This window comes from Syngnathoides biaculeatus, chromosome 18 (genome assembly GCF_019802595.1).
Source record: "Syngnathoides biaculeatus isolate LvHL_M chromosome 18, ASM1980259v1, whole genome shotgun sequence".
Lineage (NCBI taxonomy): Eukaryota > Metazoa > Chordata > Actinopteri > Syngnathiformes > Syngnathidae > Syngnathoides > Syngnathoides biaculeatus.
Window position 1 is genome coordinate 12,048,515 of NC_084657.1, and position 270,603 is coordinate 12,319,117.

Here is a 270,603-nt window from a genome sequence, read left to right on the forward strand (position 1 = left end):
ACACTGACACTCGAACACACAGGCTCTCACGCTCTCACCACATACACTCACTCTCTTGGTCAAAAACATCACAAATGTTCAAATAAACACTTTCACACTCTCTCACCCTGTCGCACTCACACTCTCTCCCTCACACACATACAAGTTACCTCAAGCTCCTCTCACACATCACTTGCATACACATTATCAAACTCATGCAATTTGGGCACCAGGATGATGGCGAAATAGTTTAAAAACACGCACAGTCACTCTCACAATCTCACTCACACACTCTTTTACTTTCACACAATCTCACCTTAACAGTCTCTCACACAATATTGCGTGTACACAATCTCGCTGTCACACACTCTCACTCTCATAGGATCCCACTCTCGAACACTCTCAAGCACACTTCCTCTCACATGCTGTCACTCTCACACACAGACATTCTCTCACTTTTTCTGACAAAAACTGTCACACACAGGCTCATACTACACACAACACACACACTCACTCACTTGTTCAAACAATAGCTCTCATGCTCTCACCACACACACTCACTCTCTTGGTCAAAAACATCAAAAACAAAACAAAACAAAACAATTTCACACTTTCTCACCCTGTAGCTCTCACACTCTCTCTTGCTCTCCTACACACACACAAGTTACCTCAAGCTCCTCTCACACGTCACTTGCATACACTATCAAACTCACAATTGCTTTGGGAAACAGGACAATGGCGAAATAGTGCATTTTCCACTTAAAAACACACACTCACAGTCACTCCCACAACCTCGCTCTCACACTCTTACTTTCACACAATCTCACCCTTACACAATCTCGCTCTCATACACTCTTACTCTCATAGAATCTCACTCTCGTGCACTCTCAAGCACACTTCCTCTCACATGGTATCGCTCTCACACGGAGACATTCTCTCACTTTCTCACACACAGGCTAACACTACACGCAACCCACACTCTCACCCTCTAGTTCAAACAATAACTCTCATAACCTCGAACACGCAGGCTCTCACGCTCTCACCACACACAAACACTCTCTTGGTCAAAAACATCACAAACTTTCAACAAAACACTTTCACACTCTCTCACATTGTGGCTCTCACACCCTCTCCCTCCCTCCCTCCCTCCCCCCTCCCTCCCTCCCTCCCACACAGACGAGTTACCTCAAGCTCCTCTCACACGTCACTTGCACACACATTATCAAGCTCAGAGTATCTCACATATGCCTTCGCTCACAAGTGCTTTGTGCACCAGGACGTTGGCAAAATAGTGCATTTAACATTAAAAAACACTCTTGCAGTCACTCTCACAATCTCGCTCTCATGCACACGCACACACACACACACACACACACACATGCACACGCATGCACATACCCCGACACAGACAGTAGCACTGTAGTCGTATTAAGTGTCCTAAATGGTTCTCCCCATCTGTTGCACAGCTCGTAAATAAGACATCAAGCTTGTACGACTTAAATTAAGGTCAAGTAAAAACATAAAAAATGCATTTCCTCTTCAGGAGAATTATTTATGATGATTGTTGCACCTCTCCGCACCGCCGCCAATCAATAACGCCATCGCCCCCCCCCGACAAAGTTGCCTGACCTCCGCCAAGAAAAGTGTTGCACAGATCGTCGGGACATCAAGTATTTATCAGAGACAACAAGGGATCTATGTTACACATTAAGAAGTCTATGTTACGCACTACGCTCGCTCCGACTGTGAATTTTGAGGTTGGTTCCCGTACAGTCAGATTGACTAGAACGTCTTATTACATGTTGAAAATGAGACTCATCGGAATATTTGGCAAACAGATGAATGTTTAATAATTCACTGGTGCAAATGACAGCCAATAAATGTTTTACACCAGGAGTGGAGAAATTTTTTTCTCCCCCTCTGTTTGACTTGTTAAACGCTGCTGAAATATGTAATCAAAACACGGTGCGGAAGAAAAAAAATTGTTCCACGGAAAAAAAAAGCTAATTTCCGAAAACTTTTATGTTTCTGCCAAATTTACAAATTTTAATAAACTTGTTGTATGGGTCTCCTCCAGATTTTTACTCTGTCAGATGTTTAAAAAAAATTTAAATGCAATTTGCTATGTAGCCCTTTTAAAATAATTTGCAAATGACATTTTTTTTTACATATTTTCCTGCATGTCGGCCCCAATTTGATGCGTGTCTGACACGTGTACCAAAACGTGTCTCTGGGAAGTTGACTGTAATTTTATTACAATGTTATATGCCTCTGACAAATTTGGAACTATTTCAGATGCGTCTCTATCTAATTGAGCATATTTGAAAACACAATTGCACATGCCCCTTCCAAATGTACCCAAATTTCTCCACAATTTATGAATTTTAATGCGGTGAACATCGGGTCAGAAACTCCGTTGACTCGAGTTAAAGCCATAGTGCAGGGGTGTCAAACTCATTTTTCTCGCAGGCCACACTGTAGTTCGGGTTTCCCTCAAAGGGCCGTTATAACTGTGGAACAAAAATATTTAATCATCATATTTACATTATCAATTTATGAACTAGTTGTGGAATCAGAAATCAAGGGTAATGTGTTTTTCAACTATTCACGTTTGGTAACAAAAAAAAAAATGCTTGTATAATGTCAACTTTATCATTTGTGATATATGACAATTTGAAATTTTGGTACAGATTTTTACAAGAATCATGGAAATTGATACTAGATCTGGCTTGGCGGGCCACATAAAATCATGTGGCGGGCCAGATCTGACCCCCGGCCCTTGAGTTTCACACCACTACCATAGTGGATCAGGTTTATAGTTTCTTCTATGGATATTGATTATCATCAAAACCAGATATTTTTTTTTTGGTACATTTTTGTTGAATTTTCCTGTACAATATTTTGTTCCATTCTGAGAGGGTTTAGTCGTCATGACCTTAAAGCCTTGGCTGAGCGTCAGTTCAGCGCTTTTCGCTTCGTCGTCATCACCTTCAACTTCCCGGTGCGCGGTTGCCGGGCAGTTACCGCGGAAACATGCTGCATTATTGATGCCCCCTGCACCCAAAAGCGCCTCCCCCCTCCCCGGGCAGGGGCCCGGGCGGCCCGCTAATGCGTCGCTAATATAACGATGGCCTGTCTGATTGTCAGCGCGCTTGGAAATGTTTTCAAGATGTTGAAAAGTCATTTTTGAAGTACAGTGAACTGTTTGCGCCCCTGCAATGTTGCAGTTTCAAGTTTTTTCCCCTTCAATTTTTGCAGTATAAATTTAAGTCTGAATGTACTACGTGCCTTCAGTGTACTACCATATTTTGCCACAACATGCTGGGCAGTAGTGAGTTGTGGCGGAAGATGGAGCAGAATTAACAGCATGAAGAAGAGGCACAGCAGGTCCCCAACCAACTAAACTCAAGTAAAACTTTTTGTTCCCACAGAGAAAGATTATACACCTGTTATTGTATTCTCTGAAGTAGCAGTTTGCCTGCCATACGCCTGTCGATGCTGTATCATATTGCAGCATATGTTAGCATTAAGCTAAGGGACTTTTTTTTTTTGGTTGAACATTTTGTTGTTCAAACATACAGTACTTAATTCTCTTGACATTTTTTTTTTCAATATGTCATTTTTAGCGTAAACTCTATTTCGGAGTGCCCCTAATTTGGAGAACTGATGAGAACTTCTTCAACTTTCCACAAAATTATATGATGGTCTCCAATGACTTGAGAATGGGTGGAAGTACTTCAAAGCGCGTTTTAATGTGTTTAAGAATATCTCGAGTTTAAATACGTGGAAAACTATGTGGAAAATGATGTTTATGTTATCGTCTTTGTATATTGGAGATCTTCATCTATCTCAGAACATTTCGGAGGTCCACTTTCTGTGCTTCCAGGGCTTTGGAAGGTGAAACAGATCCACGGAAGAAGATAAATATCGACAGCCGTTTTGGCTCAACTCCCACCAGCCAATCAGCTTGGAGGTCTGTTGTCTTTGTACCTAAATGCAAGAGAGGTCAGTGTTCAAATCATAACATAATTACCTCCACGTAGAGTCCACTTTCATGTATGGACTGCTGTTGTTTGCCACGCCTGCAATAACACGTGTAGCCAGTCATGCTATTAAATAGAATTGTTATTGAAGATTCATTATGGATTAAGGGTTATATATGACACGCTGGGGCGACCCCTAACGGGACAAGCCGAAAGGAAAAGAAGATGTATTGAATGTGGCGGCACGGTGGCGCAGCTGTAAAGTGTTGGCCTGACAGTTCTGAGGACCCGGATTCAATCCAATTCAATGTGGAGTTTGCATGTCCTCCCCGTGCCTGCGTGGGTTTCCTCCGGGTGGGCACTCCGGTTTCCTCCCACGTCCCAAAAACATGCAACATTCATTGGACACTCTAAATGGCCCGTAGGTGTGATTGCGAGCGCGCGGCTGTTTGTCTCGATGTGCCCTGCGATTGGTTGGCGACCAGTTCAGGGTGTACCCAGTTGACAACTGGGATAGGCTCCAGCACTCCCCACGACCCTTGTGAGGATAAGCGGGTAAGAAAATGGATGGATGCATTGAATGTGTCTCTGCCATGTCTTCCAATTTTAACACAATGTATATCTGCTTAATATTAACACAATTTTTACGTCCCTGCCAAATTTCCAAATATTACCTCGATTTTTGCATTTGATGTGTGTCGCCGCCAAATGTAACAGAATTTCCATATCTGCGCCAAATTGACCAATTTTGACAATATTCGATGTGCCTTACTTTTGGATTTACCAAGTGTGACCAAAATGTATTCAACGTTCTTCTGAATCCCAGACAATATTTCTGCATCACTCCAAAAAAATTTTAGCGGCTTGGAAAACTTGCCCCATTTTCAAGACAATTTTTCTTTGCGTGGCCAAGTCAACCCACTCAATAAACCCACACAGGCTGACAATATTTATATTTGCTTGCCTCCATTAAAGGATCAATCGGCAATAATTAGTCAGCGTGACTCGAGGATCGCTCACCTGTCGTGCCCCCGGGGCGGCGGCTGCCCGTCACGCAGCTGTCACGTCAGCCAGCCCTGCGTGGCACCCTCAATGGGCCCCATTGTGCAGGTGCCCCCACCCCGACGACACGGCACCCTACCCTTTGACACGGGTGCGCCATTCCAGGCCAATCTTCTTTGAGGCGTCCCGCTAATCCCGTCCGCGCTGGAAACAGCGTATGAAAAAGTAACGCGCAGGCCGGGGATGGCCCGAGGGCGTCAGACGAGAGAAAAGAAGGCCCGAGCAGAAGAAGAAAGCGATAGCGAGTGAGCGGCGTCGGGGCCGGTGCGGCAAACTTTATACGCGTCCTCGCTCCCTCTCTGCCCGGGGGACGGGATGAATAAATAATACAATGGATATTCCCGTCATCATTATTTCATCATCGGGGTAATGAGAGAGCGCCAACCGTTTGCTCCCCGACGCGCTACGCTTCGTAGATGTAGCGGGACAGGTGAGGCGGCGTCCCCCGCGGCAAAAACAAACCGGGACGGTCGGCCGGGTTAATACATCACAGGATATCAGAGGCATTCCCACGTGCCCTCGGCGCGACTACTACATTAACAACTACAACAAAGACAACTGCTACTAGTTTATCAAGTCCGCTTTTTTTAAATGGCCCTTTATTACGAGAGTCTCAGAGGACTTAAAACCACATTAACAGCTACATCTAATTATTGGAAATAAAACAATGACAGCGACTACAAGTAGGTTAACAACTACAAAACAATGGGAATAACTATTACTATATCAACGACTATAGTAGCTACTGTAACAACTATCACTTCTACTACATAAACAGCTATGACACAACAACTATGAAAGTTCTCCAATTAAATGAATACTTTTTTTCTTGTTGTACTTTTGTCAACAACATTGTCATATGATTACATCAACAACTATGGCAAGTACTACCTAAAGAAGTACAACTATGACAGCTATTACTCCTACGACATCAACACCTACAAGTATATTAACTACAGTCCAATAAGTACAACTATGATGACAAGTATTAGTATTACACCAATAATAACGAATATTATTCTTATGATATGAACAGCTCCGAGTATTCCTCCTACTACAGCAGCAAATAAAACTACAGGTACAAGCACAATGAGTACTCTTATGACAACAACTGTTACTCCAACTTCTACATCAACAACTACAACCTCAAAGGGTACACCTACGACAACACTTCACGTCATGTCATTAACCATCCGGCTTATCCTCACAAGGGTTGCGGGAAAGCTGCAGCCTATCCCAGCAAAGCTTCGGGCGAAAGGGGGACTACGCCCCGAACCGGTCGCCAGTCGGTCGGAGGGCAGATATCGACACCGTCGATGAGAGGGAATCGAACCCACGCTGCTCGCGCCAAAGGCGGGCGTGTGTACCACTACATTATCAGTGACTCCTACTACTTCGTCAATGGTGAAAATTACAGGTACGACTACACTAAGTAGAACTTTGATAACAACAATTATAACTATAACAGCTACGTCAATAGCAACTATGGCAGCTACTACACTTATGACAACAATTATTTTTGCCACTACATCAACACCGATAACTATTATCTCAACTACTCCAACAATGACAACAACTTCAACAAGGAGTGCAAATAGAAGTACAAAACAAACACAAGTGTACCATCACTAGATCAGATCAGTGTGATTAAAGGTTTTGTGCGCTTTGAGGTGAAATCATTCGCCGCCGTACTTAATTAGTACCACGCAAGTAGTAGTAGTAGTAGTAGTAGTAGTAGTAGTAGTCGAGTATCAAGCTGCGTATTCCACATGCTTGGACGCATGGTCAGATGGGTGGATTCAGTGTCCCACTTGTGTCTCGTCTCCCTTGGGGACTGGGATCTCCTCATCGAAGACCCCCACCCCAATATTCACATACGTGGCCAGGTCCTTCCGTCCTCTAATCCTGTTACTGCGGGACTGCTGGGGAGTCAAGGCCGAGGGGTGGGGGGTGGAGGGGGGCACAACACAAAGACCTCACGTGGCCCACACCAGCTGGGTGTATGTAGCGACGTGAATTTTGTCAGCTCTTTAAAAAAAAATTATAATAGTAATTTGTTTTTTCCCCTCGCAAATCAAAGTAACATGACTTGGACTCACATGGCCGTTGTTGTGGCAAATTAAAAAAAGGTGGCGAAGGATGCTAACTTTACGCTACATTATTTAAAAAAAAAATAAAAATAGGAACACAAGCTATGACAACAGCTCCATTAATCAAGATATACATTCGTGTTCTATTTTTTATTTTAAAAAAAAAAGTAGGCTAACATGCTAGCCATTATCGGACTGCAACCTTAACAATGAGAACTGTTATTCCAGCTAAAAAAAATGGCTACATTAATAAAAAAAAATACAAATGAAAAATGTAAAAATCAGTTTAAAATAATATACCAAAAAAGACAATCTATATCAGATGGGGAAAAATGTTGTAATTATGTTTAAAGTAAGTAAGCTAACACAAAGTGCTAATGCTATTGTATACGTTTGGATTTTGTTTTTACATTTTTTTTTATTACTGTATTAATTTATTAATTATTAAGTTTTCTTTTTAAATCACCAACTATGCTAACTACTACATCAATAAATATTTTTGTTGTTGCTTTTATTTGCTCTAAAAAAAGCATGCAAAAAAAAAGTGAACACATATCCTAAACGTTGTCATAATTATGTTTAGTCAGCACTCATGACCTGAACGTTTGTAGGGTAGTATAAAGTGCTGCCTTTATGGGACACGTTCATATTTGAAATTATTAATTGTTTTATGTGACAACAATTTCTCCAACTATCAAAACAGGTTGAAAAAAAAAAATAACAATTGTAAAACCTAAAATTTGAAGACTGCTCCATCCATTTTTCTTTCCGATGGTTCTCCGTCGCAATCGAAGTACGTCACGCGACACGTCTGGATCCGTCTCTGTCGTCGTCATTCGAAAATAGCTCCAACTCGTCTTCCGAGCGTCTCTGCGGCGGCAGACATTAGAGACGCGCGTTCTAAAAAAAAAAATGTAATTTGTGATGTGCGACACGTCTTTGCTTGTTTACGCCTTTTGTTTGACAGCGCCGTTGTTGTACTACAGCACAGAAGATTTGGTTCCTATGCTAATGAGCGGTGTGGGGTGGGTTGGGTGTTGCCGTTTGATACCCAGTCCTCGGTGGATCGTACCACTGCGGTGTACTCTCGCCTTCTCCCATCCTGATAGACGGGGACTGGAAAACGGGGCAAGACAGCAGACGTTCTTGACGTAATTACTACGACTGGTAACGTCCACTTTTATGACAACTGCTTAGTAAGAGCAACAAAGACTGCTCCTCCATTCAGAACCACGACAACTCCTGATACAATAACAACTACAAAAACTCATGCTACGTTATAAACTACAATTACTATGACATGTACGACTACAAAAACTCGGAGAAACTCAATTTATAACAACTCTTGCTACATTAAAACTTCCATTCATACTACATTAACAACTACAAGTCCAACTGACAGCAGCAAAAACGTTATGCTACGTTAATAACTATAAGACATGCTGCTTTAACAACTACAGGTCTTAACTAGATCAGCACCTACAAGTATGACAACTACGACATCAACAACTCAAAATCTCTCTACTCCACAACAATAACTACAATATGAACTACAATTCCTGCTACATCATCAACTTCAACTATGACAACTACTATAACATTCATGTATTTGACGTGTCCTACAACTAATCCCCCCCCACCAAAAAAATAGTAGCTTCTGTCAACATTATCTACAGCTTCAACATTATCATTATCAGGTGTCAAACTCAAGGCCTGAGGGCCGGATCCGGTCCACCACGTGATTTTATGTGGCCCCCAGAGACAAATCATGTGTGTCAACTTCTATGATTCTTGTTGAAATCTGTACCAAAATTTCAAATATTGACATCATAACCCTGAGATAATACAAGAATTTTTGTGTTACCGAATATGAACAATAATTGAAAAACTCGTGAACCTTGATTTCTTATTCCAAAACGAGTTTTATGTGGAATAATGATGAGACAATTAAAAACTTTTATGATGTTAAAGGCCCACTGAGGGGAAACCGCAACTACAATATGGCCCGCGACAAAAATGACATCATAGATCTAGACTATATAGCGTTTATGACCTTCTGAAACGGGTGACTAAGCGAGCGGGTGGGTTAGCTGGATCCTAACGGCGAGTAAGTAGGCCGGGCCTCGCGGAAGCTTTTACACGTCAATCTCGGCCAACTTTTACATGGGAGTGCTGCGGGGCTACGTTGCATAATACATGAGCACTCAGTTAATCTATTGATTCGAGATATGTCTTCTGTCTTTTCTCGTCCGTCGGCCTCGATCGCCTTTTGTCATCGCTCCTCTTAAAATGCTCGCAGCGTCCCCCGTAATCGCTACACTAATGACAGCTACAACTTAAAAAAAACATCACAACTATTAAAACTGAAGAACTGAAGTTAAAACAATGACAGATAAATTCTCATACTGTGACAACTACATCAACAACTTCAGCTATGACAACTAATGCTGCAGTACGTTAACAACTGCATCTACAGTATGACAACTGTTTCTGTATTTACAACACTACTATATCACAATTTCCTCTACAGTAACAACTATATCTACTTCTTTAACAATGTCAACTATGACTGCTCCAGTTACAGCTCCAAACTTTTACATTAACAACTACATTTTTAACATTTAACATTTTTAACAATTACTGCTACATTGAGCAACTACAACAACTCCTACTACACCAACAGCGAAAACTAAGACAATTCCTATCACGGTAGCAACCAATTTAACAGCTTCTACTTTAACAACTGAAACAATGACAACTCCAAGGACACGAACAATTTCCACAAGAACATCACCTGCTACATGAACAACTGCAAATTTGACAAGTTCTTCAAAATTTAACCTGCAACTATGATAACTTCTACTTCAGTCTCTACAACAACAACAACAACCACATCCATGACAGGTTTTGGTTACATTAACAACTTCAACTATGAGAATTGCTACTAAACTAAAAATTCCCACTGAGACAATTACAACAACTACACTTGTCATCATCTTCCCTTACATTAACATTTATATCAACTCCTGCATTAAAAACAATGATCACTCATAATACATTGCAAACTACACCTCTGACTAAACAACTATGACAACTTCCGCTACATTAACAACTACAACCGTTAAAACCGGCAATGGAGGTCAGGCCGGTCGTCTTGTCGAGCGTGACGCGCTACAACGGTGACAACAACCGACGAGCGCGGGGTTGTCATCGCTTCAAGCGGAAGGAAGGGCAGGTCTCCGTTTCCCGTCCGGGTTGTACAAATTTGCAGGTAAAGTGCAAAGGGAGAGGATCTCTCCTCCTGAGAGAAGCACTCGCGTCTTTAATTTGTACTGGCAGACAATGAAATATTCACAAGGACCCCTACAGGCAATTACATTAAAAGTGTGCGGTTAGACACCGCCTACCCTTTGGCGAGGCCCCGCGCCCCCCGCCGCGTGGCCCCGCGCCCCCCACCTCAAAGGCCATTTTGGTGAACTGTCGCGAAGTTTACAACGTCAGATTTTACCCGGTATGAATAATTCAAGGTGGAAGCGGGGGAAAGACGGCGCTGGATGACGGCGTGCGCAGCGGCGCAGCTTCCATTTGCTCAATGTGGCAGAAAGGCGCGGTCCGGCGTTTTACCCGTCTAAAAAGCTCGACCGGACACCCGAGAAGTCGGTCCATCTTATAAAAATACACATTTCCTCTTACCTGGCATCTTACAACGCGCTAACGATTTAGCATACAGTGAAGCTGTCCTAAGTCGCGCTTCGGTATTTGCAGGCGTTTTTGGTGTTTTTGCAAAAACAACTGCAAATTACCGCAATTTCTCGAGTATAATGCGTCCTGAAGTATAATGCGCACCAACAAAGTTAACCTAAAAAAAAAAAAAAAAAAAAAAAACAGGAAAACCCTTCTACCGATGAATAACGCGCACCACCAATTTTCTGCAATGCATATGCTCAAAATATTGGGAAATATCTGTATTTCTATTTTGCTAGGTTTGTACTTTTATTGTTTGTACTTGCATTGTTTTTCAAAAAAAAAAATCATCTGTACAACAATCATTAATAATAATCTTTGTGCTGATGCAGTGGTATTATGTATCTCGGGACAGGACATGCTTGTCAGCTAAAATAAATGCTCAACGATGGCATAACATTTTATTAATACTGTTGACAACACAAATTACAGTCTTAAATAATTGAACCATTGTAAACTGTTTAACGTAAACATTTTTTTCCATTACATATTTGTGCATTAAACGTTTGTGCGTAGCGCTAACAGCGCAGCCTCTTGCCTTCCTTGGGCTACATTCTTCGTAGCGTCAGGTCACGATCAAAACGAGATCTCAAACTACGTAGAAATGAGCGTAATGAGCACTTTTAAAAACGCGAGCATTTCAATTGTGTGCGCTATTTTTTTATTTTTTTTTTTAAAAACGATCGTACAATCGTACTATGTAGTTTCAGCTCACATTGTTTTGCTTCTGGTTTGGTTGCGTCATCGCCCCCCTGGCCCTTGTAGTCCACATTTTTTTTTTTTTTTTTACTTTGTTTAAGTTCAAACAAACTCACGAGCAGGCGTTTCATGATGTTTGGTGCAGTAGTAGCAAATATGCTAAGGTAACGATCGTTAAATGCAAAGCCCCCTCACCCCCACCCCCTCCCACAGGAAGGTCAGCATTCACAGTTCAGGTTGGTGGTGCACATTACCGTAATATATATATAAATCTGTGACATAAGAAATCGAATGTCATATCGAAATTTATATGTATACCTTTTTTCATCACTATGTGCCTGTATTCCATTAATTGGACACTCTAAATTGCCCCAAGGTGTGATTGTGAGTGTGGTTGTTTGTCTCGATGTGCCCTGCGATTGGCTGGCCACCAATTCAGGGTGTACCCCGCCTCCTGCCCGTTGACAGCTGGGATAGGCTCCGGCACTCCCTGTGACCCTTGTGAGAATAGGCGTCGAAGAAAATTGATGGGAGGATGGATGTACCTGTATACAACTATATAATGCAATTTGTATTTTGTTCATTTTCATCCGTACCTAAATATAACGCGCTCTATTGACTTTTTAAAAATATTTTTGGAAAAAAAATTGTGCATTGTTTTCGAGAAATTACGGTACTGTTGATAATTCCACGAGATGGTCCCAAAGCAATTTGAAGAGACTCCATTTGGGTAGATTGATTTATTGAAAAAAAAAAATTAGCAAGGCATCAACAGGATTTATCTTATAAAGTAATTTTACGTAAACAAATGCCCTTCATGTTAAGATCATGAATAGTTTTGGCGAGCGTAATCGCCTAAAAACGACAAAGAATATTAAATATTGACAAAGAGAAAAAATAAACAAAATTTTATACATATATATAAATAAAAAAATAAGTTAAAGCAGCCATTTGTTTGAAAATTTAGACTTTCCATAACATCCATGCTCATTTTCAGTAGCCTCTGTCCAGTTTTTCACGTTCTATGTTAGCGTTAACCTCGCTGACATTTGTTAAAGAAAATCGTATAGTTTGCTTGAACATGTTAGTGTTTAAATATAAAAATGTTTCATGGTGTTTTTCTTGAACGTGTCAGATTTACGCTTTGAGGGTCCCGTTGTAGGCCTCACAAAAGCATCACCGGACCTTAATCAAGATCGCAACAAATAAAATGGAAATATAGTTGAAAGGGGGCCACCGGACTTATCGTCCCTCGCACCTACTGTACTTACCTCGGTTCGTCTCGGCCCCCCCACCGCAGCTGGACTCCACGCCGGTGTCGCCTTCCCACCGGACTGTCCTGCCCGCCCGCCCGCCTGCTCGCGTCCCAGAGGACGGCGACCAATGCATATTTGATTAGCAGCACTCGGGGTCCCTCGGGGAGGGGGGCAGCGGGTACCTAGCTCAGGTCACGCCTTACGCTGCTCTTTTTTTGCAGGCCACTGCTTACAAACCTGTTGCCCGCGAAAGACCCAATATATTATAATAATAATAATTATTATTATTATTGTTGTTAATGCAGTGCTGGCAATAGAAACTGGTTAGGAGTGTTGAAAATCCAACATTAAAAAACATTGATGCATCATATTTTCACTCAATTACCCCTTTTTATATTTCACAGTCATTTAAATGGGATTTTCACCCTTACAGTAGAGAGCAAAAGTGACTGGTTGAATTATTAATGCCATTATTCACATGTTCTATCACGCATCTCCCATCTTTATTCTCTAGAGTCTCGAGCCTCATTTAATCTACTAATTGTGCACTAATTAACATATTAATTAATGCGTTTAAACTATAACATACAGTGGATATATAAAAAAGGTCACTCAAGTTTAAACGCCAGATTCTGCGAAATAATTAGTTGAAATCGACGGGGATATTTTCAAAAGCAATCCAGTTGCACAAGTGTGCACACCCTGTTGTAACTATGTTCCAAATGAGCCAATCCCAGCGAGTCAAACACACGCGTGACCATTTAAAGGGCCTTTGATGAACCCCGGAAAAAAAAATAGTTCAGATGTTCTACTTGGCTTTTCCTGACATTTCTTTTTTTCATTTTAATTTTTCTTTTTTTGCACGACTTCCTTAGTTATCGTTGCTTGGCTACAAACGGGAGGATCCGACTATGGTCAGAACGGACCAATCACATTTGAACTCATGTCAAATGGGAGAGAATAACTTTAAATAATAATGCACATTTATGCAACCGCACTATCTCAGTTTTGCTTTCTAAAAGAAATTCAAAAATTTCAACCAAGTTAGTTTTTTTTATTATTATCGCAAGATCTGACGCTTGAACTGGGATGTCTGTACTCTGTATAAAGATGGCAATAAATAAATATAGTAAAATAAATACAGTTGACAAAATGCAATAAATACATGTATGCGAAGTTAGTTCCACCCAACAGTCACTGTTAAATGAAAATGATTATTTCGCTAATTATATTTAGCGCGAGGAGAGAGCCACTCATCTGTAATCCGAAGATTTTCGTGCACGTGTGTTGGATTTTGGAATTTCTTTCCTCTTCCCCTCCCTTACACGACGACACCCGCAAAGTAAACGAAGCATGATTAATTGATGCATTAATTGCCATGAAAGTAAATGTGGTTCACACAGGCAAGCAGGAGGAAATTCCTGCGCCCCTCACATCAATTAATAATCCCGAGCTGAATAAATAATTGTGTATGTCTGCTTGTGTGTGTCTGTGTGTGTGTGTGTGTGCTTGCGGGCCCGGTCGCATTGTTTATTAATTGCGGGATTTGGTGATTAATCGAGTGTTAACAATAGATTAAAATCAATTTGATGTACCTGTTTAATATAGAAATGAAATTACCGAATTGTCAAATAAATTCGCATGATTTTTTTTCTTCAAATGGGCAAATGAGTACCCAGTTAAAGTCTCCGATGCATTGATGTGAGCAGCTAAATTATTCAAATCCATCGAGAGACCATAATCAATTGTTTTTTTTCCCTCACTGCAATGTAATGAAAAATGCAATGTTTACATTTGTCTGTGTACAATATATATTTAATATGAAGTATTTATAAGCAAAACCCCGGCGTCGTTATTTTTAAATCTGACTTGTACTCATTTTTTTAAAAATCAGTCTTTTAATCTAGGTGGACTTTCTCTTTGTTAATGCGTTCGAATAATTTTTGTATTTTTTTTTTTTTTTTTTTTTTTACGGCGGGCCACCCATCCTGCTTGGCTCTCTCCGAAAGCTGAGAGGCACGCGAATGGGCGTGGCTCCACTCCGAGGAGTTTTTTCTGATTGGCTGAGACGTTTTCGAGGGGCGCGGTCCCCCCCCCCCTGCCTGCCCCCCTCTCCCGGCTGTCCTTATAAAAACCGTCTAGAGGGGGGGCCGGTTTCGTCTTCATCGTTCAAGTGTGCGCCGCACGCGAGGATTGGAGGACTTCTTACCCCATTTCCCCCTCCCCCTCCGTCTTGTAATGTTTTTGATAACTTTTGGAAGGTTTTTCTAACGCCGCATTTGCTACAAAAAAAAGCAACATAAAAAAAAGAGGACGACGGACAGCTGCCTGTCTCCCCAGCACCTCCGCCATCATGATGTCGATGAACAGCAAGCAGCCGTTCAGCATGCACCCCATCCTGCACGAGCCCAAGTACACGCCGCTGCACTCCAGCTCGGAGGCCATCCGCCGGGCCTGCCTCCCCACGCCGTCGGTGAGTCCAAAAAGTGGGGGAAATGCAGTCAGATTTCTGTCTCAGACCACAAAAAAATAAAAATAAAGTCGCAAAAAAAAACAAAAAAAAAAACGAGTGGAAAATTACACCCCTCCCTAAAAAAGTGCATTACAATAATCTTATTCAATATTATGATTTAAATCCTTCGTAATTTATTATAGTGTTTTTTTGTTTTTGTTTTTTTGCATTTTGAAGCTCATTTCATTGTATATTCAAAATGAAGTATGTGTGTGTGTGGGGTTGGGAGGCAGCGTTAATAATATTAATGAATGCTGCCGTACACTAGGAAAGGAGTTGATTGCTTCCTCGAATTGCAAAAATATGTGTGTGGAAATTACTTTTAGAAGGAACAGGGCTTCGCAAATTTGTTCTTAAATGGCAATGCGAGAATATTTTTCTGTTGTTAATATGATTTCTAAAGATACACTTTTGTCTGGTACACCTTTATAATTTTGGACTTTAATTTTACATAGAACGAATCTACGTTGGAAATGTTGCAATATCCACTGTGACAGTTTTTTTTAAAAATATAAATCGCTAGATTATTAAAATATTGTTATGGCAGAATTAAAATGGAACAACGTTTGCATTATTTTAATGATTTCAAGTCGCGGTGTAAGGCATGAGTATTGAGCTCTGAAAAATAGTTCAAATATATGTCTGGAAAAAAGTTGTTTTTTTTTTTACAAAAAGTGTGTGTGTTTGTCAGTGTGTGTGCGCGCGCGCGTGCATGTGCGTTCGACGAATCTTTCAATTTCTGTCAGATCCCTAGACGCTTCCAAATTCAATTGAACAGCAAAATGACGTCCATGAATTGGAGTCTTTAATTAGGCCGATCAGTTTCCAGAGAGATGAGTGAAATTTGCAAAATGATCGTAAAATGGATTTTTATGCTTTTAAACGCCATGTCGATCATTTGCATATTGATTTATTGACACTTCCGGTTGAATTAAGTGGAAAAGTGGACTTATTTGCCAACTCATTAAGCGTGACGCTTTAATATGCCTATTACTTTCCAGACTTTGGATTACTGCATAAATATGATTAACAGTGAAAGATGACTATCGAGTGAATGTAATTAACCAGCTCCTGCACACTTTTTGACACTGTGTAACTACGGATAACAGAAAAATGACCATATTTTCAGACACTTCCGGTCACTGTGTGAATACAATTGAGCATTTATGGGCATCTCAGTCGGGTAAAAATATTATTTGCAAGCATTTCGACCATATTTATTGCATCCAAATTTTCTCTTTAGCGTAAAATGACAAACGTGGCCATATCTTGTGATTACGCTGAATCCGTTAACAAATGGGGATGTCACACAAGTTAAATCCACATTTTTTTTTTTAATCCACAAATGTTTCGATGTTTAAATCCATATCCAGGTTAAGACTTGCAAATGGCCGTTGCAATCTATTTTTCAGTTAGGAGTTACTTCCGGTCAGTGTGTCAGTCCGACTCACCGCATTTATTATGTGAACACTTCCGGTCAAGGTGTGAGAAAAATGACAGTTTTGGAAGGAACGAGTTGGTCATTAAAAGTGTTTTGTTGTTGTTTGTCGCTGTTGTGGGGCGCACGGCGCAGCTCCAGGGCAACATCTTCGCCGGCTTCGACGAGACCCTCCTGCAGCGGGCCGAGGCGCTGGCGGCGGTGGACATCGTGACCCAGAAGAGCCACCCGTTCAAGCCGGACGCCACGTACCACACCATGACCACCATGACCAGCATGACGTGCACGCCCACGTCGTCGTCGGCGCACCTGCACCACCCGTCCGTGCTGACTTCGCACCACCACCCGGCGCACCACCACCAGCCGGCGCAGGGCCTGGAGGGCGACCTGCTGGAGCACCTGACGCCCGGCATCTCGCTGGGCGGCATGGCGGGTTCGGACGTGTGCTCCACGGCGTCGCACATGAGCGCCATCAACCACATGCAGCACCACCACCACCACCATCACCACCACGCGCAGTCGGTCAACATGCACGCGCACGGCCTGGGCTCGCACGGCTCCCTCGGGGGCGGCGCGTCGGGGGTGGTGGTCGGCGGCGGCGGCGGCGGAGGAGGCGGGGGCCCGGCGGGCGGCGACGCCGAGCCCGACCCCCGGGAGCTGGAGTCGTTCGCGGAGCGCTTCAAGCAGCGGCGCATCAAGCTCGGCGTGACGCAGGCGGACGTGGGCGCGGCGTTGGCCAACCTCAAGATCCCCGGCGTGGGCTGCCTGAGCCAGAGCACCATCTGCAGGTTCGAGTCCCTGACGCTGTCGCACAACAACATGGTGGCGCTCAAGCCCATCCTGGAGGCCTGGCTGGAGGAGGCGGAGCGGGCGCAGCGGGAGAAGATGGCTAAGCCGGAGATCTTCAACGGCGGCGACAAGAAGCGCAAGCGCACGTCCATCGCGGCTCCGGAGAAGCGCTCGCTGGAGGCCTACTTCGCCGTGCAGCCGCGGCCTTCGTCCGAGAAGATCGCGGCCATCGCCGAGAAGCTGGACCTCAAAAAGAACGTGGTGCGGGTGTGGTTCTGCAACCAGAGGCAGAAACAGAAGCGCATGAAGTTCTCGGCCACGCACTAATAATACCTACTTGTACAGTACAGTATATATTTAAAGAAAAAAAAACAAAAACAAAAACAAAACGCCCCCCCCTCCTCCTCACCCCCCCCCCTATTTTTTTCACTTTTGAGTGACAAATCATGGACCGGCTGCTATGTTCGTGCCTCTGGAGCTGCGAGCTGAACGAACGTTCTGGAAAGTCACCAAATGCAAATACTGTACTTCCTCACTGTACTTGAGTAGGTTCTTCTGGATTCGGTTTACTTCTTTGTTCGACGGCTTTTGCCCCCAGCTGTCTGTCTGCTTTCCGCAAGCGACTTGATCAAAATCGGCTCATTCTTACCTTTTTCTTTTTTTTAAAACGTCCGTTGAAAAATGAAAATTAATTTTCCTGTTATTCTTCAGAGACAAATCACGGCCTGGTTGCCATATTTGTGCCTCCAAGCGAGACATTTCATTACCTCTTATTATGGGAAGTGACGAAATTCACAATTCGTTATTTTACTTGTTGATTTACAGGCTCGGTTTATTCATTTTGTTTTGGCCAATTTATATTCCGATTGAGACTAAATAGATATGTGTACTTTTTGCTTTCGCAGTACAGGCGCGTTATTATCATTTTTCAACCTCACGAAAGATGACGTCACGCCGTAAAAAAATGGCTGGATGCGGAAAGTCAACATCTGGTGACATCTTGATTGGTTGACATTTTGGAAAAGAAAGAAAAACACGGACAGCCCTGAAATGGAGTCAGATGAAATATCAATGACATATTTGGAGAAGCCAGATATTCCCCATCCATGGCCTTATTTTCCTTTTTTTTTTGTCGTCTTACACAAAAATAATTTGTGGCCAATGCAAATTTTCTCTGTGTTATAATAATTATTCCTTTCTTTTCAACTCAATAACATTTCAGACTGTGTCCGTCTTCATTTTCTCCCTCAAACACAATTTTTTGTCTTTTTTTTTTTTACATAGCTGTACTTCTGCTAGAAGGTGAGTAATTTTCTACCATTATTAATGTTTTATTTTTTAAGGTGATGAAATGTCTTGTCAAGATGTTCTTAAACGGGCAAAACCTGGACGAGGGACTTGGCGGATTTGGATAAAAAAAAAAAATAACATGTACCCTGAACGCATCAAGCGCAGACCTTTCACCCCCACGCCCCCCAAAAAATACAACAAAACAAATGACTTTTTTATATTTATCAGTGTACATATTGTGTGAATAGGCTGCACCAATGCATTGAATTGTTTTTGTTGATTATTTTTGATGATAATGTAAAAAAAAAACAAAAACAAAAAAAGACAGCGAGAAAGGAAAAACAACCCACATGCATGTTTTGTTTGTTTTGAGGGTGTCTTCTGTGCGAGTTGAGGAAATTCCCACTGCTGCGAACGCATCGCAATAAGAAGAAGAAACTCGGTTGTGTCATGGTTGTGTGTCTACCTCATTACAAAAAACACACACACACGAAAAAGTGTTCACGGTGATTTAAGCAAACACATTCACGGAAAAGATTCCCCCCCCCCCCCCGCCTGATTTGTTTTTATGGGTGTGGATTTTACACTAGGAGAGTCACTGTAAAAAGCTGCCACCACAACGATGCTTTGACAATCAAGTATGATGATTCATTTCTTTGTATTATTGCTAACAATGACAACCACTGGATTTTATTATTTATTCGTCCCCCCTCATTGGAGCGCACTTTGTATAGATACAGATACCAACCACGAAGAAAATACATAGTTGGTCATATTTATTGCGTTATTTCCACCCCGTTTTAGTTTTCATTTAATATTAATTTATTTTAAAGGTGCTTTTTTAAATTATTTAAACGAATGGATTTGGTTTTGTGGATGTGTGTTCTTCAATAATGTGTCTGTGTACATGACAGAAGCTGAAATAAACTGTGCACGTTTTACTTTATTCTCTCACAGATCCCTTTATTAAAAAAACTAGAGTCATTGGTTTCTCTACTGTAAAGAAATGATTCGGTCAATGGTCACTCCTTCAATAATTTTTTTTTAAACAAACTGGATAATTTGGTTAGTGATAAAGTTGTGATTTATTATTTCTGATATTGCTGAAAATATTCAGCAGTTTTGGGTCACTTTAAAAGGTCATAACTGCTGAAAACTGTGCAGTCATTGGTCATTTTGAAATAATGATTCAGTCATTGGTTACGCTGAATAGTTTGTTTTTATTGCATCTGATCACTGCTGGAAAAAAAAAACAGTCATTGGTCACTCTAAAAATGTTTGCATGCATCTTAATAATTACTGACAATATTCTACAGTTATTGGCCTTTCTGATATAGTGATTCAGTCATTGGTCGGAATAAAAAAAAAAGATGTGAATAATCTGACAACATGATTGTAACTGGACACCCCCCCCTAAACCCAAACCCCAAAAATATGTAAAAATATTAGGTTTATAATATTAGAGCTGATATCAAGGCATTTTTATGGTTTTCTTGACAGTAAACTAAAGTCACTGCAATTGATTTTGAGCATATCAAGTATGAGGTCATGAACTCTGTTTTGTTGTGTTCATTTTGTATTTTTCAGGCAAAATATGTGACGGGTTGCCAGGTTTTCAAATCAAAAAGAAATGGAAGACATAAAAATGGCTTCATCATTTCTTTCCATGGCTGGATTTTATTGCCCATCGTTGAAGTAAGCAATATTGTTTTCCCTTTGTTGTGAATTCAATGTAATGTAATAACTGGTATGTTTTAATTCAACTGCATTTGGAAAATACTACTTTATGATATGAATGTGCAGCTAGGGTTTCCGGATTATTCTTTCTCATCAAAAGTCAAGATAAAAACTTCATTTATTAATCCCACAGAAAAATGCTTTACTTCACAATAAGTTTATATTTTTCTATAGTAAGAGGGTTACACTTAAATTGTGTATTCATTTTTATAAATTCTGTTTTGAGGTATGATTCAGCTCTCCTTCTGTATGATGTAAAAATCATAAGGGGGGGGGGAGAAAAAGAAGGCCTGATTTTGGTGAGTTAAAAGTATCAGGTAGTTTTGTTTATGAAAAGACAAAAATAATAATTCCTCCATTCCACTCATAAAAAACATTTGTTTAGGGAACAATTTGAATGAAAAAAAAGATGCACTGTTTTTATTTTTAAAAATGAACAAAATATTGATCAAAGAGGAAAAAAAATCCAAAAACTGCATTCAAGAAGAAAGGGGGGAAATGTTAATAAAAACAATCATAGGGAAAAATGTCTCCATCAAAAAATGAACAAAAAAACCCCAGCATGTTTAGTCTAATCAAATAAATACGAATATTAATATGGTGTTTAAATCAATTGAAATTGCAGTTTTATTTTATGTTAAATTGACATTTTTTGTCTTACAGTCATTTTTTTCTTAAATAAAAATATACTAACATGAATAAAAACACACTTTGTACACGTTAATATTTGTCCTAACTCATATTTTAGTTTGGTAATACAAATAGAAGCACACCTTCCCTGTTCATAAAAGATTTCTGCATCCTGACATTGCGCAAGTACAAATGATACAAAATTTGCATTTTAATATTTTAAAAGTTGCATCTAAAAAAAGATATATCATTATTATTTCATCTCAGATGTATGTGAGAAAGTATGCAGACATTCACGTGTGAGAACATTTCTTCAGTCTCCAGACTCCGTACGTCAGCTTTATGATGTCTTTTGCTCGCGTTATTATTATCATAATGGCGGCACGGTGGATCAGCTGCTAAAGCGTTGGCCTCACAGTTCTGGGGACCCGGGTTTGATCCCAAACCCGCCTGTGGGGAGTTTGCATGTTCTCCCCGTGCCTGCGTGGGTTTTCTCTGGGTGGGCACTCCAGTTTCCTCCAACATCCCAAAAAACATGCAACATTAATTGGACACTCTAAATTGCCCGTAGGTGTGATTGTGAGTGCGGCTATTTGTCTCTTTGTGCCCTGTGATTGGCTGGCAACCGGTTCAGTGTGTACCTCGCCTCCTGCCCGTTGACAGCTGGGATAGGCTCCAGCACTCCCCATGACCCTCGTGAGGATAAGCAGCAGAGAAAATGGATGGATTGATTATTATCATTACTGTGATTTTTATGTGTATTTGCGAGGTGATAGATCTTCCTCTCGCCACAGTCATTGGTCACTCAAGTAAAGCAAAGCCATTCTGTTATTGGCCAATCTCTCTCACTTTCTATATAAAATATATCCATCCATGCATTCATTTTCTTTGCCGGTTATACTCACGAGGGTCGCGGGGAGCGCTGGAGCTTATTCCAGCTGTCAACAGGCAGGAGGCGGGGTACACCCTGAACCGAGACAGACAGACAGACAGACAATAATTGCACTGACAATCACACCTAGGGGCAATTTAGAGTGTCCAATTAATGTCGCATGTTTTTGGAATGTGGGAGGAAACCCGAGTGGCCCGGAGAAAATCCACACAGGCATGGGGGGAACATGCAAACTCCACACAGGTGGGGCCGGGATCGAACCCGGGTCCTCAGAACTGTGAGGCCAACGCTGATCCACCATTCCTCTCTCTCTCTCTCTCTCTCTCTCTCTCTCTTTCACTGCATATGTCCAATCTTGAAAATATTCTACAGTTATTGGCCCCTCTAAAATGTAGAAATGGTGTTTGACCAATTTATGAAAAGGTTACATGGTCGTTTGGAAGTCTAGATTTTTTTTTTTAACGGTCTGAAATGTAATGTAGTCATTGGTCACTCTCAAATGTACATTAATTGCATCTTCTGACAACAGAGAAAGATGATGTAAAATGACTGGTCAGTCCTCAAAATTATTGATTCATAATTCAACCAAGGTCTGGAAACTCCATAGTCATTGACCACTCCATAAATAACTAACTAATAAATTATATGTGACCAACTCTGAAAAAAAAAACGTTTAAACGTACTGCATCTTACTAATGCCATTCACATACTCCAGTCATTGGCCTCTCTTAAAAGTGTTTTGAAATATCTGTCCAATGCCGAAAATATTCTGAAGTCATACACTGCTCCGAAAAGAGGTCACTAAATGCGTCTGGCCGACTACAAAAATGTCCTACAGTCATTGGTCACTCTAAAAGTAGTGATTAATATTAGGATCGACTTTTTGGCGGCCATGTTGATTGGTCCATACAACAAAGAGTCTTCAACTGGGCTTCATTAATGTTTCATGGTCACGCCGCTCTCCAGTTGAAGTCTATAAATTCTACATAATTGACCGTGTAATCAATGTGAGCGCCGTACACAGTTTCCCGGGGAAAAAGTGCCGGAACGCCGTCCTTCTAACCACGTTAAAGACTTTTGAAAATCATTTTAATGAAATGATGGTGCAAATTCATCTTTGTGATTTGCCAGTTTTAGTCAGACTGAATGCTAAAACCATTCTTGGGTCATTGGTTACTCTAATATGGGATTAAATAATTCAGAATGTGTTTTAAAAATAAAATAAAAATAAAAAAAGATATTCACTCTAAAGATCAGTGGGGGATTTTATCAAACAAATTGCTTTAAACATGCTTCAGTCATTGGCCACTGAAGAAAAATGTGATCAATTGTATATAAGCAGTGTGAAAAACATTCTACAGTTGTTCTAATATTTGCTTTATTAAACATTTGAGTCATTGGACACTTTAGTAGTGTTAAATTGCATCAGACATTTGCCCAAAAATATTTTGTCATTGGCAACTAATTATTTTAAACTAGCTATAAAAAGCCGATGTGTATCTGGCCAGTTGTTTATAACTTATAACAGTCATTGGCCACTCTAAAAACATTTAAATGTATCAATTACAAACCGATTGTTTAAAATATTCTACAGTCACTGGTCACTCGAATACTGCAGTGATTAATTGTATGTGACTTTTATTTGCACTGTGAGTGGCCTCTCACATTGTAGTGATGAAGATCTGACCAATGCAGAAAACAGTGTCCAGTTACTGGTCACTCCAAAATAGAAGTGATGAATTGCATCTGACAATTGTGGAAAAACATTTAAGTCATTGGTCACTCTAAAAATAGCAAAAATCTATCTGACCAAAGATGAAAAATCAGATTTTTGTTGTTGCAATTTTCGGATTGTCTTACCACTTGGTGAAAACATAGTCATTGACCTCTCTAAAATAGGAATTTAGTCACTGGTTGCTCTAAGAAAAGTGGTGATTAAATTCAATATGACATTTGTGGACAAAAATATTGTCTGTGATGACACCACAAATACATTTCAATGTACCTGATGAATGACTGAAAATGTTAGGTCGTGGGTCATTATCCAGTTATTGGTCGCTTGAAAAAGTAAATAATCAAATGTGGGTGGATGTTTGTTTATAATATATGCAAAATAATTTTCAAAAATGATGTTTGATCATGAAAGGCTACAAATGTGATTTTTTTTTTTTTGTTCAATCCAGATTATTTTCAATCCCCTATATTAGAATAGCTGCTGGATTTGTGCAAAAAAAAAAAATCCCTTTAAATCGCTCAATCTTTCTTTCCGAGTATAAACGTTTCCCTGCCGCGCTTCTCAGCAACGCCCCACAAACATCGCCCCCCCCCTCCGACAAATGTGAGCCATTGATGCTCTTAATTCCGCTCCCCTTTCACATTCGTCCAACCGCCTTGTGTGTTTTGTACGTTTCTTATTTTTCATTATTATCCCCCCCCCCCTATGAAGCGAGGAAGCACATTTTCATAAATAGACCTTGGCCGACTGCTGAGGCCATGAAACTTTAATGATGCTTCGAATCTTGAGTGCAGTGTTGGGTTTGGGGTGGGGGGCGTGGGGGGCCTTAGAGGATAGCAGGCCTCTGTTATGCTACAATGTCTCTCGCTCAGGCTCTCTCACTCGCACTTACACACATATGCAAACAACCCTCCCCCCCCCCCCCCCACACACAAATTCGTGTGTAGTGAGGATTACGAAGGAGGCACTGGAAGTCTAATCTGTTATTCTTTTATTATTGTTATTATACCCAATGTCTTGAGGGGCGACTGACCTCTGCTAATGCGCCATTAATGGAGAAAATTCATTGAGGCAGCCGTGACCACACACACATACGCTTAAACACACACTCAACGATGGAAGTGTTCAATGGTCGTGATGCAATATTTATTATTGACATACATAGATAAAGTACAGTACAAAAGGCCTCTGCTGAATCACTTTGCATTTCTGTCAAATATTTATCTACGTACAAAAATACAAACGGAAACCATGATCTGTTTTTGATTTACGGGGGACCATAATTCTAGGGGGCAACCACCCACCTTAAAAAAAAAGTTCGATTGTCAGAATGATTTTTTTGGGGTCCCCATTGATGCACGTCTTCTTCTTTTTCTTTCGGCTTGTCCCGTTAGGAGTCGCTACAGCGTGCCTTCTTTTTCCATTTAGAATGTGTGTATGGCCAGCCATCCATTTTCTTAGCAGCTTATCCTCACAAAGGTCCCGGGGTGTGCTGGAGGCTATCCCAGCTGTCAACGGGCAGGAGGCGGGCGGGGTACACCCTGAACTGGTTGCCAACCAATCGCAGGGGACATAGAGACTAACAGTCGCACTCACAATCCCACCGAGGGGCAATTTAGAGTGTCCAATTAATGTTGCATGTTTTGGGGATGTGGGAGGAAACCTGAGTGCCTGGAGGAAACCCATCCAGACATGGGGAGAACATGCAAAGTCCACACAGGTGGAGCCGTGATCGAACCCGGGACCTCAGAACTGTGAGGCCAACGCTGAGCTTAGCTACCCTGCCGCCCAGAATGTGTGTATGTAAAAATAAAAAATGTTTGGCTTCATTTTGCATTGAGAAACATCTCCAATTGACCATACATGATTGCCACAATACTTTCACTTATAAACGAATAAATATGAATAGTTTTAATTATGTTGGGTCATTGATGAGGGAGCAGTCTCGGATACAAAAAGACATTTTTACATCAACGTCAATCCCGTAAAATTGTGTCACGGGCCACAGATGAGAGCGACCTTTTTTTCATAAATAGAAATAGTTCTGTTCACTTCAGCCTCCGAAAATATCAGAACAATTTCCCGCAAAATTTGAAATTTTAAGGATCTAAAAAATGGCGCTCTGGTGCCATCTTGAGGCCAAAGACCTTTGTTGAAGTGAGTTGAGGAGCTTCACTTTATAAAGTAGACGACCACGTCCAAAATCTATCCAACAACAAGACAACTTGAACCATGTGAGCTTTTGAGGCCATTGGGGGGAAGGAGGGGGGAGGCATCATCATTGGTACGGGGCGCTAATTAAAACATGGCGTCGGTAATCAGGAACATTGTATAACTAATCAGGCCTAATGACGATGAGGCGTGGGGGCGGCGGGGGCCGTGGGGGGCAGACCATGATCAAACAGGCAACTTATGAGGCCTAATGGGCGGCCTTGCAGGATGACAATTTCACGGGCGACCCGGACTAATAATATGAAACGATGACGAGGCGTTCAGGTGATCACTGCAAAGGGAAAATACATTTGGATTGCGGAGTGGGGGCAGGGCGGGGCATAAATTGCGGACGGAATGCAACGCGATGAATTATGGAACGACATCGTGGCAGCCATATCAATATTTACACGACAGGAATCCCAGATCTTGGGGAAGCCTCTTTTTTTTTATGTCTGGGAAAGAAAGGAAACTCATCGAAGAAGAAGTGAAACGCAAACGTGAAATAAAAATTAAGAAACTTGTATAAGAGGGGGGAAAAAAACCATCCTTGTGATACTTAAACAAGTCTTGATCATTTCTAATCAATTATGTAGCAACCAGCAATTTTTGAAATATTTATACACACTCAATAACTCAACTCGTGTCATTGTGTGACTTAAGGAGATGGTTGTGTTTATTATTTAGTAGGTCGCTGCAAACACCTGACTCAACAAATTAATAAATTCATGTCATAGATATTTTTACGCAGGAGACTTTTCATTAGACAATGGGGGGACAAATAATAATCAAGCCAAAACATGTGAGTTATAATAAAAGAACGAAGAGGTTACGTTGTGAGAATAAACTCGTAATATGATCCAAAAATTGTAATCCACAAGAAAGAGATAAATCCGCAAATTAGGAAAAATGAGCTGTTAAATCTCCAAAATACATTTAGGATATTACGAGAACCAGTACCTATGTTACGAGGGGTGGGGAAAAGTCAGTAATTTACAAAAATAAAGCGGTAATATTCCGAAAATAATGTTTCATGAACAAAGTTGTAATGTGAAAAAAGGCTGTTAATTTCTGAGAATGACGTCATATCACAAAAATTAAGTTGTTATTGCGACTATAAAAATAATTTTAAAAAGATGTTGGTACAGTAAAAAAGATACATCGATACAATTCTAATATGATAGGTAAAGTTGTGATATCATGAGAAAAAAAAGATGGTTAATTTTCGGGCTGTGAAAAAAAAATGATAATTCGGCCTAGTCGACCACGAAAATTAGTCGACCCAAAAATTTCTCTCTTGTGGCAATAAAAAGTGTTATTTAAACAATATTTGCTCCACCGGAAAGGAATTTGCGCCCCCCGGAACTACGTATCCTTTGTCCATGTTCACCACACGGGCATCTGTTGCATACGGGCGCTCTGTGGGACAAGTGGAAAAGCATTGCCGGAAACGACAGATTAGCGGCTTTGTAAGTGATTATTAAGACACTACGATATGTTTAATGTACATATAACATGATATATGAGTGAGCTGAATCGTAGTTAGCGTTTTTTAAACCTATAAATGTCAGTCGGTAGCGCCCTAATGCTAATCGCTAATCCCAATGCTAATAATGCTAACTGTTTAGCAAAAGATGATTTTATTGTCTAAATTATATACAGAATTGGACCAGGACCAACTTATGTTTGAGGATAGAAGTCCACCCCTCGTTAATGATGAGAAAACGAATGTGTGTGGGCATAAAATAAAACAATAACAATTACCAAACATTTTTAATTAAACTTTTGTACGGGGTGGTGGCGAGTACTCAACCAAATATAGGATAGGATAATCCAATGGATCGTAAAAACATTGATTAGTGACAGCCCATTTTACTTTGCTAAAGTTGTGATCTTAGACGAAAAACAAAACATTAAAATACAAGAATCAAGTTGTAATCTTTCCATTATGAGATTATATTTCTAGTATGACAAATTACGGTGTAGTTTGCTTTCTTAAATTGGAATCATACAAGGAAAAGAAGATGTTAAGTGATGAGAATGAAATTGTAATCTTGACAAAAACGTGGTAATTATTTTAAAGAAAATAGTTATGAGGCCAAAGTTGTTGTGTTGCACGTTATCACACTGAAGTTTTGATATGATGAGGAAAAAATTTGCTAAAATTGCAATGATAAAATTGTAGTCTGAAAAAAGTTGTTCAATCGCATGGATAAAATTGATATGATGAAAACAACATTGAGTTACGCAGATGATACCATAATATAAGAAGAACATTTTTATGTAATTACAAGAGTAAATATGTGACTTTATAAATTTGCTTTTTACATTTTTGTATATTATTGTTTCCTTAATGGCACACAGATGCTTTCCTACCAAAAAAGCCTTTAAATGTTGGTGAGTAGAATCAAAGCAGGACTCATAAATACTAAGCATAAATGTACATTATTGTACACTTGGTTGCGTTTAGTGTGAATTAAAGCAAGCCGGAGAATGTTATATATTTTTGCTCTATTTTTCTCATTCCCCCCTCCCTCCCCCATAAAGGCATGTTTGGAGAAGCCAGAGACGTAAATACAAAGTTGCACTTAATTCAGAGAAATGTGTTCAAAGTGGGCTGCAGTGCATCGGGCTTCTCTAATCACGTCTCATCCATAATGCATGTGCAAAAACTGACAAGATGCCCAGCAAAAAAATAAATGAATTTGAGGGGGGGGTTTCAACCTTCCCTTCAACGGATAGCGGCTAAACTTCACCATTTAGCGCTGGTACAATTTTAATGAAATTAAAACGTATTGACGTGACTGATGAGCGGAAGATGATTGCGGCTGTGCGAAAATGAACTGTTAAAAAAAGTGCACCAGATGAAGGACTGAAGGACTCGAAACTCATGATCGACGTGGCCGTATTGCTCATAAAACGTCTTTGTTTTGAAAAGTGCTGCGCTGTGGGCGATTGACCTACAAGTGGTTCTCGTTTCAAAGTGATTTATTCCCCGTTGGAAAGAATGTCAACTGAATAGCTCCCGCTGTAAAGACTTTATTTTCCACTCGACATGGGCTGACTTAATGAAACCCCTCCGCTCACTTCAACATAGTTCCCTGTAAATTATGAACTGTCATTAAAGTGGAACGAGAACTAACTGCATAATAAAAACAATTGTAAATATTCCGGTAATAACATGATTAACTATTAAATGACAAAAATAGCCAGAATATCACAACAAAAAATGTATAATATTTCAACAAAAAGCACCAAAAAGGTTTCAAAATAAATTTTTAAAAAAAAATTCTTACTATCATCTAGAGTGGAACATTAACGACTATGATAAAACTAAAATAAAGAAAAATCAATGATATATTTTACAATTGGAGGAGTGTGGGTAATAGAATGCAAAACGGAGAAAATAAACAACAAAATAAATAAACAAGTTACTAGAGAAGCAGCAAAAGCCCCAGCAGTACCTTTCATAACTGACAGAGAACCAATAATTGGTGTGTGTGTTTGTGTGTATTGAAGCCTTGGTACGGGGTCGTGTTTGGGGAATGGCTCCTTGTGGACTCGCTTGCTTTTCCCGCTTTCTTGCTCTGGCCCATATACTGTACTGTATATTTGTGTGTGCGTGAGCCGCTACTTTCTTGTCTTCGTGATAAATAATGCAGCGCTGCCAGGCCGCCGGGTTTCCAGTTAAATAGCAATTTGCTTAACCAGTGCTCCCAGTCAATGCCAGCTACACTCGCACTACAACCCTATGTGTATATTTTTATGTATCAATATCAACACCCTCTCCGCTAATTACACTTAAAGATCGATGTGTTTCCATCCCCAGGTTTCTGGAATAAGCTTGTAATGTGACCCGGAAATGTTGAAAAACGCATTTAATTTCAAGAATAGAGTTGTAATAGATGGAATGGTGGCTCAGCCGGTTAAGCGTTAGCCTCACAGTTCTGAGGTCCCGGGTTCAATCCCGGACACACCTATGCGGAGTTTGCAAGTTCTCCCCGTGTCTGCGAGGGTTTTCTCCGGGTACTCCGGTTTCCTCCCACGTCCCAAAAACATGCAACATTAATTGGACACTCTAAATTGTGATTGTGACTGTGGCTGTTTGTCTCTATGTGTCCTGCGATTGGTTGGCAACCAGTTCAGGGTGTACCCCGCCTCCTGCCCACTAAATGGCGTTTTCATTCAAAACCCATAGGTTAAAGTCTGGTAAGATATATTTTTAAAATTTCTAGTTCTACCCTTCCCACAGGCTATGAAAACATTTCAACTAATTATAACACTTCAATTGAATAAAACCCTTTTAAAAGTATTCCTTGGGACCTATTCTCACGGTCTTGCTGCCAAGAAATGGGAAACGATCAGAAAAACAGAACTTTTGCTCCCACAGTTCTCCAAACGAGAGACACAAAGTGTGCTCGCTTTTCAAATTTGGTCGCGCCCACTTGAAGTCAACTGTAAAACTGAGGCATAAAACAAGCACACGCACAAAAATAGTAACACCAAAATGTTCAACAAAAACATATCAATTCATTTAATAAGTCTGCCATCTTAATGTTGACATACAAAGCAAAATCCAACAGACGGGCTACCATAATTTGGCAACGCAACTGATTTCTGAAAAACTTGACATATATAAAGGAAATCCTTTACTTAAATCCTTGATTTTACTTCCCCCGCCTTACTCATGTCAACGAGCATATTTTTCAGGGTTGATTCGTACATCCTGCGGATATTTTGGTTCGCGGACTCGGTTCCGCTGCCAAAGTCGCGATCTGCTTCTGCCGCTACCAGGAGAAGGAGCGGAATTTGAATTCATTGAGGGAGATTTTTTTTTTTACGGGCGGCAAGGCTTGTCAGGTAATTCTGTTAACAAAAGGTATCCTTAGATGGAATTAAATATTTATCCGGTCTATGAATAACAATTGGAGGGGAACGAGGTGGAGAGGCGCTGTTTACTTTTTTTTTTTTCGCGGGGTTTGCCCGGCAGGACCCTGTTGCGCATTCCATCTCACAGAGATGATTGTCGGATCGGTAGGTGGTGGTTTTGGATGGCGAGGGGGGCTGGAGGGGGGGGCATTACGACTGTTACTGAAAGACGTGTTCACGCTTTAATCCTCCACAGGAAGGAGCGAGCCCAGGACTCCGGGACTCAGCAGGAGCTCGGCTGGATGTCCCGACCTTAAGATGGGGCCCCCGCTGACCCTGTAACGGCATCTGTGCAACCGCCGCCGGACTCACATGAGGTGAGCCAGGTTTCAAAAAGCGGTGTTTATTGTTGTTAACATTATCATGAATTCAAAGCACATACTGTACGCGGAAAAAGTGAGACATTGCACGACGGTGAAATTTCTGAACAAATTTAAAATGCACTCCAGTCCTTGTAGGTAAACTTCAGTTGACTTTCTGTAAACTTTTTCATGTTTCAGTACATTTTGCACAACTTGCTGAAAAATTCACGTGTTTGATCTAACGGTGTCAGAACGATCCATCCATCCATTTTCTGAGCCGCTTATCCTCACAAGGGTTCGGGATAGTGCTGGAGCCTATCCCGGCTATCATCGAGCAGGAGGCGGGGTATACCCTGAACTGGTTGTCAGCCAATTACAGGGCACATGGAGACAGACAACAGTCGCACTCAGAATCTAATTTAATTTAGAGTGTCCAATGAGTGTATGTTTTGGGGATGTGGGAAGAATCCGGAGTGCCCAGAGAAAACCCACGCAGGCATGGGGAGAACTTGCAAACTCCACATGGGCGGTGCCGGGATTCGAACCCCAGTCCTGAGAACTGTGAGCCCAACACTCTAACCAGTTGTTCCGCCGTGTGTCAGAACTAATTGATAAGTAATCGTTTATAAAATTAATCGACTACTATTTTGATAATCGATGAATGGTTTAGACCTATTGTTTTGCCAATTTTCCACGAACAAATTAATTTGCGAATGCAAATCTGGAAATATGCAGCTGTCAACTTGACAATCAATTTTCGATATTTTTATATATATATATATATATATATATATATATATATATGACATTTGATAAATTAAAAAAAAAGCAGAGGGGAAAGGTATAGCTATCAAAATGTCTTTTTTTTTTTTTTTAAATGCTCGCTATGTCACAAATTTTCAACTACCATGTGTGGCTATGTAATGTATCACTTGCAATAAACAAGGGCTCATTGTTTGTCTGTTTTAAATTTTATAAGATTAGACAACAGGCTCTAAGGAAGTCTGGTCCAGAAGTGCGTCCATCCCTGAAGTTGTACAAACTAAGGCCCGGGTGTTTGCACAAAAAAGTTGAACATCAGTATTTGTATTAGCAGATCTATCGCATCCGCACAAAAAGGGATTTGCGTAGTGTTTTTCAAACGGGGAGGGTTTGTTATGAGAGGCGTAAAGCAGACCGATGCACAGCAGGCCTTCATTGATCCCCAGCGCGAAGATCCCAAACTCCTTTTTTCGCTCCTTTGTATTCCTTCCCGGTCATAAATAATGGATGCAGCGGCTCTGATGACATTAACGCCCGGGATGGGCTTAATGAGCGAAGCAGCTCTGACTGAGCCAGTGTAGTCGGTGGGCATTTTGAATCAAACTAAGGTGGTAGAAGAAATATCGATTCCAAATAAAGTCAGACGCTTTGATTCGAGAGTCGGTATCAGACGCACCCGAGAGTGCAACCTGTTGTGGCCACTTGCAACTTAACGTTAAACTTTAATCAGCCTCACTCACAGGGTACACGCCCTCCTTTTTTAAAAATGATTAATTCTTTATTTTAATTTCCCCAAGCGTTGGCCAAACGGCGAGCGAGAAGGTTTCCACCCGCGCGGCAAAAAGGTTTCAATCGGAAGGCCTTTGATCATGCCTAATAATATCCCAGCGGTTGACGGATGAAATGGAATGATGGCTCTTTGATTCCGTATTGAAAAAAAATGATGCCTTCCTCTGGCAGATTAGAAAAATAATACATTTGTATGTACATCCTCATCGGATTGGGGAACTTTTCAATTAGCATCATTATAAAGATTTCCAGATGGAAAGATCCGATAAACGAATGTCTGCATTATTCTAAATTGTACACCTTCAATACTTTGTTCATTGCAGGATCCAGATCCACCCCTGACACAACCATTTACAATTTTTGGGGTAGTTTTACCACTCCCACACATTTTAAACACATTTAAATTACTAGAAACTCCAGAAAATATGCTGGTAACTAAAAAAAAGTCTGCTAGCCTAATGCTAATGTACGAATGTAAAATACCTTAATTGAAATTAGGATCGTCATTGCATTAATTATGAACCTTCAAACAACTGCAGGTCATAATGATATGGGTAACGGGTCACTTGGGGCGTCAATCTCAGAGGGCGGGGGCACGCATGACAAATGTATTTCGAACGTTGTTTTTTGATCGTAAAGTGAATATTCTTGATCGGCAAGATTTTCCGTCAAAAAAGGACAAGCGCCGCTGTATTGTCCTGAAAAAACATCAAAGACGTCTCCGATGAATTTACTTTTGAGTCAATTTTTATCCCATTACTGTGAAGTTGACTACATAAGACCTTTTTATCTTAATATTAAATTACAGTCACTGTGATTTGACACAGTCTCTGCTAGTTTACCTGGCACCGCCCCCCTCTGCTCTTTCAGGGGTACACTCATAATTACAAACAAAACACACACACGCAACTTTATATCTGCGGGCATGCCTGGTGGACCACACCCGTAACTTTATATCTGCAGGCATGACCGACCACAACCATAAATTTTTCAAATGTAAGTGACTGAAGTTAACTTCTTCAATGTTGGACCATATTTATGGCACCGATGCTTCAATTGAGTTGTTTTAAACTATTTTTCAGTTCACAAAATTTGCCGTGAAAGACTATTTGCTTGCATTACTCCATTTTTTTTTGAGGAGCTCAGAGTCCTCCTAGGGTTTAACCCAATAAAATATTTGCTACTCAACACAAAATGGTCAAATTTATGCAGCATTTTTTTACGAGTGGTGAAAATTGATTCCTTCAAACTTGCACTCAGACAGTACTTTGGGACCAGCTGCAAGGATATTCCCGTAATCTTTTTTTAAATTTATTTATTTATTTTTAATGAGCAGAGATTTGCCAAGTGTGCGTTTTTCGGGCTGTATTTTAATTCATGCGCTGACCGTTGCACTTGGAAACCCGCACAGTCAATTTGGGTCGAGTTTACAACCGTTTCTTTGAGGTTTTAGAATTGCATGGGGATAGAATTTCAAAGGGGTCGAAAATATTTTGTAATTTTACCGAAGGTTTGAAGTAAATTTCCATGGCTATTTTATACGGGAAGTTATGGGAATATTCCAAGTTTGAAACTTTAAATTAGTATAACTTTTTGGGAGCTGACTGAGAATTGAAGGTTACTAAACGGTGTGACATTCAAGCATAAATGTAAAGTTTTTGTTTTATTGTAAGCAGAAATAAAATAGATGAGAAAATAATACAATTTTTGGAAGCCAACATGGAGAGTCCCATTAAGTTCTCTGTAGGGGCAACATTTGGCCCACTTGCCCAGTCTTAGAAGGTCTCGTGTGTTCTTGTTCCGAGCAAAACGCGGGACGTCCTATCTGATTAGCGGTGCTGTCTGTGAGTTCACTAATGCACCTCGCCATTAGCATGTTTCCCCTGGTTGCCACGGGCATCTTAACGACACCGCTCACACCCCCAGGCCCGCTTACTCATCGCCGCCGCCACCCTGTTTGATCGTGTCAGGACTCATAAACGTCAGATGGCGCCGGGGCCTATGCCGTGGGCTTCGCTGTCGCCATGTAAGAAGAAGAGCGTGGTACCAGGGTCTCCTCAGTCGATGGAACTTGGATGAAAGTTACACCCAACCATTTTCTATATCGCTTCTTCCGTTGACAGCGTAGAAAGTCTAGGGTGACTTGGAGCATATCCAAGTTGAATTTGAGTGAAAAGAAATTCTGGGCCTGTCGAGTCTATTCAATCATTAATAGAGAGGAGGGTGAGAAGGCTGTGTGCCTAAAGAGTTTTGTTACCATATTAACACGTCTGGCATGAGAGAAGTGCGTGTGGCGAGGAACGAGGCATGAAAGGATGGTGGTCGGTGGAGTGCTCCAAAAAGCCTTTGCGCCTCCACCCTTCCTCCGTGTTCTCCCACCTCCTATCACACCCCTCCCGTATTACTTTCTTCTGAAAAATTGCCCTGAGGCGAAGCCCTCTCCTGGGTGGCGCCCCCGCGAGCGGAGCCCTTGTTCCTTCCATCATTGGAGGCCAAGCCCGAGCTTTTAGCGGGATCGACCTCCGAGGCAAGCCCGACATCACACACGGCGTTGGGCCAGGCGCGTGGCGTGCCTTGTTCCTCCATTCCCACAGCTCAACATTCAGACACACTTTGGAGGCGTTTAAAACGCACAATCTGGGATCTAATGGAAAACCTTGTTCTTCATTGTTGCTGTTTGGTAGTACATTTTGTTCAATGCCTTTCAATGTGGGGTAATCTTCAGCTTTTTGTACAAAATTATTCGACCATTAGAGAGTCCACCGTTTCTCTGAAACTTGAAGAACGTTCCGCGAAGGTTTTACATTATGATTTCGGAAACCTTTGCCTGTAGTTTGAAGTTAACGAGCTGCCAAATACATTTTTTTCTGCAGGCCCCAAATGGTCTTACATAACGGCCCTCACTGAAGTAAAGACACGGTGATGAAGTCTCATCCTGGTACCTCGCGATGACATAACAGGCGCTGCGAGGGGGCGAGATCACGCAACCGCGGTGCACACGGGACCACGAGTCTCAGTGACTGCGCATGTCCTGTATATATGTGACATCTTTTATGTCACTATTGATCTACAGAGGGCTGTTGGGGGCCCACACATCCCAAGCTGTATTTCCACACAGGTACAGTGTGCCAAGCTCCTCCTTGTCCTGCAATCTACCTCTGGCAGATCTTTTATTTAGCCCGCTGCAGCAAACGGCTCCTCCTCATGAATTATGCAGCCATGGGCCCTCGGAACAAGCTCCAGGCCGACTCTACACCTTGTGTGTGGCTTAAAATATAGATAAAAGCCCAACAGCCGGCTACATTCTTTTTTTTTTCCCCCTTCTTCTTCTTCTTCTTCTTCTCAAAACCCAAGCATGCTGGCAAGAAGATAGTCCACGCGGCAATTAGGCGCTGGAGTTGGTGGAGAATCCTTAGACATGCATGCCGGCTGATTGCAGGAGCTGGATAAGGGTCAGAAAACTACAACGTGGCAGCGCAAGAACAACACGCTTGTGTGTTATCTGTTGTGAGATAAAGGGCTTCGACGGTCTGCATGTTTTGTTTTTCTTTAACCACGCATTGTGTGAAAATACTTGGTGTCAGCGGGATGAGCTTAAATTCAAGTCCTGCATGTGCCAATTTCATAACAAAGCTTAGGCAACTTCTCCCAACAGCAACGGCTTACTGTCAGCCAAATGATGGTTTCGATAAAAGTGATGGGATGTAAAAAAACGTGATGGTGTGGTCACAGTAGTACTCAAGTTGTTTGTAATCATCATTTCCACTGAGGTTGAAGGACCATGTGATTTTCTTTTTCACTCTAATTCAGCTTTTTTAAAAAACTGATGTTTCATCGGTCCCTTTCCAGCAAAATGAGTGACCGACCGACAGACAGACAAACAAACAAATATCTCAACCAAATCAAGAAGGCCTCGCCCTCTAAGACAAAAAAAACTAACCTTAAACGCAACCAGGACATGTGGGTGAAAACAGGTTTGTGAAGTTATCAGAAGGGATAGCACCAAACTAATCGTCTAAGGAACTGTTTATGTCCCTTATGGCCTCTTTGTTTGACTCAGAGTATAGGAATCTCCCAGTGTAGGAATAATAACTTATGAACTATTCTCATCTCTTACAGTGAAAGAAATAAGTATTTGAACACCCTGCTATACTGTGAGAGAGATCTAAAAAGAAAAATCCAGAAATCACAATGTATGATTTTTTTGTAAGGATTAATTTGTGTGATACAGCTGTAAATAAGTATTTGAACACCTGTCTATCAGCTGGAAGAATAATATCAAGGTTCTGACGTGACTTAGCCAGTCTCCAGACCTAAACCCAATAGAAAATCTTTGGTGGGAGCTGAAACTCCGTGTTTCTCAACGACAGCGCAGAAACCCGTCTGATCTAGAGAAAGATCTGTGTGGAGGAGTGGGCCAAAATCCCTCCTGCAGTGTGTGCAAACCTGAAGAACAGCTACAGGAAATGTTTGACCTCTGTAATTGCAAACAAAGGCTACTTTACCAAATATTAACATTGGTTTTCTCGGACGTTCAAACACTTATTTGCAACTGTATCCCACAAATAAATCGTTAAAATATCATACACTGTGAGTTCTGGATTTTTCTTTTTAGATGATCTCTCTCACAGTGGACATGCACCTACGATGAAAATTTCAGACCCCTCCATGAGTTCTAAGTAGGAGAACTTCCAATACAGCAGGGTGATCAAATACTTACTTACTTACCAAATACCAATATATATTATTCCCTCCCTGTGAGTTGAAATCACAAGACGATATGGGACTCCATACCTCTCTCAGTTTTAGCAAAGACAGTACAATAGTATTTTCTCGGTGAATGTCAACTTTTTGCGTTTGCGAATGGCGTCTTCATTATTCAAAAGTGAACACAGAAATTTAAACAGCAGACGACTGTGATACCTCCGTGTGCTTATGAATTGTTTAAGAATAAATCTGTGCTACACGGCGTTAGCGTGGCCGCGCGGATTATTCGAAAAAGAGTCGCCGGCCGTGAATTCAATAGTGAATATGATATCATACAACAGTCGGTTATCTATTCATGGGGCCATTAATGAATCATAGCTTCCCCCTCTTTGACTTTATACTCCAGACATGCCCTCTTTAAATATGTCATAAGCTCTTATTCTTTTTTTAATGGCCTGGCTTAAGCTTCAGACAAACACAAATTCACAAACATGACGCGGTGCTGAAGGGGAAGCTCTTGACATCAGATTTGATCATGAGGTAATGGTGCAGGTATGACTGTCACACGGTGAGTTTGGTGAAGTGACGTAACGTGGAAATGCGGCCAGCGTGTCTCGCTTTCTACTCTTTCTGGTTACATTATTTATACATTATACCCGCCAGGCTCTTTAAGGCTCTTTTTGCATCACTTTGCAAGGTTGGAATATCACAGTGAGCAGAAACACCAGAGTTGCCGTCGTTAAACCTTTCCTAAACTGTACAAGCCATTTTTACTGTCCTATAAAAAGAGAAGTAACCTCTGGATCATGCAACACATGAACAGGTAAAACGACTCACGCTTGAGCGACATAACATGAATAATTTACAATTAACATTAGCTACATAACACATGCTGTTTTAGCCAGGTAAGATTAGCGTGCTAAATTAATTGTGTTATAGGAATTTTTCTTTTTTTTTTTTTTCGATAGTTAGCAACTGTTTATCTCATAAGAGGGTCATTTGAAAAAAATATTTCTGTAAGCAAACTGGCTCAGTGTGACTCTTGAACACTTTTGCTGATTGCAGGAGTGGCATTAAAAAAAAAAACTGTCATAAGTCCGTCTTTAGCTCAGTAATCACGGCCCGGAGTCCACTAGGATAAATTATGCACGGTAATGACGAGGCATTGGATCTGACGGCTCTGTCGCTGATTTATTGATTACCCCCCTCCAGATGACGAAGGTTAAGTGTCAATCAGAGGATCTGAGCGGCGTAGAGAGAATACAATTTTCCCCTCTGATGGCTGGATGTATTATTAAGTGTTGTGCTAACATGTCACTTTAGTCGGGTAAACGGGAAGTGACTCAAAGGAGGGAAAGCATAAAATGAATAAAGCAGCCAAAAATGTTTTTAATCTTGCAACAAAGTGGCAGCAGCGCAGTGACGACAGTCTGGCAGCATGTTTCTTACAGCTCTATTGTCAACTTCCTTTAAGTCAAGCTTCATCTAGCAAGCTACCTCGAGAGTTAGTTAGTCCCTAAATTAGTACTTGTCTACTACTATGTATCCAGGTAAGTTATACTAACTAGCTCGCTACCTAGAACTTAGAAAACCAACTATGTAGGATGTATATATCGGTCCGTCTATTTTACACCTAATCAGGATTTAACTATCACTTTATTTACAGTATTTAGCTATTACCTAATTTAACAGCTGCAATAATTATGTATCTTATGCGTCTCTAGGTAAGCGCCAGAGATTCCACAGTATCGGCAACAAGATGTGTAGGTCAGAAAAGAGATGAATATGTATACATTTTTTGTCATTCAAATTTAAATCCTTCCAACTAAAGATCTCTCGTCAACTGCAGTCGCTCACATTTGAAAAATGCATGGCTGTGGTCGGTCTTGCCCGCAGATATAAAGTTATGGGTGTGGTCCACCAGTCATGGCCGCAGATATAAAGTTGCAGATGTGTGTTGTTTGTAATTATGAGTGTACCCCTTTAAGAGCGGAGGGGGGGCGGTGTCAGGTAAACTAGGAAATAGAAGCAGGCTAAGCAGCAGAGACTGTGTGCTTCCATGTTTAAAAAAAAAAAAAGACGCGAGGCTGCGGTTCACGGTCCTGAATCGGTTTTCATGTGCGCTGAGAGTGTGCGACAAGTCCGCAATTCTGCAGTGGCACAGTTTAGAGGCAACACTGGTCAAGACTACACAAAATAAGCGACGTCTTTCAATAACTATGGATTTCTACTCGTAACAAATTTCACGCACGTGATTTTTCGTGCTCGACTGTGCAGATTTGCGAGTGCGATGGCGCATACGCGCCTGTCAATTCACAGTGACTGCAACTGTTTACATAAGATGTGAATTATTCCGATCTGATGTTTACGTGGGACACTTTTTTTTTTCCCAATGTGATGCAAGCTAACAATTTGTCAGGCTTGTTGTATTGTGCTTTATTGTATGGATAGCTGAATGTACAGATTTTAAATATAGGAAGTTATGGTTTGCATTGAGCGTGTTAATCACTGGTGTAGCATAGCACCAGCTAGTTCCAAGCTTGTAGCTCAGGAGGCCAGAGTTGAGATACTTGTGCCTCTAAGCTCTTACAAAATAAATCAATAGCCTGCTTTTATTTATGTTGTTGTTCAGGAAAAATCCAACAAAAGAAGCGCAAGCTGTGGAGCTTCATGGAGAAAAGAGCTTTGGGGGAGGCCCTGTCACTCCTACATCTGCTGCAGTGACAGGAGGCCTGCTGATGCAGCTGCTCTACAGGGCCCTCAAGACCCAAAAAAGCGGTCCAAAAAAAAACAAAAAAACCGCCACATACAGGCCTGCCGGGACACCGGACTGAGACCACCATCAGGTACACACACACGCACACACTAAGACACATTTCCACTCAGCGTTTTCTCTGTGCCCCTCTCACCCACACAGATGTGCCAGAGGTTTACATGCCAACAGCTTCACAATTTACATGCTCATCTACTACACGCACTTATGCGCACACACATACACACACAGTATCTCATTATCTATTTTCATTGTAATTATTAAAATGTAATTACTAATATTTACTTATAGTGCGGAAAATATGGTAATTTGATAATCAATTAGTTTTCAATCAATTTATGCACCTCTACTGTACATTTAATAAAAAATAAATTTCACAAATGTGGTATGGCCCCCAGCAGAATTTATAAACACTGAAATGGGGAAAAAGGTTGAAGCTGGTAATCAAGCTGGGTTCGAGCTTCCCCCTCAACACTTTTCAATTTCCACTTCCGATTCCTGACCAGGAGTAATTGGCCCGAGAGTGACCTCCCGTCACCTGCAGCGTGGCGGTGCTGGCAGGTGAATTATTAATAGCTAATATCATTATGTAGGCTCTGGTTGTCATAACAATCCTGACTGGCGGAATGGGGAGGGGGGGACACTCAATCTGACGCCTTGCCCCTTGCACAGACAATGCCGTTCAATTATTGATACCGACTAATTGGCGACAGGAATCGGTAGGCAGGGTTACTTTTGTCCCCCCCCCCCCCACCCCCCCACGCTCCTTCACATTTTGTGCCACTCCTTCAATAAAATCTTACGAGGAGGCTGCCCTCACCTTGCCGAGCCCCCGTGTCGGCAAATTAGCAGGGATCGTGACCCTTGTCGCTTTTTTTCCTCGTTTCACTGAGAATTGAAGATTCTCCCACACCCCCTCTTCACCTCAGCCACTTAATTAAATAAGAAGTCAATGTACATTTTTTTTATTTTATTTATTCCTGGCACGTGGGGGGGACAGGTTTGATTGAACAAAGAGTGCTGGAAGTGTCTGTGGGTTAATAGAGTTTAATTAGGGTCAGGGTGACGGTACACGGGAGTCCTGCTGTGCACCTCATTAACACGATGTTCAATATCAGCTAGTGCAAGGACATGAACATTTTTAACATATTAGAAACTTGTCAAACTAGCGGGGCCACTTGGTCAGGGACATACCACCGCCACACCATATATTGATATGACGAAAAACTCCATCTTATTGTTGGTGGCCTTGAAATCACTGGCCACTAAAATCTGAGAAGAATGACAGTCTGTCACTAGGCACGACATTTCTCTCCAGAATATCTTCATAGATTTGTGATTTCATTCGACACTCCAGAGATTCAAGGATATGGCCAAGCAGCCCCTGACCATATGTGCATAAAATTGTCAGTCAACCCTAAAATCCCACAACAGTCAACAAAATAACCCGCCCCACGATCTTTTCTTTCAACATTCCGCACTTTTGACTCCGGAATGCCTTGATAGTCTTGTGATTTCTTTGTACCCTGCACGGCTTGAAGAAACCCTGTGCTTGCCTCGTATATTTAAAATACAGAATTACCTTTTTGGGCACTGTACGTCCGTGCTTTCATCCTCCATCAGGCTCTGCCTAGGTGGAATTTTAACATAACACACCAATTGTAAGAGCGGAGGGGGCGGAGTCAGGTAAACCAGGAAGTAGAGTGTGTGGGGCCCGGTGTCCCGGTGTGGCCGGGCAGCAGGTCGTTGTGAAAGGCAGTGTGCTGCCGTGATTAAAAAAAAAAAAAAAAAACAAGACAAAAAAAACCCCGTCAGACTGTAGTTCACTGCGCTGGATCTCTTTTCATCTGCACTGAGTGTGCGACAAGTGCGCAAACGTGCAGTTGCGCAGCTTAGAAGGAACATTGGTCCTGGGGCTGCTTTATACATATGGTATCAAACCTCAGTGGCCATGTTTTGGCACTGTTTCCTCGCATCCGGTACCGTCTGTACAAAGTCCAGTAAAATCTCAAAACGATGGAGGCATCCCGGATTGAAAAGTGTGAGAAAACGTGAGTATTTTCTGTCTGTTTTTGCTGCATTTGGCACTGGATCACCTATTCACATGAATTCAAGTCACTATGCCCTGCTGTATATTAAGTGAGCCTTAAGTGGCATCTACTTAATGTTGCAGGCAGTGGACTGTGCATATGGTGTATATAGTGCCACACTGGTTCTTGCGTACAGTATGAACCCCCAACCATTCACCCTCCTTCCTATTAAAGCCGTCTCTTACAGTCACAGACACACATGCACATATGGTCCAGCGCGCTAAGTGGGCCCGCCATCTTGCACTCTCCATCTCTGGGTCTTTTCCACATGGGCGGGGTCCGAATGGGTGATCATGCCGAATCACATGCTAATGCTAATGCATACGCTGGGCCTCAGTGGAATAGCCGCGTCCCGACCTAAGAGGCTCCCGAGCCCTAATCTGCTTTTTAGGGCCCAGCCGCAAACGCACATCTGCATAATCGGGGCGACAAGTGTGGAGAGGGTGGAAGTGCAATGGAGGGTGAGGTGGAGGAGGGATGGGGGGCGGGGCGGCGGGCGAGTCGGAGCTGTCATCACATGTAACGTCATCACGCAAGTAGTGGCCACACCTCGCTACAGTTCAGCCGGCATCGATTGAAAGCCATTTTGGATTTTATGGGACGGTGGTTGGACTCCTTTTACTAGAAGATCATTAAATATTATTGTTTGAATGGGTCGTAATAATTGAATTGAATATCATGTAAGACATGATGACAAAAACCATTCATGATTCAAATTATCATCATTGCCATTATTACTCTCAAATACTGGATTAATATTTTTTAATAGCATAGTTTATATTGGAAAAATAATCAAATACATGACTTTTTAAACAATAATAAAGTAATTATGGTTAGCAGTATTTCATTTATTATTCAGATGAATATGAACTGTAATTCATATATACTACTACAATGTTCTGTTACTGTTATTACAAATGATAGTCATAATTATTATATTATGAAAACAATACAACATATTGTATAATTTACAATATTTATGCATGTATGACTACAGTATTAATTGTATATTCATACTATTATTTTTACACTGTTATTCATAGTTTAGATAATGTGAAATTATGGATTATTATACTTAACTGATATCATTACTATCAGTACTGCTATTACTGCTATTAAAATTGTTAGAAATACCATTTACACTTAAAAAATGATTCATTTGATCTACTAATTAGATATTTTTTTTACAATATAGTATTAATAATTTAAATTTTTATTAAAATATATTTTAATATTCTGCATTATTATTATCATTTCTTTTTATATCTTATTTATTGTTCACATATGGTGTGACTTTTTTTACATTACTGTTTTTATACAACATTATTATTATTGCATTATATAATTGTGTGTGCGTGTGCTTGTGTGTGTGTTTGCAAGTCAAACATGAGCCAGCAGGCCAACCGTGTTGTATTGATTAGTTAAAGCGTCATCGTTACCGCGATATTGTGGATAACTGGGAAATTAAAGCGCAATGTCACACAATTCTGCACTTCTCCTACATCAATAATTCAACCTCCTCTTCTTACACACACACACACACACACACATACACACACACACACACACACACGCACACATGAACCAACTTGAGAGGAGATAAGACAAAGTTTGACAATAATACACACAGCTATGGAAAGAAGAACGACTCGGCGACATATTTAGAAAATCCCATTTCCCATGTGACTAAATGTGTCTCCAGTAAGTAGACCGAGTCGCAGTGATGAAGAGAGCAGGGAAGTCATATGGAGACAGCGAGAAGGGATCATGACAGAGGTGGACAAAGTACTCACACTCTACATTTAAGTGCCCGGGGTGGTGGGGGGAGATTCAACCCCTTTACTTCAGTAAAAGGACAAAAAATACTGGTGTCCAAATTATAATCTTAAATTTTCACTGTCGATATTTTACAAATATAAATATTTTTTTTTTGGGAGGGGGGGGTAGAGTGGATAAATGGCATCCCCATTCATTTCAGTTGGGAAAGATGATTTGAGATACTAGTGTTTTGATTTACGAGCGTGGTCATGGAACAAATTAAATGGTGAAGGCACCACTTTATTGATACGCTATTTCCCACAACTAGATAGCGATTTGACAGGAAGTCGTAAAGCGACTAATCTCTGTCTTTACACAACTAAATACTTTACCGCCCCGCTGCCCCCCCATCCTCAAGATTGTCCACTCGCCCAAACCTGGGAGCCCACCCCCCTCCCCCCACCAGACTTCTAGCATCACAGGCGAAGGAACCTCCAAGTGATCAATAATGGATGATTCTGTCTCCTACACTGCTGCTACATTAGCAAGTGCAGGGGGCTACATTCAACTTGATGGGCTTGTTAATGCATCCCGTTGGGGTTACGCTGTCCTACCAAACCCACGCACACACGCACCAGCACCCCGGCGGAAGGGGGAAATATTTTGTTTTTGTCAATTATTTTTAATCAAGAGACTTATTTTCTGGAAAGCTGTGTGTAAAAAGTACTGGTAATTTCAAATTAAAAAAAATAGCAAACACCAAAAAATGTATTTATATCTCGTGTTATTGTGTAAATTTTTTTTCTCAATAAACTAAGACAATGTCTTAAAAAAATACGTTATTCTCATCTCATTAACATTTTATTTTTTTTTAACGGAATTCTAACTAAAACTGACTTTTCTTATACATTTTCGTTGAAATGATAGATTTCCCAAATTCATTTTCTTTAAAATAAAACTATTTCTTGATTTAATAATTTTAAAAATGACCTTGTGAGATTTTCTTATAACATATTTGTTTTTTTTTAATGTAAAATGTAAATATGTACCAAAATTTGTGAGCTCATGACAAGATGGTCAACAGGATCATAAAGCTCATTCGTACTGTCGCTTCTCTCGAGCGCTGTAGATGTTGGTTAGACCTTCCCTGTCCACTAAGAGCGCCTGTTGGTGCCCCGGGGGCGCCTCTCACCGCCACAGGGCTCCCTTGGCTAAACATCAGAAACACAGAGAATGGAAATGTTTTTGTCTCTTTTGATTGCTTTATTCCACGTCTTCATTGGCCGTAATGTTGCACCTAAAGCTCGAAGGGTCGGCATGAATGCATAAAACAGATATTCCCTAAAAACATATGTAAAAGTGATGGAATATGCATGTGCTTGTTAGAATGCATCATGTCTGCCAATGCCGCACGCCCCAAATATTAGGCGGGGATACACACGTTGCCTATCTTTTATCCCCTTTGCGCATTTCAAGCAGGGAAACTGAAGCCAGGAAGTGCTCATTTCAATTTGTTTGCGCAGGAAAAACACGAATTAAAGATATTTATATGAAGTGATTGAAGGTGTCATGTTATGAGAATATGAATGACAGTATTTTACAGATAAAGAAATTTATTATACTCCAACAACAGACAGAACAATTTAAGTTAAAAAAAATGACAAAAAGGCATAATGTTATGAGCATGAAGTTGTACTATATCAAGAAAGTAAGAATTTCTGAGGGTCATTTTTTTATGGGATAAAAGAGAAAAATTGCATTCAATTTTAAGTTATCTTACAAAAATAAAGGTACATTTTAAAGAAATATATTTTAAAGGAAATTATATATGTATATATTCTATGAAATTAACTTCAGATTTTTCTGTATGTTCCTCCAGAAAAAAATGCAATTTTACAAAATGTCTGCTATATTTAAAAAAAATCATGGCAGCTAGAAAAAATTCTTATCATATAATAGTTGTGTATTTTAAAAAAATCCAAATTTTTTGACGAAATATTTTTTTTTTGAGAAAGAAATCAATTGTAATCTTGTGAAATAAAGTTGTCATTTTAGACAAGGAAAAAAAATCTCCTGAATTTAAAGAATAACAAGATTTAAAGGTCTAATCCACAACAATTTTTTTGTTTAAAAAAAAAAAAAACCCCAAGCCACTACAAAAATAGATGATAAAATGTTGATTTCAATATTTTTTTAATATAATTAGTGACAATCCTATTCATTCCTGCGCTAGATGTCTTGATAGCACCACAAATTAACGTAATGAAAATAACATGTTTTAACTACCAGCAGTCAGGCTCATATATCGACAGCGCACAGGTCAACCTGGCCATAGAGAGGAGAACTCGTGTGGGGTGGAAGGAGGAGGATTTAACCTATGTTCCATTGAAGTGACAAAGGTTTTGGTGTAATGTTGAATCACAGCATTCGGGGGCGGTTTAAAGAGCAGATTCATCCATCCATTTTCTTAGCAGCTTATCCTCAAGACGGTTGTGGGAGTACTGGAGCCTATCCCAGCATTCAACGGGAAGGAGGCAGGGTAGACCCTGGATCGGTTGCCAACCCACGCAGGCGCGGGGAGGACATCCAAACTCCACACGGGCGGGGCCGGGATCGAACCCTGAACTTCAGAACTGTGAGGCCAACACTTTACACCTGATCCACCGTGCCATCAGAAAAAGAAAATTATCCCTTAAAAAACAATGAAAGAAAAACTATTTCAACTTCGACATCGGGTGATGCGGTATCTGTTGACGGCTGGAGTCTGACTGCTCTCCCTGTTTTTTTTTTGTCCAAAATAATTGCCACCAAAAAGCCAAAGAAAAAGCACAAGAGTTCATTCGTCGCTCTCGTGAGGTTCGACCTCAGTCGCATTGGACTTTTCTGCAAGGGTCATTATTCCACAGCTTTGGTCTCAATCATGCAGATATATTCCCGCCGCGCTCATTTCCCGTGTTCCCCGTCTTCTCTTTTGCATATGAAGGGCGAGGTGAGTCCAAGAGACGCTCGGGATCAAGACCCCCCTCCCACAACCCCCCCCCCCCCCCCCCAACCACCAAGTCGAGCGGCATGCAGAGTGGGGGAACGAACAGGGTGCCTAATTGACGGCCCTTTAAAATTCCCGCAGAGGAGTGATGGTGCTTTTCATGTGGGGGCCGTTCCAATAGAGAAGAGTGACGAGTGACAAGAGGTGAGGAGCACACGAGAGACCTGCTGCACATACTGGATGATTCGGGATGGGGACAGCAACCATGAGTTGATATTTTGCACATTGGTGCGACGTACAGTATCTTACTATGCTGATAAATTTTCCTTTCTCGTAGCTGTCCAAAAAAATTCAACATTTTGAATGACTTTACTATTAGCACTGTTTTTCTTTATGAGATTACATCTTTAAAAAAAACAACAATAAAATTTCCTTCACCGCCAATTAAAATATCAAGAAAAAAAAAGACTATTTCTGAGCTGTTTCATCCTTTTCCTCCATCCAAAATTAAAAAAATACATTTTTCTTGAAAAAAAATACTATATTCTCGTGTAATCCTTGTGTAATCTTTTTTTTTGCTCGAAGAGGCATTTTTAACATTTTATTTTTATGAGAAGTAATGACGATTTTTATTTTTGCACTCGATACGATTCTAACTTTTTTTTCTTCAAAAAAAAAAAAGAATTTTTTCTTTGGATCGTGCCATATTTTTTTTTCAACGCACAAGACTTTTCCCTTTTAAAAAAAACCTCTTCCCTCAGAAATACATATTTTTTTTTAATCGCAATTTTGAAGCATGTTCTGGTAGTGTGTGTCAACAAAGGTTCGTGGTATTGATCGCACCCCCCTGAAGTTGTATGACGTGCATTATGCTTGAGAGAACAATTAATTGTGCATGTGATCGATGTTCATCCCGGAATCAATGGACACACTGTCTCTATCCTCTGTCGATTTTCTTGGTGTGCGTGTTTGTTGTGTGTTTGTTTCTCTGCGTGTGCAGTTTTACACTACTGTAAACTGTGTATTTTTTTGTACAGCATAATTACTGGGACAACAAAACGAGTAATCATGTTGGTTCGTTCAAGTTTTTTTTTTGTAAGAGCCACATAACTGTTTCATGAATATGAATAATTGTTTCAAAGAAATTACTTTTTTTTTCATAAAATATGGCATTCAACGGGGAAAAAGTAAATATCTTATTTTGAAATATCTTAGTGTTAATAAAAAATTGATTAATTAACCGTTTTGATGAGAAAAATACCTTTTTTGAGAAGGGTTTTATATAATATAAATTGTATTTTTATTTTTAATATTCATTTTACATTATATTTTCTAGGTTTTATAAAATACATGATTTTTAATACAAAAAACAATCTTTTGCCAAATTGCACTTGCACTGTTAACATATTTTTCCAAACATATTCCCTTTCTTTGGTAGAAAGAAATGCCCCTAAAAATCTGTAAAATATTTTTCAAAGCCCTCTTCTAGAAAAAAAACAAGCATGATAAAAATCATGAATTTTTCTCCCCCCAAAAAAGGAAAAAACTCAAGTATAAACACAACTTACCAAAAGAAAAGAAAAAAAGTAAAATAGGACATATTCCAAAAAAAGTATATATATAGAAAAACATCCCTCATAAAAATCTGGAAGAAACGAAAACACCGCTGTAATCAATCTTTTCCCAAGAAAAAATATTGCAAAAATTTAGGACAAAACGGCATTTTCTAGATAAATAAATCCTTTATTTTGGAAATAACTGGGAATTAATCTCGGATTGTCTGGGAAAAAAAAAATTCAACAAGCAAAACCCTTCACAAAATAGCTTAAAAAAAGACAGCGTTTTCGAGAAATATAAGACTTATTTTGGTAGGAAACAATTGTAATAAGACTTTGGAAGAAACCCGTCTCCCACCCCCCCAAAAAAACAATTTTTTTCATTGGACATTTTGGGGAAAAATAGTTTTTTATTGGGAGTGTTGAATGTTACAGAATTTTCTAGAAAAAAGACCTTTGTCTTGGGAAGAATTAATCCTTGCTAAAAACTTGAAAAATGAATCTCTTTTGGAGTTTGGGGTTGGGGATTCCAACAATACAGTCGTAAAAACAACTCTGGGTGGGGCAAGATGTCTTCATTGTACTTATGCGGCATCGCTCTCGCTTTCATACGCGTAAAAAGGCAACGGTTTCGCAGGCCCCCCTCAGCTGCCAGCTCGGGGACGATTCCGCTCGGTGCACATGGAAAGGCAGGAGCCGCCCTCCTGAGTGCCACAGCGTGTCCATTTCCCCCGCCTGCAAATGGCCCCCTCGCCGGCTCGCACGCACTTACGCGCCGCCAGCCCGTTTCCGAAACGTCGTGTGGTCGTATGTACGAAAATGGAGGGTGTGACAACATACCTGCTGACGGTATGTGGAGCGCAAGGAAAGAAAATAAATGACCTCACCATGAAAATGTCATCAATATTTCAGCTGGTGACCAAGAAATTGTTCGGCTGTTCGGTTGAAGTTTGCGCAAAGCCCCTCTTATCAAGGGAAGAAAACACCCACATTGATGTTCTCTTTATAGTTTGTACTTTGCAGGGCGGTCTTAACCCTAGAACTGAATTCGTTATTCGACATCCAAGAATGATTTGGCTCGTGTGGTGGACTTGAAAGTCAACCGGGTGGTCATGGAGTGGTCGTCTTTCACAGAGTGGCCTATGAGCCAGATGGTAGAGTGATTGTCCTTTGCAGCAGGCTATGATCGAGCTGATACAACCAAGGTGGTAGAGGGCTTGTCTTTCATAGTGGTCTTCACCCTGGGTTTTTAGTAGAGCGGTTGTCTTTGATAGAGTTCTGTAGGATTGCCCCTGACCATGTGGTTGAAGTGGGTGCCTTTCGTAGAGCAATCTTTGACGTGGGCGGTAGAGTGTCGTCTCTCGTCGAGTGGTCTATGACTACGATGGTACGTATGAAGTTTTTCACAGCCAGGTTATTAAAGTAGTTCTCTTTCATATAGTCGTTTACAACCCAGGTCTGGTCACGTAAGAGTGGTCTCTGACCTCGTAATACACTGGGCAACTTTACCAGTTTTTTGTGTTTTGCCTGTAGTCTCTCTATAGCTTTGGGTCTTGAAGGCCAATCTTTGCCAACAGGGGTTTTTTTTCTTCCTTTTTTCACTTTTGGGTCTTCTTTTGAGTCTTTCTTTATTCAAGTCTCAATGCCCGATCGACCCAAAGAACATTCTTGATTTTCCACAATTTTTTTTTCGTTTGTTTGTTCCTTTTGGGTCTTTTCTGTCTCTTTGGCTCTTTAAACCCAAGTTCAAGATTGAATGTTTCTGGTTTTCTTCACATTTTAAATTGTCTTTCGGATCTCATTTTGGGTCATGACGCCAAATCTTGGCAATCAACATTTTTCATTTTTTTCTGTCTTTGTTTGGTCTTTTATTTTTTTCTTTGGGCCTTTAAATCTAATCTTTGAAATCTATAGTCTTTGTTTTTCTCTGGTCTCTTTTGGGTTTCGATTTTTCTTTTTTGCTCTTGAAACAGGTTTCTTTTCTTTCTGCAGTCAGTGTTTTTTATTTTCACGTTTTTAGGTCGTCTTGTGTCTTGGTCTCAATACCAAATGTTTGAAATCAAAATTTTTTTGTTGTGTTCTTTGGGGTCTTTTGTGTCTTGTGTTCAATCTGTATAATTGAAGTTGTTTTTTGTTGTTGTTTTCATTTTGTGCTTCGGTTTTTGAAACAGGACTTTTTCAGTCAACACTGTTTTTTTGTTGTCTGTTTTCAGTGTCATTTTTTTTTTCATGTTAGGGTCTTAAAAGCCAATCGACTCAATCAATATTTTTGATCTTCTTGTGAGCATTTCAAGTTGAGGAACTAGAATAAACAACTATATCAGAAATATGAGTGGTGGTTGCAAGAAACAAGAGGCAACCAACACACATAAAAATAAAACAAGTAGAGAGACAAAGAGGGTAACCGAGGGAGAAAGACGGAAGAGAGGGAAGGAGGACATGGCCCACCACACTCAGCTACAGGAAAGCATTTAATAATTTACATCATCTGTCACTGTGCGCTCCACTGGACCACTCAACAAACAGCACCCGTAATTTAAGGCAAAACACACACATACACACACACATACAGGAAATAAAAGCATGCGTGCCAGGATCCTGCATGCACTTGCCTGCCACACGACTCACCGGCGCAGCCTTGAGGCTGGGCCGCGATGAAGCCGAGTTGGACCCTTAGCGGGCCCGCCACACTTGTGGTCTGGCCTAGTCGAAGCTACCTCTGTCCTGGCTTTTGTCTTGGCGGTGTACATGTTAAATTCATGCCCGTGTGTGTGTTGCTGCTAGCTCGCGCTCAATGGTAAATATTTGATACAGTTCTCATCCATCTGAGGAACTCCCCTACGCATACGATTAGATCTACCTGTCTGTTAGCATAAGGGTCCTTCCGGGGGTGTGGTGGGAGACTTGGTCGCCGCCATGATAACTGTTTGTTTGTCTGTTTTTTGTTTTGGGAGGTAAGAACCCGCAAATGGATGTTCAGAGAGTCACAAATTGCTTTCGCCTTAAACCGTCTGTCATCCAGGAAAAAAAACAGCTTGGGGTGTAGTTTTAGTGAAAGATTTGCAAGATAAACTGCAAAAACTTTGAGGCAAAATTCCCTGGTGGGTTCGCGGTACATGCAGCTGCTTTTCAGACAGAAATAATGGGTTCAACTGCTTGGTAGTGCCCCAGTACCTGACCATGGCTGCTACCAAGCTTGGATGAATTAGAATGATTGCGGAGAAATAGCAAAAGCCCAAGGAGACGTGGTAATATGCCTGCAGTTATTTTTAGAAAATGTCCCGTGTGCGCAATCAATGTGACATTATTGTCAGGGGTTATTTCAAAACCAGTCAAAGTAGATCAAAAGGTAACATGCTGCTAACTGCAGCAATAAAACAAATCCCAATTATGTCATGTCAGGAGTTATTTTATACTTTAATGGATGGATAAAATGCTAACATGGGCATATTTGCTGTGCCAACTGTCAAAATACTCATGGTATTTCTGTATTTTCCCCCAAACCACAATGAAATTGGTAAAAAAACAAACAAAAAAAAAAACTTCGAACCTGTAAACTTGTCTCTGGCAATCCCGAGTTGGTGTGGAAATAGTGCCCCCCTTGTAGTATGACTCCTCTGAAGGATTTAGAGCAAATGACATTTCAGAAGCATAGTGAGGATACAATACAAACACTCAGCATGTTCAAATCTTTTTGAGAAAAGCTAATAAATGGCAAACACAGGTACCAAAGGAAAATACTAATAATTGCTACAACTATCAATTTTCAGAACAAAAATAAACAATAAGGTGGACGTGTATGCTTTATTTTGGTGTGTAGAAACTATCAAAGCCTGGCTGACATGCTAACAGTTGCTATAACTACTTGTAGCAACTCGTATACAGGTACCATTTTTAACGGCTGACGCATGTAACGAAAATGCTAACAGTAAGTACAATTACTGATTTACTTGATTAAAACAAAAACTTAGGTACACACGTACCGGTAGTAATCTCATATAACCTCAACAAGAGGCGTAATGCAAAAACTACACAAAGCTGTTATGCCCACTGCTAGCTTTCTAGCAACCTGCTTTCATATATGGTTTAAGAACATCAAAAGAAGATTTGATGATTTTTCAGGGCTATTTGATTATCGGCGGGATGGTGGCGCAACCGTAGAGCGTTGGCCTCACATTTCTGAGAACCAGGGTTCAAATCGCAGACCTGACTGTGTGGCGTTTGCATGTTCTCCCTGTGCCTGCGTGGGTTTTCTCCGGGCACTCCGCTTTCCTCCCACATCCCAAAAAACATGCAACATTAATTAGGTGGGATTGTGAGTTTAGTTGTTGTCTGTCTCCGAGTGCCCTGCGATTGACTGGCAACCAGTTCAAGGTGTACCCCGCCTCCTGCCCGATGACAGCTGGGATTGACTCCAGCAGGCCCTTGACCCTCGTGAGGATAAGCGGCTTAGAAAATGGATGCATGGATGATTATTCCAGAATTTAAATCCATATTTAATTCCCCCAGCAAGGCAGCACAAGCTACAAGGTCAGCACCAGATGGGAAAATGTTTCAATTTCACACTTGGTTTGTCATAAAATCACAGCATGTCCTCCATCTTGAAAACCGAGAATGAAGTGACAAGCGTACCCATCAGGGAGCATCGCTCGACACACCTGAGCCGAAAGTTTCAAACTAACAAAAAACACAGGTGGATGTAGGCACAACCAGTAAGCGAAGTTATGGCCGATGCATCAAGCTACGGCGGGTTGGTGGAGTTCTGGCCGGTGGGGCGAGTCAAGTGAAGCTACAGCCGCGAGGCAGCGCTACGGTCAGTGGGGATCCTACGGCTAGTTGGATTGATCATACAACTAGAATGTTGAGTGAAGATAGTCAAAGGTGTGGAAAAAATCGACTCACCATTCGCCTTGCACGTTCACATCAACCAAGTTAAAATAATAAGTCCGTGTCGGTGTTTGTGTGAGACGAGTTTGCAGGTGACGTGTGTATCTCGGTGTGCGTGAGTCTATGAAAGAGAGAGAGATATTCCTCACTTCAATTATGGAGGTATCAGGACACACCAAGAGCCCTGGGGGAGTTCAAAGTTCAAGAGAACAGGACTCCGGAGGGCTTTCAGGGAGCCATGGTGTCCATCACTTTAAGTAGACTCACATTCACACTCTCCCCAGCGGAGATTGACTTTGCAGGGTGTTATGGTAATCTCCCCACCCTGAATGCACACAATGCAATGCAGTGCTTCACTTCATTTGTTGCGACATTTTCTCGTCATTTCCAGTGGAGTCTCTTATCGTGACATATTGACAAAATAGTAGCAAATCTCCTCAGGGATTTTAATAAGAGGTACAACTCGATACTCGTCTGAATGTTGCATGTGGATTTTTTTTTTTTTTACCGTGTTCTCAAACATACGCGCTTTTAAATTGTGGCAAATATCTTGAGGTACTGTCATTGTACTTGTATACTCCAAGTCTATCTATTTATTTATCTATCTATTTATTTGTTTTACCTTGATTGCTAGCAGGCAAACTTTATCCCGAAATTTTTACTCTAGTACATGGTGTTTATATTTGGTCATTGTGTCACCAAAGAAGAGATAGTGACCAAATAACAGATTAAGAAAGCAGCCTTCAAGAACATTAATGTCAGATACTACTCAATGTGATTTGTTTCTCATTAATTAAAAAAAAAGTACTTTTTAAAAACATTTTATGTTAATATTTGATAACCAAACGAGAACATATTGACCCCAAAAAATTGCAAAGGAGGAAAACTCCAATCGAGCCCTTTATTATGAAGCACATTGATTTTCAGCCTAGTTAAGAACCAACTTTACCGAGCCATTTTTAAATAATCGCGGGAGAAATGTCTTCATATGGGATATGACTATGTGGTTTGATGGTGATTTATGAGTGTGACCAAAAGTCGAAGCAACACATTTTGCCTCAAAGCCTTGGTAGAGGTCATAAGGCAAATAAAAATTACAGTAGCCCAAGTCAAGACAACATCTTTTGTCAGTTGGTGAACTTTTCAAATGCTACTGGGTTGAAAACCAGTTAAGAATTATGTATAAATATTTCATATTTGCTTGTATGTCCATGCTTTGTTCTCGTTTTGAGCGTGAGCATTTCTAAAGTTTAATTCAAATGGGTTTGGTTTTCAATGCCCCATTAAAAGTCAATCCAAACTTGAGAATTTTTTTTTATTTTATTTTTTTTTTTTTTTTACTGGCCCCCTTCTTGACAAAGGTTTAGAGGATTGGTCACCCCACCATCCACTGAGGCCTTCCAGGCTTATGAACCATAAGTTTGTAGTACTAAGTCTGGAGTACTGAGTTTTACTTTTTATTTTACTTCCGCAGCATCGACTACATTTATGTGCTCGCGTCAAGCACACTTCAGATATGAAGAGCAGCTAAACTTGCTCAGAGCAGCCTCTCAGCTCCCCGGACGCCTGACCGACTCAGATCTCTTGTTCCGCAGTAGTGCGCTGAACCGCCGAGGGTTTCCGAAGACTCAGAACCCGCCAACCACCATCCACTCCCCTCCTCGCTCGGCTTTGCAACCTCACATGAAACGCAATGAGTTCTCCGCGCAACTTTTAGTCCAGCTCCTCTTCAATTTTTACCAGGCCCGAGTCGACCTCCCTCACCCATAGTTCACCGCCAACCCCGCAGCCGCATCCCGACACCACTCGACTTCCCTTCTTCCTCCACCACCGCTGGCTGCATTAAAGGCAAAAGGGTGGCTGATGCGTGTACCGTTAAAGGGGTGGATTGGGGTGCAAGGGGCGGGCGGCCCAGCAGCGCCTGCCCGTGTCTAGGTCCGCCTCATGAAATATTGACAGCCAAGTGTCCCTTCCAGGAGCGAGGAGGAGAAGGGTGGTTGGTGGTGGGGATGGGCGGCGTAAGCGGGTTCAACATTAATATTTCAGACTGCAATCTCCTGCTTGACAAACTCCCACACGTGATTGGCTAAAAAGCTCGCAGTGCCTAGCAAGCAGCCGCCGTGCTCCTCCAACCCCCCCCCGCCCCCTCTCCAACCACCCATTCTGTTTTTCTGCTTACACCTCTCAATCTCAACACGCTGAAATTTGCGGAGGCGGCATGGGGAGGGTGAAGACGCCGAGCGATGGGGGTACCGGCAGGGGCGGCAGCCGTCGGGCGGGTAATTAATTACGGCCAGTGATTTTTGGCAGCAGAGATCCCCGCGCTCGGCCGGCCCTAAGCCTCAGGGGGGCGCAGCCGGTGAGGTCCCATCGAATAAAGTGGCATCCATTTTTTATGAAGAGCAGGTTATCCTATTTAGTCAGATTAAAACAGGCATGGGGGTGGCAGTGGGGAAGAAGAAATAGGAAGGCGGACCAAAAAAAAAAAAAAAAAATCTTCTTCCATTCCCATTTGGCTCTCTCCTTCTTCCACCTTTTACTTTATACTAAAGCTTCACTCAAAAACAAGCCTCCCCTCCCTTCTTTTTCCCATCAGACCCATCTAGGTGCCCGTCTGCATCCCCATTAACCTGGTTATGCGTGCAAAGTGCTTCACTGACCCCTTGCCAGGTACGCCCTCACCCCCCCACCCCCATGCCACCACCTTCCACTTCATTCATCTATTTCCTCTGACTCATCTATGACTATTTCATACTTTTTTCTGCTTCACTCTTCAGTAAATCAGACTTTACTTTTACTAAGCAAGATTTTAAACGTTAGCAGATGCAAGACCTGGAATTTAGCATAAACTGGTTGCTTCAAACCAAAATGGTAAACATCATGATCGATTTCAGGTATTTATTTATTTTCTTAGACTGACTAAACTGAATTCTATTTTGACACATATCAGGGTTGGTTTAATCCAACTCTGGGGATGGCCGTTTGGTCAAGTGTGGCCACTATCATACGAACCCTCCAGCAAAACCACTCAAAGATGTGGTCTCAGCCCAATGGCAAGTGATCCCTGGTGCATTTGGAGTTACTTCCACTCAAGTGTCATTTTTACATAGAGAAAGACACAGAGTAGTAAACCAAATTAGAAATTTGCATTGACACTGTTTAAGTGTTGATTCAAAGACATTCTGTGGATGAAAATGGTCTCATTCAGCTCGCAAGTGAATTCTGGAGCAGTTTGGTACACTTTTATTCTTGTGTTCGCGCTGCATTGACCACAGACAGAGCAGCCACCAACAAGTTAAGTCAACATTACAAGTTAACATTGGGGTGTACTTCCGTCCACGGATTCAGTGTAGAACATCTGAACCGGCCTCCCCTGGTGACTTGTCTGTCTGGACTATATAAAAAGTGTGAACACACCCTTAGACTACATCCGACAAGGATAAATGCTTAAAGACCAGCATTTGGGATTACTTACCCTCCTCTGGGCAGTGTCTGTGGAGGTGTGATGGACGCTTGAAATATACACCCCTCCCCCCTCCCTGAAACCTAAAAGCCGGAGAAATTAATAACAGTTCAGTGCCAATCCACCAATCGGGAGACTGACGAAATCCTCCCGTGTAACTCGGAGCTGTTTTTACGAAAGTGACATCAACTTTAGATGAGTCATGAGAGGATGATGAGATTATAAACAGGGCAGTGGATAAAAGTGGATTCAGACGCAAGGTTGCTTTCCCAAATAAAAGTCACTCTGTAGCATCCTGGAAACTTGGAAAATAATCAACCTTAGACCTCAGCTTCACCTGTTTATATAAAGGCTGTGATTTACTGAAGGTTTGCTCATGCAAATTTGATAGAGCACACAAACTGATATGAAACCTGACCAGGACTGCATCTGCTAAATGCACTAAATTGCCGCTAGGTTCATTTTGCGTGTTGCGAGAGTTCAATTTAGCATGTGATGTGATTGTGTGTTTGTGAACTTTTAAACAATTTTCCGCGGGATGGGCACGTAGCTCTACAGACGATTGCCCTGGACATGAAACCAGGTAAATCAAACAAAACGTGACTTTTATGCTGATTGATAGATTTCTCTTGTATGTGTAACTCGGTAATTTGTTTGCCTTCCATGAACACTTCCAATCTTCTTTTCCTTTCGGCTTGTCCCGTTAGGAGTCGCCACAGCATGTCATCTTTTTCCATCTCAGCCTATCTCATGCATCTTCCTCTCTAACACCCACCGTCCTCACGTCCCCCCTCACAACATCCATCAACCTTTTCTTTGGTCTTCCTCTCACTCTTTTGCCTGGCAACTCCATCCTCAGCACCCTTCTACCAGTATAGTCACTCTCTCGCCTTATTTCCAAAACATCCAAGTTTGGCTGTCCCTCGAATGAGCTCGTTTCTAATCCTATCCGTCCTGTTCACTCCAAGCGAGAACCTCAGCATCTCCGTTTCTGCTATCTCCAGTTCTGCTTCCTGTTGTTTCTTTGGTGCCAACGTCTCTAATCCGCACATCATGGCCTTTATAAACTTTGCTTTCCATCCTAGCTGAGACTCTTCTGTCAAATAGAACACCAGACACCTTCCGCCAACTTTTCCACCCCACTTGGACCCGTTTCTTCACTTCCTTACCACACTTACCGTTGTGCTGTATTTTTGACCACAAGTATTTGACATCATCCACCCTCGCTACCTCTCCTCCCTGGGGCTTCACTCTTCCCCCGCTGCCCCTCAAATTCATTCACAAATATTCTGTTTTACTTCGGCTAATCTTCATTCCTCTCCTTTCCAGTGCTTGCCTTCATATTTCTAATTGCTCCTCCGCCTGCTCTCTGCTTTCAATGCAGATCACAATATCATCTGCGAACATCATAGTCCAAGGGGATTGCAGTCTAACGAACACTTCCAATCCATAACTTCAAATCTTGTTTTTGCGCTTGCAGTGCTTTCGCAAATGTTCCACGGTGAAACCGTCGACACTACCAAAAGAACAAAACCTTCTTTTGAATACGAAGGTCTCCACTGCAATCTGTTGGAGTCAGTGAACACACAAATTAGCATGCGGTATTTGGGATCTGATTAAATTGGGGCCAAAATCACGTTCACGTCTATCATACCAGAACGTCAGAAAACGTCTCGCCACCCAAACACTTGGGCAGAATGTAGGGCTCGTACTGGGGAATTTGGTAAAATCGGAAGCAGGTAACGTTTCCGCTAAGCAATCTAACATGAACAGAGAACAGCGTCGAAGCTTGAACGCGAATGACTTTTCAATTTGTTGTCATCCACGTCTTTGTCTTCTTCTTTTTCTTCTACCTGTCTGCTGTCATCACCTTGGGAGGCTTCTGTTAAATGATGCAGGAGGCGGCAGACAGAACTGTAACATGGCAAAGCCAATGGCACGTAAGAAGGGGAGGGGGGGGGAAGCACACAAAAAAGCAGCGTGGTGCAGCGTGAAACATCCTCCTGGGCTTAGAGGCGAAGGAGAGTAGAGGTAGCAGGAGAAGAAGAAGACAAATGGAGATACGTGAGGGAGCGTTTCAGCGCTGGAGGCAAAAGGTCGTGTCGGCGACGCCAGGCCGCAGAAATAACGTTCGCAGTGCCGCCGCCGCTCGACTGAGCTTTAACGACGTGTTACGCTACATTATTTAACACTTATTGAACAGAACGTTTGTTGTCTTCATGGCTGTATTTACAGGGCTATAATGGATTTGCAGCAGACTATTTTTACGGCACAGCTGATATTTCATCCCTTTAGGTTAAACTAAACACTTTATGCAAGTGCAAAAGACTCAGAAAAGTGCGGAACAGCACCTAAGACAGCAAAAACTTTCCAGACCTGCATTTATGAACAGTTACTTTGAGGTTTTGTTCGGGCACCAGCATATAATTGCTATTTTGGGGGTTTTCCCAGGCAGAAAAATTCAGTCTAAAAAAAAAAAATTCAACCCCTGAGACATAAAATTTGTCTCAAAAGTCACATCTAAAAAGACAAAAGTCGTCAGCCATTTTATGTGAAGTCGCCATTTTTAGCTCATTTTGACATTTCGTCCAATTTGTAACAAATTTGAACCACGGAAAATAATAAATACCCAAGTTTAGCGGCAGGCCGGTCTTGTTTCTCCACAATGGTCATGTGACGCTTGTGGTCCTCGTGAGGATTGGATCAGAAAGAGAGCGGGGGACAAATAGCCGGGCAAGAATACGAGAACACAAACAAAGCACTTCGCCGTGACCCCAAAACTGCAAGCAAAGCTGGTCTCATACACAAACACACACACACACACGGTCTCCCAAGGTAACAGAAATCATGGCTGTATTCGTGCTTTGAGTTCATCCATGCAGATGATGTAAGGAAGTAGCTGAGGCACACACACACACACACACACACACACACGGTAAGTCATGTTTTTAAAGGACAAGGCCGGTGGGACAGTCAGTGAGCGAGAATCAATGAGGAGGCCGCCACTCCCTGAGCGTCTGCGAGCAAGCGCTACATGCACTTCTCTGCGTGTCTTATATAAATACCAGATATACTGTACTGTTCTTGAGCGTGCGGGAAATCACACTTAGCTGCGTTTTTTTGACTCTGTTTGTATGTTCAAATGCTTAATAGTAATTTTTCTTAGCCAACTAGCATACTCAAACTCACCTCGGTTTGCTACAAGATGCAACTAAAAACAATCAGCTCCACTCATTGGACTTTATCCTTAAATATTAAATGCATTTGAATGAAATGTGACTATTTTTGCACAATTTGCGACCAAAAGGATTTCGTAAAATATTGCAGGTTCTGGCCTGGGCCTGATTATAGAGCAGCAGAGGTCCCTGAAGACGTGTCATTTGAGTGCACACGTGTGTGGAAAAAGCAACAAAACACTCGCTGACATACTTGAGTGGTCATTGCACAAAATGGGCCCCTCCACTTTGTACATCCCATTGGGAAGACTGACTTTTTGGGTGGTAGAAGGGATATAATAGTCAAGTACGGTTATTTTAGAATGTTTCTTTAAATAATTTGTATATTTTTTTAAATTTAAATTTTGGTACTATTTTTTATTTTTATTTTTTTTATAATTATTTTAGTCCTTTATGAATATTTGTTGTCATAGTGTTCTTTTATTGTGGTTTATCTGATACAGTACTCTACTATGCCGCTGCTGCTACTACTACTACTACTACTAGTTAGAACGAGGATAAAACAATTTATATTATGTATTGTTAATTTTTAACTTGAAGAATTTTTAGTTATTTGAAATAAAAATTAAATTGTGATTGGCTAGCAACCGGTTTAGGGTGTAACTTGCCTCCTGCTCAATGACAGTTTGGTATTGGCTCCAGCAGTCTTGTGACCTTTGTGAGGATAAACTGCTAAGAATATAGATGGATGGATTGAAATTGAATTCTAATGATTTCTGTTCTAGTGCTTGTTTTATTATTATTGTCATTGTAATTATTATTATTGACACTATTATTATATTCAACAACTCATTTGTTTTAGCCCATTTACTTATTAGACAGTATAAAAAATACTCTTATGATCATTAATCATTTTGTGTACTATTATTTTAAATAACCCACCATATACTCATTTAGTATTTGTATTTTATCTACATAATAATAATACTGTATGAATCTCATCTGTCATTTGTACCATTTAATATTTTTGTATTGCAAGTTCAAGTCATAGAATTGTTCACATTTTACTTTATCATCCAAAAATAAAGACAGCAATGTTCGTATTTTGTATCATTGTGTTGAAATAAATAGTTTAATTAAAAAAACATTGAAATTATAATTTCATTACCTACAATAATTTTGTATTGATTCATTATTATTATTTTTTAACATTTTAAAAAGGAAGGAAATGATCATTATTTATACTTTAAAAATGAAAGAGTTAGGGTGTTTATGTCTTTATTTTTTATTATTTCCTTTTTTTATTGTAGAAATGCATTTCGCTGTCACTAAGTAGAGAGGAATAAAGTGTAGGTAATGTTTTTTTTCTTTTCCTAGTGTGTAGCAGATAAGTCCATTAATGCTGTGCCTCTCCCCCAGCAAGCAACACACACGCTGTACATTTTCAGCCTTCCTCTGAATTATGGATGGAGGGGGCCCTTGTTTTTCTGCTTGTGCGCTGCCCCCGCGTCCACTCAGTGCACTCTACTGTACACGCAAGCTTCTTATTCCGACACGGACCGGGCTGGAGTGGGTGGGCGGCGTTTCGGGCTCGGGGAGGCCTTCCGCGGTTCCACCAATGCTGATCAAGTTTGGCAGGAGGCTGAAAAAACTATCAGGCCCCCTAACCTGACGGGAACGTTTTGACACATAAATGCGAGGATTTATTTATTTTTTTCCATCTGTAGTAGAATTTAACCAGGGCAGAATGCGGTGCTATTGCATCAGCTTTGTGAAGCAGCATGTGGCGCAAGGTTACTTTTGAATGGCTTATATGTTTGTGACTGCAAAGTTTAATTTACTTACTCTAAACAATGCCACGTTTGTGATTTCTTTAAAGTCCTTGTCAAAATAACTAAATAATTGCATGTTTGTGGTAACCGTAAACACTTGCTTGTGTTTTTATATTAATACTGAAAAATAATACAAATTTTATTTTTCAGTCGATTTCCCCACAAATTTGATTGTTACACTCAGATGAATTATAGTAGTGAAAAAAGCCTCCAATGAAATAACCCAACATAAAATTAAATACAAATGAAAAAGAAATGTAACATTGACAGAAAAAAAAATAAGTAATTTGAGTTTATGAAAGATTCCTCAACAGCCTTCCCTATAAAACAGGGCTAATAACAAGCTATCAACCCACCCGCTGACGCCATAATTATTCTCATTGGGAAAGCTAATCAGCTAATTAGGCTAATAGAAATACTTTGAGAGCACACACCCGTGCTCGCATTAGTCATCAAGTCCCTGTAGACGAGACCACAAGCTAACACAGATAATGCCGCGAGCTTTAAAATGCGAAAGTCACCGCATATATCTATATATTCCAAAGTCATGTCGTTATCCAACCCGCTTATCCTCACAAGCGTCGTGGGAAAGCTGGAGCCTATCCCGGCTAGCTTCGGGCAAAAGGCGGACTACACCCTGAACTGGTCGCCAGTCAAGTCACAGGGCAGATATCGACACCATCGCTGAGCGGGAATCTTATGTTCCAAAGTGAATAATCAATTATTTCAAGTAGATGAATTGATATGGGGCACTTATTACCTATAGACATTACGATAGTTGAGCCAAAGTCTTTCTTTTGCGCCGTGTTTAATGTGTTCGGTCCATGGCAACAGGAGGTGTTTAACGTTGGCTGACAATGGACGAGCATACAATAGAAGTATTGTTTTGCTGATTTATTGGTTTGGTCATTAGCAGTGATGCGTAAAGCATACTGAGATGATTGACATGAACGAGGGAACAGTACGAGGGTAATGAAGGGAAGGAACGCAACGTCATGACAAAGGATGGAAGGATGTGAAGGAAAGAAACAAAGCAAGAGAACAAAGAACCACAACGCTGCAATAAACTTTCATTTTCATGGTTGAAAATATTTGCACGATTTCCATGAGCAACGGAATGCAAAACCAGAGCATGAAAGAGCAGAAGTTAGAGAAGGAACAGCTGAACTGAATAAACTAATGGAAGAAATGGACAAAGGAAAATAAAGATGAAATATAAAGTATGAATCGAATATTGGACTGAAACCAAGGGACTAAAAAAAAAAAAAAAGGAGGCAGGGCAACAAATGGACGTAGCATGAACAGAAAAAAAAGATGGAAAAAATAGAATGGAAGAATGGAACGGATGAAAGGACCTGACGAGACCACGTAACAGAAATGTAACAAATGAACTTTAGCATAAGTATGAAGTGATGAAATACAACAAATGGACAATGAATGGAAATAACCAAACAAATGAATGTAACGGGAATGTGACGACGAACTACAGCGGATGGACACAATGAAGGGAAAAGGAACTTAATGAAGGATAAAAACTGCGGAATGGAACAAAGAAATGGGACACAGTGACGTAGAGATGATTGTTTTCCTTTTGCTAAGAAACAAGAACATGCAAATACTACTTTCACCAATAATCAAGGAATGTAAGGAACGAACATAGAACAGTAATGAAAAAATGCAATGATGGAGTTCTGCTCATGGAGGAATGTAATGATGGAGCAAAGCAAAGAGGCTGCAATGCCTTATAATGAAACAAAAGATTGAAGTAAGAAAGGAACTCATAAACAGAAGGAACGTAGCGTTGAAACACGAGAACATGTCAGAATATAACTGAGGAACGGAACAAAGACGGGAACTGGCAAAGGGACCAACCAACAAAGGTTAGCAGAATTTGACTTGCCCTTTTGATTGGTGAGTTGTTAATTACTAGCTCAGAATGAAAAATTGTTGTGTCTACCATGAACTACGACCAATCACTCCACGTTTTTGTCTCGTCCACGTATGTCAGCTTTGGCAAAGGTCTGCGGCCCGAATAACTTTTTTTTTTTTTTTTTTTTTATCACTGACAAATTCTGATGGTTCCTTCCGAGCCAGATTGAAATATTTTCACTTCTTGACACGCTTTGCAGCGATTCTCAGCACTGCCGGGGGCTTCATTAGAGACATCTGCTGGCCGACCCCAGCAGCCTGGGGACCCTCGGGTGGAGGGAGGTGGTAGATGTATACGGAAGGGGGGGTCCGCACCGAACCCGCCACCGCCGCCCATCTTTCGGCTGGAGATGGGCCAGGCTCCCCTGGGGCGACCGACCTCCTGCTTCTCGAACGGGCCAGCAGAAAAAAAAAAACAAAAAAAAACCCTCAACAGCGTTTCTCCTTTGAACATCCTCCTCTGTCTTTTCTCTTCTTCCTCTCTGGACCCTAATGAATCATTCATTTAACCCCTCCACCACCTCCACCAGCACCGCCACGACTACCACCCAACCCAGGAGCCTCGGTGGCAACAAAAGGGAAGCAACAAACGCCCCCGATTTGCACCACCCGTCCAATTAAAGGCAGTGTTTGACAAATGATTTTACACAGGCGCCGCTTGTTGATGCGCCTAATGAGGCTAAGATGGCGGAAAAACGAGGAGGGAAAAAAGGCTCCCGGATAAAAAAAAAAATCAATTATGGGCCTTTATTATCTGGGAACGGGCATTAATTGAACGAGATAATCGGGGGTGACACCAGAGAGCTAATTGCCTTGATGCAACCAAATGTCTCACGTAAGAAAATGAAGGCAAATCTCGGGACGCCTTTTTTTTTTTTTTTTTTTTCAAAGTCTTGGACCCCTTGTGAAGAAAGTGTTTTTTGATTGGCCGCGCTTTAACTCGTGGAAAATAGAACACTGCTGACAGGACGAAGAAGAGGACGAGGAAGGGGATAAAACAAACAAAAACACCAGCTCCCTGTCTCCCCACTCAGCATGAAATCAGCTTTATGAATATTTCACGCAATTATGAAACACACACAAAAAAAAACCAGTGTAAAAGTAAAGAGCAGAAGGGGGGTGAAGAAGTGATTATGTGGGTAAAAACCTATAGCTGTGTGTTAGCCTTGAACATGCAGTATGTGCTCTAAAAGTGTGCTGAAAAGCGGAAAAATCGTGGCGTCGAGGGAGAAGGACCGAAGGTCGGAGGTCACGCTGAACGTCATCGTTTTTGCCCGACGTTGGATGCTTTTCTGCCTCCACTTCAGACAGATTTTGTACAGTTCCAAGAGGATTCAGACCATATATTCCAATACCATCGAAGAAGTCAGGTGTAGCTGTTGTTCTCGGTAAAACTTCCATGTCCAAAGTGGGCGTTCACGCGGCTGTTGTGGCTTCCAGCATTCAGTGCAACGCCGACAATCACGTTTGACCCAAAGAGCGCCACGTTTTGCCTCATACGCCTCTCATACAATCGCAAATTTCTGGGTCAACTTCAACACTGTCCATAGCGCCACATCAGTACAGCAAGCCAAGAAAAAGCGAGGAAAAACTTTATGGATCACAACTCGTAAGCATTTAAATGGTGGCTGCAGATTCCTACATTGGCTTTCCACACAAAGAGATGCAGCGAGTTCTTGGGTGTTTTGCCAGTGTTACGCCACTGATACTAACTTCCGAAATCCCCAAATTCACACCTCGCGGATCAAGTGTTTGACTTCTTCCCCCTGTGCCCCATCGGTACCTTACACACAGGCCAGTGATGCAGGAAAAAAAAAAACAAACAAACAGGAAAATGCAATTTTATACCACCAGGGTAAGAGCTTGTAAAATGGTTATTGATGGTACGACATTGGCATTTCCAAAGGTGCGTTACTGCAATTTTGGTGGATTTTTACATTGGGATAATTACATTTATGATGACAATGATAATTGATTTCAACACAAAGGGATATGAGTGAGTCAAGCAAAGTTTTGGCTGTTATCCTCAGACACAAATTTGTGGTTCACATTTCGGCGACCTGTTGAGATAAACACCCCCCCCCCCCCAAAAAAAAAAAAATCAATTATGGGCCTTTATTATCTGGGAACGGGCATTAATTGAACGAGATAATCGGGGGTGACACCAGAGAGCTAATTGCCTTGATGCAACCAAATGTCTCACGTAAGAAAATGAAGGCAAATCTCGGGACGCCTTTTTTTTTTTTTTTTTTTCAAAGTCTTGGACCCCTTGTGAAGAAAGTGTTTTTTGATTGGCCGCGCTTTAACTCGTGGAAAATAGAACACTGCTGACAGGACGAAGAAGAGGACGAGGAAGGGGATAAAACAAACAAAAACACCAGCTCCCTGTCTCCCCACTCAGCATGAAATCAGCTTTATGAATATTTCACGCAATTATGAAACACACACAAAAAAAAACCAGTGCAAAAGTAAAGAGCAGAAGGGGGGTGAAGAAGTGATTATGTGGGTAAAAACCTATAGCTGTGTGTTAGCCTTGAACATGCAGTATGTGCTCTAAAAGTGTGCTGAAAAGCGGAAAAATCGTGGCGTTGAGGGAGAAGGACCGAAGGTCGGAGGTCACGCTGAACGTCATCGTTTTTGCCCGACGTTGGATGCTTTTCTGCCTCCACTTCAGACAGATTTTGTACAGTTCCAAGAGGATTCAGACCATATATTCCAATACCATCGAAGAAGTCAGGTGTAGCTGTTGTTCTCGGTAAAACTTCCATGTCCAAAGTGGGCGTTCACGCGGCTGTTGTGGCTTCCAGCATTCAGTGCAACGCCGACAATCACGTTTGACCCAAAGAGCGCCACGTTTTGCCTCATACGCCTCTCATACAATCGCAAATTTCTGGGTCAACTTCAACACTGTCCATAGCGCCACATCAGTACAGCAAGCCAAGAAAAAGCGAGGAAAAACTTTATGGATCACAACTCTTAAGCATTTAAATGGTGGCTCCAGATTCCTACATTGGCTTTCCACACAAAGAGATGCAGCGAGTTCTTGGGTGTTTTGCCAGTGTTACGCCACTGATACTAACTTCCGAAATCCCTAAATTCACACCTCGCGGATCAAGTGTTTGACTTCTTCCCCCTGTGCCCCATCGGTACCTTACACACAGGCCAGTGATGCAGGAAAAAAAAAAAACAAACAAACAGGAAAATGCAATTTTATACCACCAGGGTAAGAGCTTGTAAAATGGTTATTGATGGTACGACATTGGCATTTCCAAAGGTGCGTTACTGCAATTTTGGTGGATTTTTACATTGGGATAATTACATTTATGATGACAATGATAATTGATTTCAACACAAAGGGATATGAGTGAGTCAAGCAAAGTTTTGGCTGTTATCCTCAGACACAAATTTGTGGTTCACATTTCGGCGACCTGTTGAGATAAACACCCCCCCCCCCCCAAAAAAAAAAACATCAGGATACATTTGATGGCAATTGATGCGGTATGATTGACTGGCCACCAGTCCGGTGTGAAGTCAGCTGGGATACTTTGCAGATCCCCGCCACCCTGAAAAAGGATATGCGGTAGAGAAAGTGGATGCATCTACAATGGAGATTGATGGCGGTTGGGAGTGGGAACCAGGATTGCGGACGACCTCTCGACCCATTTCTCTTCATTACATGTCCAGCATGACTTACCCATCCAAAGCTCATCAACGGATTACCTTCTTCAAGCATTTCCGGCAGAATTTTATAGGACTCAGCTCAGGAATCCTACATCTTGACAAACTAGAAAACTTGAGAATGCTGTGCACGAGACAATTTTGTTTGAATCCTACTCTGCGGACTACCCCAACTCGTTTCTCCTCCTGCCAGGTCAGGTAACTTCTCTCTTGGGACTTTTACCCACAGCGAAAGTAGAGTGTCTTGTTTTTCTTGAAACTCTGGTCAACTGGCTAAGGAATCCTTCAAACCTGATGAGCAACATGGTGCCCCAGATGATTACTTTTCCCCCGACCCTTGACTGCATCCAGCATGATTGGCATAATTCTACACTTACATTTCCTCTCTCGCCAGGCCTGGCAACACCTTGGCTCTGGTGGTTCTGACTTCACAAACCCAAAGTTTTTTAGGGCTTTGGTCAACAAGATCAGCAAGTCCTACAGTCTGACGAATTTCTTCCAGCTTGATGAGGAAAAACTCAAAGGAACGGGAAAAAAAGAGTTCCCTCTCCAATCAGAAAATACGAGTGACGCTTTCATTCTCTCTACAAAGATGCTTCTTCTTGTTCCATCTGTGCAGACATTTGGCAGGAACATCTGAGCTGACTCTAGAGACACAAAATGTCTGCCCGAAGACGCCTCTGCCAAGCCAAGTGGCAGCGCTTCAAGTCAAGTCCTTCACAACTGCTATCCTACTTAATCCCAATTCCAGGACAGGACTGCGGTATCTTGAAGTTTGAAAGTCCACCAGCAGATGCCCAGATCACTTGGGAACACCAGGAACTATTAAAAATGAACGTAAAAGTAATAGAAGTCCCTAATTTGTTTGGATTTGCTCGACGTCCTCCCTGATTGATGTGTGTTTTTCTGCCTTTTTGATCTGCGATTATCCAGGATAAATAATTGACGGTGCTAAAAAGTTAATCGCGACTCCTGCCGGTAAAGGATTTGACGGGCGTGAAAGGACGGGCCTCCCCGCTTTTGGGTGGTGTAGGGGGGGGATGAAATAACATTCAGAGGTGAGGGCCCTCCCTAATTGGTACTTAAACGCCCGCGTCGAGCCAAACTGTTGCTATCATAAGAAATTGATGAATTAACCGAGTGAGAGTCTGTCGGACGGCAAAGAGAGAGCTGGAGAGGGTTCTGAATCTTTTAAGAGGATAACTTACTTGGGCAAAACAGCTGTTTATGCATTATTTGTGCGGCGGGCCATTTACCGCCGTTTAGGATGAAAACCTTGGATTTCTGCAGCATGCAGGAGTTGCCCGCGGGGGACACACGCTGAGGAGGAATTTTCGGGACGGACCGTCCGTCACTGATGAATCAGGATGAAAAATTTATCGGCCGGTCGTTTTGGTTTTTAAGACTGGGAAATGTCGGCCTGTCAGTCCGAGAGCGTTCGTTTAAGTGACAAAAAGGCCAGAAGGGGATTCGGGAAAGCGGAGGCTGGGGCCAGGAGGGGGGTCCGAGGAATTTATCGGCAGTCCATTAATCGTTTCGCGGTAGGTGTAAGGGTTCTTCGTTGAAGGCCTTAAAAGTACAGAATCCCTTCAACCATGTATACAAGGTGCAGTGTAATGTTACTGAAAGGGGATTTTCCAAAGTTTACAAAAAATGTGTTGCACTACATATTGACGGAATAGTTTGTAAATAAAGTTTATCTTTTTCGATTGAGAGATTTAATATTAAGCATGCGGTTGATCACATTGACCTGTATAAATGGAGTTATTTAATGATACTATTTACATTTAACACTGTTGGAAATAAGCTGCATTGAAGGAACACATTTTTACTAACGTTGGTTGACTATGCTAAAGGTCATTTTGACACCCTGAATGAAAAATTTCGAAAAAGTTGAAAAAAAAAACATGACGGGAGGAAAACAAAGTGTCAGGTATTCGCAGAGATCTTCACTTCGCTTGAAAGGCAGTTTTTGATGCCCTGTTCATGATTCACAAACTCACAGTATGAATCGAATTAGCAGGAGCAAAGTCCGTCCCTTCAGACGACATAATCAAACAGGATGTACGTGTCGCTCTCTGTCTAGGTGTGTGTGTGTGTGTGTGTGTTTTTTGTCCCTGCTGTCACCTGTCCTCTCCTGTGCTGTCAAGGCAAAGACTTTTTCCTGCGGCAACCGCCTCAGGCGACAGACACGTCGCCAAATGTCAGGCTGGCGACTGATGCTGATGGCTCCCGATGGCCACTTTTTGTCACCTGTTTGTTCACCTTAAGCGACCAAGGTGGTGTGTTATACGGATACACTTGGGAAACAGGCACACATCCACACACTCGACATACTGTATGTTGCTATGTACGTTTCTGAAGCTTTTTATGCCTGACTACCCGAATGATTGGCCCGATTTTGCTATTGCGCACAGTTTTCCAGATCAAGCCAAATTTATTTTGTCACCAACGACGAAATTCCTTGCAGTGTGACATAATTTACGATTAAAGATTTGGTGTGGGAAAAGCCCTACGATTACTAAATGAAAAGGGGATATATGGGGGGCTGGGGGAAGATATATTCAGTGTAGTGTGACATATCAAAGAAAATTAGTTTGTTTCGGCTTGTCCCGTTAGGGGTCGCCACAGCGTGACATCTCAGATGAACTCTCATATTTGTTTGGCACAGTTTTTATGCCGGAAGCCCGTCCTGACGCAACCCCTCTTGGGGAGTAGAAGCCCCAGTGAGATACGAACTCACGACCCCTTGTTTACCAAACCAATACTCTAACGAAAGAAAACCGTAAGATAAAGCATCTTGACGTCGACCAATACGATTGTTTTGCAATGGAGCCAGCCCTCCCTTGTTTGTCGTTGTCAATATTTGTCCTCATTATGGCAAAGCGAAAGAAATATGAGTGGAACAATGACACTGAAGTTTGTGGACTTATGCCAGCTAGAACTCGCTCGCTACTGTATCGAGTTAGCTACATCAAGTTATGTTTCCTGCTTGCTAGCTGTTAACATTACCTCAAATACTTTTTTTTTTTTTTTGCTGCAGTGCCGCAAGCAAAACTAACATCTCTCTCAACAAAATTTTTGTTGCTCCTACAGTAAGGGTTATATCTGGTAGCATTGACACTTTTTCCTGTTCTGCCTTCTCTGACAGCAGCATTATTAAATAGAACAATAGAATAGCATAATCATCTGCTGATTTAGGTCCATTTGTTTAAGCAGACACGAGTCCACAGAAGCCATGGTTGTTGCCTTCTTGTTACAGAAAAAAAAAGTCAAAACGGCTCCCGGAAATGACCAAAATGTGGTGAGGAAACTCCACAATTTGGCGTCCGAGCCAGTACCAGCCATAGAGACACCTCTGACTTGGAGAACTGTAGTACATTTTCAAAACTTGGCGCATGAGTTACACTCGAGTATAAAGGCAAACTGTGCGACGGAGAGCCACAACAACTTCAGCGTGGTTGCCACATTTACGAAATTAAAGAAGCCTTAATGTTGTTGTCAAGTTAGCTGTTTTCTGTAACTAGGAACGTTAGCTAGGTACGTAGCTACCTAGCAACTACCTTGCAGATCTCATTATGCACCAAAGGGCTTTTGCTGTAAGCTAGCAAGATAGACATATCGACAGATATGATGGTATGATGATTATAGCAGATTTATTCTGATATGTTTAAGGGGAGGAAGATGAGGTGCAGGTGTGTGGATGTATGTGTGTGTGTGTGTGTGTGTGTCGGGGGGGGGGTGAGATGGTAATGTGCTTTAAATGTCAGAGGAAAGGTACGCTTCTCATCACCCGTCCGCTTTGAATATTCTTATTGGCGTCATGTATTAATAATGAGAGTTGAAAAGTAAGTCAAATTTAACCTTCACCGTACCCGCGGAAACTATGAATATTAACGAGGCCCATTATGTGTACCTGATCTGAAAGATTCTTCACCACCCGCCCACCTATCTCCCGCCATTTGCCAGGATACCACACTTCCTATTCAGTGCTGTAGAAGACACTGTTGGCCAAACCTTACTAAAAAAAGAGTGGATGGAGTTTTGGTTTGAAGTTAAGCAATGCCATTTGCATTGTAATTTCTATGAATGCAAGCGTTAATTCTTTGTCCATCTCACGAAAAAAAAAAATGAGATGGGTCAGGCGCCATGCATTCGGCACCTTCAGGACAAGCAGTGTAGAAAATAATGGTCGACGCTCCAGGTTCGGATCCTACTCCTCTCACCAAAAGTCAGCTGGGTGGCAATCCATGGTCTACTCCACTTCTCTTCCCAAACGTCAGCTATGTTCCTCAGTTTTCTTGGGTAACTCTCAAATGAAGTTTTGTCCAGCAGACTTACTTTTGTTTCAACTACAGTGTACTTCGAAAATGAAGAAAGAATGGGAGTGTGAAAGTGGTTTACTAATTCATAGAAGTGTAGCTTATGATGGCAAACTTTTCCCTCCAAAAAGAACTCTTTTGTAAAATCGCTAGCAAGCGGAGGCTTAAAATGATTTGGACAACGTGAGTAAAACGCACCCCAATCAACTCCCCCTCTTGGTTCTCGAACCTCAGTTGGCTCGTGTCTGTCACCCAAGCTGTGTCTCCTCATCTCTGACATCACAGCTGCTTAGCATGCACAGACGCCGTTAGCATAGATCACGCCAAAGTGGGACGAGATGGATTCGTGGAGTGGTGGTGGTGGTGGTGGTGGGGGGGGCGCTTCCTCTCTGGATTAAGGCTTGATCAAGGCGTCATCAACACACTCTCTCGTTCCCAACTTTCCCAAGAGAGTTCCAGGAAGGGGGGGTGGGTTGTTTTTTAAGGGGTGCGGAGTGGTGGGCGGGGGCGGGGGGGCAGTCATCTACTCACGATGGTGGACAACAAAGACAAGAGATGTTTGCTTCCCACTTACTGCCACTTCAGATGTTGCATCCGGGGAAAACTGTCAGGCTCTGACGTGCCTCCTGACTGTTGCTGCGTGAAACATGTTTATTCACCGTGTTTTTAACAGTTTTTATAATCCTGTGAGCTGCAGTTCACGCAGAGATCCTGCCAAGTGGACCAGAGCTGTAAGGGTAAACTGGCAGAAGGTTGGTTGAAGAACGTTTCAGGTGTTTGGGGATTTGGAAAACCTTGGACAAGCCATACAGTCTATTTCGGTACCGTTTATACAGTTTCTGTTCCGTCCACGATGTAGTACTTTTTGTGCCCCCACCCAAAGAGTAAAGGCAAAGGCAAGACAAGGTAGAGAACCGTAACAGAAGATCTAAAGAACATACTTTGATGCAGCAAAGTAGGATCACTGCCAGGCTCTGGTATTTCTCCCGATTGTTCAGAACATCAAGTGGGTTTATTTGCTGTATTTAATACCATGTTTCCACCAGGGGTTACTTTTCACTCGGAAATCCCGCCAAATGGTTCAAAGTGATAATGCGAATGGCAAAAATGGCCTCAGGAATGACTTTGTAGAAAACCCTTGGGCAATGGCGGAATTCCAAAAGGTGCCTGGTTGACTTTTGTCTGTCAGTCTGTTTAGATAGCTAAAGAGCAGCGTGCTAAGCTAACTTACAAGCAGGGGGTGTTGATTGCAGGTGACACTTTTCAGGATTCTCGCAAGCACTGAAGAAGCTTTTCCAATTAAAGATCGAGGTCCAGGCACCCGGTGGAAAAGTGACTGCCAAATGTTATTCACTGTCTGAGATCAGTGACTATTTAGTAGCTTGTCTTATTGATTTGTTATGATTTGGAGCTAAGCTGGTCTCGTTACCACTGGATAATGTCCTAATACCCCCCCACCTGCAGGGTCAGGCTCACTCTTCTTCACCACCTCTGGATTGACTACCCCCAAACAATGTGAGGTCGATACCAGGGTATCAGTTAAAGTAGCCTTTAAGAGGCGTGGTCTTGTATCAAGCGTTGTTTCTTCCCTCTGCTCCTTGTGAGTGTTTTCATTTTGTAGTTGTGTGTTTAATTGTCCCGTTCAATAAACGGCTGAAAGTGTGTCTGTGATTGTTGCATATCTGAACGCTCGAAACAAATATTTTGGTTTGCTTCACAAAGAAACAAAAAAAATGGAACCAAAATTTGTTAGTGCGAACGATGAACCGCCAATATAGCGGTGGGCAACACTAGATAAAGAAGTTGTTGTTCACGGGTACCTCTTCTGGCGACAACTGTCAATCATTCTCCCGGAGTCCTCCCCGGGCCTTCTGTCCGACTCCTCTCTCGGCGCTGCGCGAGCCGAGAGCGGTCGATAACCGGCTGAAGGCGGAGGTTGCCTCGCAATGATGGCGGAGGCTGATCGATAGACGCCTCTTTCAAAGCGTTTCTCTCTCGCCGGCAAGCTGGGAAGCAAGGAAGAGAACGTGAGGGGAAGACGGAGATGAGCTGGAGGTTTTTCTTGAGAAAGGGATGTGACGATAGCAGCGGAGAGCCACAAGACCTTTCAATTGGACTGATGAATGGTGGAGGGTTAGCATGTCTGCCTTGCTGCAAACAGTTCTGGGTGCGAATCTCAGCCAAGCCTGCCATTGCTTATGAGGACAAGCACAATGTCAAATGGATGGGTAGATAGATAGATAGATAGATAGATAGATAGATAGATAGATAGATAGATAGATTAGTTTTATGGTAATATAAAAGCAATCTTAAATATTAAAATGTAATATAGAAAAAAAATCATAATGTTTAAATAAAAGCAATAATTGAGAAATAGGTATTACTATAGATTATTTTATGCTTCTCATTTATACTAGTTTTGTCTATACGGTAGCTTGTTACACAGCCATCTCAATTATATAAAAAATACATGAACTATTATCCATAATAAATCAGATTATGAACATAATTTATCAATATCATCATGCTGTTAATATCAAATTGAATTAAGTTCTCCCCAAAAAGTGGTTGTGTAATTTATAAAATGAAACCATTAATTAAATTCATGTTATTGATTTGAGATAAGTAATTAATAAAAACATTCAAACAATTAATAATTGGCTTTTCATTTTATGACACCCCAAAAAAATATACAGCCAATTAGTACTCAGTTGTATGAAATCGGTTTCAATAAATTACAACTAATGATGTGTTTCTTGCAGTTTGTCCCTTTTGGGGTCACCACAGAATATCATCTCAGATGAAAGCATATATATGTTTGGCACAATTTTTATACCGGATGCCCTTCCTGACGCAACCCTTCTCAGGGAGTGGAGGCCCCAGTGGGATACAAACCCACAACCCCTGGTTTACCAAACCAGTGCTCTAACCACTGAGCTACGGGGCCTCTAAAAAAATCATCAAATTACAACTAATGATAAAAAGTGTATTTTATAAAAACAGCATAACTGTGTTCAATCCATCAAAGGGATGTAAATAATGTTAATTGTATTATTTACTTTAACAATTCCATCATATAAAATTAAAATATACATACCAAAATATAAATGTACATTTGAAAAAAATACAAACTCAAATGAATAATTACTTTTGATTATACATTTTAGCACAGTGAGTCATAATTTTTTATTACCAATTAATTCACCTAATTTGTCGGCTAATTTATTTACATTTTTCACAATTCCATTTTAATTGATTTATTTCACTCCCCCCCCCCCCCCCCATCACGGGTTTAACAAAGTACAGTACAAATATATAGTGTAACCTTGGCGTAATGAGGAAATAACGACTGGTGTATTTGCGAGGCTAAACAATCCCCATTAACAACTCCGAAGTCCCTCCTGGGATTTTCATCCTCGGCATCAAACACGACCGAAGCGTATTTTGATTAATTAAAGGAAAAGCAGCAGGAAACGCTGTCACCTTTTTACTTCACGTTACAGCTTTTCATTCGGCATTTCCAAGGGTGATGGGGGGGGGGGGTTGGATATCTTCTGCTTGATTTCCTCTAATTTGAGTCGCAGGCTGGAGGATGCTCGCTGGCTGGGCTTTAATACAAATCATGTTTCAATCGTTATTTGACGACCTTAAAGGTCTCGTGAGGACCTCGGCGTAATGAGGTCTTCTGGGATTTGAATCATTTTTTTCCTACATCTGTTGAAAAATGGAGGAAAACAGAATAGAGGAGCATCCGCTAAGACAAACATCCCCCACCCCACCTTCCCCAACCCCCGTTATTCGGATCGAGACAAATTTGACTTGTACAATCGTTTTCTTTCCAAAACTTGGCTTAAAAATTGTTGATTGGATTTAAAAATAAATAAATAAATAAATAGTAAAGCTTTTTCTTGTCCCCTAGTTGTTAGTAAAACTTGATGTTTAGTTGTGTTTATCGTAGCAATCTAACGGTCTACAGCTTTTTACAAATGTACATGATAGTTGCACAAAAATGGGGCAGTTGGGGGGGGCTTTCAATCTTAATCTTTGCTGCATTTTGCCCTCAGTCTCACATAAAATGAGTTTTATGTATTGATAAAAAGACAAAAGCAAGTACTTTGTAAAGTGCCTTAGCGCTAGTCGCTATGTCATTATACTTCACGGTCTCAAATTTGAAGCACTTTCCCCACACTCTCCTTTACAAGTATTTCTAATTGGAAAACTCATAAGGTCTTATAAATGTATATTATAATAAGTATAAAAGACTTTTGCATGTTATGTTCTTTGCTAGCCAGCTAGGTTTTAGCAAACAGACTTTTCTGACTCAAGGTGTCGTCCGTGTTTCAGCACCGCGTCGACATTTGATCCGGTCGATGCTTTTATTTGAACGGCCGGCAACACACACACAAAAACAAACGAAAAAAATCAAACGCAAATCTGAATATCAAGCTGGCGCGTTTGCCCAGGCCGCCTTTGAAGGCTCCTGGCGGCGCTACGCCAGGGAGCCCCAGAATCCAGTGGAAGAGGATTGATGTTCGAATCGCCCTCCGAGCCCAAACATCACAAGTGGAGTCGGACTTCCTTCTTGGATTTCGTTTCTCAGTCAACCATCATACAGATGCGCAAATATACGGCGTCTATTTAAATGGAGCAAACTGCACTGTATCAATATTATCGGTGGTTGGAAACGAAGTGCTAACACGCTACTGTTAGCTTGCGCCCCTACTGTTATGCCTTAGCTCTGAATCCTCCACAGTCTCCACTTTGCTGTACTTTGTCCTTGGTCACCTCTCGGATAGTATTTGTTTGTTTACCAGCGGTCACGTGCTGCAAACTTAACCGCACAATGATATAAACATACAAACGCAAGTACCGGTAAAATACATTAGATCTGGGAGCTGCAGGATTATCCTCCCCACTTTTTTGTCAGCAAAGGTATCACACAGCCTTCAGGGATTCCCCACACTGACACTGACACGATGTGTGACAGCTAACCTCCCTCAGCGCTCTTTATTGATCGTGTGTGTGTGTGTGTGTGTGTGTGTGTGTGTGTGTGTGTGTGCATGTGTTCCACTTGGGGTTCAGAGGTAATTAATAGTTTCCAGTGACCCTGGCATGAACTCCTGTGCTCATTGGGTCTGAGTGCAGCCGTGTGAATTATATATCATTGCATTTACTCAAATTATAAACCCCCCCCCCCACCCTCGATCACACACACATTCCCTACCCACACCCCACTCAAATAAACGCCATGTATGTCTGCATAGGACAACGAAATGCCTCCCTCTTACAATGTAGAATTATTACGATTTTTCTCAAATTGGCTAACTTGGAAAAAAAATTGGACATTTTCACCGAGGGGTGTTTTCACTTTTGTTGCTTTTTTTGTGTGCCAAAGAGTTACACAAAGTGTCACTTCTTCAGTGTTACCCCATAAATTGTATGATGTAATATTAACATAAACCACAGGGCTTTACTTACGAGTTACACAAAGTGTCACTTCTTCAGTGTTATCCCATCAACTATATGATGAAATATTAACATAAACCACAGGGCTTTACTTATTTTTGTGCGATTGTACATGCCGTTGACAGTGGTGGAAAGTAAGAAAGTAGAACTACTTCGTTACTGCACTTAAGCAGAATTTTCCTGTACCTGTAGCTGTCTTGAATATTTATTTTTCTGGGGAATTTTACTTTTGCAACCTGTCTGTATTTGCTGAGCACGTGCAGTTTGTTTTGAAATGGTCTCATCGCTGCTAGTCACAAATAGTACGCAGATACTGACACTATGCGGCCAACTGTAGTATTGCATGCCAACTTCTTAAAATGCGTATGAGTCTTTCATTCTGTTCTATCAGTAACTCAATACATTAAATACCTTAAAAGGATAAAGTAAAATGAAAATGTGATGTATACAAAAAAATAAATAAATCAGAATGGAAAAAAATGCAAGCAAATGAAAATAAATTGCACAACTATTTTAAGTGTTATTTTTATTGGTAATAGAAGTAATTGCAGTGCTACTAGAAATAGTAGCATTAATATTTATATCAAGCTTTGAAAAAAAATATTCAATAAGGAAGTGTATCTTTAAATAAACATTCTAATTTTTTAAAATAAGGATGAAAATACCTGAAATTTAATTTTAAAATGTGCATAAAAACTTGTACACATTTAACTGAAATTCCAATTTGTTTTATTACTGTTTGTTATTTTTTTTTAGAAGTAGTAGCAGAAGTAGTAGACTACTAACAGTAACGGTAGAAGCAGTAGTGTATTTGATTATTATTTAATCACCTTATCAGTGAATCCTCAATACTGTGCAATGGACCAACTAGACCAACAGAGGGAGCCATAAACCTTTCAAGAACTCTAGTAGCAGCCCAACTGTTACCACTTTTAATGTTAAAAAAAAAAAAAAAATAGTCCCAGCCAGAGAATGGCGCTGATAATTAATTTGATTTGATATTGCCTGTTGTGGACTAAACTAAGACTGTGCAAGTCTTCTGCACTGTGGCTCCTTGTCCTCTTGGCCCCCGGAGGCCAGTTGTTGAGGGCCTCCAACTCATCCGGTGGCTCGTTTCCATTTTGGACCAGTGTGGGAAAAAGCTGACTTCCAATGCGCAAGGCGCTCACTAACCTTTAACAACCGGCTTCCTGTTTCCTGGCGGCAACCGCTAAAATGAGACTTCCCTGCTCGTTGCTCCATGGCCATGGATCACATGGGGGTCACATGTACCATCAACCCCCCCCACCCCCCACCCCACCTTTTTTAAATACTTTTTTCTATTTAACATGTACTCAATGTCATGTTCTGTCTTGTTGACACTTGCTTAGTAAAACAAAAGACACATAACTACATCAAATCCAAACTTTTTTCATAGGTTTAAAAAATATACTAAATTACAATAAAAATACATATAAAAAAGGAACTGCAAAATTGTAAATGTATTAGAATATTTAAAAATTCCCATCCAAATAAAAAATAAACCCTGCTGATCATTTATTTTGACACTGTCAGAGATTTTTACTTTATGCATATCACAGTAATATTAATACTTTCATTTGAAAATGTGAAAAAAATAGTTGTGACATATGCAATAACATTTTCAAACATTTCCATCAAAATAAAAAAAATCCTGCTGATAATTTATTTGGACACTGTCATATATTTTGTCATACTTTTTTGTAGATTACAGTAATAATAATTTCACATGAAAATTTGAAAAGAATAGTGTAGATATATGCATTAAAATTTTCAAAAAGTCCCATCAAAATAAAAAATAAATCCTGATGATCATTTATGTTGACACTGTCAGAGATTTTGTTTATACATATTCCAGTAATATTACTAATTTATTTTGAAAATGTGAAAAAATCGTCTAGATATTTAATTTCATTTCTTATTTGAATTACTATTAATAATTTCAAATGCATGCTCTTATTTTGCCTGTAAAATGTATTAGTCATGAATATATTAAATCTGATTAATATATTTTTTAAACAAATATAGACTTATTTTCATAATATAAAATAACATTAATTGTGCAATGATAAAGCAATTACAAAGATTCCTAAACTAATTTTAATTTGAGCTTTTTATTTAATCTATGTTTTCACATTTGTAAATTATTTTAAAGTATTTTAAACTATAATAATTAATACCAATGTAAAATAAATATCAAAGAACAGAATCCAAACAAAAATATGAAAAGCTAAAATGTTATTTTTCTAATGTCTACATTTTACAAGTACAACTATTTATACTTTCCCTCAAAGTTTTTGGGACTCTGGTAGACTTTTTATCATGTGGACGCATATGATTTATCAGTACAAATTGACTTTATAATTTTGATTGTGAGCATGCGTGAGAAGTCACCCTAATGTGAGGACCTGTGAATAATAATATGGCAACGATAATGCGTACGCCACGAATTTTGAACACTTCAGGCTGCAGAAATGGTTCCGACAGAATGCTGACTGTAATTAATTGTACAGTGCACGGCTGGTAATGTAGGTCACGCCTGCGAGATCGGGAGCGAGTCAGTGATTTCCATTGTGCATCCTGCGCGAGAGGATGCAACGAGAGGAAGCGATTGAATAATTCAGCATATTTCCTGTGCCGTAATGGCTCAATGCCGCTGATGGCACTGCCGCGAGGTTAAGTGCTGTGCCTCCCGTGCATCCGGCCGTCCGGCTGTCTTTAGGGGTTCAGCCACGAACGAGTGGAGAGTGGCCTCAATTGGCAACTTTATTTCACGCGTAGTTTCCGAAGATGAAGAAATAAAATTGAAGACAATTAAAAAAAAAAAAAACGGCTATTTACTCGCCCCAAACAGAAACGGGTGTGCCAATCTAAGTTTTTTGTTGTTGTAATGCGGGTGCAATGTTGTGTCAGATATCGGTGATCGCTTCGAGAGTTTGCAATTAAAAAAAAAGGGTCACTCTTTTCCAAATCTCTTCTTCTCGTCGATTATTTCCCTTGCATGAGACAAAGCAGAAGAGTCTCAGCTGAGCTCTTCAAGAGGGTGGGAACGTGCTGCGAGCAGACGCTTTATCAGCGTCCTTGAAGGCAGCAGCTGCATGCTTGAACACAAGCCAACGACTGTGAGTGACATTCCACGTTTGACTTTTCGTCTTCAAAAAAAAATCTGTCCGGAAAAAAAAAAATAATAAAATAAAGGAGGGGATGTGTTTGAATTCCAGAGGGGAGTTGTTGTTGTTGTCATACCAGTGGCAGAAACAGGAAGCGAGTTGAAACTTCTCGCCTGACCGCATAACCCCTGCAGATAACATTCCCATCCTACCCCCCCCCCACCCTCTATCCCTCCATCCTCCTCCCTGTGAAACTTCTGTTCTTTCTCCTTCTGACTTGTTTTCGTGTTTCATTGCAAGTCATGAAACATAAATGCCGTGCTATGTCGTCATCCGCTGACCCAAACTATACATTTGCACCACAATTTAGCGGCACCCGTGTGTTGATTATACAAGGTTAAAATATGATAACATCTCTCGGATGAGGTTGCCAGTGGAAACTAGCTTCAGGGCCTGATTTTCCCCAAATTTCAGGGGTACGCTGGAACTGGCCAAAATGGCTGCTTCAAACTCAGATTGCAGACTTCCTGTAGATTTTCGGGCATGGCATCGTGAGTCTTCTTTTTTCTTTTCTTGGGCTACACCTGATCATCCATCCATTTTCTTTGCCGCTTATTCTCATGAGGGTTCCAGCTGGTCCACCGTGCCGCCCACTCATGATAATCATTTCTACCAAATGCCATGTTCATAAGTGAGAGCACCATCAGGAGCTGAATTTTCAAATGCTTCTGTGACGCCAAATGGCCAAAACCACATAGAAACGGCCGCTTCAAACAAAAACAGTCACATTCCGATACGTTTTCGCTCAATGTGTGTTGAGACTATTTGCATTTATTTATTTATTTTGTCGGCCTGCTCGTGATAGACATGCCGTCCAAATGGCACATTTTTAAGTGCAACAGGGCGGGGGCGCAATCTTAGGGCAGAAATTACGGGATGCTGCGACTGGGAAATAGCCAAAAAAATGACCTTATAACAGTTGCTTCAAAACAAAATGGCCGACTTCCTATTTGCGTGTGTTTTTTTAACTCATGGTTACTTGAGATTTTCTTACAATATACTGTACAGTACTAAACTCAGTTTTCATTGGGAAGCTCGTATTTGTATGACAAATGCGAGTTTGAAATGTGAGTGTGTGAAGGTTTTTCCAGGTGGGAGGGTCCTACTGTGGTCTTGGAGACAGTCCTGTAACCCTTTGTCTGCAAAAAAAAAAAAAAAAAGGTATACAATGACACAATTGTTAGCTAGTACTCAGAATCTACAGTATTTCATGATCAACATCCATAAATGAAAAATTGAAATAAGTGAGACTAGATGAGTGCAAATCTGATAGGTTGCCCAGCTCCTATTCCGTCCACACTTTTCCTTCCGAAAACTCGCCGGGTACTTTGGCTTTGCAACATGTTTTGCAGACTAGACCTTTTGTGCTTGAAAAAGAAACAAAAACAAAAAAATCACCCAATTTCATTTTTTGTTCCTTCTGTTTGCACAAACTCAGCGAGCCATCTTAAAAGAACTGCATTTCTTTTTAATTTTGGCTTCGGGAGGGGTTGTGTCCATCCCTGTTCGTTTTCCCATTATTGTAAAGGGTTAAATAATATCAGCGTATCTCTTCTTCTTCTTCTTCTCTTTACATTACAGGGAGTCCTCGGTCTACGACTGAGATCCGTTCCTACAGTCGCGACTTAACTCGAATTTCGACTGAAGTCGGATTCCACCATTTAAAGTCAGTATTGACACCAAAATACTTTGTATAAAAACATACATTGAATACATTACATTGAAATAAATAAGATGATGTACTTAGCATGACTGCTGAGAGGTGGATGGAGAAGAAGAAGGGGGACCTGGTCCTCAATCCTCTCCATCTCGACAAGTGTCAAAGAACCTTGTTTTGCGATCATCGCGTCCGACAACGGAACGGAGCCCTTCACATCCACTAAAATACGAGTTTTGTCTTTAATAATTGTCACCACGGTCGACCGACTGAAGCCTTGGTGCTGTTGCTGTCGCTCCTTTCTCCAATCTTTTTATCATCTTGAGCTTCGTTTCCATGGTGATGGATTTTCTTTTGGCTGCAGAAGCATTGCTAAAAGACACAACTTTCTTCTTTGGGGCCATAAGGTCTGAAAAAGGAGGGCGAAAAATGCGAAGATCCTCCCAGCGCACCAACACGGACAAGCATTAGCCAGACAAAATGGCGGACGGGGAGCAGGCGTTGTAAAGTCGAAAGGTCTTAGGTCCAGACCAGTCCAGACGAGGACTCCCCGTAGTCACCGTTTCGCTGGGAAAAAACACGTGGCGGGGGGCGCGTGAGGATGTCGGCGTTGTCAATCACGTCGATTGGATGCATCAGTACGCATGCGAATCGAATCGTTGGCTGGAGCAACCGGTCGCCCGTCACTCATCGAATCACATTCCAAAATAGCAGAGACTGAACAGTTCTATTTTATTTTCATCACAGGTGGGATGTCTCGTTTTTGTGCGCAGCGCAAGAAGTCTGTGCGTAACACCAGCTTGGAGGGAACATAGATTGCGGGTGACTCCGTGATTGATTGACGGTTCTATTGGTGTTTGATGGGCAGGTGGCATTGTTTCGGGGAGGGGGGACCTCAGGAGGGACAAGAGGATGGAGTTGGGGGGGGTCGCTTGCTCTGACAGGGAGGGTCAAAGGCTGGTTGTCTGTTCACGTGAAGGGTTAGGAAGCGTCTCTTTGAGGCCCCCAGCGCACATTCTTGAGTCAGGACTTGGTAAACAAGACGAATGCGCTCGCACCCTCGTGTTGCCCGATTGGAAGGTTGTTGCTAACCATAACAGCAGCGCCTACTCGGGCGTATAGTAAATTCCCTGATCTTATGTTATGTTGTCTGCTTTTTTTTCCCAAAATGTTGCTACTTCATTCTCATGCATATTTTGACTTTTCGTTGAGTTTGAGTTTGCTGTTGCTGTTTTTTTTTTCATGTAACCCTTTGTGATTTCTTCTTAACTACATCACCCATTTTTTTCCATATAATGTTGCGACTATTATCAAAACATCAAAACATTTTTTTCTCGTAACATTGCCACTTTTTTCATACAGTAAGATTGCAACTTTTGATCGTAAATCGTAACAGTATAGCTTTTTGCTTGAACCATTAAAACTTGTATCCTCAACTTTAGATTGGAACACTGTATTGTGACTTTATTTGAGTAATGTCACAAATTTACATAAAGTTCCTTTTTTTAAAAATCTTAGTGTGGTATTAGTATTATCTTAGTAGTCTCGTAAAAAGCCTCATCCCCCCATGTAACGTTATTACTTTTTTGTCCTCATACTGTAAGATTACACCTTTTTACTTTTGTCTTGTAAAATTAGCCGACAACATCGTAGGTTTTGACTAATATACTGGCTTGCCGTAATTTCCAGTCAAGTCGCGACTTTTTTCCACATCCTTTCAACCCTGCGGTTTATGCGGTGATGCGGCTAATTTGTGCATTTTTTCCAACACCCGCAAGGGGGCGCTGAAGTGGAAAAGGAGACTGGTGGAATATATGTACCAAGAAAGTGACTTTTACCGGCCCTGTTAGCACTGCGCTAGCGTTAACGCTGTACTCGCGTGTTGCTGCTGTGTTACTGGCGTGTCTCAGTGATATTTACGAGTAAGTTTTATTTTAACTGGCCCTGTTAGCGTTACCATGGTGCCAGCTAACCGCTAGCGTTAAACTCGTTCTGTATACCGTCTTTCTTCGTGAATATCTCGTGTTTCAATGTGGGTTTCAATGTGGGCACTTGTGGCTTTTACATGCCTGCAGCGTATGTATATGTACCAAATGGTATTTCCTTGACAAATGTACTCGGTGAGGCTTGTGACCAGGTGCGCTCTGTAGGTCGGGAATTACAGTACGTTAGCAAATTATTTTATTTTCCAGTTTCTTTTCAACACTCAACTGTTTTTGCACAATTACAACTGTATCCTCCTCACTTTACATCCTAATAATTTTCCAACATTTTAATATTATTATTTTAGCCCACCTATTCCTTAAAAACAGACACGTATTTGTTGATGTTTGCAAAGCTCCTTTTTATTGGATCGTCATCAGCAGCCACACCACATAGCCAGAAAAAAACAACAACCAAAATACAAACAACAAGCACGCTCGTGATCTCACACTGTTTGCACTCCATGGTGTTGATTAACCTGTAAATAAATAACCAAAGACACCACATTGGCAAAGAAACGTGTACTGTTCATATGCTGTATCATATAATAATAATCAACCTTTGGAAAAGCTATATATATCACACACACATAATCTCTCTCTCCTTAAATTTGTCAACAGCAAACAAGTACCAAAAGCTTGTGTAGTGGTTATACTATGTGAAATGAGAGGTGGGCAACCTAAGGCAGCTACAAGGGCATCCGATCCAGCCCACCATGCAAAAAAAAAAAAAAAAAAAAAAAAACACCAGAGAAACTGTTCTTTAAGAAAAAGAAAATCTAAAAATACGAATAATAATAATATGACACGCTTCATTCAATTTCTACCCATGTACGTAGCCCTCGGGGGGGCTGAATTGGCCCATGATTAGAAAAAGGTTGCCCAGCCCGACAACAGAGGCAGCAAGCTAACGTTAGCCGCCGATGCAAAACCAAAAATAAACAACCAAAATTCCCCTTCGTGTAATCCGTGTGATTCATACAATGTGAAACAAATAAATATAAAACATAACACGTACCTCTACGCGCGCATCCAAGAATAAATTCAAGTTTCATTTTCATTCCAATAAAAGGATCTTCTCGAACATGAGCACTGACTTCATAGTTCAAAATGGTCCCCATGACGACTTTGCATATTTATTTCTTTTTTTTGGTCTAGTCTTGCAGGAATTTGGTAGGATTTCTTGAGGGAAAAAAATTAACCCCAAATCTATAATCTAAATCCAGATCAATCCAGAATTTTAAAAAAATTAAACATTACCTTCAAAAGTTGTGATATTACGAGAATAAAGTTTTGTCAATGCCAGAAAAATAATAAAAAAATACATGAAAAATATGAGCATTACAAGAATACAAGCATTATTCTTGTGTCATTACATTTGTCATGTAAATTTACTACATCATTCATGGAATTATAATCATTTAATCTCATAGAATAATGTTTTAAATCATTTTCAACATCATATTACAGTTTTATTCTCAAAACATCACAACTTTTTAATTGTGATATTACGACTTTTTAGAAGTTGTAAGATCACTACTTTATTTTGAGAGCACATTTTTTTAATTGGAAAGTTACAACTTTATTCTTGTAACACTACATTTTTTTATTGTAATATTTACTTTAAAAAGGATTTCTTAACTGTTGTATTTATTATAATTTTATTGATTTTTTTTTTTTTTTTTTACCACAAAATATAATGTTTTTGGCCACCTACGCTGTACACTAGCCTACTAAATCCTTGTGCATCATTTTTTTGATTGTTTTGCCGATATTCCTGGCCACAAAAGTTCCTGGCAACCGTTGTCATGGAAGCACAGTAAAAAAAAAAAAATCATTTGAACACCGTTAGCTCATATCTTCATATAAAAATATAATCGCAAAGGAAGGTTTTAGCGCGTCATTGTTGTTTCCATGCATCCCAAAAAACACACACGTATGTTCGCTTGCAAACATGCGCACACATGCACACGTCTGGAAATCTGAGCCTCGTCCTTTTTTTCCCCCTCTCTGTTCCGCCTTCTTCTCCGTCCTCCAAAACACCGCAACTCCTTCCTGCGTTCTCGTCTGGCCCATTAAGAGCAATCACAGAGATAATTGCCCGTCTGATCAACTCTCGACGGGAGGCTTTTAGTCCACCGGCCAGCGAAAGAGGAGAAGTGCGCGTTGCCAGAGGGATGGGAGGATAAACCGGTGAATCGAGGAGGCAGGAGATGCGAGGGGAACTGGGGTTTGGGCGGCGGCCCTACCAGGGAGCTTGGCAACAGACTGAGAAACACGACCGGACCGGTGCAATGATTAAGCAGCGAGGCTGAAAATAAGACAGTGACAAAGACAACTTTTTCTTTTACTTCATACGTCCACACACCACACACACACACACACACACACACACACCACACACACACACACACAGACTCAATGGACAAATGCCCACCCGGGCCACCCTGTTGTTGAATGAGCCACCGTTTAAAACATCGTACGGTACTGCGCAAACATCTGAGCTCACGACCCGTGCCTGTAATTTTCTACAGGAATAGATTCCGAGCATTTCTATGAGAATTTCTGGAGGCCTTGTGCCTAAAACCCATCGGTGTATGGTGGAGGATCTCGTTAAAATTGTGAATATGGTCCCAGAATCCACCATCCCTAGGAACCATGAATTCACCTTCAAGCCAACCCAATTACAATTTACCTCGGTGGTGCGCAACTTTCGCGCAAAAAGTCTGAGGCTACCGCCAAATTAATAAAGCATTTCTATTGGATTTTCTAAAGGAGTGTTGAAAAGAACCTGTGGTTTTTGGAGGAAGATCTTGTTAAATGTTTTTGTGCATTCCCAAAACTCATCATCGGGTTCTTCAGGAACTAGGAGATTGCCAGTGACTTTTGCGCAGTACCATACATCCATCTAAAGCGAATGAGCTTAATGGCATTCCGAAGGTGTGTGGTCCCCCTTTGGGGGATCAGTCAATTTTTGGGTTCCTGCAAATGTATGATGCAAAGGTCTGAGGCCACCGCCAATGACTGTGACATTATTAAAAAAAAAGACAGATTTCAAGCATTTCAACACAGGGAAAGGTCCCAGAACCGAGAACCGGGAAGCCACCTGTCAGTTAACCCAATTACAATTCACCTCGGTGGCCCACAACTTCTGCACAGTACTGTACTTTTTTTTTTTTTTGGGGGGGGGGGGTGCCAAAGAATTCCAGAGGTGCTGGAAATGTATTAGGCAAAAGTGAGGCTACCACCAATGACTTAGTTAGAAGGACAGATTTTGTCAGAAGGCATTTCTATGAGATTTCCAAGAGAGGTGGCGCGTACAAATCATTAGATTTTAGTGGAAGATCTGTTTCAATGTCCCTGAATCCACCATCTGATTTTTCAGGAACAAGCAAGTTTCCTGCACGTTAACTCAAATATGATATGTCTTGGTGGCCCATGACTTCTGGACAGTATTGTGCCTCCACCTCCTACTAATCACTTAATGGAATTGAATATTTATTCAGACAGTGCGGTGGTCCCTTTTTAACAAGGATGTCAAAGTTCTCCAGATGAGCTGGAAATCTTCTGCGAAAGTTTGAAGCTCCCACTGATGACTTCTCTCAAGGACGTATTCAGTAGAAGCTATTTCTATGGAATTTTCTGGGGGTGGCACGTAGAACCAATGGATTTTGGCAGACGATCTTAATTAAAGTCCCAGAATATACCATACGGTCCTCCAGGAACCATAAAGTTGCCTACGAACTAACCCAAATACAATCGGTCTCTGTGGCCCACGACTTTTGAGTGTCCACCTCATACAAATGAGCTTAATGGCATTGAGATTCCATTCAGACAGTGTGTGGTCCCTTATTTGTGAGTGTCAAATTCTTCCAGATGTGCTGCAAATGTTGCCATATTTAAGTCATTGGTTTCTTGGTCTTTCGACCTTTAGTGGAAGCGTCTATTTCCCATCGTTGGTTGTGGTAGAACCGTGAGTTCCTGATCCAGTCGCTGGTCCGGGTGTTGACTGCAACACGTCAGTAGCCGGCCCGTTAATAAATAAATTTGTTTTATACATCCTGATTAGGCAGAAGAAGGAAGGGGAGTTCCGTTCAGTTCTTCTTCAGGTTGAGCTTGTAGTTTCCAAGGCGAACAGGCACATTAAAGCTTTTGGTCCCTCCCGGGCTGTAGAACAGGGAGCTGCATACAAGGTAGTCGAGCACGAGTAAGGTTGGCGTCTTGTTGCCACCAATCCAGGCCTGTCATAGCGACTTCTCCACAGCCTTGCTCATAGTGGGATGACCCGGGCTGGGGTTAGAAGCGGAGATCTTGCGGCACACGGTGTTAGTGTTGCTGCACCTGCAGCCGGGTCGCGTAGCCCGGTCATAGGCGCAGCGGCACAGGGAGAGGCACAGCCGGGCAGGGGGGTAGCAGCAGAGACAGGGCAGGCAGACAGCCAGGAGGCCCATGATGCCCCAGCGGGCCAAGGCGTGGGTCGGGGCACAGGAGCACGGCTGATCGGCGCAGTTGTCCTCGTCGTCCTGCGCCGAGCAGTGGTAGAAGAGGCCTTTGATGCAGCACAGGCAAGTGCCGTATTCCACCATGCTCTCAGCAGAGCACAGGCACCGCTGCCCACAGGCCCAGCAGGAAGGTAGTCGGCGCGAGGTGCAGCAATCCTGGCACTTGCAGCGGGCGCAGCGCTCACAGATGAACTGGTGCCGGCCCAGCTCTTCCTCAGCTAGGATTTTGCTCAGGGACGCGTCGTGCTTGAGCTCCCCTTTCGGTTGGGCGCGCACCACCGAAGCCAAGCCGGAATGCGAGGGTGTCAAGCCCGCTAGAAGCCTCTGGTCGGAACCACCACTGGTCCGGGAAATGAAGGAGCTCACTGTACTAGAGCTGCTGAGGCGGGAGATGTGGGTGTGCTGCTGACTTTGGCTGCGGGGCAGGGGAGTGTGGCGGGGCGACTGAGGATGCTGCGAGTATATTCCATGCGGGTGGCGCTCGTCGTGGGCATAGAAAAATCCAGACTGGGATGCTAGTTCCAGCGCCACCGGCCGGTCCACGTAGTCATTGTGGGCCCGGATGGCACGTATCTGGTCGAGTGACAACACCGGGCCCTGCTGGAGGTCCAGCCCGTCCACCTCCATCCTAAAGGAGTGAGAGGGGTCCATGTCACAGACCCACAGTGGGTGGTACCAGCGTGGTTGGCACCAGGATGGGCAGGACCAGGCTGACTCTCATGGGACATCAGATAATCCTGCCAACACACAAGTCGCACAACAAAAATGCTGGTTAGTTGATGAGCTGGTATCACGCCAATACCAGTACCATGTAACTCCAGTCACAAAATTCGCGTGAAGTTTTACCTCATGTAATTTCCGAGAAAACTGAATATAACTACACAATAAGATATTTTTGTAATTCTAATAACTTGATAGCCAACAAGCTACCACACAAACATAACAGCACAGAAACTAAACTACAGTCACAGTTTTTTTATTCCGCTATCTTGCTGATTAACTAGCTAGCGAACTGACCAAACAACTCAATAAAAAAGCGGATATGTTCAATAACTTTACAGCCAGATGTGTTCATGTCATTCTACTAACTACTTAGCTGCCACCCTAACTTTCAACTAACTAGCTGACTAATTATAGCGAACATAACTTTTGAATTTCTAACTTTAACATCAAGCTGAGTAACAGTGAGATGTTTGGGCAGAATTCTGCAAATTAGCAAACAAACTAACTTAAAAACTAAATAACTAACTAAATAAAATGCTTAATAACAAGCACCACGTTGAATAACTGGATATGGTTAGATGTTTTTACATAATTCTGTGAACTATATACAGTAGCTCACAAGCTGGCCAACTAAACTAAGGCTGCAAAATCCATCCATCCATCCATCCATCCATTTTCTACACTCCTTATCCTCATTAACTGCGGGGAGGAGGCGGGACACACCCTGAACTGGTTGCCAGCCAATTGCAAGGCACATAGAAACGAAATGACCTTTCGCCCCTTAAAAAATATAAATGGGAATAAATTTCACAAAAGGAAAATTAGAATTTAGGTTGTAAATGTAGGTCAGTTCTTTTGACTGCATTTAGGCCTGCAGAGAAGGTCATGTGTCCCTGTATAAATATCCTGTAAATATGTTATATAGACGGCAGTACTGTGACGCAACTGGTTCGAGCGTTGGCCTCACAGTTCTCAGGACCGGGGTTCAAATCCCGGCCGCCGCCTGTGTGGAGTTTGCATGTTCTCCCCGTGCCTGCGTGGGTTTCCTCGAGGCACTCTGTTTTCCTCCAACATCCCAAAAAACGTGGACGAATTAGAGATGCAAAATTGCCTCTAGGTGTGATTGTGGGTGTGACTGTTGTCCGTCTCTATGTGCCCTGCGATTGGTTGGCAACCAGTTCAGCGTGTGCCCCGCCTCCTGCCCGTTGACAGCTGGGATAGGCTCCAGCACTCTCCCCGACCTTTGTGAGGATAAGCGGCTCAGAAAATTAATGAACCAATGTTACATAGACAATCGTGAAGGGAAAATAAAGACAAGTGCAGGAAATGCATGGCCAGCAAAGTAGAGTCAATTGAATAAAAGCTCCAGATGAATGGATAAGTAGATAAGGGAAATGGCAGAAGTCTCACATTAAAGAGGGTGCTCGCCTCAGAAGAACTTTTTGCCGTTAAGACAAAAAGTGCTGGAAAATCAAATCCATACATCCATCCATCCATCCGCTTATCGTCACAAGGGTCACAGGAGTGCTGGAGCCGATCCCAGCTGTCAACGGGCAGGAGGCGGGGCACACCCTGAACTGGTTGCCAGCCAATCGCAGGACACGTAGAGACGGACAACAGTGAAACTCACATCTTAAAGGCGAAACATTGCACTAGCCCTGCTTTATAGTACCAATAAAAGCAAGTCCAAATATTTTCAGTCAAGTGACAGTTGGTGCAGATGTCTAGTCCTACAGTTTTGCACTACATTTCATTCACATTTAGTTGTCCAATTACTATGCAGAAATGTCGTGCAAGGCAGCATTGGAAAAAGCGCCACGAGTAAGACACAGTCTTTCTACTAGTGCACTGAATTGTCTTAGTGGTGACGACGTAGCGCATGCGAAGTCCATGGACCTGAAGCTAGATATCAAGGATATGGAATAAATGCTCAAATTGCCTCCCTCCTCACATTACATGACACAAGGAGTCCTTGTGAGCCCTCATGAGGATAAGGGGCAAAGAAAATTGATGGATGAATAGATGCTTGCTGTTGTCAGCTCCAAGAATGAGTTGTAGCGAATACGTTGTCTCCCAGCTACTACTATTGAAAAAATACGTACCGTATTTTCCGCACTATAAGGCGCACTTTCAATGAATGGGTCATCTTTTTAAAAAAATCTCAATATATAAGGCGCACTGAAGTATAAGGCGCATAGAATAGATGCTCCAGTAAAGGCTGGGGTTACGTTATGCATCCATTAGATGGAGCTGCACTAAAGGCTCAACATTGTCCCATATATAAAGCGCACCAGATTATAAGGCTCACCGTCGGTTTTTGAGAAAATGAAAGGCTGTTAGGTGTGCCTTATAGTGCGGCTAATACGGTACTCGTATTTTCTCGTTATCACTAGCTAATTTAGCATTTTTCCTAATCAGTTCACAATGTCAGCAAATCTGTGGGAAACGGTTTTGATATGGCGTGAAGTGATTATCTTGATTCCTGGCAAATGGCTTTTGCCAGGTAGCGGTTGCCTAAATTTTGACAACAGCCTACATTAAAAAAAAAAAAAAACTCTGGACGCTCTCCCCTCTGAACCGAGGTGATAAAAGTGAAAACGTGAACACGAAAAACCTTAGCGGTGACCCTGTTGTTAGTATTACGGTAACCTGAGCAAGGGCTTTGTTTGCGGTGCGGCGGGAGTATCAGTTTGGCGGGACGGGTGGACCACCACGCTCAGACAAAAAGGATGCACCGTGAGGCATTCGTTTCCACAGAAGCCATTTTTCAGGACTCTTGGGTCACTTGATCAGGTACACGACCCCATGTTATCCAGTCCAAGATTTGGATGATAAATTTGGCCGCCAGCCTCTGGAGAAAATACATGCTCGCTCAAGGTCGGAATGCGTTTCTTCCTTTGACTTCTCCTGACGGTCGATGGGGGGGTTTTAATGGACTGAGCAAGCTCTCTCCAAGATGACCTCATGCAAGCGACCAAGCTATTTTAACAAAGATATAGCAATTGTTGGGTGGGGTGGGGTCGGGGGGGACACTTCTTCGCACATAGATTATAATCTCCAAGAACAACTAATCACCAATGGCAAAGGCCCCCGTTAAAATGAGGTTAGGGAAATATGATCTTTTTTTTTTTTTTTTTTTTTGCTGAATAAAACGTTTAGAAAAACCAAAAACCTTTTAACATTCAGAAGAAGCACAAACCTTGGCCCTCTGTACTTAAAACTGACCTCTCACAATTCAATCCACCCGATTTCTGCGCCGCTTATCTTCGCAAGGGTCACGGGAGTGCTGGAGCCAATCCCAGCTATCATCGGGCAGGAGGCGGCGTACACCCCTGAAATGGTTGCCAGCCAATCGCAGCAATTTAAAAAAAAAAAAAAAAAAACACAAATGAGAACATTCGGGTTCAGCATAAAAAATATAGTTGAGTTCTGCTTTGTCCTTGGCTACCTTTCCACACACTCTCGGTAGGATAAATGCAAGACCGGGTGGGCAAATAACCTGTCCACACGTCACCCTTACGTTCTACATCCCGTCTAGCAGCTGTACAACCTAGAGCATTCGACCATTATCATGCATGCATTAGTATTTTATCATTTATTAGATTGTCGGTCATATACACGAGGCACTAAGACCCGGAGGCTTTCCTGCCTCGATTCCCTCCCGGGAGCAGCAGCAGCAGCAGCAGGATTGGATGACAATAACTTGATGAGATACCGGATGTGCTGAATCTGACTGTGACGGAAAGACTGAAATAGACACTGAAGACCAGGAGAGGAGTGGGGGTAAGCGAGGCGGGCGGGGGGTTTCGGTCTCACAGGAAGAAAAGGGTCAGCCAATGACCGGAGGATTTTTAAATATCCCGTAGATATGATGAAAGGATGTCTGAGGGGAAGTTGGGGAGGATCTTCCCACAGCTCGGGGTTGGAGAAGCGGTTCAGTTTTGATAAAGTCCCTTGGGGGTCATGATAAATTGATCAAAAGCATGAAGCAACAGCAAGCAATTATGATGATTTATTATCAACATTTGCAGGTTTGGTCTTTTGGGGCTTTATTTTCGGACTTTCTTCCAAAATTGGCTGAGTGGCCCATTCTGGAATACCCCCCATAACAGCATCATGAAATTTTGGATACATCTCTATCATGACTAGATCTACAAAAAAAAAAGACTCAAGAACTCATGCTCTTAAGGATACAAGGATGCATTCTACCAGCATGCCATTATCAGGCCTCCAAGCACACCAAGTGAGGTAAATCTGGATACAACTTTTGCAAGCTTTTATTTTTACATTTATTCAGAATAATTTTGTAACGTATGGGTGTTTCTAGGACACAAAAAATGTGCTTCAATTGAATGTAGCCTGCAAAATTCCCAATTGATTCATCACTTAAGAGGAACACCCTAATAGTTTAGCACAACAATGTGTGGCAAATGTGACTTTGTAAAGTTTTGTCCTTTTGCAAATCGCATATATTTCTGCAGCGCTGCGGTTGCACAGTGCATTAGTCGGCGCATTAGTGCTTCTGCCGCGGCGTTAAAAGAAAAAAAAGTCCATTCATTCCTTCCCTCACTTTCCCCATCATCCATTCATCCATTTCAACGTCCGGCCATCATGCCCCCGCCCTTCCGCCCAGCGGCTCCCTCCCATCTCGTGGCTGGTTATAACCTCCAACCACTTCTCTGCTCCATCATCCATGTTTTCCACCCCCAACATCACTCACATCCCATCATCCATCGGCCCACCCCAGCGGATATGGGTATCGACATTCTGCATCCGACCTTGAGGACAATCAATGGCAACCCCTGCAAGCGCGTCCTGGTCACGTTTACGCAGACCCGCACAAACGTCCATTCGGGTGGCTGTGATTTTTGGTGACCGCTGCGACTCTAAAGCCAGACTTGACGACAGAAAAAAACTGAATACAGTGACAAACTTCAGTTTATGGAGCTGTGATTTTCGGTCCCTTATGCTTCAAGTGGTAACCACATTAATGTAATAAGACCAGATTTTTGACGTGACTCTCTTCCTAGACATTTGTCCTCATGAAATGGTTTATCTCACAACACTTCCGTTACGGGGGCCACGGTTTTTGTGTAACCGGACTTTGTGCCAAATACCCCGAAACATTCAAATCCTTCAGTTACAACGGCCGTGATTTTATCTCCCGAAGTTCAAAGCGGTGACCGTGACATCGCTGAAAATTGACCAGATCTTTGATCCCCGCTCAGACATGACTGTCTGACAAGACTTAAAAGTGACAAAAAACAGAAAACATACAAAAACTTACACTATCGGGGGCCCTGATTTTTGGCCCTCAATACTGTATTGTGATCAGATGTTGGGTCCCTATGCTACAAGCTGACATTATAACCTGAATCCAAACACACACTTCATTTATCGGGGTTATGATTTTTGGTGTCCATGCTCCAAAAGTTAATTTTTTTTTTTTTTTCCCAGAAATTCAGAGTGATTTACAGTCAGCGTGAGACACTATCCATCCATCCATTTTCTTAGCTGCTTATCCTCAAGAGGGTAGCAGGGACTGCTGGAGCCTTTCCCAACTGTAATCGGGCACGAGACGGGGTACACCCTCAACTGGTCGCCAGCCAATCGCAGGGCACATAGAGACAAACGACCGCACTCACAATCACACCTAAGGGCAATTTACAGTGTCCAGTTAATGTTGCATGTTTTTGGGATGTCAGAGGAAACCGGAGTGCCCGGAGAAAACCCACCCAGGCACGGGGAAAACATGCAAACTCCACACAGGCGGGGCCGGTATCGAACCCGGGTCCTCAGAACTGTGAGTCCAACGCTTTACCAGCTGAGTCACCGTGCCGCCAAGAAACATCATATCCAGTATTTTGTCCTCATTAATACCAGAACGCACACTGACGCAATTTTCACGTAAAAGCTTCCTGATTCATGGTCCCTATATCGCCAAGCAACTCCATGTTGTGCCTAGTATAATACATATAATATAGTATAGTACGTACACATTTTTCCATTCTGAGCTTTGATTATGGCCCTCACACCTCAAGAAGTAACCGGAGCAGAGTGTAACCGGACGTCAGACTTGAATACTTGCACTTACATACTTCCATAATGCGACTCAAAGGATCCCCACGATGCAACTTTTGTCCCTACAAAGCGTGTGAACACCCCTTATTGGGCATCTGGTTTATGGTCCTCACCGCGCATACGCCGTGCAAACTTCTCTCGTTTGGGAAAGGATGCACTTACCTCTGATCCGGTCGAGTTCCATTTTATGTACGTGCAGCTCGTCCTTAATGTACTTTTGTGCAAATTATCCTCACATAAACTAACGTGTTCACTACATGAACATTGACTTCACGTGACACTGTATGAATAAGTCCGAAATCGTAACTGTGCGTGCGGACAGAGGAAAAGAAAGGCTTCATAGATGCTCTCTATCAGCAGGATGTGCCCTCTTCCTCCTCCTCTTTCTCCTTCTCCTCCTCTTCCCGGAGCTGGGATCCCTGTGCGTCCTCCTGAGGTCACCTCCTCCCCCACCGCCACTGCCGTCTTCTCAAAATCAGGCGGCGTGCGTGCCTTCCGATGATGCTGGCGAGCGAGCGAGTTGGAGGGGAAGAAGCGCAGATTTCTTGGCCGTGAGCGGGCGAAAAAAAAAAAAAAAGTAGAAGGAAACGCGCAAAAGTCAAGAGACGCGAGCCTCAGATTGTTTACGACGAACTCTCTTCCTGCCCTGTTGTGGCGTTCACGTCTCTTCTCCAGAGATGAATGACTTTGAGGGCTGGATGCACTCTCTCTCTCTCTCTCTCTCTCTCTCTCTCCCTGTCTCTCTCTCTCTCTCTCTCTCTCACACACACACACACACACCACACACACACACACAAAATTCACACACTCCTCCCTCTCGACCCCCACCCACTCTCATCACTGAATACAAGCCACTTCATGCACATGCACTCAAGTGGCCATCTCTCCCTTTCTCTCTCTCTCTCTCTCTCTCTCTCTCTCACACACACACACACACACACACACACATGCAAGCAACAAGGATAAATAGTGAGTCCAAATCACTGTGTTCTAAATAACGAACTTTCACTGAGGATTGTCGATGCTAGTTTTTGCTTCAAGGTTCATAATGATCTGAACATCCACGCTAATGTGCGTTAGCACATCTATGGCATTTCAGAGGATGTTAGGATTAAGGTGGCCGACGTTCGCTTCAGGGAATGTTAACGGTTTGGTCGAACGTCTCGGTATTTAAATGCACATTGTTTCATGATCTTGTTTTCCTTCAGTTTTACGGGAAACTTTGAGCTTGAAAAACAAGCTGGAACGGTTAGCGGTTGGCCTCTGCGACCGCTCCGCGGGCAAGTCTTTTTTTTTTTTTTATACTTCTACTGTATATTATTCACCCCGGTTTGTTCCACTTACACAATCAGGACTCTCCATTTTTATTTTGTACATCCTCGATTGTAATCAAAATGTCTTCTTCTTTTTTTTTTTTTGGTTTGAGCAACCGTTCAGTGGCATTTTCCCACTTTGCCAGCTGCTTCTCCGGTCACACCCACGCGCCCTCTTAATTGCCGCTGATATGTGGGTAAGCAGATGAGTCAAGACACTGATCCATTAAGTGACCAAGCCCGGCTTGATTGGCTCCGGATGACCCCCCCCCCCCCACCTCCTCCTTTGAAATAGCACGATTGGCTGTTGGCCAAGTGGCCATTTCCTGTGTCTGAGAGGCGCTCCAGCCACTGGGGCTCGAATGCATTTCCTGACTGAGAATAAAAGTTTTATTAATGAGCGCCTGAGCCCCGCTTCTTCCCTCACTCATCGGTAAGGATGACGGGTGTGAAAACACAGGCACCATGACAATGTGAGGAGAACGGTCCATTTCTAGGCCTTCGTTTTGAAATCCTTTCCGTCGTTTCAGACTTTTTAGTTGTGAGGAACGCTGCATAGGCTGCGCGATTACAGTCGCCCGCAATACGTGACAGAATTTTGTTTTGAAAAGATTTTTTTTTTTTCAGGGGTTAGGGTGAATATGAACAAGGAATGTTAGGGTTAGTGATCCAAGTATTGGAGGGAAAGGTTTTGAGTTTTTAGGATGCCTTTCTGAACCTCTCCTTCTGTTCTTGATGAGCCCCCCCCCCTAATTTCATTTCAGGGGTTAGTGTCTAGAATTGCCGAGTAGGGTGCTAGTTAAGGACTTTTCCTTTCCTTAAGCCTTTTTCTAAAGGGTTAGGGTTAAAATTAGTATATTTTAGCGTTGAGAGAGTTAAAAGTTAGTGTAAGGCACGGTTAGGATGTCGCTCCTATTCCCGAACACTTTATCTCCATCCTTAGCCACAATCTTACACAGTAGTTCAAATAGGGTATTAGGTGTGGGGGTTAACGTTTGGGTTAGAGGTAAGGCTTCAATCCAAACTCATCCATGCTTTTATCTCAAGTAGACTTGACTATTGTAACGGTCTTCTGACTGGACTTCCAAAAAAAGAGTATTAAACACCTGCAGCTCTCGTTCTGACCAAAACAAAGCGCTCAGAGCATATAGATCCAAACCTAAAGTCCTTGCACTGGCTTCCGGTCAGCTTTGGAATAGATTTTAAAATTCTGCTACTGGTCTATAAATCACGAAATGATTTAGGTCCTGAATACATGAAAGAAATGCTTACGGAATGCGCAGAGTCCAAAGCAAACGTGGTGAAGCAGCATGGAAGAAGTTGCCAACAGTGGTGAGGTCACCCCCAAGTGGGAATGTTTTTAAATCCACGTTGAAAACTCTTCTTTTTTTTCTCATGCCTTTTAGTATATATCCACTTTTTGATCATATTGCTTGCACTGTATGCGGTTTTAATTGTCTTTTTTAAAATATTTAATTTGTCATTTTTGTTGTTTTTATGCCGTTTTAAATGTTTTAGCACATTGAGTTACCTCGTATCTGAAATGCGCTATACAAATCAATTTGCTTTGCTTTGCTTCAAGTGGAGGTCAGAATTTGAGGTGCGGTCCATTTCTGTTCAGTGCTTGACTCGCATTGTGTCCTTATTTGCTTTCTTGAGAAAATGAAAAATGTGTGCTTTTGCGCAGTGTATGTAAACTTCCGCCTTCAACTGTACATGCATATCTTTGCAATTATCATCACCCCAGACGTTTGAATCATTTCATGTACAAAATATTAAGTTTAATCCTCTGTGTCTCGGGCCTTTGATTTAACCAACTAGAAAATGACACCAGCTGCTTTCGAGATTTCTAATTCATATTTTCTCAACATGCTGACACTTAACGTACAATATAACTGGGAGCTCCAAGTGGGCTGATGACCCCCCCCCCCCCCCCCCATCCATCCCGGGCATGTAGGTCATGGTTTCTGGGGTAACAGGGGGTCGATAGGCCTGGCAGGCTTTGGAAAGGGGAGGGAGGGTCAAAATGGTGGCAATACACAACCATATTGAATGCTGATTTAATGGCGCTTTTAACCCGTACTTGTTCCACCGCCAACACCCTTCTTTCATTCTTTCACCCTGAAATGTCATGGGTTGTTTTCCTTGGAGTGACCCAATTGCAGAAAAATGTAAGTATTTAAAAATGTTCATTTATTTGTATAGGCTGGACACCAATCACTTCAAAAATTCTGATCATTTAAATATTAACACAGAGGTTTAAAATGGAAAAATGCAGAACTGTACTAACTGTAAAAGATGACGTTTGAATTCATTCTATTAAAGGTTAATAATGTACTGTACTTGGTAGTCCAAGTTATGTGTATTTTTTTTTATTGCACAGTGGGGATAGTGTTCACCCGTGAAACAGCCCCAAGAATTGCCTGTGGCTCATCACATTAACTAAATGAATATGCAGAAATGTGAACATCTTAGTCCTAAAATCACAATGACACTTTAATGCCAAACTGGGGTCATGCATATTTTTTAACAACTGCCTTTAACACTTATTTCCCATCCCTTTTCCCAAATGTCAATATGGTTCTCCTGATCTATGCCGATAAAGCATATTGATCTGATTCGAGGGAATGTGTGGGGTCACAAATATGTGGGCGGCATTGATTATGCCTAATAATGCTTTTGATGTGGACATTGTGGTCTCTCTTCCAGCCTCCATCGCTCTGAAATCGAACGAATTTGCACGTGGCTGAGTCGAGGAGCGAACGCGCGGAATGGTACGTAAGTTCAGGAAAGCGGACGTTAACTGTCGAAAAAAAAAAATGAGTATTTATACTACAAAAGTCACCATTAGATTTCTTGCTTAAATAATGGCATAATGACGAAAATGGGCTTGATAATCGATTCATTGATTGTCGATCGGTCGTTTCTTGAAACGTGTGGAACAAAATGGAGTTCGCTATTTGGAAGAGATGCTGAGGATTCACTCTAATAGTTTGGTGTCTGAAGAAGGGAACCCATATGGCTTCAGTTCTGGCATATATTTGCAAAAAAATCAGTTATGGTGGCTCTGGTTGGAAACAGGAGTTCAGAACACAGTTCAGAATATTCTAACATTTTTAAAATGCACATAGTTAACTTGGATCATTGACTATAAAGGGAAGTGAGTGGAATATTGAGCGTATGGATTAACAAAAACATATGATTCAATCTTTTCAATTTGCTCCATGAACATGCTCATAACTCAAAACACTGCTTTCTCCAATCATCTTTCCCCACTAAAATTAAGGGAAATGCTTGTTATCCTTTCTACCCCCCCCATGTGTGTTGCTCCACCATTTGTGTTCAAAATATGTATTGCTTCTAAACATGAACGTGAATCATTAGCATGTCAATGGCATTTTCCATTAGATGTTAGCATGTGCAATTCTTGCCTCTTCTCATGCGTAATTCTGCAGTTTTAATACACAACTTAAATATTACATTGTTGTGGCAACACAAGCTATTTTAACAATAATGGGTCCACCTTGGGACCAAATTTCAAATTTTGCGAATTGACATTTTTGTGCCATCTCATAGCTAAATTGTTTGTTTTATACTCCATTCCACTGTCACGGGTCATAATTAATTCACGAGGCCTACATAGCGTCGAGCGGCCTGAATAATCGATTGGGTCCAGAAACGTGTAAGTGAGACGAAGGCAGAGGAGGATTACAATGCAGTAGAGTTAAAATTTTCATGCCAATCCCTCACATGTCGCTTTCGATTCTACACGTTAGAAGCCTTTCAGGATGGGTTTTAACTCTCGAAAAGTGGGTGTAGTGACAAGCAGTCAACAGGGCAGCCAACAAGCCCTACGGCCCTGCCATGACCTCATTTCACGCGCCACTGCGTGACCCGGAGGGGGAATGGCGCCATCTGTTGGATAAACCCATACAGTTTATTCCTGTATTTTTGAAAATCTGCATTAAAAAAAAAAAAAAAAAAAATTACAGAAAACACACCAAAATAAAGTGAAGTTTTCTTTTTATTCCCAAACACAGCAGTGCCAACATAGCCATCCAAAACAAGTTACAAACATGAAAATGAACGCAAATCTTCAAATTCAGATTTACTGGAACTACAACCACATAATTTAGCTTAGCCTACTGTTAGCCGGTAACGCCATTTTCACTGAGGACTACGGTACTCTACGGTGAGTAGTTTTCATTTTTCTATAAGTAAGATGGCTTACTATAGCTAGAACCAGTTAATTTAGATTAGCCTACTGTTAGCATGTTAGCACAATTTCCCCCAAGCACTATGTTGCGCTACGCTAAGTAATTTTTTGTTTTTATTCTCCATCACTAAGATGGCAATGCACTCATGATTTTGTGAAATTGCTGACATTCCAGACATTGAACAAATTAGTGATTTCTAAGTAATTCACCATTTGTTGTTTACGGCATGCATTAGATGGAAAATCGTAAAGAATGTCTGGGAAATAGCTAACATTAGCATCCCTTTCGTTGTTCAAAGTTGGTAAGGATACCAAACTTGTATGCTACTGCTTTTTGGTTCTGTCCTGTTGGTGTTCTCAATCACAGTGGTACCAACATGACGGAGCCAGACACATTTATGACACAGTAGTTAAACTATCGTTTTTGGGTTTACTGTTCCAAACCATAGTGAGGCAAACTGTCTGCTGGTGAAAACGTGGCCTAGCTTAGCATTAGCGGGCTAGCATGGAGTAGTTGTGAAACGCCAGACTGAGCGATCAAATGAAGATCTTTCGTAAGGCGGATTTTAGTGCTATTTAGTTAACGTCCCCTTGCTAATCAGGCTGTGGATTAGCACCCGGTGGCCAAACAGCATTCACTACACTACGAACACACAGAAACAAAAACTGACATCATGTTGTGCTTTAAAAACATCTTAAAACGCCATAACCACAAGCGATTCCATCCACGATTACGCGCCAGCGTCGGACAAAAAAAAGCAAAGCAGAGCTCCTGCGTTTTTCTAAACCGCCTCACAAATATATATACTTAAATATTTACAGTGACATTTCCACCTGGATTTGTGGGGCAAAAGCTAGGCAGTGTTTGATCATTTATTGGTCGGTTCAAAATAATATTTTCAGACTTGTTGTATTAGTAATATGAAATTAGAACGTCAGATGCGTTCCCACATTTAAGCCACGCTACGGAAACAACGGGAGTGGGTAGGACGGGTGATCCCCACGTTGATCTTATGGTTCACTCATTCCTGTTGAGAGAGAGGCAATGACTTCATTTTGTGACTCTCCAGTAAGGACAGTTGCCTGCAGTGGCACATTTTGACCACCAATAGGCGCCAGATCATTTTCTATACATGGAACCCGTTAGCTTGCAGTTCATCTTTGAAGGTGGGTCTAAAACCTTTCCCCTGGTTTATCACAGAGGATAAGTCCCAGATTCACCCACTAACTGAAGAACTGCAACATTGAGAGGGACTATATCGTAACTTTTTAGCACTTTAAACATCTCCACAAACCACGGTCCTAAGATTGTGTCTCAAGACTGATGCTGCACGATATAGCATGTGGCTAATGTTACAGTAGCACGCTAACCCCTGTTACGTACCCGTCTAATAATCTCTCCAGATCTTTCAATGACGATGGTCTTGTCTTCGCTGATAGGTGAGCTCGAGGTCACCTGGTAGTCGTCGCTCAGCAGGCCGAGGATTGGATACTGGTTCCTGTACCTGCAGTGTTGGATGGAAGGTTTAGGTCAGGATTTTAGGACTGATTGTCGCCTAGCATACCTTTTGGTGATGATTGTCTTGGTGGTCTTGGAGCTGTCATTTCTGTCCATCATCAACCTTCGGATCTCCTGGAGGAAGGTCAATAGTGAACCAATTAGTAGCTAGTACACTGAAGACTTGATCAATGGTAAACTTTGATCAGGATTGTTTTTTTTTTCTTGCTAAGGGATTCTCCAATGGCAGTGTGTGCAGCCCTCGGAGGTGCACAAGATTGAAAATGGATCGGTGGGTTCTGATCTGGAGGTTTTCGATGTCGCTTAAAAAGTTGTCAGTGCCACGTGAGTGTGTACGTTGCGACAGACCTCTTCCTGTCGGGTGATGGTGGTCTGCCTCTGCTCCAGCATGGCGAGCAACTCCGAGATCTTCAACTGGAGGGTCTTCTCAGAGGCGGACGACGACCTCTCCGTGGTGATCTCTGTCTGGAGTCTCGTAATCTGAGTCTGGAAGAAGAGAGGAAGCGCACGGCGGGTAAGCATTTGCGTTTGAAACGAGACAAAACGCTGTCAATCCAATGTCCAGTGAAACCCCGCTAGATCGCAATTAAGCATTTGCAGTCTTGCTACGGCCTCTCTATGGTTTTTAGCCTGAGACCTGGTTTTTAAAGGCAGTTGAGGTTTAGAATCTTAGGTTGGCGATCTGAGTGGATGAAAATATCTGCACCTCATATGCATATACTGTATAACGGATAGTCGGTGATTAAGTGTATGCATATAACTTTAAAATATATCGGAATTCCACAAAAGCTTTCACGCTACTTCGCAGATTTTGATTATTGCGGGGGTGGTGGTCTGGTACATAACCCCTGCACTAAATGAGGGATTACAGTATACAGCGTAAAAGTAAGACGGGGGTTCACTGTGTCCCGGTGTTGTTCCGTAAGAGGGAAATTAACCCGCAGCCGCTGGATCTCTTGGTCCTTGTCCTTTTTCATGGTCAAGAGCTGCTCGTTGAACTGACGCGACAGCTCCTCGGTCTTGATGTGCAGCGTGGTGCTACTTGATTGGTTTATATGCTGCAGGTGGGGTTCGGAATAAAGAACACATTCAGATGCTTTCAGGCTAAAGTGAGGAGATCTGAATGAAAACGCTGGCGCCGTCGGGGTAGGCTACCTTCTGTCGGAGCATCTCGTTCTCCTTCTCCAGGGCCCTGATGCGTCCCTCCAGATCTCGGATTTGGAAGTCGCGGCTCGAGTCGGTGTTGCGGGCACTCATCAGCTGGCTCTCCAGGGAACGCTGGGAAGCAGTGCTTTCCTTTAGAGACACCTAGATGTACAAAATAAATAGTCATATCTTTACATTATGTTGGACTAAAGATTATCCAGTTCCACTTGCAGTGAACCCCGCCGAGTGGAAAAAATATGTGCGTGAGTATTTTTGTATAATCTGTTGCATTTGTTGCTGCAATGTGTGGTAAGATTGCAGTTCTTTGAAGGTTTGTAACGTCCACAACAACTATCATAATTTCTGTTAACCCATAATGGCATTCTGCATTAAATGTTAGTATTATGTTTGGAGACTTTTGTTGGACAAAATTACAGTACTGTATATAGTTTTTATGTTGAACAGGTTGACATGTAAATATAAACAGTTTGATTCTCTTTTGTTGTAAACTTCATCTTGTAATGACCAACCACTTGAAACAAGCACACCGTGCCTCTTATTTGGAGGCTGTGTGAGTGAGTGGGAATTAAGGAATACATTAAAAAGGTACCACTTTGAAATACTACTCAGGAATACTTCAGAAAAGATACATTTTTTATTATGTTTAAATGTGGCTAAAGCATGTGTTAGGGGAGTAAAACTAATTTGGTCTCTGTGACGCAGACTTTCACCTATCGCAGGTGGGCGGAATGTATCTCCCATGGTAAAGGGGGTTTGCCGTCTTTGTTTAACATCTATCAGCATCCCCCCTCTGCACTACATCACAGAAACACGATTCAGGTCTAGGTTTATCCTTCCAAACTGTGACGAACTGAACCATTCTGTTTGTTGTAAACACACCTTTAGGATGTTAGGGCTTATTTTTTTTTACCTGAAGCTGTCGGTTGTTTTCGCGGACGGCTTCCAAGAGGCTGTCGTACTGGTGAGCCTGATCCACTTTGAAGGCAAGATCTCGCTCCAGAGACTCCTTCTCACTCTCCAGACGCTAGAACACGCACATATTTCAGGGTAAATACAAAAAGTGTGGCTATTAAAACCGGTCGCTGCTAAAGTGTAGCCAGTCTCACTCGGAGGTCTTCGGACATGTGGAGGAGTTCCTCTCGGAGACTGCTGAAGGTAGACAGCAACAGACGCATGCTCTTATCTGCAGTCAGGCGCGTCTACGGACACGTACGCAGTTGTTGACAATTTGCAAGACGCTGTATGTTAATCTCAGCGCACGATTCCCAAGAACTGACCTGCAAAAGGTAGCGGATTTGCTGTTTGGTGAGTTCAGTGGCTCCTTTAGGGAGTAGAGCCTCCACATCTTCCCCCTAAACATAAACATCATTGATATTAAATCTGTTCAGTTGAACAAAAGGTTCGTGTAGTTGGAGGTAACTCACTTCCTCAATGCCAAGATCCACTTTGCTGCCGCACAAAATGGGGGAAAGAAATAAAGAGGGAAAAAAAAAATATTTTTGAATAACAAAACATCACGCATATTGCATTATATATAAATATAGTGATGCCTCGGTTCTCAACCGCAATTTGTTTCCGGGAAACGGTTTCGAGAAGGGATTTGTTCGAAAACCTAATCAATGTTACCCATTACAGTGAATGGAAAAAGGAGTAATATGTTCCGAGCCTAAAAAAAATTTTTAGCGTTTCCTGATAATAAACTACATAGTAGAAATACATGTATAGTTTAAATACTTTATATAATAAAATAATTTATGAACTACAGGGTGTCCATATAGTCTCTTTACCATTTCAAATATTTATTAAAAATGCAATTGATTTGATATTTTATTCACATTTGTTCTATTGTATTTAGTGTTTATTAAAGTTTTTTTTTAATCATACTGCATTTGTGTGTTTCAGGGATCCTGTTTGTGAAAGAGGTGATGTTGAATGAACCGCTACAAAATGGCTACCCCTCAAGAGAAGGCGCAATGTGTTTCATGGTTTATTGAAACAAAATCGGATAGGCAGACTCAGCGAAACTACGGAACTAAGTATGGAAGAGATCCACCATCATCGTCTGTGTACAGAGGCTGCGTTATACAGAATAACAAAAGTGTGCTGGTTGCGCCACACGCGTTACGTCATTTAAGGGTTTTTTTTTCGGGGGGCGTTCGAATTGACAACAAAACGCGTCGTGTGTGGGTCAGCTGCTTGCGCCGCACGCATTATGCTATTTCCGGTGGATTTTTTTTCGGTGAGGTGGGAATTCACAACAAAGCGTGTCGTCGGCCAGCTGGTCTGGCCGCGCGCAGTATGTTATTTCTGGGTTTTCTCAGGGGTGTTCGAGGACTGATTTTCATTCGAAAACCGATTTGTTCGAGAATTGAGGCTTTCCTGTATAATGCATATACAGGGAGGACGTCACAAAATTGCAGGCTCATTAATTGTAGATGCCAGTTCTTCGTGTCTGGTGTGACGTATGAAGTTGTTTGTGTTAACAGCAATTTTTTAAATCATCACGTATCTGGTAATTAATGAGTTAAGCCGCAATTGTTGTCTAAACCCGCAAATAAATACCGGCTCTCATCGTTAACGCCTCTGACTCACAGTCAATTTATGAAGGAATATATTCTGAAAGAGGCTACGACCGCACACAAATTTACCAGGTGGAAACCTGTCTCCCCAAATCCTTGTCAAGAACAGCGATACAGAAAACAGACGGAAATATTACAGGGAGTCTGGAAGGGACCTCAGAAAGACCAAGCCGAATTGTGCACTGCACTCACTGTCCTCTGATCTTGGAGACGTGCTCGGATATGCAGGAGTGGATATCGCAGTTCTTCCTGTAGACGTCGGCCAGAAGCGCAGCAAAGTAGCGCGTGTCCATCTTTGTGGCCTCGCTCAGGTCGGTCTTCACCTCCGTCCGAGAAATCTTCTCGATAGCCGGCGGCGGCTTCTGCTGTATCACGTTGACGACCTCCACCTCCTCCACCTCCACCGCCTCCTCGTCGTCCTGCTCCTGGAAGCACAGCGTGAAACTTAACTGTAGGACTGTGCTCATGGTAGTGTCACAATACAAGTATTTGCTATTTAGCGAGAAGAAACTTCTCCTATTACAACAAACCCCCGCCATATCCCAGTTGAGTCCCGGGGTTCACAGCCCTGCTAGATCACATTTTTTTACTTGGGGGGGCGCACCTACCTGCACAGCAATACGTCTGTATAAAAACTGTGGAGTATTGAAAACATTTTGCAACATGCAATGCTTCTAGCGTGTACACAATCATGAACACACGTTACATTAAGAACTGTACTCTAGTTTGGTTATTCAATAGAAACAATCTACATTCACATGAGGCTCAGCAATAGTATTAGCTAGTATACCAAGATGAATAACAAATATGCGCACGGGGCACTTTATACGCTAGGGCGCAGGTGTCAAACTCAAGGCCCGGGGGCCAGATCTGGCCCGCCACATGATTTTATGTGGCCCGCGAAGCCAAATCTACACTGTCAATTTCCATGATTCTTGTTCAATTCTGAACCAAAATTTCAAATTGTCATATGTCATGAATGATAAAGTTGAGATATTACAAGCGTTTTTGTGTTACCAAACGTGAATACTTGAAAAACACATTACCCTTGATTTCTAATTCCAAAACTAGTTCATAAATTGATGGTGTAAATACGATGAGGTAATTAAATATTTTTGTTCCACAGTCATAACGACCCTCTGAGGGAAACCGGAAAAACCATGTGGCCCGTGAGAAAAATGAGTTTGACACCCCTGCTCTAAGGTAATACTTCTCAATTGTTTTCTGTTACAAGCCAACACCCCCCCCCACACACATACCTGCAGCACTCGTGAGTACACCTCTATATCACTATATATATATATATATATATATATATATATATAATCTGTATAATCTAATCCTTTTCAATATTGAAGTACAAAAGAAATGTATATCAATCAATTGACACTTATTAAATGTATGAATGGCAACAAGGGGTCGTGACCCACTGTTTGAAAAGCACTGCTCTAAGTCAGGGATGTCAAACTCATTTTTGTGACTACTCATATTGTAGTTATGGTTCCCTCAGAGGCCTGAGATGGGGCCGCAATACCTCAACGTTATCATTCATGATGTGAAAATTTTAAATTCTGGCACAAATTTTAACAAGAGTAATGCATGATTTGCCTTCGCGGGCCACGTTAAAATCAGGTGGCGGGCCAAATCTGGCCCCTGGGCAATGTTCCCTCTCAGCTGCGCAACTGCGCATTTGCGCACTTGTCGTGGTGAAAGTGGTGAAACTGGATGAGATTTTCTCTTTTTTTGAGTGAGAAAGGTCTGATCAGAAGCCAAAGTAGAAAGTGCAGGATGAGATGGTGTGTAATGTTAAAATTCCACCTTGGCACAGCCCGATTGAGGATGAAAGCACAGACGATACATTGCCCAAAAAGCTAATTAGAGGGAACATTGCCTCTGGGCCTTGAGTTTGACACCTATATTCTAAGGGAATTAAGTCATTTAACTCAATAATGAATATTAAGCGTATACAGACATGTTCTAACGGCAAACTAAATTCCACATCCACAACAGCGTGGCGTTATCCGAGTTTTCCAAACACATCAAGCTGTACCTTTTTTACGTACTTTTGCATAAATTAGCCAGTGGAAAGAAAGTTACAAGTAAGACAGCCATTGTACTCGTCCTGCGTAGTCATTCTACCTGTGCGGTGAATTATCTCACGAGTAAGGACAAACGGTGTCCAAATTATTGTCACCCAGGAGATGCTATTGTAGATCTGATTCGTCTGCTGGATTTATTATGGCATCCATGCCTTGACGTACAGTGTAAGCATAAACAAGTCTTGACACCGAGCACCAAATAAAAAAAAAGTATCAGGTGGATTTTCTTCAAAATGAGTTCCCGTGATGTCAACCGTTGCTTCGCCCCAGCCCAGCTCTTTTCTTATCTGTAGCCGCATAACATAGTTCTACTCCAACGTTGTATAACCTGTTATCGGCGGTCATGCCATGCAAGTGAGCGCAACTTCACTCTGTAAACATCCACCTGTCACTCTCTCTGTCTTGTGAGAAGACACCTGAAGCCATCGCTGCCTCGGCGCGGCGTGAATGTGATTGATATGGGAATCGGGCCGACCTTTTGCCTTGTCGGTGTCGTCCTTCAAACTGACGGACCGGTTCGGCACGCTTACGCTTTCACTAATCTACATCCGTGCAGAAGTCGGTCTTTCCATTTTCAGTTGGTTGATCACAAAGTGAATGTCATTAATTTGTTTTGTTTTTTATACATTTTTAAATTGCCAAATAAAAAATGGAAGGAAACAGTTATAGCATTGGATTGATCTAGTTTACTCCTTAACATTCTTGTCAATGCTAATACCGTAATTTCCGTCCTATAAGCCGCAACATTTTTCACGCGCTTTCAACCCTCCGGCTAACGCGGTGATGCGAGCACTTGAGCGAAAACGGTAAAAGTGAGACCAGTACCAAGGAAGGGATTTTTACCAGTTTACCAGTTTTTTTTTAAACGGCCCTGCTAGTGCTGCGCTAGCGTTAGTGCTGTGCTAGCGTGTTGCTGCTGTGTTACTGCTGTATCGAAGTGATTTTTACCGCTGTTTTTTTTAACCGCCGCTGTTAGCGCTGTGCTAGCGTGTTGCTGCTGTGTTACTGCTGCGTCTCAGTGATTTTTACTCATATGTTTTTTTTTAACTGACCCTGCATTGGTGCCGCGCTACCGTTAGCGCAGCGCTAGAATGTTTCTGCTGTGTTACTGCCGCGTCGCTGTGATTTTTTATTTTTTTATTTTTTTAACCGGCTGTTAGTGCTGTGCTACCATGTTGCTACTGTGTAGCTGCCGTGGCTGTTTATTTTTTTTAAGTAGCCCTGTTCGTACTACCTTGTTGTTGCTATCTTAACCTAAGCTAAGGTACTAAAACTTTGAAAACTCTTTCTGTCTGCCGTCTTTCTGTGGGCACTTGTGGCTTTTAAACAGGTGTATCTTATGTATGTACAAATGTCAGAAATTACGGTAATTGCTAATTCCGGTTCTGGTGGTCCTAACTGATGAATTGAACTGACTAAGAGGCGTGCCCCGACACTTTCGCCCGTCGTGTCGCGCATGCTTCTCACTTCGAGCATCGGTGTCATCGAGTTGCTCCGCCGGATTCCACAAGGGGCTCGAGGGAAGATCAGAAATTAGCACGACGGTGACAAAAATAAAAAAAAAAACAAAAAACAATTTGTGGTGTTACGTTTAGCTTTTCGAGTAAATAATGGCCTCAACTCAACTCGTTGTTTTTTCAAGCTACCTCGATATTATGATGAGGAGTTTCCTAGTATTTCACACTCCCCGAGATAAGGAAAATGGTCAAACCTGACAGATCTGTCAATTATGGTTGAAAACGCGTGTGAGGGACTTGCATGGGTGTGTCATTCCTGCATGCCAGTCATTCCTGGGCAGAAAGCGAGCAGAGGCAGCCCAAAAACCGGTCGGGGACTGTTCTACTCTTTCCAACTTGACAGTTAGACCAGGATGCATAAAATCGTTGTTTCAAAATACAGCAGCACCTCGTCTAAGTTTTTAACTCAATTCACATGTAGATCGAGTGAAATTGAAAAATGTTTGTTTTTTCGGAAACAACTGTCGCTGTATTAGTTTTGATTAAAAAAAAAAAAAAGTGCACCAACGTAACTTGCAGTACAACACAGCGCTCGATTTTTCACTCCACATAATGTTTTAATCCGTGGAGTTTCGGTATATTTTAAGGACCCGCGAGGACACAATGGGACAGAGGTGAGAGCGTTCATTGTCACACAATAGGAGAAAGCGCGGACGAGAAATTCCGAAGGCACCGCCGAGCTCATGCCGGTGTGACGGTCTGAGCGCTCCCCCGGTGCTGCAAAGTCTCTTTGTGAGTAACGACCATGCGTGTATCTTTTGTAAACTTCCGGCCATTCTGAAACATCCCCGTCCATGCTTCAACTTTTCGCCGAGTGTTGATGTTCGCCATGCACGTCTCGGAAAGACGAACACAGCGAACGTACAGATATGTGTATACTTTTGTTTTAAAGTTAGCTTAGGGTTAGGTTCTTACGTAGGTTAGCTCCCGGTATGTAGAAGAAGGGGAACCATGAGACCGAGAGAGTTCCCAGTAAGCGTCTGCTACGTACCCGGACTTCCCCTGTTAGTAACATTACGCGCATTCATCACAAGGAGACTTTTCAGCACAGGGGGAGCGCTCAGACCGACACACTGGACGCTAGATGAGAAAAAAAAAAACTGCGGATTTCTGCAAATAGCTGCATATCAGAGAGTTTCATATGGGGAAAGTCAAAAGATTATTATTAGTTATGTGACGTGAACGTGAAGTTTGAAACCAAATAAATTGGACTATCATGGAGGAATAGAAACTAAATAGTCAGCAATTTTCTGAGGGGTGGGAAAAAGGTGGAAATTTCAGAGAACACGTTGGGGTTTTTTTTCTTTCCAAGGGGGAAACGTTTTAAACTTGCAAAAGTGGGTGTATTTTGTCACTGGGGGAAAAAAAAAATTCCTTAAATGTGCAAGAAAAGTCCACATTTATGGAGAAATGGTCTAAACTAAACTAAATAGTCATGCAATTTTTTCGAGGGGAAAGAAGCAATAAACTTACAGGAAAGAAAATTGATTTTCCAAGAAAAAAAAATAGTGAATAGTGAAAGAGTAGACCCCCACCCCACCCCTCACCCGACCCCTCCATTGCGACAGTTTACATGCTTTGGTAAGTGCTCCCGTTTATGCTCACAAGTGCGTTCAAATGGACTCAGCAGTTTTAACGTCTGCATGTGAAATTGAGGCGTCAGCTTGTATTGTATAATATTACATATACTATCTGTTTGTGTCGTGTATTCGTTGAGGAAACGCAGTCGATTGCAACCCAAAGAAATTTCTATTATACGATAAGAAGCACAAAGACTCATACAAAGAGGCAGTGAGGTGAAGCGACTCGCTCGACAACAACCTCTTGGGTTACACCACGAGAGCCGCTGTGTCACACGCTGATCGACGTCACTACGCACACACTTTTTGGCTCCTTTCACGACTGCCATTTTCATTCAATTAAAACGAAAAATCTTGCTGAAAATAATCTTCTTTCCATCAGCGATAACACCTTGCAACTCAATTGTAAATTAATACCGGTAATAATCGTGTAATACAGTTGCGTCAGCCCATGGGAAAGAGTCAGTCGTCAGAGTCCGGTACATGTCAGTATTTATCTTGAAACTTCAAAATGAAAGCAACAGTCATGGCTGTAGCTGAACAAGTTCAATGAACGAAGGCTCATGAGCGTACTGTAGCGGGTTTCTGCCTGATAAATTTTTTTTTTTTTTTTTTTTTTTTGCAAACACACTCTGGCGTTAAGAGTGCCAGGTTTCAAGCGACGCAGCACGGTAGTTGCAAAATGTACCGACCGGCTCCAGTAAACCCGTGCGGTTGTATGTTTTAAAAGCGTGTTTAAAGACCTTTAACGTTTTTAATTAACAGCACATATTTCAAATCAATACAAACGGCGGCGTTTACACTGCCGCTCACAAGATCGGTCGACGCACGTCGTTTTGAGGGAGTTGACTCGTGATTGTCGGGCTGTAGGCTCTCTCAACAACGACAACAAAAATTGGTTCACCTGATCGACATCAGTATGTGTGTGCCTTGCTTAACAGCGTTCAAAAAATAATTGCACTGTTGCCTGCTTAACAGCTTCATGGTTACAAAGTAGCAGCAACTAGTTGAAAGTAGGACCTGAATGTCCCTTTTGGCATTTCTGTTTCAGTACAGGCGGCACGGTGGCCTATCTGGTTAGATCATTGACCTCACAGTTCTGAGGACCGTGGTTCAAATCCCTCGCCCCGCCTGTGTGGCGTTAGCATGTTCTCCCGAGGTCTGCGTGGGTTTTTCCTCCGGGCACTCCCACATCCCAAAAACGTGCATTCGTTGGAGACTCTAAATTGCCCCGAGGTGTGATTGTGAGTGCAACTGTGGTCTGTCTCCATGTGGTCCGCGACTGGTTGGCGTCCAGAACTCAGAACCACTCAGAAACTCGATGGATGGATGGATGCTTGAGTACAATGCTACACCCCCCAGCGAAAGTGGTCTAAAATAAGCGACAATGCCATGCATTCCGCGGACCTCTGACAGTGAACGTCTCAACCAAGTAGCCCTAGTCTGGGATGAGCGAGAGAATCCAGCAAAACATTGCTTATTGTTTCCCCGTAAAACCTCAGATCCAGCCTTGCCGGAAAGTTTCCGTCCTCGTGGCGTCAAACGTGTATGCCAGTAGTCCCTTCAGTTTAGTGGCCAGCTCACCCCTCTCGCTGTGCACCTCAAGCTGCTAATTAGCAATAAATGAGATTAAAGCTAGCAGAAGCATGAAGCTAGCCAGCTAACTAGCAGAAGCATGCAAGGTCTAGCATAACATGCAAGCTATTTTATACATCAGACGCATTTGCATACACATTATCCAGTCTTCTGTTTTTATAGCGCTTGTCCTCAGAAAACTGGGAGAAGCAAGAAACTAGTAGGATGACACCGGGGCACTAGTTGATGTTCCACTAATGAATGACATTTCTCCACAGTTTGGCAGACTACTAGGACCACTACATGTTACTAGTGAGGCAAAACTCTGTAATACTCGTACTATTACAGATGTCGATCACTACTGGTACTAGTCCAGGCAGTTGTCAACTATTGGACAGTTTTTCTTCACGTGTATTTGTCATACTAGTGTGCCAAAGAGTATCAAGGATATCGAATAAATTCTCAAATGTCTTTCCATATGTAAGGCAGGAACTAAGCGATGACTATTTGAGGTCAACATTACCCAAACGGTTCACTCACAAACTAGAATCACACCGACGATTTCAATCTTTTCATTTAATGTGTGTCACTTCCCGCAAAAAAAAAACCCAAAACGATTTATTGGTGTGATACAGCTGCAAGTAAGTATTTGAACACCTGAGAAAACCAATGTTAATAATTGGTACAGTAGCCTTTGTTTCCAAGGACAGAGGTCAAACGTTTCCTGTAATTGTTCACCAGGTTTGCACACACTGCAGGTGGGATTTTGGCCCACTCCTCCACACAGATCTCCTCTAGATCAGACAGGTTTCTGGCCTGTCGCTGAGAAACACAGAGTTTCAGCTCTGTCCAAAAATGTTCTATTGGGTTTAGATCTGGAGACTGGCTAGGCCACGCCAGAACCTTGATATGCTTCTTACGGAGCCACTCCTTGTTTTTCCTGGCTGTGTGCTTCGGGTCATTGTCATGTTGAAAGACCCAGCCGCACCCCATCTTCAGTGCTCTGACTGAGGGAAAGAGGTTGTTCCCCAAAATCTCACAAAACATGGCTGCGGTGTTAATACAGTGCAGTCGTCCTGTCCCATGTGCAGAAAAATACCCCCAAAGCATGATGCTACCGCCCCCATGATTCACAGTAGGGATGGTGTTCTTGTGATGGAACTCGTCATTCGTCCTCCTCCAATTATGACATAATAGTTCAATTTTGGTCACATCTGACCAGAAAACTTTCTCCCGTGACTCCTCTGTATCATCCAAATGGTCATTTTCAAACTTAAGACGGGCCTCCACACGTGCCGGTTTAAGCAGGGGAACGTTCCGTGCCATGCATGATTTCAAACCATGAAGTCTTAGTGTATTACCAACAGTCACCTTGGAAACGGTGGTCCCAGCTCTTTTCAGTCCTGTCGTGTACTCCTGGGCTGATTCCTGGATTTATCAGTTCACTCACATGAACCAGCAACACATCCACGATTTCAACCTTTTCATTTAGTGTGTGTCACTTTCCGCAAAAAAAAAAAAAAAAAAAAAAAGCCTCTCAGGTGCTTCCAAGAAAAAGCACAAGTCAGTAAGTCAGCGCCGATCCGGTGAATAACTTTAGTTGCGACCACGCCCGTCTTGTACGTGACGCTGCAGGTTGACATTCCGTGGAACGTACCCACCCACGGCAAAAACGTGTGGGAAGTGGCCTCGGACGCGCCTTCGGAGCTGAACACAAACACACCCTTTGAATGCTTTGTCACACACACACACACACACACACACACACATACGCGCGCGTTGCGCTACCAACAAGCTTGTGTGCTTCACGCTCGTGTGTGTCTGCACGCACACAAACGCTCCCCCCTAGCTCATTTCCTTTGCTTTTTTCCCCCCGTCGGTACCAATTGTAAGACCCATATCAAATTTACGACTTCCCCTTCATTAAATGTCGTCCCGGATGAAAAGTCCAGTGAGTGTACCATACGGGTTTTCACTAACCAGCACAAAAAAGATTAATGTACAGTTACATACTGTATACTAATAGATACAATACAAGCAACATTCCTAAAATTCAAAATTAGGTGCCATTGTGCTCCTTGTTTAAAAATAAAAAATAAAAAAATAGTCTGGCAGCATGAATAATGATTAAATGGTAGATGTGTTTACCACAACACAGTCCCTGCAGAGTAGGGGTGGCATCTGTAAAGCTCGTATTGTCTAAATATAACCACAACACCAGGAAGTCTCAGTTGAAATGTTGTGATTATATACCTTTGATTTATTAGATGAAATATATATTTTTATTTCAGTGTTGTGCAACAACATTTTTGACCGCATGGATTTCTAGAATTAAAATATCAGTTCAATCCAACTATGTTAAGAAATTTTGAAGGAATATTTTTTCAAAGTAGTGCATAAAGTAGTCGGATTTCAGGCCAAAAAACATTTATCAGTGATTATTCGATATTATTTTATTTGTCATTAATACTTTAAAAGTGGTCATTTTTTTAACACCAACGTAAAATGGAATGTTGGAAATATGGAGCGTTCGAGCTTTTCCAGGACCATATTTACAGACAATCGGCATTCTTGTACTTTATCGTATTAAAAATTCCTATTTTTTAAATGAGGGGAAGAAAACCACGGCAATTTTAGTTCTTATTCCATCTTTTTTGACATTGCCGATTTTCCGCAATTTCAACAATTTGAAGCCCTGCCCAAATCCCTAAACAAAAAAAAAAATGTGTACAAATTGAAATATGAGGCGAGATGCTACACGCTAACTTAGCATTAGCATGAGAATGCGCATCCTCATCTAAACTGGTAAGATCATATTTCATGTTTTTTTGGCATGAAGTCACGATTTCGTAGGTTTTTACAGAGCTAATTCCACGAGAAATTCAACTCTCAACCTGTCACGACAGGTTAGGTTCTTATGCTGGGGAGAATGGAACATTTCCTTAAAGTGATCGTGATCACTTCTTTATTTCTCAGGCGCACTAAACACAAAGTACACCAAAGAAAAGCCTCGGGCTTTCCTCGTCAAAAGAAGCGTATTTGTACACCTGCCAGACAGACGGCTGCTTCCCGGAGATTTTCAACCCTTTCATGGCGGGCGGGGAAAACTAAAACCGGTGTGTTTGTGTGTGCCTTGCCTCCTCCTCATCATCCTCCTCCTCATCCTCCTCATCCTCTTCCTCCTCCACACTGGGCTCTGGGCTCTTGGTGGCACCGGAGGACAGGCTGAACCCTGAGGACGAGTTCCTCCTCACACTCTGAGACAGGAGTAAGAAACAGCCGTGTTCACAGAAAGCCGAAACCGCCAGAGCCCTTTTACCCGCCCTGCTGCACACCCAAAAAATGCGTCTTTGTACTCCTGTTTGGGGAACATGTGGAATTCGGCTGGCTCGGCCAAGCTACCGAAAGCTGTAAACGTCGGCGATTGATTTAAATTTGCCAACTGAGAAACTACGTTCACTGGCAACCCATAATAAACAGCTACAAATGTTAGGGGTAACGTTACACGGTAATAAACACATGCTAGGCCAGTAGTTGGTGACATTCCTTTGCAGAAAAAAACGGAACTTTTTAGAAGTAGCTTTCGTCGCCAAAGTCAGATAAGAGTGGTGGTGTAAGTTTTTTTCTGGAGATGCGTTCATAAACAATACTAGAGTTACAGCATGATAGTTTGACAATTATTGTATTTAATGTTGCGTCAGATTCGCCAAAGTGTTTTCACGTTCCGAAATTTTGGAAACAAGCTGTGAAAACGACAGCTTTTGATCCCTTTTTGGTAAAAAGAGTTAAACTAGTACCACATGCACGTGAAAAAGGTACCATGCTTTATTACTGCGCAAATTTCTATTTGTATTATTTCTCTGGACTGTGTGTATTTATCACACAAACACCACAAATGTTATATTAAACTTTACTACAATACTACATACTTTGTCTCCCTTCACTAGGATTTGCGATACGAGGCTGCATTTTTTTTTAAGAGCAACAAGGGTTCAAGAACCTCTCCTTGCGGGACACCATGTCCTCATGGTTGATGCATTTTTTTTTCCTTACATGTCTTAACTTTTTTTTACTATTCTTTTACCCACGTTTAGCCGAAGTTTTGGTATTTAAAAAAAATAGCTCTACAAGTCAAAATTGTATTAACAGCAGTTTCCAATCAAACAACAAACAGTACACGGCGAAAACTGCGTCTTAAATTTCATTACACTTGAGTTTATATTTTATATTTTCGAAAATATTTTTTCATAACCAGTTTTTATGCACACGTAAACCTTTGTGTGATCAGTGCCAAAGTTTGAATCATAAATACGACAACAACAACAAAACGCAACTGCGCACTAGGATGCTTTTGGCAAAAATACTGCACAAGTTCTCCTCGTGCCTTTTGTCCGAAAACAGCCCAAATGAAAACAGCCGCGCTCGCTGTTGCCGTCCACTCGCCGTTACATAACAAGCCTTTGAGCACTGAGCGGCAGCGCAACAAGAAGCTGAAGAATGTTACTCGCCTCAAACGCCTTTTAAATCTTCTTATGGGGGGGTCCACCCCCCCCCCGCCCATTTTTATCACTGTCCTAGCACCATCGCTTTACAGCCTCGAAGTAAATAAGATGGCAAAAAAGTTCCTACTCTATGCTACGTTTTATCACGCTTTATTAAGTGACTTACGTTCAGTTTGTTAGGCCCAACGCCTTCAAAAAGAAAAAAATAATAATTACAATGGGAACTTGTCTTTCCAGAAAACTACTTTAACGACACTACTGACGACCGTTTTGGACAAAAAAGCTACTGTTGATCCTCCACTTGGAGTAAGGATGTGCAGCATGCGATGTTCCTAAATTCTACAGTACATTCCAAAATGTAAAAAAAAAAAAAAAAAAAAAAAAGTCAAAACTTTTTTTAATATTTTGTGATGCAGTGAAATTAAAAGTCCAAAGAAAAGACAAAAAAAAAAAAAAACGAAATTGAGGAAACAGAGGCCGAAAACTGAAACAGCAAAAACATTGACTATAACAAATATCAAGTAAAATTGCATTTTTTTGATGTTCCGCCCTTTAGAAATTCACGCCCGGAACAATTTGACTGAATTTACATATTTTTAAAATGAACATTTGCCGTATCTTATGTAATATGCAAAAAAAATATTCTGTGTACTGTGCAATATGTATCTCTATAAATGTAAATGTTAATAAATTGCAGCTTGAATATTTGAAAGTATTTATTGTATCAACTTTGTTACGGCGGAAACAGTTGCAGCCTGAATCTAATTATAATATTGCAAAGTGGCAAAAATATTTCCATAGATTAACTTGCATTTACCGAATCCATTTTCAACTGCAGTAAAGTTATTAAATCAGATTAGTCAGATTTCAAAAGTCAAAACTAAAACTTCTATTTTGCAAAGAAACATTTATGATATTACTGATCGACTGGTTGACGGTTTTTACTTTTTTGCAGCTTATTTTGTGTTTTAGAACGAACAAATATGAAACCAAACCTAACTGAAATGATCTGCAAGCATATTCAGAGCAGGAATTATGCTTTGCATAATTCTAGCGCGACACCTCATGCGACCTTTGAGCGCGGCAATCAAATTGGAGGGAGCCGACTGGGAAGAATGCGTTTTTATCTTCTCGGGCTTGGAGGTGTGCCCCCCTTGGCAGGCAGGTGGGGGAGGGTTGTGGCGCTCTTTCGCTCGCTTTCTTGTGTTGACAATTCCGACTAGGTACTCAAACAGGAGAACAAATGTGGAGGGGGGGGGGCGTTAAAGGGTCCAAATAAAAGCCAAAGCACAGGAAGTGGAAGTATTATTTGCAAAAGAGTGATTAGTCAAGACCATAAGGGGGAATGTGCAGGACCTTCAATGTGTCGTGGGGGGGTGGGACCAAAATCCAAACCAAAACACTCCAAAGGTAGTCCCCCCCCCCCACCCCTCCTTGAAATGAGCAACATAAAACTGGAAGAACATTTTTACCGTGACAGGATGCAAGACATAGTCTCAAGGTCCCCGTGCCTCAAATTGAAAGGAAAGTCAGCCATTTCGGGGTCAATTCTAGAGCTCAAGCGTTAGAAACAAAAAATTCAGACACGAAAACACTTGCAAATACTGCGCCGAAAGGACGTCCCTCTTGATAAATCGCGATACATCTGCGCGTCACTTCCAATAAATGGAGTGCACGTGAGCACAACAGATTAGGTCACATGTAAAAATGTTGACACGAGATCTTCAAATGAAAGGATTTTGATTAAAATGGCAAAGAAAAAGTCGGCGTTTGTTAAACGCATCAATCGTCTACCAAAACGAGACACTGATATGGAACAGGAAGTCGGCCATTTTGGTCGGAAGCAGCCGTTTTTGAGTTCGCCAATCAAAACTGGGCATTCTCTGCAAATGCTTTGTTTTATTGCCGTTCGCTGGGTGGGGTTAAAAAAAAATACAATAGCGTGAGCGAGTGAGGTTATTCATTCATATCCATCATGAAGACAAACGAGATTGCTCATGCGGCGCGGCGTGTTAAGACGAGGTCATGTGACGCCACATGCGCATGCAGGGCAGCCACTGTTGCATCATGCACCCCCCCCCCCCACCCCAACCCCACCCACCCCCGTCCATGCATGCAAAGGAAGGAGCTGGAATATGATGACACAGCGACATGCCTCAATGCAAATGATACAGTACTTTTCAAAAATATGATACACGCCGCTCACAATGCACACGCCCGCACACTCAGAGCGTTGCTAAATGAGGACGCCTCATCGCTCGTGTCACAGTGGAACCTCCTAAGTGAAAACTGCAAAAAAACAATTTGAACCCGTCAGCGAATGTCACACGAATTCATCTTTCCCATCCGTCTGTCCAAAAAATGGCCAAAGTCGTCACATTCCTGACTCATATAGATGATATAAGCAGTTAATTACTACTACCCTTCAGCAGCAGCATTAAGAACAATCACTAATGCTTTAATTTCACAATATTTGCTCGCATAGTACAGTTTGAGTTGTCTGACTTTGGAGGTTCCACTGTACAGGATTATCTTTTTCAGCATATACAGCACGTACTGGACTTCATGGAAAATGATATGAACAAATGTTAAATCAGTAAATCAAGCAAAACTCAGCGTTAGCATCTTTTAAAAGCGCAGATTTGTCACCCGACGGACTGCACGAGTGTGGAATGAAAATGGAAAACATTTTGAGCATTTATTTCATATGCTTGACGTCCATCCTCGGGTCTTTGACATCGCGAGTGTGACAATTCAGTGGACTAGTAAAATAATTAAATGCCCACACGTATAGCAACTGCCTTCTAATTAATTACTCACGGGATTTTAGGTGCACACTACTGTCTTCCACGACTGTACGGCATTTCTGTACGCTAGTAGGACAGGTTTGGCATACTAGGACAACTACGTTGCTCTTGAGGCAAGAATGTGCACTAGTTGACACCCGTGCACTACTAGCATTACCAGTAAAGCACCAGATATTAACTAGTACAATTTTCCAATGTCAGTTGCACTGCTAGTCACACGCAGTTGTCATCTAGTGCAATTTTTTTTGTAGTCGTCCTACTAGTATGGCAAAGTTGTCCGACCAGTATGTATGAACACCGTACCGTACAATTATGGAAGCCACTACAGTGAATTGTTCCCCCAAAGGCTTCCCTATAGATGCCACCAAAGCACTACTTTTTGTGCGGATCCAGCTCTTCAATTCACCTCACCATAGTTCCTTGGCAACAAGATGCCACAAGATAGTGGCAAAGCACAACTTATCATGACCTGAGAACTTCTTGACTCACTTGGCGCCAAATGGCCTAAGAACAGTCACTGTCAGAAGCTCTACGCCACAGGTGTCAAACTCAAGGCCCGCGAAGGCAAATCATGTGCATCAAGTTCCACGATTTTTTTGGTTCAAATCTGTTCCAAAATTTCAAATTGTCACATCAAAAATGATAACATTGAGCTATTAGAAGCGTGTTTGTGTTACCAAACAACAATATTTGGAAAAACCCATCACCCTTGATTTCTGATTCCAAAACTAGTGCATAAATTTCATGTGTAAATGTGATGGCGGTTAAAGATTTTTATCGTTTCACAGCCATAACGGATCTTTGAGGGGAAACTGCAAGTACAATGTGGCCCGTGACAAAAATGAGTTTGACACCCCCTGGTCTACGCGTTATTACTATAGTGAAGCAAAACTGTGCAGTAGTTGTACCAGTCAAGCACTAGGTGACTAACATAATGTCACTACTGTAGTAGTAATGTAGTAGTACTAGCCGTACTAAACACTCTGCTGCGTGGATTGGATATCTGGGATATGAAATCAATACTCAAAAGACTTTGCTTGTGAGCAGGTCGACAACTTGTTTCTATCAGTAGGGATTGAGTGAGGAAGTAGTTGTGTTAAAAGACCTCACAGTGTTCTGCTGGAACAGGACCTCCGAGTCCAGGCTGCTGACACTCATGCTGGGGACGCCTTGCAGGTAGACGGGCGACATCATCTGCGGCACGACGGCCGGCTGCTGGACGAGCACGTACGACTGCTGCTGCATGGTCGGCTGCACCGGCACCAGGTAGCGCAGCGTGCTGTAGTTGCCGTTGACGGCGTACTGGAGCGGGGAGGCCGGGCGGGGCGTCGCGGTCAGGACGGTGCCGCCGCTCACCGGCTCCGGTGAAGCCACGTTGACGGTGCGGTAGGTGGAAGTGGTGGTGGTGGTCTTCTTGCTCTGGACGGACATCGTTGCGGTGATTCGGGGGTGGAAAGATATAGAAAAAGTTTTTTTTTTTTTTTTTCAGTTTTTTTAGACGAACAAAAATCGTGGAATATTTTTCAAAAAGAAATTAAACTCGAGTTCCTTGTTGTGTTTGTTTTTTCCCCCCCCAGTCTCCCGGTGTTACTTCCTCCTCTGCGGGTTGCACTCTGGAGGAAAGTCTGGTTAGTGGAGTCGCTCACCGGGGCGGGGTAGAGAAAGCCGGTGACGCTGGGGGGGGGGAGGTGCGCTTGCTCGGCATCCAAGTCGAGCCTCTGCACTCCGGAGGTGGGCGGAACCGTGAGAAACTTTCACCGTTGACAACCACCATGAAGCGTTTATCCCATGTTCTTGATATCCACTTTAAAGTACTTTTACTCTTACTAGAAGCATTGTTTACTAGGCGTAAAGTCAGAAGTTTTTGTTTACTGGTCGCCATGGAAACGACCCTCAGTCGGCAAGCTATTTTGTACTACGTCATTCTGTTCTGTAAAGCACTAGATATAGCCAAAGAACCATTGTTTCGGACGTACAGTTATTGTCACATTAAATTAGGAAGTGCACTAAAGAGTCGATAACAGAATAAAATATGATAAAGGCGAATTACGAACTCTCGCGAGATTATGATGTGTCTTCACCCGTCCATCCCGGAAGCCTCTTCATAGCCAGTCAGAATAATGGCCGCCTGGCAAATCATCAACTACGAAATCTACTCACCTGTCATCGTAGGGTCAGCCTGGACTCTATAGCTACACGCCCCGAAGTGACCGCTTTCGTCGTGGTAAGCACGAAACACCGCCGCTGCGTCGCATTTGTTTGTCATTTTTAGCATCGATCGGTTCCCTTATCTAGGCCGCAGAACCGCCTTCGGAAATGTCACGAACGAACGAGCGCTCCCATGTTTTGCTGTCACGCGTGACTCAACCCCCTTAAAAACGTCCTTATATGGCATTTTGTATGCCACGCTTCAATTCGGCAAAAGTGACATTTACCCAAATCTTCACTGACCTAAAAGAATTCGCGTGTAAGTTATCTGCCACGAAGGTAAACAATGAGTGGCTTGTCCTTGAAAATTGGTAATGTCTACCAATCGCCTTTTTCAATTGCAACTTAATTTTTTTTTTGGCGGGCATTTTGTTGTTGGTCGGGGGCAGTCATCAAGATGCTACGTTGTTGACATTTGATCTCTTGTTGTTGTTGCGGTAGTTTCTCCCGTGGCCTTGGCTGGCTTGCTGACGCACAAATTTCCAAGCATTGTCATTGCGTTCTTTGTCGTGTCCTGTTGTGACCTCAGCCTTAACCCCAATCTTTCCACCGGCCCTGTCCACAGATCATAAACACAGGAGGACGCAATGAGTCCACCCACTACTCCTTTTGCCTCTCTGCTGCTGCTCTAATCACAGGTTAGTTTACTTGCTTAGATTTTAATACGTCATACTAGTTTGGGATCCTTTATTGTGAATTTTCACTGTTCACCGTAGTATTTTTTTTTTTTTTTAAACCAGTCCTGTTGTCACAGGTGCTACTCAATCTTTGGTCCATATAGTACAGAAGCCATGTCTGGTTCAGGTGACTTGCCATGTGAGTTGAAAGCAATAATTGCAAGTAACCGACACTAAGGTTTATGAATAACTACTGCGAAATTGACTTTTTTTTCAATTTATTTTGGCATCGGCAGCTATCGAAGGTTCCGGGATGGGTGGGATGAAGCTGCCCATCGGCATGACCCGCCGGGGGCTCAGCTACGACGACAACTTGGAGGCGCCCATGTCCACGCCCCCGCACGACATTAACATCACAAACCTGTGGAGGCGCCCCGTCGTACCCGAGAGGAAGTTCAACCAATTGGCTGAGGTAGGACGCAATGCCCGAACCCGCCCCGTGGACCGAGCTGAAACACGAACAGCAAGAAGTCACAACTACTCGATACTCTTTTTAGTTAACACGGGGGGTGGGGGGTTGGGTAAAGGGAACAAGAAGGGTTTCTACAAATAAATGAACAAAATAAAATCTGCGAAATGTGACTTCATATTAATAGTATGGCTGCGTCCTTAATTGTTTGGTCCATTTCCCCACCAGGAGGATGAAGGCGTCGCTGTGTCTCAATCTAATGTGTTCGACGGCGGCCCCACCAGGCCCGCGAGTGTGGTGAAGACCAAGGCCTCCTCCCTCATCCTCAACTCTCTCATCACCAGTACGCCACCGCCAACGAGCACACTTGAAAATATTTTTGCAGTTTCATTTTTTTTTTTTTTTTTTTTTAAATTCGTAATCATCTTTTGGTTCCTCTCCCCACAGAGCAGACTCACGACAGCATGCACAAGTTTGAGCAGACGGCGGGACTCAGCGACACCAGCTACACTCCCCACAAAGGCCTCACCGCCGAGGAGACCCGACTCCACCACCGCATGCCGGAATCATTCCAGGTAGCTTCATCGCAATAAAATCACCACCGCGACTGCACAATTGTTTATGCCGCAGTCCAAACTCATAAACTATGACTAGCTGTACAGGCAATGTTTTTTTAAAAACTATTTAACATTATGAACTGTCATACAAGCATAAACAGAAGTTAACCAGTAAATATGAATGTGCGAAACTGTAAAAATTCTCTGCCCTTTTTTCTTTTTTTTTGTCATTTAGGTTTTTTTTTTCAACATTACACTTCTATAAAATGTAATCAAGTACTAATGTCATGTAAAACAGATTTCAACTTTAGTCTCATAATTACAAGAATTAATATTGTGCTGTATTCACGTTTTTTTTTCTTGTGATATTTATCAGCGGCACGGTGGATCAGCTGGTAAAGCATTGGCCTCACAGTTCTGAGGTCCCAGGTTTAATGCCGGACCCACCTGTGTGGAGTTTGCATGTTCTCCCCGTGCCTGCGTGGGTTTCCTCCGGGTGGGCACTCCGGTTTCCTCCCACATTCCAAAAACATGCAACATTACTTGGACACTCTAAATTGCCCCTAGGTGTGATTGTGAGTGCGGCTGTTCGTGTCTACGTGCCCTGCGATTGGCTAGCGACCAGTTCAGGGTGTACCCCGCCTTTTGCCCGTCGACAGCCGGGATAGGCTCCACCACTCCCCGTGTCCCTCGTGAGGATAGGCGGTGAAGAAAATGGAAATGGATATTTATCCCAGTAATGATATCTCTCTGCCCCCCCCCCCCCCCATTATTTTTCATCGTGGTGTAGAAAATGCAGATCCAGAGCTTGGAGGCTCGGGACGAGCGCCAGAACTCGTCGGCCCAGTCCACGCCATCCACCACGCCGCACACCTCGCCCAAACTGCACCGCAGGTTCGACCCGGGTTAATGTGTCACCATCCCCTCCCCCAACGCCCCGCCCCTGGTCACGTTTGCTTTTTTTGTGCTTTGTTTTGTTCAGGAGCTGGTTCAGTAGCACAAGCTCGGACGTCAGCGTGAGCTCCTCCAACAGCAGCGTGGACCTGGTAGGAGGCGACGGAGGAGGAGGAGCAGGCGTGCTGGAGCGCTGGGGCGTGTTTGGCCCGCGGCCACTCGTGCACAAGTCCACCTCCGATCTAGGCAACAACCCCTCGGGGCCAGGTAAACACAACTTTGTAAACACCAGCTTTACAGGTGCCACGTCAGTTCCAGCACGTTGTTGAGCAAACGGTGTGAGGAGGCCGAGGGGGGGGAATTGAAACCAAATGCAAACGAGGGGCGTGCGGGTTAATGACTGACTTCAGACCGGGGGCCGTTTTGGACGTCTGGTTATAAAAACAAACTGCTCCTGCGCTGTCTCGCGTAGCGAGTGCTGGACGAGGAAGACTTGTTTGTTTGGAAGACGTTTAAGTCCCGGGATGACTTTGGGTAGGTGACTTTAAAGTACGCCTTTATTTTCATGATATCTCGCGGGAATTTTCCAAAGCAGGCTGCTCCATGTGATCAAGTTGTCTGAAGACTTTGTGAAGCAACATGTGGCTCGTCGACCACTGTTTGCTCGACAGTTTTGTATACGTGCTCCTTTACCCTCCTCCTCCATTTTTTTTTTTTTCCACCCAGAAGGCTTTGCGCTGCAGGCTTACCGCGGCGCCCACAAGCCCGGCGCCACCGACGCCATCAAGTCGCAGGCGGCCGCCCGGCTGGCCGCCGGCCCCGACGCCCAGAGAGCGTCCGCCCCGCCCAAGATGGAGATCCCGACGGTGGACGGGCGTCGCCAGGGCGCTCGCCCGCACAAGCTCAAGCCGCGCGACATGAACATTCTGACGCCCTCCGGCTTCTAGACGGCGCCCGACGAAAGGTCACACGTTTTCCCCTTTTCACGTTGCCGGCGTTCAAGCCGCGAATTCCCATCTCCCAAAAGCAGCTCCAATCTACAGTGGAACCTCCAATTTGGAACATGGTTGACATCCAATTTGTTCTCATTATGGACCCAGAAGAGAGTTGTAGACGCCCTGCTTAAAAATGTTTCCAATTGCCTTAATTACCGTAATTCCCGGCCTACAGAACGCACACGGTTGCAAGCCTCATTTGTAAAAGAAATCCCATTTGGTACATACATACGCCGCAGCTGTGCACATTGAAACACGAGACTGTACACAGAAAGAGCTTAATGCTAGCGCCGCGCTAACGCTAACAGGGCCATTAAAATAAAACTTACCGGTAAATATCACTTGAGACGCGCCAGTAACACAGCAGCAACATGCTAGCACAACGCTAGCGCAGCGCTAACGGGGCCGGTAAAAGTCACTTCCTCGCCACATATATTCCATTCTTACCTTTTACGCTCGAGTGCCCCCTTTGTGGCCTTTTGGGGGGGGGGGGGGGAGATGCACAAATTAACCGCATGAGCCGCGAGGTTGAAAGCGTGTGGGGGGAAAAAAGTCACGGCTTGTAGGCCGGAAATTAGGGTAATCATTCAAACCCTAAATAGTGTTCCCCTGCTGTTGAAAGGGGGATTAAAGACCCTCCGGCTCCAACCCAATATCATTTATAATTGGCTCTAGGTGTAGCTCCTCAACTCACTGCAACACAGTTCCTTGGCACCAAAATGGTGCCCAGAGAATTTTATTATGGTCAATGCTTTGGTCTGAGCAGAAAAACACACAGTATGAGAGTTTTTCAGCCAGTATTGGTGGGTAAATTCCTCCCCAAAAAAATCAGTGAATCTCAGAGTAAATACCTCAGATATTTGAAACCCAAACTATGATTATAATTTTAAACTCATTTTGCAGCATTGCCCTTCAAAAAATGCTTTGCAGATTATTCAGAAAAAAAAATCTAAGAATGCAAGGGACACTGAGCTGTCCAAACTCCTAAAAAATAAACATTTTGTTATCCGTCCTCTTAACTACATTTTTGACTCAGCATGCATACATATTCCTTTCAATTTTTTTTTTAAGTATTTTAATGTCTTTAGTTGGAGACTCATTGAACCCAATGTACATAGAACAAATGGCAACTCCTCCCGCTAACAGTGTTATGTTCACTTTTGTATTGATTTCATTTTTTTCATACTCCATTGAGCTCACTAAACAATTGGATAAAATAATGTCAATTTATGTTTATAAATTGTATGCGGTGAATGAAATATGATTAACTATAGACTGTCCGTCTGAAAAATCCCTAATGACCCTGACACACTAAACTGCCCAGCCGGGCTGTAGCGAAGCACACGCAACCGTTTAATCTCTTTAAAGCGCCACAATTGTCTTTTGTAAACTTATGACTTATGGTTATAATAACTTGAAAAAGTTACTGAAGAATCCTGTTCTTTGATTGCACTTTATGCTCATCATCGTGAATTCCGTAGTCTCGGTCTGGTCAAATGTGTTAGTGAAGTATACTGAGGTAACAAAACAGCGGTCTCAGGAAAATGGCAGACCCCTTCACACATTTTTTTTTCATCTTTTTATTATTTAGCTCTTTTAATGACTAAATGGTCATAACTATATGATTGAAGTATGTTTGTTTTTTTAGCCATTTGAAAATAGCCTACAGAGCAGCCCGGCTTGATCCGGCTATTCTCTAAGCAGTTGTCACATGTGAAGTCATGCCCCCCCCCCCCTTTTTTTTTTTTGAGGGGGGGGCACTTTTGTTGTTGCACTTTTACTTAAAGTGGACCAAGTGGTGTTGCTGTTACCCTGCTGTGATGTTCTCTTCCCTGTAAAAGACAAAATAACAGCAGCCGTGAATAGGAAAAGTTTTTTTGTCCTTGTCTGAAAGAGTTGGAGAAAAGAAAGGGGGACCAAAAAAAAACAAAACACTCCCTGGAAATGTTTAAATCAAAAAGTTTTACAGGTTAACATTGATAGTGCGCATAAACGAAACCCATAAAGGTACATAAATAATGTTTGGAAACAGTTCAAAAAGATTTCCTGTGTATGCATTATACTTACAAAGTGTAATAAATGTTAAGTACTGGATTTAAAAAAAATCAAAAAAATAACCATGGGGGAATTTGACCGCCAATCAGAATTGAGAGAGAAGCTTGCAGCTTAATTGTGAAACGTTATTTTGCCTCCACCATTTGTGGTGAACATTTCATTTTGTGTTTAGAATTTAATTTCATGCCTAAAAGAAAATGCCCTTGCAGGCTTGTATATAAGAACCCCCCCCCCCCACACACACACCCGCGCTGTATATAGCCCACCCCCTCCCTTAAATGAACCGAAGTGTGTCTCAAAAATGTGTGTTTTGTTTGTTTTGATTTGCAATGTCTGGATATGATTTGTTATTTTTCCTGACTGAATATGAGAATAAATGTCACATTCTCATCACCTAAAACGGGCTACAGTCTGTCTTTTTGCGGTGAAGCAAATAAGTATTTGAACACCCTGCTATATTCCAAGTCCTCCCACTTGGAAATCATGGAGAGGTCTGAAATTTTCATCGGAGGTGCATGTCCACTGTGAGAGAGATCATCGAAACTGAAAAATAACAGAAATCTCAATATATGATTTTTTTTTTTAATGACTTATTTGTGTGATCCAGCTGCAAATGAGTATTTGAACACCTGTCTATCAGCTGGAAGAATAATATCAAGGTTGTGACGTGACTTAGCCAGTCTCCAGACCTAAACCCAATAGAAAATCTTTGGAGGGAGCGGAAACTCCGCGTTTCCCAGCGACAGCCGAGAAACCTGTCTGACCTGGAGAAGATCCGTGCGGAGGAGTGGGCCAAAATCCCTCCTGCAGTGTGTGCAAACCTGGTGAACAGCTACAGGAAACGTTTGACCTCTATAATTGCAAACAAAGGCTACTGTACAAAATATTAACATTGTTTTTTTGCAGGTGTTCAAATACTTACTTGCAGCTGTATCACACAAATAAATTGTTACAAAAATCCTCCATTGTGCTTTCTGAATTTTTGTTTTTGTGATTATCTATCCCTGCAATGAAAATTTCAGACCCCTCCATGATTTTTTAAGTGGGAGAACTTGCAATATAGCAGGGTGTTCAAATACTTATTTTCTTCAATGTATATGTCCAAATTTTCTGGCCGGGTAGAATTTGGCTACGCCTAATAAAGTTTCCGGTGACCTCTAAATATACTTTGCACAAAAAAAAGTTAAGAGAAATTGGGCTTTGGGTGATTAATCTGTTAAATGGAGCAATGAATTTCATATTTCAATTTGAATTGGTGTGATTTCAACTTTGATATTGCAGTATTCCCTCATGACGTGTGTTGTGTTGGTGCACTAGTAAATTTCAGGTCAACATTGTGTCAATAAAGTCAACAAATAGCGCAGATAAAGGTGCTAAAGTTCGTGTTGGCTCTTTTATTGTAAAAGCTCATTCATGCAATTGGATACAGACGTTCCAAGTGTTGCGTGTACAAAAGCAGTGGTTGGGAGAGAACCGCGGTAAAATGTCGTCAATCCACCGTCTTCTGTTTACCTAATCAATCTTTTCCATCTGTCCTCACAGGCTCTTTAAGGCGCGTTCCCTTTTCCCACGTCTGTCGTCAACGTAATCGTCATCCCCCTGTTCCCGGGTTTTGATCTTTCTGTACGTCCGGAAAAACAGCTCCATGTCGGCCTGCAGCGTGGAGTTGCGGCGGTCCGCGGCGGCCCGCGCCCGCTCCACCTCGCGGATCCGGACCTCGGCCGCGCTCTGGCTGCGCCTCTGCCGCTCCAGGCGGTCGCGCAGCGCCGCCACCTGCCGCTCCAGGGCGTCGTTGCAGCGCTCCAACCTGTGGCAGGCGTACGACGGGGGTCTCGTGAATAGAGCGTTTTCACGGCGCCGTATCGCCGGACAAAAAAATCTACTCGACAGTGTGGGGGACATTGAACCGGAGCAGAATATTCACAATGGCCGAGACTTGCTGTGCTGTTGTTTGTTACAACAGACGAGTCAAATATTCAAAGAGGTCATTCTATAGAATACCGGCTGAAAAAAATCGATGGATTTCGGTAATTAAACATGATGGATGGCTGTGTAGCGATCACTTCATTTCAGGTAGGAATTATTCTTCTCAATCTCAAATTCCAAGGAGTATTTATAAAGCCAAATTGGCTAATTTGAGAACAATGCGTTTAAAAAAACAACAACAAAAAAAACAACGGCGGCGTCTCCAATGTACACAGAAGCGTGTTGCGGCCACACGTTAATCTTCGGTAAATCTCTCCCCGACAGATGCTTTTATTGTTTTTTTGTCAAATATGCATTGTTCTCAAATGAGTCCAATGCGTATTTAAAAAAAGAAAATAAACCGTCGGTCACAGTGATGTTTACGTAGGTTAACGTGTGGCTGCAACACGCTTCCGTGTACGGGGGCTGAAGCCGATCCCAGCGATTTAGTTTCTTTTTTAAATACGCATTGGACTCATTTGAGAACAATGCATATTTTAAAAAAACGCGTCCGTCACGGAGAGGTTTACCAAAGTTTAACGTGTGGCCGCAACACGCTTCCGCGCTCACAAGCCGTCAACCGTTTGTCTTTTATTTTCCAATCATAGTTACTGATTCCGAGTTTGTGTAAAACCAGGCGTCATTTATTGAAATATTGGTATTTGTATTGAAAAAATCTGAGTGGCTCCATCACAATGTGGGATTTATTCCTGATTGAGAACAGATCCAGCAACCAAGTATTTGTATGCATCCAGACTTTTCTACGTTTTCAAACTCTTCCGTGTAAATCTCGACGACTTCCTCACTAGATCCATGTGTAGATCCAGTTGTCCGGGGCGGTGTGGGGAGTGGTGGCACTCTGGCCTCCCCCAATCCCAACCCACTCGCCTTTGACCATCGGCCAGAGGTACGCAACTATAGACGGAAACACCGAACCCTAGTTTGATTCCGGAAGCCTTAGCAGCGCCTCGGATGTCTACGTGAATGAGAGCGCTTTGGGCGCTGTAAGCTAGCTGTAGATGTAACCGCCACATCTTATGGCTGCACACCATTTAGCGCGATTGTTTACCTGTGTATCCTGTCCTGGTACTCGGTTCTCTGCTGGGCCATCTGCTGCCGAAGCTCGGCCAGCAGCGGGTGCGCATAGTCGGGGTGTGACTGTGGCTCTGTGCCCGGAAGTTCAGGAGGGCCAGACAGGAGGAACACCTCCGAGCTCCCTGTGCTGAGGGGACTGAGTATGGAACCGGACGTTGGGGTGTTTGGATGGTGTTCTCCGTTAGGGTCACTTCCTGGATAACCATCGAGGTTTTTTTCATCTTCTTCTGTTTGACTTGAGGGGGATAACTTTGGCAACATGCAGAAACTAACCGGACCCTCAGGACTCAGGCTCTTGTCCGGTGGTAAAACCTCACACGAGGACCACGACGAGGAGTCGTCGACCGTCTGCCACGCCTCCTCTGACACTTCATTCGAGTGTCCCTCACCATTCGCGTCTAAATATTCAGCATTGATCTCTTCCATGGCCTGACTAGACGGTGCTCGGTTCACGTTATCATAATCAGACGGGATGCTGTCTTCCTGGGCCTCACTAGCGGCCCCGCTGACTGCTTCAGGTCCGTCGCCTCCCACTGCTGTCTCGGTAGCACCAGGACCCCACAGATGCCCGCCTGCCAGAGGTCGGAAGTAACAAAGTAAAAATACTTGGGTTATTTTTTTAATTTTTTTTGCCCAAGGCAAAAAAATACATAAATAGAAAGATGTCAGCCGCAGTTGAGACTTTGAGTTAGTGGTTAATTCTTGTAAGAGCAACCAGGACGAACGTGAATCAGGGGAAATTTAAAACCACGATGCGAGAGATTTGGCGAAGCAACAAATTCCACAAGAGACCTTGCCCGCTACAAGAATGTTGTCTGAACTTTAAAAATGTAAACTTATTTGTTTAAGGATCCATACTAATAATTAAGTCCAGACTGAGAACTATTGCTACCTCTGTCGTTTGCCTGTCCCAGACCGGTCCAGACCTCAAGCCAGCCCGTGTCCTCACGGCTAGGCTCCGCAGCGCTGTGGACATTTGCGGCCGACAATCCACAACTGGTCGAGTGCTGGTGGCGATCAGTAGTTCTCCCCCCGTGCTGCTTCTGATGAGGCTGACTTGAGGAAGGTAGCGGGAAGAAGCAGTTTTCCGGATGTGACGAGGTGTAGCGGTGTCCCTGGTATCTCGCGTGGCCTGGAGTCACGTCCGATGTGGCCGCAGCTGAGGAGATACAGCTGCAGGAAGCAAGGAAAGCACATATCTGTACATCATACTCCTTACTTTGTCAAAATAGACTTTATGTACAGGTAAAGTCGAGCTCTGTTGAGATCCTTACCCGTATTCCTTTTCTTGAATACAAACTACAAGTCCCTGAGCCACTAAGTAGTCAACTGTGGTTGGCTCTCATTTAACATCAGAGCAAATGTAACTAACTGCCGGTGTTAGGGGCCGTGATGTAAAGAGTAAAAAATTTTGCAATTAGTGACTCAACATAGACAGGTAATCGATTAGAGTTAATAAATGTCAGGTTTTGGTTAGTTTCTGAAGTTGTGGTGTTCCTCAGGGCTCATTTGTAGATGTAGTTGTGTTTTAGTATCTGTTCTATGTGAGTAATTTTGCCAGCTCCTGATTTAAGGATCTTCGTAGGGTATTCAAATGTGGTCGTTAGCGTGCATTCGCAATCGGAACTTTAGAAAGTACCTGGTACGCTCTCCCGGCTCCTGACAACCCTCCGCAATAAGTGGCAGCGACATTTGACGAAGGCAGGGGGGCTGCTGCTCCAGATGAGGTCGTCCGAGAGCAGCGGCCGATGCATAAAACCCTTCGGCCGTGTGCGCAGGAACCGGTATCGGGACTCTGGAGAAAAGGGACTGGTGCTCCCTGATCAGCTCCAACATCAGCGTCTGAACAAGTGACGCACCTGGAACGCAATCCTTTAGAGATCTTTCTGACATTAAAAAAAAAACACGTGAGACCTTGTGAGTTGGCTTGTACCTCCCATGATGGTTTGAGGGTCCTCTGCTTTGGCTCGGAGAATGTTCGGTCCAAAGACTGTGGCCAGGTTCTGGCAGCTCATCTTGTTCCCTTTTGAGTGACTCTGGACTTCGTTGAGAAACCTGCGCTCAAATGAAGCAAGGACTGACAAGTGAACCCCGCTCACGGGTTTTTGGCCTCCCGTCGGTTCATGTTTGCCTTGTAATGAAAGTTATCTTTTGTGTACTTGATTTAGTTTTGGGTTTTTTTTTTTTTTTTTTGGGAACCGTGGGTCCCAAGAAAAGTGAATGCTGATAAGGAGAAGCAGATGGTGTCCTTGGATTAAATCATGTAATAATGGGAAAATATGATCATGTAGTCAACTTGGGCAAGAAGTACGAGCATAGTAGTTTTATAATATCTACTATATGGAAGCAGATATTGCTCAAGACCGTACTTCCAGGGTTGGATTGTAGCTAGATGCTAGTGTTGGGTGTTTTTCGGTTGGTCTTACTGGCATATGAACTTAATTAGGTTGAAATTTGCCACCGGTAGCCCCTGAAGTAGATTTCTCAACTCGCCCAATCCCTGTTGTTGGACAAAAAGGAATTGCAATGTTCAACTTTTCACATAAAAAAAAAACATTTTCATATCTTTTGAGTCACGCATCACCTGCGTGCGGTCACTTGAAAGCTTTTGGCCACTGAGCAGGAAGTCCTGGTAGTGGCTGAAAGGAACCAGAGGCTCTGGCAGCTGTCGCAGGTAGAGCTTCAGCAGTGACGCCACCGTGTGGACATCTGTGTTACTGCAAACACGGAAAGCTTGTTGTTGTTTTTTTTTTTTTAATTTTCAAAATGAACCAACTGCCTTAATTTCAAAGAAAAAATTGGGAGGCTTACTGTCCGGACCTGTCGAAGGTGGGCCTCTCCCCGGCATCGAAGGCCTCCTGCAGTTCCCTCACCAGTCTGGCCTGCCCCGGCTGGCGGAATAAGCCCACCTCCTGGAGGCCGCGCTCCCGTATAAAGGCCACGCACTGCTCCACCACCAGGGGAACCGAGCGTACGCCGTAGCGGCGCTCGTACAGCACCGTCTCCTCCAGACGCTGGCCGAAGACGCCTGAGCGGGACTCACGAGAAACAGAAGTCAACGTGGTTTGCAAAGATGTCTTGCAAAACCCTGTGGGCGTGCCCCGGTGTTTTGGTTGTACAGCACGGGTGTCAAACTCGATTTTGTCACGGGCCACATTTTACTTCGGGTTTCCCTCAGAGGCCCATTATGGATGTGAAACCACAAAAAAAATCTTTAACTGCCTCATCATATTTAGACATAAAATTTATGAACTAGTTTTGGAATCATTTGTAGTTTGGTAACACAAAAAAATGCTCGTAATTGCTCAACGTTATCATTTACGACATGACAATTTGAAATTTTGGGACAGATTTTAACAAAAAATCACAGAAATTGATACACGTGATTTGCCTGCGCGGGCCACATATAATCATGCGGCGGGCCGGATCTGGCCCCCCGGGCCTCGAGTTTGACACCCGTGTCGTACAGTGTACGCAAACCTTCTCGCAACTTATACAAAGTTTTTTCATGTCGGTAGTCAAGTGTGACATTTGACAACCAAGTACAGTTGTGTCTTTACTTAGGAGTGCAATTAAGTTCACGATCGCGCTCATAACTCAAAGCAGGTGTATCTCAAATCAACTTTGTCCACTGGAATGAACGAAAATGCCATTAAGCCACCTGAAAAATCACCCAAAAGATGTTGTAACGTTTTTAAATCATAAGAATAGCACTCTATAGTCAATCCATCCATTTTTTTTGCCGCTTATCCTCACAAGGGAGTGCTGGAGCCTATCCCAGTTATCAATGGGCAGGAGGCGGGGTACAACCTGAACTGGTCGCCAGCCGATCGCAGGGCACATAGAGACAAAACAGCCGCACTCATAATCACACCTATGGGCAATTTATAGTGTCCAATGAATGTTGCATGTTTTTGGGGATGTGGGAGGAAACCGGAGTGCCCACCCGGAGAAAACCCACCCAGGCACGGGGGAGAACATGCAAACGCTAAAAAAGTTTCCCAGCAATGCGTGAGGCACATTCAGCGGTAGGAAGAAAAGAAGCGGCTCGCTTTGTGTACCTGTGAAGGGGATCCAGACTCCCTTGTTGAGGCTTTTCAGCCACTCGTCTCCCTGGCCGGCGCTGTTGGACAGGAAGAAATACGAGCCCGGACTGGCCAGCACGTCTCTGTTCCCTGCGCACACCAAGCCAAAGATGCTTTCAAGGGCCAAGTCCCATCGCAAATGTTTTTTTTTTTTTTTTTTTTTTGCCGCTCAGGAACACGGGAAGGGATTTTGTTTTTGCCCCCCCCCAACGTGCAGTAGCCAAGATCAGTAGCGGAGCAGAAGCTACTTAATGAGCTCATGAGGAAATTTCATTATGGTAATGAAAGATAAGATCACAGGACGTTGAGGCTCTAACAATCTCAATTATTGTCAAGAGAGTGTTCATACATTTACAGCAGCTTCTTGAGATTATTATTTTTTTATTTATTCAACCTTTATCCAGAGAGCGAGATTTAGAAAAGATTCTCATTTACAATACAATATAAGTTTACATTTTTTGATCAACTTTTTATTGGGTGTGGAACCAAAATCTGGTTAATTGTTAATGGGTGTTTTTAAACAATTGAAATACAATCAGGATTTTAGTTTATGTATGCAGTACAATTTGTTCACGTATTTTTGTTTACATGTTTTATTTTTGAAACTAAATTGGGATCCTAAAGTATGTTAAAATTGAATTCAAAATATTGTGTCTTAAAAGAATTATTTTTTGACTGAGACACTTTTTGTTCAAAAATTGTCATATTATAAAGTCATGATTGTCACCAAATATTTCCACAATATTGTATTCATGAATATTTTAAAAGGTATATTCTATCAATGTTATTTACACATTTTATGTTTTAAATGTATGCATTATCTAGATTTATCAGGATTTAGAATATTGTAGGCTTTTTAAATAAATTTAGTATTTTCATGGATTGATTTTTTTATTTTAGTCTACTTAAATAATGAGAACATTTATGGAATCTGTATATTTAATTTACATACTTAATACAGCAAAAGTGGAAATGACATATCCAATGACAATGATACAACATTTTAATATTTGATGTGTTGATCTATTTTATGTGTGTATTCATAGTTTTTCCCATTTTATTCCTCACGCACACCTGTTGTGTGTGTGTGTGATTCATGACGGGACGTCACGGTCCCGTCGCGCTTCATCTCTCCGCTCTTCAAAGTCAAATTCAGAACTTTAAAACCCGCGAGTCAGCATTTTACCTTCAAGGACACACGAACACAGATCATCCAGTGAGATGAATATGTTGTGCGTGTCACCTTTGAGGCCTGCTCTCTCACGTTTCCAGGACTTGAAGCAGCTGAGTCCCATGCTGCAGCAGTCCCGCTCACGCTCGCCGGTTGCCTGGGAAACGATGATTGTACACACTGGATTGCAGATTTCGCAAGGTTGAACTTTTTGTTTTTCCAGGATGAAAAATGCCAAACTGGACCGATACCTATCGCCCGCGTCTGAATCGTGTAGGTCTTCGTGTGTCCTGCTCGTTCCGAACAAAACTGAAGAGCCGAGGATTTATTTTTTTGTCAAGGGGTTCTTGCAATGATGTAGTCGTTCACACAGCCGGTTTCTTGCCATAAATTAAGTGGGATAGACTCCAATCTATACCATGACTCAGAACAAATAAGCGCAAGAGAAACCGGGAGGTGGATGGTCTCGGAAAAGATGTAGCAGTTCAAGTCTCTGAATTTTTCCTCATCTGACATGGGATCAGTCTCCCCTTGATGTCTCTTGCGACCGACTGGCGACCAGCCAAGGATCTGGGCTACAACTGAAAAGGATAAACCACGCAGACAGCGGAGGACTAGATGGTCCTGGAAAGGAGTCCAAGGAGAGGACAGCAAATACTAAAAGCTATTAAGCCTCTCGTCTTAGTTCCTTCAACCTTGAACTCTGGTTTCCAAGTTATCCAAGAGAAGGTCCCCTTAGTCCTCGACCCTTAAAATATGTGACCGTAGTGTTCAATCATTAAAAAAGAAGATTTGCGTTGGGAAACTAGCAAAAACAGCTATTTGTATCCATGAGATGTTCCTTTATGAAAATTAACAGGTATAGTTTCACCTGATAAGCAGGCGTTCCTGCAGTCTTCTAGATGATCCCGATAGTTCTAAAACCTTAAAATGTGTCTTATCTATTAAACAAAGAAGGGAAAGGAAAGAAGATTTTCCACTTGAAGGGTTTTAGGGTCAGGATCTCTGAGTAAGAGGGGTGGTATCCAGTAGAGACAAATATTTGGAATCAGGAAATATTTGCTGTGGAAATCCTCAGATGGAGCATGGACAATAGAGAGCCCAAGGACAGGATTGGAGGGATTCAAATTACAAGGATGGATTTAATTCAAAGTTGTAGAAAATCTCAAACCTTCAGTTTTGGTTCCTTGTGAGTGTTTAATCATTTCCACATTCTTTTAGAGATGATCCTGGTAGTTTTTAGAAAATAAAAATGAATCTGTGTTGTTCTGCCCTCAAAGATTTTTGCAGTCTTACAATGGCCGACAACTTCAGTCTTCAGTCTCGGCTCCCTGCGGATCTTTCAGGTGATCCTGGTAGTTCCAGACCTTCCAATCGTGGCTCTGGAAGAAGTTCAAATAAATGTTCCAAGGATCACAGCTGAAGGGGGAGGGCCTGGGGGATCCAACAGAGGTTTCTGGAGGTGGAATTTTTCCGGTAGAGAATGAAAAGTTGAGTGCTTTCCTTGTTTCCTGGCGTCCTTAAAACCGGAATGTTTTAAAGGAACCGGACATCTTCTGTTTGTCGCATCCTCTTCGAGCAGGCTTCTTCATTCAGGATTTGCTGAGTCTTACTTGTGAAACCTTCCCTTCTTCAGTCGTCGACTGGTCCAGTTCAAGGGTAAATCCCACGGTTGACAGAACCCCCTTCGGACTGCGCAAGAGTGACTTCGCAAGGCCATTTCTTGTCTGTCTTGTCTTCTGGTGACTACAAGTGGAAGAAATCGCAAAAGCAGCATTTTTCTGTCCGGCGCTGGAAGTTGTCGCACATTTTTCTCTCTTGCGCGCTCGTAAAAAAAACCCCCCAAAAACAGATTTGTAAAGGAAGGACGGGCTTTTTCACGCTCCTTCATTCTAACTGGACGTCCCGTTCCGTCCGAGAACATCTGGCGGTCCTTTCCCCTCGCCTCCGTCCCGTCCCCCCATTTTTCCTCTCGCCTTGCCCGGCTTGTCCCTCTCTTTGTCCAGCTTGTCCTTCCGCTATCCTCAACGCTCTCTCTCCCTCTTTCTCTCTCTCACTCCATTTCCCAGCAATATGTGTGGCCCCGTGTTGTCCCCCTCATCAATAACCGTGGTGCTGTGTGTGTGTGTGCCAGTGCATTAGGAAAATTGGTTCTCTGCGACGCGGCGCTCTCTTCTCCTCCAGTAATCACGGCAGCCAGAGAAAGACGGAGACGGAGGGATGATCCGGCTCTGATTCTGCTGCAACACACGAACGCAGACACAGTGTCGTCGTGATTCACGTTAGGTCGAGACAGACTGGTTGTCCCTGTCAACTTTTGAACTCACGGTAAAAAGCTCCCTACTCTCTTTTGACTTCAGTTCAATACTTTTAATTACTCGATGTAGTAACGACTGGTACAAAAAAAAAACAGACAAGATAGAGTGTGGCTAATTGGCAACTCGATAAAAACTCCCTGGAGACCCATTTTGGGATCTAGGTATTGAAAAGACTGCCATGGATGATCCTTTCGTCCATTCCTTTTCTATATGCCAATTCCAGCTCACTTTGGATTGAAGACAGCGTTTTACACCCTTAAAGTGCCACTGTCATGAAATGCATGATTTTTTTTAGTATGTTATTAATGGAAAAAAAAGGCAGCCGGAATGGACCCATCCGTTTTTTCACCACAAAACATTATTTTGACAGATATGGCTTTTTGTAACTCCCACCATGAAAATCCTCTCGAGGGATTTGTTTTTGAGAAGAAGCAGGAAGTGACCTACAGGGAAGTAGCACACTCAAGCGGTCTCGTATTTTTATATTTACCTGCTGGAAAGTAACTCGCTGTTCCTTCGTTTTAGCCAAAATGCCGGCTCATTGTATTGCTGGATATTGCTCGAACACTCGGGAGGATGGATTCGCTCTTCATACTTTTCTAAAAGACCCGGTTCGTCATGAAAAATGGAAGAAATGGGGGGGGCGTAATCCGTAAATCAGGGGTGGATCGCCGCCGGGCTTGTCAACACGGCTTCGGCCGGGATGGCGCGTCACGGCGCCGGGCCACGGTGGCTCTTCTCCGCCGTGGAGGTGGATCGGACTGGGAGGCGGTTTGGCCGCGGCGTCGTCGTCGCTCGCGGGCGGCGTTTTTATCACCGCCGCGCGGAGGTGGTTTGGCCGCATTCGGTTTGGCCGTGGTCCTCCTGTCATCTAAATATGGCTCGAAACGATAGGGTAATATTGCCCCGTTCACTTCACCCGGTTGTGAGATGTTCTCTTCTTTGAAAAGAGCTTCTGTGTCAGAAGGGGCGTGTTCGTCTCCCACAGTTGGTGCCACGGCGTGTTTTCAATGGCGAATGTCCCAGTGTGACGTCACAGACAGGAAATGCAGCCAATATGGCGAACACTTGGATGTCCAATGCGCACGGATGACGGGCTCTCCGCTCATATTTATATTTTTCATATAGACATTGAAGTGAATAATGTTGTATATATTTTTCATTACAATATTTATTTTAGAATGTTTTTAGGGATGACACTTGACTTTTAAATGAGTAAAAATTTGTACCCTATTGGGCTAATTATGGGACCCCAATCTAATTCACTAAATCTCCATCTAGTCTAGCTAACAAACTGAAGTTTGTTACTCTTGTTCCCAACAATACAGACCAACACGGGTAACAAAAGTTGTACTCTGCGTTTGCATGAGACAGATATATATTTTATATATATATTTTTTTTAATCCTTTGTGTATTTTGACCAAAGAATGTCAGAAAACTGATGTCAAGACACCTGGGAACTCTGTTGTGGTCAGCATGAAGGGGGAGTAATTTTCAGGAATTACAAGTCTGAAATTGAGACGACTCTATAACAAAGAACTTGAGAAAACTGGATAGTGGACCCTGAGAACAGCACGAGACAGATCTCAAGGTCCAAACGTTCCTTGTCCCTAAGCTGTAAAAACTCAAAACATTATGGGTGCAAAAAGCAGATTGGGGAAAGCGAGCCAAGTCAGTCAAGTTCCGGACCAGACCAGCACGTTACAGTCAGCCGGCAGCGCCCAGTGATCGTGGCAATTGATATTAACGCCTGGCCGTTTAGCTGCCTGATCGATGGTCTACCGGATTTCTAATTCCGGCGGAGAGCTTTAACAGCTGCCTGTCGATGTGAGCGGCGTTGACCACCGCCGTGACGTCGACATAACTCTGCGTGCGCCTGAGTAACGAGCTTTTCACTGAATGAAATATTTAAGTGCTTCTTCCCGCTAATTGAATGAATGCATGGGAAAACATGCTACAGAGATATGATCAGATATTAAATATTTTCACTAGTTTGACACTCAATGATTGAAAATAGAAAAATTGGAAATGTTTTTATGATTTTCTTCTTTTTTAAAAAAATATTTTAGAAGGAATGCATTTTAGTTTTTAGGCAATTTAAAGTTGTGTCACAGCCTGAAATTAATTGTCCATATAATGATTGATCATTATTATAATTTTGACAACATTTCAGTGACGAATCAAAAACTAAACTCCGTATTCTTGCGAGACGAGTATTGGCTCCCCTCTTGAATTCCGTCTAGTTGCCCGTCACAGTTATGGACCATAAATCAGTGACACACTATATCATTGGTTTATGAAATTATTGATATTGTTGGCAAAAAAAAATTAACCGTGCTGGGATACTTTTCATGTTGTTGCTAAGATATTTTTAAAAATAAATTTTCAACTATATAAACATAAATATATATGTGTGTGTGTGTGTGTGTGTGTGTGTGTGTAAGAGAGGAATTTGTTGTTTCATTTTTCACAATTTCCCTTATGCCAAAAGCTAGATTATTTTTCATGTTTTTATGCTTAGCAAAGACACACAAGCCCTATAACATGATATCTGAAGAATTTTCCAGTATTCTCAAATTCCACGCTTCATTCATACATTGACTTAAATGAACATGTGACTCGATTCACGTTTTCAAGGCGGGATTTCATCTGTCAACTCGTTCCCTCAACGTGTTATGCAACCATCATTTCCATATCTAATACGAAATGACTCCCGCCCACCACTTGTCGGTCACTGCAAGAACGTGAAGCAGCTGCTGCAAATTGTTCTGCCGTTTGACCGGCGGTGGGATTGCGTGTAGCCAATAATGTTGTCATGTTAATTTTAGCTTGACTTTTTTTTTTATTGGGCGCTGTTGCTTTGCTTGCTTGTCGCTAAAGCTAAAAATAGGTTTGGACTTACAATTTCAATTAAGAAAAAGGAACATCGATAAGTTGTTTCTTTTTGTGAGACCTTCCAATAAGTACTGTAATTATATCAATACTTAATGAACTGCTGCTGCTGTAGTATTTTTTTTTTTTTATATGAGTGGACTTAAAAATGAGCCCTGCTGACCACCATTTTACCTTAATATGGGGTTATGTCAGGTTATGTTGGCGGTTTGAAACATCCATCCATTTTCTTATCCTCATGAGGGTCGCTGGGAGTGCTGGAGCCCATCCCAGCTGTCAACGGGCAGGAGGCGGGGTACACCTTGAACTGGTCGCCAGCCAATCGCAGGGGACATAGAGACAAACGGCCGCACTCACAATCACACCTAGGGGCAAATTAGAGTGTCCATTTAATGTTGCATGTTTTTGGGATGTGGGAGGAAACCGAAGTGCCCGGAGGAAACCCACGCAGGCACTGGGAGAACATGTGCAAACTCCACACAGGCGGGTCCAGGAGTGAACCCAGGTCCTCAGAACTGTGAGGCCAACGCTTGACCAGCTGAGCCACCGTGCCGCCCGGTTTAAAACAGAAACATGAAAATTGCCCGTAATAGCCCCAGTTTAATCGGACCATAACAATGATGCTTATTTAAAAATGGTGGCTCTAGAAAGGATCCGTGAGGAACACCGTAACCCAAAAAAAGAAACCAAATGAAACACTACATTGATTGAATCCTTGGCTAAACTTCTCCTACTGACAACATTTTTTTCAGACCTTTTTTTTTTATAACATTCATCAACTGTTTAACAATCTAAGCTACTGGGATATATATTTTCTGACAAGGTGACATTTAATTTGAGCGAATGTAATTCAGTATTATTTCTTGTTAAATGACTGGCACAGCTTGACATTTTAAGTGTCAAAGAACACCACGTGAGTCACGCCACCTCATTGAATGCGGTGTACCTTTACTTCATAAAACCATTATCTGCTAGTAAAATTAGAACGGCTGTGTGGGTTTTTTTTTGTGTTGTTGTTGAAAGAAGAGCCTGTGCTGGGTCACCAGCGGTCTTCCCACCGACCACCTTACCCCCACGTGTCTCGTTTCACTGCAGCTGGCTGTGACTTTGACCACCTCTGCGGTGTTTCGAGGGAATGTCTTAACGTCTGGCTTTTTTCGAAGGACACCCGCGTTTTATTGCGCCGGTCACGCCGATTCTCCACTCCCTTTTTTGGCAGGCCCACGTGGGCATTCAGCGCTCACGTTCCACCTTTTGGCGAGGAGAGAGGAAGAGGAGAAAAAGGACTGGAGTCAGAGAGCGACGGCGCCAAAGGAGAAGAACGCCACACGCAACGTAGCGGCCTTCGTTCAGTGTTCGTCGTATTCAGGTTAGTACAAAAACATGTATTTTTATTTTCACTCGGATGAAAAAAAACAAAACCTGACTTTCTAATTGGATTTCTATTTAAAATTGCCATCCTAATATTGTGGATAATGTCCCAAAAAAAACAAGCTCAGGGATGGAAATTAAATGGTTATTATGATTATAATAAATTATAATAATATGATTATTTAAAAACTCAGCAATAATAATAATAAATAATAAAAAAACACTTATTAAATTACTTTACATTTACATCTAGGTCTTTTTGTTTTATAATTCTGAAATATTTTTAGACGTTTAAATGCAAATAAAAAGTTGGATTTAAAATGAAATACATTTTCACTTAATACACAGAAGTTTCAGTTTAAACATTTAATTCTAAAACATTTCATATGAATATAATAATGGGTTGGTAATGGATCGCTTTTAATATAATGTAGTTTTTAAATAAAATAAAATGTTTTGGTGACAAAAGCTGACAAAAGGTGGAAGCCCCCATAATCAGCTATTTTGGTTTAAAACATGGCGTGCGTGTTGTAAACTTTTCTTCACTCCTCTTCAGAGACCAAGACTTCACTCAAAAACTTTGGTTTAGCGAAACAAGAAAATTTAAAATCTCGATTGTCATAAGACAGCGGCAGTAAATATTCTTCAATATTCCTTTCATGAAGAATTATAGGGTGCGTAAAATTGATCCCTGAGGTAGTTGGCGTAAAATATTTGCTGGAGACAAAGAACAAGAATGACAAATTAAATAAGCCGTTTGCCACGCCAGTCTAATTGAAAAGGATTATAACAAAAAAACAACAAAAAAAGAACTGTGGGAACACAAGATGCTGGGTATGACCGCACCTTGGCCAGCATGACGGTCGCGACACCCTGGCAAAAAGTTTTGAGAATTTCAAGCTCTTACTGTAAATGAGCATGTTGACAAGCGCTAAGAGTCTTCCTCACCCCTGATTTACAGTCCCGCACTGCTGCTGCTGGGACTCTTTATATAATAATATTACATTTGGAAAGCGTACAATCGTGCGTACAATTTTAAAATTAAAAAATAATGTAAGATTTGAAAATAAAACTGAAAAAAATACCAAACGCATAAAATTTTAAAATGTAAAAATTAAGCGTGATTACAATTTAAATAATGCAAATTACATTAGGTGATATTTTGAAATTATAAATAACACGTTGAATTGCTACATCGTGATTCAATGAGTTGGACACTTACATGCAACTGTAAATTTGGGTGGACGGACGCAGTCAAGATGCCGCGCTAGCGACAAAAAGGTGAGTAAGAAAAGTGAGTGAGAAATCACACTCGAAATAGGGGTGAAAGCCCCCTGCTACCAATGGCATGTCTGCTATTTGTAGAAGTGGATTTATTGGCGGACGGGGGGAGGGCTGAGACCTTGGCCTTGGCCCACGAGTAAAACCGTACGCTTACAGACATCATGTTATTAAAATGACAATCAAAACAGATAAAGGTCGTTAAGACATTTTTCATGCATGGCTAAAAGCTAAAAATGCGTAAGTGACAGAATAACCAAGCAAAATCTGGAAGGACCACCGCCGTGCACACTTTTGATTGACATTTGTTGTTATATGAGTTTTCAGTCAACATGATCGCAAGAAAAAAATATTATGTATCAGATTTGCCAAGGAAGAACTCAATTTTTGTGCAAGATTGGATTGAAATGCAAATTGCTGAAGTCCCAATTGTCCAATGATCCTAAACTAGGAAGAAATCTCTTAGCTAATGAACAGACAAACACAAATATGGCGCGCTTAAATGAATTCATTTTTATTATCAATTATTTGCTCTTTTTTTTGCGACGTTAATTCATCCATGTCCTCCAAATCTAAAATTATCTGGTGCTAAAATCTCGCGTCATCTCTTGTGAAACAGAACAAATGGATTGCGGAACAAGCACAAATTCAAAATTGTATTGTCGTTATTTATTTCGAAGTTGTTTATGATTGAACTGATAACACAATCCAAAAATCAAAAGGTTTACGGTTTTGTCATTTGATGTGGTTTTCCTTTAACTAGGAAGTAGCCTACTAAATTTACAAACATATCAACAAAAAATCAGAAATACAGTACAGTAAATCTGCCCCCACCCCCTTACATTAAAATATATGTTTTCTGTTAAATTCTTCATATAATTCTGTAATCTAGATATATTTTTGTTGTTCTTTTTTTGTTTGTTGTTGGTTTTTTGTTGTTTTTTTTTTTTTTGGGGGGGGGGGGGTGTTTCTGCTTTATTGGTCAGTTCGTGATGTGTACCAAGGTGTACCGAACCGAACTGGACTGAAATGGACTGGACGGGTGGGCATAATTCTTTGGAGTACTCAAGTTTGTCATTTCGCTCTCTCAAAAAACTTTTTTTGTTTGTTTGTTTTTCATTTCTGTCCAGGTGTCACATCTTTAAGTCTCAAACGGGGGAGCTAAAACGGGGCGACACAACCCAGAAGCGCAATGGGCAGGAAGGACCAGGACTTTGGTTCTTGGTTAGGTATTCCCTCATGATTCTTGTCCAAGTCATAACTTCCGGGTGTGTGTACAGCAAGATGATCCATAATTTGTGCTTCTCTTGTAGACAACGACAAGCGCAAAAGAGATTCGGACCACGTTGAGACAAAGAACAGCAGTTGTGACAACCAACAGAGCTCCACAGAGACTCGCAGCTCAGTATGCTCCAACTTTTGAGTTTTTCAAGTTCTAATATTTCTTGGACTTGGCATATAAGCAATTAAAAAGTCAATTTTCAAGTGCTCTGACATTAGTAATAGTTCAGCGTTCTTTTCTTCGCCTCAGATTGAGTCCGCTCGCCTTAGCGATGATGCCGAAGTTCCGAGGAGTCAGGCCGGCGGCAGTCGGGACTACAATGAAGAGGAGGGTCACCTGCTCTACCACGTCGGCCTGGTGATCAAAGAACGCTGTATGTGGCTTTTTTGTCCTTCGTGTGGCCGATGTCCGAATCCAAATCGGTCAATAAATCAACCTGGACTTGTCCTTCCCAGATGAGGTGGTGTCCACGCTGGGAGCGGGAGCCTTCGCAAAGGTGGTGGAGTGCATTGACCGACGCAAGTAAGATACAGTTTGAAACGGAAGTTGCGTTACAAGCTGCGTCACAAAAAGAAATAAATATGTACTTAGGTCAAGATATTGCAGTCGTAAAAATGACTCCTAGTTCAACATACCTGCAGCTTTTATCATTCCATATTGAAGTGTAAAGCCCCAAAGAGTTTCATTGAGCGGGAAATTAATTCCCTTGCGCTTCAGGGACGCGTTTGCTCACGTGTTTCAGAGGCGTGCGTGTGGCCGTGAAGATTGTGCGCAACATCGCGAGTTTCCGGCAGGCGGCCAAGTGCGAGATCGCCGTCCTGGAGGAGATCAACGCCTTGGACGACGACAACAGATTGTGAGTTGGGAGATTGTGAGCGGGCTCCCTTTTAGCGGTACATGAAAGAATAAGTTTGATTTGTCCTGATTAACTTTCAAGTGCAATAAAATGTCTTTTAAATGAACTTTTCTACATTGAAGTACAATGTTGATGTTAAAACTATGTATAATGTTACAGTGGCGTATATTACTATTAAATACGCTATTAAGAGTTCAACTCTCGTTTATGAGGAACACTTAATTGTACCAGAAAGATTTTTTTTCCCAACAGTGGCTCTAGAAAGTAGCCCTGTGGGCCGCCACAACTTCAGAAACAAACGTAAACGTCCCCATTTATCTAGCTAAGCTATCTTTGCTTGAGTGCTAAGTTGTGAACCCACCAGAAAGTTGACTGCTAGGACGTGGACTAATGACTTGCTTCCTTATACAGTACGGTACTTTAAAATTGATTATGATAGGTATACTTGTAGAAGTAATTATTTTTTGGAAGGTATGAGCTGTAAATCGTTTTGAGAACCACTGTCGAAAAAGATTTATTTTCTTCTTCACAGTGCTTGTGTGAGAATGTTGGACTGGTTCGAGCACCAAAGCCACGTGTGCCTGGTCTTCGAGCTGCTGGGACTCAGTACCTACGAGGTCCTGCGACAAAACCACTTCCTGCCGTTCAGCGTGGAGCAGATCCGACATATGGCCTTCCAGATCTTCCAAGCCGTCAGCTGTGAGTTGAACTTCCAAAGTCCGGCACCATCCGTTCGGTGGTCGGGAGGCTAATGTCGCTGATCTTTGCGTCCGACAAAGCACAAAGCAGATCTGCTTACCTTTTGGCTTGGACAAAATTAGTGCTTCAGACTGTTGTCCAGCCGGCCATCACTTGAAAATGTCAGATCTTAGCCTAGCCTTGCTTCCATATCATGGGTGGAGAATCTTAGTGTGGGGGCGGTGTTATGTAAATTGGGCTGACTGTGATGTCACAAACGGCAAAAATTTTGAACGGCTAGCATACAGACGCAAATTGTTTGGTCGTTTGGCTTCACTCTTAATGACTCTCTAGATGCAATTACATATGGGCACGGGTTATTAAAAAGTCAACTTTCCAGGACACGCCCCCCCCCGCCCCTTTTTAAAAGCATTTTCGTTTGTGTTTTTTTCCAGTCCTGCATCGCAACAAACTTACCCACACTGACCTGAAACCGGAAAACATCCTGTTCGTCTGCTCTGACTACGACATAGAGTACGACGACCAGACGGTAAAAGCATCCACTTAAGCACCGAAATAAAACCGAAATTGAAAAAGGTCTTTGTGGGTTAGAAACGTGACGAGAGGAGGATCAGGAGTCTGGACGTCAAGGTGGTGGACTTCGGCACTGCCGTTTTCGACCACCAGCACCACGAATCCCTGGTGTCAACGCGCCACTACAGAGCTCCGGAAATCATACTCGGTATGAACACTCAAAACAAAACACATGCATTGCATTGGTGCCTTGAGATACAAATTTAATCATAGCTCAAAGCATCTGAAATCATATTTATTCATTGAAATTAATGGAAACCCCATCAATCTATTCAGCAAGCCCCAAAAACAATAAAGTGGTTGGGAGTGTATTTTTATTAAAAACAAAATAAACACTACGTAAAAAAAAAAAAAAACAGATGGATAGACAGGCAGAAAACTTACATTTTTGGACTCATTTGTTTCAATTCAATGTACCTTGTGCTACTCCTTTTGATGTACGGGCCTTGGCCACTAGGGGGAAGTGTAATATAGACAGACACAGACAGGAGAATCACAACTGACTCAGTACGCTGTAATATTACTCATTTTTCACAAAAGATACAAAATATAATATGCCTGTAAGTAGGTATATTATATGTCTTCATCTGTTGCTACGCCGTTGGTGTCCAAATATATTTTGTCCAACGGGTTTTAACACCGTGACGCAGATGTTATTCATTCGCCGTTTCATAGAATTTAGCTAAGTTTGCTAGCACTAAGCGTAACAGACTTTTTTTAACGGAAAGCTATATGAAATCTGTCTCTGTGTTGATGTTTAGTTTGGCAGTCAAGTCCAACTCAATGTGGAAATAATCCGCTTGAAGTCGCTCTTTTGAAGAACTGTTCATTTTTGCGTGTATGTGGTCAGATCTGGGCTGGAATCAGTCATGCGACGTTTGGAGTCTGGCCTGCGTTCTCCTGGAGTACCACCTCGGACAGACGCTTTTCCCGGTAGGAACGCACACATTCCCGTGGGCCTTCCCTTCGCGAGGGTTCCCAACATTGTCGATTTCAAGGCTCCGAACGGTTCACGTTGTGCAGGTTTGCTGGACGGCGTGAGAATGTTGATCGGATGGCACGAGGCGGCTCTCTTGCGATAAACTGGGGTTCAACGTAGACTCAAACGACAGCAGCGAGCATCACTTATTGCTCCTTCTTGTCACATGACTCAGAATATCTGAATCAAAGTCATTTGCTGACAAAAACCCGACAATAGCATCTCGCAGTCTAGCATCCTCACACTCCTTTCTTGCCAAAAATAACTGACTCATGCATTTACTATTCTCAGAAAATCCCGATTAAAGTCCTCTTTGTTGCCAAAAGTCCAGCCATTCATCTTCCCGCGTGTCGTTCCAGACACACGACAGTAAAGAACATCTCGCGATGATGGAAACAATCCTGGGACCCATCCCGCCGCACCTGTTGAAACAAACCAGGTACCACGGATACACACTAACATACACGTACAAACGTGGCATTCCACTCAGTAGCGCCCCCTGGAATGGAAGAAAAGTCAGCTTCCAATTACCACTTGGACTGATTTGAAATTGCGACCTCGAAATTTCAAGCAATCAACATCTCGGCCGTCGTTCTCTAACATATATTTTACATCATGTCTAAAAATAACAAATCTATTCTGATAACGTAAGAAGTTGGAAGTCCCGCTCTATTTTCAAACCTGGGGACCAAAAATAAGTGTTCAGAAAAGTAATTACTCAAGTACATGTACTTGAAAAAATATACTTAAGTACAGTGATAAAATATACGCCCATCACTGTACATTACGTGGCATTCCCGACTGTTAAACAGTGCCACAAGGTGGTGGCAAATCACTATTTGTCTGGATGAAGCTCCATAAATCAGTTCAACATAGTTCATTTGCACTAAAATGCTACAGATGGGGTAAAGGACTACTTTTTGACTAAATGAACCCACCCGGCATAGTTCCATGCCACCAAGATACCACAAAATGGCACCAAAGCGCTACTTGTGCTTCAAGGAAGTTCCTCAACTAACTTCAACATTAATTGTGTCTTTCTAATTTCACGGTCACATGAAATGTTTAGAAAGCAGCACTACGTCCTCAATGGGAAACTGGACTGGGACGAGCACAGCTCCTCGGGCAGCTCCGTCCGGAAACACTGCAAGCCTCTCAAGGTACGCTGGGCACGGGAAGTCGCCGAGAAGGTCAAACAGGAAGTGACACGGGTCTGGTCCGCTTTGGCAGACCTTGCCGAGGCGAAACGAGGACGAGCGGCAGCTGCTGGACCTGCTGGCCTGCATGCTGGAGTACGACGTGGAGCGGCGCATCACCGTGGAGGAGGCGCTGTGGCACCCGTTTTTCAAACCCGCCAGGAGGGCGAGGCAAAGGCGAAGGAGCTAACGCCAACAGAACGCTGGACACACACAGTGAACACTCGCTATTTGGTTTAGCAACTTAGACCAACCACAAATGGCAAAAATGTACAATTCATGAATCTCCCCCCCCCCCCCCCAAAAAAAAAAGATCTAAAATATCCATTCGTTTTTGTTTAACCCTTCAAATTCCAGATGGTTTGCACAATCCAATTGAAGTAGTGACAATTAAATACTATGTAAATAATTAGTTTATTGATTGTGATTAAGGACTGCATCAGGGTTCCGCGCTGAGACCCTTCCTGTTTGCGGTAGTAATGGATAGGCTGACAGATGAGGTTAGAAATCCATGATGTACGGATTAGAGACGGTGGCACTGAAGAAACAACAGGAAGCAGAAATGAAGATGTCGAGGTTCTCGCTCGTAGTGAGCAGGTTGGATAGGATTAGAAATGAACTCTTTAGAGGGACAGCCTAAGTTGGATGTTTTGGAGACGAGGTTCGAGAGAGCAGACTTCAATGGTTTGGACATGTCCAGAGGCGAGAGACTGAGAATATTGTTAGAAGGGTGCTGAGGATGGAGCTGCCAGGCCAAAGAGCGAGAGGAAGACCAAAGAAAAGGTTGATGGATGTTGTGAGGGAGGACGTGAGGACAGTGGGTGTTAGAGAGGAAGATGCACGAGATAGGCTTAGATGGAAAAAGATGACACGCTGTGGCGACCCCGTACGGGACAAGCCGAAAGAAAAAGAAGAAGATTGTGATTAGTTTATTGAGACTCCATCTTGTGTTTGACTTGGTCACCGGGGCTGCAGTATGACGCAGTCATGAAGACACACATGAAGAAGACCGTAGCCACTGCTGTACTAGACTCAGTCAACCGACTCAGTCAACCGCAGTAATGCAAATTTGCAGAGGATAAAGAAAACGTGCCTGTAAGTAATGTTGTTGTCTACGTCTGTCGTATGTTGACGTGTTCACGTGTATGATTCAATCCAGTAAATGAGGAAAAAATGTTTCGTTTTTTTTTTAATAATGTAGTTTTCATGGTTTTCAATTTCCCAAAAGTGACCTTGATCGAGTTACAAGGTACAATTTGGTACATAGCGTACAGACGTCCGGTCACCATGAACATAGAACAAAAAATACACAATTAGTCAGTTATGTTTGCTTTTTTTTTCCCAGCAAATGGTTTTACTTATCCGTCCATCCATTTTCTTAGCCGCTTGTCCTCACAAGGGTCACGGGGAGTGCTGGAACCTATCCGAGCAGCCAGCGGGGAGGGGGCGGGGTTCACCCTGAACTGATTGCCAGCCAATCGCAGGGCACTAGTTTTACTTACTTCTCCAGAAAAAAAAATGCCCGTATGTTAGTTTGTGAAATGACAAGGGTTGATCGTATCGTATAGCAGTACATCGTACCTCAACGGTGTGGTTGAAGGTTTTCGGATTCTTGAGTGTTTTACTGAATTTTGTCACAATGGAGAGCATTCCTGTTCCCAAATGACACAAGCTTGCTTTCCTGTTTATTCTAATTTGTGATTAAATATGACCTATTTTTGCTTGACTTTATCAAGACATCCTATTTGGACATGTTTTACTGCGCCACATGACATCTCTGAAACAGCAAGTAACACCGAATTAGGCCTTATTACCTGCCTTGCTTGATTCGATTACACGGACGCTTTTGCCCGAGGTCGCACTTAAGTCAATATTTACCCAAGCCGAGGCTCCTCGGCGCAGCCCCGGTGGCACTTTTATTGCGTGGAGCGAACCAGAATGTTTCCATGGCTGAATAATCAACTTTTGATAAAGCGCAGGGAACCTTAGGTTTGTTATCTCCAGTTAAAGCAACAGGACTCATTCGGCAAATCAGTTAGAAACGAAGTAAACGTTATACAGACTGTATATCAATTGTGAAATACACAACCAGCACTTTGAAGCGTTTGGTTAGTACCTCTGCCTCCCATTCAAGAGGTTCTGGTTTCAAATCGTGTAGAGGTTTACGAGTTTTGCCACTGAGAATCGCTAAAGCTTTGGCCGACCGCGAGTATGCGTAAAGTTATGGTGAAAAGTTTGAATAAAAATGGATGCAGGGATGACAGTTCCTGTCCTGTTTGCTTGCCAAAAGCAAGCTAGGATAGAGTCCGGAGATGCGCAATTACCAGACTCAGCCACATCTTCAAGTCTGAGCGTGCGACTGATGGTCCCAAACCTCCAAGACAGGTCCGGGAGCCGACCCCCTTCCCGCCAGGCACGCGAAAATGTCGGCAATCTCCGTCCTCACCTCCCTCTGCCAACAAGCGTAAACCAATGGATTGATGAGGGAGTTGGACATGCCCAGGAGCCAAAGGTGGTTCTCCAACACCGCGATGAGGCGGCAGCTTTTACACAGCAGCTGCACGATGCTCACCACAAAAAAGGGGCACCACAGGGTCAGGAAGCAGCCCACCAGCAAGGCCACCGTCCTAAGGGCCTTGACATGGCTCCGGAACTGGCTCCTCGTTCGAGGATACAGAGTCGGCCGGCAGTGGCCGTCGGCGGTACGAGAGCCCGCCTGACTGATCCGGAAGATCTGCCGTTGGTGGCCGCAGGCAATCTTCAGGATGTCCATGTAGATGAAGACGAACACGGAGAGGATGGTGAAGAAGCACACGCTGAACAGGACGATGATGCCCGTCGGGCAGATGACGAAGGCGTCCGTTTGCAGCTGCCGGACCATTGCTGTGGACGTGAGGGGACCATTAGTCAGGAAAACACGCTAGTGGTCAGTGTGTTCCAGTCGGGGACTGGGCCTTAAGATGGGGAATCGCCCAATAAAAAATCGCTCGATAAAATATAAGGTGGATTGATGATCTGCAGACAGCTACAGACGTGTTTTTTAGCAATGTGTTACATTCAACTTTGGGTTTTCCTCGCTCTGACCAACAAATCACAGGATGCAAAAATGCTGACAATGATTGTAGGCAAGCTAGCGAGCCCTGTGAGGACAAATTTTAAATGTGATTGGCAGTGTACACTTCTTAGGAACTGCACATGTATACATAATCACACGGTCCAAAGTCTTTGGTACTTTGCACCTATACCAAGTCACTTTTACATACTGCGCATGAATACTAGATAAAAGTATTAGGAAGTGAACATGTATACCAGATGAAAGTCCTCAGAACTGAAGATGTAAACGTACTGATTGACTGATCTTGCTGGTTTTACCTGGTAAGAATCCCACGATGACCGAAAAAGCCCAGAGAGCCACCAGTGACGCGGCTGGTGTCCCCTTCCCAGAAAGCCTGGAGTACCTCAAGGGAACCTTGATGGCCGCGTAGCGGTCCAGCGAGATCACAAACATGGACAAAATGGACGCCGTGCAGGGCGACATCACAAAGGCCATCCGCATCAAACAACGGCTCTTTCCCAGAACTGTAGATGTGAAGTTTCTGGAACCTTGACGGACGTAGCGGTTGTCCGTGGAGGTGACGCCGGTGCTGAAGTCGTCGGCAGCCAGGCCGGTGATGGCCAAACCCACCAGGGTGTCGCCCAAGGCCAGGTTGAGGACGAAGCACCAGCTCTGGCTACGTCTCTTGGCCAGGAGGCGCAGGAGTGCGACGGCCACCAGGAGGTTGGTGCCCACGATTAGGCAGGAGGCCACACTCAGGACGAAACCTGTCACCCGTGGCCTCACCTCGGCCGGAGTCATGTTGTTGTGGATTCTCTTGCGATCCAGACGCTCGCTACGCTAGCACCTTGTACAACCCTGCCGCCGTCCACCATCCAGTCACTCTGATAAATGGAGCTTTTTTCGCAATATCCCTACATAGGATCCAGTCTCAGTGAGTCGTTTAAAGAAAAAAGGGCACACTTTGTTTAAGTCCAACCCCGCCAGACCTACATTTGCTCCCACCCACCCTTAGGAAAGGCATTTGCCATTACGGGACATTTTCCACTCGGCATCACACACAAACAGATACGGCTGATGACGGGTTTTTTTCACGGCCTCGCGACACACTGTCCGGGCGGTCCAGGACAAACAAAGTCAGGAGGAGGAAAATGTGCATTACAAAACCCGAACTTGGTACGTGGGAGGAGTAAGGTCACGATGAAAAGACGGGGAACAGAAAAAAATATTATTAATAGTAGCAACACTCTTAATAGTCCTAAGAATGAAAAGTCCCCTCACCTCCCATTAATTTTGTTTAACTTGTTTCTGACAAAAATTGTATTTATTTGTGAGGAGGCTCATAAGTCAAGGTAACACCATTTTTTTGTTAAGAGGTTTTCATCAACCTGCCCCTGCTCCACACCCCCACCCAACAAACAAAAGCCACCCCCCCTCCCCCAAAATAAAACAATAACACATAAATAGCTCCTCTCGCATTCGACACAAAGCATCAATGTTATCCGAGCGCCGCTGGACCTTTCAGGACCTTTTGAAAAAAAAAACAAAAAAAAAAACACCCGCCTCAGCAGTTCTTGCGGCTGCGGCGGGCCGTGAGCACGGACGGGGTTCTGGGTTTCGCTTTCGGTTCTGTTTACACCCCGAGACGAGGCCTCCTTCTTGACGACATCGACGTTTCGCCGAGGAGGAGCTTTTGCTGAAGAGGAATTGGTGAGCAAAATTGGATGCGGTGTTGCGTTCACTTTAATACATCTGAAATGAATGAAAACCACTCACCTGTTTGTGATACGAGAAGTGCTAGTGATCGTTTTTTTTAAGTTATCGCTGGAATTAGTGTTTCACTTATATGAACAAGCTGAATTTCAACAATAAAAGTACATTAAAACTACTCAACAGTTGGACAGTTTATATAATAGCGAAGAAACGGGAATTTATTTCGCTGTGTAACTTTGTGGTGTTTTATAGGTGTGACTGGAATTAATCAGTACTTGTGCATAAATTCATTCATGTAAACGAGTGGATGTATGATAATCTACGCAGACCTAATAAATTAGAAGTATGTACAAATGAAATACCAAAAAAATAAATGAACAGTATTTTTTAAAGAAATTCAAATAAATGCGCAGTTTAATAATTCAAGAGTTGTTTTTTCTTTTAAAAAAATGTCCCAACAAAGCAATTATGTGTTTTCCCCCCTGTTGCTTGTGCTCCAGGTTGAAGATGGCTCTCAGAAGCCCCCTGCTGGCCGTGCTGGTGTACTGCGTTCAGCGCGCGGCCAAGCTCTTCTGCCGCCAGCGCAGACGCAGCAGCCCACCGTCGGGCGGACCCCGGTGAGCCTTTTTCACTATATTAGGTACACCGATACTCTAATATCGCAGCATGTCAAAACTTCGCGTAACCATTTTTTTTTTCTGAGTGAGACTGGAGAGTTGGCGCAAAATGTCCATCTGTGTCTGTCCATATGAGCGTCCATAAAAACTCCTTCACTGCTAGTCACTGGCTTATGACTTTCTGTCACCATAGCAACGGGATGTCGCTGCTGCAGCAGCTTTCCAAGAGCTTCACCCAGCTGCTGCACAACGTTCTGGGAACGACAGCGTGAAATGTGGAAGCTTAATAATAATAATAATAATAATTAATAATAACGCTCCGTTCTAGGAAAAGTGCAATTTCCTGCTGCTGCGGTGTACCTTTTACCATGTTGTTTCTGACTTCATAACCTCAAACTACCTTTTTTTTTTTTTTTTTTTGATGGAACTGTTGTGATTCATTGGCATTGTTCAAAGGAAATTAAAATAAGTCATGTATTTGGATCGTCTGTTTTGTCTGTCCCTTCACACCATAACTTCATACAATGCCATCTTTAATGTTTCATTTACAAAAGTAGGAGGCAACAGCATCAGGTGGGGAAAAAAATGCTGTATACGTATCAACACGTCACTTCATCATACCGTGCAATAGCTCCAATTGTTTTTATCCCTCGAGTTATAATATAATGAATAACACAATATAACTTGCATATCCCCATGACTTTGAATGGGAGTTTACTTTGCAAGCACAAACCGGAAATTCATGGTGTGCCGCTTCCGTTCTACTTGACATTAGCTTAAATTGAGACGAGCTGAGTGCGACAGAGAAGTTTTTCGTTTTCTGCTCCGTTGAAGTTAACGCGACATGTATTTTGAATAATGGAAAAGCGAATGTAGCGGCATTTTTTTTTGTATTTGATTGACTCGCACCAGGTAGGTAAATATAATTTGTTTGTATCGGGAAGTATTTGGAAGCAATCCAACAGGCTAGAAAACCGCCGAAAGTGCTAGCCGGCATTGCGTAAACTCACTATAACGGCGTTCAACGGGGTTACGTCTAATTGTTGAAAAATCACAACCACATCAAATAAGGTTCCGTGTCAATGTGGCTCATTGTCAGATAATCTGACTTAATAAAGAACTTCTTTTTAATTCGTGTAATAGTCGACGGCCATTCGGAGATCTTCGTAGTCATCCAATAGAATCGTGAAGCGTATGACTGAAAGTTGGAGACAGCCAATTGCGGCGAAGTTCTCAACGGGAAGACGTCTTGTTCCGACCGTAGTCTTTTGAAAATATGTATGTTATAAACACGCTATTGTATATTTCGTGGCCATATGAGGTCTTTACCTCCTTAGGAAAGCAAATTCATATTTAGTTTGTGTTACAATCGACAGTGTTTTGGGAACGCTCGTCTTCCAATAGAATCCTGTGAAAGTTTGATTGACATGGCTGACAGTCAATAGCAGCAACGCAGCTGACGTGACGGAAGTTACTTGTCTTTTTCCGGCCATATGGTCATACATATTAAATTCTTTTATATACGTATATTTATTTTTTCAAAATTCCCCTTCTTTTCCTCAACTATGTGACTTGATTAGAAATATCAATTTTACATTCATGGTTACATTCGACCGTCGTTGGACAAAGTGTAACCTCCTCCAGTAAAATTTGCGTATGCATTTGATTGGCTTGGTTTACGGCCAATAGTATCAATGCGGCCGCCGTGACGACGTTGCACGTCAGTTTCCGGCCGCAGTGTGCTTTCGGGTGCTGATGCTGATTAGTGAGGCCCCGCCGATATTAGCATCATGATTTTGGGGGTGCTTGTTCGGCTGCTGTCACAGCGCTGCTGCGTGGACCTGTGCCTGGGCATCTTGCTGTTGTTCCTGGCCGGGCTGCAGCAGGCAGAGGCAGCCGCCGGAGCCGCTGCGGCGGAGATGGCCAACCTGAACTGGAAGCCGTTCATCTATGGCGGGATGGCCTCGATTGTCGCAGAATTTGGTAGGTGATGCCCCCCCCCGCAAGGATCGTGACATGGAAATTAGCTTTTATATGGAATGAAAGGCATTTGAATCTTGTCTTGCAGCCACTGTGGAATGGTAGCTTTAGAAAATGGGTTTGAATATATATATTTTTTTTAAATCACTGTTGACACAATGTGTGTTTATTGTGGATATTTTATATGTATATTATCAGTACAGTATTCTGTACACATGTTCCATGCAAAAGCTGTCAAAGTATTTGTTTCACAAAAAAAGTAATATTTTGTGTGTGTGTGTATATGTATGTTCTACTTTTGCTGAATTATTATTAATTACGTATTTTTATTCATAGGCACATTCCCCATCGATCTGACAAAGACTCGGCTCCAGGTGCAGGGTCAATCTCAGTACACGGAGGTCCGCTACAGAGGCATGTTCCATGCCCTGTTCAGGATAGGCAAGGAGGAGGGCATCCGGGCGCTCTACTCAGGGTAAATGACTGCATTTTCAAGCCAAGATTTCAAGCTACTATTGTGTTAAAAGCCAAAAGCTTAGTTGAGCGAATGTACGATTATTGCTTGCACTTGCCCCTCGATTTGTTGATCATACTGAGCTTGTAGGAGCACTTCACCTCATCATAACATAAAACATACTCGGTATTGGCCAGACAGTAGAGGATTGGAGTGTACAGTCTCATCATGTGCGCCCCTTAGAACAGACTCATTTTATAGAATAATGTGTAAAAACCAGCAGGAATTCTTCCTCCTTAGGGTGTTTTGACAAAATGTGTCACAGATATACAGTAAAGCCTCAGTTCTTGAACGTCCCCGTTTTCGAATGAAAATTTCGAAATTTTTCTTCTTCTGTTTTCGAACAAAAATCAGTACTCGAACGCCCCCGATAAAACCCCGGAAATAACATATTGCGCGCGGCCAGACCAGCTGACCCACGACTCTGTTGACAATGACAATGTTGTGAATTCCACACTGTCGAAAACCCCCGGAAATAACATAATGCATGCGGCAAGCAGCAAACCCACCCACGACGCGTTTGTTATTGTCTATTCGAACGTCCCCCGAAAAAACCCGGAAATAACATTGTGTGCGGCACAAGCTTTTGACCCACCCACGATGACTTTTGTTATTGTCAGTTCGAATGCCCCTCAAAAAAAAAAAAATGGAAATGACATAACGCGCAACCATCGCACTTTTGTTATTCTATATGACGCAGCCTCTATACACAGACATGTCCTGGTAGTGACTGTTGTTTTTCTTCTGATGGAGGACTACAGTATGAACCCCTAATCATGGCTCCAATGAAGGCAAGTTGCTTGTTTTAAGGTATTCTGCACTTTTGTCAATAAAAAAAGATTATAAGGCTGGGGCCTGAGTTGCTACAGATATGGCAATGAACTCCCAGCCTAGCGTACTCTACTACTTAAGCATACATTTTAAGCAAAAATAAATATTTCTTAAATTATTTTATTATATTAAGTATTTAAACTATACATTTATTTCTGGTATGCAGTTTATTATCAGGAAAAGCTAAAAAAAAATGCTTTAAAAAGTCAAATCTTTTAGGCTTGGAACGGATTATTTCTTTTTCCATTCATTTTAATGGGAAACATCGATTCGGTTTTCAAACAAATCACTTCTCGAACCGTTTTCTGGAACGGATTGTGGTCCAGAACCGAGGCATCCCCTGAGAGCTGTTTTAAATGGACGCCAACACGCATTGTCTTATTTAACTATCGAAACAAAATTTGTCTCCTTGTAGGATTTCACCTGCGCTCTTGAGACAAGCGTCTTATGGGACCATCAAGATTGGAACCTACAACTCCCTGAAGAGGCTTTTTGTCAGTCACCCAGAAGGTGATTAACAATGTGTTACATACATACACTTACACACACGTGTGTTTGTGTCAAATTGTTGGAAGCATATCGATGTCTTTCCTTGGCAGAGGAGACCATGGTCATCAACGTTTTCTGTGGAGTCGTCGCCGGTGTTTTTTCCTCCTCCTTGGCTAATCCCACGGACGTCCTCAAGGTGACCATTTTTGGACAAATACACCATATGGAGATGAAATTATTGTTTTTCTGGGTCAAATTGAGGCAGAGGCGATGACGTTCTGAATGTTCACACGTGTAACGTTTTCCATGGATTCAAGGCCCAAAATAAGTGGATTGTAGCAATGTAACCATATCTGTATCTCAAGATTGTGTTTTCTCATGGTATTAATCTCACTGTGCAATAATTAAGATATCATAGTAAATCTGCTTTGACAGATTTAGGATTTCAACTGTATTTGATACAGCGCCACCGCTGGACGATACAGAAACCGCTGGTCCAACACTGTGCAAATAACCATTGCATGGTGCAATGATTATTTGAATAATAATAAAAATAATAATAATAATTTGAAAATTACTCTGTTAAATAAAGGGTAACTAAATAAAATTGCAGTAATCACCCCCATACACTAGCTGGACGGCCACAACCGACGCCCAGGGACTCGATGTGGTTGGTGTAAGGTTAGCCTCGTATACATATTTTGTGTTGATTATATAATAATGCTAAACAATTTTTTATCCAGTTACTCAAATAATCAGTTCTTAAGATATCAAAATTGAAACCCATTTTTTGATTGTAGATCAGAATGCAGGCACAGGGCAGTCTCCTCCAAGGCAGCATGATGTCCAACTTCATCAATATCTACCAGACAGAGGGCACCAAAGGCCTCTGGAGAGTGAGTCGGCACCAATTGGTAAAACTATTCAAATGATTTAATTTCTTAATGCGTGTATATTTATGTCGCTCAGGGCGTCATCCCCACGGCCCAGCGAGCCGCCATCGTTGTCGGCGTTGAACTTCCCGTGTATGACATCACCAAGAAGCACCTCCTTCGATCCGGCGTGATGGGCGACACCATTTTGACCCATTTCATGTAAGCCCGTTCCCTTGTCATGACAATTTTGGGAAGTTGACATTGATTGGGAACTTAAGCGGATGTTTTAGGCAGCAGTGTTTGACTTGAGTATTATTTTTCAGAAGACATTTTACTTTTCACACCTACATTAGAAAATGGATACATGTACAGGTAAAATTCAATCTGTACTTTCTCACTTTTACGTTAGTACAGTGGTTGTTGTTCTACACAACTATCTTCACTCTTACTCGAGTACAGAGTAGGAGTACTTGTGTTACTTGTGACTATCCCCTTTGGCCGTCATATTCTGTTGATCCCACCATGATTTTTCTTTTGTTGTTGTTGCTTGTTTTTGATTTAAAAAAAAAAATAATACAAATTGTCTGTTTTTGTTTTTGTGAGCACAGTTCAAGTTTCACATGTGGCCTAGCAGGGGCGCTGGCCTCCAACCCCGTGGACGTGGTGCGCACACGCATGATGAACCAGCGGGTGCTGTCGGGGGCACCGATGTACAAAGGCACCCTGGACGGCGTGATGCAGACGTGGAGGAACGAGGGCTTCTTCGCGCTCTATAAAGGATTCTGGCCCAACTGGCTGCGGCTGGGACCTTGGAACATTATTGTATCCTTTGCATTTTATAGTGACATTGTTTGTCACAATTTCGATGAAAGGTGTCTTGATTCTATGTGGGTGTTTTTTTTTAATCCCACAATCTATCTTTATTTTCAACTGCACATTTTAATGAGACCTTATACAAAGAATGTACCTTCCTAAAGATAATGGACAAGATTTGTTGGGGTTCTTAGGTGTTGTGTGTGTGTGTGTGTGTGTGTGTGTGTGTGTGTGTGTGTGTGTGTGTGTGTGTGTGTGTGTGTGTGTACATGTACAGGGAGTCCTCGGGTTAAGACATTTCGACTTTACAACGCCCGTCCGCCATTTTATCTAACTAATGCTTGTCCGTGTTTGTGCGCCGGGAGTATCTTCGCATTTTTCACCCTCCTTTTGAGACATTATGGCCCCAAAGAAGAAAGCTGTGTCTTTTAGCAATGCTTCTTCATCCAAAAGAAAATCCATTACCATGGAAACAAAGCTCAATATCATAAAAGAAAAAAGATTGGAGAAAGTAGACAGCAACAGCACCAAGGCTTCAGTCGGTCGACCGTGGTGACAATTATGGAAGACAAAGCCCGTATTTTAGTGCATGTGAAGGTCTCCGTTCCGTTGTTGGACGCGATGATCGCAAAACAAGGTTCTTTGATACTTGTCGAGATGGAGAGGATTGAGGACCAGGTCCCCCTTCTTCTTCTCCATCCACCTCTCAGCAGTCATGCTCAGTACATCTTGTTTATTTCGATGTATTTGTTTTTTATACAAAGTATTTTGATGTAAATTCTGACTTTGATGGCGGAGTCCGACTTAAGTCGAAATTCAAGTTAGAATAAATAGTTTTGCTCTTTTTACTGGTAAAACAAACAACAAATGAACAATGTTCTTCAGTTTTAAACTTTTGGAGTTTTATTGAGCGACGTAGCTGAACCTGACTGAACTCTCACACAGAGTGCAGGACTCTGCAACTAGTTTAATAACAGTCAACGGGTAGTTTTCCACGTGGGTGGCGTCACAACGTCGCAGACGTAACCGCTAATTAAAAATAGACTGTATCACAAGCTTTCACAGAAAAAAAACGACATTTTGGGTTATGGTGCGAATTTAGTCGGGTACTGCCAACTTGTGCTATTTTCTTGCAACTTGTTCGTGCTATTTTTAATTTTTATTATTGTTTTTGGGGAGGCTGGAACAGAATTCAAACTGTGTTTTGAGTTACTTGTAGATATTGGAACAAGTGAAACTGAAATCTCAAGGTATAATAACTGTATAATTAGTGTTTTGTTTGTGTCACTTCAGGATAGTTAAACACAGCAGGGTTAATAGACCAAGGAACATTGGGATTAGCTGTTTTTTGGCCTGTTAGCATCCCTACTCCAAAGTGACACTACCGAGTTCCACAAACCTTCATAGAGCCAGCAGTGCACGAGCCAAGTGAGAAACAAATCATTTCATGGGAGGTTAGTCAAGAAAAAGATGGCTGCGTGTGCAACAAGGGGGCTATAAAATGAGGGCTTTTTCTGTCATTGGATGTTTTCCTTCACCGGCAGCTCAGTTCTTCATCACCTTTGAGCAGCTGAAGAAGCTCCCGTTGTAAGCGGGAGACGCAAGTCGGGACAGCACAAATCTGTCAGACTCTGTCGGCCACGAGGTTAATTGGGGAGACAGAAGAAGAAGCTGCGGCGGCACTACTGAGAGAGTTGCGGCGCCAGTATATTTTCACACTCCTTTACCAGCAACTCCACCGCAAGATCAGCCAACCTCACCACACCCTCACTCATCCAACACCTCATGTCCTTTTTCTTTGGTTTTGCTATTTATTTACGGGTGACTGATTCTGTTTTCACCAGTCATGAGCACTGAGACCAGGCAGCTACTTTTAGCAGGTGTTTAGCAGAAGAAAGAGAGAGAGAGTTAGAACCTGGTTACCGCCGCGGACCAGGTGAGTTTCAACCTTACGTTATTCTTCAAGGACATACGAGTTTGACAATAGAAGTAGATGCATTTGCGAGGGAAGGAAATAGTCCTTCTCCGTCCTACAAGGACTCGATAGTAAGGTGCCATACTGTTTGTTTGTTGGCCGGAGATTCTTGAGGCGGACGAAGCCCGACACGGGCGTCAATCTGAGCCAAAGCCTTTGCTGTGATACCGATGGGAAGAGCAGTGCGCTCTAAAGGCTTGAAAGGAGAATGTGCCAAAGTTAGTTTTACTGAGCATATTACCCATGTACATCACTCCCAAAATGTCTTTGACTCCTCCAGTTTCTGTGTATCGCCCTTGCAAGTTGCTGATGACACGATAAGACTCTGTCATACGTTTTTTTGGCCTGTTTTACTGCTAATATTTAACTTTTCTCCCCCACCTCTTTCATGGTAAAAAGGACTCTGAATTTCAGTGTGTGTTGCAACCTGGTGATGGCACCATAAACCCAGAGATGCAGAGAGACTGGAAGAGCCACAGATCGCCATAGAAACGGGCATCCTTGGCTTGGTTAATTCATTTGGCCAAACGGGTGACACGTTACTGAATTGTCCTGCATTGTTAATGGGCACAGTTTGTCAGGGTACTTCGTTTTCCTCAAGGAGACCAAATTTAGTGTAATTGTATAGATCAGATTTGGTTCACGATATGAATGCGTCGTAAAGCATCAAAACGGGAGGTGAATAAAATATTTACGGTATGTGGGTGTAGTTTCACAACTTTATTGTTATCACACTGTTAGAACGATTTTTTGGATTGTGGTACTTAGCTTCGAGCTATAAACAAAAGTCGCTGTCCAGTGAAAAGCATGTACTATTTTCTTTTACACCAAAAACAACAACCAGGTTTTGTTTTTTCACATAACACAACATTCTGAAAAGGTGCTAAAAGTTGTTCAATTCTCTATTCTAAAAGGAAGACACTCTTTAGGGTTTTGTAAAAGTTGAGTCTCATTTTAACGTTCATGTTACTCAAGGATTAAAACGAGCCTTTTTATCCTTCTGTTAGGTTTTGGGCCAAACTGAACCATTTTAAAGTTAAAACAGAGTTTATAAAGAGTTAAGATACTCCTCTTATCCTAACTAAACTATTCTCAAAAATGGTAATAAAATGGCTGTAAGTTGACCTGTTTTAAAGGTGAGAGAAGGGAAAAAAATATATATATATATTTTATATATATATATTTTTTTTGGGGGGGGGATTAAATTTATTCTGCTTGATTTAAGGGAGGAAAATTATTTGAGTTTGTGGCATTCAACATTATTGCCATATCTGAGAAGTCGACGTAAGAAGTAGGTTATTTTTATTTCTTGGCAATGGCAATAATAATGTTATGGGTCAAATTAACCTGTTTTAAAGGGAAAATGAAAGTCAAAAAGTAATTTTGGGGGGGTGAATAATTTTGTTAAGTGTATATTAATTATTTTAGTTTCTGACACATCTGGTCAAATTGACCCAGAAACATTGTCTTAGGTTGGATTTTCAAAAACAGTCATAATGTTACGGGTTTAAAAGAAAGTTAAAAACATTTTTGCAAGGGTATGGAACTTTATCGACTTGATTAATAAGCGACATTTTAGTTTCTGAGGAAATTTCATAAAAACATTTCTCCTTAGTCAATGATGAGGTTCATTTTTTTATTGTTTAATGGCTCTGTTGTCATTTAACATGCTTTTCATTGGACAATTGCTGAACTACTTGAACACGATACAAACAAACGCCGCGTGTCTGTTAGGACGCATCTGTTACCAAAAGAAGAAAAATCATCACTTTTGATTCAATAATTTACTTTTTTTTTTTTTTTTTTTACTACGCAACCAAGACTTGTGTAGCTAGTGTGCATGTTTGTGGGGCTGCTTATTTAACGGTTATCGTTTAGCGCTTATTTATTTTCACGAGTGGGCTGATATTTCCTTTTTTAAGAATTTTTGGCGTCAAACACAATTTAATTGATATTGCTTTCTTTCCCGCTCAGCTTTATACGGTATTTCTCTATATTTAATGCTTGCATTTGTGAGCGATTTCAAGACCAAACGTTCATTGCCAGTCATTCATTACCGACAAGTTACATATAAAAGAAAATGTTTCACTTATTGGATTTTTTAAGTGCTCTTTTTTTCACCCAATTGTAGCTATTGAAAGCACCTTTTGCCTTTTTGTTGTAGTGAATAAAAACTGAAAAATAGTATAGGTCATTAAAATGTTTTTTATGAAGGCCACATTAAATGTATGAAAAATGCAACAAATTGCACTTTTTGGTCTGCTGATTTTGGGTGGTTTTTACTTTGTGCTCGTTATAATTCGGGGAAGGGGTGGGGGGGTTGTGGTGGAGGTTTTGAATGCGGGGTTACTTTTCATCTCTTCTGAGAGTCAAAGATTGACTCAAATCCATGTACAATGAATAAAGAAATGAATGTAGTAATTTTTTCCCCCTTGTGTTGATGTATCAAAAAACTGAGGTCAAAATAGAAAATTGGATGGTTGAAGATACTCATACTGACTAATATAAATTTTAAATATGTTCAACTAATGCGGCGGCACGGTGGATCAGCTGGTAAAGCGTTAGCCTGACAGTTCTGAGGTCCTAGGTTCAATCCCGGACCCGCCTTTGTGGAGTTTGCGTGTTCTCCCCGTGCCTGTGTGGGTTTTCTCCGGTTGGGCACTCCGGTTTACCTCCCACATCCCAAAAATATGCAACATTAATTGGACACTAAATTGGTCCTAGGTGTGATTGTGAGCATGACTTGTCTGTCTTCACGTGCCTTGCAATTGGCTGGCGACCAGTTCGGGGTGTACCCCGCCTCCTGCCCGATGACAGTCGGAATAGGCTCCAGCACTCCCCGTGGCCCTTGTGAGGATAAGCGGCTAAGAAAATGGATGGATGATTAAATTGGATGATGAGGGGATCATGGGCGGTTTCTCTGTACGTGGTCATTGTCCTCGACCAGTTGGTGCCACAAAATTGCCAAGCTTGTCTGTACAAAAGCAACTAACAGAATAGAACCTGGAATCCAAGTTTGAACATTTCCTGCTTTTCAACCAATCAGACAATTAGCGCCACAGCTGCCAATGAAGTTAACTCTCTTCAGGTGTGCCGCAACCTTGTTAGTTAGGAACAAGAACGCTGACTTCGATGTGCCGATCCAACAGCAAATATGTTTGCTTAAGTTGTGTGATTCCTGTGTGTTGTTCTTTGTTTTACTTTTTGTCCTTGTAGGAGAAGCCTACGTTTTTTTTTTTTTTTTTTTTTTTTTAATCCCATCTCCATGTTTTAGTCCAGAAGCCGTCTTTGTCCTTTTGGGTGGTTTCATTTAAAAAGGACACAATGAAGGAGGAGATTGCTGCCACCGTGTTCTTCATGGGCCGCCTGGCCAAGCGCTACGGACGTCTGGACAACGTTGGCCACGAGCGCTTCGCCGCCGCCCTCACGTCCGCCTTGTTTGAAAGTTACAAGAACCACTGGCACCCGAACGTGCCCACCAAAGGACAGGCCTACAGGTACCCTTCTGTGCTAATTTTTTGGGGGGTGGGTTGTTAAGTCTTTCAACTTTGTAATAGGCTTTTTAATAAATGCATGTCTGAGAGTTCACTCAAAGTAGACAATCTTGGAGGCTTTTACTGTCGTCGAACTTTTGGCAACTTTAACTTTGTGAATATGTTGTTTCCATGTCACGTACATTAGAATGTTGCTATAGGCTGATTGGGTGTATGTGCTGATTTCAAATGTTTAAGCAGATGTCAATTTTAACTTGCCGGATGTTATACTAGCTATGCTCTCTATTTGTCTTTTTGTTTCATTGAATTTTTTTCATGCAATTAAAAAAAACTTCAATTGCAGAACATGCCCGTATTCATGTATTGTTTTCTAGGTGTCTTCGAATGAACAGGGTCCAACTACAGGATCCAGTCCTTCAGAAGGTGTGCGAGCGCAGCGGGGTGCGCTACGAGGACCTGGGCCTGCCTCAGGAGATCACAGTTTGGGTTGACCCAGGCGAGGTTTCGTGCAGGTTGGTGAACGTTCTCTCACTCTGTAATTTTTATTTTCCTCCATAAATCAATACTGTTGGTCCATCCCAGTGTGGGTGTTGTTTTAAAAAAAAAGTCTCATAAAATGGAACTAGTTGACACCAATAGTGTCAACATCTGTGCTGTTTTTAAGGTTTCCTAAAAAGTGGTGGTTTTGGAAAGGTTCCTTCTTGATTTCAGCGATACTCTGTAACATATGAAACTTACTCCTACCTGGTAACCTAACACTTGTAATTTCCCCTGTGACAGGTATGGCGAACATAGCGTCCCCTTCTGCATCTCCGTGCTGGACGGCACTCGGCAGGCCGACCGCCAGTTCTCCCGGCGGGTCCACGACGCTGTGGAGCGTGCCAGCTTGGACGTACCCTCGGAGAGCTCTTCAGATGACGACGACAAGGAGGAAGAAGATCGTGGTGTGGATGCCAGCTGTGGCAGTCAGTCCGTCCTTTGCGCCAAACCCAAAACCATCCCAACTGTTAGCAACCCCAACAGTGTCTACCGGGTAAGTTGACGGGGTAAAAATTAGTAGCGGTACTCAGTTGAACTCTTGGATCACAAAGAGTGAAATGTACCGTAATTCCCGGCCGACAGAGCGCACCTGGTTACAAGCCTCGCAGAGTACATTTGTAAAGGAAATACCATTTGGTACATACGCCGCAGCTGTGTAAAAGCCGCAAGTGCCCATTTTGAAACACGACATATTTACAAAGAAAGACGGTACACAGTTTACTGCTAGCGCTAATGGTAACAGGGCTGGTTAAAATAAAACTTACTGGTAAATATCACTGAGGCACAGCGCTAGTGTAGTGCTAAAAGGGCCGGTAGAAGTCACTTCCTCTGCACAGATATTCGACCGGTCTCATTCTTACCTTTTCCGCTTTCGGCAGTTAAGAAAAAAAAAAAATGCACAATTTAACTGCATCACCGCATAACCCGCAGGGTTGAAACAGTGTGAAAAGAGTCGCGGCTTGTAGACCAGAAATTACGGTACAAATGATTTTTACCGTTGCTTGTATACGGTGAACACTTATTGCAGGGCTTGCGGTCCAGACTCGCCCACTGTTGGTGGAGAATCTGCAGCATTATGACCATAAAACCTTTTTGAATAAAATGCACATCACATTGAACTCTTTTGTCTCAAGGACCAAAATTTAGCATTAGGTGATTTCTCACTTTTGGCGTCAATCTCATTGCAATAAACTAATAATGGAGGAATCCTTTTATCAAATTGTCTGGGGGAAAAAAATAGCTACATGACAGACTTGGGTCAGCAATGATCACTGTCATGTCTGTTTTGGAAAAACTAGTATTTAATTTCTTTTTTTTTTTTTTCCTCCTCCCAAGAAGGGTTAAGAAATCAGGCAATTAAGGTGTTTTGATGAAAGTAAATATCTGCCACTAGGATTTGGATTAACTGAAAATTTAGTTGTTTTTTTTTTGACTACATTATTTCAAAGTGATTACATTTTCAATAGCTGTATTTCAGTTTAACTTTTCAATGTAAACAAATTCGGCATTAAAAAAAAAAAAAAATTCAAAATTCCAACGCAATATTTCCAGTCTCCTGAGATTCAACTGGCTAAATTCAGGGTAAAACGGGCAGGGTTACTTCAGGTCAGAACCCAACACCCAGCCAATCCACTTACTCTTTCTTAGTCACATGACATCACAGACTGCACCATCCTTGAGTTTGGAAAAATATCCTCATGGATTTAGAATTATTATTATTAATCCACAGTTCAGCGAGTTTGCTCCAGGCGCCCCCCAGACTTGGCTCACCTACCCCAAGAGGAAGCTCATCAGCGGGGACTCCTTCCTGCCGCCTTCTATGGCGCAGCAGCAGCTGTTGGGCTCCAAAGCTTTCGGTTCCTACCGGGCAACGTTCACCTTCACTGGGCCTCGTGTGGACAAGTACCACTGGGTCAGCCATTCCCGCTCCTAGAACCTTTTTGGATCCCTACCAATACCTGGAAGGGCAAAAAAAAAAAAGTCTCGAGTGCATTTTCTGCATTTTTCACGGATGTTTTTTTTCTGTATGGTTTAAAATTGGATTTTTGTGTTGCTTTTTAATGTCTTGACACATTCAAGCACTTTTAAGTAATTCTACCTGTTAATGTTTTTAAACTTCAGCAACTGAGAATAAAGTAACATTGAGAACTGTCGGTGAAAAGAAATAAACTTCTATTTCAGCTCCAAAGTGTTTTTTTTTTTTTTTTTCCCCCCTCCCATTTTTACTTTAACATTTTCTTCAGGTTTAAGTGACTGTTGGGCTCTGATCTACATGACTAGTGTAGAAATTCATCTTGTAGAAAATTACCAAGTTGTGCAAATGTAAAAACATTGTAGGGAGGAATTATGGCTTGTCAGGCTTTGTCTTGTACGGTCTATCGTTGAATTAACCTGGTCATTTTTTTACTGAGCAACTTGACCAGTAACTGTATATGATGATTCCATTTATTTTTAAATTCTGTAGTTTATACAGTAACCATGGTGAACTGCAAAGCTGCTCGTAAGATTTGCACCTAACTCAACCATTTATCTGCTCTTCAAGGAGAGATGTTCGATTTGTTGAGAAGAAGGCTTCAGTCTGGCCAAGAAAGTCCAGCAAACGCCAGGACACTTTCCTGGAGTTCGTTCAGCTGCGGGGGTGGCTTGCCACCAGTCCGGCGCTTGCTCGGGAATGGCAGCGAGCGGCTGTGAGTGCATCTTCACGCGCAGTTTGCCGAAGACCTTTGGAGGATGGCCTGGCGTCAAGAAGGGCAGCAAAGGAGCCGCTTCTCTCCCAGAAAAACATCAGGGACAGACTGATATTCTGCAAAAGGTACAGGGGTCGGACTGCTGAGGACAGGTAAAGTCATCTGCGATGAATCCCCTTTCTGAACATTTGGGGGATCTGGAGAAGAAAAGGTGAGCACTATCATCTGTGGGGTTGCTTTTTAGCTAAGGGACTGGGCTCACTTGCTGCTTCTTCTTTTCCTTTCGGCTTGTCCCGTCAGGGGTCGCCACAGCGTGTCATCTTTTGCCATCTTAGCCTATCTCCTGCATCTTCCTCTCTAACCCAACTGCCCTCATGTCTTCCCTCACCACATCCATAAACCTTCTCTTTGGTCTTCCTCTCGCTTTTTTCCCTGGGAGCTCCATCCTCAGCATCCTTCTACCAATATACTCACTCTCTCGCCTCTGAACATGTCCAAACCATCGAAGTCTGCTCTCTCGAATCTTGTCTCCAAAACATCCAGCTTTGGCTGTCCCTCGAATGAGCTCATTTCTAATCCTATCCAACCTGCTCACTCCGAGCGAGAACCTCAACATCTTCATTTCTGCCACCTCCAGTTCAGATTCCTGTTGTTTCTTCAGTGCCACCGTCTCTAATCCGTACATCATGGCCGGCCTCACCACTGTTTTGTAAACTTTGCCCTTCATCGTAGCAGAGACTCTTCTGTCACATAACACACCAGACACCTTCCGCCATCTGTTCCAACCTGCTTGGACCCGTTTCTTCACTTCCTTACCACACTCACCATTGCTCTGGATTGTTGACCCCAAGTATTTGAAGTCGTCCACCCTCGCTATCTCTTCTCCCTGTAGCCTCACTCTTCCCCCTCCACTTTTCTCATTCATGCACATATACTCTGTTTTACTTCGGCTAATCTTCATTCCTCTCCTTTCCAGTGCATGTCTCCATCTTTCTAATTGTTCCTCTGCATGCTCCCTGCTTTCACTGCATATGACAATATCATCTGCGAACATCATGGTCCAAGGGGATCCCAGTCTAACCTCATCTGTCAGCGTATCCATTACCACTGCAAACAGGAAGGGGCTCAGAGCTGATCCCTGATGCAGTCCCACCTCCACCTTAAATTCCTCTGTCACACCTAAGGCACACCTCACCATTGTTCTCCTGCCATCATACATGTCCTGTACTATTTTAACATCTCTGCCACACCAGACTTACGCATGCAGTACCACAGTTCCTCTCTTGGTACTCTGTCATAGGCCTTCTCTAGATCCACAAAGACACAATGTAGCTCCTTCTGACCTTCTCTGTACTTTTCCATGAGCATCCTCAAGGCAAATAATGCATCTGTGGTACTCTTTCTAGGCATGAAACCATACTGTTGCTCGCAGATACTTACTTCTGTCCTGAGTCTAGCCTCCACTACGCTTTCCCATAACTTCATTGTGTGGCTCATCAACTTTATTCCTCTATAGTTCCCACAGCTCTGAACATCCCCTTTGTTCTTAAAAATGGGAACTAGAACACTTTTCTGGGCTCACTTGCAATTTTGCTTAAAAACAGCCTTGATTAAAGAATGGTCCTCAGAGAGCAACTTCCACTAATAGTTTGGTGATGGACAATGGAGCTTTCCGATGGCAATCTTAAGCTCCGCCTCCCTTAGCCATGTCCCACAAGCTTCCAAAATGGCGATTGAACAGAACATGTTTGAAGTCGATTGTCGCGTATTCCAGATCATGTTTTTTGACAAATGCATAAGACTTGTCCAGGAGAGTTCTGCAGAGAGGTCTCAACTAGTTCACGCAAGGATATGTACACGGAATTAAGATTTTGGACGGAGCGGAACGCGATGTCAGAGTTACAGCGAATTGTTGGCGATCGACTCGAAAGTTTGACGCCTCACAAACTTCATTTTGAAATCCAACTGGATAAAATTGTGGAATTGTACTGCGCGTGTAAAGCAGGGTGAGTACATTTTACTTGGAAAGATCACGAGTAATATTGTAGTCTTTACAAGTGATTGGGTGTATTTGACTTGACTTGTAATGGAACCCAGAGCTCTGTCTTAAAAGTTTGATGTGATACAAATAGACAAGTAGACATAAAACATGACACTCTTCATTCAGCAGGTCAGTGATATGCTGACAAAGTGAAAGTTGTTCTCCTGCAATGTATAAAGCACTGATAATCAATCAAACTCAGAGAAGTTACTTCTCCCCTACCTTTGAACATACAGCCTTGTTTGTTGATATTGTCCACATTTAGTTGTACGTGCGCTCTTCCGTGAGCCTTAATCCATCGAAGACACTTCGTCAACTGTCTTTTAGGCTTTGGAAAATGAATCAACCGGGCCCCTTGCAGGGTATCTTTCATCAGAATTGCACGATCCCCAAGAATGTAACATGAACTTTTCCAAGCGCAGGCTACTGACAACCAGCATTGCTTGTGGGACAATATGGCAAGAGGGGTGTGCCAAGACAACGCGGGTATCTGATTGGTTATTATTGTACGCGTGATTGACAGGTTGGAAAGGTCCTTTTCCAGCCTGATGGCGAACCTTGCCGAAAGGCAAAAGTCATAACTATGTGGCTCAGAGAGGAAAAACATTTTGGGTCAATGTTCCAGGAAACTGCCCAGGCCTTCTTCCCATTGAGGATTTATCAACCTCAAGAGGTAGGTGGACAAATAAAAACAAATTGTCAAATTCCAAGTATTAAATATGCAATAATTAGCTCCCATCACTCAAGATGTGGCCCAGAATTTTATTCAAAGCATGCCAGGGAGAATTCCAAAGGCTTTGTAAAAAGAAGGGTCAACACTGCAAATGTTGACGCTTTACATAAATTTTAAAGGCCTGTGAAATTTGTGTAATTATACTTAAGCACATCATAGTAACATCTCACAAAAAAACAACTCTAAAATCCAATGCAGTAAACTTTGTGAAAACCAATACTTGTCATTCTCAAAACTTGTTCACGACTGTTGTTACTAGTCGGACAAAAGGTACGAGTGGGGCAAAAAAAAAAAAAAGTGCACTAGTTCACAAGTGCAACCTACCAGTGACAAAATTAAACTGGTTCAAATCTGGTGCTAGTAAGGTTTTCCAAACGCAGTTAGGTGTTGGTGTCCTTGCCTCGCTGTCCTACTCGTGTGCAGAAATACTCGGCAGTAGCTGGGGGGGCGTTACTAGTGACACAGTCGTTCTACTAGTGCGCTGATTTGACTTACAGTTGAGGACAGTGTATTGCACTAATTCACAGATCTTTAAGCTTTATAACAAGGATTACCAATGCGTAAACGGCCTTGTGGAAAGCTTTTATTTGATATCCCTGAAGTTGAGTTTCCGGTACTAGTATGTACTTTGTCCTGACTAGTAGGACAACAAAGTTAGTAGTGAACTGGATGTCCAAGTTATCAAAGCAAGGCTCAAGCGACTTGCCACTCGATGCGGCTAACATAAGAAGGACACTCGGTCGCCATAATGGCGTCACAGCAGCCTGTCCAGCATCTAGCCAATGGCGAAGCGGCATTATTGGCGCGCGGCACCCCACTGGCCAATCCGGAGGAAGGTTTTTGGAAAGTGCAGCGGCGCGAGCTCACATCCGGTCATATATAAACTGCCACGAGTTAGCGGCGAATTCGGAGTGTCCATTTTGAGCTGCGTTCCGGCTTCTCCCTCTGTTTTCCCCTTCTTAAAGTAAGATTGTTTTGCTCGTGTTTTGGTCTATTTCAGTTCACGTTTTTAATAATTTGTGCAATTACGCATAGGCGTGCGAGTATTTCCACTCCAACGTCAGTTTTACCGTGCTGTAGTAACATTTTCCGGAGGAGTGGTAAGACGATGCTATCTGAAGCTAGGTGGCTAACAGTGAGGCTCTTGTTACCTTTGGCGAATGAATGATTAGACCGCACTCGAGTTGCAATTTTCACCTACATGCCCGTCTAACTCGATCCCGTTGTGATTTAAAGTTATTTTGGTGCGAGGTATGCGTTGTTTTGCTTTGCTTTCGGGTGGTCTTACGCCGCCTGGGCCTTGCCCGTTTTGTCGAGCGCAGTTCGTTAGCACGGCTCGTTAGCAACCAGCTTATTGTTACCAAACATTTTGCGTCGTCGCAAAGTGAATCCGCGGCCGATTCAGCATCCGTTATCCAGCTTTTATTTAAACATCGAACGTTTTGTCATTTTTAAATTGAACCGCTAATTGAGATGAATGCGCATGTTTTGTTTGGTTAAGTTCAAAGTGTGCATTAATTTGAATAGGAAGCGCCCCCCCTCAACTGTTAAATCGTTGTTATTCAATTATACCTCAACCATCTTTGAAGAAGCTCTTTAATCCCCGTAAAGTAGTGGGAACGCGATGGAGTCCTAAAATGACGATGCGCAAAGATTGTGGGTCATCAAAAATTGACTGAATACAATAATTTTGTTGTTGTTGTTTTTAACTTAAAAATATGCAGCTCTAAATTCAACCCCTGGAGAGTAAAAATTTGACGGGTGGGGGGGGGATTATTTGACCCCACAATCTGTGTAAACAATTGAATAATCACTAGTCACTGTTTATAAACATTCGGTAATGACAACCCTGTTTATTTACTTACTTTCTCTCCAACTCCCAACCCAGGCTAAGTTAACAATACACCCCCGCAATGGCTGACGCTGACATGCTGCTCATGGAGACTTCTGAGCAGAACGGCGACGAGGACCAGAACGGCGCCACGGCCGAGGCTGAGGCCGAGCTGATGGCCGACGACGAGAGCCAGGGCGCCGATGACGGTGGAAAGATCGACGCCAGCAAAAGCGAAGAGGATGCCGGGTGAGTGCGCCCGAATTGGTGTAGCGGTTTGAGCGGGGAACCTAACTGATCCAAATATCAACAACAGTGAAACTCTACCTCTAATAAAGTTATGAAAAGTTAAACAAATAGTTCCTTGAAGTTTATCAAGTTTAAGTTGTCTTATCAGGAGACATCGGCTAGAAAAAAAAGGTAATGCTGATATGTCAAAATGCGGAATTCCTACTACAAATGACCATTGGAAGTAACAGGTCCCTCCCTTTCCCTAGCAAAATGTTTGTGGGTGGCCTGAGCTGGGAGACTAACAAGAAAGACCTCAAGGATTACTTCAGCAAGTTTGGTGAGGTATCAGACTGCACCATCAAAATCGACACGGCCAGCGGACGCTCGCGGGGCTTCGGCTTCGTGCTCTTCAAAGATGCTGCCAGTGTGGACAAAGTGGGTCGCCGTATATAGCGCGAGTCATTGCTGGCACCTCGGCGCTGACTTTTTTTTTTTTTTTTTTGGGCCATTTCAGGTGCTGCAGCAGAGCCAGCACAAACTAGACGGCCGCCAGATCGACCCCAAGCGGGCCCTGGCCATGAAGAAGGAGCCCGTCAAGAAGATCTTTGTCGGCGGCTTGAATCCGGAGGCCACCGAGGAAAGCATCAGGGAATACTTTGGAACCTTTGGAGAGGTTAGGAGATTGACAGCTTGTCTTTTTAAGCGGGGATATTTACAGTCTGGTCATGGTCTGTTTTTTTTTTTTTTTTTGGGTGTTTATTTTTTTATTTTTTTTTGTAGTCTTGCTTGAAATGTATTTTTTTTTATTATTTTTAATTTTTGTAATTTTTTTCATTTTAATCATAGCTTTAAAAAAAATAATAAAATAGTGATTTATTACTTCGTTGTATTTATATTGGACAGCATGAGGGGAAGTTTAAAGCTCTTTTGATATCAAATTTAACCAGGACTCAAAAATCAACGGGTCAGGTGTCAACAAGTTAAAATTCAGTTTTTTTTGGGGTGTTGCTGTACTTAGCCGACATTGTTAATACAACAAGCTGCCAGCAGTTTCTGGATCTTTCCACAGCTTGTTTCAAAATAATATATCAGAGCTTTAAAATGGAAACAGTGTTGCAGGCTCTGTGGTTGTTTTACATTATCCATAAAACTGCAAATGTTTTTTTTTTTTGGGGGGGGGTTGTGGGTGTCATTTTAATAAATGGGCAATTAAATTTAAAAACTTTTGGATACGTTGACATTTAAAAAATGAAGACACAGATATGAGATTTTTTTCTTTCAGATTGAAACCATCGAGCTCCCCCTAGACCCCAAATCAAAGAAGAGGAGGGGGTTCATCTTCATCACATACAAAGAGGAAGCCAGTGTCAAAAAATGCTTGGAGAAGAAGTACCACAACATTGAGGGCGGAAGGGCAAGTTGACTTTTTCAACTAAGTAGCTCTCTCGTCTCGACGTCTTCAACATGGATATTTTGTTCTTTGTCGCCGAGCAGTGCGAGCTGAAGATCGCCCAACCGAAGGAGGTTTACCAGCAGCAGCAGCAACAGCAACAATACGGCGGAGGGCGCGGCGGCGGCGGCTACGGCAGCCGAGGGGGTCGAGCCCGGGGAGGAGGTCGGGCATCATCCTAGTGTTTCGACATTGATACTTCAGTCCGAAGAGTCCTGCCAGCGGGTTGGTTGCTTCTGCTCCGTACGTAATGGAGTGCGCGCGCTTGTTGTCAGGTCAGAGCCAGAGCTGGAACCAGGGCGGCGGCGGCGGTGGGGGCTATGGCAGCTACCAGGGATACAGCAGCCAAGGCTACGGTGGCTACAGTGGCTACGGCAGCTACGGTAGTTACGGCTACGACTACCCCTCCGGCGGCTACTATGGATACCCTGGCTATGACTACAGTAAGTAAAACCGAATTTTTATTTTGTTTGGAGCCATCTAGTTAAAAAAAAAAAATAAAAAATAGGTAATGGCTTCTAGTAGGTTTCTTACTTTTGATTTGAATTTTATAATTAACTTGTAAAACTTAAATCTGTATTCAAAATATTTTGTAAAATTTATTTTTTGTTTTGGTAGATTGTGTTCAACTTTTGTACTAAAATTGTACTTTTGAAATGTTATGAATTATTAGTAAGAAAACAATTGTTTGCTCATTTTTAAGGTTTTAGTTCTTTAAAATCTAGTTCCCCCCTGACAATTTAAAACATTTTTAGCTTTAGCATATTTTTAATTTGCAACATTTTTTTTAAGTTTGTTGACAATCATATCTAACTTATTTTAAGTGTGATGTCTGTACTTTGCTTTTCATACATTTGTTACCTGTTTAAAAAAAAAACATAGATTAGCTAAAGTAAAACAGAATATATGTGCGTGAATCCGAGAAGCATAGAGGGAAGTGTGAGGCTACAGGGAGAAGAGATGGCAAGGGTGGATGACTTCAAATACTTGAGGTCAAGAATACAAAGCAATGGAAGTAAAGAAACTGGTCCAAGCGGGGTGGAACAGTTAGAGCCGAGAGACTGAGGAAATTGGTAGGGAGGTGCTGAGGATGGAGCTACCAGCGAAGAGAATGAGAGGAAGACCAAAGAAAAGGTTGGTGGATGTTGTGAGCGAGGACAGAGGAGGATGCACGAGGTAGGCTTAGATGGAAAAAGATGACACTGTGGCGACCCCGTACAGGACAAGCCAAAAGGAAAAGAAGTTGATTCAGTAGTGGCACTACTCGTATCCACTTGTTTGTTGTGAGAAGTGCAGCCGGTCCTACTTGCATTTTGTGTAAGTGATGTGTCTGTGTGTGTGTGACTGTGTGATGCCAGGCCAGGCCAGCGCCAGTTATGGCAAGGCACCCAGACGGGGCCACCAGAGCTCCTACAAGCCATACTGATGCTCATGGTTGAGGTACGTCATTTGCCAACCTAGAGTTTTTTTTTTTTGTTTGTTTGTTTGTTTGTTCACCACCCCCACCCCCATGCTTTAGTTGTTGTTTTTTGATCCTGCAGGTTCCAGCAAAACACCCGACTGGACTGACGTGACTCCTTTTATGACAGAAGACCATTTGTACAGAAAACATCAAATGTAACTTTTCCATGTTTTTTTTTTTTTTTTTTTTTAATTGTATGCTTTTTTTTTAGGGTTTGTTTTCCCCCCTTTGTGTTTTCTTTTTTTTTTTTTTTTTTCCCCAACATTTCCATTGAAAGGAAGTGTAATTTTACTGTACTTTTTGGTACCTGTTTTGATTCTAATGTATTGTAAGGGTATTTTACATGTCGGCTGGCTTTACAGGTTGGATGTCTTGGCGCTGTAAAGGAGCTTTTTTGACAAATAAAAAAGAAAAAAAGAAATTCACAAAGATAGTATCCTTTTCAATTCTGTATTGGGAAAATAAAACTCTGCTGAACGCGCACTGTCATTTGGTTTTATGTTAGTTATATGTGGGATGCTTTTGTTTTGTGGCTGTTCTGTAGCCCCGTTTTTCGTATACATGAAGCAAAATTGATAACATTTTCTAATATTTACCAAAAATCGTAGTTGCTGTACTGTAGAAGAAAATAAGTCAAAATTTCGTCTTCAATATTTTATGTTCAGGTATACAGATTGTGGGACAGTTTACTGTGGCTGTGATTGATTTTAAGTTTTACTATTTCATTTCAAATTGTTCTAATGTAATACAAAAAAATTTGGCCTTTTGTTCTTGACGTATGTACTTAATGAAGTTATCATAACTGATCTTTTGTTACTTTATGAGAGAAGATTCACGTCGTCGGACGTGGTATTTTTGATTACCGCTTTTAGACAAGTTGTTCGAGTTTGGTGCACAAAACTTAAAATCCTCGAGCGACTCCCTGGTGGGAGATAAAAGAAAAACAATTCTGGCTTGCTGTGGAAAAAAAAAACGGATGTTTATTCCTGATTATTTTCTGTTTAAAAAAACATGCTAAATTTTATATTTTAGGTGTCAGTGGCCCTTTAAACCGGCGATCAACTACATTAGGCTGTCAAATTATGGCAAATCATTCTGGATTGCAGTAATGCGTCGTGTTTCCAGTAGGCAGCAGTAGAGCGCAGAACAACCATGTTTAACCTTGGAGCGAACGAACAAGCAAATACACTACTGTAATCCTGAAATACAAAATGGTGTCCATTAGGTGCTAACGAATTTTTGAGTTTATCCGTGTGTATTACGATGGGTTAGGGTTAGGTTTACGTCGTTCACGTCGTATATGCTGCATATATAAATATCTTTAAATATCACGGCTGCCGTTGTGGGTTTCCGTAGTGTAGTGGTTATCACGTTCGCCTCACACGCGAAAGGTCCCCGGTTCGAAACCGGGCGGAAACATCCCCTCCTTTTCTGAACAGGGAATGCATTGGAAAAAAAGTTCCATAGGTAAAGTATAACTTTTCATTGCATTAATTAATTTGCTCCAATGTTGGTGACTACAAATTATACATATACTTCATTTTTTATCTATAGGTTCCAGCACTCCCGCTTGTGAGGATCACCAGTTCAAGTAATGGGTGTGTATTTACATATATATATATATATATATATATATATATATATATATAGAGAGAGAGAGAGAGAGAGAGAGAGAGAGAGAGAGAGATTATTAAATTACATTGTTAAATTAGACAAATTTGCACCATAAGGTATTAATAAAATATTTTTAATTATGGTTTGAAAATGTCAAGTATGGATATTTTTGATTGTTATAAAATATTTATATAAATAAAAATAAATATATAATAATATATATAATTAATATATATATTATATATATATATATATATATATATAAATAATAATAAATATATTTATATAAATATAAAATAAAACATTTGAATATTATCGACAGGATTTTAGAAATGATTTTCTCGATGTTTTTAAAATATAAATTATAATAATAATAAAACACTCACTTTAAAAACTGTTAATTGTTAAGTTGGACAAATTTGCACTAAAAGATACAAAATATTATTAATGATGGTTTGAAAATCTCGACAGTATGAATATTTTTAATTGTTGAAAATGATTCATAAATAATACAAAATAAAATATTTATCTAAATAAAATAAAACATTTGAAATGTATAGTCACTGTTTTAGAAATTATTTTCTAGATGTTTTTTAAAATATACTGTAAATCACAATAATAAAACACAAAAAATGATTAATAAATAATACAAAATAAAATATTCAAATAAATAGAAAATAAAACATTTGAAAATTATTGACACTATTTTAGAAATTGACAGATTATTAAATTACATTGTTAAATTAGACAAATTTGCACCATAAGGTATTAATAAAATATTTTTAATTATGGTTTGAAAATGTCAAGTATGGATATTTTTGATTGTTATAAAATATTTATATAAATAAAAATAAATATATAATAATATATATAATTAATATATATATATTATATATATATATATATATATAAAGAATAATAAATATATTTATATAAATATAAAATAAAACATTTGAATATTATCGACAGGATTTTAGAAATGATTTTCTCGATGTTTTTAAAATATAAATTATAATAATAATAAAACACTCACTTTAAAAACTGTTAATTGTTAAGTTGGACAAATTTGCACTAAAAGATACAAAATATTATTAATGATGGTTTGAAAATCTCGACAGTATGAATATTTTTAATTGTTGAAAATGATTCATAAATAATACAAAATAAAATATTTATCTAAATAAAATAAAACATTTGAAATGTATAGTCACTGTTTTAGAAATTATTTTCTAGATGTTTTTTAAAATATACTGTAAATCACAATAATAAAACACAAAAAATGATTAATAAATAATACAAAATAAAATATTCAAATAAATAGAAAATAAAACATTTGAAAATTATTGACACTATTTTAGAAATTGTTTTCTAGATGTTTTTAAAATATATTATCATATAATAATAAAACTAATTTTAAAACTATAGTTTTGTTAAAACATACTTTATTTGTTTTTGAAAAAGTACAATGTATACAGCCACAAAGTCTTCACAATCTTCTAATGTAAGTTTATATATTACTATAATATTATTATGATATAATTCAGATATTGTATGAAAATGTATTTTTCCCCCCAAAGACAATCTGGTTATAAATGATATCCAACAACATGCATTTAAAAAGAACGGGATAGTAGAAGATGAGCACATTTTGGTGCAAATCCATCACGGAGATTTTTGAACGCGCAAAGCAACATTGTACGTACGACAGTTATGACATATTTTAATGTCCAAAATGTTAAAATGTCTCCCTGCTACATCTCAGGAATGGGAGCCAGTCTTGGAGTCTTTAACGTTCTGGACTGCCTTCGTGCCGTCCTCAGCGACCCGGCGGCACCTCTGGAGGGATGATTCTTGTCCTCTTTAACTTTCCTGTCCCCCCTGCACAGGTCCACGTGGTACGTTCCGCGGAGAAGGCGAGCCGCAGTCAGGAAAGGGTCGGCCGACCCCCTGTGCTCTTCGGGGGTTCCGGGTGGGAGTCCTGTCCTTGTGGGGGTCTTGGTGGTTTCTGATTCAGCGCCGGCCTCCATTTTTTTCTCCCTTCACCTGCACACAAATGGCAAGTTGTGAAGCATATGCATTAAAATGATAACCATAGTCGTAGTAAAAAAAAAAATGTATTGTTTACCGAATGGTCAGCGGGAAATGTACGTCTCTTCCCCTGTCCTGAAATTCTTTGCTATATATTTGTCTTTTGGCTCCGCCCTCCATCCTCCTGCTCTCTCCACAAACACAACACATTTACAGATTAACCATTTTGGGGACGTTTTATAACGGTTCCTCTGTGCTATTATTCATCATTTAAATCAAAAGCTTCTACTGCAGTTGGACACGCACAAATTTACATATTTGCATGTTTTTGGCGACTATCTTATTTATCAACCTATCTGCTTAGACCGAAGACATGTATAATGAAAAGATATTTCTTTGACACCGTCTCGTGGCATCTGGTGCCAAAGAACTGGGGGGAATAGCTGTATTTCGTCCGGACATAGCCATGTCTAATTCAAGAATGGGGCTTTTGCCATCTTGCTGAATGGATGGGCAATCCTCAACCTTTTTAGGTGGCGTCAATTACAAGTCATCGTCCGTGTGTGCGTGTGTTTCTGCTTCGTTTTTAATTACCGGAACGAACCAAGAGTTGGAATCGGAATCAGGTTTAATGGCAAAATATGTAACAACGCACGAGGCAGTCGGTGCCGCCCTGGTATGAAATTTATGATGATTATGGAGAAGAACAAACCAACTAATGAGAATGATAGACATTTGATTAATGTGAAACTCTTTCTTAGAAGGGTCACACTTGTGTAAAGATGCAGAGTCTCCAAGCTCATTTCTGCTAGCCAAAATGATATGGCGGCACCGTGGCTCAGCTGGTAAAGCTTTGACCTCTCAAACATTAATTGGACACTCTAAATTATTAATTGGACACTCTAAATTGCCCGTAGGTGTAATTGTGAGCACGGCTGTTTGTCTCCATGTGCCCTGCGATTGGCCGGCAACCAGTTTAGGGTGTACCCCTGCCTCCTGCCCGGTGACAGCTGGGATTGGCTCCAGCGCTCCCCGTGACCCGTGTGAGGATAAGCGGCAAAGAAAATGGATGGATGGATGGATATGGTTTGTTATGACATTTTGATTTTGAGATAGATCTTGTCTGGTAAGTGACAGTTTTACAGTGAACCTCTAAGACCCATAAACAGCTTGTAGCAAGCACACTGGGCCTCTAATTTGAAAAACTGTGCAAGTGAAAGGGTTACAACAGGCGCGAAGGAATACATACATACGTGGCAAAAATTAATTACTCGTGAAACGTTGGGGCACTGATGACATGGTTGGACCTGTTCCGGCGTTACTTCTAATCATGAATCTTTTGACTACATGTTGATGACAAACACTTTAATGACATGTCCAATGTTAAATAAAAAAAATAAATCATAAAGATTTTTATTTTGTCGTGAGTATTTTTATTCATCTATTTCTGATATTGAGGAAGCACATTTTCCTTCTGTTACTGCTCTTTTTGTACCCGTTTGTATTTTTGCGTTTGTGATGGCAAACTTTCCCCTGCAGTGTTTCAGTTACCTTCGACCCACATGATGATCCGCATGGTCCTGACCCGAACCGGCCGAAAGCCGCCTCGTGGACAAACCCGCTGACCCACGCTGACTAGAAAGCAAACAAGTGAGCCGTGGCGTGAACCGAGAGGTTACAGTCCAGTCGGCGACGAGACGGCCAGACACGTGAATTCCCGATTTAGATGCTGACGGTGACTAAGGTAAAGCTGATCGGAGTTCCATTCCATAAAACTGCAACTATGCAAAATATTACCAGTTGAATAAAGTGTCAAAATATGTTACATAAATTCAAAAATATATATTTTTTAAAATAATTCTTTCACAAAACGCGAAAGATTTGTTTTTCATATTTACAAAATCCAGTAGCTTTTTTTGCATGGAAAAAAAAACTGCATTTATTTTTTCATTCATTCAATTTTACAAAATACTCAAAATAATTTTTGTGTTAATTAGTAAAGCCGCCCACTGCCTGATTTTCGTATACATTTTTGGGCAGTAATGAACTGAATAAATTTATCACAAAATACACTTGAACGTTTTTGCACAAAAGCCACAAAATCATTTTCAGACGAAATAAATCATCCTTTTTTAAAACTGAAAATGTTTTTTTTTACAAATTCCGTGAAATAATTCTTTCACAAAAGGCGAAAGATTTTATTTTTAATTTACAAAATCCAGTAGCTTTTTTTTTTTTTTTACATTTTCTACATTTATTTTTTCAATCATTCCATTTTGCAAAATACTTTATAATAATTTTTGTGTAAATTATTAAAGCCGCCCACTGCCTTATTTTCATATAAATTTTTGGACAGTGTAGAACTGAATAAATTTATCACAAAATACACATGAACGTTTTTGCACAAAAACCACAAAATAATTTTCACACAAAATAAATCATCCTTTTTTAAAACTTTAAACTAATTGAATAAAATTCCCAAAATTATTTTCATATGAGAGCCATAAAATAATTATCCCAACTCCTCAACCTAATGTTTGTACAAAACCCAGTAAATACTTCAATCCATCAATGTTCTGGGCTGCTTATCCTCACAAGGGTCATGGGGAGTGCTGGAGCCAACCCACGCTGTCATCAGGCAGGAGGAAAGGGGGGGGGTTCACCCTGAACTGGTTGCCAGCCAATCGCAGGGCACATGGAGACAGACAACTGTCGCACTCACAATCACACCAAGGGGCAATTTAGAGTCCATCCATCCAATTTCTGATCCGCTTATCCTCACGAGGGTCACAGGAGTGCTGGAGCCAATCCCGGCTGTCAACGGGCAGGAGGCGTGATACACCTTGAACTGGTTGACAGCCAATCGCAGGGCACGTGTCGCACTCACAATCACACCTATGGGCAATTTGAGTAGTGTCCAATTAACGTTGCATGTTTTTGGGATGTGGGAGGAAACCGGGGCGCCTACCCGGAGAAAACCCACGCAGGCAAACTCCTCACAGAGGAGGGCTGGGATTCAACCCGGGTCCTCAGAACGGCGTACAAAATCCACCACCTAATTCTCATCCACAAACCCTCTTTCAAACAAAATACATAAATAAATACATACATAAATAACCTTTTGTGTTATGGAATGATCATCGTTCAGTTCAACTATACTTATCGCCGACGTGGCATTTTTTTCCAAATCACGCCACGTTGCAACATTGCGTAAGGTGACAAGACAATGACTGATTGAGTGCCCGGTAGATTGGATTTGTGATTATCTTTGAATATTCCGGAATGTGCACCCCTCCCGCACTCCTCCCGGTTTCGGGCAGAGGTGACTTTAAATGCGACGTGTCAGGTTCGCGCAAATAAATCACGTCATCGGCATCAAGCGTCGACTGTAATCTTTCTACTGACGTGACAATATCATTTTCCTACAAATACCAATTAAAAAGGCCACAAATGTCTTTACAAAAGCCACTTCGTTATTTTTGAAAACCACCAAATATTTTTTTTTTTGTACTGAACCTACGCCTACAAAATATTTGCACAAAATCCACCCCAACATTTTTTTTTTCCCAAATCCACCCAATAATTTTCTTACAAAATTCAAAATTCACAGCACAATTTCTATACAACATCCCCTCAATTTACTGAAATAAGCCAAATAACCTTGAAAAAAATTACATGGAAACATTTTGTGAAAAAAGGAAATACATGAAATATTTTTGTCCAAAAATAACTTCAAACATAAAAATATTCTTTGCATGAAATGCACAAAATAACGTTTATGTGCTCCATAATTTCTGTGGTAAAGCCACCAATTTTTGTACAAAGTCCACCCGAGCGCGTCGTCCCCTCAAAATGGGAAGCCCCAGAAAGGCTGCAAATCCTGTTCAAATATGACGGGAAACATTCAAAATTTCTATTAATGACGCTAGCGAGTGTGACGGCGAACGCTTCCAAACCTCAGCGGCCCAATAGCATAGCTTCCCTGGTGGACCCCGACCCCCCACCCCTACCCCCCTCTGATGGCCATTTTGTGAACAACGTATTAAAATTTTAATTCGTACTCAGCTGGGACGCAACAGGCCCAGCAGGTCGGTCCGGTCGGTCCGCTCGGGTTTTATTTCTGGAGCGACTCTTCCTTTCTTCACAAGACGTTTGCTGAGCTTTCCTTGCCACGACGCTCGCAGGTAACACGCAATAACTTTTTTTTTTTTTTTTTACTCTGACGCTCTTTGCGTATTATTATTTACACTTCAGTTGATGTGATATTTCGTGACCTCGACTTCTCTATCTATCTATGTATTGCTCTCTCTCTCTCTCTCTCCTCCATCTATCTATCTATCTATCGATCGATCTATCTATCTATCTATCTATCTATCTATCTATCTATCTATCTATCTATCTATCTATCTATCTATCTATCTATCTATCTATCTATCTATCTATCCTATCTATCTATTGCTCTCTCTCTCTCTCCTCCCCATCTATCTATCTATCTATCTATCTATCTATCTATCTATCTATCTATCTATCTATCTATCTATCTATCTATCTATCTATCTATTGCTCTCTCTCTCCCCATCTATCTATCTATCTATCTATCTATCTATCTATCTATCTATCTATCTATCTATCTATCTATCTATCTATCTATCTATCTATCTATTGCTCTCCTCTCTCCCCATCTATCTATCTATCTATCTATCTATCTATCTATCTATCTATCTATCTATCTATCTATCTATCTATCTATCTATCTATCTATCTATCTATCTATCTATCTATCTATTGCTCTCTCTCTCTCCCCATCCATCTATCTATCTATCTATCTATCTATCTATCTATCTATCTATCTATCTATTGCTCTCTCTCTCTCCCCATCTATCTATCTATCTATCAATCTATCTATCTATCTATCTATCTATCTATCTATCTATCTATCTATCTATCTATCTATCTATCTATCTATCTATCTCTATCTATCTATCTATCTTTCTGTATTGCTCTCTCTCTCTCTCCCCATCCATCTATCTATCTATCTATCTATCTATCTATCTATCTATCTATCTATCTATCTATCTATCTATCTATCTATCTATCTATCTATCTATCTATCTATCTATTATCTATCTATCTATATTGCTCTCTCTCTCTCTCCCCATCTATCTATCTATCTATCTATCTATCTATCTATCCTATCTATCTATCTATCTATCTATCTATCTATCTATCTATTGCTCTCTCTCCCCATCTATCTATCTATCTATCTATCTATCTATCTATCTATCTATTCTATCTATCTATCTATCTATCTATCTATCTATCTATCTATCTATCTGTATTGCTCTCTATCTCTCCCCATCTATCTATCTATCTATCTATCTATCTATCTATCTATCTATCTATCTATCTATCTATCTATCTATCTATCTATCTATCTATCTATCTATCTATCTATCTGAATTGAAGCAAAGAAAATGTGTATACATTATTATTTGAAAAAGTGGCAAATGGCTTTTTTTATTCTTCAAATACATTTTTTGGGGGAAAAAAATATGTCTTGTTCCGAAAACAATTTACGCCCAAGATATTTTTTTTCCTCAAAAGAACGTGACCATTTATTGTGAAAAAAATCCATCTTTCCCCGCAAGTTTGAAACTTTTCCTGACATTTTTTTCCTTGAGTGACTTTTTTTTTTCTTTTTCTCAAATCCATAGTTCCTCAAAAAAATTCCCCTCTGGATAATTTTAAGAGGCAAACGGTAACAATGTGACACGGGAAGTGTGAATATTCCTTTGAGAAGTATCCCTTTTCTTTGCAGGTTTCCCAAAATACTGACCATTATTTTTTAGATGATTCTAGTTACCAATCGTAGCGATCTATGATTTCATCTTTTTTTCTCTCTTTTTTTTTTTTTTTGTCAGAGGAAATACACTATGTAGTTTTTCGAGTTGTACAGCACTCTTGCTGTTCTGGGCATTCTAACGAGCCACCCAATCAATGACGACGTCCAGTAATTAGGTTTCCAGGGCTCCCGATGACGTTCCGCGTTCATCCGTTGACACGAGCGCGTTCTCTCGTGTCGTCCGTCCAGGGGCCGCCATGTCGTCCAAGTTGGTGATCAACCAGCCTCAGCCCATGATGGTCCACCAGGAGTCCAACGAGTGGGGCAGCGGCATCTGCGACTGCTGCGACGACGTGCCCATGTGTAAGACGGCTTGTGCTTCGCCCGCTACGTTGCGCTTTGCCCGACGTTCAATACCCAGCAGTGGCATTTGAAGCTTTTTTGTGTGTGTGTGTGTGGGGGGGGGCAATGTGTGTTCCTGACTCGGCCACTATAGTTGAAAATCTACAACATACTGTAGAGCACAGGTGTCAAACTCAAGGCCCGGGGTCCAGATCCGGCCTGCCAGATGATGTTATGTGCCCCGCAAAGGCAAATCGTATGCGTTGACCTCCGTGATTCTCGCTCAAATCTGGATCAAAATGTCAAATTGTCATGTCATAAATGGTAACAGGCGGCACGGTGGAGCAGCTGGTAAAGCATTGGCCTCACAGTCCTGAGGTCCCGGGTTCGATCCCGGCCTCGCCTGTGTGGAGTTTTCATGTTCTCCCCGTGCCTGCGTGGGTTTTTCCAGGCACTCGGGTTTCTTACCACATCCCAAAAACATGCAACATTAATTGGGACACTCTAAATTGCCCTGAGGTGTAATTGTGAGTGCGGCTGTTTCCTGACTGTTGACAGCTGGGATAGGCTCTGGCACTCCCCGTGACCCTAGTGAGGATAAGAAAGAAAATGGATGGATAACTGATAACGCTGTGATGTCACAGTCATTTTTGTGTTACCAAACATCAACAATAGTCGACATTGAGTGACAGAAACAAGAGCGCGTCATATTTACGAAGGTTTGACCAACCGGAAGGATATAGAGTAAGAAAAGAACTGGACCAACGGCGGACCCTTGAGGAACACCAAAGGAAAGGGCGGCACGATCTGATGTGAAGAATTAAACCGAGTGCAGTCAGAAAGCTATAAAATGCCGTGTCAGGAAATGAACCAGGTCCTTGAAGTTGATGCGGTAGATCAGCAGTGAGGGAAAGTAATCGTACGCCGATATTGACAATTTTTACGTCGAAAAAATATTTCATGCTACTGCGATGCTTCGGTACCAAAATCCAACTTTTTGTGTGTCGCCGACTTAAAGGCTGTTGCGCGTTCTGGTGCTTGCCTTGCTTCGCTTGCATGACGGCCAAAAAGTACGGCGAGTGCCTCTGCCTCCCCCTGGTGGACGTACTGCTCAGCCCCTGCGCCCCTCCCGTCACCATGTCCATGAGGGTGTCTATGCGCCAACTCTACGGCATACGGGTAAGTGGAACAGTTGGGAATGTGTTGGCCTCACAGTTCTGAGGATCCCCGTTCGATCCCGGCCCCGCCTGTGTGGAGTTTGCATGTCCTCCCCGTGCCTGTGTGGGTTTTCTCAGGGCACTCCGGTTTCTTCCCACATTCCCAAAACATTATCTGACACTCTAAATTGCCCATAGGTGTGATTGTGAGTGCGGCTGTTTATCTCGATGTGCCCTGCGATTACCTGGCGACCAGTTCGAGGTGTACCCCACCTCCTGCCCGTTGACAGCTGGGATAGGCTCCGGCACTCCCCGTGACCCTCGTGAGGATAAGCGGCAAAGAAAATGGATGGATGGATGAATGTGTTGCAATATCACAAACAAAAAAAAAAAACAACTCAATCACTTGTAGGTTATTTTTACATTACACTTTTTTCAGCTTTGTTCAGTCGTTTGTTGCTCAAAAAGTCTGAACATTATCTTTAAATTGTTTTTTTAAAATTATAAATTATAATTTTTCAAATCGTTTTTAATGGAAATGTTTATCTTTTACGTAAAACAAACATGACTTTTTACTTTTTTTCATCTTCCTTTTTATATTTACACATAACTTTGACCCTATTTTTATTTAGTTTTTTAAAATATTATCCAGGACAAAAAAATCCACCTTTACTTCATCAGAATCCAAGAATTTTCTCAAGAAAAAAATGTCTCCAGTGTGATTTTTGCGAACGTCTGCCCACAGGGCTCCATGTTCAACGACTGCGTGTGCGCCACCTTCTGTACGGCGTGCGTATGGTGCCAGATGGCGCGCGAAATGAAGGAGCGGGCCATCGAAATCGTCCTGGTGAACAAACACACCAAGACGTTCGCCTAACGACGCCGGTACGTTTGACAAAAACCACACTGCGTAAAATGCGCACAAACCGTGTTTGGAATCCTTCGCTCATTCCCGGCTCCGTAATCGCTCTACGGTCATACCTTGACTTCTGAGCGCCATTTATATATTTCTGATTTATTGAGCTTTTGTCATTCATCTGCTAACATTGCTGCTCACTTTCACCCCCTTGTGGACATCGAAATGTGCTACAGGACACAATGCCGCTGCGCTAGTTTCGCAAATTAATTTAATGCTAAATGAAATCACATTCACTCAATAACATCTTAAACAAATTGCACATCTAATGGAATGTATTTTGTTGATTAATTTCATCCCTGCCGTTGACATGTTTGATTATATTTTTTCTTTAAATTATTGTCCAAATGATTGACGGGTACTTTTTTTTTCTGCTTGAAAGATGTTTTCATAATATCAGCAAGTACATCCAATATTTCAGACTATTTTTTTTTTGATTGAAGCACCTTACCAATGTAAACTAAGACACAAAAATTCATGTATCATAATAAAATAATGTAATTGTTACACAAGACTTGAAACCTGACTTGCCGACGAAAGGCTCCAGCTCACATGGGCTGGAAGGCAGGCAAAAAAAAGGAAAAAAAAAAGAAAATTAGTGTTTTGATGACATTTGTTTTCATGAAAAGTAGTAAAAAAAAAATGCGAGATACAAAAAAATATTTTTTTGGGGGGGGAGGATCTGGAAACGCGCCACGTGATGTCACATACTTATAAAGCGTAACTGAATTGACTGGATTATGAAGGCAGGGTTACTTCAGGTCAGGACTCAACACCCAGCCAATCCAGTTACGCTTTCTTAGTCACGTGACGTCACATCCGAAGAAAGTGTGACTGGATTGGCGGGCTGTTTGTTTCTGACCTGAAGTAACCCTGGCTTTTTTTAAACACCGAATTTAGACGATGAATTTCAGAGAGCGGATCTCATTATTGCGTTTGAATTTTAAAGGTTCCATTTTTTTTTCATGCGGCGAATCTGTTAACATTGAAAACTTCAACTGAAATACAGATATCGGAAATGTGATCTCTATGAAATAATGTGAATTTTGCAGCCTAAAATTTTCAGTGACATTTTTAATTTGAATCCTGGCGGTGCGTATTTACTTCCGTGGGAATTCTGCGTGCCAACTTGTGGACATCTGTACAAAAATATGGAAGCCATGCTTCTAAAGTCAAAATAAATTCATACGTTGAAGACCAATACACATAAAGTTCCTCTTTAACGATGAAAAAAAGAGACATTGAGTTTAAAAAAATGTTTACAATATCAATGTAAAAATTAAAAATGAGATTTTTGGGGTCACTGTGCGCCCCCTAGTAAACTGTTTTTGAATTATCACATAAGCAGCTAAGAATGGCATCCATCCATTCCCTGAGCCGCTTATCCTCACCAGGGTCACTGGCGCGCCCAAGCCTATCCCAGCCATCAACGGTGAGGACAATGCGATTCTGATTTTTAAATAAGAGTTAACAATACATGGTATCAATTTTAATTGTTATAAAAAAAGAGTTCATGTAAAAATGCCCATTTTTAAAAAAATTGCAAAAATGCAAACATTAAAAAGATACAAACGAAGAACTCAAAAGACAAGCTAGTTCAGTTTTTGGGGACACATTTCCACTTTAAAAAAAAGTTACAATTTAATTGTTATACAAGTAGTTAACAATAATGTTTTTGTTGATAAAAAATACATGAAAAGGTGGAAAACAAAATGTTCACAAAATTTCAAAACTCCAGGCTTATCCTGCGATATGGGATAACCCAAAAGTCAAAAGTCCCGGTTATCTTAGATTTATGGGAGCTTTTTGCACATTCTCATCAATATTTTTAATAATAATTAGTATCTGACAGTAATCGCCAAACATTAAACAAGATCAACATGGTTCTAAGGCGCATGTAATGAATGTTGCTTGCCTGTGCCCCCCCCCCCCCACCTCCCTCACCCCCGCCCCTAGCGGTTTGTTGTTTTAATGGGATTACAATGACAGTTATGGTTTGCCAGGACGAATGCGGGCCACTTTAATGGGGTGCGAGTGAGGGGGCGTGTCCGGGCGAGCTCGTAAAAGCGGCAGGAATGTTAATTGCGGGCTGGCTGCCCTCTTTGTTGCGTCGGCGGGGGGGGCACAGGGCTTCTGTTGTGCCTCCTTAAAAGGCCCACAAGAGCTGATTTAATATCTGTGACTTTGACACAGGCGCGTGCACGTGCGCGACTTCTCCCACCTGCGACACCCACTTCATCCACTCCCATTCTTGGAGAAAATAGACCCCGCGCTTGTCTCATTTCCTCAGTGTTGCTTAATCAGGTGATCGGTGCCCCCCTCCCTTTTCGCTCTAATCCCGTATTTAAATCTTACGGAACCGCACGTACAACTACAGGACAAGTATAAGGACCACAGCCACAAGAAAAGACAAAGAATACAGCGTTTGTCTAGAGAAAGTCCGTTAGCTTCATGCTAACACAAAGCATCGCAAACTAGCATTGATCGTATAACCCTTCAAGGAAAAGGATATCTGAACACAAACCGCAGCAACACATGTAAACCGACAGCGTAACAATAATTAAGTATTCTTTAGCCTCTGTGAAAAAATGGATCTTAATTTGCCTTCATTTCTTTCGCGTTACACCGTCGTATTTATGCGCGTTTACTGTCCCTGCTGGCCAAAGCACGCGTACCAGAAGGGATTCAAACCTTATTTAAAAGTTGTCGTTTGAAGAGACCAAAACTGCACTTTTACGAGAATAACGTACACCATTTTGAGAATCATGAATCTACTGTCAATGATTCATCACGACATGAAAACATTCATCGAGTTGTCCGTCGTGGCGACGTTGATCGGGGATCTCTGATTGGTCGCTTGTTGCTAGGCGAAACTCACCTGACACCAAAACCCTTGAAATCTGCAGGTAAATATATATATATATCAAATATCAAAGGTAAATGCAACAGAACTGGATTTAGTCAGGTGGAATGGTGGATCAGCTGGTTAAGCGTTGGCCTCACAGTTCTGAGGACCCGGGTTCGATTCCGGCCCCGCCTGTGTGGAGTTTGCATGTTCTCCCCGTGCCTGTGTGGGTTTTCTCCGGGTGGGCGCTCCGGTTTCCTCCCACATCCCAACATCTCTAAATTGCCCATAGGTGTGATTGTGAGTGGGGCACGTGCCCTGCGATTGGCTGGCAACCAGTTGAGGATTTCCCTCCTGCCCGTCAGTGATTCTTTCACCTACCACTAGAGGGAGCCCGCTCACCCACTGTAGTACCCACACTGCATTTTGAAAATCCCCCACTTTAGGATCAGTGGATGGATTTGAACCTGAGGCCTGCGAAAAGCCTACCTGAGTGATGCACCCCCCCCCCCCCGCCCGTCCTGATAGTGTGACCCCAATCTTCTGCCATGACAGATAGAGACGCTGTCTATCTGCCATTTCCTGGGGGAAGTGTTCCTTTTAAAAAAAAAAAAAAAAAAAAGACAAGCTCTGAGTTCGCGGGGGAGTGAACTGATAACGCTCAGATTAAGATGGGGAGCGAGGGGGGGGGGGGTCACACGGTATATGCGTGGGGTGCTCAGGCGTAGTCCGACTATCACAGTGTGGGCCTCCGGGCAAACAAACAACTGTGACCTCTGAAAACAACGGCAGCAGGGAGAGTCTGATAGCTGGGGGGGGGGGGGGGGGTGTTATGTGTTGGTGTGTGCACCGCATGCGTGTGCGTCCGCGTGTGTCTGTAGGGGAGAGCGAGGTTTGAGGGCAAAGGGGGTACGCAGGCCAACAATTATCGGACCCCCCGCCGATCTCGCCGTCCATGTCAATCAGAAATAGAGAGAAAAAAATGTCATTAAATTCCATACAAACTGTGCAAGATGGCGCTCACTTTTGGCGTGGACACGTGACGCTTTGATTCGTTAGGACTTTTGTTCCAAAAGGTATGGAAAGCACTCCTTCAATTCTTTAGACTGATCTGAACTCATTTGATGAGAAAAATGAAAATAAACATGTATTGAAATGATATTAAAATGTTTACAAAAACAAATGAAACGATAGGAGAAAAAAGTTTTGTTTTTTTAGTTTGAATTTTGCAAGAGGATAAAAAAACAATTCTCGTCATGCTAACTCTTTTGATGAGCCTTGACAACATTATAATTTTGAAAAAAAATTGTGAGAATTTTATTTTAACTTTTTGATTTTTTTTTTGTTTTACAAGACTGAAAAGAGTAAATCCCGCAACCCTTGTGAGGATGAGCGACTAAGAAAATGGATGGATGGAAAAAGAGTAAATGTCAGGTCGTTATCAAAGCCGCCTATCCTCAAGAGGATGAAAAAAATAATGAAAAATAAACTGGTTTTGTAAATTTGATATTTTCTAGAGTTACAATAAAAGTTTTCTTTTCAAACTCAAAGTTTTGATGTTACAATAAATAGTAATAATTGCCACAAGGTGCTAAAGAGAAAGATGTGGAAGACTCAAAAATTGCAATTACCAAAATCAAGTTGCAACATTATGAGAAAATGTGTCTTTCACAAAACTTGTATTGGATGGCTCACGTGCACCAAGTTGCCCACCCTTGAAATTTTGCCATAATTCTGAAATAATTTTTCACCCATTTTATTTTCTCACCAAAAAGTTTTACTTTTTGTCTACAAAAGATGAGACTCAAAAATACATATTACTTTGATTTCTGGATATTCCCCCCCCCCCGCCCCCCATTTCTTGACGGATATGAATGTTTTCTTGCATGGCTCAACATTTCTTGGAATTTTTTTTTAAAACAAATGTTGCGTTTTCTTGAAAACTTTTCCTGCAAGGTTTAATTTTTTTTTTCATGAAGAATACAATTTTATTTTCAATTTCTTAAAGAACACCTTTTCTCGGTGAAATGACTTTTCTCTCAAAATATATACAGTATATATATTTTTTCATCCTTAAAAAATAAAATCTTGACCCTTGACATCATTTTTTTTTCTTGTATTTTTTTTTCTCCAGATAAAATACTATTTCATTTTTTCCTCAGACTGGACTTTTTTTTTCTTGAAAAAGGGGCCAAATGAAAAAATAAAGTTGAATGAAGTTTTTTGGCGAGGCTGTTGTGTGGCGTCCACTAGAGGTCAGCATCGAGCGAGAGGGGGGAAATTCTGCTTTGCATCGTGGTCGTTAGCGTTGTTAGCGTGATATACGACCGCCGCAAACAAGCCCTAAGTGCATCTTGAGGTTCATTGAAAGGGTGAATAAGTTCTATAACTCTTTCGTGTGACGGACTTGTTGGGTTTCGGCTCCTTCGGGATCTGCACGAGTTGCTTTCGATGGGGGGAAAAAAAACTCGCAAAAATGCGCACACGGACCCAGATGTAACGCTTGTTTTGAGTGATGTTTTTTTTTTTTTAATTCTTTTTTAACCTTTTAATGCATGTGTTCATGAATACAAAACATATAAATATGATGTTTTATATGTGAAAAGAAGAGTGGGCAAGGAAAGCGTTCACGTAAAAGTGAGCGTGTCAGCAGACGGCTCACAATGAATGTGTGTTTTGCTAAGAATGAAGCCTCGGGAATTACACCTTTCACTGTCAGCACCGGCTTAAACTGTCCAGAACAGTCCAGTGTGCGTGCGCATGTGTGTGTGTGCGTCTGTGCTGTTTCGCTAGCGCTGTTTGGCTAAATGCTATTCAATTCTGCAAAAGATTCATCCCCCAATATAAACGTAATTTGCAAAATAGGAACCCCCCCAAAAAAAAAAAAAAAAAATTCTCCTCCCAAAATCATTTTTTTTTTATTTTTCTCGCGGGCCACGTCGTTGCTCCGATTTCCCTCAGAGGGCCGTCATGCCAAGTGAAACAAAAATATTTAGTCATCAACGATTTATTAAGGCGTTTTTTACGAATCAGAAATCGAGGGTAATGTGTTCACGTGTTCACGTTTCGTAACACAAAAACTATTGTAATGTCTCAATTTTATTTTTATTTTTTTTTATGATGTATGACAATTGGAAATTTTGGTACAGATTTTTACTGGAATCATGGAAATTGAGATTTGGCTTTGTGGGCCTCATAAAATCATGTGGAGGGGCCAGATCTAGCCCTCGGGCCTTGAGTTTGCCATCTGTGCTTTAAGATGATCTTTTTTTTTTGAAAGCTTTATTTTTATAATGACGTCGCGAAGCTTGTGGTGAAAATATACGCGAACGGTACACAACTACATTGAAATGAACGGTAGCCAGCTGAGCCTTTCAGTATGTCCAACCGCTTCTTCTTCTTCTTCTTCTTCTTCTTCTTCTCTTCTTCTTCTTCTTCTTCTTCTTCTTCTTCTTCGCAGTTTCTTGAAGTGTCAAATTTTTTATCATTTGCTCAAAGTGATGAAGTACATAAAATAACGCGTGCAGCCTCGAAAGCCCGCGCAGTCTCGCCCTCGAACCTGGCAGGGCGGCCCGTTGCACAAAATATGGCAAATTTGATAACTGCTTCTCATGTCACATTCCGATGATACATTTTTTTTCTCTCTCTCTCTCTTTTGATTCTGATTTGTTTTCCGGGTCTGAGTGCATCCGTTTAAAGGATGGCGTCTAATCCCGGTTGACCCGGGGTGCCTCTAACTACCCTGACCCAAGACCCCCCCCCCCACCCCTTGCCCCCTCACCTGCCCCCCCTCCAACCCTTAACGCTAGACTCCTTGTCACCATGGTGATTGGTAGACTAAACAGCCAACAAAATTCACCAGATCCGCAGCCCATTGGATCCCCCCCCTCCCCCCCCAGCCGACACCCCCATACTTAAACAGGCCACTTTCGGAGTGCACATTTGCACACGTGAAGCGAAGGCTAACATATATTTTTAACATTCTTGGGGCTGTAAACAAAAGTGAGCCATACAGATGCATCACCGGGGCAGCTGGGAATGTTTACACCGCCCTGTCAGGCGCCCCCCCCATGGACCCCCCCCACACCCAATGGCCCACCACACAAATGTCCTCGCTGTCCTCTGCCTTACTTCTAAATGCCAGCTTCCGATGAAAAGTTTTGCACCTATTATTTATTTTTTTTTTAGCACTTTTTAGAATTTAGCTGTAACACGGGCAAGGCGAGCTGCCTACATGCTAACAACTCAAAATTTTCATTTACATTTTTACTTTAATACTGTGCAAAATGACGGTAATTTGACCATTTTGGGGAATGGATCGTCAATTAGAACTTTGCTGTAACCACAGCCAGCTTAACGCAATTTTTGTTGTTGTTGCTTTATTAGTATAAACTTCGACCGATAGTCATGTGACGTGACTTTGGCAAAATTTCAGTTTCCAAGTGGCATTAAGATTGAAGGTAACGATGAAAACCAGCCTCAAAATGAGAATAACGCATCGACTGGAATATTTTTTCTTGGGGAATTTTTAATTTTGATGGATTGCAAATTTCACACTTTAGGCTCGTTCAAAACATGGGCAGGCAATGGCTGAAGTTACATTTTCATGTGCTATATTGTAATTTGGGCGGCACGGTGGAGCAGCTGGTAAAGCGTTGGCCTCACAGTTCTGAGGACCCGGGTTCAATCCCGGCCCCGCCTGTGTGGAGTTTGCATGTTCTCCCCGTGCCTGCGTGGGTTTTCTCCTGGCACTCCAGTTTCCTCCCACATCCCAAAAACATGCAACATTAATTGAACACTCTAAATTGCCCGTAGGTGTGATTGTGAGTGCGACTGTTTGTCTCGATGTGCCCTTGCGATTGGCTGGCGACCTGTTCAGGGTGTACCCTGCCACCTGCCTGTTGACAGCTGGGATAGGCTCCAGCACTCCCTGCGACCCTTGTGAGGATAAGCGGCAAAAGGAAATGGATCAATGGATTGTAATTTCAAATGTGAGACAAGATTCGCATTTCACATACATTTTGACGATGACGTTTGAAACTTGAGGCGCGCTCTTTGGCGCTGAAGATATCTGTTATAACAATTTTTTTTGATTTTTCACTCATAATGAGAGTCAATCACACCAATTAGCATATTTGCGTAAAACAGTGCCAAACAAAAATGTGTGCATCTAAGATGACACGCTGCGGCGACCCTTAACGGGACAAGCCGAAAGGAAAACAAGAAGAAGTTTTTTTTCCGAGTTTTAAGTTTCTGCCTGCTACTCGGGCTACTTCCCTAAAATGGGCAACTTTAATACACAACCCGAACGGAGCGGTCGCTTCAAGTGAGGAAAAATGCCGATCCGGAGGCGACCGGTCGGTTGACCGCATTCTGCCGTCGAGGCTCCACATCAGTCAAGGACGCACACACACACACACACACACACACACACACAGTGTGAGTGTTCATCATCAGTCAGAAGAAGTCGCTTGATAACAAACCTCTTAAACTCGCAAGCTAATCAAGCTCAAAGAGACCAAAAAAAAAGAAAAGAAAAGAAGATAGATAGCGGAGGAGAAGAGGAGGCCTGCCTCTCTGATTTCCTCCACTTTTTCAATTCCCTCCTTATCTCCCTTTCTCCGCGGGGGGACCCTAATGGCCGTTAATGTGGGCCGGGGGGCCCCTCAACCACATGCCAACGCTGCAATCCAAAAAAATGACAAAATAAGAATCCTTTTTTTTAGCCTTCCAAAACATGTGTGATGAGCTTTTATTAAATTGTGAATATTTTTTTTTGCAAATCAATTGTTTTCACAAAATAAATAAATCGCCATCCGTTTTCTGAGCTGCTTATCCTCACTAGGGTCGCGGGATTGCCGGAGCGGACGTCGGCAGTCATATGGGCAGGAGGCGGGGCACTCCCTGAACTGGTTGCCAGCCAATCGCAGGGCACATAGAAACAAGCAACCAATCACAATCACACCTACGGGCAATTTAGAGTGTCCAATTACTGTCATGAATGTTTTTGGGATGTGGGAGGAAACCCGAGTGCCCACCCAGAGAAAAGCCACACGCAGGCACGGGGAGAACATGCAAACTCCACACAGGCGGGGTCGGGATTTGAACCCATGTCTTCAGAACTGTGAGGCCAACGCTTTACAGCTCCGCCACAGTGTAGCCATGACATTTTTATTTTCTTTCTTGAAAATCACCACTTTTTAATTGTAAAAATTCCTGAATTTATGTTTATTGGCAGATTTCAGTTTTTTTTTCTCGAAAAAAAGATGTTTTCTTTGTGCTTTGAGAAATGTAATTTCCTTCCTTGAAGATTGAAGCAAATCTTTTTTTGTTTTCTTTTTTGGGAGAAAAAAGATGACATTTTCCTCCAAACAGCACAAGTTTTGTCTTAATTTTTTTTTTAAATGCACTTCTAAGAAAAAAAAAACATTTTCCCATGAAATTATTACCTTATTTTTCCCTCTCATGAGCTACATTTTTTTTTCTTTTTGGTTGATTTTTTTTTTAATGTGACTTTCCCTATAAGATTCTTGCTCGTAATACATTCATTTTAAAAACTTATTTATGCTTTTAATATAGAGCATCGATTTTGGATCTTTAAAAATATTCTTTAAAATGACCATGTATCCTCAAAAATATAAGCATTTTACATGTATGGTTCCAGTTTTCTAATAAATGCTGTACAGAAATATTTTCTTTTTTTTTAAAAAAAAAATAGAACTTTGCATTATAAAGTTGGGCTCTTCTTTTTTTTTATTAATATAGTTAAGTTATGTTATGTGTGTAAAGTAGAAAAGTTATTTTTCTAAAATCAAAAAGTATCCTTTTGTATCATACAAAGTAAAGAACCGTATAAAGTTCTGTTTTGGAGTCTTCGAGATGGTGCCGGAGGAGAAGGAAAAAAAATCAAACTTAAAAAAGACGACGGGCATTATTCATCTGTGACGCCGAGAGAAAAATGAAATAAACAGCAAGAAGTGGCCCTCGCTCTCCTTCCTCTTTTTAACAAGCGGCTGCGTCACAATAATTATCTCCAAACATTTCCGTGACATCTTCCTCTCTGATAAAAATGGAACACATGCGCCATCATTTTTCTCTTCTTTTCTTCCCTTCGAGTTTGATCCAAACTTTTTTTCCTCTTCTTTTTTTTTTTGACTCACACGTTAGAATGACTTCAATCGGAACAATCTATGCAAAATATATTCAAGCTTTAATACTGAAAAATGATGCACACGCTCACACGCATTGTTGGGTGCCCCCCAAAAATGTATATATGCACTTGTACAGTATTGTAAACTTGGACAATGGATCAATAGGTAAGAAGTCTGCGTTGTGTTGAGGACTCTTTGTCTCGACGTGCCCTGAAAATTGGCTGGTGACCAGTTCACGGCGTACCCCGCTTCCTGCCCGTTGACATCTGGGATAGGCTGCAGCACTCCCCGGAACCCTCATGAGGATAAGCGGCAAAGAAAATGGATGGAGATATATATATATATATATATATATATATATATATATATATATATATATATATATATATATACACACACACACATATACATGTATATATACACACTCTGACATATATATAGATACATAGATATATATGCAGATATATGCATCTATGTATAGATTTATACACACACACACACACACACACATATATATATATATAAAGTAAAAAGTCTATATATACACATATATATATAAACATATACGTATGTATATATATATATATATATATACACATATGCATGTCTATGTATATACACACACACACATGTATATATACACATTCTGACATATATATATAGATACATAGATATATATGCAGATATATGCGTCTATGTATAGATATATATATATACACACACACACACACACACATATATATATATAAAGTAAAAAGTATATATATATATGTATATATATATATATATATATGTGTGTGTGTGTCTATGTATATATATACACACACATATATATATAATATATATATATAAACATATACGTATGTGTGTATATATATATACATATATATATACACACACACACACATATATATATATATATATATATATATATACATACATATATACACATATATGCATGTCTATGTATATATATATGTATACACACACACACGCATATATATATATATATACATATAATAATACATATAATAATATAATACATATAATAATCATAAACGTATTCTATTTTTTTATCACAAGACGCAGAATCTGTACATATATACTGTATGTGTGTGTTCTTTGAAAAATATATTTTTTTACATTTTCGGGTTTCCAAATCCTTTGAACTCTCTAGCGGGTTTTCAAAGCGCCGCCACAGTTTTTTTGTTGCGTCGGGTCACACGTTGACGATCACCTCATCCCTCTCATCGCCTCTCATCTTTTTTCCCACAACTTTTTTTTTCTCCCCCCCCCCCCTTTCGTGACTTCCTCGTCTCGTCTTGTCATCTGTTCATCGCGAGTCACCTCCTCAAAGTTTTCATCTCGTTTTCCCACAAGCGGACGCGCTCACCTCGTCGACTTGAAGCGGGAAAATCGATCACTTTGACCTCTTGAGGGGGAAATTCAATGTTTGGATGGAAAGGTTAACCTGCAATGTTTTTCTTCATATCAATATCATAGCTCTCATTGCGTCATCACGTAATTTTGCTTTTTTTTTTTTTTTACAGTTTTTTTCTTACATCCATCCATTTCCTTAGCTGCTTATCCTCACGAGGGTTGCGGGGAGTGCTGGAGTCTATCCCAACTGTCAACGGGCGCACCCTGAACTGGTCGCCAGCCAATCGCAGGGCACTTAGAGACAGGCACGCTGAGAACATGCATACTCCACACAGGCGGATCCCGGACCAATTCAGGGTGTATGTTGACAGCTGGGATAGGACCCTTTTGAGGATATGCGGCGGAGAAAATTAAAGGGTGGATAATTGGACACTAAATTGCCCGTAGCTGTGATTGGGAGTACGACTGTTGTCTGTCTCTATGTGCCTTGCAATTGGCTGGCAACCAGTTCAGGGTGAACCCCGCCTCCTGCCCATTGAGAGCTAGGTTGGCACGAGCACTCCTGTGACCCTCCTGAGGATAAGCAGAATAGAAAATATCAGGTTGGCTATCCATCCATCCATCCATCCATCCGTCCATCCATCCATTTTCTTAGCCGCGTATCCTCACGAGGGTCGTGGGGAGTGCTGGAGCCTATCCCAGAAGCAAGGAATTGAACTGTGGCGCCAACGCTTATAAGCCCGAGGCAGACTTTCACGTCTGTCATTCTTCGAGTGCGACGCACACACATTGTTGGGTTCGGGTAAGCGCATCGCTTGCGCCAGCCAACAAGACCAGCAACGGTTCTGACTGGCGCTGAGGCAAACCCTGAACACTTTTTTTCCCCAGCTTTCAGCAACATCACGACAATCTTTCTTTCCCAGTCATTTGTCTTAAATGATGAAGACTACGGATGGACGAAGAACAGAAAAGTCGTCCGTGCGGATGAACTGGAGGGTTTTCTCAGCGATGGCATCTCACAGGGCGCCGTTCTAGGTCCACCGCTGTTCTCCTTTCGCACGCGCCCGTTAGAAACAATTTGATTTGTTCATGCGGAAAACACAGACGAGGTTGCCTGATTATGAAATTCGAGGATGCTGTCTAAAAATTTTGCATTGTTTTGAGAAAAAAAAATTGTCACCGTATGAGATATAGTTATAATCTTGCAAGCAAATGGTGTTATATTTTGCCAATTAAAAAAAAAGAAAAAACATTCCACCACAAATTCAGAATCATCAAATTAGAAATACAATTTTTAGGGCGGAAATGTTTTTGGGTGGGTAATTTTTAACAATAGTTTTTTTATACATAGTATTAATTGATTTTTTTTTTCTTGACAGAAGTAACATTTTTGTGAGAATTTTTTTTCAAAAAGCAGATTTTTGGTTAACGATTCTCTCTCTTTTTTTACAAAAAAAATATGTGAATTTTTAGGTAAAAAAATGAATTCAAAAATGTTCAAAAGATGCTTCTAAGGAAAATAATTTTAAAGGAAATAACATTGTTTTTTAAAAATATTTTTAAATCATAGGATTTTTGTGGAGAAAAAATACAATACATTTACAGGGGGAAAAAAATATTTTTTGGGGGGGGCTTTATTCAGTCTTGCTATTTTGGCTAAAATCATCTGTGTGCTTGTTGCATATTGCAATCTTTCTTTCCTGCCCATTTGTCTTAAATGATGAAGACTACAGACAGACGAAGAACAGAAAAGTTGTCAGTGTGGATAAACTGTCAGCGATGGCGTCCCACAGGGCTCCATTCGAGGTCCACCGCTCTTCTCCTTTCACACGCTCCCATTAGAAACAATTTGATTAGTTCATGCGGATAAAACAGCTGAGAATTTTTTATTTTCAAAAAGCAGATTTTTGGTCAACGATTCTTATTTTTTTTTTTTTTACAAAACAAAATACGTAACATTTTTGGTAATAAAATGAATTAAAAAATGTTCAAAAGATGTTTCTCAGGAAAATACTATTAAAGACAATAACATCATTGTTTTTTTATATTTTTAAATCATTGGATTTTTTTACTTTACTTTTACAGGGGGGAAAAAATATTTTTTGGGGCGGCTTTATTCAGTCTTGCAATTTTGGCTAAGATCATCTGTGTGCTTGTGGCACATTGCAAAGCTTGGAGTAAAAATTGGAAATGTTCATTTTCATCTTCATATACAGCATTCACAAGTCGGTCTGCAGCCATTTTCCAACCGATGATTCAGGCGGGATGCGTTCGTGCGTCGTCACGCGCCGCTTCTCCCTCGTAAATGTCGGCGCCGTGCGCGGGCCAGCGTGAAGTCGTCCAGAGGTTGCCGCGTTTTTCACCTTCAGCGCACAAAAGTAAATGTTTAAGCCGTCCGCCGTAAACACACTTCAATCATCGCACCGACACGCACCTTGGCGGGAATTCTGGGAAATAAAAGCTCACAGCCGCACACGCACATTACAAAAAAAAAAAAATCTCCCTATGAGACATTTTATACGGCAAACCTGCATATGAAGTAGGCATAAAAAGTCTACACACCCCGGTTCAAATGCGAGATTTAGCTGATAAATTGTTTGCAACACTTTTCTGCATTTAATGTGAGCTTGCATAGCGCAAATGAGAAAAAAAAAAATGAAGAGGGCAAATTACCAGTTCAGGGTGTCGTCCTCCTTTAGCTGGGATAGGCTCCGGCACCCCCGCGGCCCTCGTGAGGATAAGCCCCCTGGAAAATGGACAAGAACGTGGAAATCAGAACAAACGGCGATGAAAAAAAAAATTGTCAAAATGTCAAAAGAGTAGAATGTTATTATCTTATCGGAATTCTCATTAGCTGGGCCGCCATCTTGAAAAAGTGCATGCGTGGGAAATGCTATCTTTTCCCGTTCATAATCAAAACAAAATGTCCGAAACTTCACAAAATTAGCCATCAAAAACATTCCTCCATTCGTCTTCTCCGAACACAAACAAATCATTAACGGGTTTGCGTGACCGCGAGGTTGCGTGCCGACGTCTCGTACGTTACACTAACCAGTGGCGAAATAAAAATATGGACAGGAAGTCGTATTTTGGGACAACATGAATTGATCTACGTACTTTTTCCGAAAAGAAGGAACTACAAACGTGATTCTCAAGGTGTAGCGCACTGACCCCCCAGTGGCTCGCCAAAGAATTCCTGAATCATGAATGCTCAATTGGTGTTAACTTTTCAAAATTTAGTACACTTTTTTTTTTTTTTTTTCATTTGTATTTAACTTTTAAGTAAAACTCAGTTTTCACCAGGTGGGCACTGCAATTTCCTCCCACATCCCAAAAACATCCAACATTTATTGGACGCGCAAAATTGCCCCTAGGTGTGATTGTGAATGTGATTGGTTGTTCGTTTCTATGTGCCCTGCGATTGGCTGGCAACCAGTTGAGGGTGTACCCCGCCTCCTGCCCGATGGCGGCTGGGATAGGCTCCAGCGTTGCATCCCACCCTCGTGAGGATAAGCAACTAAGAAAATGGAGGGATGAAGTTTTTTTTTCTTCAATTTTCTTATATTTGACTGCAGTGTTAATGTTCAAACTGTATAAAATTCAGTCGCATTTTTTTTGGTCCATGGTTTAAAACTTTTTGGACCAGTGCACCAGATGTTTCGGTTCCAGGCAGAAACGGTCAAAGTCTGAAGCTAAAAAGTCAGAATCTTACAAAAAATAAAATTCAGTTGTTATATAGATTTAAAAAAAAAATCACTTTTCAAGAGTAATGCTGTTTTTTTTTTCAAACTGTTGGAATCTTGTGAAGGAAATAAAAAAAATATATTTTTTGCTGGGGAAAGTCAGAATTTAAACTAGAAAAAAAAACCTCAGATGCAGACCAAAGCATTTTTTGAGAAGTTGTAAAAAAATATATATATTATTTTATGTGACATCTCCTTTGAAAATTAATATTTCCTAAATGTATAATTTCTTCATGAATTTTTTTAAATTCTATCAAACATTTCATCATTTTCATGAGAAAAAAAATCTAATGACCAGAAAAAAAAAATCTTCTTCCAAGAAAAAAAAAAGTTTGTTTTGGAAAAGTTTAAAATTTTAGGGTTGAAAAATCTCAAAAATATTTGTGGAGAAAAAGATTGTAGTGACATGAGGAAAAGATATTCCTTTTCATTCGAAAAATATTTTTTCTTTTTAAATTCTATCAAACATGTCATCATTTTCATGAGAAAAAAATGTAATGACCAGAAAAAAAAAATCTTCTTCCAAGAAAAAAAAAAAGTTTGTTTTGGAAAAGTTTAAAATTTTAGGGTGGAAAAATCGCAAAAATATTTTTGTGGAAAAGATTGTTTTCACTGGAAAAATTATTTTTCTTTTTAAATTCTATAAAACATTTCATCATTTTCATGAGAAAAAAATGTAATGACCAGGAAAAAAAATCTTCTTCCAAGAGAAAAAAAAAAGTTTGTTTTTTTGAAAAGTTTAGAATTTTAGGGTGGAAAAATCTCAAAAATATTTTTGCGGAAAAAGATTGTAGTGACATGAGGAAAAAGTTCTTCCTTTTCATTGGAAAAATATATATATTTTTTCATTCTTTTGCAAAAAAAAAAAAATCTTATTCCATTTGTATTTGATTCCTGTTGTCTTTTGCACGCTTTCATTTCATTAGGAAGCACCCCCCCAAATAAATAGGCAACCCCCACGTCCGCTCTCAGTATCTCTCAGCTGCGAGGAAGCTGCCGGGCTTCTTGGCTGGAGCCACGGTTCTGCCCCATCCATCATCCTTATCATGGGAGGGGGGTGCGGGGAGGGAGGAGGGAGGGAGGGGGGGCGGTCCTCTGGATGGATGGATGGATGGATAGATGGATGGATGAAGGTGAGGATGTGGGGGAAAGTTGGGGAAAAATTGCCAAAAAAAGGCCAGCAAAACAGTAATAGTGGAATGATGCTGTGTTGAGGATGAGGTGCGTTTTTTGTTTTGTTTTTGTCCCTGGGGTGGGAGGCCTGATAAGCACTGATACAAGCAATAACAACAGACACATCAAAGCCCCCCATTTAGATTTGCGGTCTTGCGAGTACCTGGTTATGACTCCAGACCAGGTTGGAACTTTTTTTTTTTCCTATTTTACAGCACTTTCAAATAAACAAGCTTTACACAGACGGAGAGCGAGAGAGTCGGAATGTACCAGATAAAAACAAGCATGGGGTAGTGAGGGTGGGGGGTGGGGGGAAGAGTTTATGGTTTAATGTTTGGGAGCCGTCACACGCGCTCCAGCGAGCGTTAAAGAGACTTTCACTCCTCGAGGCGCAACGCTCTTACTTTTTTGTGGCTTTAAATGGATGAAAGGGCGGCTTTCCTGAAGCCCCTGTTGGAATCTTTTTCAACAGCAAAAAAAAAGAAAAAAAAAGGAATAAATAAATGTCAAATATTGCATCTGTAATAATTTTATGCGAATCCCTCAGTGGAAAAGCAATGGATCAATAAAATAAAAAAATAATTGTAAAAAATATGCTCCATCAAACTTCCTTAAAAGTCCTTTCAGAATTCAAAGAATATTACCACTGCCCAAAAAAAGTTATAACAAAAAAATAAAATGAATGGAGAACAAAATTAATACAAAAAATTTTACAAGCAAGCAAAATTCCTTAAAATAAAAGACTATATAAAACATCTTTAAAATAATTCAACAAAAACATTACATCCAAACTGAAAAAAATCCTGAAAAATTGCAACCAAACTCAATTTTTAAAAAAATGAAATACAAGTTGTGTAAAAACAAAATGTAAACAGCTTATAGATTAAGTATACAAAATAATTCTTAATAAATTAATTAATAATGTACTGAAACAAAAAATTTTAAAATAGCTGATTGAACAAAACTATTGCAACTGCATTTAATTCCATAAAAATACAAATTCTAAAATCATGCTAATGCTAAGACTAGCACTAAATGCACAAGAGACATTTGTTCCCTCTGCTGCGCAGTAAAACTCACTTTTGTTATAACTTCGTGTCTTCAAATAAACATTGACGATTTTAGTGCGGGGGGGAGTTTTACAAGCATCTAAAGTCATGCTAAAGCTAACAAAACATGTGCTCAATTAAAATGTGCTTGTTTTAAAACATGATGTACAAGAATAAACATTTTGCATCTTCTAGTGCGACGTTTTTACAAGCATGAACTCGAGAAACGCCACAAATGCTAATGCTAACCTTTAAAAAAAGGTTTATGCCTTTTTTAAGTGTGTGATCACTTTTTTTTTGTTGCATTTCCGTTATTGCTAGTGGTTTTTTTTTTTCGTTTTTTTTTTTTTTACAAGCACTGTACACAAATCTGAACAGAACTCCATTTATAGTGTGATATAATTGCTGCTCGTGCTAACACACATCAGTAGCTCAGGTCTGAACAGCAACATTAGTGCTAATGCTAATGCTAATGATGCACTACTACTGGTTGCTTTGGATACAGAAGTGTTACCATTTTAGTGAGAAGTTACATCCGTTTTTTCCCCCAATTTATTGTCTTGTTGAATTAGCAGTAGCATCTGTTTGGACCGGGCTGTGTAAACATTTTATCTTACACAAGAATCGTAATTTGTTTTCCAAAATTTGACTTTTTTTTTTTTTGTTTGTTTAAAAGTGTTGACTGTTGCTTTGTCACTGACCCTCCTCCGCTTACTTGCGTGAAGTGCTTGTAAGAAGCTTAGTATGAATTAAAAATTACATTTCTGGACAAAATATTTACTGTTGCACAACATTAGCATCGTTGTTAACGCTACCCTTCAGATTTGTCTGCATGAGTTGTAAAAAAAAAAATGTGTATCATTATATGAAGGAAAATATTGATTTTATTGTTAACACCACAAGAAATCTTCCAATTTAGAACTCTATATTCAAGTTAGCTCCAGCCAGTCTCCATTATTAGATCGGTTAGCATCAACGCTAACAATAACGTTTTAAATGTAGTCTAAAATGAGGGATGCAGTGTTACCATAGCGACTAAATAGAGTCCCTATTCTCCTTACGACAAAGCCGGATGATAAGCGAGCACTTAGCTGAGGCTAATGTTGCTAACGAGCCCCCACCAGCCCGCCCCGGGCAAAACAGATGCGCCCGCATCATCGTCGGCAGACTCCGCGTCGACCGCCATAAAAGCAAAAAATCAAAAAACAAAACAAAACAGAGTGATCCGTCAAGATGAGGACGGATGGCCCCCGAAACGTAATAAAAGCGTCCCTGTCATGCGGCGCGGTCGTATTATCTTCATTAGCCACGAGCGCCGTGATAACATTAAAGGCAAAGCTTCCTTTGTGCGACGCGCATCTGCTCTACGCCACGCTAACTGCTCTTGGCGGGAGACAGAGACGCTTGCGGCAACCGTAAATGGACACACACGAAAAAAAGATTTGAGAAAGATATCGGTCAGAAAAAGAAGAAGAAGAAGGAGGAGGAAGAGATCTCCATCAAGGTATTACATGCTAATAGCGATAAGTGGCTAAAAGAGCCAAAGCGGCTTCTTTATTCCGAGTCAACACCATGTAAAGTTTTTTTTTTTATTTTATTAAATCAGAAAATAAAAACAATGGATCTTTTGAGGTTTGTTTTCATATGAAAAATAAAAAAATATATATGTATACATATATATACATTGCATCAAATTTTTGTTATTATACATTGATCAATCAACAGTGTCCCACAGAAAGCATGTATCCCTAAAAATCTGAATACATTTTACTACAATATCAAGGACCTGGCAAAAATGATCAAAAAAATGATCTTTTCACACAAAAAGCATGTACTACCATTCTTATTATGTTTTGTAAATGTTTGAATTAAAAAAATGAAGTTAAAGCTTATATAAAAAGTTACAAAGCAAGCTTCTCAGATATATTAGGATAATATATTAGTAGTTTATGTGTTGATTATCAAAAAAATTATCTTTTCACACAAAAAGCATGTACTAATATATTAGTAGTTTATGTGTTGACCAAAAATACAAGAAACTTTTTTTTTTCAAGAAAAAGCAGGTATCTCTTTTTTAAATTTGAATTTTTTTTCATTTTCTAACTGAAATCGCATTTTTTAAAAACTCATTTTTAAAATAAAAAATATGTTTGGTGGGTTATCCAGTCTAATAAAAAAGCATGAACCGGCAATTTTTGGTGAGAATTTTTTTTTTTTCATCACAGAATCTACTAAATGGTTTTTTTTTTTTTTTTTTTTTGAATGTCTATAAAAAAAAAAAAAAAAAAAAGGGCAGGTATCCCCAAAGCTTCAAAAGGGCGGGCGTATATATCACCGGGCTGGTTGCGTTGTCAAAAGGGCAAAAAGCGGCGGCCCGAGACGGTCGTGTCGGTAATTGGAAGCGTCTGGCGCTGCGTGTCAGGCCGCGGGCTCGCCAGCTCCCGTCTACACGTACACGCCGGATTCCGACCCGGGGCCTCGCTACGTCGCTACATCACGACCTGCCTACATCGCGACGCGAGCGCACGAGCGCCCCCGCTGTCAGGCCGCTGATCTATCGGCCGCCTCGGACCGTGGGAGAAGGGAGGGCTCGACGCGTGAGGGGGTGGTGTGGGGTCGGTGGGGGGAGACGCGCTTAAAAACGCCCGACCCAAGACAAACTACCGCTTGTCAGAGAGGATTTCTGGAGGGGCTTTAGCTCCCCTGATGTCCGAAATAGAATAAAGAACTTGCTACACTGTGTTACCCAACATTTGGTGTCCATTTGTTTGGATCTACAAGGGGGGGGGGGGGGGGGGGTCACCCATAGGAAATAATGGAAAGAAATAGACTCTTCTCTCTTAGCTTGTGCAAAATATAGCACGTAGCGCGATATTTTCCGAAATGTTTTATGATTGGAACAGTCTTTGTTACTATGACAACCAGGGCCAGAGCTAGGGTGTTGCGACCAAGCGCTCAGTTTTACCAATTTAGCAAATTGATTGATTTATTATTATTTATTTGCTTGGCGGCACGGTGGATCAGCTGGTATAGCGTTGGCCTCATACTTCTGAGGACACCGGTTCGATCCCGGCCCCGCCTGTGTGGCATTTGCATGTTCTCCCCGTGCCCGGCTGGGTTTTCTCCTGGTGGGCACTCCGATTTACCTCCCGCATCCCAAAAACATGCAACAATGGACACTGGACACTCTAAATTGCCCCAAGGTGTGATTGGGAATGTGGCTGTCTGTCTCTAGGTCCCCTGCGATTGGCTGGCAACCAAGTTCAGGGTGTGCCCCACCTCCTGCCTGTTGACAGCTGGGATATGCTCCAGCACTCCCTGCGACCCATGTGAGGATAAGCGGCAAAGAAAATGGCGGGATGGATGGATAATAGTGATCTGTGTTGCATTTCTAGGGGTAAATTCTTGGTCCCAAAATATTTCACTGCGACATTCTGTGACAAAATTGTGGTATTTTATGGAGGCAGAACGAGGCTTTGTGACAAAAATACACCCTCGAGAGGATAGGCGGCAAAGAAAATGGGGGGCTAGAGAGATAATTGCGATCTGTGTTGCATTTCTAGGGGTAAATTGTTGGTCCCAAAATATTTCACTGTGACATTCTTTGACAAAATTGTGGTATTTTATGGAGGCAAAACAAGGCTTTGTGACAAAAATACACCCTGGTGAGGACAAGCGGCAAAGAAAGAGGATGAATGGATATAATAAATGCAAGTAAATAAATCCATGCATCCATTTTCTTTGCCGCTTAACAACAACAACAGGCGGGAGGCAGGGTACGCCCAGAACTGGTTGCCAGCCAACATTTATGATCTATATTTTATTTAGCGAATTGACTCAATGTTTAGCTGACGCTTTTTATTCACCCCCCCCCCAAAAAAAACCCCAAAACATCAAGTAGCTGTTATTACGAGAGACTTCTGGATACTACGAGGCTCCATCTTGATCCCTCCATGTCCAAAACCTCAAATGACTCACACTTGCTCGAAGGCAGCGACGGCTAATTAAACCGTACGGCGAGATTGCAATCCAGTAAGCAGACGGCGCACCCGTTCACACGAGTATCTAGAATAAGGTGGGGGTCGGAAGGGGGGCGGGAAGGGGGGGGGGGGGTATCAAGGCCTTGGCCGAGGTCCCGAACGAGAGAGGTGGCGGTACCAGCGGCAAATAGTGACGTGGCCCATAAATCCTTCGCAGAAGAAGAAGAAGAGAAGCTAGCGTCCAGATGTGAAGCGGCGCTAGTGAAGGCGGGGGGGTGGGGGGGACAGATTTATGGTCCCCCCCCCACTTTCTTTAATGAGCTAACATCCTTTTGGCTCGTAAGACATTTAAAGAAATACAAACTCACTTCGCTTCTTCTTCCGCGTGCAACAACAACAACAACAACAAAATCTTCTTCTCCCGAAGCGGGACTCCCCCCGGGGAGGATGTCGGATCCCGACGATTTTTCTTTTCCTTACGTCAGCCGAGTAGCAGCTGCTGCTGCTGCTGCGGGAGACGGGGGGAAAAAAAGAGGAGTGGGGATTCGTTGAATGGGAAAATAAACAGAGTGAAGTGATATACAATAGCTAGCTCTTGAAAAATGCTGAGGAAAGTGCTTTTTGGCAAAAACGCTAACTGGGTAGTTTGAAAGTCAAAAGGCACAACGCTAAAGTCGAATTCTTACACGTTGGTTTCGGGTGTAAAGCCACACGACAGCGTCCTTTAGCTAACTTCCTGGTTCGCACAGGAAGTTGTAAAACTGCTTTTAATGGGAAGAAAATTACAGTATTTGTAGGTGTTAGCTAAAGGCTATTTCCTGGCTCAGAGACGACGACGTAATACATAACTCTCCCAATTTTTATTGATGGGCAGTGGAAGTGATTCAAAACGGTAAACACAGAAAATAACGCCTTCCAAAATCAATTTTTAAAATGTATGTTTGGGAAATAAAATGCGGTTCGAAGTACTTTTGGAAAGAAAGGTGGTGGAAATGCTAACAAGCTAGGATTTTTTTTTTTTTTAACTCTGTAGCAAGGGGAAAAGTGCACTTGTGATTCAAACAGCAAAAGCAGAAAATAAATTTGAACCAAATGAAAACTTCACCAAGCGGCATATTTGTCCTGGCTTGCTAGCAGGCTACTTCCTGGTTCGTAGTACAAGGGAACTACGGATTAGTTGTGTCATTGGGACTAAGACATGTTTGTTAGCTAGCTAGTTTGCGACTTCGAGGATAATGTAAAATGGTGGGACTTTACCATTAAAAAAAAAAATGGAAATCTGGGGTGGACATAATGGGTCCATTGTCACTCAAACCTAAAAATAGAAAAGGTTCTAACAAAAAGTTGATTAAAAAAAATGGAGCACCACGTTTATAGTTGATGGTTTAAGGCCACTTAGTTCCAGGTTTGGAAAATGACAGGACTGTACCAATTTTTATTCCGTTTGGTGGAATGGTTCAGTCATGACTGAAAACGTTGTCTTGACTTGCGCCTTCTTGAATCATCGAGGATGAAGTAAGACGGGAGTTTTACCATTTTTTATTTTGTTGGGAGGGGGGCAAATGTTTCCATTATGACTCAAGCGGCAAAAACAGAAACTAGCAAACTCGAGAAAAAGTCACATTTATGTTTGTCCAATTGTTTCTGGCTGAGATCCACACTCACTTGTACGATTCAGAAAGATTCACGGCTAACGTATCTTGGCATCATTTTCGTGCGCCGTTTGTCATGTAAATCGTTTTACGCATCCGTTTCATTTCCGCGACTTTTGGAACTCTGTGGATTTAAAGAGCGTCAACCTTATCCGGCGGCTAACATTATCGCTTTTAAAGCCGTGGCTATTAAAACTAAAAAAAAAAAAAAATCCCGAGGGGTGATTAGCATTAAAGTATAAAAGCCGAGGGCCTGCACTTATTTTGGATGGGCTCAAGCCGTGGACGGCCATTTATGAGCTGTTAACATGAATGAAAGAAGGTTTTAAAGGCGCAGGAGGTAACGGAGGATTTGTGTGGCAGGTCCTTGCCTGGAACTTGGACCGCTTTGAAATTGTCCCACCGTGAAGGGCGGCGGCCAGTGGGGGTGGGGGGTCCTTGACGACTCTCGCTCATTAGATAGCCTATCCGCTATCGGGACCCCTGTGTAAACATTTCACCGTAGAAGGTGGTCAGGGGGTACCCAAAGGTGTGTAAAAACTGAAGAGATTCAGGGGCTCGGCAGTGGATTGACAATTCCAAGAAGGACCGTGTTTACAAGCTGGATCCTAAGGGGAGGGTACACACTCAAGGTTAAGGTCCGACTCCTTTCAAGTCACATGAACCCTGCGAGACGAAGGGGGTAGGGGTCCCACGTGAAGGGGGGGGGCAGGCCGCAGTGGGAGTCCACTTCATTACCTGACGACCTCGCTAACCGTCTCCTCCGACGGCAACTTCCACGCGGGGAAACATTTCATGAATGGGAACATGGGGAGCGTTGTGAGGGATGGAGGAGTACCCGGGGTCAACCCCCCAGCAACTACCCCCAGCCCCCACAACCTGCCTCCAATGATGCCCAAGAGCAAAATGAGTTGATGTAGAAGATCCTGAAAAGAGAAAATCCATTTTTCGAACAAATGTGGCGAGCAGCGGGTTCCACGGGGTGGGCGCTGGGAGGGGGAGGGGCGGCAAGCGGTGGCCAGGTCGCCCCCCCCGTCCCCCCCGACTCTCCCGCCCCCCTCTTTCGTCACAACCCTCTGAGTATGGAAAAAGTTTTTTGTTAACGGGAATCTGGGAGAGGTGGTGGAGAACAGAGGGTACCCAAGAATGGGAACATTTCATGAATGGAAACCTGTTGGAGTTGGTTGGTGGGGGGGGGCTTTACCCAAAAGTGCGTTGGGGGTGGGCGGGTTTGTGGTGCTCGATAGCCACAGGAGTTGAAATCGAATTTCCACAGTCGTGATGTAATCAGCCCCGAATGTTGTGATCCACTAATGCCGGGGTGTCATTTATCGCAGGTTTGCGGTGGGGGCGGGGAGGGGTGGTGCCCCGATGACAAGTTTCCCACCTTATCCCAGCTGCTCGGAGCTGCCAGCTGATTTAGGACGAATCCCCCCCCCGCTGCACTCCTCCAGTCCCACCGCCGCCGCCGCCGCCGCCCCAGTATGTAAACCATGTGCGGCAGGAATGTATAAGCAAGCCGTAAAAATCGGATTCGGCGGCCAGACGTTCAAGACGGATTACGCCGTGCAACGGGGCGCTCTGCTGGTCCAGGTTAACATGGGGCTTCGTCAGAGGATTCGGGGGGGGGGGGGGGGGTACTTGTTTCTCAGATAATGTAGAGGATTGGGGGAGTGTAGGCACGGTACTTGTATGTTTAAAAAAAAAAAAAGACCAGAATGGGTTACAAATTGGATAATGTACAACCCTCACGAGGGAGGTGAAGAACGTCGGGCAGCTCACGTTCACGACATTTCTCAAATAAAACCTTACGTCCCGCCCTACCCCGCCCTAAAAACAAAACAAAAACATACCCTACAGAGAAAGGAAATTACTGGATAATCTGAACTTCTTCCCAAAATGGGTAGATTAAAACAAACATAGCTGTCATCCGCGATTTTATGCCGTTTTATTTTTATTTGTGTCTATTTGATGTCGTATTTTAAACTGAAGTACTCAAGTCTGACCGTCAGTATTCAAACATTCATTATTTTTAAAATTCGTCTCAAAGCCTTTACAAAAATACGTATTGTACTGTATTCATATTATTCATTGCTTAATCATTTGTTTTGTTGGTTATTCTTTTAATTTACTGTTCATTGTGTTGGAATTACATCTTGATTGAGAGATAGTAGATTATTTATAAGTGATTCTAATGGATGTTTTCATTTTTTTGTATTTTCTAAATCATGAATGCATTTATTGGTAACAATTGGATATTTAGATTTTTTTGTTTACCACTTACCACTGTTTACCACTACTACATTTTATTTTATTAATTAATGTATATTATGTATTCATCATTTATTTGGATGAATTATTTATAGTTTTATATTAGTTAGTTAGTTTTATATTCATATATTAAAATTTTCTTTCATTTCTGGTTTTACTTGTATTATTTACTTTGATTCAATTAATGTGCATTGTGTATGCATCATTTATTTGGATGAATTATTTTTATATGTTTTATATTCATATATTAAAATTTTCTTTCATTTCTGGTTTTACTTGTATTATTTACTTTGATTCAATGAATGTGCATTGTGTCATTATAATTATATATAATTTTAATAAGTGAAAATATTTCTAATTTAGTGCACTGAAAAAAATTGCTTTTTATTTCTGGTTTATTTTTAAGTGAATGTATGCAAATTATTTCACTTGAACAGATTTCTAACTATTTGTTCTTGATATTCTTTTTTTGGTTTAATATACAGTGGAGGATATGTAGAAGTGAGAGCGTGCGCTTTTGATGTATGATCAAATATGACTTTAAAGGCAACATTGGGGTGTAATAAAGGATGTGGTTTCTGCTCTGCGCCACGTCATTCCATTTATCTTCTTTTACTGGCAGCTTTCACCGTCCTCCCCAAGCGGGACGCTTTGCGGCTCGCACGAAACGAGACGAGCGCTGAAATATCAACCAAAAACAAAACAACAACAACAAAAAATAATAATAAAAAATGGCCCGCGAGCTGATGGCGATGAAAGCAGATACTTGGGCCCTCGAGATTCGGGAAACCCGAGCAGACGCAGGAAGAGGGCCCGAACGCTCATGCCGCTCAAATTTGCCTGATGGATTTTTGATTTTGATAAAGGAAGTGCTGTAAATGTTAACGTATCAAACGAAGCCCCTTGCGATGATGTCATGTGGGCGCAACATGGACAATGTTCCGTCTAAGATCATAATCTCCTTTTAATCACTTAAAGCTTCCCGACGAGCTCACTTTATTGTTTGATGTTTTTTTTCCAGAATTAAACGTCAATTTGGACACCAACATTTTGAAAAAAAAATATTAAATATTTAGTTACATTTTTTTAGGCTTTGTTGTCAAGATAAGCAGTTCATAAATCATCATGGAATTTGAGCAGTCCAGTTCAAATGTCAACGGTGTGGTTTTGTTTTTTTCCTGCTGAGTCATGTAATTCGTGTTTTGTTTTCAGATCCACTAGATGGCTAAAATAGTTTTAATAATACATGAAATGCTACCTATTTAAAATGTTACACGAATAAATCATACGCGCCACCCCCCCAAAATATAATATTGTTATATCATACATATTGCATTCACATTTTATTAAAATAAAAAAAATATTATTTATTTGAATTATGTAAACATGTGAAATAACTACTCTAAAGTGCCAAATTATTAATGTAAAATAAATAATATGACAGCGGTGACACGAGTGGTGCAGCTGTAGAGCGTTATCCTCACAGTTCTGAGGACCGGGGTTCAAATCCCGGCCTCGCCTGTGTGGAGTTTGCATGTTCTCACCGTGCCTGTGTGGGTTTTCTCCGGGTGGGCACTCCGGTTCCCTCCCACATCCCAAAAACATGCAACATTAATTAGACACTCGAAATTGCCCGTAGGTGTGATTGTGAGTGCGATTGGTTGTTCGTTTCTACGTGGCCTGCGATTGGGTGGCAACCAGGTCGGGGTGTACCCTGATGACAGCTGGGATAGGCTCCAGCACTCCCTGCGACCCTTGTGAGGATAAGCGGAAGGAAAATGGATGAATGGATAATTTCACAACCCGGCTATTTTTGACAATTTTACATAATGTTCCATAATAATGTCACTTTGTGTTGACCCTGCGGATGAAGAACGGGGATTTTTTTCCGCTCCCCCTGCCCCCACCCCCCCTGACATCATTCACCTGCACGTCACAGCTGGAAGAAATGTGCGCAGCCTTCCCGGCATCGCGGCCTCCGGTTCTTCCGAATCGGGACTTCGGTGCATTCAACTTGCCAACAAGGAAGCGCAGCTCCCTCGCATCCGAAAAAAGCCCAAATTAGCGCTTGGCACGCTCGCATCGCGCCGACGCCCCGGAGCTTTTTCGTGTAAAGATGGCGGCGTAAATTCGCATTTGTACGCTTATCATTCCACCTTGCGTGAAGACTGGACGCGATTTTGTGACTTTCATTCTTCGCATGGCATCTAATGCACAACTGAGGTCGTGTTCTAGAAGCCCTGCCATAAAAATAAAGCCCAAGGGGCAAAAAGTGGAGGGGGGGGGGGGGGGTTGTTGAAAGCGAAGATGGGGGGGAGGAGGTGGAGGAAGGCAACAGAGGAGGCGTCTGTTTTTCCTCAGCGGACAAACGGCCGAGCGGAGTCGACACGCGAAAGCCGGCGGAATGAGAAAATGGTGCGCAGGGTAGCGGTATCGCGCCTCCGACCGGCTCCCAGAATCCCGTGCAGCACACATTTACCCATTTGTGCACCGCTTTAGGTCCTGTCCACGCTGCTGACTGCTATTGCCGTCTTTTAGGAATCCCGTTATTATCGATTTCCCCTCCCTGAGTTAGTTGTCATTCGCAGCGGGCCATGCATCACGGAGCCTCCATTTACTTTAGCGTTGCCAAAGCCGACGCTTGCGGACTTTCGTTCACGTCGTTTATACTCGCGCGTGTCGCTCGCAGACGCAATCGCGCGGTCATTTCCCAGAAAATAGCCAGATGAATGTGCGCGTTTGAGGTTAGAAAACATGGCTAACTGATGTTTCTGACTTGCATTTACATTCAGATCTACTTGTGGAGGGTTAGGTGCTTGAGGATGAACCCATCCCTCTATTAGAGAGGGGTGGTGCACGGGCCCTCCGACTCAGAAACTCCCCAAAACAATAAAACCCCATCTAACAAAGCAAAATGGAACATTCCCCCCTTCCCACCAATTAATTAAACTTACCAAAATTAGTCATGTCCAATTCACCAAATTATGTGTGCCTACCTCCTACCTATTTAACTCTATTTAGAGTCCAACCAACCTCCAAATTTAGACATATTCAATTCTATAATTCATTAATTAAATAATCAATAAATTTACTAACAACCAAACCCCGCCATCCAATTGTTCCCAGCGAGTTAGCCCGTGCGCAACGTTTCGGCTATTGAAGCCTTCCTCAGGCGCTGCTTACTCTCCCGATTTGTGACGTTTGAAATAAAAAAAAATCAGACTAGTTCATCAATTTTAAACAAGCGACTATGCTTTTTAGAATTTGTATACGCCAATGTTCCAAATTATGCGTTCCACGCAACCTCCAGAATTGCATATTTTTATGACCAACCGCCAAATTATAAATAAGGATAGGGATTAGGATTAGGGAAAGGGGATCGGGAAAAAGGTAAGTGGACTCAGGGTAAGGATAGGATTTAGGGATAGGGGATCGGAAAAGGGTACTGTAGGTAGACATTAAGGTTGGGAGTTACGGTTTGGGAAAAGGGATCAGGATGCACGTAAGCAAAATTATGATTAAGGAAACTTTAGGGTAAAGGGTAGGGGGTCTATTTCTAGACAACCTTCAACCAAGGACTATGACCTAGTATACACTAAGCACTATCAACACAACACCAAGGAGTCCGAGTACTCCATCTCCTGGAATCCTGATACCCAAAGTACCGGTCCCAGGATCGGGAGTAATTTGCACGGTCCTATCCCCGACGTTCCCCATCATCCCTTCCACCTCTCCGCTCTTGACGGTTGTCTCGGCGACGACAAGGGTCTGCTACCCCTCATCTCTATCTCGGCCCATTTTTAATGTATTTATATTTTAAAGTAATTATTTATTCATTTGTAAATGAATTTTTGAATGTAAATTGTGTTTATAGTGATAAAGTAGTTTTTATAAGTATTTTAATCAAAAATGACTGTTTTTAGATTAAAAAAAAAAAAAATGAAAAAAAAAAAAAACCAACAATTTATATTGGAAAAAAACAACAAAAACTGAAAAAAAAATCAAAAATCGATCACTAATCAATAACTTGATCAATAACGATAAATAAATCAATAATCAATCAATCGCTGTGACCTGTCAATAACTACGTTTTGGCTCTCTGAGCCTTGCTCTGTTCGAACGGCACAGAGTCACCGCGCGGCAGGTTTAGATGTTGACGCTTCCGAGGCCAAGCTTCAACTGGGTTAGGGTTAGGTTTGGGGTACGGGTTCGGGTTAACCCTCCAAACCCAACAGTCGATGCTGCTGACTAATCTTTTTATGTCGAGCTTCTGTAACAGTTGTTTCAAAGCGAAAGACGACAACATACCTGGACGAAAAAGGCGTCCTCGTACACGGCGTCTGATGACGTCGTCACTCTCACGGTGTGGGGGTCGGGGCGTAGGGGGAACCCGAGGAGTCCGCTGGCACCAGCAGGGCTTAGCCCAGATTGACCCTCAGCCTCTCATCTCTGCTTTCCCACATGAACGAGTGACCCGGGCGGCCACAAAGCACTCATGCTCAGATTTATGTGGGCGGCCGCGGAATGGCAGCCTACGCCCAGGCCCGTCTCAGGTGTAATTTAAAGGAGTCGCTCTTATCTTTACAAGTATTTTAACCTAAAAATCCACGCTAATTTATATACAACCTTATCAGCCGTACGGTTCTTCCCACGCTACGGTTTCATCTGCTTTGGGAAATGAGCCCCCCCCCTCGCAAGGATTCGTTTTGGAGGAATAAACAAAGTAGCTGAGCGAGATAAGACGCTGCGACGGGCTAACATGGAAAAACAGGAGATGGAAAAATATCTAGGTCCTAATGAAACAAGGAGAGAGCTGTTTTCCTTGCTTGCTGTGTTTTGGATAAAAAGAAAAAAAAAATCCACAAAATTTGGAGAAACATTTCAAGATTCGAAAGCGTGAATGATGAATTTGTACCCAAAAGGGAGAGAAAATTTCATTTGGCAGCAATTTGGAAACAAACATACAAAGATTTACATGTCATACTGAAGATGAATTTCGTTCAGCACCATTAAATAGGATTTCAATTTCAGAGGAAAAGAAAAAAACATTTTCTATAGGATGTTCCTGCAGTCTAATGAAAAGCATATGTTCTCAAATTTATTATAAATACTTTATACCATACACATGAAATGAACTGCAACTATTTCCATTATTCAAGTGCTAATTCATCAGCATCCACTAAATTATCCTGCAAAACAGTTCCAGTTACACTCTTTCACTGAAAGGCAGGAATATATTTTAATCTTTTAATATGACACACTCAAATGTGATTTACTGTACGTTTCACTGCCGTCAAATGAAAAACATACAGCTCGGATGTTTCCTCCGTTTTAGTCGTACACAATTTGTGTCAGTTGTTTTTGTGAACTAATGCTAGCACCGCTGCGCTAACGCTAGCGCTAGGGCCACGCTAACAGGGCCGGTGAAAAAAAAACATACCGGTAAAATTCACTGAGACACGGCAGTTAACACACTAGCGCAGCACTAACAAGACCAAACCGGTAAAAGTCACTTCCTTGGCACTTATATTCCAGCGGTCTCACTCTTACCTTTACCACATGAGTACCCCCCCTTGCGGCCGTTAGAAAAAATGCACAAATTAGCTGCATCGCCGCAAAAGCTGTAGGTTTGAAAGCGTGTGAAAAAAGTCGCGTCTTATAGGCCGGAAATTACGGTACATTCTTTTCACTGGACAATGACAAACTGTTTTACATATTGTCACCGTCCAATGAAAAGCATGCATCTCTTTTGTATAAATCCAAGATATTTTTCCTGTGTCTTGGACTAAAAAAAAGCACTACAAGTGAGTTTTTTTTTAACCAAATCCCGAAACATTTTGTGTTTTTCTCATGACAAACAAAATGTGCAGATACGTGCTCTCTATTGTGTAGCATTAAATATGTTTTACATTTCAGCACCGTCCAATCGAAAGCATTCTTGTGTTCATCTGAAATGCAAAGAATACACGTTTTGGACAAGTGGAAAAAAAAAAAAAAAAAACCCTTCAAAATATTCCGGGAAATACATATGCTTTTCATAGGACAGCTACCGCTAACGCTAATCTGAATCCTAAACGCGCTTTGAATGGATTTTTATCTTCGCATGTTTCATCTTATGTCGGAACACAAGTTAAAAACAGCTCAGGTGCGAGAAGAACATCCGCCGCTTGGCACGGCGGCGACAGCATCGTGCAGCTGATAGCGCAAAAGGTCAGCGGCCAACCGAGCCGGACGGCCGCCAGGAGCAACCAATCGGAGGCGGCGCCGGCCGTGATAAGCATCCAATCGGAGTCGCAAAGCCTGTCGGGGCATTCCAACGGAGGCCGATTGGACGCTATCACCGTCGCGCCGAGGCTATTTTTAGACGCTAACAGATAGGACCGAGTTTCAACTCGGGCTGGACCGTACGGAAAGGATTCAGTCAGTGGCATTTATAAGACAACAATCAAGTTAAAAAAAAAAAAACATTAAAAATGTACAAGTGTGTATTTTCCAAAACTTAGTAAAACGGACTTTAGTATTCTGAGTGCCTGTGGTCACCATTTTGCTGTCAAGAAAGCGGAACTTGTTGTGTAACATCACTTTGACAGATAACGAAAAGACGACTCTAGCTCACAAAGTTCTCCAAATAGGAGCCAAAAGTGACGCAAAAAAACAGAAGAGAATTCAACCTGTATCATTTCATCTTACAAAATAGCGTGCTAGCTTAATGCTAACACGGAATGCAAAAGCGCTTTGGCAGGCAAACCGAAATTAGCAAAGCTAAAATAAGCGATTCCTAAAAAGTGTGCCACTAAAGATCATGCAGAAAATGATCGGAGAACATGAAAAGTCATAAAAAGAAAAGTTTTTTTGTTTTTCCAGATGATGGAAAAAACATTTGCGCAAATATTAGTCTGTTGTTGACGTTTTGTCGTGGTCAGTTTTCAGGAATTGGACGTAATGTGAATAAAGACAAAAAAAAAAAAAAATATTTGTGTTTTCCAACCTCAAAATGCCGTCACTAATGGCCAAACCAAACAATTTAATGAACCCCATTTTGGACCCCGGCATTATTTCCCCCAGACAGAAATCCGCAACATATTGCAACAAGTTTGTCAGCGAATGAGACTATTGAGCAACAGATGCGAACGTTGTTAGCTTGGGTGGCCCCTGCAAAAAAAAAAAAAAAAGTCACCTTTCAGGTAAAACTAATGGCCCATTGGCACATCTGCGACCCATTCGGGGGGCTTTAATGAGCGCGCACGGCGACATGTGGCGAGTATGAATGAACAAGCGGCAGCGCTTTAACTAGCAAGCGCCGCCATTTGGGGCCAAAGCACAATGACCCTCAGAGTGTCGCTGCATTGCTTCCTGATTGGATAAATAGCGGTTAGGAAACGCGCCGTCCCACTTTTACACGGCCGACGACCTCTCTGGTTCGGTTCTCCGTCGGAGGGAATTCCGATTCATCCGCTCTTATCCGAGCCTGACCCCCGCCCCCCTCAATTGCATTCCAGAAAGTAACATCATATTTTTGACCCGGCAACGCTGCGTCTTTTACGGCGACGCTCACAAGCGCATTAAATACGCCGAGCGATTACGTCACGGTCGATTTTGAAGAGCGTGTTTGCTCCGCGCTCGCGTTTGAGCGGAGACAAAAGCAAAAGTGTAATATCAGATAACCCGTGTCGACTATAAAAGTAAATCCCCGCATCTGAAACCGCTTGAGCTGAAACGCGCACGACCTCAACCTTTAAAACGCTGACGCAACCTTTGGAGGAGCTCTTCTGGAAAGATTAACAAGTTTTTTTTTTTTTGTGTGTGTATATTTTTCATTCATCCTAAAGAGAATGTAAAAGCAAAAAATTAAAATAAAGAAGTCTTTTAATTCTGAAGACATGTAGGAAAATACTTCCTGTGTCCTTATTGACGCCTGCCATATTTCATGTCGCTAACTTCTACCTCGGTTGTGGCCGTCGTGACCCCGACCGATCCGTCGCATTCAGAACAACATGCCAGCCGACCCGTGTAGATCAGTCAAATGGGTCTCGAAAAAAAAAATAGATTCAAGAGTTCTGCCAAACTGCAATCAGCAGGAAGGCCCAAAAAAACGGCAGCCTTCCCGCATCTATTCGGGCACGGCATGTCGAGACTTTTTTTTTTTTTTTGGGGGGGGGGGGGGACTGATTTAAATGGCTGGATTGAAAACAAAAAATAGAAAAAATGATCCAGTGGCGCTGAAGATCTAGAAATGATCCAAAAAGGCGACAACCTTTTCAAGCAGAAAGGTACACGCCTGGCAGTTTTCGGACGATTTCGACTTCGGGAGAGCCGTCGAAAAGGCGACAAAACAATTTCAAGTGGGCTTTTTCTCCCGGCGAGCCCTGATAACCGTATTTGCGAGCACTTAGGAACGGGAGCTCCTGCAGTGTGTCGAAAAGCTTTTAGAGACGCTGGGGGTCCCCGACGCGTCTCCACCTGGAGGTTCGGTCGGGGTCAAGCCTTTACGCCCGTGTTTTGACTGTCGGCCTCGCTGCAATCCTCGCGGGGTCGTCTGACACAGAGCAGTCACCCCCGCCTGCTAAAGCCCCCGCTGTGAAATCATTAGTGTACCCCCCCGGCCCGCCCGGTGGTCCCCCCTCGACCGGGCCGAGGGCCGCGATGTGCATACAGGCCAAACTGGAACCGACGGCAATAAATACGCTCGCTTCGAATGGATCTCCAACTTTGCGCCCGTTTCGCAGACATTGAAAATATCTAATATCATGTCGTAACAATAATAATAATAATTTTTCAGGGCAGAAAATATAAACAGTGCATTAGAACGCCCTGGCAAGTGAGCAGAGTGGTGGTAAATGTTCAATACAGGGGAGTAATTACAGTAAAGTTCTAACGTAATTAACCATTTCTTAAAAAGGTTTCATATTTATATATATATGTGTAGGTTTTTATCTATCTATCTATCTATCTATCTATCTATCTATCTATCTATCTATCTATCTATCTATCTATCTATCTATCTATCTATCTATCTTTTTTTACTTCAAATATATTTGAGGCATTTATGGTCACACATCATATTTTTAAATAAAGCCCTGAATGAATTGCATTTGGCATATTCACGAGGTAATTTTTGGGGAATTTTTAAAAATATATATTTTGTAGTATATTTTCTTGTTGTCTCCAAAGACACTTCGGTGATTAGTTATAAATAAAAGAGACATCTTAAAACACTTTTGTTTCTTTACCTTAGCATCTTGAGTGTTTGAGCTAAAATACGATTAATTCATTTCATAGCAGCAATATCATGTGTAATTACAGCAAAAAAATAAAAAATAAATGGGAGGAAATTCTTGGAGGGAGCAATTTTGACGATTTAACATGAATTTTTACTGAAATGACGTCTACTAAACGTCAGGAAACTGTTTTTAAAATTTTCAATCTCATATAACCTAAAAACACCTTTTTTACTAGTCCAATTGTTTTTTTTTTTTTGCAGAAAGTTTGCAGAATTCAAGCAAACGCCCCCCCAAAAATGAGTTTTGTTGTTTATGCGAAGAACATTAAAAAATATTAAAAATCAATCAATTCTGCCGATTGTGCGGACATCAATGAATTGAATCAACTTTTGATGCAAAATAAAGCGCAGTACTCGACTGCAACCTGCAGAGGCGCTGTTGATTCATGCTTCACTACTTCCTTCTCAGGAAAAAAAATTAAGCATTTTTTTTAAACCGCTAACAATACTAAATGAGAATTTATGGATCAACTCAATTGGTCGCGTCGCTTATCCCTGGTGTACATTCGAAGTGAAACCAACCAGACGACAGTTTTACACTCTTGATAATCGGCACAAAATAAACAAGAAAAAAAAAAAGCTGAGATGTTGCTTACAGAGCGTCCCGGTGCGTATTTTTCCCTTTCTCCATCTCCTCAGCGTCACCTTCCTGCGGCATTCCAGACGTCCGCCTCTTATCTTTATTGGCTGCGGACGGCCAGAATTACAGCAGACGGGGGTCCTGCGGGATCAGAGAGGAAACCCGGACCGGCAAAGTCCTTATCGACGCGACTGCGGGACCAAATGTGTACGAACGCATATAAGGAGAGATGGTCGGCCGGAATCGGTCGAGCCGGCGAGGTGACGGATAGCCCCGAGCAGAGTGACCACGGTGAAAGTAAATGCTGCGGCGTCAGGAGTACTTCAAAAAGTTTCTCTTGAGGACGGCCCGAGATGGGCAGTAGCGTCGCTGGCCGATAAAAGCCATAGATATGCAAAGAAAACGGATCTCGCAAAATCGTTAGCCCAATTGCATGATTGCCTTTGTCATTCTAAAATTACAAAATTGTGCTCGTAGCTTCATGAAATGTAGAAGTTAAACACGTGCTAAAACTAACCCCCTACAAAAAATTTTTTTTTCACTTTTTTTGCAAACCTGAAAAAAAAAAAAATTTCTTTGTGATCTGTGTGAAAAAATGTCACAAAATTTGCCAACGCGTTTCATGTTCAACAAAACGCACATGGGCAAAATATGCAGGTTTTTTTCCCCCAAAAAACAACAAAATACATTTTTAGAATGTTAAAAAAAAACTGCAAAATTCGTAGATGCTTTTCATCTGAAATCCAACTAAATTGGCCAAGAACTCCAAATGAGTCTGCTAAGCAATAACAAAAATGATTTGTGAATCTGCAAACATTTGGCGCTGGGTGGCCCATTAGAACTTTACGTTTAGATGATGCCATTTTTTTTTCCCCTCGCAGTCGACTCGCCCGATACAGTCGAAACGGCGCCACGGCTAGTCTTGGCTGTACCGACTCAACCGTCTGAAGGACGACGATTGTGACGTTTGGATGGAAACTTTTTTTTTGTTTTTACTTCTGAGGGAGACCGCCGCCATGACGTGACCGCCGTTTTTTTCCCCCCCAGCACGACGAGCTAACCGCCACCGCCGCCGTGTCTAATTGAAGCCGTTGGATTGAATTAGCCTAGCGTGCCGGTACCGTAGCGGCGGATAAACACACTTTGGATCGCGGGCCCGAATATTTGTTTGGAGATGTAAAAGTTGAGGGTAAGCACCCTGAAGAGGCGGGAAGCGGCGCCTATTGAAAAAGTGGACGCGACGACACAAACGATTACGCGGGGAATTCATAACATGGCCAAGATGGCCGCCTGCGACCTATTTAGGTCGTTTCCCATGGCGATGCAGCAAAGGATTTGGGGGAGATGCAGAGAGGCTGGAGGGGTCGGTTGGATGTTGGACGGTCGGGGGGTTTGGGGGAGGGGGCAGAACTCGCCCATTTCGGCACCTCCAATGACTGATATCAAATCCAAAAGGAAGATCAAGAGAAGGTTTTCAAATCGGAGGGGGCGGGGGTGGGGTTGGGGGTTTGGGCGCAATTGGATCGAGAATAAAAGATTGAAAGAAGCGATTCGGAAAGATGCCGAGATTGTTTTGCGGGTGGAGGTTGTATTTCACGTCTGCGTAGTGGACGTCTTAATCAACAGTGTCAGGTTTGCTTTCTGGAGGCCGCATGGACTTCTTCAGGCTGACAGCGACGGGGGGACGAGCTAGCCGGCGGCGCGCTCTGCCACAATCCGCAGACAATCTCGAAAGCGGGCTTCGTGTCAACATTCGCGTGACAAATTGAAAAGGAAACGTGCAACCAAAGTCTCGGGACTTTGAAAAATGTTACGGGAAAATATCGTTTTGGTTTTTTTTAAATATTTCTATCCTTTGGATTGAACATTTTAAATTGGCCAAATTTCTTTTGGGTGCACACGGGCAGGTTTTGGATAACATTTGAAGCACTACGAAGTGCGCTACCATCGGAATAATGGACAATTTACATCATCAATATTGTTAAAATACTTTTTTTAATCAGGAAAATTTGAAAAAAAATGTAATCCTAAAAAGTACTAAAAAAATAATTTAAAGGCATCTATTGTGGCTACATTTGTGGTTATTTTTTAATCAATAAAAAACTAAATTTGAAGCTACAGTAAACCATAAATTTTTGGTTCGAATTTTTGGGAGACCTTTCCTCCATGATTTGGTGAAAAACTACAGAAGAAAAGTAGTGCTCGGACGCCATTTTGTGGAATTTGGGCTTCGAATAACTATGTTGAAATGAGTTGTGGGGCTTCATTTGGGAAAAGAAAGTACAGTAGTGCTTTTCTGCTATCTTGTGGCATCTTGCTGCCAAGGAACTACGTTGAAATGAGTTGCAGGGCTTCATTTCAACAAACGTAGCGCTTTGCCGGCATCTTTTGTAATCTCGGCAATCATGTTGGACAATGACTTTCAAAATTTGCATAATTTTTGGACAAAATCACAACTTGAAAATTAAAAATCTGCCAAACGCAACAAATTCAACATTAGCAAGTTTTGCTAGCATCAGAATAGCCGGCGTGAGCGCATATGTTATTCCAGTCATAACAAGTATAACATAATAAGTACACGCGGAGCTACAAAGGTTGCGCTAACTTCATTAGGAGGCGATTATGGGCAAATTATGGATATAAAAAGGGAGCCGCCGATGAAAATAAAGTAAGGGGGGGCCCAGCCGGCATTGATTGAAGAAAGGCTTCATTTCGCTAATTTGCAGCAATCGTGAAACTATTAAAAAAAAAAAAAAAAAAAAAAAAAGCAGACGGGCATTTTTATTCAGAAAGAAGGAGAAGTGGAGTCATCGCGCTAAGTTAATGGCGCGTTAAAGTGGAAACAGAACTCAGTGCGGCTCGTTAGTGACGCACACGTGCACTTTACGGGGCGCTTTTATCGGAATAATCGGCGCCTTTCTTGAGCCAAATGCTCCCCAAAATATGACTTTATTATCAAATGTGATATATCTGAATATTCATGTTTTTAAAATACGTTTGAAAAATTTTAAAGAAAAAAAAGGTGAATAAGGAAGAATATTTTAACTTGGCTATTTGGGAGTGATATTTTTTGGTGATTATTATTGTCTATTACATATGCAATTTTACTTACATCATAATTGACTTTTTAGTGTATAAAGAATATCATGAATTTTTATATGCTTGTTTTCCCTTCTTTTTTTGTCTGCATGTCTATGCATAATTTCTGCCAAGATTACAAGATTTAATAATGAATTTCTATTATGTTTCTTATATTTATAGATTCTTTGTCTTATTTCTTTGGGATTTTTTACATGATTTATTTATCATGCATGTTAAATATTTTGTATTCATACATTACACAATTTTCCATTTAGATATGATGCACGGGTTTTTTATAATGTTAAAGGTTTTTTTGTAATAGTTGGATAACGTTATCAACTTTAAACTTCACAATTTGGCAGTTTTATTTTTTGATGATTATTATTTTCTGTTACATATGCAATTTTATTTACATGTTATAATTGACATTTTTATATGCATATTTTTCCTTGTTTTTTTGTCTGCATGTCTATACATGGTTTATGCAATGATTTCAGGATTTAACAATGAATTTCCATTATGTTTATTATATTTATAGATTCTTCGTCTTGTTTTATTGTATTTTTTACATGATTTATTTATAATGCATGTTAAATATTTTGTATTTATACATCACAGGTTTTCATTCAGATACGATGCACATTGTTTTTTTATGTTAAAGATCATTTTATTCACAATAGTTGGTTAAAGCTATCCCAACACATCATTTAATTGTTTTGATGATTATGTTATTGTTTTACTGAACTGATTTAAAAAAAAAACTGCTGATCAAAATATTAGGCACACCAGCACTGTGTAATTACTGCATATTAGTGTCGAAATAGGGAAATGTAGCTCAATAACAAAGCCAAAATATTAGGAACAGGCTCCTTGGCAAATCGCCACCCAAAAATCAAACAAATTTTCATTATGTTCACCAAAGGGTTCTTCGCCGTGGTGTACCTAAAAAAGTGACCTTGCGAGCACGTTATTCCGTGGTCAATAAAAGTGAAAAAAATAAATGAAAATGTAGCCCAGTAGTCCTCACAGACTCGACGTGAAGTAGTGACAGATGATTATTTAAAAGAAAACGCGTCCAAATCCGCAGCAAAGTGGCGCAGTGTAAACACAGTAAAGGAGAGAGCTGCTTTTATGGAATATACATGGGAAAAAAAAAGAAAAGAAAAATGGTAAAAGAAAAAAAAACACAGCGTGATTTACGACTGTATTTAGATAAGACGCGGGCCCTAAATGGTTTCAAAATAGCGTCAAGGTCACGCAATGTAACGGGATCGTGTTGCGTTTTCTTTTTCAACGCAATTGAGATAAGACTCAAGACGGCAGGCGGAGTCAATGCGCATGCGCACAGAAACCACGCCTGCAATGCAGTCACAACTTCACCAAAAAGACGAATTTGTCTTAAAATGAACAGTGTTAAATACAAACACACACACACACAAAATACAGTTACGCTTGAAATAGAAAATAAAATAAAATTGAACATTTTGCCCAAAGTTAGCTGGGATAGGCTCTGGCACTCCCGGGACCTTTTTGAGGATAAGCGATTTTGAAAATTGTTTAAAATCCGGTACACGTGTTCAGCGACAGTTCAGTTGTATTTAACTTTTAACTTTTAATACATTTGCATTTAATATTTGAAAAGCGTTGATACAACTTTTTAAAAAAAAAATTACAATACATTTGAATGTATTATTTTTTATTTTTTTATTTGCACTCTACATAATATACTATTGTTTGAAAATCACATGAAGTACACCTCGTGGGAATAAACCCTGTGCCTTATTTTTGTTATGAACATTTAGGCCAACTCTGCGGCTGTATTTTAAATGAAGGCACAACAAAACAGAAACGGTGTGATTTTTTTTTGTATTATTATTAAATGTAACGATTACTTCCCGTTGTGACAAAAAGAAAGATTTTCTAGGTATTAATGCATTTTTTCAAGTGCATTTTTATCATCTTAAACCGGACCGTGCCGACGTCATTCCAACGGCTCCGCCCCGCCTTGCCATCCTCCACCCCATTGGTTGCCTCCCGGACGCGCACTTCTTATAAACCCGGGGCCCTCGTACCTTCACCCGGGTCAAGTTTCTCCAAGCGACCGGTGGAGCGTCACCGTGGAAATTAAAATCATCTTGGGCAGAGTTGTCGACAGACAGCCTTTGTGGAATTCTACTTTTGTTTTTTTTTTCGTTTGTTTTTCTCCAAATCAGACATGTTGGATACATACCTGAGCGGTGAATGACTCGGCGAGGTGGTCCAGAAGCGAGACGGCAACCGAGAGCGGCAGCAGAAGAAGCCGGGCCAGGATGAACCTGATCGGGGGCTATCAGCACCACCACCATCACCACCACCACCTCGTGCACGAGCCCTTCCCGTTCGTGCAACGCTGCCACCAGGACTCGCCCTACTTCCAGGGCTGGGTGCTCAACCACGGCGAGGTGCCTGCGGACTTCCAGATCCAGGCGCCCTACCCGGCAGGCGCGGAGCTGACGCCGGCGGCCGCCGCCGCCGCTTCGCAGCACGACCACGCCCGCCTGGAGGGCCTGCAGGTCGGCATGGCCAAGCGCCGGGCGGCGGGTCCCAAGAAGGAGCGCCGGAGGACGGAGAGCATCAACACGGCGTTCGCCGAGCTGCGGGAGTGCATCCCCAACGTGCCCGCCGACACCAAACTGTCCAAAATCAAGACGTTGCGCCTGGCCACGAGTTACATCGCGTACCTGATGGACGTGCTGGCCAAGGACGCCGGAGACACTGAAGGCTTCAAGGCCGAAATTAAGAAATTTGAAAACCGGGACCTGAAAAGGAAGAGGGACCTGGTAAGTGCACGAGGGGGTGGGAGGGGGGTATAGGGGTGACGTTGACACCGGGCGCTCAACTCCATTTTGGACCGTTTGATATTCTGGACGTGAACACATTCGAAAAGAAAGCTTTCTTGAAATTGGACACTTTGAATTCGGAATTCAAGGCTGGATATTGTCCACTCTGAGAAAAACACAAACGGAGGATTGCATTCAATTGCTTCATTCCTGCGGGGAGTCTAGTGCTTCAAAAAGAATAATCAAAATTGAGTATTTGGGATAAAAATATTTGACAAAGGAAAAAACGATAGCTTGAAAATGCATGCATGATGTTCCCCAGTAAATTACTTTAGCTTGATATTCTGCATCTTTTTTTTTAAGCGCGTGTTTTAAATTAGAATTATTTTGAGAAAGAGTCTCATAAAAAATATAGGGATAAAAAAGGGACGTTGACAAGCTGCACATATTGTAGGTAAATTTAATTTTATATCCCATAAATGATCTCCTTCATAGCTAACATATAAAAAATAAATATGGTCCGTTTTGGAATGGAGGAAAGAGTTGAAATCGGCAGATTTTTCGTGAGAGTCTGCCGTTGAAAAATTAAAAACTCAAGAAGGGTTTTGGTCCATTTTAGTACATATTTGATACATGACCAACTTTTGTTTTATTTATTAATACTTTCAATTCGAAAATCAAGTCCAGGGTTTACTGTATATTTCAAAATTGGGATCTGAGAAGAAAAAGCATTTTTTTTGCAATGGTCTGCTCCAAAGGGAATAATAACAAATGGAATCAATTTCATATTCTATAAATTATCAGCTTTTTAATGGAGGACTGCATTAAATATATGTTTTTAAATGGTGTTTAACAATTGACATTTGAAACAGGAACCTAAAAAATGACATTTTGGAAGTTGACGTCAAAACAAAGAACTTTTAACTTGTGTTTATGAAAAGAAGTCAAATGAAAATTCTGCCAACTTTTTTTTTTTTCCAAGGTTTGCGTTTAAAACAGATTTGCAATGGAAGTCCATGCAGCAAGGGTTAAAAAGTCAACAACACCACTTGAAACGATTAGTAGTTTAGGAGATGAAATGATGCGTATGTACAAATATATATACTTTAGTGTGACACTTATTTTATGCAACATAAGTGTATGGCATTTGGTTTTATCCTCGTGTCAATAACGCAAATACTTTACAGAGCAGATAATGTATGTTCCTGAAAAATTATAGTGGGTGCAATTATCTACAGATATGTTTTAAAGATGAACAATCGAAAATGGATCATAACTTATTCTAAAAAAAAAAAAAGATTCGGTAAACGAGTGTAATGACGTCACGTGCGTCCAGACCGTTTTGATCACTTTTCATTTTATCATTTTTCGTAACGTATGTGCAGCCATGAAAAACAAAATAGTTGTAAAACTGTTAATAGATCTTTAAAAAATTAAATACATTCCCATGTTGTATTGCTTGTGTGTTTCTTTACAAAAATATCTACTTGATTTACATTTCTATAATAGTAGTAACTTTTTTTTTAAATAACTGATACTTAAAGGTAATTTTAGTTGGTGCATTAAACGTAGATAACGCCAAGTGTGGAGGAATAACATTTTCAATATTATATTGACTGTGTATGGGACGTTTGTGGCTTATTTTGGGAGTAAAACACACTTGTGGTCTTCGCTCCTTCTTCCAGAACGAAGGCCCACCGCAGGACTCGTTCGGTACCGAGAAGAAGGTGAAGGGCCGGACCGGGTGGCCGCAGCAGGTTTGGGCTCTGGAGCTCAACCAGTAACCCCCCCCCCCCATTCCTCCTCCACGCCCATCTCCCCAGGAAAAAGAAAAAAAAAATCATCGAAAGAACCCCAAAAAACCACTTGTCCGACTGTACATGAACGCATCATCCATCTGAAGATAAAAGGACTGTTAAATATTCTCTCCTGCTGTTTGTTGAATATGTATCATATTTATCCTCTCCGTCTTGTTGTGTCGCAAGCGTCCCACGAAAAATAGTTTAAATTATGTTTAAAAAAATAAATTATTAATTTTGGGGTGGGGTTGGGATTTCAAGTTTGCTAATTGCAACACGTGTACTCTCCATTTTGCAATTTTATTTGGGGATCTGGTAGAATTTCCTTTATTTTTGGGGAGGTGTCACCTTTTTTTTGGGGGGGGGGTTGTATTGGCACATTTTAGTTCTTGGTCATTTTTGTGCGTGGCAATTATGTGTTAGTTACTCAAAGTCACCTCATTTAATTGAATATACCTTTGAAAAAAAAGTTAAATGACACCATTTGATATTTTCTAAGGAGTGTGAAGCCATACTGAGGCAAAAGACGTTAACATGTTTTATTTCCATTGTTTTGTTGTATAATAAGAATGCCAATCTACCTCATCGTGCTCACTGTCCGCTTGAATCGACACACTCGAATGTTGTTCACTTTAAACGCAACTTGACACGCTTCCAAACAAGATAAAAAATATAATGATAATAACGATTTCAACTGTTTGTTATTATTTGTGCGAAACGTGGATGGGAATGTACGTTATACGTGAAGTCGTTTAATAAATTGATAATTATTTTATCATGCCCGCCAATTTGTGGCTTTTTTTTTGTTCCGACAAAATACCAAATTTAACCTAGTTTTTAATATATATATATATATATATATATATATATATATATATATATATATATATATATATATATATATATATATATATTGCCGATTGATGAATTATTGCTTTGGAAATTTGAGAAGGGACGTTGTATTTTGTTAGTTTTGGTCATGGGTAAGATTTAATGTGACACAATTTTGAATGAAAAAAAAAAGAGTAAAGAGTTTTTAACTGAATTTGTTGGGATATTTCATAAAAGTTTCGACTCTATAAATCAGAGGGGCCATTTTTTTTTTTTTTAAATTTGGGATTAAACTAGATAAAACCAAAACGTTAAATCTCCCTATTTGATGTTTCCTGTGAAGGGGTTTGCAGAACAATAATGTCACCAAGTGGTGTTTTCCTTGTCCTGCTGCTGTTCAGTGTTAAATGTCAAGTTTGCAATAATGAAACTGAAAGTAAAAGTACTTACCTCTTTTCAAATAACTGTAATTGAAGGGACAATGACGGCTTGGAGATCGCTACTGTCACCTAGAGTCTTGACCAGGTACTGCTGGAGTTAAGCGCATGTGCACCAGTATTCATTTCTGTACAAAAAGTGTAAAATTAAGTAAATGTATTCACTCACTCACGCCTGCACATTTATTATCATCACTAGGCAGCTATATTTAAATACAAGCGTCGTTGCTAATACGAAGGTCACAGGTTAATCCAGCCGTTGTGTGAATAAAAACAGCTGGTTATTAGCTACGTGACGCTAACATACCAGCACAATAGAAACAATGGCAAAATAAAGGCCCACAAAGTGTGTACAAGGGTCCATGCTGTGAAAAACAAGTGTTGAATTTAATATTTAGAGAGATAAATAGGCCGCTCAGTTTGCCAATTAAAAAAAAATTAAGAGAAAAGAGCAACCTAACTGGGTGTTAGCATTGTGCTAGCCGCTGTTAGCAAGATGTCATCATTCCAAACAATAGCGTAGCGTCATGGCGCCATCTGCTGATCAACAGTTAGCATAGTTCTTTTCAACCTTCCCATAATGTTTGGTAATTTGAGGAGTTATCCAAAAAGTGTTTTAAAAAATATAAGGGATAAGGTGGGGGTGAATTATAGCTACAAGCGAGGAAGGTCGTACCTGGTTGAAGGGTTTATTTACACACTGGGTGAAGAGCTTTTGCGTCAGTGCTAACAATGACCCATCCCTTGATCTAAGATGCTTATCCTCACAAGGGTCGGCGGGAGTGCCGGAGCCTATCTCCAGCTATCTTGAGGCAGGATCTGTCAGCCGATCGCAGGACACTTTGAAACAAACAACCAGTCGTACTAACAATCACAACTCGGGGAAATTTCCGGTCTTCTAGTAGCACTAGCTAGCTATTCGCGTGCACCACAGGTGTCAAAATCCAAACCAGATCCGCCCCGCTGTATCATTTCAAGTGGCTTGTGAAATCAAAATCATGTTAAAAATTACCCCAAATTACAAACTGTTTTCACATTTAGTTGTATTGAGAATTGCATTTTTTTTAAAATATCAGCTGCTATTTTAAAACGAGCTGATCAGTTTTCATTAGCTCCTGATTTCACAACTAGCTCATTCATTGCATATTTGTAACATGAGGTGATTACATATTTACAGGATATGGTTTCAATCATAACAGTCTTCTCTTTCTTCTGAGAAACCATAACAAAAGATGCGGCGTGTGCCAAAAATGAGTTGGAAACACCCCGGAACAGGGCTTTATTTAACCCTCTTGTAACATCGGCTCGGGGGAGAAAAAACACACGTAGATAAGATATTACACTAACAACTTTTAAAAGATGTTTTTTTTTGCCATGGGTCAATTTGACCCACAGCATAACATGAGGGTTAAACACCGGCCCAACACCTTTCAGCCTGTATGTGTTAACAACATTTTGTAAAAATATTTTTTTTAAACTGCTGTCACGCAATTTTGGGTTTATCTGACACAATTACCCAAAAGGTGACAAAAATGTGCACCTACAATGGGTCAATTTGACCCGCAAGATTGCAAGAGAGTTAAATGCTGGGCTAAGAGCTTTTAGTGTGTCACTGCTAACAATTAGCAATAAACATTTCTGTACAGGGATCGGTCTAAACACTGGGCCGGACGGGCTTTCCGAGCGTCAATGCTAACAATTAGCACGAACAATCTCAATACACGGCGTGCATCTCAGTGGAAAAAAGACCACATGCAAAATGTCAAGTCCTTTCCGGGTCTCTCAAAGTCCAAACCGGGGACTTTACAAAAAGAAAAAAAAAAAAAAAAAGTACGTTCCCGTGGCTTTCCCGACGAGTTTAAAGGGGTCATTCTGTCGGAAAGGAGAGCAAGTCTTTTTTCTGTCGGGTTTTTCCCCCACATTTGCCTCAGAAGACACAGTAACAGTTGACATACGATCAGCAAAGTCCGAGTGAGTCCTGGTTCTTGAGTCGAAAATGCTCGGGAGAAGGAAAAAAAAAATTATACATGGATAGAAGTAACTGTGTTAAAAAAAAAATAAAAAAAAGTCACCCAAGGACACCGAATGGTGGTTGTGGGGAGATCCAGTTTTTGGTTGTTTCGTGCTGTCTTGACATGTTTGTTGTTCCCATTTTATTGGAGGTGGTGATAAGATTTTGTTTTATTTTTTTAGTCCAGCGGTTTCCCGCCACCGTCGCCCTTCTGGTCCAAGCGGCTCTTGCTGCTCTTCACCATATAAATAAAGTAGGTCAGTGTTTCCTTCTCATTCACCGGAATGTTCCTGAAGTGACGACTCACGGTCTGCGGATGCACAGGACACAAGGGGACAAGGTTTTAACGCTCACAGGCACGCTCCCTCCTTGTCATTTCACATTATTCTGCCCCTCCCACAGAGAAATCCGGTAAAAGCGGGCGGTATTTAACGCGGAGGAGCGGCATGCCGCGATCAAACCGACGTCTGCTGTGAAATATTAAAAACAACTTGGGGTGCAGCTAGGGAATTATTATTAGAATTGAGGATTCTACTGATCATCGTGTTGATTAATGGGATAAAAAAATGATGTAACTTAGTAAAAATTAACATGGAACCAACATGCAGATCTTTCTGTCCACTTGTGATCGCCATGCCCACTGTAGCATCTGTGACTGTGTGTGTGGGTGGCTTTAAAAGGCGGGATCTGTACTGGTGAGTGACATGGGCGTCAGCAAAAAAAAAAAAAAAAACTGGATTTGACTGGTTCTTAAACTCCACTTTGTCTGCAACTACAACTGCTGTCTATCACTGCGCCACACGCTCTGAAGTCAGGATTTTGGCCTGTTTTACTACCACTTCACCTCTCCACTTCTCTGGGTTTTGCCCAAATTGGGGGGGGGGGGTCTAGAAATGGAGGTGGATGGCGTTCATTTTTGTGAACTGTGGGCCTGAGAAGGCCTAAATCACAGGTGTCAAACTCTAGGCCTGGGGGCCGGATTTGGCCCGTCACATGATTTTATGTGGCCCGCGAATGCAAATCATGTGCATCAACTCTCTGGATTTTTTGTTCAAATTTGTACCAAAATTTCAAATTACATAAAAAATGAGAACATTGAGCTATTACAAGCATTTTTGTTTTACCAAACAACAATAGTTGGAAAAACCCATTACCCCTGATTTCTGATTCCAAAACTAGTTCATAAATTTCATGTGTAAATATGATGAGGCGGTTCAAGATTTTTATGGTTTCAGAGCCATTAACAGACCTTTGACTGGACTTGATGAAACTCTGTCCCTGCCACAGAATATTGACTCGCCAATTTCGTCGCCCTATGCCGTGCTACTTACTGGCAGCGTGGAAGGGGCCAAGCTCTGCTTATCAGTCACTCTAACCTTTATTGTCATTGGGCAAAATTATTTCCTTATGTTGTGAATAAATCACTTGAATTGATGCTTATTTAGCTTATTAGCTGAGATTTTAAGGTGCTGACTGAGAGGTGTTTCTGACGTTTGCTCGACAGCACGTGAGCTTAGTGGACAAAGCCAAGCTTTTTTTTTTTTTTTAAAAAAAAAAAAAAAAAAAAAAGGTAAACAAACAGTGTGGCTAAGTTTTACGGACGCTGGCACAGCTCTGGATGGTTGTCAGCTCTCGACCGCCGCTTTATTAATGACGTGCGGGGCTCGTTAAAACCGAGTCCCGAAGCCGCTCCCGCCCCCGTCGGCCAGTCTGTGGAAACGTTCAACTTGCTGGCCGGTGCCATTCATCTGCTGCAACCCGACGTGGAACCCCTCCGGGCCGATTACAGGAGGTTGCCACAAACCAGCTGCAAAAAAGTCCACCTGTCGATGTGGCAAATTAGCCTAACAATCTCTGTGAACAATTACGACACAGTGGAAGTAAAGGACGACAGCAGTTGACAGTGGGGGGGAACAGCTATAATGAGGGCAACATGGTTTGGGGTACAAGTCTGTGCTGAAAAGTGAATTTCACGTAAGAGTAAGCACTATCCATCCATGCATTTTCCTTTCCGCCTATCCTCACAAGAGTCACGGAAAGTGCTGGAGCCTATCCCGTCTGTCAACGACCAGAAGGCGGGGTACACCCTGAACTGGTCGCCGGCCAATCGCAGGGCATGTCAAGACAAAAAGCAGCACTCGCAATCAAACCTAGGGGCAATTAAGAGTGTCCACTTAATGTTGCATGTTTTTGGGATGTGGGAGGAAACCGGAGTGCCCATTCTGGAGAAAAGCCACGCAGGCACGGGGAGAACATGCAAACTCTACACAGGCGGGTCCGGGATTGAACCCGGGTCCTCAGAACTGTGAGGCCAACACTTTACAATCCACCGTGCCGCCCAGTAGGCATCAGTACCAGCATAGGCTAAAAAGAAATGTTAACTCGTGTTGTCATTTTACTCATACCTAGGTATAATATATTAAACTTTTGTAAATGTATTTTTTTTGTGCGAGGGGATCGCGCGGATTAATGTGTACTGTACATGAGAAATTTCGGTCATTTGTTTTAAGTATCCATGATGTCGCCATATTTGCGGCGGCGTTGTGTGTGCGGTCACCTCGGCCAGCTGGGCCTTGTTTAGGCCGGGCCTGGTCTGCAGCTTGTAGTGTCGCTTGTAGCGCCGCAACGTGTTCACCTGCAGCTGGAACAAGTCCACCTGGAAAGGGAGGAGACCGATAGAATCCGTTGTCGAGAATATTACACGCCTTTCACTTTAGGCATCAGCGACAGGATTTACTTAGACTTTTGCCGAAACTAATTGAATACACACCGGATTGGATGCAGCGATACAAACAAAACCACCCACTTGGTCAATTTAGTGTTTTCCTCTTTTTTATGTGCGCATAACAGAAGGTCTTCTGACTAACATGACAACGTAGATCATGTTTTAACATCCCAAACGGTAATGATGTGTTAAAAAAAAAAAATCAGCTTTAGAGAAAACATTACCTCTGGCACCTCCACGTCGTGATCCGGGGAATCGCCGCCGTCGTCGCTCGTCTTCCTCTTCCTCTTGTTGCGCACGCTCTGGATGAAATTCTTGTGGAAGTCGCAGATGTACAAATGGCGCACCTAGAAAGGAAAAAAAAAAGAAAAAGGAATTAATCTGTTAAAAGTGCCCTGTAGTGTAACATTCCCGAGCGGCTGCGTCACAGAAATGTTTTCTCTGCTGACTAATCTGCACATTTAGCCCAGTGGGTAGCCGGTAGTAGATCAACGCTTTAAAATAAATACATAAATATCCACACTCGTCTGTGGGAGATTTAGGGAACAAGCTTCGCGAGTGGGAAATCCACACTATAGAGGCACGTGAACTTTCAATCGGGTCACTAGTGCAGAGTCTCCACTGCGTTTTTCCGACGGCCTCCTGTGTCCGCGTAGAAAAGCAGTTCGCTCTGTAGCGCATTTTCACCTTATCCGAAGCTTGAAACAAAATCAACATCAGCTGGTATTTGAGTCATACACTACTGTGTCCAAATCATTCTTGGGCAGTTTTCTGTAGCAGAAAAAAAAAAAAAAGAATTATGTGCTCTATAAACAGCCCCTAAACTTCTTTGCATTTCTAGGCTCCAAACTCATTTGTCGGAAAAAAAAATAGTCTTACTTTAAAACAAACGGCTTTTTTTTTTGTAAAAGGGGGTAATTGACTAAATTGTTTGTAGGTGTGAATGTGACTGTGAATGGTTGTTTGTGACCAGTTGGGGGTCTACGCCGCCTGTTGCCTGACGTTAGCTGGGACAGGGTCCACCTTGTGAGGACAAGTCGCTTGGAAAACGGATGGATGGACGGCTACTAATATTTTCAACACAACATGCATGTTACGATTTCAAAAGACTGCAAATAATGTTGGCATAAAGTGAAACAAAATGATCAAAATTCACATGTATTTGGGGTGCGAAACACTGTCGTCAAGACGTTGGGGTGACGTTGCACCGCAGCGTATGCCCTGCAACTGGAGGGTTGGCGGTTTGTATCCACACCCAAGCGCATGTCGCCAATCTGTCCTTGGGCAAGACGCTTAAAACGCATACTGCCTGGAAACGAATGTGGTTGGATCTTTGGGAGCGGTCGGAGGGGTCGTAGGTGCAACCTACCCGAGCTATGGCTCCACAAATAGCTTACCACCGCTAAGATGTCCTCAGTATCCGATTGTCCATGTATCATAGCATTTTTACACGTACGCCATGCACTATCACCCACATCTCTGTCTATTCGTAGTGTGATTCTAGTTTTTTCCCAAGAGCAATCCTCACAAAGCACGTTACATTCTGGGAGTTGGAACACCCGTACATGCAGAGTACACGTCAAGCTCAACTCAAAAGGTTCGAGAGTGTAGCAATGTCATTTTTAAAAAAAGTTTTCACAATATGTCCATGTTGGAAAGTTGGGCTAAAGTTGCCCCTGCTGTCAGTTTGGTCAACTAACGTTGCAAACGTTAGCTAACTTTACTTTAGGGAGAAAAAAAAAAAATCACCCTGAATAAACTAAACTAATTAAAATGGTTTGACCGAAGTGTAAACAAACGTGGCAAAAAATAAAAAAATACAGTAGTAAACACGTTTGTTTTTTTTTTAGAGTTAGCTTAACGTTAGCTGTCAATCAACCGGCTAACATCCAGTTTCAATTTCAGCAGGGAAAAGTGGCCCGAAAATCAACTATTGTAGTGATTTTATTCCCATTTTTTAAACTGTCTTTTTTCCACTCACACTTTTGTCGATGTCCAGCTTGAGCTTCTTCTGCGAAATGCTCTTCTGGATGCGCTTGCTGAAGGAGGCGTTGCCGGCGGAGCGGCCGCAGCGCTCGCCGTCTTCGATCAGGCAGCAGCTCTGGCCGTAGAGGGGCGGCGCGGGCGGCCCGTCGTGGCTGTCCTCCTCGGTGCTGAAACCATTCATCCTGGAACGAGGGAGTCACTTCTAATCACAGATGAAGACAAAAAATAAGAATAATGACGAGCAACAAAGCACCTTTCGAAAGTGCGCGTGGAATTTCCAATTCGGGCGAGACCGTTTCAAAGTCGAATTCCTCCGACGCAAGTTCGTAACATGCTCCCCGTCTCGACCAAACCAACCGCGGCCGGCTAACGTGCAGCTAGCGCCGGCTAGTTAGCCTGAGCGCAAGGTGGACTGGCTATTGCCCAAACAGGCCGCGTGTCTCCTATGACAGCAACCCCCCAACGACTCCGTGGTGGCTAAAGATGAAACGCGACGGGCGAAGCAACTTTTTGAGATCTTGGGAAACAAACGTGGCGTTGAAATCGCAATGATCGCCTTGTACAATGGACGTGCTGGCGTGTCGGGAACGGAAGTTTCCCTCCTTCGCTACAATTCGTCCAATTCGGAAGAAAGGCGGGCCTTGTGCAGGAATATCGCCATGTGATTGGCTGTGCGCAACGTCGGTCTTGGACTCTCACCTCCCAGTACATTACGCGGATGTTTTCCAGTAAAGGTGTCGTTGTTTTCAGCTCGACGGATGTTTAATTTCACGTTTGACGAATATAGATCTATTTTGAGGCGGATCAGAACCTCACAAATGCTCTGTCAAGCTCTTAATTAACCTGAACGGGTCATGAGGAATGAAATTAGACAACCTGTTAACGCGAGGTAAACTCAGCTACGGCTAGCCACGCTGGTTTGAACTACTTTTATTGTTTTGATCCCCTCACTTTATTTTTAAATAACATCTTGCATTCATCTACTGTGTTTTTTTTTTTTTTGTTTAAAGATACTCATTGTGTAAAATGGCATCGCAAGGCGCGTGCTTTCTGTTGCTCCGCTTGGTGTGATTCCATCTTTGGTCATACAGGGGGCGGTAGAGTACAATTTATTTAAAAAAAAGTGAGGGCAAGGCTGTTTTTTGTCAGTTTTGAATTTGAAAAAAAAAAAAAACAACTCGAAGCGATCGTAAAGTCAAATAGATTTCCTGGTCACTACATGCAAAAAAAAAATCGCTTCAAATAGAACACTTAATGACTTATTATCGTTTGTCTGTCAATGTATTTGTGTGCAAACTCGCGCGCAGATGATGGAGAAGGTTCAGGGAGAGGACAGCGTTTGAAAAAAAAAGTAGCATAGTAGAAAAATTGGATTATTGCCTTAATGAGGCTCTAATGGAGTTTTCATCTCGATGGCTCTGTAACACAAAGACTAAAAAGGGCTTTTAGAGGATGTATTTATGCATTTTTTTTTTTTTTTTTTTACAGCAGTCATTTAAGTCAAATTGTCAAGCGTCATTGTCATCAAACCGGTCCTGAACTCAGAGAGAGGGAGAAAAAGAGAAAAAACAGCCCTCGAGTCCACAACACCGTCAAATGAAGATTTAACCATCAACACTAGATGGCGATGGTGTGTTTTTGTGTGCGTATGTGCCACTTGACCCAGTTTACACCCAGATATTAAAAACACATAGTGCTCCAACTTCCATCCATGCATCCATCCATTTTCTGAGCCGCTTATCCTCACGAGTGTCGCAGGAGTGCGAAAGCAAATCTCGGCTGCCATCAAGCAGGAGGCGGGGTACACCCTGAACCGGTTGCCGGCCAATCGCAGGGCACATACGGTCGCAATCGCACCTAGGGGCAATTTCGAGTCTCCGACGAATGCATGTTTTGGGAGAAAACCCGCACAGGCGCGGGGAGAACATGCAAACTCCACACAGGCGCGGCCGGGATTGGACCCGGTACCTCGGAACTGCGAGCCCAATGCTCTAACCCAGGGGTGTCAAACTCATTTTTGTCACAGGCCACATTTTAGTTATGACTACTTACCGTTATGACTGTGAAACCATGAAAATCTTTCACCTCATCATATTTGCACATGAAATTTATAAACTAGTTTTGGAATGAGAAATCAAGGTTAATGTGTTTTTAAAGTATTGCTTATGCTAGGGTGCACAATAATGGTTGCAATATGTCAACATTATCATTTATGATATCACAATGGTACAAATTTGAACAAAAAATCATGGAAAGTTCATACTCATATTTTGCCTTCGCGGGCCACATAAAATCACGCGGCGGGTCGGAGCTGGTCCCCCGGCCTTGATTTTGACACCTGAGCTCTAATCAGTCGTGCCACTGTGCTCCGACTTATCAATCTTGAAGGTCACCAGAAATGTCTTTTTTTTTTTTTTGGAAAGTTATAAAATCATTTTCTCTTCTTCTTTGGCATTTCTCTCAAGAGCTGAAAAAGAGTTCATCGTAAGGTGCTCAAATCTTGGCCTGACGTTTACGTGAAAGAGCAAAGAAATAAGAGCTGTCAAAGCGCCTTAGGGGATAAATATTCTCAAAAGTAGGACAATATGATGCGGCAAAATCAGTGACACAACTTCTCCGGTCTTCCTGCCTCCGGATTTAATCATATTTCTGTAGGATGTTTTGAATATGCTTTTCCTACCGCACGGCTTTTTTTTTTTTTTTTTTTAAATTTTATGTTAGTTTTTCCCATCCCGCCGTCTGCAGGAGAGCGGCGTGGCCCTCGAAACGCACCAACGGCGAACGGCGGCGCCGCGAGCAACAGTCAAAAGAAGTGCGGCGGAATGCCAAATGAGATTCTTCTGGAGGTTAAATGATGAAAGTGAGAAAGTCGCTTGCAATGAAATAGCCCGTTAGTCATTTGTGGATGATAAATCTTTAAAAAAACAAAAGAGAGAAATCTGATTTCAGCAATGATCAGATACAATTCATCAATACTCTTTTAGAGGGGCCAATGACTACAACACTTTCTGCACCGTCAGAAATTTTTCCAGTGGCTAATGACCGTGGAAATGATTCATCATTTGTTCAGTTGCAATTCATCGCTACATTTTTAGAATGACTAATCATGACAATAAATTCTGTGTTGGTCAGATATATTTAAACGCTTTTTAGACTGGCCAAAGACTAGAACATTTTCATCAGTTGTCCACATAGAATTAATCCCATTAATTTTCTGGCAAGGCCGCTGACAAGATTTTACTGGATTGGTCGAATAAATGTAAGCGCATTTTCAGTCATAAGCATTTGACGAGTGCGTTCACGCCCGCGCGCCATCGCGCTCGCAAATCTGCACAGTCGAGCACGACAAATCACACGCGCAAAATTTGTTACGGGTAGAAAAAATAGATATTGAAGGATGTCGCTTATTTTGTGTAGTCTTGGCATTAATTTACGTGTTTATTTCATAAACGTTGTTAACAAAACAAGCCTGCTCCTAAACAATCAGTATTCACCCGGAAACAGGAAATGGAAGTTAACCGTGAAGTGATGCCAAAAGCGCATGTTCCGAGGTGCTTCACGTACTGCGAGCGCATTTACGTCGAAAGTCATCAACATCATGAGCCACGTCAAAGGAAATTCCGTTACACCAGGGGTGCTCAATGAGTCGATCGCGAGGCAGTTTTGTGACGGCGACGACGTTAGACTATAATCTTGATTCGGGTGTGGCCAATATGTGGTGCGCACGCACATAAAGGTGCGGTCTAGCAAGCCGGCCTTGCATTTACAGCAGTCGCGGCGACGCACGCGTTCATCCGGCCACCCCCGCCACGCCGGTCGATCGCTAGAGGCGAGCTGCTTGAAAAGTAGATCTTGGGGGGAAAAAATCTCGGTACCCCTATATTACATTGAAAGCATTTCTGGGATATAACACAGGTAATCTTTCAGTATCTAACTATAATAAATATGAAATAGTGATTTACTTTGACTTGATCTAAATTCTAATGTCAGACTAGTCTGTCCATATATCATATATATGTAATTTTCCAACGTAGTACCTCATTATCTTCAAGTCGAAAACCTTTCCCCTCTCCATGCTTTAGGAAGATATAGATCATCTCCTGCTAGCTTTCATCAATGGATTGACAACAGATAGCGCCGTAAATTACGCGGGATTAAAACAATACATCACGATGAAATAAAATGATTTGATGATATGAATATTTGGTTTTGAAATTGAATGTCTATTGACCTCTTTGAAAATGTCTGTTTTACGATTGTGGTATTGGGTAACAACTACATACTCGGGTATGACAATCCCAGGAAGTTATTTTAAGGTCCTGAGATTCCATCCCTCATCACATATATCTGCGGGCATGACCGGTGGACCACAACAGTAACTTTATATCCGCGGGCATGACCGATTACACCCGTCCATTTTTAAAATTGAGTGACTGCATTTCAGAGTGGCCAATGACAGAACTCGCCACTATTTTTTGTAGTGGGCAATGGCTAGAATATTTTCTGTATTGGCCAGATACTAAATGTATTTTAATTTACTCATTTACAGCATTTAATTCCTCTAAATAACAGTGAATATGTATTTATTTATCCTTTGAGGAACAATTATGAGCGACACATGCAATACTCCTAAAGGTCCAAGTAGGTATTTTATTATCATCTAGTGGTCAAATGATAGCGCAGCGACACAAATCAAGAATCAGATCAGTTTTTTGTTGTTGTTGTCGTTGTGTAATGTCGCCTAGCGTTTGCGGGAATGATTCTACGTCGCTATTAGACAGCCGTGACAATGTATTCAGACCGCAAAGTGCAGCTCGCGAGGCCCCCCGTGCAATAAACGACGGCTATAAAAAGACGCCCAATGCGTAACGTGACGGATATCAAGACGAATTGCAATATTTACTCCAGTAGCGTGGAAAATAGAACCATCGCAAAAGGCATCCCGCGTGATGTAAAGGGCCGGCGGGTTTTGGCGCACTGGAGGTTGAAATCCTCCATCACGTGAACGCTGTCTTTATTCTCTGCGGGTGAGCGAGGGGTCTTCATCAGTCAATGTGTCCGCTCGGAAAGGCTAAATGAGCGATTGATCCGGCCACTCCGGGATAACAGTTTGTCATTGGTGATCAATGAGCCAACACGGCGTCGTACACGGCACGCCCTTCTAAAGTCTACCACCCGCCGTTATCATTTTTCACATCGTTTAATGGGATGGAAACACTATCCCAAGGCCTTTCTTGTCTGTTTTGGACAATGGAGAGTAATGAATGTCCCATTAGCCCGTGAGGAAGTCCGCGGCCACTTTTGACTGGTTCACCCTTCTGTACCCAACCAATGAAAATCCCTGTAAAACGCATCGCCTTCGCGAAAACTAGGACATCTGGAATTTGACGAGGAAAACTGCAAAGGAACGTGACTTGAAGACCTTTTTTGTCGTGATCACATAGAATTAATCACTGCATTATTAGAATAGTCAGTGACTGGATTAATTATTTTTTGGGGTTTTTGCATTGGATGGTAAAATTCAAACACTTTTTAGAGTGGCCCACGACTGGATAATGTTTATCACAATGGTCTTCAACAATTAATTTTTTAGAGTGACCAAAAACTTAAATATTGTCCACACATACATTTAAGTACTACATTTTTCACAGAGGCCAATGACTATCATGTTTTCTACAGTGGCCAGATGTGAGTAAACACTATTCAGAGTAGCCAATGACTGAAGCGGTCACACAATTTATTATGACTTTTTTTGGAGTGACCAATGTCTAGAATGTCTTCCACGGTCATATACAATTAATCACTCCTATTTCATATTTTTTTTCCTGTACTGGCCTTTTTAGGATGGCCCGTGACTATAATATTTTCAGCAAGGTTCATAAGCAATTCATCATAACTTTATCAGAGTTGCCAATGACAAGAATGTTTCCTGCATTGGTCATATCTAATTAATCACTACCGTAATTTCCGTGAGTAATTTTTTTCACACGCTTTCAACCCCGCGGTTTATGCGGTGATGCAGCGCCAGCGTTAGCGGGGTGCTAATGTTAGCGCACTGGTTATAAGCGTCGGTTCACGGAAAGAGTTTAACACTAGTGCTGTGCTAACGCTATCCTCGTGCTAATGCTAGCTCCGCCCTAACGCTAGCACAGTGCTAGCATTAAACTGTGTACCGAGGCTTATAACCAGGTGCACGCTGTAGGCCAGGAATAACGGTACTCGTTTTGGGGTCACCAATGACTAGTATGTTTTCAGCAATGATCAAATACAATTTGTCACTTTTTTTTTTTAGACTGGCCAATGACTAGAAGAGTTTTGCAATTACTTAGTTCCTTACTTATTATTTTCCGTTTGTTTGTGGGGAAATGTAAAAACAAGTCAAAGCTACCAAAAATAATTTGTGGGGTTCCGCTTTTTTTGTTTTTGTTTTTTTCCCTTCTCATTACGAGGTCCAAATACGATGCGTCCAATTTCCCAATTTTCTCAAATGCACCAAATCTTTTCGCCTCACCTTTAAATATCAACATCACTTTCCGCTCCGTCGCCGTCTCGCCAAATAAACTGCGGCGAGAAGAGGAGGATCGTAAAAACGCCAGTCCTCGTTAGCGCATTCATCCGTGTGAAATATGCGCCAAGGCTGGCGCGGGGGCTCGTAAATCTGCAGCTGTAACCTCTAGGAACCAACATCTGGAGGTTAGAGGAGTCAGGAATTGCCTTCTGTCCACTTTCTTTTTCCGGGGTCTGATCGATTTTCACCGTTCCGCCGCAAGGTCATCCTCCCGAGCCGAGCCCGGAACCGGCCTATCGCTTGGGGAAGATGTAACGCTAGCGCCGCGTTGAGTGGGCCGGCTTGACCACGAAGGTGATGATACAATACTCCGCCTCCGGGCGGACATCGTCCATCTGTGCGACTCACTTTTCGGAAAGTAGAGTGGGCCCGGAGGGGTGCCCTGATGGTGTACCTGGAGATCTGTCAGACTGGATGTCAGATTTTGGGGGGCAAGATGACATTTCAAAGTAAGAACTTTGGGTCCAAGATCTAAAAAAAAAAAATGCACTACTAGAACTACTAGTAGGACAGGACTTTGAATAAATTAGAGTTTCATATAGGTAAAGGTCAGGGTTCAAGGTGGTGGATCTGGACGTGGTGGTGGTCAACCTGGGTGCGAATTTTCCAAATACGATAAAAACTACAGTACGGTAGCAGTAGGCCGAACTTGAGTGCATAAGCGGCACGACAAAAGCAACAGAATTTCAGATGTGCGGACTTTAGCGGCGGCTCCCCAAGGCACGAAAATCGAAATGTCAAAGTTGTAATCAGCAACTTGACAAGCAAATGAATGCAGCTCATTACACACGACGAGCCTTGCTCGGGAAATACGGTGTCCGTAGAGGGTCAAAGGCTCAATACTGCCTGCCACGGCGGCGAAAAGCGCCACATTTTAGCCTTTAGCATATTCAGCCCCAGAGGACACCTGGGCTGTCAGTCATCCGCTCTCTTGACCCCGGCTGTCGTTTCTCCTCCCTCGTTTCCCGACATCAGCACCCGGCATCCCCGTAAGACCTCCTCGCGCCTCGCCTTTGACGCCTGGCGCGCGACCTGCGAGCGCCGCGTTTGAAACCCGAAAGGACCGTCTGAACGGGTCTCCCAAAGAATTTTTTTTTTCCGCTAATAGCGGCGAATGAAAGGTAGCACCATTCCTTCTCACCTGCTTCGTGTCTAATTCCGTAATCTGATTCCATTTACTCCGTCTCTTTGTCTTTGTCGCTATCTGAGGGCATCGAGGGGCAGGGGCGATTATCTTTCAGGACTTGTTTGTCACACACGCGCACACATGCATTAGCTCATCATTAGATGACGCGCGCGCTCACATGCAAGCTAGCTCATCACAGGGCGACGGCGGGCGAGAGTGTCCGCTACCCGTGACACGGTTAGCATTCGCATGTCAAAAGATTCGTCACACAAAAACTTGACGGAGGCACGTGACGCTTGCTACATGTTGTCATGCTATATCGTGCTACGCTATTTATAACGTGATGCTACGTAATGTTACGCTACATCAAATTTTTGACAGCATCTATTTCAAACGTATGGCAGAACACTTTTGTTACATTTTTTTTAAAGTTACGTTTCACTATGTAATGTTTAATAATCTTACACTGTGTTACGGTTCATCACGTATTACCGTACATATATTTTTTAACAACTAATTTTTTCAATGTCTGGCAGTGGGGCACCAGACGGCGTTTATGTGATGTTATCTCACAATATGTAACTTTTAGCTGCGTTACTTATCTTGTCCCACATTCCATTTCACTACTTCCACTCTGTCGTATTATAATAACATAACAACAGAGGTGTCAAACTCATTTTTCTCGCATGCCACATTGTTATTCCGGTTTCCCTCAGAGGGGCGTTGTGACTGTGAAACAAAAATATTTAGTCATCATATTTACTAGTTTTGGAATCAGAAATCAAGGGTAATGTGTTTTTCAACTATTCACGTTTGGCAACACAAAAATGCTTGTAATGTCTCAACTAGACCATTTATGATATATGACAATTTGAAGTTTTGGTACGGATTTTTACTACAATCATGGAAATTGACAAACCGAGCCACATAAAATCATGTGGCGGGCCAGATCTGGCCCCCGGGCCTCGAGTTTGCTTTACATCATTACACTGCATGAGGGAAAACTACACGCCATGCATAACGATCAAATATTTTTGGCAACTTGGATTTCAAATGATATGATATTAGACGGCTTTGACTTTTTATGCTGTGCTATGCGGTGTAATGTTTAGTTCTCTTAGAGCACAGGTGTCAAAATCAAGACCCAGGGGGGCCAGATCTGGCCCGCTACATGAGTTTATCTGGCCCGCGAAGGCGAATCATGTGTGCAAACTGCCATGATTCTTGTGGAAATCTGTACAAAAATTTCAACTTGTCATATCATCAATTACAAGATGGAGATATTTTTGGCTCCAAGCATTTTTGGCTGACCAAACATTAACAATAGTGGGAAAAAAAAAACGCATTACCCTTGATTTCCGATTCCAAAGCTAATTTCAAGTGTAAATATGATGAGGCGATTAAAGGATTTAATGGTTTCAGTCGTAACACACCCCTCATGGGGATAAGCGTCTCACAAAATGGACGGATGGATTGCAAGACCTCTGTGAAAAAATGGAATTCTGCTCACTAGCCAGTGGTCGCTATGATATCCTGGGATTTTCCACGAAGAGCACTTCACCGAACCGTTGGTAAACGCGTCGGCGGTACCGGCGTTGATAGCGGAGCTCCATATTTATTTCATGCAAATTGTATTTGGAAAATGAGTCAAAGGGGAGATTGGATTATCAGAGCTGCAGGCAGCAACGGCGGAAGCGTGTCACGGTCAGAAGCAGTGCGGGAGGGGAGTGATTGTTTGTGACGTTGTCAAAATCGTTTACGTCTGCTGTCTGTCGACCCGTCACCATCGGATACCGACCCCCCCCCCCTTTTTTTTTAAACTTTCCGAATAATTGACATTCAAAATTGACCCGCTTGGAGGTAATCCGAATTCAGTTGATATGAAACGATCGTCGTCATAAAACTTACATTGGAAGCAACATTTTGAACATTCCCGATGGGAATCAATAACGAGACATCATTGCTGAATCCTAAGAAAGTGTCATGAGCAGGGCAGGACCACGTACAAGAGGGGGGTGGCCACCGCGCTTGGGGGTGACACCTGTCACCGCTCACGGATCTTTCACATTGGGACTGTAATTAGTTTTGGTCACTGGCATTGGCCAGTTCGTTGTGCATTCTGCCCTGAGTTTGTGAGTTGCATTCACTGATAGTAGGAATCTCCACCACCGAAAATAGTGTAGTGTTGAGCTATCCTCGTCACGGTTTTTCTGTGCCACCGCAGCTTGAATAAAACTACGCCTGACATCATGTCCTCGTCTTGGAGTCCTGCATTTGGGTCCAGCCCCGCACAGAAAGAGGTTTGAGGTATTTCAATGAATGAAGTTCCGTAACTACACGTCAAATATTTACATGATGCTACATAACATACAGCTGGTAAAGCGCTGGCCTAACAGTTCTGAGGACCTGGGTTCGATCCCAGCCCCACCCTGTGTGGAGTTTGCATGTTCTCCCGGTACCTGCGTGGGTTTCCTCCGGGCATTCCGGTTTCCTCCCACATACAAAATGCAAAATTATCGGACACTCTAAATTGCCCCTAGGTGTGATTGTGAGCGTGTTTGTTGTTTGTCTATATGGGGCCTGCGATTGGCCGGCAACCAGTTCAGGATGTACCCCGCCTACTGCCCGTTGACAGCTGGGATAGGCTCCAACACTCCTTGCGACCCTTGTGAGCATAAGGGGCTAAGAAAATGGATGGATAATTGGACACTCTAAATTGCCCCTAGGTGTTATTGTGAGCGTGTATGGGGTTTATCTATGTGGGGCCTGCGTTTGGGTGGCAACCAGTTCAGGGTGTACCCCGCCTACTGCCTGTTGACAGCTGAGATAGGCTCCAGCACTCCCCCCGACCCTTGTGAGGATAAGCAGGAAAGAAAATGGATGGATGGATGAATGGATGGATACATAACGGTATGCTCCATTATGTTGTATTACATTACCTGATGTTATCCTACACAACGTTAATTACAGCGTTACGCAACCAACGCTCACGCGACATAATGTTACACGACATAACTTTTGAATTATGTCGCGCTATGTGACGACAAATTATGTTACGCCACATAATGTCCTGCCGCATAACGTCGCCGGAAGCCTTCTGGAATGGTATTTCAAAACCCAAACCAAAACCAAAACAAAAAAGGTAAAGAAAAAGAAACATTTCTTCAGTAAACAATCCATCTTCCGTTTTTTTCCTTCCTCGGGTTCATCTCAAGCTGCTTCGCTATCTGGCCCGCTGCAGCGAGGCTGCGAAAGCCCTGAGCAGATCCCAAATTTATTTTATTGCTGCCTCGGTAACTATTTACCCTGTGAGCTCCTCTCTGTATTTTTTCTTTTTATTTTTTGGTCACATGTGCGTGTGTGTGTGTGTGTATTCGGTACCAAGTGGATAAACTAAATCCCCAAAGGGTGAAAGCGACCGGCACGGGGAGAAAGAGAGAGAATAGGACCTTCTCCGGAAATCCGTTTGTGGTCGAGCCCAGCGCGGCCGTTTTTAATGACATTTCACAGCGCTGCTGATTTAACATCCGACGGAGCGGCGGGAGACTGAGAGGACTGCAAATGGGCCTCGCGGGAAGCTCCCCGTGCGCTGTTTACTTCTTTTGTTTCGCTCCCGCGCACCTTACACCTTAATCCTCGGCTGCGATATGACTCCACGCCCTTTGTTATTACATTTCATTTTTACAGCTTCTGCTACTTTTATTATGTGCTAGCGAGTGCAGGGTTGCCCCAACTTTTTTTTTTTGACCCCAAGATCTACTTTTTAAGCAGCTGACCTCCCACGATGTACCTTTTTTTTTTTTTGAGTACTTGAACTTAATGATCTACATGTGAGAAAAAAGATGATTCATATAAAAAAACAGAGCTGGCTAATGCAGTTGAAAAGGTAACACATTTCCTCAAGTTCGTCGTGCTTTGTGCCCTGAGTTTGTGAGTTGCATTCACTGACAGTAGGAATCCCCACCACTGAAAATAGTGTAGTGTTGAGCTATCCTCGTCACAGTGTTTCTGCGCCACCGCAGCTTGAATAAAACTACGCCTGACATCATGTCCTCGTCTTAGAGTCCTGCATTTGGGTCCAGCCCCGCACAGAAAGAGTGAGAGGAGTTTGGATGTTCTCCCCGTGCCTGTATGGGTTTCCTCCGGCCACTCCGGTTTACCTCCCATATCTCAAAAGCATCCATCCATCCATCAATTTTCTCGGCCACTTATCCTCACAAGGGTCCCGGGGAGTGCTGGAGCCTATCCAAGCTGTCAATGGGCAGGAGGCGGGGTACACCCTGAACTTGGTTGCCAGCCAATCACACGGCACTTAGAGGCAGACAATCACAATCACACCTAGGGGCAATTTAGAGTGTCCAATTAATGTTGCATGTTTTTGGGAAGGTGGCACGGTGGAGCACCTGGAAAGCGTTGGCCTCACAGTTCAGAGGTTCCGGGTTCAGTTCCAGATCCGCCTATGTGGAGTTTGCATGTTCTCCCCGTCCCTGCGTGGGTTGTTCTCCAGGCACTCCAGTTTACATCCCACATCTCAAAAACATCCATCCATCCATCAGTTTTCATGGCCACTTATCCTCACAAGGGTCCCGGGGAGTCCTGGAGCTTATCCCAACTGTCGACGGGCAGTAGGCGGGGTACACCCTGAACTGGTCGCCGGCCAATCGCAGGGCACATTTTTTTACATATATGTGTAGCCATATCATACACGAGTTACAATATTGTACCCATCTTACTTCAAAAGACACAAAAATCAAGTTGAAGCTTGAATTTGGACTTTTTGTCACTGCAGACTCGGAGGCCCTCCGCATCGCCGTACGTCCAAAACAATCACGGCGGACAAGTACAGTTGTTTTTTTGCGCTCGGCGCCGCCAGATGGAATTTTCCGAAAAGCCGCAATTAGATTACAGCGAGGCCTTTTGAGTGATTGTGAGCGAAGAAGAAGCCGTCGTCTTCGCCGGCGTCCGGTCCACGTAACCGGCAGCCTGTTGAATAATTCATTTGTGAGCGCAAAAAACATGAGCTAATATGTTTTTCTAAGTATGATGGATGGCGTTTCGTCCAAAAACGAGCAGAACGCGAGGCGGGGGGATGCTCGCCGCGGCGGAGCTGGGGGGGTGGGGGGGGGGGGGGGAGGAACATTCCGGTTAGCCTGCTTCAACCCGATCGATAGTGACAAGTTTGATTTCAAAATAAAAATCTCATTTATTTCAAAAAGCGCAGACGGAATGCGAAAGTATCTCGAAAGTACTTGGAGTAGTTGGGCTACAAGTGCGGTCGCTTAATTGCTGGGCACAGACTGGCCGCCAGTTCAGGGCGTAGTCCACCTTTCGCCCGGAGGTACCTGGGACAAGCTCCGGCTTTCCCCCGACCCTTGTGAGGATAAGCGGCTTGGATAATGACATGACATTTGAAACCCAAAACCTGCCCCGAAAGCCAAATTTGACACCCTGACTCCGCCTTAAAAGCCATCAGTTGAAACCCTAACCCGGGCTTTAAGCCTCAATTTGAAACCCCAACCCTGTATTAAAATCCCATTTTGAAACCATAACCCTAAATGATATGCTACATAAATTATAATTAATATATTATTATTATAATTAAATCATGTTGTTCCACATAATGTGACACAACATAAGATCACGGTACATAACCTTGAATCTTAAACTCCATTACATTATAGAACGTTATGGTACATAATATTAAGCTACCAATCGACACGCTAGGTCACAGGTGTCAAACTCCAAGCCCAAGGGCCAGATCCAGACCGCTACATGATTTTATGCGGCCCAAAAAGGCAAATCGTCGGCGTCAAAATCTGTGATTCTTGTGAAAATATGTCCCAACTTTCATGAGCAAGGCTTGGTCACTGCCAAGAGGGGCGTGGCCAGGCCACTGCTCCGGGCGGTGGTCACAGCTGTTCCACATTCGGACGATAATTAGTAATCAATTTAAGTTGGAGTTTTTGCCACTGGCATTTGCCAGTTCGTTGCCTTGCGTTAGTGAGTTGCATTCACTGCCCCCGCTTGTACGCATAAGTTAGAGCAACCCGAGTCACAGCGATTCTCTTCCCTTTTGTTTGATCCTGTCCTGTTGAGTTAGTTTGCCTCAGAGTCATCGAACCCTTGCTGTATGTCTTTTGGATCCCGTCTAGCCCAGCATTTCTGCGCCTCTGCCTTGTCGGACCGCGACGCCGCGTATGACCCAGTTTCCGGAATAAACCACATTGAACATTATCCCTCTGCCTCGGAGTCCCGCATTTGGATCCGTCCCCGTACCGGAGGTTCCTGACACCTAACATTTCAAATTGCCACACATCATAAATGATCATGTTGAGCTATTATCAGCATTTTTTTGTGTTACCAAACATGAAAAACACATGATTTCTGATTCCAAAATTAGTTCCTAAATTTCACGTGTAAATACGATGAGGCGACTCTGGTTTTCTACGGTTTCACAGTCGTAACGGCCCTCTGAGGGAAATCGTAACTGCAATTTGGCCGCGAAAAAAAAATTAGTTCGACACCCCTGCGCTAGATAATGGTATGCTACGTAATATGTCTATAAAATCTAACATTTTGCAAAACGTGACAACCCGATTGTGTACGGTTACCTTTTTCTATGATTCGTGCGGTACAAAACTGCTTCATTTCTCAGTTGAAGCGCTGAATTATTCACGCCGGACTACTACCGTCTTGTCTGCACGGCACAACGAGACGCCGCCGATGACCTCAGTGCGGAGGTCGCGCTCGTTAGGCCTATGAGAAGATGCGCGCTTCCTCATTAAGTCGCAGACGACGCGTAGGGTAAAATAAAATAAAGTTATGATGTATATTTGATGCTGTGTTGGGCTTTTCTTCGCGTGCACTCGCTACCTCGCCGAGACGCCATGAAACATTCATCGGGCCATTTGCATATCAAGCGACTTTTCCGCCGAGCTAAATTTGGGGCGGAGGAATTACCTCGCCTGTTTCACCGAATCGGGGTACACACAGGAGACGGAATATCTATTTCTGGCTAAAGGCTTTTTTTTTTTTTTTTTTAAATTCCCACACACGCTTTGGCCCCTCTGAGGCTGACAGCCATTTTTTTATTTTATTTTTTTGTATTCCTTTACACCTCAGAGACCTGCGATAAATTGTCGGCATGTAAATCTCTCGTGTGTGAAATTGTCTGTGCTTAAGGAAGACGTCGCCGTCTGTATCGTTATTGCTGACAACCGGCGTGACAACAGAATGTTTCTTTTTTTTTTTTTTTTAAACAGCCGTCACGTCCCGCTGGTAATATATGTCAAGATATTTATAATTAATAATGACTCTATTTATATGACAGCTTGAAAAAAAAAAGTGTGTGCGTAGCAGCGAAACAGGATTTTGTGGCGCTGAATTATTCGGTCAGGATGGCGCTCCATATAAATAGAAAATAAAATCGGGCCTAAAACTGAATCTTGTGGTGTACCACGGGCGAGGGTAGAGCAGTGATTATGTTCTGAACAAGTTTCAAACTCAAGCCCCGGGGGCCAGATCCGGGCCGGCGCATAATTTTACGTGGCCCGCGGAGGCAAATCACGTGCATCAACTTCTATGATTTTTGTTAAAAATATGTGCAAATGGCCACATAATAAATGATAATATTGAGATATAGCAAGCATTTTTGTGTTACCAAAAAAACCCCTCCCCCTTTGATTTCCAATTCCAAAACGAGTTCATAAATTTCCGTGTAAATATGGCCCGCGACAAAAAATTAGTTCAACGCCTCTGATCTGTGGCGACGGCAAAGGTTTGCCATTAAAAGTCTGAATAATACCGACTTAGTGAGTCATGAATTGATTGAATGTATTGCAATTGATTTTAAAAAAGTAAACATTCCTTTCCGTTTTGGAAATTCGGAAGTGTTTCCTCGCGGCTAAAATTCAAGACATTTCTCCTTGAAAGGACATTCCCGACCACCAAATCCTAAATAGAGATTTCCTCAGATGACCGAATTTCCTTTGGGGTACGCTTCCCAACGACCTCCCTTATGAGGACGTCATTTCTCGAGCTTTCGACGTAAGCTTTCGCCGCTTCGCACTTTTGGACGGTTTTCGGGGGCTGCAAATCCATTTCGCGGCCGTCACCCGCCTTACAGTGGCGCCATTTTACGACACAACAGCGGATACGACGGCTTCTTCGCAATTCCCGCTAACACGTTAACAGCTCATTGTTGGCTAAACACAACAAGATTCTCTCCAAGATAAATCTGAGAAGAAAAAAATATATATTTTTTTCTCACCTTGTGCAAGATTGGTAGAATTCTTCAGTCCATTAGTAGAAAACGTAGAATATCAATGTACTGTAAAATATTAAGGAATATAACACATAAGTGATTGATTTGATCCCAGATGTTGACGTTGAAAATCTGTGGAAGATGAGGTCAAAATGTCACATGGTATATTAATGAGGCAGCACAGGGCTCACCTAGAAAGCGTTGGCCTCACAGTTCGGAGGTCCTGGGTTCGATCCCGGCCCCGCCTGTGTGGAGTTTTCATGTTCTCCCCGTGCCTACGTGGATTCGCTTTCTTCCCACATCCCAAAAAACATGCAAGATTAATTGGACACTCTAAATTGCCCCGAGGTGTAATTGGGAGTGGGACTGTTTGCCCCGCAACCCTTGTGAGGATAAGTGCAAAAGAAAATGGATGGCTGGTATATTAATGAAAAGGAATATGTACATGACTCGTCAGATTTGACATTTGGTTCCTCAGCGACCTTGTGCCATATGGGGTCCAAATTCAGTACCAGTAGGGTTTTTGCTTTGATGCAGTGCAACGGTTTAAAAAAAGATATACTTTTGCATGATATATTAATGTGGTAATGGTGTAGTGGTACACATACCTACCTTTGAAGCGGGCAGGGTGGGATCGATTCCCGCTCAGCGATGGTGTCGATATCTGCCCCGCGACTGACTGGCGACCAGTTCAGGGTGCAGTCCGCCTTTCGCCGGAAGCAAGCTGGGATAGGCTCCGCCTTTCCCGTCACCCTTGTGAGGACAAGTGGCTTGGATGACGGATGGATGGTATATTAATGAAAAAGACCACCCATAAACGACTGATATATTCGCAGCTTCCTCAGCCACTTCGTCCCAAATGTCGCAGTCGATCGAGTTTCAAATCTTACCTTGTATATTAATGAAAGGGAGTAGAATCTCATTTGCGTTAACGTACGATTCCCCGTCGCTCGGTCACGTCGGGAGAAATGTTGATCCGTTTAATGACCGTTTTCAGAGTCACGAGGCCCGGCCCGGTTCATCGAGAAGGTCGGCTTCGTTGTGTGGCGATTGGCTGTGGTAAATACAGTGCTGTGCTAAAAAGGTCGTTGTCATTACAGTAGTTGTTCGGCAATGGCATAATTGAGATTATAGGGGGAAAAAAAATTATTTAAAAGAAAAGCACATTTTATTTACTAGCCACAATGACGAGGATGATCCAAGGTCCCTCTAGCAAGTTTTCTGAAAAGGGCTTTTGTATTTACTGCCAAAACAGTTATCATTTTTATTTTTTTAAAAAAGGTATTTGATTTTCTCTTGGCTGAAGTTTTAATTCAGTTCAATGATTGAAATTGCTTCATTTAATTTATTTACTCCACGTCAAAGCAATAAAAAAAAATATTTATTCTTTGTATTTACAACAAAAACAATTATATTTGTACGTGTTTTAAAAAAAACTTAACTGCTTTTCAAACAATTTGTTGAATTAATTGAATTCACTAATTGATTTTTAACTTTAATAGATTGAAACAATCGGTAATACATGTTTTTTAAAATGTATTTAGTGCTTGTCAAAGCAATAAAAAAACATCTGTTTATTCTTTGTATTTAATGTGAACAATAACAAATATATTTATTCTGCTAATTAAAATCAACTAATTCCAACTTCATTTAACATTTGTGATTAAATTATTTGCTGTATTGTACGTATTAAAAAAAACTTATTCACTGCTTTTCAAACAATTTGTTGAATTAATTGAATTTACTGTAATTAATTTTTAACTTGAATAGATTGAAATGATCTGGAATACATATTTTTTAAAAAATACATTTAGTGCTCGTCGTACAGGTTGAAGACAAAAGGCCTGAAGGTATGCGGGAGATTCATTAAAAATCTTACACGGTATATTCATGAGTTCAGGGCGTACCCGTTGACAGCTGGGATAGGCTCCAGCAAATCCCCGCGACCCTCGTGAGGATAAGCGGCAAAGAAAATGGATGGATTTTGATGAAGCTGAGAGCACATTTCATGACCAATTCCCCTTATCTTTGCAGTGGCAGTTGTGAGCGCCTGCAGGTGGACGGCGCACCCCAGGTGAGGGTCCTGCAGGTCTGACTGATGGAGACCAGATGGGCCCCGGCTCAAAGCGTCCTTCCTTCCGTGAGGGTCACTCCGAGAGACCTCTGCTGCTTTTTCCGCCTCATTAGGAAGCTGGCTCGCCCTCCCGCGCTGGCCGTCTGGCAGCCAGCACCATGTGTGCCCCCCCCCCCTTCTTTGAAGCGAAAAGTATTGTAATTTTTTTTGAGGTCATGGGTGACCTCGAGATAATCCCATCTGATTTTTTTGGGGGGTACACCCAGGACTGGTTGCCAGTCCATCACATTTAAACCTACTTAGATGTGACATGCTAACCATAAAAACAGTTAAAACCAGAAACCAGAAAAATATCTGGGATTCAAAATCTGGTAGTACGGTGGCCAGTGGTTACCGCATCTGCCTCACGGTCAGAAATCCGGGTTTGAATAATCGATCCATAATGTGACTGTTTGTTTGCCAGTCAGCACATAAAGGCAACCATGCTCCATTAGCTCGCTGATGCTAGCACTTTTTTGCCTTTTTTCCATCGACTGTTGACGTCATGGCTCCTCCCGGTCTTCTCTGGAGATGACTATTAACCTTGGTGGATCGGTAGCGTTTCCCCGGCGCACGCTTGGCCAAGCATGACCTCGTAGATAGGTTTCCGGTTACCCATCATGCCTTGCGAAGGATGCCATACTGTGCGTCTTAGAGTTCAGAGACCACACGTGAACGGTGAAGCGTGAAGTTTTTTTCCATCGTTAATTTTCCCGTTTGGTGTAAAGGTTATGAGATCGTTTGAAGCAAATGCAAACGTTGTGGACAAAAAAACACGTTGGATGCTTTAAGCAGAGCCAGATATTCGGAGAAATTGAAGGACATCGGCGGGAAAGATCCATAGCGACTGGAGTGACGATGCGGAAGGCTACCCTGATGTTACACATCTGATATCGTTAATTATTTCAGGAATTCTGCGAGCGCGTATAACCTTGATGAACTGAAGCCTTACAAGTCTCTACAAGCCTACAATGACTTTGTAAGTGGGTGGATTCAAGATGTACGGCAACGGGTGATCGGCAATCAGTGTGTAATGGCGGCTCGAGTGAGACGTTCTCAGAGGTCTACCGATCCACGACTAATTCCCTGGATCATATCGCAAAAAGATGGCTGCGTTCTCTCCGGTCATTGTACTTGTATGGTCGGTCTTGGAGAAGTGTGTTCACACGTGGTTGCCCCCTTTTTGCAGTCGAGGCTTCAGTCAGTCGATTTTTTTTTTTCATCTTTAAGTCTTTATAATAAAGAATTCTCTTTCATACCTTTGTGTAGAACACATAATTGATTCATTCCTTGTCGCCTCAAGTATTTAATTGAAAACGTCACGTGTTACGAAATTATCCGAGCAAACGTCATAGTGTCTCTTTGTCGGATCAGGAAGAAATCCTGCTCGGTGGTAGACGCTTAGATTTGCTTCCCTGGTTGACAACGACCTTTGGAATATCAAAATATTACCTCTTTGTTTCAACGCGGTTAGTACAGCCCCAAACTAGCCACGTGTGGCCCATTATTATCGGACAAAAGGGGCTCGCTTGCTTGCTTTGTTGACATAGACGCTAACTTGCTTCAGACGCTCAAAATGGCGGACAAGGAACTGCTGGGACTGCGGTGATGTCATCGGAAACCTATCCATAGGATTGGCGCAAAAATTGGAAAAAAAAAAGACAAATTTGCCTCAGAATGCCACGTCAATACATAATTTATTGGCTAATGGCACTTGGTCGATGAATGCTCAGAGGCAGCGGAGAGCTAGCTTGTGACGCCAATTCAAGTTAATTGCGCCGTTGCTATAAAAGGCCACTTGTGACTTTATGCACAGCCGGAACAAAACATTTCACATTTGATTGAACAGTCCATTTACCTACCTACTAAGCTCTGGCTACCTAGCTAAGCGGCGTGTGAGTCAGAAGACCTTGGACACCGCAATCCGTCAGCTTGTCAGATCGCTGCAATTTCTCGTTTCCCTCGCAAGGAATAAAGACACCTGCTGGTGTTTAGAACCGTAATAAAGTCAGCGTTGATTTAATTGAACAACAAACAAGAAGCCTTGTTAGCGTATTCGGCTGGAGCTCTATCAAATCTTTTTTTTTTGTGTATGCATTTACAAAACTGTGATATTCAAGGGCAGCTGGAGGCTCTCGCCAATGAAATGATTAACTCGCTGCTGTCTTTAAAAAAAAATAAAAAATAAAAGCAGCAAAATAACCTCGGTTGCCCTCGCGAGTCGGCGAGCAGATGGAGTGAGTTTGAAAAGGAAAATGTGCGATGATGACGTTGAGCGCCCTCGCTCTTTCTCTTTCCACCTCCCTCGCCGTCGTTCGCTTTGGCCCGCGCCACCTCTCTAACCCTGCCGAGCTCCCGTTAAGCGAGGCTAAAAAAAAAAAAAAAGGGTTGAAATGAAACGAGGCGAGCGGCTGAAGGTCGACGCGCAAAAGCTGGATCTCGCGTTTTACTTCAGATTGACACGTTTTGCTCGCTTTAATTTACCAATCTAATTGAACCTTAAATACTCTTATGTGTCTTGTGTATTTTTATTCTTTATTCTCTTTATTTTCCTTTCATACTTTGAAGTTATTATGATGTGGATCTTTTGTGATGCGGTTTCCTTTCATACTTTTAAGCTATTATGACGTAGATCTTTGGTGATGCCGAGTTCTAGAATGTTTCGAGGAGTGCCTATATAAGGATGAGAAAGACCATCACTGTCATGGTCCGGCCGGTACCAGCCCTAGCTGCGCAGGTAACCCCGGTATATACAGGACCCAGCGGACGGTCTGGCTTTGCCAGATCGTTGCCATCCGTGCCTCGTTCCCGCACTTCCTCGTTCCTGATCCCGAACCCCTGTGTACTTACCTCCGCCTGTCCTCCGACCAACCCCGTAAGCTCGACGCTCTTGATACTGCCGCTCTCTCTGACCGACTCTCCGGCTTACGACCTTGGAACGAATAAAGATCTTCCTTTAACTGCCTCCCTGTCTACCGAGTCGTGCATTTGGGTCCACCCTGGCGTTCCGGGTATGACAGTCAAAGCGGGGCTTCTTACCGCCGCACCGCTGCTTGGGGCAAGTACACGGACGCCTTCTGCCTTCCGTCTTGGGACATTTGTGGAACATTCGTTCGCTTGGAATATTCGCTGGAAAGAACTTTGGCCTGTTTGGGAACATTCGTTTGACGTTGGTGACTATTCGCCGTTTGGCTCGAGCACTCGGTCTTTGAACTTCTATTTTGTGTTTTATCGTGTTTGTGCTGTATTGTTGTGCGTGATTAAAATGTCTTAAACGCAATACTTATTATTACTTATTATTCTAATACGCTTTGTCACATTTTCCTGGTATGAGGAAAGGGGATTTTAGTCTAAATTCCTCACTACCAACCCCAACTACTCCACCAGCTCACTTACGCATAGAACCACTCCATCAACTTCTCCCTTCCGAAGGCGACACAGTGAGCGACTTGTACTTTTGACCCTACGAAGCGAGAAAAATCCTGTTGACTGTGCAACGTTTCACGACAGACAAGCCGCTCTTTTGATCAAACTCACCTTTAGCGACACGCAATCCATAACATTCGTGGAGACGTCCGCTTCTGTCATAAAACAAGACGCATCTAGTAGTGAAGTCGCCATGGCAACTCCGCAATGCCGGACCACAGTGAATCTGACGGCAGCTCATAATTACAAGGGTTGGAGGAGAGAAAAACTCTTGTCGAGATTGAAACGTCAGTGAAAGGTCAGACAGATAATAAAAGCAACCGGTAGAGATTTGACGATAACTCCATCGAGCGATATGCACGCTGATCTCAGATCAGTTTGAAGAAGGGAAAGGAGATTTGTGGGGGGGGGGGGGGTTTCAGCGCCAGCTACCCAGTCACACGGCTAAAGAGATTATTGCGGGTCTGGGGTTCAAACAGCAACCGTAGTTCATCATTGTTGCGCCGAGAGCCGCCCCCGAGCTACTCTCGCTCTTCTCCCGCTCTACCTTTTCCCTTTTGAGCGACCGTCTGCGCCTTTGATTCATCTCCTTCGATCCGTCTCTGCCTCAAAGCAAGGTGACATTGGCAACTTTAATGGATATTAATAGGATTTCTTTGGGAAGATGCGGGGGGAAAACGAGGAGCCGGGTGAGTGGGCCGCACGTGCAGGTTGACTTTTTAAAAAACATTTTTTTTACGGGCTTCAACAAGAAGGAGAAAAAAGAAAGAGGAGAGAAGAGAGCGAGTGCCAAAACGGTACTCAACAATGTTTGATCGCTACATTAGCATACAACAGAACTTTATCCACCTTCCCTTGACACATGTACGGGGCCGGACTACAACAGCAATGCACAACAAGACCGTCTACACCTTCTGCTTGCAACTAACCTCGTTTACAAATTCTGCCGAGTATCCGCACCAACCTTTGACTACCATACCTACGACTTCCGGCTATACCATCCTATGACTCCCCTCTGCACAACTCCTTCATATACCAACCTACCCACGACTACACTACTGCATCATTTTCTGCTTATACCAGCCTGATTATGACTCCTCTAACCCGAACCTATCCCCTGGGCTGTGAATGGCCCTTACGGCCCCGTCACACCATGACGTTCTGGTCAGCGTTCTATAGCGTTTGAGGAAACGCTGGTAGTCGCCCATGGTCGCCGGGATAGCGCCAGATCATAAACATAACCCGACTTCTCACCGAACCTGCCTTTGACTTTCTATTGATGTATAATTATTTGTCTTTGATCTTCTGTAAAAAAAAAAAAAAAAAACAATGTCTGTAATAAATATTTGTTGAATTGTCTTGTATGATATATTTGACATGTGAAGGAAACAATCTTCTTTGTAAAAAATGGAAAAAACAACCCATGTTTATTGCTACAATGTGTTGAAAACCGTCTGAAATGTACAAGAAACCGTTCAAATGTGTTAAAAACTGTTAAACTCTTAACGCCTAACCCTAACCCTTATCACCTTCCCCAAACCCCACCCTAAACTTAAGTCCACCTACCTTTTGCCAAGCTTTGGATCCACTTACCTGCAATCCTTATCTGAGTTCTTGCCCAATCCATTCCTTGATCCATGTTTTGTTTTTTCTATTACCTTCCCCCAAGTCCATCTACCTTTTTCCCTAGACACCTTTTCCTACCTAAACCTACCCTTTTCCCCACCTAAACTTGCATTCTGGGACGGACATGTTGTCCGCCATTTCTACTTGGGTCGTCGAAGAGAGAAGACGTCTTCTGGTGAGTTAGCACGCCTGACAAAGACTCTTAAAGAGTCGAAATGTTGTATGTAATGTTACTCTGTTTTGTAATTGGCTTTTTGTGAAATCCGGGGGTTGGTCGGAATCTGATTTATCACTAAACTGGAAGGAAATTCCAAATTTAAAAATAAATCAATAATTCGGCTTCCCAGGGGGGAATGTCCTATTTTTTGAAGGGACTTTCACGAGTTCAAGGAGGGCCCCGGGCACCTCCCCTGTCAGTCTCGTGATTCTGATCGTGGTTGAGACTGGCGGGTGTTTTAGCCTACATTTCCTAACCCAAGACTTGCTAGCTTCGGCTAAGGTTTTCCAGACTAGCATAGCTAATTGTGTGAACTGAGTAACAGCAACAACAAAAAAGCTTGATTAACTAATTGGAAAAAAAAAAATACACCCAAAATGCAAAAACTAAAAACGAACTAATGAAGCAATAATGAAGATTTTGCACTTTATTTCTTTCTACCACTGATGCTAAGTTGTGCCAGAGTTTTAGCTGACTAACATGCGCAACAATATCTTTGATAAACTCTCTTAACTGTGACGCTAATCGCATGCTGTTTTTTAGCTGCTGGGTGTTTGGCGTTCCGGCGCGTCTGTTTTCGCTTGAAAGCCGCCGTCGTCGTTAAGCCGCATTTCCTTGCATCTGTTCTATTTGACACCTTGATCATACCCACACTCAATGACAGCGCGGCAAAGACAAGGTCCAATTAGCATCAGTGCAAAACCAACCCCAAACCCAAACCTCCCTCCCTCCCTCCCAGCAACTCCCGTAAGTGCCAGGTGCTTCCTCGGGATCTCATTTAAAGAAGAGTCGAAAATAAACTCTTCAAGTTTCTTCAGAGCGAAAGAAAATAAAATGGTTTCCCCACTCGTTATTTCCACGGCTTTATCTACCTGCCAATCACTCGCTCTTGTTAGCGACCTGGCAGTGCGGGGAGGAAAACGTGCCGAAGATAATAACGCACTGATTGCGTCGTCTTCTGTGATCGCAACGATCAGAGCGGCAGCTGCAAAGGCACCTGCAGAAAGCCAGAGAAAAGGGCGGGGGTGGGAGGTAGAAGTGCATCGTGGGAAATCCAAAGGCATCAACACTGACACCGCTTATAATAGCGCGGCCCAGAGTAGCGATGGAAATGGAAACAATCGTTTGCACTTGGGAGCTACGTTTGATTCCGTTTCGTGGCTTTGCCATCAAACTGGCATCATGCTCCGCCCACATTCAATAACCAAAAATGCTAATTTAATATTAGCTAGGCATCGAGCGTGGATCCAATTTGGGAGCGGTTGCACGTGAAAAACACCAAGATGACCCTAAAAGCCACTCAAAATGGCAGCCTCAAGACCGTTTCGAAATGAAGAGTTTTTTTGTGGTTCTACTCTTGATATACGTCAACCAAATTTCACATCCTGAAGTGAAAATGGCTTCTCGGGCTTCATTTTCCAAAGGGTCTGCGGGCTACTAACCTGGCAATGCCCCCAAATGAGTCCTAAAATGACCGCTTCCAACCAAAATGGCTGACTTACTGTGGCTTTTTAGGCTCGGCTTCTTGAGACTTCCCTCCGTCCATTTCCGTAGCCGCTTATCCTCACAAGGGTCGCGAGGGGTGCTGGTTGCCAGCCAAATCGCAGGGCACATGGACACAAACAGCCGCACTCACGATCACACCTATGGGCAATTTAGAGTGTCCAATTAATTTTGCATGTTTTTTTTTGGGGATGTGGGAGGAAACCGGAGTGACCAGGGAAAACATGCAAACTCCACACAGTCAGGTCCGGGATCGAACCCAGGACCTCAGAACTGTGAGGCCAACGCTTTACCAGCTGATCCACCGTGACGCCCATTTATGATATATGACAATTTAAAATAATGGGACAGATTTTGACAAGAATCACGGAAGTTGACAAACTAGGTTTGCGTTCGCGGGGCACATAAAATCGTGTGGCGGGCCAGATCTGGCCCCCGGGCCTTGAGTTTTGACACCTGTGCTCCCAAACGTCGCGTGCCTCCGTGAAAGTGACTTTGGGGTCTGAGTTTAAAAACAAAAATTCAATGGCGCTACTAACCTGGCTATGACCAGTCTGACCCGAAAATTGCCAGCTGACTGTGTAATTTGGGTCGAGGGTTCTCGAGAATTGTGAGCCTACCAAATTTCATGTTGCTATTTGAAATTGGGCTCTGTGGCTGAATTAAAAAAAAATAAAAAAATCTATATATAGGGCACTATAATCTGCAGAGTGCCAAAATGATCGTAAATTCGTTTACTGGCCTATGTTATAAAGCACGGGTGTCAAACTCAAGGCCCGGGGGCCAGATCCGGCCCGCCACGTGATTTTACGTGGCCCGCGAACACAAATCTAGAATTTCCATTTCCGTGATTCTTGTAGAAATCTGTACCCAAATTTCAAATCGTCACATATCATTAATGATCAAGTTCAGATATCACAAGCATTTTTGTGTTACCAAACGTGAATCGTTGCAAATACACGTTTCCCTTGATTTTTCGGATTCTGGTTCATAAATTGATGACGATGAGATGATTGAACATTTTTTTATTGTTTCAGAGTCAAAACAGCCCTCTGAGGGGAAACCCGAACTACAACGTGAGTTTGACACCCTTGTTATAAATGCTTTATTATTATTATTATTTTAAATAGGTCTACTCATGATAGACATGTTTACCAAATTTCTTGCTGCTAAGTGAAATTAGCTGCAGGAGCCAAATTTCAAACAACAATAAAACAAAATTTGGGTCGTCACTACCCAGGAAATGTCCGTAATGTCGCTACATAACAGACACGGTGTGCGTTTTAATGGCCGGACTTTTTGAGCCTTTTTATTTGTTGGTTTATTCAAGATAAGACGTCGCAAAATATCAACACCGGCTGCGGGGGTTCAATTTCCACGCGTCCCCAGATGTGCGGTCGACTGTGAAGCGCGCGCGCGTGTGTGTCGGCGTCGCGTCGGCTCTCGACAAGCAGCCCGACACATGTCGCGGTGCGTTTAGGGAGCGCCGGCCCTGCAGGTGCTTTCAACAACTGGGTCATATATCGAAAAGAGCTCTCCGGCGAATCTGCGCCGTCCCGCGCACGCCGCACGACATTCGACGACGCGTAGCAGGTGTTTTAATTTATAATGCGCGCGCTGAACCCGACTAGCGCTAAACGAGGCTGGCGGGAAAGTAGCCTAAAAGCTTTAAAGCATAAAGGAAATCAAATGAATAATGTACGATAACATTTTTTAATGCATCGCAGCATGTCATGGCGATAGTTTTGGACAAGATCAGCGTAAGACAGTTTTTGATTGGTTGGCAACAAATGTATGCAAAAATAAGAAGCAGTGGCATCATTTCTACATGAATGCGCCACGTAAAAATTCAGTTAGGTAAATGCTGTGAAGCATGAAATCATAAAAAAAAAAAAAAAAACGTTATTCAAACATTTTGTTTTGGGGGGAAAAAAAGTGCTACAAATCCAGATTCATCAATTAACGTTTCATTGTTAATCTTAATATTCTTCAAACAATGAAAAGCCATTTAAGGGCCTTTATGCCGAATCCAAAACAAAGTACCGGTTTTATTTTTCCCAGAAAAATATGACCTTCGCAATATGTGCCGTATGTGTCTTAGGGGTCCCCTCAGTGGCGCCCCCAGGAAAGTTTGGGGGCGGGGGGGAACACCCCCCAACATCAGTTCCACCAAGAAATGGACCTTTCCGACTGGCGATCTTAAGCTGCGCCCCCTTAGCTACAGTTAGCTTTCAAAATGGCGACTGAACAGAACAGGTTTGAAGTGGATTCTCTGTCGCGTATTCCAGATAATATTGCGGTATGTTTTTTTTTTTTCCCAAATGCGTCAGACTTGCCCAAGAGAGTTCTACACTGAGGTCTTGAGTATTTAACGCAAGGATATGTACACGCAATTGAGATTTCGGGCAGAGTTACAGTGGTAACGTTGGCGATCGACGCAAAAAAGGTTGACGCCTCACAAACTTCATGTCGAAATCCAACAGGATAAAATAGTGGAATCGTACCGCGCGTGTAAAGCAGGGTGAGTACTTTTTACTTGGAAAGATCACGAGTAATATCATTGTAGTCTTTAGAAGTGAGTAAGTGTATTCATTTGACTTGGCTCGTCATGGAACCCAGTGCTCAGTCTTCAAAGTCCAATGTGATAAAAATGGGCAGATAGACATTTCTCTTGCATGACATGGCGCACTTATGAATCCATAACCCGACTCTTGGGCATAAAACATGACACACTTCATTCGGCAGATCAGTGATACGCTAACAAAGTGAAAGTTGTTCTCCTGCGCTTATCATAATTCAATCAAACTCAAATAAGATACTTCTCCCTCAGTTACCTTCGAACGTACAGCCTTGTGTTTGTCGATATTGTCCACATGTAGTTGTACGTGCGCTCTTCCGCGAGCCTCAATCCATCGTAGACACTTGGTCAACTGTGTTTTAAGTTTTGAAAAATGAATCAAGCGGACCCCTCGTAACCTAGCGGCATAACTTTCATCAGAATTGCATTTTCTTCGTAACATTAACTTTTCCAAGCGCCTGCTACTGACAACCAGCATTGCTTGTGGGACAACATGGCGGCAGGGACTATCCGATTGGTTATTATTGTACGCGTGATTGACAGGTCGGAAAGGTCTATTGGGTGGACAACTGTTACAACAGAATGCAGGAAAAAGCCTCAAGGACCCAGGCCCAGAACCGAACAGGTTAGTCAGCCATTTTGAGCTTTGACGGAATCCCACTCGGGAATTCATCCAAAATTGAAGCAGGCCTCGCGGACGGATGAGTGAGTGATCAAATCTGATCACTTTGGTGGCGGTTTTCCTCCAAATCATCCTCAGTTTTTTTTTTAATCCCAGCTGTTATTTTCAGTAAAAATGTTGCCTTAAGAAATAGCGACGCTTAAGTACCCCTTACCCAAAATTCACCCCCTGAAAAAAAAAAATGATAAAAAAGAATCCTCACTTGCTTTGTTTTCCCGTAAAAAAAAATGTTTCTTATCCGCGAGACAATCCAGCTGAGGCTCATTATTAGGATTTTTATTTTGCGCACAGAAGAAAAACACCATCAAAACAGGCATCTTAACGTCGCCTCGGGCTGAATTATTCCGGGGAATTAAAAAGTTACGGCGCCGCTCTCCCGTCTCTTTATCGCCGCCGTCCCGCCGCCGCCGAGATTTACGGCCGCATTAGCGTCACGCTAACGCCATGCGCCGGGCCATAATTCACGCAGGAAGGGAGATTGCTCGATGGCGACGAAAGTGGAACGCAATCGCGGAGACCAGAACGACTGAGGGTGCACTAGTTGAACGAACGTGCCTCAGTAGGGTCATGTTTTTTTTTTTTCTTCCCCCCACTACTAGTGCCACTTTTGTTTGACTTGTACTCAACTAAACCTTACTAGTAACTACTGCGCCGCATTAGTTAGCCTACAAGACCCAAATAATAGAGTCAAGATTCAAACAGAAGCCGAATGTCGCGGGCCGCGTTGTAGTTACGATTTCCCTCAGAGGGCCGTTATGGTGAAACCGTAGAAAACCTGAACACCATCATCATATGTACACATGAAACTAGTTTTGGAATCACAAATCATGCCTAACGGGTCTTTAACCATTGTTCATGTTTGGTCAAACAAAAATGCTGAGATCTCAACACGATCATTTATGATATATGACGATTTGAAATGTTGGCACATATTTTCAAAAGAATCATGGATTTTGACACTGATGACTTGCCTTCACGGCCCACATAAAATCGTGTGGTGGGCCAGATCTGGCCCCCGGGCCTTGTGTTTGACACCTGTGACTCATGTATTTCATTTTCTCATTTTCTGTTAATCCTGTAGTGACCTTAAAGGTGCCCAAAATAAAAGAATTATTATTACAGTGCTACTCCAGTTATACTATTTTGATGATAAAATATTAAATCAGAATAAATTATAATGAAGAAAAAACGGCATAAATTTTACAATACAAAATAGGAGAAACTGTTTGTACAATTAAAAAGTACATCATATAAGAACACATCAGATAAAATAATTAAGATAATAGTATATTTTTACAATAAGCCATACATTTTTACCAGAATTGTTTTACAAGAATAGATTAATATTTTGTTCCAGCACTCCCGCCACCCTCGTGAGGATAAGTGGCTCAGAAAATGGATGGATTACTTAATGAGGGGTATAATGAATAAAAAAAAGATTAAATATAAAAGATTTTTACCTTTTTTAATATTTTTTTACAAGAATAGATACTTCATGAGGAATAAAATTTTTTTTTTTTTACAGGAATAAAAGATCGTAACTTTCACCCCTGACCCTTTTGTGAGTGATTTACTGAATGTAATAAGAATAAATTATGATGAAATAAATTACAAGACAAAGCTCAAAATTTACTGCGATTACGTATCATCATAAAACATAATTCTATTAAAAAACAATTAAAAGAATAAAATGAGAATATTATGATATTATTATAAACTGTCACTTTCGAACTCCGTTTTAACTCTTATTTCTCTTTTCGTGGCTTCGAGCCCAGATGGGAAAGACATTTGGACGCTTCTTTCAAATCCGCCGACGCCCCGACGCTATCGCCCGACGCTTTTTATTCGTCGAGGAAGCGATTACGGGATTTAGCGCATTTCGTGGAGGAAAGTGTGTTGGCGGGGAGGCGCGGGGGTGGGGGTGTGATTAAAGTCACAGCAGAGTGCTAATAACAAGTGACAAGGGGAGGAAATTAGAAAGGCGAGCTCGTGAGACGGCAATGCGGTCCAGATGGCGCTGACGAGATCGACCACGACGCTTGATGTCGTCCACGTTTGGCGGACGCGTCGGGAGCCCGCGGCTACCGATGCTAACGTGCCGATCTCGAGTATTAACGCGCAATGTTCTGAAAGCTGACGATTACACAAACTTCTACAATTACAATTAAGATCCATCAGTCTATGTATTTTCTTTGCCGCTTATCCTCACGAGGGTCGCGGGGAAGTGCCGGAGCCTATCCCGGCTGTCAACGGGCAGGAGGTGGGCGGGGGACACCCTGAACTGGTCGCCGGCCAATCGCAGGGCAGAACAAGACAATCACACCTAGGGGCAATTTAGAGTGTTCAATTAATGTTGCATGTTTTTGGGAGGTGGGAGGAAACCGGAATACCCGGAGAAAAGCCACGCAGGCACGGGGAGAACATGCAAACTCCACACAGACGGGGCCGGGATCGAACCCG

At 42.1% G+C, this 270,603-nt stretch overlaps 13 protein-coding genes, 4 long non-coding RNA genes and 1 other non-coding gene across 30 annotated transcripts; 11 read left to right on the forward strand and 7 right to left on the reverse strand.

The window, feature by feature from the left end:
• Positions 1-14,833: 14,833 nt before the first annotated feature.
• Positions 14,834-17,912, forward strand: pou4f4 (POU class 4 homeobox 4). The gene is made up of 2 exons (XM_061803585.1): positions 14,834-15,286; positions 16,899-17,912. The coding sequence occupies exons 1-2, from the start codon at positions 15,167-15,169 to the stop codon at positions 17,877-17,879; spliced, it is 1,101 nt and encodes a 366-aa protein (XP_061659569.1). The 5' UTR covers positions 14,834-15,166; the 3' UTR covers positions 17,880-17,912.
• Positions 17,913-27,386: 9,474 nt separating this feature from the next.
• LOC133491419 (uncharacterized) lies at positions 27,387-106,553 on the forward strand. Of its 4 annotated transcripts, none has more exons than XR_009792403.1 (7): positions 27,387-27,516; positions 31,173-31,293; positions 40,169-40,382; positions 46,629-46,792; positions 47,141-47,347; positions 99,608-99,672; positions 105,703-106,553. It is a non-coding gene; the product is annotated as an uncharacterized LOC133491419 (long non-coding RNA). The 4 variants fall into 4 exon arrangements; XR_009792401.1 differs by having other exon boundaries at positions 46,632-46,792; XR_009792404.1 differs by lacking the exon at positions 46,629-46,792.
• Positions 87,463-96,267, reverse strand: LOC133491417 (protein sprouty homolog 3). The gene is made up of 2 exons (XM_061802489.1): positions 95,748-96,267; positions 87,463-89,518 (listed from the first exon to the last, which is right to left on the reverse strand). The coding sequence occupies exon 2, from the start codon at positions 89,430-89,432 to the stop codon at positions 88,524-88,526; it is 909 nt and encodes a 302-aa protein (XP_061658473.1). The 5' UTR covers positions 89,433-89,518; positions 95,748-96,267; the 3' UTR covers positions 87,463-88,523.
• On the reverse strand, positions 100,905-122,077 carry pof1b (POF1B actin binding protein). 2 transcript variants are annotated; one of them, XM_061802484.1, is made up of 13 exons: positions 121,570-122,077; positions 116,288-116,407; positions 106,572-106,804; positions 105,225-105,249; positions 105,078-105,152; positions 104,907-104,999; positions 104,711-104,824; positions 103,789-103,941; positions 103,572-103,691; positions 102,982-103,119; positions 102,680-102,747; positions 102,499-102,619; positions 100,905-102,142 (listed from the first exon to the last, which is right to left on the reverse strand). In XM_061802484.1, exons 1-13 carry the CDS (start codon positions 121,888-121,890, stop codon positions 102,137-102,139), a joined length of 1,587 nt encoding a protein of 528 aa, XP_061658468.1. In that variant the 5' UTR covers positions 121,891-122,077; the 3' UTR covers positions 100,905-102,136. The 2 variants fall into 2 exon arrangements, with proteins under 2 accessions (XP_061658468.1, XP_061658469.1); XM_061802485.1 differs by lacking the exon at positions 116,288-116,407.
• Positions 122,078-122,152: 75 nt separating this feature from the next.
• On the forward strand, positions 122,153-129,228 carry LOC133491416 (putative monooxygenase p33MONOX). Of its 3 annotated transcripts, none has more exons than XM_061802488.1 (9): positions 122,153-122,683; positions 123,233-123,305; positions 123,422-123,483; positions 123,581-123,756; positions 123,982-124,096; positions 124,201-124,328; positions 125,101-125,204; positions 125,293-125,471; positions 125,934-129,228. In XM_061802488.1, the coding sequence occupies exons 3-9, from the start codon at positions 123,459-123,461 to the stop codon at positions 126,149-126,151; spliced, it is 945 nt and encodes a 314-aa protein (XP_061658472.1). In that variant the 5' UTR covers positions 122,153-122,683; positions 123,233-123,305; positions 123,422-123,458; the 3' UTR covers positions 126,152-129,228. The 3 variants fall into 3 exon arrangements, with proteins under 3 accessions (XP_061658472.1, XP_061658471.1, XP_061658470.1); XM_061802487.1 differs by having other exon boundaries at positions 122,157-122,683; positions 123,408-123,483; positions 125,931-129,222; XM_061802486.1 differs by having other exon boundaries at positions 122,157-122,683; positions 125,931-129,221.
• A 423-nt stretch (positions 129,229-129,651) lies between these two features.
• Positions 129,652-136,953, reverse strand: LOC133491581 (rho GTPase-activating protein 22-like). Of its 3 annotated transcripts, none has more exons than XM_061802875.1 (11): positions 136,822-136,953; positions 136,643-136,727; positions 135,376-135,489; positions 134,135-134,342; positions 133,899-134,031; positions 133,741-133,814; positions 133,248-133,369; positions 132,954-133,173; positions 132,207-132,487; positions 131,289-131,886; positions 129,652-130,061 (listed from the first exon to the last, which is right to left on the reverse strand). In XM_061802875.1, the coding sequence occupies exons 2-11, from the start codon at positions 136,692-136,694 to the stop codon at positions 129,791-129,793; spliced, it is 2,073 nt and encodes a 690-aa protein (XP_061658859.1). In that variant the 5' UTR covers positions 136,695-136,727; positions 136,822-136,953; the 3' UTR covers positions 129,652-129,790. The 3 variants fall into 3 exon arrangements, with proteins under 3 accessions (XP_061658859.1, XP_061658856.1, XP_061658858.1); XM_061802872.1 differs by having other exon boundaries at positions 134,126-134,342; XM_061802874.1 differs by lacking the exon at positions 136,822-136,953 and having other exon boundaries at positions 134,126-134,342; positions 136,643-136,755.
• Positions 136,954-138,760: 1,807 nt separating this feature from the next.
• Positions 138,761-152,471, forward strand: LOC133491582 (dual specificity protein kinase CLK4-like). Of its 3 annotated transcripts, XM_061802877.1 has the most exons (14): positions 138,761-138,898; positions 143,001-143,150; positions 145,564-145,662; positions 145,747-145,838; positions 145,965-146,088; positions 146,171-146,237; positions 146,458-146,571; positions 147,104-147,270; positions 147,705-147,799; positions 147,862-147,991; positions 148,694-148,776; positions 149,182-149,261; positions 149,892-149,982; positions 150,053-152,471. In XM_061802877.1, the coding sequence occupies exons 3-14, from the start codon at positions 145,626-145,628 to the stop codon at positions 150,206-150,208; spliced, it is 1,236 nt and encodes a 411-aa protein (XP_061658861.1). In that variant the 5' UTR covers positions 138,761-138,898; positions 143,001-143,150; positions 145,564-145,625; the 3' UTR covers positions 150,209-152,471. The 3 variants fall into 3 exon arrangements, with proteins under 3 accessions (XP_061658861.1, XP_061658860.1, XP_061658862.1); XM_061802876.1 differs by having other exon boundaries at positions 149,892-152,471; XM_061802878.1 differs by lacking the exons at positions 138,761-138,898; positions 143,001-143,150; positions 145,564-145,662; positions 145,747-145,838 and having other exon boundaries at positions 146,433-146,571; positions 149,892-152,471.
• LOC133491583 (glucose-dependent insulinotropic receptor) lies at positions 150,110-155,271 on the reverse strand. Its single transcript, XM_061802879.1, has 5 exons — positions 154,850-155,271; positions 153,391-154,769; positions 152,591-152,901; positions 152,343-152,470; positions 150,110-150,221 (listed from the first exon to the last, which is right to left on the reverse strand). Exons 2-4 carry the CDS (start codon positions 153,872-153,874, stop codon positions 152,360-152,362), a joined length of 906 nt encoding a protein of 301 aa, XP_061658863.1. The 5' UTR covers positions 153,875-154,769; positions 154,850-155,271; the 3' UTR covers positions 150,110-150,221; positions 152,343-152,359.
• An 856-nt stretch (positions 155,272-156,127) lies between these two features.
• slc25a14 (solute carrier family 25 member 14) lies at positions 156,128-165,065 on the forward strand. Its single transcript, XM_061802880.1, has 9 exons — positions 156,128-156,315; positions 157,230-157,386; positions 157,720-157,858; positions 159,144-159,238; positions 159,328-159,413; positions 160,018-160,113; positions 160,187-160,311; positions 160,701-160,914; positions 162,455-165,065. Exons 2-9 carry the CDS (start codon positions 157,323-157,325, stop codon positions 162,494-162,496), a joined length of 861 nt encoding a protein of 286 aa, XP_061658864.1. The 5' UTR covers positions 156,128-156,315; positions 157,230-157,322; the 3' UTR covers positions 162,497-165,065.
• Positions 165,066-165,952: 887 nt separating this feature from the next.
• Positions 165,953-169,102, forward strand: btg4 (B-cell translocation gene 4). Its single transcript, XM_061802881.1, has 4 exons — positions 165,953-166,377; positions 166,749-166,886; positions 167,155-167,407; positions 168,644-169,102. The coding sequence occupies exons 1-4, from the start codon at positions 166,205-166,207 to the stop codon at positions 168,845-168,847; spliced, it is 768 nt and encodes a 255-aa protein (XP_061658865.1). The 5' UTR covers positions 165,953-166,204; the 3' UTR covers positions 168,848-169,102.
• Positions 169,103-173,181: 4,079 nt separating this feature from the next.
• LOC133492172 (heterogeneous nuclear ribonucleoprotein A/B-like) lies at positions 173,182-177,832 on the forward strand. Its single transcript, XM_061804204.1, has 9 exons — positions 173,182-173,339; positions 174,264-174,455; positions 174,704-174,872; positions 174,952-175,110; positions 175,720-175,851; positions 175,932-176,052; positions 176,163-176,330; positions 177,246-177,327; positions 177,429-177,832. The coding sequence occupies exons 2-8, from the start codon at positions 174,289-174,291 to the stop codon at positions 177,311-177,313; spliced, it is 984 nt and encodes a 327-aa protein (XP_061660188.1). The 5' UTR covers positions 173,182-173,339; positions 174,264-174,288; the 3' UTR covers positions 177,314-177,327; positions 177,429-177,832.
• A 730-nt stretch (positions 177,833-178,562) lies between these two features.
• LOC133492267 (uncharacterized) lies at positions 178,563-181,013 on the forward strand. Its single transcript, XR_009792598.1, has 3 exons — positions 178,563-178,816; positions 178,904-178,947; positions 180,850-181,013. It is a non-coding gene; the product is annotated as an uncharacterized LOC133492267 (long non-coding RNA).
• Positions 178,696-178,768, forward strand: trnav-cac (transfer RNA valine (anticodon CAC)). The gene has a single exon. It is a non-coding gene; the product is annotated as a tRNA-Val (tRNA).
• A 1,538-nt stretch (positions 181,014-182,551) lies between the features above and the next one.
• LOC133492266 (cornifelin homolog B-like) lies at positions 182,552-194,126 on the forward strand. 2 transcript variants are annotated; one of them, XM_061804353.1, is made up of 4 exons: positions 182,552-182,735; positions 187,083-187,196; positions 188,194-188,354; positions 189,078-194,126. In XM_061804353.1, the coding sequence occupies exons 2-4, from the start codon at positions 187,091-187,093 to the stop codon at positions 189,207-189,209; spliced, it is 399 nt and encodes a 132-aa protein (XP_061660337.1). In that variant the 5' UTR covers positions 182,552-182,735; positions 187,083-187,090; the 3' UTR covers positions 189,210-194,126. The 2 variants fall into 2 exon arrangements, with proteins under 2 accessions (XP_061660337.1, XP_061660338.1); XM_061804354.1 differs by lacking the exon at positions 182,552-182,735 and adding an exon at positions 185,124-185,175.
• An 8,383-nt stretch (positions 194,127-202,509) lies between these two features.
• On the reverse strand, positions 202,510-211,271 carry LOC133492107 (uncharacterized). The gene is made up of 3 exons (XR_009792556.1): positions 210,938-211,271; positions 203,298-203,370; positions 202,510-202,987 (listed from the first exon to the last, which is right to left on the reverse strand). It is a non-coding gene; the product is annotated as an uncharacterized LOC133492107 (long non-coding RNA).
• An 18,255-nt stretch (positions 211,272-229,526) lies between these two features.
• On the forward strand, positions 229,527-232,831 carry LOC133492059 (heart- and neural crest derivatives-expressed protein 1-like). Its single transcript, XM_061803976.1, has 2 exons — positions 229,527-230,252; positions 231,938-232,831. Exons 1-2 carry the CDS (start codon positions 229,743-229,745, stop codon positions 232,034-232,036), a joined length of 609 nt encoding a protein of 202 aa, XP_061659960.1. The 5' UTR covers positions 229,527-229,742; the 3' UTR covers positions 232,037-232,831.
• A 950-nt stretch (positions 232,832-233,781) lies between these two features.
• On the reverse strand, positions 233,782-240,632 carry sap30l (sap30-like). Of its 2 annotated transcripts, none has more exons than XM_061803978.1 (5): positions 240,335-240,632; positions 240,037-240,243; positions 238,280-238,402; positions 237,888-237,986; positions 233,782-235,640 (listed from the first exon to the last, which is right to left on the reverse strand). In XM_061803978.1, the coding sequence occupies exons 2-5, from the start codon at positions 240,220-240,222 to the stop codon at positions 235,509-235,511; spliced, it is 540 nt and encodes a 179-aa protein (XP_061659962.1). In that variant the 5' UTR covers positions 240,223-240,243; positions 240,335-240,632; the 3' UTR covers positions 233,782-235,508. The 2 variants fall into 2 exon arrangements, with proteins under 2 accessions (XP_061659962.1, XP_061659961.1); XM_061803977.1 differs by having other exon boundaries at positions 233,786-235,640; positions 240,037-240,223; positions 240,295-240,630.
• A 2,130-nt stretch (positions 240,633-242,762) lies between these two features.
• Positions 242,763-257,042, reverse strand: LOC133492282 (uncharacterized). Its single transcript, XR_009792601.1, has 4 exons — positions 256,611-257,042; positions 256,190-256,290; positions 256,005-256,064; positions 242,763-247,019 (listed from the first exon to the last, which is right to left on the reverse strand). It is a non-coding gene; the product is annotated as an uncharacterized LOC133492282 (long non-coding RNA).
• Positions 257,043-270,603: the final 13,561 nt, after the last annotated feature.

Bases quoted from the DNA above. Each gene is read 5' to 3' on its own strand.
- sap30l (XM_061803978.1), bottom strand. From the start codon at position 240,222: ATGAATGGTTTCAGCACCGAGGAGGACAGCCACGACGGGCCGCCCGCG. The intron at 238,403-240,036 runs GTGAGTGGAAAA...TTTCCTTTCTAG, and splicing joins AGCTGGACATCGACAAAAGT to GTGCGCCATTTGTACATCTG. The intron at 235,641-237,887 runs GTGACCGCACAC...GTGCATCCGCAG, and splicing joins ACAAGGCCCAGCTGGCCGAG to ACCGTGAGTCGTCACTTCAG.
- slc25a14 (XM_061802880.1), top strand. From the start codon at position 157,323: ATGGCCAACCTGAACTGGAAGCCGTTCATCTATGGCGGGATGGCCTCG. The intron at 160,114-160,186 runs GTGAGTCGGCAC...TATGTCGCTCAG, and splicing joins GCACCAAAGGCCTCTGGAGA to GGCGTCATCCCCACGGCCCA. The intron at 160,312-160,700 runs GTAAGCCCGTTC...TTGTGAGCACAG, and splicing joins ACCATTTTGACCCATTTCAT to TTCAAGTTTCACATGTGGCC.
- LOC133491417 (XM_061802489.1), bottom strand. From the start codon at position 89,432: ATGGACCCCTCTCACTCCTTTAGGATGGAGGTGGACGGGCTGGACCTC.
- LOC133492059 (XM_061803976.1), top strand. From the start codon at position 229,743: ATGAACCTGATCGGGGGCTATCAGCACCACCACCATCACCACCACCAC. The intron at 230,253-231,937 runs GTAAGTGCACGA...TCCTTCTTCCAG, and splicing joins TGAAAAGGAAGAGGGACCTG to AACGAAGGCCCACCGCAGGA.
- LOC133491581 (XM_061802872.1), bottom strand. From the start codon at position 136,694: ATGGGACTCAGCTGCTTCAAGTCCTGGAAACGTGAGAGAGCAGGCCTC. The intron at 133,174-133,247 runs GTACAAGCCAAC...ATTGCGTTCCAG, and splicing joins CCCTCAAACCATCATGGGAG to GTGCGTCACTTGTTCAGACG. The intron at 130,062-131,288 runs GTAAACAATCGC...CGCCTGCCACAG, and splicing joins TACCAGGACAGGATACACAG to GTTGGAGCGCTGCAACGACG.
- LOC133491416 (XM_061802487.1), top strand. From the start codon at position 123,459: ATGTCTGGTTCAGGTGACTTGCCAT. The intron at 123,757-123,981 runs GTAGGACGCAAT...TTTCCCCACCAG, and splicing joins AGTTCAACCAATTGGCTGAG to GAGGATGAAGGCGTCGCTGT. The intron at 124,329-125,100 runs GTAGCTTCATCG...ATCGTGGTGTAG, and splicing joins GCATGCCGGAATCATTCCAG to AAAATGCAGATCCAGAGCTT.
- pof1b (XM_061802484.1), bottom strand. From the start codon at position 121,890: ATGTCCGTCCAGAGCAAGAAGACCACCACCACCACTTCCACCTACCGC. The intron at 103,120-103,571 runs GTTAATTTCCCT...CTCTTCTTCCAG, and splicing joins AAGAGATCCAGCGGCTGCGG to ACTCAGATTACGAGACTCCA. The intron at 102,620-102,679 runs GTATGCTAGGCG...CCAACACTGCAG, and splicing joins AAGACAATCATCACCAAAAG to GTACAGGAACCAGTATCCAA.
- LOC133492172 (XM_061804204.1), top strand. From the start codon at position 174,289: ATGGCTGACGCTGACATGCTGCTCATGGAGACTTCTGAGCAGAACGGC. The intron at 174,873-174,951 runs GTGGGTCGCCGT...GGGCCATTTCAG, and splicing joins ATGCTGCCAGTGTGGACAAA to GTGCTGCAGCAGAGCCAGCA. The intron at 175,852-175,931 runs GCAAGTTGACTT...GTCGCCGAGCAG, and splicing joins ACAACATTGAGGGCGGAAGG to TGCGAGCTGAAGATCGCCCA.
- pou4f4 (XM_061803585.1), top strand. From the start codon at position 15,167: ATGATGTCGATGAACAGCAAGCAGCCGTTCAGCATGCACCCCATCCTG. The intron at 15,287-16,898 runs GTGAGTCCAAAA...CGCACGGCGCAG, and splicing joins CCTGCCTCCCCACGCCGTCG to CTCCAGGGCAACATCTTCGC.
- LOC133492266 (XM_061804353.1), top strand. From the start codon at position 187,091: ATGTCGTCCAAGTTGGTGATCAACCAGCCTCAGCCCATGATGGTCCAC. The intron at 187,197-188,193 runs GTAAGACGGCTT...GCCGACTTAAAG, and splicing joins CTGCGACGACGTGCCCATGT to GCTGTTGCGCGTTCTGGTGC. The intron at 188,355-189,077 runs GTAAGTGGAACA...GTCTGCCCACAG, and splicing joins GCCAACTCTACGGCATACGG to GGCTCCATGTTCAACGACTG.
- LOC133491583 (XM_061802879.1), bottom strand. From the start codon at position 153,874: ATGACTCCGGCCGAGGTGAGGCCACGGGTGACAGGTTTCGTCCTGAGT. The intron at 152,902-153,390 runs GTAAAACCAGCA...TCACGTCCACAG, and splicing joins CATCGTGGGATTCTTACCAG to CAATGGTCCGGCAGCTGCAA. The intron at 152,471-152,590 runs GTGAGCATCGTG...GCTTGTTGGCAG, and splicing joins TGTGGTGCCCCTTTTTTGTG to AGGGAGGTGAGGACGGAGAT.
- LOC133491582 (XM_061802876.1), top strand. From the start codon at position 145,626: ATGGGCAGGAAGGACCAGGACTTTGGTTCTTGGTTAG. The intron at 146,572-147,103 runs GTGAGTTGGGAG...TCTTCTTCACAG, and splicing joins TTGGACGACGACAACAGATT to TGCTTGTGTGAGAATGTTGG. The intron at 147,271-147,704 runs GTGAGTTGAACT...GTTTTTTTCCAG, and splicing joins GATCTTCCAAGCCGTCAGCT to TCCTGCATCGCAACAAACTT.
- btg4 (XM_061802881.1), top strand. From the start codon at position 166,205: ATGAAGGAGGAGATTGCTGCCACCGTGTTCTTCATGGGCCGCCTGGCC. The intron at 166,887-167,154 runs GTTGGTGAACGT...CCCCTGTGACAG, and splicing joins CCAGGCGAGGTTTCGTGCAG to GTATGGCGAACATAGCGTCC. The intron at 167,408-168,643 runs GTAAGTTGACGG...ATTAATCCACAG, and splicing joins ACCCCAACAGTGTCTACCGG to TTCAGCGAGTTTGCTCCAGG.